At 37.0% G+C, this 266,147-nt stretch overlaps 9 protein-coding genes and 1 pseudogene across 11 annotated transcripts; all 10 read left to right on the top strand.

The window, feature by feature from the left end:
* Positions 1–19,091: 19,091 nt before the first annotated feature.
* Positions 19,092–20,009, top strand: LOC311599640 (vomeronasal type-1 receptor 90-like; the record flags this gene model as incomplete). Its single annotated transcript, XM_084785664.1, has 1 exon — positions 19,092–20,009. One exon carries the CDS (start codon positions 19,092–19,094, stop codon positions 20,007–20,009), a length of 918 nt encoding a protein of 305 aa, XP_084641790.1.
* Positions 20,010–29,240: 9,231 nt separating this feature from the next.
* On the top strand, positions 29,241–30,255 carry LOC311599639 (putative vomeronasal receptor-like protein 4; annotated as a pseudogene). The gene has a single exon. The product of its transcript is annotated as a putative vomeronasal receptor-like protein 4 (transcript).
* Positions 30,256–45,416: 15,161 nt separating this feature from the next.
* LOC311599638 (vomeronasal type-1 receptor 48-like) lies at positions 45,417–46,334 on the top strand (the record flags this gene model as incomplete). The annotated part of the gene is made up of 1 exon (XM_084785663.1): positions 45,417–46,334. One exon carries the CDS (start codon positions 45,417–45,419, stop codon positions 46,332–46,334), a length of 918 nt encoding a protein of 305 aa, XP_084641789.1.
* A 20,875-nt stretch (positions 46,335–67,209) lies between these two features.
* On the top strand, positions 67,210–68,148 carry LOC311599637 (putative vomeronasal receptor-like protein 4; the record flags this gene model as incomplete). Its single annotated transcript, XM_084785662.1, has 1 exon — positions 67,210–68,148. One exon carries the CDS (start codon positions 67,210–67,212, stop codon positions 68,146–68,148), a length of 939 nt encoding a protein of 312 aa, XP_084641788.1.
* A 46,723-nt stretch (positions 68,149–114,871) lies between these two features.
* Positions 114,872–115,771, top strand: LOC311599636 (vomeronasal type-1 receptor 90-like; the record flags this gene model as incomplete). The annotated part of the gene is made up of 1 exon (XM_084785661.1): positions 114,872–115,771. One exon carries the CDS (start codon positions 114,872–114,874, stop codon positions 115,769–115,771), a length of 900 nt encoding a protein of 299 aa, XP_084641787.1.
* A 19,839-nt stretch (positions 115,772–135,610) lies between these two features.
* On the top strand, positions 135,611–256,535 carry LOC311600536 (vomeronasal type-1 receptor 48-like; the record flags this gene model as incomplete). 2 transcript variants are annotated; one of them, XM_084787318.1, is made up of 2 exons in its annotated part: positions 135,611–135,799; positions 255,825–256,535. In XM_084787318.1, the coding sequence occupies 2 exons, from the start codon at positions 135,611–135,613 to the stop codon at positions 256,533–256,535; spliced, it is 900 nt and encodes a 299-aa protein (XP_084643444.1). The 2 variants fall into 2 exon arrangements, with proteins under 2 accessions (XP_084643444.1, XP_084643443.1); XM_084787317.1 differs by lacking the exon at positions 135,611–135,799 and having other exon boundaries at positions 255,636–256,535.
* On the top strand, positions 153,974–178,197 carry LOC311599040 (uncharacterized protein; the record flags this gene model as incomplete). Its single annotated transcript, XM_084784723.1, has 3 exons — positions 153,974–154,877; positions 160,030–160,164; positions 177,284–178,197. 3 exons carry the CDS (start codon positions 153,974–153,976, stop codon positions 178,195–178,197), a joined length of 1,953 nt encoding a protein of 650 aa, XP_084640849.1.
* On the top strand, positions 197,966–198,859 carry LOC311599039 (vomeronasal type-1 receptor 100-like; the record flags this gene model as incomplete). The annotated part of the gene is made up of 1 exon (XM_084784722.1): positions 197,966–198,859. One exon carries the CDS (start codon positions 197,966–197,968, stop codon positions 198,857–198,859), a length of 894 nt encoding a protein of 297 aa, XP_084640848.1.
* LOC311600537 (vomeronasal type-1 receptor 100-like) lies at positions 218,790–219,689 on the top strand (the record flags this gene model as incomplete). Its single annotated transcript, XM_084787319.1, has 1 exon — positions 218,790–219,689. The coding sequence occupies one exon, from the start codon at positions 218,790–218,792 to the stop codon at positions 219,687–219,689; it is 900 nt and encodes a 299-aa protein (XP_084643445.1).
* LOC311600540 (putative vomeronasal receptor-like protein 4) lies at positions 235,911–236,795 on the top strand (the record flags this gene model as incomplete). The annotated part of the gene is made up of 1 exon (XM_084787322.1): positions 235,911–236,795. One exon carries the CDS (start codon positions 235,911–235,913, stop codon positions 236,793–236,795), a length of 885 nt encoding a protein of 294 aa, XP_084643448.1.
* Positions 256,536–266,147: the final 9,612 nt, after the last annotated feature.

Raw genomic sequence — 266,147 nt, 5'->3', positions numbered from 1 at the left:
ATGAAGAATGTGTGTTTGTGTACATGTGGAGGCCAAGAGAAAACCTAGGCTGTTCTTCAGAAGCCATTCACTTTGTGCTTTGAAGGAGTGTCTGTCACTGTACATGAGGCTTGCCAAGTATGCCAAGATGGTTGCCACAGAGATTCTCCAATCTCTACCTCTCCAGCTCTGGGATTACAAGTGCTCACCAGCATACCCCACCATTTAAAAATTGTTTTTTGTTGACAAAATATTTTTTTCATACAGTATATTCTGAGTAGTGTTTCCCCTTTCTCTAGTCCTCCCAGCTCATCCTCAACTCCTCTCCCATTCAGAGCCACACCCTTTCTGTCTCTCCTTAGGAAACAAATAGCCCTGTAAGCGATAATAAAGTAAACCACAATAAGACAAAACAAAATAAGCAAAACAGAATAAGATAAAAACAAATAGAAGAAAAAGAGTGTGAGAAAAGCACAATTAGCACCCAAGTTCAACACAGGTATCCCATAAAATGACAAAGCAGTCATAATATAGATGCGAAAGACATGTAAGGACTGCATTGAGTTCATTTTTTGTTGGACATCTTCTGCAAGGCATGAGCCCTACCAGTAAGAGAAATATACTTCCCCAAATGATATTCTCTTAGAGAAAACTAATGCTTAATTTGAAGTGGCTATCAAATGGAGTTGCTTTCTAGGTTAAGGATGGGGCGTGTATCTAATTTTTCTGCTGTAGGACTCCATCTGGTGCGGACCTGTGCAGGTTTTGTGCATATTGCACAACCCAGTCTCTGAGTTTACATGTGTGTCTGTTTTGCTGTGTTTAGAAGGCTTTGTTTCCGTGGTGTCTTCTATACACCCTGGCCCTTTAGTCTTTCTTCTACCTCCTCCACAGAATTTCCTGGAGCCTGGAGGATGAATTTGATGGAGACATCCCAAGTAGGGATAAATGTTTCAAGGTCTCTTAATTTCTTCATATTTTCTATCTGTGAGTCTCTGTGTCTGATCTGATGATGCCCGAACAAGACTCAGATTTGTGAGTGTAGCGGCATGTCATTAGGAGTCATTTTATTACTACATTCATTTAGCAGATCTTTAGAATTTGGTTTTCTCTTTGATCTCTTGCCTATCTAGTCTCAGGTCCTTGATCACCAGTGAAGCGCTAGGTGTGGCTTCCATCTCACAGAGTACATGCTTTAAATCAAATCAGTTATTTGTTGGTTACTCCCAGTAGCTTTGTGCCAGTATAGCACAAGCAAATCTTGGAAGCAATTCACCATTATAGACTAAAGTGTTTTTTTTAGCTGGATGGGTGTTTAAGTGTTCTCTTAGGTAGTGTGCCTGGTACCTTCCAGTACCAGGAATATTTTAGGGATATGTATATTTAATATATTATATATGTTAATATATTAATATACATTTTAGGAAGCTTTATTGTATTACATTTCCATTTGATCCCTTAAATGTTCCGTAGTTTTATCTGTCCCTTTCTGCATTTACTTTCTTTACCCCCTTCCAATTTACTCCTATTTTAGCCCCCCTCAGTGACCCATAACTATCTATTTTATTATCTCTTCTAGGGACATCATCCTCCCCCTCCTTCAGTTACTCAATACTTAAACTCTGTGGTGATATGGATTATGGATTGTTTATCCATGTCTTAATAGGTGAAATCCACATATAAGCAATCAGATACCACTTATGTCTTTCTGGTTTTGTGGTACATCACCAAGAATGATGTTTTTTGGTTTACCTTTTTATCTGCAAATTTTAATACTTTAATGGCTGAGTATTGTTCTATTTTGTAAGTTTCCCATATTTTCTTTACTCAGTAATCTGCTTATGGACATGTATGTTGTTTCCAATTTTTGGATATTATGAATAAACAGTGTCTCATTAGTAGGATGAAATGTCCACTGGGTATATGTCCAATAGTGGTATAACTGCATCTTGAAATAGATCTCCTTCTGTCTAACACCAAAGTTCATCTTGTATTATCCATAAAGTCACTGGAGCATGGTCGAATTGCCATTGGCTAGCCTCCTAAGGAGATCTGAGTTAGAAGCCAAGAATTGTTTAGATCTATATTTCAGTGTTTGAATAAAAAATTTTTAAGAATTCTCTTTGGTGGCTTTCCTTTTAGGATATTACTTTAGCAGAGATGTTGGGGTGGAAGTAGGGATTTTCACAGTAATCTTGAATGTTCCTCTTTCTCAACTCTACATCTGAATTCATCAGTCCCTGTGCAAGAGTAGCTTTCTTGCCCTTCACAGTTAGCAGAAGTACAGTCCTGAGCATCTACATGGCTTCCGGCAACAGCAAGGACCATGAACGTCCACATGGTCTCCAGTATCAGCCAATGCTGAGGACCTCTGCTTGGTCTCTGGTGGCAGTATGGCCAGGTAGCATCAACACTCCCCTCTGCTGTAGTCCAGGCCATAGACCTTTATGGCCTCCAGGAGAAGTATAGACTCTGAAGGTCTTTTGTGGAGGTCAAATCCAGTAAATGGACCACTCCTCATCAACATTCTGATGCTGTTCAGAGATGGGGTGATTGTTCAGCTGGATATCTTGTTCAGAGATTAAAACAATGCAAGCTCCAGGGTGTTGCCTACCATAATGAGTTACCTATTGGTTAGTGACTTATTCCTCTATTGACTACAATTTTCTCTCACACATAACAATGCTGTTAAGTGTCCACTTCTCCCATTCTCCCTCTCACTGGCTCTTTCACCGAGTTGTCTCAGTGAGTCTTCTGGAAGAATTGGGAAAATGATATAGGGACACAAAGGGGACAAGAACTCAACAAGAAGAACCACAGAGTCAACTATCTTAGTACCATGGTGACTCACAGAGACCAAATCACCAATCAAAGAACATGCGTTGACTGGACTCAAATGTCCTACACACATATAACATACTAGCTGGGCTGACTTTTTGGACCTCAGTGGAATAGGATGCTCTTAGTTCTGATACAACTTGGTATACTGGGATTGGTTGGTTTTAAGGAGAAGGGGAGGGCCAAAGGTGGAAGAGGTTGGGAGTGTGGGGCAGGGAAGAGAGGAGTAGGGGATTACAACAGGGATGTAAAGTGAGTAAGAAAAATAAAATAAGAGGAAATGACTACTTTTACCCACATAACACTCAGCTTTTATATCTCTTTATCTAATGGTTTGTCAATCTTGCTGATTTTCACAAAGAACCAACTCTTTGTCTCATTGATTCTTTGTACTTTTTTCTTTTTTTGTTTTTTTTGAGACAGGATTTTACTATGCTATCTTGGCTGTCCTGGACTTGCTTTACGGACCAGGCTGGCCTCAAACTCACAATGATCTGCCTGCCTTCGCATCCAGAGTGCTGGGATTCAAGGCATACCACACCATGTCCAGCACTTTTTTCTATATTATTAATTTTAAATCAGGAGTTGATTGTTTATTGCCATCTACTTTTTTGTGTGATTTCATATCTTTGTTCTAGAGATTCCAGGTATGTTGCTAAGTTACTAAAATGAGATTTCTCCAATATTATTTGTAAGAATTGGTGCTATGTATTTGCCTGTTAGAATCATTTTCACTGTGTCTCCTTGGTTTGTGTATGTTGCGTTTTCACTTTCATTCAATTCTAGAAAGTCTCTAATATCTTTTTTCATATTGTACTTTGTTATTCTTTTACATATACATTAATATTATTATACATATATACAATAAACTACCTACAGCAAGAAGAACCATGAAACAATCAGGAATTATATAAATGTTACATTCATAATGTTTTGGCTTTCTGTATTTGGCAGCCTTGGAGAAAACATCTTTCCTATCGTGGTGAGTCTAAAATTGTGAATGTAAATCAATACCTATCATATCTCATTATTATCAACTTAAAACATCTACCTAGACTTAAAAATATCTTAACTTGTATCCTACCAAGCTTAATTGTAAAACTAGACAATGTGAACTTCAACCCCATCAGAGACTTGAGAAGGAATAAAATTTAGCACCTGAGTATACAGGGAGTGCAGATTAGCAACTTCTCTAATGAAAAGATGACAGAGATGGGTTGCTGCCTGAATAGCCACCCCAAACTCTCTATTAAGTTGAAACATCATCTTCAGCTTTCTGGCCCAATATATCATTTCTAAGACTGCCCCCAAGCTCATAGTAAGAGCTACTCCATTCTGGTTATAAATTATCTTTTCCACTAAGACTACTGGTAAGATCAGATAAAGGCCAGCTCCTCATGAGGCCAGCCTGTTCTGGAAACAGCAGCTCTGAGAGCTGTTTGCTTGACTGACCAGACCTTTTACAACTTCTCTCTTTCTGGAACTTTTCCCCCTTCTGTGGTTAGAGCAGCTGTAAGAGTAGATAACTGGTGGAGCATTTTACAGGTAGGTATCCATAGCACCCTTGCTTATGCAAATACCCTTGTCCCAGTAATATGTGAGGGTTTTTAATAAATGAGCCTTGATCAGAATCTTGTCTTGCCTCCATATTTCACGCTCCTCCTTGTCCCCCTTCCCCTCTGTTTCTAGGGACTCCCATTGACTCTCCCGCAAGTCAGGACAATTTTGCTGGATGTAGTATGGATGGTATCAGTGTCTCTTAGTATGCAAGATATGTGCCCAGGCTCTTCTGGCTTTTAAAGTCTTTGTTGAGAAGTTCTGTGTAATTCTAATAGGTCTGCCTTTATCTGATATTTGGCACTATCCCTTGTAGCTTTTAATATTCTTCCTTTGTTTTTAAAATTTAGTTTTTAAATTATTATGTTGCAGGAGGATTGTCCTTTTTGGTTCAGTCTATTTTGTGTTCTGTAGTCTTCTTATACATTTATAGTTATCTCTTCCTTTAGGGTAGGGACATTTTCTTCTATGAATTTGTTCAATCTATACTCTGGGCCATTGAGCTGTAAATCTTCTTCTTTTATTCCTGTTAGTCTTAGGTTTTGTCTTTTCATGGAGTCCTGAATTTCCTATATTTTCTGTTAGAAACTTTATATTTAGCATTTTACTTGACAGATGTATAGATTTCTTCTCATGTATCTTCTATGCCTGAGATTCTCTTTTTCATCTCTTGTAGTCTGTTGGTGATGCTTGAGTGTGTAGTTCCTGGACACTCTCTAAGGTTTCTATCACCAGGATTGCCTTGGTTTTTAAAAATAAAATTGCTTCTATTTATCTTTTCATGTCTTGAAGTATTTTATTCATTACCCTTTCCCGTTTGCTTGTATTTTCTTGTAGTTTTTAAAGAAATTTATTCACTTCCTTCATCTGTTTGATTGTACACACACACACACACACACACACACACACACACACACACACACACTGCATACATACATACCCATACTCATTTTCCTGTGCTCCAGGTGTATTAGGATATCCAGGGCTTGTTGAAGTAGGAGAGATGGGTTCTGATATTGCCATATTGTTCTGTGTTTTGATGAGTGTGTTCTTCTGTTAAGCTTTAGTCATCTTGTTGTCCCTGGTGTTGGCAAACTTGGAGGTCCCTGGTAGTCATTGATGGCTGTCATCTCTGTTAGTCACTGGTGCTTGTTGTCTCTGGGTTTGTGGACAGAGCTGGGACCCAGGAACTGGTACAAAGAAGTCATGGGGCAGACCTTGTTGCTGGTAGTGACCAATGACTGCTTTACAGATTGATCTTATGGAGACATTTTCTTTTCTTTTCTTTTTTTCAAATTTACCAAAATTTATTCCACATTGACTAACACACATTCCAGTACTGATCATTACTATAAAATTATAATAGTAACATGAATTAATTTTCTCTGCTTCAATAGTAATTATAACAGCATGGTACTGGCACAGCAATAGGCTAGTGGATCAATGGAATCAAATGAAGACCCAGAGATGAATCCACACGCATTTGGTCACTTGATTTTTGACAAAGCCAAATCCATTCAATGGAAAAATGACAGCATCTTCAACAAATGGTGCTGGTCTAACTGGATGTCTACATGTAGAAAAATGCAATTAGACCCCTATTTGTCACCATGCACAAAACTCAAGTCCAAGTGGATTAAAGACCTCAACCTAAAACCAGAGACATTAACCCAGTTAGAGGAAAAAGTGGGGATGAGTCTGGAACACATAGGCACGGGAGACAACTTCCTGAACAGAACACCAACAGCCCAGGCCTTAAAGTCAACAATTAATAAATGGGACCTCATGAGGCTGAGAAGCTTCTATAAGGCAGGTGACACTGTCAAGAGAACAAAGCGACAGCCTACAGACTGGGAAAAGATCTTCACCAACCCTTCATCTGACAAAGGTCTAATATCCAAAATATATAAAGAACTCAAGAAATTAAACACCACCAAACTAAATAACCCAATTGAGAAATGGGGATCAGAACTAAATAGAGAATTCTCAACAGAGGAATATCAAATGGCTGAGAAACACTTAAAGAAATGCTCGATCTCCTTAGTCATCAGAGAAATGCAAATCAAAATGACACTGGGATTCCATCTTACACCCATCAGAATGGCTAAGATCAATAACTCAACTGACATCACATGCTGGTGAGGATGTGGAGAGAGAGGAACACTCCTTCATTGCTGGTGGGAATGCAAACTAGTACAACCACTTTGGAAATCTATCTGGTGCTTTCTCAGAAAAATGGGAATAGGGCTTCCTCAAGACCTAGCTATTCCACTCCTTGGAATATACCCAGAAGATGCACTACCACACAACAGGGACATATGCTTAACCATGTTCATAGCTGCATTATTCATAATAGTCAGAACATGGAAACAGCCTACGTGTCCTTCAGTAGAAGAATGGATAAAGAAACTGTGGTACATTTACACTATGGAATACTACTCAGCTATTAAAAACAAGGAATTTCCAAAATTTGTGGACAAATGGATTGAACTAGAAATTATCATAAGGAATTAGTTCACCCAGAAGTAAAAAGAGTCAAATGGTATATACTCACTTATATCAAGACACTAGTCCAAGGGGTATGTCCCCATGAAAAACTTTACCTACCAGGAAAGTGGGTAGAAGGGGAGGACATCCTATTGAGACTTTAGGTGTGAGAAGCCTGGGAGAATGAGGAAATAGAAGGATCCAGAGGGTCCTGGAAAACTACAGGTGGGTCTGGGCCCTAGGGTCCTCCTCAAACTATGGCACCAGCCAAGGAAAATATAGACAGTAAACTTCGAACCCCTACCCAGTCTAGCCGATGGACAGGACATTCTCCACCATTAAGTGGAGAAGGAGATCTGACTTTCACACAAACTCTGGTGCCCCATATTGGACCATGTCCCTTGGATGGGGATGCCTGGTGGCACACAAAGGAAGGATAATAGGTCACCAAGAAGAGACTTGATACCCTATGAGCATATACAGGGGGAGGAGGTCCCCCTCAGTCACAGACATAGGGGAAGGGAGTACGGAGGGAGTACGGAGGGAAGTGGGAAGGAGGGAAGAATGGGAGGATACAAGGGATGGGCTAACAACTGAGATGTAATATGAATAAATTAATAAAAATTAAAAAAAGAAAAAATACACATTCGAAATAAACATGTGAACCATAAATTTTTTTCTCTGCTTCTATCATGGGTGAAAACATGTAATATGAAGAAGCCAGTTTATAGATATTTTATATCTTTGGATCTATTTTTCCCTTTCTTTTTAAATTTATTTATTCATTTCACATTTTTTCTTAATTATTTTTGACATATACATTTACATTACCACACATGAATAAAATAAGCTACACACAACTGGAAGATATATGAGACAATTAGGTGTTATATAAATTTTGCATCCATAGTGATGTTTTCTACAATGCTGCCCTGGATGCTGTCCAATTACAGTGCATGACAGCAACTGAGGATCTTGGGGCTGGAACCTGGAGTATGTAGGATGTCACCAGGCAGCATGCTGAGAGGAATGAATCCAGTCAGGTTTGATCCAGCATCAGTGTCTGGTTCTTTTGTTCTGAAAACATAATTTATCACATGCTTTATACAGTTCTAACATTATAATTGTATGAGGTGTGCAGGATGTACAAAGCAATTAAGGCTGGTTCTCTGCTCACTGTATGAGCAGAAGTAAGACATCTGTAAATCTCCCTTCATGCCATACTAAGATTGGCCTCTAATGATGTCATAGAGAATCTGTGACCAACATGAGGCCTTGTCTATGCATAGGCATTCATATCTCAGCCAGTGTCAGAGCTATTCCCATGTAGTGGGATTAGCAATATAAGTTACCTACTTGTCCTGTACTTTGAATTCTTTACATCCTGATTGCAGCTCCCTCCTTCATCACCTTCCAATCCTATTCCTTCCCTTATCACCTTTCCCTCCCTTTCCTAGTCCCCTAACATGTGACCAAAGCTTATCCAGTGTCTTCTGTACTAGATTTAACCTCTTCCTATGTGGACTGGCAAGTCTACCCTACGACTCTCTGCACTCTGCACAGTGTCTAGGTCTGAGTCTTGGTAACTATTCCTATATCCCAATGGGTGGAGTTTCTTGGAGGACATGTATGTTGTGCTAAAATCCACTTATAGGTGTGTATATACCATGAATATCTTTTCGGGCCTGGGCTATCTAACATAGGATGGTTATTTCTAGTTTCATCCATTTGCCTGAAAATTTCAAGAATTTTTTGTTTTTAATAGCTGAGTAATTTTCCATTGTGTAGATGTACTGCAATTTCTTTATCCATTCCTTGGTTGAGGGACATTTAGGTTGTTTCCAGATTCTGCCTATTATGAATAAAATGCACATAGTTGCATCTGTGAATAATAAGACTTTAACTTCTTCCTTTCCTATTTGTATCCCCTTGATCTCTTTGAGCTTGCTTACTGCTCTAGCTAGAACTTCAAGTACTATATTGAAGAGAAATGGAGAGAGTGGACTGCCTTGTTGTGTCATTGATTTCAGTGTAATGGATTTAAGTTTCTCTCTATTTTGTTTGATGTTGGCTATAGGCTTGTTATATATTGCCTTTACTATGTTTAGGCATGTGCCTTGTAATTATTATAGGAATGTGAATCCATAGTATTTGGGGCATAGATATTCGGGATAGTGATGTTCTCTTGGTGAATTTTTTTTCCTTTGGTGGGAATGAAATGTCCTTCTCTATCTTTCTTGATCAATTTTAATTGAAAGTCTACTTTATCAGATATTAGAATGGCTACTCCTGCTTGCTTCTTGGGTCTATTTGCTTGGAAATTCTTTTTTGAGCTCTTTACTCTCAAGTAATGTTTATCTTTGTTGCTGAGATGTGTTTCTTGAATGCAGCAGAATGATGCATCTTGTTTTTGCATCCATTTTGTTAGCCTGTGTCTTTTTACTGTGGAGTTGAAGCCACTGACGTTGAGAGATATTAGTGGCCAATGTTTATTGGATCTTTTTATTGTGAAGTAGCTGGTGATTGTGTGCGACAGTGTCTGTTTTGGTTTTGATGTTATGTGTTTAACCAGGCATGGTGATAGATTTGGGTCTATATGCCCTTTTCTACATGTAGCTCTCCAGTTAGACCAGCACCATTTGTTGAAGATTCTATATTGTTTTCCATTTTATGGGTGTGGCTTCTTTGTAAAAAATCAAATTCGTATAGGTGCGTGGATTATTTTCAGGTCTTCTATTCCATTCCACTGAGCAACCAACCTATTTCCATGTCAGTACAATGCTGTTTTTATCACTGTTGCTCTATAGTACTGCTCCAGATCCAGGATGGAGATTCCTCCAGAAGATCTTTTATTGTACAGGACTGTTTTTGCTATTCTGTATTTTTTCTATATGAGGTTGAGAATTGATCTTTCAAGGTCTGTAAATAATTATCGTGGAAGTTTGATGTGAATTGCATGGAATATATAAATTGTCTTTGATAAGATGCCCATTTTTACTATGTTGAATTGTCTGATCCATGACCATGGGAGATCTTTTCATCTTTTGATATCTTCTTCAATTTTTTTTCTTTAGAGACTTGAAGTCTTTTTCATATAAGTCTTTCAGTTCCTTGGTTAAAGTTACACCAAGATACTTACATTATTTGTAGTTATTGTGAAGGGTGCAGTTTCATAACTTCCTTTTCAGCCTGTTTATCATTTGTACACAGGAGGGCTCATGATACTTTTGAGTTGAATTTTTTTATGAAGCCACTTTGCTGAAAGTATTTATCAGGTGCAGGAGTCCCTTGGTAGAATTTTTTGGGCTACTTATATATAACTATCATGTCATCTGTGAACAGTGATTGTTTGACTTCTTCCTTTCCTATTGTATCCCCTTGATCTCCTTTAGTTGTCTTATTGTTCTAGCTAGGACTTCAAGTACTCTATTGAAGATAAACAGAGAAGTGGACAGCCTTGTGTTGTCCCTGATTTCAGTAGAATTGATTTAAGTTTCTCTCCATTTAGTTTGATGTTGGCTATATGCTTTCTGTATATTGCTTTTATTATGTTGAGGTATGTGCCTTTTATCCTTTCTGTCTTCAAGACTTTTAACATGAGTAAGTGTGGGATTTTGTCATATAATTTTTTAACTCCTAAGGAGATAATCTTGTGTTTTTTCCTTTCAGTTTGCTTATATGATGAATTACATGAATGTATTTCTGTATATTGAACCACACCTGCATACCTGGATGGAAGCTTACTTTGTCACGATAAATGATATTTTTGATATATTCTTTTTGTGAGTATTTTTCTCCTTTATTAATTTATTCTTGTTACATCTCAATGGTTATCCCATCCCTTGTATCCTCCCATTCTTCCCTCCCTCCCATTTTCCCCTTATTCCCCTCCCCTATGACTGTTCCTGAGGGGGATTACCTCCCCCTGTATATGTTCATAGGGTATCAAGTCTCTTCTTGGTAACCTGCTGTCCTTCCTCTGAGTGCCACCAGGTCTCCCCCTCCAGGAGACATGGTCAAAGGTGAGGCACCAGAGTATGTGAGAAAGTAATATCCCACTCTCCACTCTACTGTGGAGAGTGTTCTGTCCATTGTCTAGATCTGGGTAGGGGTTTAAAGTTTACCACCTGTATTGTCCTTGGCTGGTGCCTTAGTTTGAGCGGGACCCCTGTGCCCAAATCTGCCTATTGAGTATTTTTTGCATCAATTTCATAAATAAGTTGGTCTAAAATTCTCTTCCTTTGTAGAGACTTTCTGTGTTTACGTATCAAGGTGACTATGCCCTCAGAGAATGAGTTTAGTGTGTACTTCTGTTTCTGTTTTTGTTGTTTGTAACTGCAAATCCTCTCCCCTTCTCTAGGGTTTCCATTTCCAGGATTATCTCAGATTGTGAAGTGTAGAAAAAGCAAAGACCAGTGAACCATTACTAAGGGAAGTGTTGCAAAATTGCTGTGTCATTTTCTGTGAAGTTCTGTTTGGTACTTTACAGCTGACAAAACTCATGCCCATTGAACATGACAGCTTCCAGAAAAATATCACAGTGCCTTTTCATGTGTCTGTTTTTAGCTGTGGAAAAAGACTCTCACATCTGATACTTTGTATCAAGATAAAACACATCAGCGTGATACAACTGAGTCTTCAAGGAAACCAGAAACAACTTACACACACACACACACACACACACACACACACACACACACACACACACACGAGACAGACAGAGAGAGAGAGAGAGAGAGAGAGAGAGAGAGAGAGAGAGAGAGAGGGAGAGATATGGACAGAGCCTTGTAGGCCATTCCATGTACTCAGGATTAAGGAGAAGGACAACTATCCTAATTCTCCCATTCTCACAGATGTTTATGGGTATAGGGCATACCTCTTACTGGATACTGATATCACTTACTGTTAATGGTTTGATGTTAATCTGTGTCTCTTTATCTAGTTGTAAAATTTCTTTTTACAAGAAACTGGGTGTCTCTAGTTTGTTACATATTTGCTTAGGGTAGTTATGCCCTTTTGGTCATTGCTCCTTGATTAGAATGAAGTGTACCACTTTATTGCTCCTCACTAGACTTACTTCAAAGTCTCTTTTGTCAGATGTTAGGATATTGACACTGTTTTTTTTTTTTTTTTGTATTTGATTGGGATTGGTTCTATTTGGCGGTAACTGGTTGTATTTGATTGTTTATCTTTGAACTCCAAGGTGGTTTCTATGTTTAAAAGTATGGTCTATCTTTTGGAGGTACAAAAGAAATGGAATTTCTATCTTGATCCATTCAGTTAGTCTGTGACATTTGGGCATTTATGTTTAAATCCTGATTAAAAGGTGTGTTTTAGTTCTGTCCATCATGTTGTTGATTTTTGTTGTTCTTATGGGTACTTTAATATTTTAATTATTATCATCTCATATTTTCCTACAGTCTTTTTTCTGTGTTCATTCCTCACTTATCCTGCATATACAATACTTTTTAAGCATGCACTTTACCAACTATGTTGCATTCCCTGACCCCACAGCCTGATTTCCACTGATAATAGAGTTATATTACCTCACTTCTGTGTGGTAAACACACAAATGTGTTTGAAGGTTGTAATGCTGTCTTAATTTTAGGCAAATAGCTGTTAGTTTCTATCCAAGTCCCTAAAGACACTGTCAAGTATGTGTGGAAGCCACCACAAATGTTTTAGAAGCAGAAAGTGTAACTTTGGGAATGTGAAATGTTTTTATACTACTTTTAAATGAATATTATTATTCTTACTTTTGTTTTGTTCACAATACTAGAATCAGTTAATCATCACAGGCAGGTATGCTTGGGAAAAATAACTCACACATGGGAAACCCAGAGCTCAGCTGTTTCTACTCCACACTTCTCCTGGAATTCAGGAAGTTAACTTTTCCATTTGATGGTACCACTTTGTAACAACCTGCATGTCAGAATTGACTTCTCCAGATGACATGATCATTATGGATCTAGAGGGAGATGAGCTAATAATATAACTACTTTTTAGGGCCTCATTCTAAATGCATATTTGTGAAAGACCCAGCCAGGTAAGCATCTCCTTTACTCTTCATTAATAATGAGAGCTGTAAGTAGGTGATAGAATAAAGCAGAGTTTTCTGTAATAAATGATTAGGGAATTCTTTGCTTTGAATATTATTTTTGAGTCATACAGTATAATGATCACAAAACAGATGCTTATAGACATAAAAGTATCAGTGTAAGGATCTATTAAAGAACATAGATTTCAATTAATGTGATTTCTCATTATAATATATATTACAGTAGAAGGGTGGCTATTGCAAAGAGGACAGGGCCCAGCAGAAGGCTGGGTAGAGAACAAGAGGACGGGCTAACAGAATGAAGATCATCAATGAGTATTATATATTGAATGAAATATAATGAAACCATCATTTTTTACACTGATATATATGTAAAAAGTTGCCGTAGATGGAATATTTAAACCAGCATACCTGAGTATGTATTTTTTTTGTGTACTCTAGTAATTCTAAGACTATGGATCCATGTATGTATTGCCAACTGTGTTAGTCTTCTATCCCTGTAACAAAATACATGAAATACATTAGAGGGGTAAAAAAAGAAAAAGAAGAAATACCAGACATTTATTGGCTTACAGTAGTCCACTTATAAATTAAGATATATATGAATTGTTTTTAATGTTCATGTTTTACTAATTTTCTTTAGTTAACTTGTTGTATGCATTTCATTAAGTGAAACAAGATAGGAACCTACAACAAATATTAAGTAATTTAGTGTTTATCAGTTATTTTCAATTCTTGTAAGTCTATATATACTTAGGAATTCTTAGAGAAGTTTCCACGCATGGCCTAGTAAAACATGAGACATTTTTTACATTGTACAATGAGTTTTTGTAAAAATTTAGATGGATTTGCTTATTGTATTGCAATGATTTCTAACTAAGTAGATCGTTTCTGGATATTTCAAAGGTGTCTGGAAATGTCACCTCACTTCCTTATTAAATTCATGTTAAATTTTCTTACAAAAATGTAAACTGTTATTTTTCAGTAGGTATTTGGATGTTTAAAATAAAACAAACCCAGCTTAACATTTTAAGTTTTCTAAATTGAACCTGTATCATTGTTACCGATACAATATTGAGTAACCATTTTGTTTGCAGAGAGAAAAATATTTTCAATTCTCAAATAGTATACAATTATTTAAAGTAAAATATTCAACATGTTCTATAATAGTTACAAACACATTTGTTCGTTAAAATATGCTCTTTCCTACTTTTTCTTTTAACTGATTTAGAATCTCTGGTTTTATGTTGATGTCTTTAATCCATTTGGAGTTGAATTTTGTACATGGTGACAAATGTGGGTCTAATTGCATTTTTCTACATGGAGACATCCAGTTAGACCAGCACCATTTGTTGAATGCTATTCTTTTTCCATTGAATAGATTTGGCTTCTTTGTCAAAAACCAAGTGACCATATGTGGGTGGATTCATTTCTGGGTCTTTGATTTGAATCCTTTGGTCAACCAGCTATTGCTGTGCCAGTACCATGCTGTTTCATTACTGTTGCTCTATAGTACAGCTTGAGATCAGATATGGAGATTCCTCTGGAGGATCTTTTATTGTACAGGATTGTTTTAGCTATTCTGGTTTTTTCCATATGAAGTTGAGAATTGATCTTTCAGTGTCTTTAAAATATTTTGTGGGTATTTTGAAAGGAATTGCATTGAATCTGTGAATTGCTTTTGGTAAGATGGCCATTTTTACTACTCTAATTCTTCTGATTCACGAACAAGGGAGATCTATCCATCTTCTGATGTCATCCTCAATCTCTCTCTTCAGATATTTAAAGTTTTTTTCAAACAAGTCCTTCACTTGCTTGGGTAGAGTTACTCCTAGATATTATATATTGCTTGTGGCTATTGTGAAGGGTGTAGTTTTCCTAATTTCTTCCTCTGCATGTTTGTCATTTGTATATAGGAAGGCTACTTACTTTTTTGAGTTAATTTTGTATCCAGCCAATTTGCTGAAGGAGTTTATCAGCTGTAGGAGTTCTCAGGTGGAATTTTGGGGGTCACTTATGCACACTATCATACCATCTGCAACTAGGGATACTTTGACTTCCTCCTTCCCCATTTGGGTTCCCTTGATCTCCTTTTGTTGTCTTATTGCTCTGGCTAGAATTTGAAGAAATATATTTAAGAGATATGGAGATATTGGGCAGCCTTGTCTGGTCCCCGATTTTAGAGTACTTTCCTTGAGTCTCTCTCCATTTAAATTGATGTTGGCTATTGACTTGCTGTGTATAGCCTTTATTATGTTTAAGTACACGTCTTGTATTTGCGATCTCCCAAAACTTTAAACATGAATGGGTTTTGGATTTTTATCAAATGTTTTCAGCATCTAAAGAAATGATCATGTGGTTTTTCCTTTCAGTTTGTTTATATGGTGGATTGCATTGATGCATCCATAAATTAAACCATCCCTGCATGCTTGGAATGGAGCCTACTTAGTCATGGTGAATAAGTTCTTTGATATGTTTTTGTATTCGTTTTGTGAGTATTTTTGCATCAATGTTCATAAGAGAAATTGGTCTAAAATTCTCTTTTTTTGTTGGGTCTTACATATCAATGTGAATGTGGCCTCATAGAATGAATTTGGTAATGTTCCATCCATTTCTATCTTTTGGAGTAGCTTGAAGAGTATCAGTGTTAGCTGTTCTTTGACGGTCTGGTAGAATTCTGTGCTGAAACCATCTGGCCCTCTCCTTTTAAAGGTTGGGAGACTATCAATGACTGCTTCTATTTCTACAGGAGAAATAGGACTATTTAGTTTGTTTATGTGATCTTTATTCACTCTTGGCAAGTGGAATTGATCAAGAAAATGTTCCATTTCTCTTAGATTTTAAAATTTTGTGGCATATATTCCTTTAAAGTACAGTCTTATGATTCTTTGTATTTGTTCAGTGTTTGTTGTTATGTCTCCCTTTTCATTTCTGATTTGGCTGATTTGGATGGTTTCTCTCCGTCTTTTAGTTAGTTTGGCTAAGTGTTCATCTGTTTTGTTGATTTTCTTAAAGAACCAGTCCTCATTTTGTTGAATCTTTGTTTTGTTCAATTTGTTTCTAATTTATTGATTTCAGTCCTGAGTTTGATTATTTCCAGACTTCTACTCCTCTTGAATGTTTCTGCTTCTTTTTTACCTAGGGATTCCAGATGTGTCATTAAATTCCTTATGTGAGATGTTTCCAATTTCTTTTAAAGCACTTTGTGGTATGAATTTTCCTTTTAGCATCGCTTTCAATGTGTCCCACAAATTTAGGTATGTTGTTCCTTCATTTTCACTGAATTTCAGGAAGTCCTTTTATTGCTTCTTGATTTCTTCCCTAACCCAGGTGTCATTAAGTAGAGAACTGTTTGGTTTTCATGTGTCTGTAGGCTTTTTGTTATTTCTATTGTTGTTGAAATGCCACCTTCCACCATGGTGATCTGATTGGATACAGAATATTATTTCAATCTTCTTGTATCTGTTGAGGCTGCTTTGTGACCTATGTGACCAGTTTTGGAGAAGGCTCCATGGCATGATAAGAAGAAATTATAATCCTTTGTGTTTGGGTGAAAAGTTCTATAAATATCTGTTAGATCCATTTGATTCATGACTTTGGTTAATGATGTTATTTCTCAGCTTAGTTTCTGTTTCGATGACCTACCCTTCAGTGAAAGTGGGATGTTGAAGTCTCTCATTATTAATGTGTGAGGAATTGATGTGTGGTTTAAGCTTTGTTAATAGTTCTTGTACAAATGTGGGTGCCCTTGTATTTGGAGCATAGCTGTTCAGAACTGTGATGTCAACTTGGCTGATTTTACCTTTATTTCCCTTTTTTTAAATTAATTTATTCTTGTTACATCTCAATGGTTATCCCATCCCTTGTATCTTCCCATTCTTCCCTCCCTCCCATTTTTCCCTTATCCCCCTCCCCTATGACTGTTCCTGAGGGGGATTACCTCCCCCTGTATATGCTCATAGGGTATCAAGTCTCTTCCTGGTAACCTGCTGTCCTTCCTCTGAGTGCCACCAGGTCTCTTTGATCAGTACGAAGTGTCCTTCCTCATTCCTTTTGATTAATTTTGGTTGAAAGTCTATTTTATTAGATATTAAAGTGGTTAACCAGCTTGCTTCTTGAGACTGTTTGCTTGGACTATTTTTTCCAGGCTTTTAGCCTGAGGTAATGTCTGCCCTTGTGGATGAAATGTGTTTCTTGAATGCAGAAGAACATTGAATCTAGTTTATGCATTCATTCAGTTAGTCTATTTCTTTTCATTGGAGAATTGAGCCAATTGATGTTGAGATATATTAATGACAGGTGACTGCTAAGTCCTTTAATTTTTGATGTTGGTTACATTAGAGAGTTTGTGTGGTTGTGGTTTTGTGATGGTGTAGTTATCTATTTCCTGTGTAGTTTTGGTTGTGACTTGTCTTATTGGAGTGGAGTTTTCCTTCTACTAACTTCTGAAAAGTGGTTTTATGAAAAGAAACTGTTTGAATTTGTTTTTGTCATAGTGTATTTTGTTTTCTCCCGCAATGGTTATTGATAGTTTCACTGGATATAGTAGTCTGGTGTGTCATCTGTGGTCTCTTAGGGTTTGCATGACCTCTGTTCAGGCCCTTGTGGTTTTTATGGTCTCTGCTAAGAAGTCGGGTGTAATTCTGATAGGTTTGCCATTGCATGTTACTCAGCCTTTTACTCTTGCCACGTTAAAAATTTTTCTTTGTTCTGTATATTTTGTGTTATTATTATTATGTGGTGGGAAGATTTTCTTTTCTGGTTTATTCTATTTGGGGTTTTGTAGGGCACTTGTATGTTTCTATGCATCTCCTTCTTTAAATTTGGGGAATTTTCCTCTATGATTTTATTGAAGGTATTTTCTAGGCCTTGGAGTTGGGTGTCTTGTTTTTCCTAAATGCCTATTATTCTCAGGTTTCATCTTTTCATGTTGTCCTTGATTTCTTGGATGTTTTGAGTCAGGAATTTTTCAGATTTAGCATTTTCTTTGATGGTTGCTTGATCAGATAGGGAAAATGGAAAATGTGTGGGTTCTTAGGTAAGTGTGAGGAACGTAAATACAGAAAAAGGAGGAAGTTAGGTAAAATAACAATATGGATGGCTAAAAAAGATGTAAGGAATAATACTGTTAATGATTTCCTTTCCTCATGCACAAAAAGGAAAAAACAGTGTATGTCTTGATAGCTAGGAGTTAGTTTTAGTTTTTAATCTTAAATTAGAGTTCATAGTGAGTTTACATGGGATATGAACAGGAACTGAATGTGGATCCATCTAGGTCCATTTATAACCATAATGGTTATAACCTTTTAATAGGTTGTGGAAAGAAAAGTAATGGTCACCAATTGTTTCTATATCTTCCATTCTAGATTCCGAGGATGTCAGATTTCATGGAAAAAGAAATATAAACAGATGAATAAAGTATTGAGATTGTAATCAACTATCACTGTGATTGCATTAAAATTATGAGTTGAAATCATAGATAGTTGCAATACAGAGCATAGTAAACAGTAGTATATGAGACTGACCCACCTGATGTTTTTGTATTTCTTTCGTGTGATTTCCTCTACAAGACTTACATAGTTTGTTCAGTTGTATAAATGTTATTAACATTCTGTGCTCATCACTACTGTCTTAGGTGTTAAGTATACAATGAGACAATCTAAATAAAAAGGGTTGGATTTCTAAGACATGAGACTCAGGTGCAATATAGGGAAACAAAGTGTGAAAGGTGTATAGATTTGACTTTGAATGCATTTATTATCTACAATATGCTATATGCACAGGAGATACATGGAGTATTTATGGAAATGTAGTGAATGACATACAGTCTGGAACATCAAAAGTTCCAGATAGGTTAATCAAGAATTAATGGGGATTGGCTGAAGTGATGGCTCAGTGTTTAAGAGCATTGTTTACTCTTTCAGAGGACCAGGTTTAGATTCCCAGCACCCACATAGCAGCTCACAAATGTCTGTTACTCCAGTTTCATCAGATTTAATATCGTTATACCAATGCACAAAATAAAATTAATTATTAAAAAAGAATTAGTAGGAAAAAATAGAATAGTGATATACACATACTATCCAGTTAATTGCATATTTGATGTATAATATATTTTTTTAGACATAAGAAATATTCCTATACTATGATCTGAAGAGGAAGCCACTCAGTAATGTCCTCATTAGAGAACATCCTTTATTTCCAAAGTGGGTTTGGAGTCTTAGCCAATATATTTCTTATTATTTTCTATATCTGCATAATCTTAGACCACAGATATAAGCCCATGGACCTTATCTCCTGTCAACTGACCTTTATTCACATAATGATGTTCCTCACTGCAGGGGAAATTTGGCTTGCCGACATATTTGAGTCACTGAATGTTAAGAATGACTTCAAATGTAAGGCAACTTTTTACATACACAGGGTGATGAGAGGCCTCTCTATCTGCATCACCTGCCTCCTGAGTGTGTTCCAGGCTGTCACTATCAGTCCCAGTACTGCTTTGTTAGCAAAATATAAACATAAACTGAAAAAACACATTATTAATGCTTCCTTATATATTTGGTCTTTCAATTTGTCCTTCAGCAGTAGATGGATCTTCTATGTTGGTGGTTTTACTAATGTGAGTGAGACCAATCAGATGAAAGTCTTTAAATCCTGCTCCCTCTTCCCCATGAACTACATCATCAGAGGATTTCTTTTAACAGTGGCAACATCCAGAGATGTGTTTCTTGTAGGAGTCATGCTGACCACAAGCACATACATGATGATTCTCTTGTTCAGACATCAGAGGCAATGCAAGCATCTTCATAGCATCAGCCACCTGAGAGCATCCCCTGAGAAAAGGGCCACCCAGACCATCTTGCTGCTGGTGGTTTTCTTTGTGGCTATTTACTGGGTGGACTTCATCATCTCATGCACCTCAGTCCTCTTATGGATGTATGACCCAGTCATCCTGTCTGTTCAGAAGTTTGTGATGAATATTTATCCCACAATTACTCCTTTGGTACAAATCAGTTCTGATAACAGAATAATCAATGTACTGAAAAATCTGTGGTCAAAGAGGAACCAGATTTTTAAAAAAAGGTGATTTTTTTGTCTTCTTTTAAAAAACAATTCTTTTAATTTTATTTATATGTACAAGTGTTGTGCTAGCATGTAGCCATGTGTGCATTCCTGGTCCTTGAATGTTTTCATGTGTGCATTCCTGGTTCCTCATATAGGTCTGAAGAGGTCCTGGAACCCCCTGAAACTGGAGTATCAGATGGGTTTCAGTGACAGGCTGGTGTAGCCACAGTTATTGTTTGTTTTTCTAAATTACAGCTTCTTCCTGAATTTCAATTGTTCAAATAGCAAAGCAAATTCTTCGTATTATTTAACTAAAATTTGAGGCAATGAATATATCCATTCCATTTTGCTGCCAAGTACTATAAAGTTCTTATTCATTATACATTGTATGTTGCTTTTTCCACATTAAATTTTCTACTCTCTATAGTTTACTTAATACAATAAAAATGTTCTTGATGCTAAGATGAATTAAAAGATGCCCCCTGCTAATATTGACATTGTAAGCCTTCTTTTGAAAACATTTTAATCTACTCTTGGTCATAAAAAGTGGTGTAAATTGTATCTTTAGTTCTGTTTATTAATTAAAGTTTCTCTGGATCATAAACACAATGTGAATGTAAACTTTTTACACTGACCCAAATCATATATAAAATTTTCATATGCCTGTTTCTTGCATTTCATCTACATTTAGTGAACTGTTATTGGTAAATAAAAATTGTTTGTATACACATACATGATGTACAATGTGTTTTATATGAATATGTGTTTTGTATGCTTGTGTGTTTGTGTTAAGTGTTCCCCTCCATATCCCACCATTTAAAAATTATGTTTTTATTGACAAAATTTTTTATAGAATTATTTTGATTAGGGATTTCCCTACCCCTAGTCATCTCCTCTCCCAACCAGATCCACACCTTTTCTGTCTCTCCTTAGGAAACAAACAGGCCTCTAAGTAATAATAAAATAAACCACAATAAGATAAAACAAAATAAGCAAAACCAGAATAGGATAAAACAAATAGAACAAATAGAGTCAGAGAAAAAGCACAGTTAACTCCCAAGTTGAACACAGGTATCCATAAAGACACAAATCAATTGTAATAGATACAAAAATCCTATAAGGATTGCATTGAGCTCCTTTCTGTTGTTGTTGTTGGGCATCTTCTGGAGGGCATGAGGCCTACCCTTAAGAGTAATATATTTACCCAAATGAGATTCCCTAGGAGAAAATGAATTTTTAATTTCCAACTGGATATCAAATGGAGTTGGCTTCTAATTAGGGATGGGGGCATGCATCCACTATTTCTGCTGCTGCCTCCCATCTGGTGCAGACCTGTGTGGCCCTGTGCATTGTATCACAGCCTCCGATCTTATATGTGTATCTGTTTTGCTGTTTTTAGAAGGCCTTGTTTCCTTCATGGCCTATATCCAGTCTGGCTCTTGTAGTCTTTCTAAAATCTTCTGAAAAGAATTCTCTCTGGGGCCCAGAGGATGAATTTGTTGGAGACATCCCATTTAGGGATAAAGGTTGCAAGGTTTTTTATTTTCTTCATGTTTTCTAGCTGTGGATCTCTGTATCTGTCCCCTTCTGCTGCTTGGCAAAGCTTCTCTGATAATGTCTGAGCCAGACTTCTCTCTGTGAGTCCATCAGAATGTCAAGAGGAGTCACTTTATTGCTACATTCTTTTAGCAAAATTTCAGAATTTTGTTTTCTTCTTAATCCCTGGCCCATCTAGTCTCAGGTTCTTGATCACCAGAGACGTGTTGGGTAGGTTTTCCATCTCATAAAGTATTTGCCTTAAATCAAATCAGTTATTAGTTGGTTACTCCCAGTAGCTATGTGCCAGTATTGCACCAGTAAATCTTGCAAGCAGGTCACCATTTTAGACCAAAGTGTTTTTTAGCTGGGTTGGTGTTTAATGTTTTTCTTATGTAGTGTGCCTTGTACTGTCCAATACCAGGAACTCTGATCCATAGTGATGAAGGCTCTAGATAGTGTCCATCTGAAATTCTTCATGTCCAATGAATTATTTAACTGTTATCTTTGGGAATAGTGTCTTACAGCAGTTTGTGGAGAGCAGAAAAAATGGTGACAATACCCTTGGTAGTTTGGATGTTCCATGGAAATTTTTTTTGGCCAACAACTCAATTAGATTTAACAGATTCTTGGTACTGGAAGCTTCATTTAGTGAATAGAGATTTCATTTGGGGTTCTGCCTCTCATGTTATTTGGTGACTTCATTTAGATGGCCTCTGTGTATGTATATATTTTAGGAAGCTCTATTGTATTACGTTTCCATATGATCCCTTAGTTGTTCCCTTTATTTTGGCTGTTCCTCCCTGCATTCACTTTCTTTACATTCTTCCCTCTTCCCATTTGAAACTCCATTTTATTCCATTTATTCTATTTTCTCTTTTAGGGACATCATTTTTCTCTTCTTTCCATTGCTCAATACCTAATCTCTGTAGTGATATGGATTATAGCTTGCTTATCCATGTCTTAATAGCAAAATTCATAATTAAGCAATCAGATACCACTATGTCTTTCTGGGTCTGTGGTACATCAATCAGAATGATGTTTTTTATGTTTACCTTTTTATATGCAAATTTTATTACTTTTTTGTCTAGATATTTTTCCATTATGTAAGTTTATCATATTTTCCTTACTCATTCATATTCCGATTGACATCTATGTTGTTTTCAATTATTGGATATTATGAATATGCAGTGCATCTATAGTAGGATGAAGTGTCCACTGGATATATGTCCAATAGTGGTATAATTTCATCTTGAAATAGACCTCTTCCCATCTAAAAACAAAGTTCATTTTGTATTGTCCATATACACACTGGAGCATGGTCACATACCCATTGGCTAGCCTCCTAAGAAGATATGGCTTCTTCTCCACCTGAAACCCTGTGAGAATCCAACAATTGTTTAGAGATACATTTCAGTGTTTCTATAAAGATTTTAGAATTCTCTGTGATGGCTGTCTTTTTATGATATTACTTTAGGAGGGATGTCGGGGTAGAGGTAGAGGTTTTCACATAAGCCTTGAATGTTTCTCTTTCTCAATTGTTCTCCTGCATTTATCAATACCTATGAAAGAATGGGTTCCTTTCCCTTCAGAGTAGATTCTTATAGATATAAAAGTATAAAAGTGTAAGTGTAAGGATTTACTAAAGAACATAGATTTTATGTAATATGACTTCTTATTATAATATAAATTATAGTAGAAGGGTGGCTATTGCAAAAAGGACAGGGCCTAGCAGAAGACTGCCTAGAGAGTGCAAGGGGACAGGCTAACCTGGTGAATATCATCAATGGGTACTATATATTGAATGAAGATATATTGAAACTGTCAATTTGACACTGATATATGTATGAAAACTAGTTGTAGATGGAATAGTTAAACCTGCATACCTGAGTATGTATTCTTTTCTGTACTGTAATTATTCTAGTATTATAATTCCACCTAGGTGTTACTAACTGTGTTAGTCTTCCACCCCTGTAACAAAGTACCTTAAATACCATAGAATGGGAAAAAGAAAGAAAACCAGACATTTCTTTGTTTGCCGTAGACCACTTACAAATTAAGGTCTATTTGAAATTTTTTATTTTCATGTTTTACTAATTTTCTTAAGTTAATTGTCTGTATGCATTTTATTAAATGAAACAAGATCAGAGCATACAACAAAATTTAACTTATTGATTGTTTATCAGTTATTTTCAATTCTGGTAACTCTATATACACTTAGGAATTCTAGAGAAGTTTCTACTCATGGCCTAGTAAAACATAAAGCATTATTTTACGTTGTATAACGAGTTTTTGTAAAAATTTAGGTAGATTTGTTTATTCTATTGCAATGATTTCTAACTAAGTAGATCTTTTCTTGGCATTTCAAAAGTATGTGTAAATGTCACCTCATTTCTTTATTAAATCCATGTTAAATTTTCTTTCTTTTTTCTTTTTTTCTTTTGAGTTTTTGAGACAGGGTTTCTCTTTGTGGCCTTGGCTGTCCTGGACTCACTTTATAGACCAGGCTGGCCTCGAATTCACAGCGATCTCCCTGACTCTGCCTCCTGAGTGCTGAGATTAAAGGTGTGCACCACCACCGCCTGGCTCTAAATTTTCTTACCAAAATATAAACTGGATAATTTTTAGTAGGTATTTGTATGTTTAAATTAAAATAACTAGTTTTTAACATTTGAAGCTTTCTAAATTGAACCTTGTAACCTTGTTACAGATATAATATTGAGCAACCATTTTATTTGTTAAGAGAAAAATATTATTCACTGCCAATGAACATTTTCATGGAACTTGTGACCAAATCCTGGGTGTGATTTTTTCCCCACAGTCTCACTATGACACTTCTGCTGCTGCTTCATCTCAGGGGAGCTGGTTAGTAAGTGTAAGATTGTAATATTCTAGTCAGTGTCTGTGGGCTTTTAGTTACACCCTCTCTAACCTCAGTTTCCACAGAACAATCAATGCATTTAAATTACTTAAGAGTATAGCAAATAGTTATGAATTAATACCTTATCAGTAAGTGATCAATATTTATTCTGGCAGCCATCATCTCCTTTATAAAGGGATCCAGACAACTAGCTTGGGTGGCTAAGGTCTTCACCTCCTGAGTTCCTGAAGACTTACTCTTGTTGCTCTCTGTGGATAGCAGAGCAAGCAACACAATACTCATTTACGTTCTCTGAGTGGTCATACAGCTTTCAGGTAATGACTCACTAATGGTAAATCTTAAAATGAATATGATACTTTTTATGTAGCATATTTGCATGTCTTTAGATTACTTAATCTCCACAAAGAGGAAGGCAAACATGTCCAAAGTTCATAAAACAAGACTGTTCTAGAATCCAAACTGTGATAATAAAGGGGTAAAATGATTTTTCTTGGGAGAACATAGAGCTATGCACAAAGCAGCTCTTGGTCTCTTGTGTTGCAGGTCTCTTCAGATAGCTGACTGCACACTGCTTAGACTTTATCTGGGCTAATTTAATAGTGATGGCTTCTCCACTATTATGAATGTTTGTGGATACACTTTAGGTTTTAGTACTTATAACTAAAATTACAATATAAACTAATGTGAAAGTCATCAGCACTAAAAGTAAAAAACCAAACAAATGGCTTTTCTCAGTGCACACATATGTTAACAACTCTGTAGCCTTTGTAGGTAGTACCTTTTCCCATCCAGTCTCAGCTTCCCTGAGCCCCAGAAGATGATGCAACTTAATGAATTGCAAGCTATGTCAGTTTTTGTATGTGATGAACATTTACAGAGCAATGGACTCAAAGTAGAAACTTTGAAGAACTTACCTTTGGGGAAATATATATATATATATATATATATATATATATATATATATATATATGTGTGTGTGTGTGTGTGTGTGTGTGTGTGTGTGTGTGTGTGTGTTACTCTTTTTTGCCTTATGCTACCATCTTTTTATATTAATAATATTACATGTGTTATATTAATAAATTATAGATGTATAGTTAAGGAAAATCATCACAGAGATATGGTGTGCATCTGCAACTTTAAAATTGGATAAAGCTACTATTCTTTGAAGTTGGAGACAAGGCTTGTATTAAGGATTATCAAGAAGACTTTATTTACTTAGAGTTATTTACTTTTACTTTACATATATGAGTGTTTTACTTGCATGCATTTCTGTGTAAAACCAGCATGCTATGTCAGAGAGGGCAATGGGTCACTCAGAACTAGGGTTACAGTTTGTTACAAGCCATCATGCCTTTGCTGGGAATATAACCTAGGTCCTTCACAGGAGTTAAAAGTGCTCTTAACCACTGGTCCATTTTTCCAGCCCATATCCTCTACTAGATTAAGCTCTTTAGGTGCAAAAAAAGGTAAATATATAATATGTCATTTATCATGTCACATTCATGGCAATGTTATAGGATGGTCGATTCCACTAACTTGTTCATTAATTTTTATACATACATGCATGTATACATCTATATTTATGGAAATACTCAAGTGAACAATTTTTCTCACAAAAATCTGAGTCAGTATAGTCATATTCTATGTCTCTATCACAAAGCTGATTTTAAATTACTCAATTAAATTAATTCAATTATAAATTGTTCCTGTCCCCATAGTTGACCGCATCCCCTGGATGGGGACACCTGGTGGCACTCAGAGGAAGAATAGCAGGCTACCAAGAAGAGACTTGATACCCTATGAGCATATACAGGGGGAGGAATTCGCCCTAGCCACAGTCATAGGAGAGGGGAGTAAGGGGAAAATGTGAGGGAGGGAGGAATGGGAGGATACAAGGGATGGGATAACCATTGAGATGTAATATGAATAAATCAATAAAATTAAAAAAATTGATCCTGTATTATTGGGCAAAATAACCTACATAAGGACCAAAGGTAAGACTGTTGAGTGAAACTGTAAAAGTGTTTGGTGCTGGTGATATATGATAACCCTGGAGACCTTGTTTTCCACTGCATGGGACAGAATCTCTTTTTATTATTAATTATTTTTACTTTTATTTAATTTTTGAATTATTTTTCTCTTTAAAATATACATTTATATTATTACACATTATTAAAATATACCATATCCATGAGGAAGAACAAAGAGACATTCAGGAATTATATAAACATTATATTCATAGTGAGTTGGCTATTTGTATTTGGCAAACTTGAAGTAAACATCTTTCCTATGTCATCGGGTCTAAGTTTCAGAATGGAGATTAATATCTATCATATCTCATATCTACTAACTTAAAATATCTATCTTGATCTAAAATCATCTTAATCCTTAACCTACTAAGATTAACCGAAAGAATAAACTATGTGATCTTCAAACCCATCAGAGACTTGAGAAGATATAAAACTGAAATACTTGAGTGAACCCAAAGTGCAGTTTAGCAGCTTCCAAAATGAAAAAAATGACAGAGACAGTTTACAGCCTGAATAGTCACTTAACACTCTCTATAATGTTGAAGCATCATCTTTAGCATTCTGGCCCAATATATCTGACAAACATAGTTGCAAGGCAGGAACTATTGTGGACTTGTTTACCGTCTTGGCAGTGTTTGGCTGTTGACGTTGCCTGCATCTAAACTTGCCCCTTTTAGGCAGAATTCTGTCTGTGGCAGAAACAAGACATTTTCCCCAGTGGTAGGTTTGCCACATTTGAAGCCAACTCCATAAGGAGGTTCTTTGATGCTCGTCTTATTCTTTTTTTATCAGCAATTTAAAAATTTTGTTATTAATGTATTCTTGTTACATCTCAATGGTTATCTTATCCCTTGTATCCTCCCATTCTTCCCTCCCTCCCATTTTCCCCTTATTCCCCTCCCCTATGACTGTTTCTGAGGGGGATTTCCTCCACTGTATATGCTCATAAGGTATCAAGTCTCTTTTTGGTAACTTGCTATCCTTCCTCTGAGTGCCACCAGGTCTCCCCCTCCAGGGGATGTGGTCAAACATGTACTCTGGTGCTCATCTTATTCTTTGAGGTAGGCTGGGTGTTGTAGTTGTTAACTTGTCTTCTGGTCAAAGAATCTTTAGAATCATAAAAACATCTTTAAATTCCATATTCTGTAGATCTCTGAGATTTTTGAAGACCTCATTTAACTATTTTACCTCATATATCTATTGCTGTTACCATCGAAAAAGGACAGCTTTAAGGACGGTGTTATAGAGAACTTCTGATACCAATTGGTCCAGAAGCTCAGACTGTCCCACACAGGAATTCTATTAAGCCTGGAATTTCATAACTTTAAAAACATAGACAGAAAATGTTATCTCTTGCTTACTTAACCATTTTCCCCATTTTTTTTGACAGAATCTCTTTTAAATGGAAAATTACAAAGAGCATCTCTATGTTCTATGAAGGTACTCTTCAGCGAGTTCATGTTCTTCATAATGTGTAGAAAATAGTACTTGTCTTATTGTCACGTGTTCTCTCTTGTTGGAGGCTGTCATTTCCAGATCCTTCAGATAGGATCATGTAGCCTGTAGTAACTACAGGAACCAAGAAAGCAAAACAGGACCATTGCCAGGATAGCAGATATAGTGGGAACAATAGAGAGCAGAACAGCTGTGTATAAGTATGTGATCAGGGAAATGGGAACACAGGGCTCCTTAGGCATGGAGGAGGGAGGGAAATACAGAAGAAGGAGGTTGTTAGTTAAAATAACAATATTGATGGCTAAAAAAGACATCAGGAATAATACTGTTGATGATTTACTTCCCTCCCTCAGAAAAGGAAAAAAATAGTATTTGTGTTGATAGAGAGGAGTTAGTTCTTTCATCCTAAATTAGAGTTTACAGAAGGTTTAAATGAGATAGAAACAGGAACTGAATGGTAATCCATCTAGGACCATTTATAACCAAATTGGTTATACAATTAATAGAGTGTGGAATGTAAAGTAATGGTCTCCAACTGTATCTACATCTCCAATTCTAGATTCTGAAGATGTCAGATTTCATGGAAAAAATGACATAAAAAGATTATTAAAACAGTGAGATTAAAATTATGAGTTGAATTCCTGCATAGTTGCCATATACAGCATTGTAAAATAGCATAGTAAAATAGTAGAATATGAGACTGACTCATCTGGCTTTATCGTATTTCTTCTCTGATTCCCCCCCCCCCAAGACTTACATAGCTTTGTTCAGTTGTGTAAATGTTATTAGCATTGTGTGCTCTTCACTTCTGTGTTAGGTGTTAAGTATAAAATGAGACAATGTAAATCAATAGTTAGGATTTCTAAGACATGACTCAGGTGCAATATAGGCAAACGTAGTGTGAACTGTGTATATATTTGACTGTGAATTCATTTATTATCTATAATATGCTATATATACAGGAGACATGTGGAATATATATATAAATATAGGCTGTGATGTAAAGTCTGGAACATCAAACATTCAAGAGACAGGTTAATCAAGTATTAGTAGGGATGAGCTGGAGTGATGGTTCAGTGGTTAAGAGAATTGTCTGCTCTTCCAAAGCACCAGGAGTAGATTCCTAGCACCTACATGGCAGCTCACAACTGCCTCCAATTCCAGTTCCAACAGGTTGCTATCCTTATACCAGTGAACAAAACAAAATTAAATAAATTATTAAGAAAGAATTAGTAGGAAAAATAGAATGGTTATATATTGTTCAGTTAATTGAAAATTTGATGTATAATCTATTTTTTCAGATATTAGATATATTCCTACACTATGGTCTGAAGATGAAGCCACCTCTATAATGTCCTCATTAGACAATATCCTTTATTTCCAAGCAGGGCTTGGAGTCTTAGCCAATATGTTTCTTCTTTATCTATACCTGCATAATTGTAGATCACAGATCACAGATATAAGCCCATGGACCTGATCTCCTGTCAACTGTCCTTCATTCACATAATGATGTTCTTCACTGGAGGAGACTTTTGTCTTACAGACATATTTGAGTCACTGGATATTAAGAATGACTTCAAATGTAAGGCAATTTTTTACATACACAGGGTGATGAAAGGCCTCTCCATGTGCATCATCTGCCTTCTGAGTGTGTCCCAGGCTGTCACTATCAGTCCCAGTACTTATCTGTTAACAAAATTTAAACATAAACATAAACTAAAAAAATACATGATTATTTCTTCCTTATATAGTTGGTCTTTCAATTGTCCCTCAGTAGTAGAATGTTCTTCAATGTTGGTGGTGTTACCAATGTGAGTGCGACCAGTCAGATGAAGGTCACTAAATTCTGCTCCATCTTCCCTATGAACTATATCAGCAGGGGACTGATTTTAGCAGTGACATCTTCCAGAGGTGTGTTTCTTGTAAGAGTCATGCTGACCACAAGCACATACATGGTGATTATCTTGTTCAGACATCAGAGGCAATGCAAGCATCTTCATAGCATCAGCCGCCTGAGACATTCCCCTGAGAAAAGAGCCACGCATACCATCTTGCTGCTGGTAGTTTTCTTTGTGGCCATTTACAGGGTGGACTTCACCATCTCATCTACCTCAGTCCTGTTATGGATATATGAACCAGTCTTCCTGATTGTTCAGAAGTTTGTGATAAATGTTTATCCCACAATTACTCCTTTGGTACAAATCAGTTCTGATAATAGAACAATCAGTGTGCTGAAAATCCTGTGGTCAAAGCAGAACCCTATTTTTTTAAAGATGATTTTTCTTCTTTTTAAAAAAATTCTTCTTTTATATGTCCAAATGTTGTGCCACCACGTGTGCATGTGTGCATTCCTGTTTCTCACATAGGTCTGAAGAGGTCAGGGAATGCCCTGAAACTGGAGTATCAGATGGGTGTCAGTGACAGGCTGGTGTATCTCCAGTTATTGTTTGATTTTTCTGAATTACAGGTTCTTTTAAACTACAATTGTTCAAATAGAAAAGCAGATTTTTCATATGATTTAACTATAATTTGTTGCAATAAATATATCCATTTTTTTTGCTGCCAAGTACTGTAAAGTCCTTATTCATTGATCATCGTAAGTTGCTATTTCCACATTAATTCTTTTCTTCCTTATTTTTTTACTTAATATGATAAAAGTTTTCTTGATGCTAAGGTGAATCAAAGGAAGCTCCCTGGTGATAGTGACTTTCTAAGCCTTTCTTTTGAAAGCTTTTTAATCTACCCTTAGTCATCAAAATCCATTTAAATGGTATCTCTAAGCTGGGCTGTGGTGGCACATGCCTTTAATTCCAGCACTCAGGAGACAGAGGCAGGAGGAGCACTGTGAGTCTGAGGCCATCCTGGTCTATAAAGTGGGTCCAGGACAGCTAAGGCTACATAGAGAAATCCTGTCTCGAAACACCAAAAAAAAAAAAAAATGTATCTTTAGCTTGTTTACTAAGTAAAGTTTCTCTGATTCATAAACATAATGTGAATTTAATTTTTTCATTTTTTGCATTTACTCAAGTCATATATAAAAACTTTATATGCCTGTGTATTTTCACTTCATTTCATCTACCTTTAATGAAATGTCAGTTGCAATTAAAATTGTTTACATACATACTTGATGTGCAATGTGTTTTTTATGAATGTGTGTATGATTATATGTATATGCACACACGAAGAGTGTGTGATCATGTAGATTTGGAGGCCAGGAGAGAACCTTGGCTGTTATTCTTCAGAAGCCATTCACCTCGTGCTTTGACAGAGTGTCTCTCACTGTACCGGAGGCATGCCAAGTATGCCAAGGTGGTTGCCTCAGAGATCCTCCAATCTCTGCCTCTCCAACTTTGGGATTACAAGTGTTCACCACTATACCCCACCATTTAAAAATTATGTTTTTTATTGACAAAATATGTTTTCATACAATAAATTCTGATTAGAGTTTTCCCTTCCCCTTGTCCTCCCAGTTCATCCTCATCTCCTATCCCATCCAGATCCATCCTCTTTCTGTATCTCTTTAGGGAACAAATAGGCCTCTAGGCAATAATAAGTTAAACCATAATATGATAAAACAAAATAAGCAAATCAGAATAGGACAAAACAAATAGACATTACCTCAGGGTTAAAGGCTAGAAAAAGGTATTCCATGCAAATGGACACAGGGAGCAAGCTAGTGTAGCCATTTTAATATTGTATAAAATAGACTTCCAAATAAAATTAATCAAAACAGATGAATATGGTCAGTTTATACTCATCAAAGATAAACTCAACCAAGAGGACATCACAATTCTAAATATCTATGCTCCCAATACAGGGCACCCACATTTGTAAAAGAACTATTAACAAAGCTTAAACCACACATCGATTCCCACACATCAATAGTGGTAGATTCAACATCCCACTTTCACCAAAGGATAGATTAGCAAAACAGAAACTGAACCGAAAACTAACCAACATCATGAATCAAATGGATCCAAGAGATATCTACAGAACTTTTCACCAAAACACAAAGGATTATACCTTCTTCTCAGGAACTCATGGACCCTCCTCCAAAATTGATCATATAGTCAGTGATCTGATAGGGTACAATGTATCATTTCAGTCTTCTTGTTTCTGTTGAGGCTTGTTTTGTGACCTACTATATGGTGAATTTTGGAGAAGGTTCTATGAGGTGCCCTAGAGTGTGGGAACCCCTCCTAGCTTGTGGGGGTTAGCTAAGATTCTGCCTGTTCCACCCAGGTTGTGAGGCCTAGGTTCTTTGTAAAAATTCAAGTGTTTGCAAGCATATGAGTTTAGTTCTGGGTCTTTCATGTGATTTCATTGATCAACATGTCTGTGTTAATGCCAAAACCATATGGGTTTCATTATTATTGCTTTGTAGTACAGCTTAAAATCAGGTATTGTGATACTTCCAAAAGTTCTTTTATTGTACAGGAATGATTTTGCTAGTCTTTTTTTTTCATATGACATTGAAAAGTGCTCTTTCATAGTCTACAAAGAATTATGTTGGAATTTTGATGGGAATAACACTGAATCTGTAGATTGCTTTTGGTAAGATGGCCATTTTTATTATTTTAATTCTACCATTCCATGAGTGTGGGAGATCTTTCTGACATCTTCTTCAATTTCTCACTTCACATGCTTAAATTTCTTGCCATACAGTTCTTTCATTTGCTTTATCAGAGTTTTTATATTATTTAAGACATTATGTTATTTGTGGCTATAGTGAAGGGTGCTATTTCCCTAATTTCTTTTTCAGCTTAGTTATCATTTGTATAAAGGATGGCTACTCAGTTGTTTGAGTTAATTTGCTGACGGTGTTTTTTAGTTGTAGAAGTTTTGGAATCACTTATGTATCCTATCCCATTATCTGTGAATTACAATACTTTGACATATTCCTTTCCAATTGGTTTCATTATGATATCCTATAGTTGTCTTATTGTAGTAGCTATGACTTCTAGTACCCTTTTGAAAAGAGGAGGTGTTGGATTTTTGTCAAATGTTTTCTTCAGCATCTAAAGAGATGGTCATGTGTGCTTTTATTTCATTTTGTTTATATGGTGGGTTACATTGATGGATTTCCATATGTTCAACTATCCCTGCATGGCTGGGATGAAGCTTCTTTGATCATGGTGGATAGTGCTTTTGATGTGTTCTTAGATTCCATTTGTGAATAGTTTATTGAGTAGTTTTACATCAATGTTCATGAGGGATATTGGTCTGAAATTTTCTTTCCTGTTGAATCTTTTTGTGCTTTAGGTATCAAGGTGACTATAACTTCATGGATTGAGTTTGGCAATATTCCTTCTGTGTCTATTTTGTAAAATATTTTGAGGAATATTGGTATCAGCTCTTTGAAAGTTTGTTAGAATTCTGCACAGAAACCTTCTGACCCTGAGATTTTTTTGTTGGGAGACTTTTAATGAGTGCTTCTATTTCCTTAGGTATTATAGTACTATTTAACTCATTAAGCTGATCATGATTCAACTTTGGCATTGCGATCTATCAGGAAAATTGTCTGTTTCATTTAGATATTTTCCATTTTTGTGGAGTATAGGCATTGGAAATACGACATAATAATTTCTTGGATTTCCTTAGTGTCTGTCATAATATCCCCCTGGTATTTCTGATTTTCTTAATTTGGGTATTGTCTCTCTGATTTTTAGTTGGTTTCATTAAGGGTTTGACTAGCTTGTTGATTTTCTCAAAGAGCCAGCTTTTCGTTTCATTAATTCTCTGTATGATTCTCTTTGTTTCTGATTTCAAACCTGAGCTTGATCATTTCCTGCCATCTACTTCTTTTTGGTGTATTCGCTTCTTTTCATTTGTGATCTTTCAAGTGTGCTGTTAAGTGGTAGTATGTGATCTCTCCAATTTCTCTACAAAGACACTTAGTGCTGTGCTATGAACTTTCCTCTTAGCACTGCTTTTATTGTATGCCAGACCTTCATTTTCATTGAATTCTATAAAGTCTTTAATTTCTTTATTTCTTTCCTGACCCAGTGGTCACTGAGTAGAGAGTTGTTCAGTTGCCATGAGTTTATAGGCTCTCTGTCATGTCTGTTGTTGTTGAGTCCCAAGCTTTAATCCATGGTGGTCTGATATGGTACAAGTTGTTATTTCAATCATATATCTGTTGAGCCTTGTTTTGTGACTGAGTATATGGTCAGTTTTGAGAAGAAAGTGTATTCTTTTGTGTTTGGGTGAAATATTCAGTAGATACATGTTAGGTTTATTTGATTCATAATGCATGTTAATTTCATTATTTCTCTGTTTAGTTCCTGTCTTGTTTACCTCCCCATAGAATGAGTGTGGTGTTGAAGTCTCCAATTATTAATTTGTCAGACTCAATTAGTGATTTAATCTTTAATAATGTTTCTTTCATGACTGTGAGTGTCTTTGAATTAGGGATATAAATGTTCAGAATTTAAACTTCACCTTGGTTGATTTTTCTATTGATGAAATATCCTTTCTTATCTCCTTTGGCTACTTTTGCTTGAAATTTTTTTGTTAGATATGAGAGTAGATACTCCTGCTGTTTTGTTTTGTTTTTCTTTTACTGTTTTGGTCATTTGCTTGGAAAATCTTTTTCTAGCCTTTTACTCTGAAATAATGTGTATCTTTGTTTCTCAGATGTGTTTCTTGAATGCAGAAGAATGATGGATCCTGTTTTTGCATCCATTCTGTTAGCCTGTGTCTTTTATTGGGGAATAAAAGCCATTGATGTTATGAGGTATTAATGAACAATGATTGCTAATTCATGGTGGTCGTGTGTGTATGTGTGCCTTCCTTCTTTTGTTTTTGCTGGTGTGAAATTATTTAATCACTGTGTTTTCTTGGGTCTAGTTACTCATGTTGTATTAGAATTTTCCTTCTGGTATGCTTTGTAGGACTGGGTTAGTGGAGAGATATTGTTTAAAGTTGGTTTTGCTGTGGATCATCTTGTTTTCTCCATCTATGGTTTTCAATAAATTTGCTGTCTATAGTATCAGTGGTATCTTAGTGTGTAAGATATCTAAATTTCTGAATGAAAATGAGTATCTGTCATATCTCACCTCTATTAACTTAAAACATGTTTCTTGATCTAAAAACATCTTAACCCCTATTCAACTACGCTTAATTATAAGACTAAACTATCTGGTCTTCAAACCCATCAGAGAGTTGAGAAGAGATAAAACTTAAGTGCCTCAGTGAAATGGAAGTGCAAGTTAGCCACTTCCAAAATGAAAAAATAATTGAGATCATTTACTGCCTGAACAGTCCCCCAACACTCTCCAAAACATTGGAGCATCATCTTTGGGCTTCTACCACAGTATCTCTGACAGACATATTTGTAAGGCAGAAACTACTGGGGACTTGCTTACCTTGTTTTGGCAGAGTTTGGCCGATGACTTGCCCTGCATCTAAGCTTGCCTATTTTTAGGCAGAATTCTGTTTATGGCAGAAATGAGGACATTTTCTCCTCAGTGGCTTATTTGTCACATGTGAAGCCAACTCTACATGGAGGTTCTTTGATGTTGATCATCTTCTTTCAGGTACGGTGCATGTTGCCAGAAGTTAAGTTGTCTCACTGTCAAACAATCTTTAGGATAATAAAGACATTTTAAATACAATATTCTCTAGGTCTCTGAGGCTTTTAAAGACATTATTTAACTATTTTACCTTATGTATCAATAAAATCATATTTATCTGTTAGACGTAGGTTATAAATTCTTGTGCTAAAATTAGACTAGTTTTGATGTGAGCATGATTTTCATCAATATACAAAATTCTATACCAAGGAATTAAAAATAACCTTAGTTGTGAGTAATAATTAAGGCCTTGAGTTGAGGAGTAGATTCAATAATCTACATTTTGTTCTATTCTCCCTCATTATTTCTATGTCCTCCTTTCTTTCTCTTCAGCTTCTATCTCCTTAGTTTTGAAAGAAAGATAAAGGAAAAGAGAGATGTCTCTGAGTCCAACCTAGATTTCTTTCTAAGACCAATAATAACTTAAAACCACGTCCAGAAGAAAATAAGGGTCTGTAGCCTACACAACCCCCCTTAGATGAGCTGGGATGTCATTCTCTAAAGGGTTCTTTAGGCTGATTTAGGGAGAATAATACCTTTGAATACCCCCCAATAAAAATTGGGGAAAATTGTTAAGTAAGCCAGCAATGGTATTTGTGGTCCAGTTTCTAAATGTTGAGAAATTCCAGGCTTAATAGAAGTCCTGTGTGGGATATTCTGAAATGCTGAACTAACTGGGAAGAGATGCTTTCTAAAATGCTGTTCTGGATGCTGTCCAGTTCTGATGTGTGACAGTAACTGAGGGGCCTGGGGATGGAACGGAGGATGCAGGATGTCACTGTCATGCATGCTGATAGGAGTGAATCCTATCAGGTCTGATGCAGCATCAGTGTCTGGTTCTTTTGTTGTGAAAACATAATTTCTCACAAGCATTATTCAGTGCTAACATTATAATTGTGTGAAGTGTGTGGGATGAACAGATCAATTAAGGCTGGTTTTCTACTCACTGTAAGAGCAGAAGTAAGACATCTGTAAATCTCCCTTCATGCCATACTAAGAATGGCCTCTAATGATGTCATAGAGAATCTGTGACCAACATGAAGCCTTGTCTATGCGTAGGCATTCATATCCCTGCCAGCCTCAGAGCTATTCCCATGTAGTGGGATTAGCAATGTAATTACATACTTGTTTTGTAGATTGAAGTCTTTACATCTTCTAACAGGTTTAGAGTGTTCAGTTTTAAGTTGATGTCTTTAAACCACTTGGGCATTAGTGTTGTGCATGGCAGTAAATTTAGGTCTGTTTACCTTTTTCTACATTAGCTATCCAGTTAGACCAGCATCATTTGTTGAAGATGCTACTTTTTTTCCCTTTCTATGAGTTTGCCTTCTTTGTCAAATATCAAATTCCCATAGATGTGTGGGTCTTCCATTCCAGTCCATTGATCAACCAGCCTATTTCTATGACAGTCCTATGCTGTTTTTATTACTGTTATTCTATAGTATTGCTCCAAGTCCCAGATGGAGATTCCTCCAGAAGATCTTTTATTGTACAGGATTGCTTTTGCTATTCTGGGTTTTTTTCTGTATGAAGTTGAGAATTGGTATTTCCAGGTCTGTAAAGAATTTCCTTGGAATTTTGATGGGAATTACATGGAATCTATAAATTGCTTTTGGTAAGATGGCCATTTTTACTATGTTGATTCTGTCATCCATGAACATGAGAGATCTTTCCATCTTTTGATATCTTCTTCAATTTCTTTCTTTACAGAGTTGACGTTTGTATAGACTTGCTTGGTTAGAGTTACACCAAGATACTTGCATTTTTGTGGTTGTAGTGAAGGCTGTAGTTTCTCTAATTTCTTTCTCAGCCCATTTGTCATTTGTACACAGGAGGGCTCATGATTCTTTGAGTTGAATTTTTATGCAGCCACTTTTTTGAAGGTATTTATCAGCTACAGGAGTCCCTTGGTAGAGTTTTTAGGGTTACTTAAGTATAACTATCATGTCATCTGTGAACAGTGATTGTTTGATTTCTTCTTTTCCTATTTTTATTCCCTTGATCTCCTTTAGTTGTCTTATTGCTCTAGGTGGGACTTCAAGTATTCTATTGAAGATATAAGGAGAAGAGGACAGCCTTGTCTTGTATGTGATTTCAGTAGAATTGATTTAAGTTTCTCTCCATTGAGTTTGATGTTGGCTCTATGCTTGATATATATTGCTTCTATTATGTTAAGGTATGTGCCTTTTATGCCTGCTCTCTCCAAGTCTTTTAACATGAGTGAGTGTGGGATTTTGTCATATAGTTTTTCAACATCTAAGCAAATGATCATGTCTTCTTTTTCCTTTCAGTTTGCCTATATGATGGATTAAATTAGTGGATTTCTGTATATTGAACCTCCCCTGCATACTTGGATGGAAGCCCACGTGATCATGGTAAATAATATTTTTGACGTGTTCTTAATTCAGCTTGTGATTATTTTATTGAGTATTTTTGCATCAATTTCATATATAAATTGGTCTAAAATTCTTTCTTTATAGAGACTTTCTGTGGTTTAGGTATCAAAGTGACTATGGCCTCATAGAATGAGTTTAGTGTGTACTTCTGTTCCTACTTTTGTGGCTTGTGACTATAGATCCTGTCCTATTCTCTACAGTTTCTGTTTCCAGGATTATCTCAGATTGTGACGTATAGAAAAACAAAGATCAATGAAATATTGCAAAGAGAAATGATCCACAATTGTTGTTTCATTGTCTGTGACCTTCTGTTTGGTACTTTTCAGTTGGCACAATACATGCCCATTGAAAATGACAGCTTCCAGAAAAAAAAATCTGTTTAAATATAGAAAAAGAATCCCACATTGATACTTTGGACCAAAACAAACAAAAAAAAAACAACATTAACATGACACAACTGAGTCCTCAAGGAAACCAGGAACAACTTACACCCTCCCCCCACACCCAGCCACATACACACCCAGCCACACACACACACCCAGCCAGACACACACACGAGAGAGAGAGAGAGAGAGAGAGAGAGAGAGAGAGAGAGAGAGAGAGAGAGAGAGAGAGAGAGAGAGACAGACAGACAGACAGACAGACAGACAGACAGACAGACAGACAGAGACAGAGGCACAGACACAGAGAAGACAGAGACGAGACAGAGACAGAGAGGGAGAAAGAGAGCGCCTTCTAAGCCTTTCCAGGGGCTCAAGATTAAGGAGAAGGACAACTACCCTAATTCTCACATCCTCACAGAAGTTTACAGATATAGGACAAACCTCTTACAGAGCATTGATATCACTTATTCTTAATGGTTTGATGTTAATCTGTGTCTCTTTATCTAGTTGTAAAATCTCTTTTACAAGAAACTGGGTTTCTCTATTTTGTTACATAACTGCTAAGGGTATTGATGCCTTTTTGGTCATTGCTCCCTTGATTAGAATGAAGTATGCCGCTTTATCACTCCTGACTACCCTTACTCCAAAGTCTCTTTTGTTAGATGTTAGCATAGTGACACTGGCTTTCTTTTTGTTCTATTTGATTGGAATTGGTTCTATTTGATTGTTTATCCTTGAACTCCAAGGTGGTGCCTATGTTTAAAAGTATGATCTATCTTCTGTAGGTAGAAAACAAATGGAACTTCTATCTTGATCCATCAGTCTGTGATATTTGAGTAGAGAGTTAAGGTCATTTATGTTTAAATTATTATTAAAAGGCGTATTTTAGTACTGTACATCATGTTGTTGATTTTAGTTGTTCTTATGAAGACTTTTCATTTTAATTATTATCACTTCATTATTTCTACACTATCTTGTCTGTGTTCATTCCTCACTCAGCCCAAATAATGCTTCTTGTATAAAGCAGGTTTAGATTGTGTAATTTCTTAGGTTGTCTATGATGTGAAATAATGTTCCTTTTTCTTTGATCATAGTATTAATTTTGCTATGTACATTTATTACCTTGGTAAACATTTTGGACTTGGGATGTATTGCTGTTGGCTCTTCTGGCTTTGAGAGTTTACCTTCTGAAATCAGCTGTTCTTAGTGCACTGTTTTTCTGGAATTAGTGAAGTTCATTCTTCCTGTTGATGGGGTTTTCTTTGTAACAAGCAATTTTTTTCTTAGTGCTTTCAATCCATTTTTTGTTCTGTGTCATAGTGTTTTAACTATAAGAAGCATGGAAAATGTTGTTTCTGCTTGTGTCATTTTTTTGTGTACTGTGTATTTCTAGTACTTGTATGGTTATGGCTTTCCTCAGTTTGGGGAAGTTTTCTTCTCTGATCTTATTGAAAGTGCTGTCTTTTCTACTGACTGGGAATGTTTTTTCCTCACCTGTGCCTATAATTTGAAAGTTTGACTTCTTTCATGGTGTCCTTCATAAACAGTACTTTCTAGGCATGCACGTTACCAACTATGTTGCATTCCCTGACCCCACAGCCTGATTTCCACTGATAATAGAGTTAAATTACCTCACTTCTGTGTGGTAAACACACAAGTGTGTTTGGAGGTTGTAATGTTGTCATTATTTTAGCCAACTAACAGATGTTAGTTTCTATCCAAGTCCTTAAAGATACTGTCAAGTATGTGTGGAAGCCACCACAAATATTTTAGAAGCAGAAAGGGTAACTTTGGGAATGTGAAATGTTTTTATATCACTTTTAAATGAATATTATTATTCTTACTTTTGTTTTGTTTACAATACTAGGATCAGTTAATCATCACAGGCAGGTATGCTTGGGAAAAATAACTCACACATGGGAAACCCAGAGCTCAGCTGTTCCTACTTCACTGTTCTCCTGGAAGTTGGGAGGTTAACTTTTCCATTTGATGGTACCACTTTGTAACAACCTCCATGTCAGAATTGACTTCTCCAGATGACATGATCATTATGGGTCTAGAGGGAGATGAGCTGATAATATAACTACTTTTTAGGGCCTCACTCTAAATGGATATTTGTTGAAGACCCAACCTGGTGAGCATTTCTTTTACTATTCATTAATAATGAGAGCTGTTAGTAGGTGATAGAATAAAGCACGGTTTTCTGTAGAAAATGATTAGAGAATTTAGTGCTTTGGATATTATTTTTTTTAGCCATACAGTATAATGATGACACAATGGATGCATATATACATAAAAGTATCAGTGTAAGGATTTATTAAAGAACACTGATTTCACTTAGTGTGATTTCTCATTATAATATATATTACAGTAGAAGGGTGGCTATTGCAAAGAGGACAGGGCCTAGCAGAAGCTTGGGTAGAGAGCAAGAGGACAGGCTAACATGAATGAAGATCATCAATGTGTATTATATATTCAATGAAAATATAAGGAAACCATCATTTTATGCTGATATATATGTATGTATGTATATATGTAAAAAGTTGCTATAGATGGAATATTTCAACCAGCATATCTGAGTATGTATTCTTCTATGTACTATAGTAATTCTAAGACTATGGATCCATGTAGGTATTGCCAGCTGTGTTAATCTTCTATCCCTGTAACAAAATACCTGAAATACATTAGAGGAGTAAAAAAAGAAAAAAATGCCAGATATTTATTGGTTTGCAGTAGTCCACTTATAAATTAAGATATATATGAATTGTTTAATGTTCATATTCTACTAATTTTCTTTGGTTAACTTGTTGTATGCATTTAATTAAGTGAAACAAGATAGGAACATACAACAAATATTAACTAATTCAGTGTTTATCAGTTATTTTCAATTCTGGTAAGATTGTATATACTTAGGAATTCTTACAGAAGTTTCTACTCATGGTCTAGTAAAGCATGACACTTTTTTCACATTGTACAATGAGTTTTTGTAAAAATTTAGACAGATTTGTTTATTCTACTGCAATGATTTCTAACTTAGTAGATCTTTTCTTGGTATTCCAAAAGTATCTGGAAATGTTACCTCACTTTATTAAGCCCATGTTAAATTTTCTTACAAAAATGTAAATTGGACAATTTTAAGTATGTATTTGGATGTTTAAATGAAAATAAATCCAGCTTTAATATTTCAAATTTTCTAAATTGAAGCTTGTGTCATTGTTACTGATACAATATTGAGTAACCATTTTATTTGCAGAGAGAAAAATATTTTCAATTCTCAAATAGTATGCAATTACTTAATGTCAAAATGCCCTATGTCTTCCATCATAGTTACAAAACACATTTTTAGTTAAAATATGCATTCACAAAGAAATAGACAATAAATAGACAACCATTTTGGGTGGTTGATATCACAAATCCAAGAGAGAGAGAGAGAGAGAGAGAGAGAGAGAGAGAGAGAGAGAGAGACAGACAGACAGACAGACAGACAGAGACAGAGACAGAGAGAGATGCCAGACACAAATATAATAAAATTAAACTGGAAAACAGATATTGCAAAATTTATAAAATTGTTGTTTTAAAAAGACAAAATGATGCCAGTTAAAGCCATTAAGTTTCTTGCCACAGAGTATAAATACCATAACAACCAAATCATAGAAGTTTATTCTTGTAAGCATTATAGAAAGTTTAGTTTGTTTTTGTAATTTACATTAAATATCTACACTGAAACACTATGCAGGGACCATGGATCTCATCTCATCAACTGCAAAACAGAGGACACATTTTCTACTTTCTGTATAGTTCATTTTATGTCACAAATGTATTTAATGTAATTCCTAGTTTTTCATTTAAATGATATACAGGTACTCTTGTTAGCACATCTGGCATATACTATGCTACTGCTATTACTCTCTTCTTAGTCTCAGTGGTTCAATAATCTCTCTCTCCTGTTCTCTCTCTGTCTCTGTCTCTCTGTCTCTGCGCGCGCACACACACACACACACACACACACACACACACACACACAGACTGCCAATGAACATTTTCATGGAACTTGTGACCAAATTCTGGGTGTGATTTCTTCCCCACAGTCTCACTGTGACACTTCTGCTGCTGCTTCATCTCAGAGGAGCTGGTTAGTAAGTGTGAGATTGTAATATTCTAGTTAGTGTCTGTGTGCTCCTTGTTATACCCTCAGTAACATCAATTTACACAGAACTATCAATGCATTTAAACCACTTAAGTGTATAGAAAATAGCTGTGAATTAATTCCTTATCAATAAGTGATCAATATTTATTCCGGCTGTCATCATCTCTTTCATAAAGGGATCCAGACAACTAGCTTGGGAGGCTAAGGTCTTCACCACCTGAGTTCCTGAAGCTTTCTTCTTGTTGCTCTTTGTGGATAGTACTTGAGGCCACACCATACTGATTTATGTTCTCTGAGCAGTCATACAGCTTTCAGATAATTACTCACTAAATATGGTAAATCTTAAAATGAAAATGATACTTTTCATCTAGTATTTTGTATGTTTCGTAGATTACTAAATCCCCACAAAGCAGAAGGCAAAGATGTCCATAAGTTTATAAAACAAGACTGTTCTAGAATCCAAACTGTGACAATGAAGGGGTAAAATGATTTTTCTTGGGAGAACATAGAGCTATGTACAAAGCAGTTCTTTGTCTCTTGTGTTGCAGGTCTCTTCAGACAGCTGACTGCACACTGCTTAGACTTTGCTCTGGGACAATTTAATAGTAATGGCTTCTCTAGTGTTCTGAATGTTTATGGATACACTTTGGGTTTAGTACTTACAGATAAAATTATAATTTATTGTAATGTGAATGTCCTCAGCACTAAAAAATAAAAAAGGCTTCTCTCAATGCATGCATATGTTAACAACTCTGAAGCCTTTGTAGCTATGACCTTTTTACATGCAGTCTCAGTTTCAGTGAGATCAAGAGCATGATGCCACTTCCTGAATCACAAGGTATGTCAGTTTTTGTATGTGATAAACATTTACAGAGCAATGGACATGAGGTAGAAAGTTTGAAGAACTTACTTTTGGGGGAAATTTTTTGTTACAATCTTTTTACCTTATGCTATCATGTTTGTATATTAATAATATTATGTGTCCTATATTAATAAGTTGTAGATGTATAATTAATGAAAAATTTAATACATATATGATGTGTGCATTTAATCTACTAATCTTTTATTCAGGGAGCTTTTATTTCTTTATTTAATATTTATTTATTTTTACACTGCATATATGATAAACTGTATGATTTATCGTGTCATATTCATGGGGATGTTATAGGATAATCTCTTCCACTAACTTCTTCACTATTTATACATGAATGTGTGCATCTATATTTGTGAAATAAAAAAGGAAACTTGAAAGTACAATCAAACCCTCTTTTTCTCACAAGAATCTGTGTCAGTTTAGCCATTTCCTATTTCTTTATCATAAAGCTGATTTTAAAGTACTGAATTAAGTAAATTTAATAATAAAATGATCCTGGTACCTGTGCAAGATAATCTACATAAGCACCAAAGTAAGACTACTGAATGAAACTGTAAAAATATCTGGGGGCTGATGATATATGATAACACTGGGACTTTGTTTTCCAATGCATGGGAATGAATCTCTTTTAAAAAGAAATTCTAAAAAAGCATCAGTATATCTTCATCTTCAGCAAGTTCATGTATTTCAAAATGTGTGGAAAATAGTACTTGTCTTAAGGTCACATGTCCTCTCTTGTTGGAGGCTCTGAGATCGCTATTTTCAGATGTGGTTATGTAGCCTGTAATGACTACAGAAACCAAGAAAGCAAAAATGGGACCATTGCCAGGACAGGGGAGGTGGTGGGAACAATAGGGAGCAGAATGGCAGCGTGTAAGTATCTGATCAGGGAAGTGGGGACGACAGGCTCCTTAGGTGGGGAGGAGGGAGGAAAATACAGAAGATAGCGTGTGGAAGTGAGAGGTGAATAGTGGGATACAATTGATCAGATAGGGAAATGGAAAATGTGTGGGTTCTTAGGTAAGTGTGAGGAAGGGAAATACAGAAGTAGGAGGAAGTGAGGTAAAATAACCATATGGATGGCCAAAACAGATGTAAGGAATAATACTGTTAATGATTTACTTTCCTTATCCACATAAAGGAAAAAAAATAGTGTTTGTCTTGAAGCTAGGAGCTTGTTTTAGTTCTTTAATCTTAAATTAGAGTTCACAGTAGGTTTACATGATATATGAACAGGAACTGAGTGGGCATTCATCTAGGACCATTTATAACCATAATGGTTATAACTTATTAATAGGTTGTGGAAAAAAAAGTAATGGTCACCATTTGTTTCTATGTCTTCCATTCTAGATTCTGAGGATGTCAGATTTCATGGAAAAAGAAACATAAACAGATGAATAAAGTAGTGTGATTATAATTAATTATAACAGTGATTGCATTAAAACTAAGAGTTGAAATCATGGATAGTTGCAATATAGAGCATGGTAAACAGTAGAATATGAGACTGACCCACCTGATGTTTTTGAATTTCTTTCATGATTTCTTCTACAAGACTTACATAGTTTGTTCAGTTGTATAAATGTTATTAACATTCTGTGCTCATCACTACTGTTTTAGGTGTTAAGTATACAATGAGACAATCTAAATAAAAAGGGTTGGATTTCTAAGACATGAGACTCAGGTGCAATATAGGGAAACAAAGTGTGAATTGTGTATAGATTTGACTGTGAATGCATATATTATCTACAATATGCTGTATGCACAGGAGATACATGGAGTGCATATGGAAATGTAGTCTGTGATGTACAGCCTGGAACACCAAAAGTTCCAGACAGGTTAATCAAGAATTAGTGGGGATGGGCTGAAGTGATGGCTCAGTGGTTAAGAGTATTGTTTGCTCTTCCAAACAACCAGGCTTAGATCCCCAGCACTCACATAACAGCTCACAACTGTCTGTTACTCCAGTCCCATCAGATTTGATATCATTATACTAATGCACAAAATAAAAATAAATAAATTATTAAAAAAATTAGGAAAAATAGAATAGTGATATATACATACTGTCCAGTGAATTGCAAATATGATGTATATTTTATTTTTTCAGATATAAGAAATATTCCTATGCTATTATCTGAAGAGGAAGCCACTCAGTTATGTCCTCATTACAGAAAATCCTTTATTTCCAAGGTGGGCTTGGAGTCTTAGCCAATATGTTTCTTATTATTTTCTATATCTGCATAATCTTAGACCACAGATATAAGCCCATGGACATGATCTTCTGTCAACTGACCTTTATTCACATAATGATGTTCCTCACTGCAGGGGAAATTTGGCTTGCCGACATATTTGAGTCACTGAATGTTAAGAATGACTTCAAATGTAAGGCAACTTTTTACGTATACAGGGTAATGAGAGGCCTCTCCATCTGCATCACCTGCCTCCTGAGTGTGTTCCAGGCTGTCACCATCAGTCCCAGTACTGCTTTGTTAGCAAAATATAAACATAAACTGAAAAAACACATTATTAATGCTTCCTTATATATTTGGTCTTTTAATTTGTCCTTCAGTAGTAACCTGATCTTCTATGTTGGTGGTTTTACTAATGTGAGTGAGACCAACCAGATGAAAGTCTTTAAATCCTGCTCCCTCTTCCCCATGAACTACATCATCAGGGGATTTCTTTTAACAGTGACAACCTCCAGAGATGTGTTTCTTGTAGGAGTCATGCTGACAACAAGCACATACATGGTGATTCTCTTATTCAGACATCAGAGGCAATGCAAGCATCTTCATAGCATCAGCCACCTGAGAGCATCCCCTGAGAAAAGGGCCACCCAGACCATCTTGCTGCTGGTGGTTTTCTTTGTGGCTATTTACTGGGTGGACTTCATCATCTCATGCACCTCAGTCCTCTTATGGATGTATGACCCAGTCATCCTGTCTATTCAGAAGTTTGTGATGAATATTTATCCCACAATTACTCCTTTGGTACAAATCAGTTCTGATAACAGAATAATCAATGTGCTGAAAATCCTATGGTCAAAGAGGCACCAGAATTTTTCAAAAAGATGATTTTTTGTCTTCTTTTAAAAAACAATACTTTTAATTTTATGTATATGTACAAGTGTTGTGCTAGCATGTATCCATGTGTGCATTCCTGGTTCTTGAATGTTTTCATGTGTGCAAAGCTGGTTCTCACATAGGTCTGAAGAGGTCCTGGAACACCCTGAAACTGGAGTATCAGATGGGTTTCAGTGACAGGCTGGTGTAGCCACAGTTATTATTTGATTTTTCTAAGTTACAGCTTCTTCCTGAATTTCAATTGTTCAAATAGCAAAGCAAATTCTTCATATGATTTAACTAAAATTTGGGGCAATAAATATATCCATTCCATTTTGCTGCCAAGTACTATAAAGTTCTTATTAATTGTACATTGTAAGTTGCTATTTCCACTTTAATTTTTCTACTTTCTGTATTTTACTTAATATGACGAAAGTGTTTTTGATTCTAAGATGATTCAAAATACACTCCCTGCTAATAGTGACTTTTAAAGCCTTTCTTTTGAAAACATTTTAATCTACTCTTAGTCATCAAAAGTGGTGTAAATTGTATCTTTAGTTCTGTTTATTAATTAAAGTTTCTCTGGATCATATACTCAATGTGAACTTAAAATTTTCATTTTTTACACTGACTCAAGTCATATATGAAAATTTCATATGCCTGTCTATTGCATTTAATCTACATTTAGGGAAATATTATTGATAAACAGAAATTGTTTGTATATACATACATGATGTACAATGTGTTTTATATGAATGTGTTTTTGTATGGTTGTGTGTTTGTGTCAAGTATTCCCCATGATACCCCACCATTTAAAAATTATGTTTTTTATTGACAAAATAGTTTTCATATAATATATTCTGAATAGAGTTTTCCCTTCTCTTAGTCCTCCCAGTGCATGCTCTTCTCCTCTCCCAACATGACCCACACCTTTTCTGTCTCTACTTAGGAAACAAACAGACGACTAAATAATAGTAAATTAAGCCACAATAAGATAAAACAAAACAAGCAAATCAGAATAGGACAAAGCAAATAGAAGTAAAAGAGTGAGGAAAAAGCACAATTAACACCCAAGTTCAACACAGGCATCCCAAAGAATGACAAATCAGTCATAATATAGATGCCAAAGACCTGTGAGCCTTGCATTGAGTTCATTTTTGGTTGGGCATCTTCTGGGCATGACATCTACCAGTAAGAGTAATATACTTCCAAAAACGAATTTCTTTGGAGAAAACTAATGTTTGAATTGCAACTGGACATCAAATGGAGTGGCTTCTAAGTCATGGGCATGTGTCCACTTTTTATTGTGTAGAACTCCAACAGGTGCAGACCTGTGCAGGCCCTGTGCATAGTTTCCCAGTGTCTGAGTTCAGACGTGTGTCTGTTCTGCTATGTTTAGAAGGCCTTGTTTCCTTGTTGGACTCTGTACACTCTGGATCTAAGAGTCTTCCTACCACCTCCTCCACCGAATTCCCTAGGGACCAGAGGATGAATTTGGTGGAGACATCCCATGTAGGGATAAGTTTTTCAAGATTTCTTAACTTGTTCATATTTTCTATCTGTGAGTCTCTGTGTCTGTTCCCATATACTGCTGAGGGAAGCTTCTCTGATGATGACTGGGCAAGACTCATATCTGTGAGTCCAGTAGAATGTCATTTGGAGCTATTTTATTGCTACATTACTTTAGCAGATCTTCAGAACTTGTTTTCCCCTTGATTCCTGGCCTATCTAGTCTCAGGTTCTTGACCACTGGAGAAGTGTTGGGTATGTTTACCATCTCATGGAGTATATGAGTCAAATCATATCAGTTATTATTTTGTTATTTCCTGTAGCTTTGTCCCAGTATTGCACAAACAAACTTTCTAGCAGTTCACCATTATAAACCAAAGTATTTCTAGTTGGCTTGGTGTTTAATTTTTCACTTATGTATTATGCCTGGTACCTTCAAGTACGAGGAATCATTTAGGAATATATAGATTTAATATATTACCTATTTTAATACATTAATATATAGTTAAGTAGTTCTATTATATTTTTTCCATTTGATCCCTTAAATGCTTCTTATTTTTAGCTGTCCCTCTCTGCATTCACTTTCTTTATATCCTTTCCCCTTCCAATTTATTCCAATTTTAGCCCCCTTATTTATCCATAACTATCTATTCTATTTTCTCTTCTAGGGACATCATCCTTCCACACCTTCCTTTACTCAATACCTAATCTCTGTGGTTATATAGATTAAACATCATGGTACTGTGGAAATAACTACAGCTTGAATTTTGGGCCAAACTGTGAGTGAGATCTTATTCACAATTCTGTCAATAACCTGACATCAATTAGACCTTGCTTTAACTGAAATGCCATGATACCTTTGTGGTCTCCCAGAATCATTGTCAATTCATAACCAGTATGAACCAGGCCAGGAAAATCATAGTCATTCTAGAAAAACCTGGGTGTTCTTTTTGAATAATGGGAAAAGGGTTATCAGCACAACTCTTGCTTCAAACTGCCCAATGTCTGTCCTAGCAACTCCACTTGGGTCCTTTGCCAGAGAGCAAGGGCTTTTAACAACTGAGCCATTTCTCTAGCACTAGGAAAGTTGGATTTTAACAGAGAATCCACTAAAATATTCTGATTACCTTAAGCCTTAAAAGCCTTTAATCAACACTAAACAAAGGAATTTCAGGTATCTCAATCTCCTCAGTAGGCTACCATTTGCCAAATACTTCAGCAAACTCCTGGTGCTACTTTGATTTCGTTAGGGTTACTATTCTTACGAACATCAAGGCTAAAAGAAAATTGGGGAGGAAAGGATTTATTTGGCTCACACATCCACACTGTGGTTCATCTTTGGAAGAGGTCAAGACAGAAACTCAAGCAGTGCTGGAACCTGGAGGCAGGCACTAATGCAGAGGCCATGGAAGGGTCATGTTACTATGTGTGCTCAATGTGGCATTCTCAGGCTGCTTTGTTTTAGAATTCCAGACCTCCAGGCCAGGGATGGCACTATGCAGAATGAGTTGGACACTGCCTCATCAGTAACTAATGAGAAAATGCCTTGCAGGCTTTCCTACAGACAACCAGATGTTTTGTTTTGTGTTTGTCTTTGTTCTTTTTGGGTTTAAGGTTTTTATTTTAATGAAAATGAAGATAATTTTTGTATTATCTTATGATAAATCTTTAGAAGTTAAATATATATAAACTTTTATGGATTCATATATCATATTTCTTACTTTTTTCTTTTTCTATTTACCTCAGTAATTTATTCATATTATTTCTTGTCATCCCCTCAATTGTATCTTCCCATTCCTTCTCCCACTTTCTTTCATTTTATTCCCCTCCCCTAGGTCTGTGACAGAAGGGGACCTTGTACCCTACTATAAGATCACAGCCTGTCAAGTCTCTTCCTTGTAGCCTGCTTACTCTTTCTCTGAGTGTCACCAACTCTCCACACCAAGGGAAAGTGGTCTAATAGGGGGCACCAAAGTTCATGTCCAAGTCAGTCCTTGCTCTCCACACAATTGTGGAGAATATGCTTTCCATTGGCCAGATCTGGATAGGGGTTCCAAGCTTACTGTGTGTATTGTGTTTTGTTGGTACAGTAGTTTGAGGTGACCTGTTGGGTCCAGATCTGCCAGCCTAAATGGTCTTCTTGTAGATTTCTAGGACCCTCTGGATCCTTCTTTTCCCCCACTCTTCCTTAGCTCTCTCATCTAGAGTCTTAATAGAAATTCCCAGTATCCATCCCAATCTCTGTCAAAGTGAAGTCTTTCATGGGACATCTCTGTTGGTGTAGTGTATAATTCTAAGTGAATATAGGGAGACAGTTTTCCAAGATGGCAGCACCTATCACACACTGTACTGATCTATAGCATGGAGACCAGGGATGAGATCGGAGCCACAGACTGCAAAAACTGGAGAACACTATGTGAGCTGTGTCTCACAATGCAGAACACCACCTGGTCTGGCCTGGGGTCAACCAACAGCCCACTCAAGACCAGAACCTACTTCCCAGATTCTGTAGCCGGCCTCTATAGCCTGAACTTAGTGTGTGGGACAATGGAACACTGCTTCTCATGACCTGTGGAAGTATCAGGGAAACAACTAATCTGTCCTCAGATCCAACCCCTGCCCTCTTTCCCCATGCCAGTCTTGAGGGCCCTGGGGACCAAGGGGAAGCACAGGCATCTGTGAACACCTTGCCTAGTCACAATGTGTGTGCTGAATGGGATCAGACAGGAACCAGGCTTCTGCCCACAGAGGACAGAGCCTGCCAAAATGGGCAGGTAGAATCCAGCCTGTCCAGTCCTCACATCCAGGCAGGTAGTCCCATGTTCTTAGGAGATGCTGGACAGCACTGAGTTGTCTGGACAGGGGTGTGAACAGCTGCCTCAAGTCACTGGGAATGGACTGCTACAGTTCTGCTGTCTGAACTGGTCCATGTGGGAACCTATCTATCTGCCAAAGTGATCCAGGCCTGCACAACTGGGCAGATAAAACCCAGACTGTCCATTCTCCACAGCCTGGCAGGATCTCTCATGCTCTTGGGCAAGGCCAGAAAGCCCTGAGGGAGCAGGGCAGAAGTCTGAACAGCAGCCACAACTCAGAGGGACTGAACTCCCAAAGGTGCGCTATCTAGACTTGTCCAGGTAGGAATCTGATGGCAGGCTACAGCAGTCTGGGCCTGCACAATTGGGCAGATAAAGCCAGGCCTGGCCAATTTACATGGCCTGGAAGTGTTTTCCATGCATCTGGGTGAGGCTGGACTTCCCTGAGGGGTTAGGACAGAAAATTAAACAGTGGCCCCAGCACAGCTGGTCTGAATTGCCTCAGTAGCCTGAATAGGATCAGTTAGAAGTCTACCTCTGCTGATGCAGTAGGGAGCATGAGGTGTACAGAAAATCTCCTGGAGTGGAAACCAGGTCACTTGCCTGATCCAGGGAAGAACTCCCTGATTCCCACTGGCAAGGACACATGACCTATACTCACCCACAAACTATCCACTCTCAATCATCAGTGAAGGACACGAGAAGTTACCTCCCAACATCAGAAAGAGCAAGATGACTAGAGGACAGCATAAGAATGCAAACACCAAAACCCAAAACTATTCGGCATCTCTAGATCCCACCTATCCTAAACAAAGCAACCCCGAGAACTGAAACACAATGGAAATACAAGAAACAGGCCTCAAATCCTTATTAATGAAGATTATAATAGAAGAAATGAATAAAATCTATGAACAACAAAAACAACAACAACAAACAACAACAAAAAAGGAAGATGCAACCAAACAGTTTGAAGACATAAAAAAGGCATAAAAAGAGGCACTGGAAGAAATTCAGGAAAATACAAATAAACAGATGAAGAAAATCAATAAAACATTTCAAGATCTGAGATTAAAATGGAAACAATGATAAAAGCACAGAGAGAAGAAATTTGGGAATGAGGGGACTTAGCAAAGAAAAGAAGCTACACGGAGGTGAGCTTCTTTATCAGAATCCACGAAATGGAGGAACAAATCTCAGGACTAGCTGTTACAATTGTAGAACTCAAAGCAACCATCAAAAGAAAATAATAAATCTGAAAAATGCCTGACACAAAACATCCAAGAAATCAAGGACACCATGAATAGGCAAAACCTGAGGATAATAAGCATTGAGGAAAGAGAAGATGCCTGACTCCAAGGCCCAGAAAATATTTTCAACAAAATCATAGAAGAAAAATTCCGCAATTTAAAGAAGGAGATGCATAAAAACATACAAGAGGCCTACTGAACACCAAATAGAATAGACCAGAAAAGAAAATCTTCCCATCACTTAATAATAAAACACAAAATATACAGAAGAAAGCAAAAAATATTAAAAGTGGCTAGAGAAAAAGAGCAAGCAACATACAATGGCAAACTTATCAGAATTACACCTGACTTCTCAGCAGAGACCATAAAAGCCAAAAGGGCCTGGACAGAGGTCCTGAAAACCCTAAGAGACCACAGATGCCATGCAAGACTACTCTACCCAGCTAAACTATCAATAACCATTGACGGAGAAAACAAGATATTCTATGATAAAAACAATTTCAAACAGTACCTATCCATAAATCTGGCCTTCCAGAAGTTGCTAGAAGGAACCCTCCAAACTAAAGTGACAATCTACAGCCAAAATGTCATGAGAAATAGATAACTACACTGTCATAAAAACATAATGACACACTCTACTGCAACCAACATAAAAAACAAGGGACTTAATAGTAAGTCGTCTTTAATATCCCTCAACATCAGTGGTCTCAATTCTCCAATAAAAAGGCAGAATAACTGAATGAATGCTCAAACAAGACCCAACATTCTTCTGCATCCAAGAAACCCATCTCAGCCACAAAGATAGACATTGCCTCAAGGTAAAAGTCTGGAAAAAGGTATTCCATGCAAACGGACACAAGGAGCAAGCTAGTGCAGCCATTTTAATATCGTATAAAATAGACTTCCAAATAAAATTAATCACTTTATACTCATCAAAGATAAAGTCAACCAAGAGGACATCACAATTCTAAACATCTATGCTCCCAATACAAGGGCACCCACATTTGTAAAAGAACTATTAACAAAGCTTAAACCACACATCGATTCCCACACATTAACAGTGGTAGATTCAACACCCCACTTTCACCAAAGAACAGATCAACGAAACAGAAACTGAACCGAGAACTAACCAACGTCATGAATCAAATGGATGTAACAGATATCCACAGAACTTTTCACCAAAACACAAAGGATTATACCTTTTTCTCAGCAACTCATGGAACCTCCTCCAAAATTGATCATAGAGTAGGTCACAAAGCAAGCCACAGCAGATTCAAAGAGATGGAAATAATCCTTTGTACCATATAAGATCACCATGGTCTAAAGCTGGACTTTAACAACAATAGAAATATAAAAAAAGCCTATACACACTTGGAAACTTAAGAACTCTCTACTTAATGACACCTGGGTCAGGGGAGAAATAAAGAAAGAAATTAAGGACTACCTGAAATTCAATGAAAATGAAAGATCAACATATCCAAATCTGTGGGACACATTGAAAGTGATGGTAAGAGGAAAATTTATAGCACTAAGTGCTTTCGTAAAGAAACTGGAAATATCTAATATCAGCAACTTTATGACATTTCTGGAAGGCCTAAAAAAAAAAGAAGCAGAAACACCCAGGAGTTATAGATGTCTGAAAATAACCAAACTTAAGGCTGAAATCAACAAATTAGAAACAAAGAGAACAATTCAAAGACTGAATTAACCCAGGAACTGATTTTTTGAGCAAGTTAACAAGATAGATTAATCCATTAGCAACCTAACTAAAAGGCAGAAAGACACTATCCAAATGAGCAAAATCAGAAATGAAAAGGGAGACATAACAACAGACACTGAAGAAATACAAAGAATCATAAGATCGTCTTCAAAAGCGTGTCTACCACCAAATTTGAAAATATAAGGGAAATGTACAATTTTCTTGATCTTTTCCACTTGACAAAGTTGAATTGAAACCAAAAGCAAGTCAAATAGTCCTATTTCTCCTACAGAAAAGAAGCTGGGGGCTCCAAGATGGTGACGACTAGTATGCACCATATCTGATCTACTGTGTGGAGACCAGGGACTTGAATGGAGCCAGAGACTGCTGGAACTTGAGAACTGTAGGTGAGTGGGGTCCCAAACTCTGCAGACCACTGATGGCCTGGCTGCAGGACAAGCAACAGTCTGGAGGTCCTGAACCCACTCCCCAGATGCTCGATTGGAACCCACATGTGGGCCACAGCCAGCCTATAAAGCACAAACTTGCTGTGTGGGGAGGTGGCACTCTGGATCTCCTGGCCTGAGGAGTCTCAGTGAATAGGGTGAAACTGCCTTGGATCCCTCAAGCCATGCCACGCCAAACTGTGGAGGTCCCTCAGGCCAAGTGGAAACACAGGCAGTAGGGCCCACCAAAAACAGCTAGAGCCCAAAAGATTAGAAATGGATTGAACATTACCAAATTCATTCTATAAGGCCACAGTCATGTTGATGCCTATACTCACAGACATCTATTCCTCTTCAGTATTTCTGCTTCTTTTTTTCTAGGGCTTCCAGATGTGTCACTAAATTGCTTATATTAGATATTTCCAGTTTTTTTATGAAGCCACTTAGTGCTATGAATTTTCCTCTTAGCACCACTTTCAATGTGTCCCATAAATTTGTGTATGTTGTTCTTTCATTTTCATTGAATTTCAGGAAGTCCTTAATTTCTTACTTTATTTAGTTTGTTTAGTTTCCAAGTGTGTGTAGGCTTTCTGATATTTCTATTGTTGTTAAAGTCTAGCATTAGACCATGGTGATCTTTTGGGTACAATGTATTTCAATCTCTTTGAATCTGTTTAGGCTTGCTTTGTGACTGACTATACGATCAATTTTGGAGGAGATTCCATGAGTTGATGAGAAGAAGGTATAATTCTTTGTGTTTTGAGTGAAAAGTTCTGTACATCTGTTAGATCCATTTGATTCATGACATTGGTTAATGTCATCATTTCTTGATTTAGTCTGTTTCATTGACCTATCCTCTGGTGAAATTGGGGTTGTGAAGTCTCCCACTATCAATGTCTGGGGGTCAATGTGTGATGTAAGCTTTGTTAATATTTCTTTTACAAATGTGGGTGACCTTGTAATGAGAGTGTAGATGTTCAGAGTTGTGATGTCATCTTGGTTGACTTTACCTATGATGTGAAGTGTCTTTCCTCATCTCTTTTGATTAATTTTGGTTGGAAGTATCTTTTATTAGATATTAAAATGGCTACACCAGCTTGCTTCCTGTGTCTGTTTGCTTTGAATACATTTTCCAGCTTTTTACCATGAGATAATATCTAATCTTATGGCTGAGATATGTTTCTTGAAAGCAGAAGAATTTTGGGTCTTGTTTATGCATCTATTCAGTTAGTCTGTGTTTTTTTTATTAGAGAATTGAGACCAGTGATATTGAGAGATATTAATGACCAGTGACTATTAAGTCCCTTGATTTTGATGTTTGAATTAGAGTGCTTGTGTGGTTATATTTTTGTGACAGTGTAGTTATCTATTTCTCATCTAATTTTGGTTGTATTTTCTCACTTTGGGTTGGAGTTTTCCTTTTAGTAAATTCTGTAAGGCTGTATTTGAGGTTAGGTATAGGTACTGTTTTAATTTGTTTTTATCATGGAATATCTTGTTTTCTCCATCAATGGTTATTGAAAGTTTCATTGGATATAGTAGTCTTGCCTGGCATCTGTGGTCACTTAGGGTTTGTAGGACCTCTGTCTGTGTCCTTCTGGATTTGATGGTATCTGCTGAGAAATCAGGTGTAATTTTGATAGGTTTGTTATTATATGTTATTTGGCCTTTTTCCCTTGCTGCTTGTATTATTTTTTCTTCATTCTGTTTATTTTGTAATTTGATTATTATGTGTTGGGAACATTTTCTTTTCTGGTCTATTCTATTTGGTGTTCTGTAGGCCTCTTGTATGTTTATATGCATCTCCTTCCTTAAATTAGGGAAATGTTCTTCTATGATTTTGTTGAAAATATTTTATGGGCCTTTGATCTGGGTGTCTTCTCTTTCCTCAATTCCTATTATCCTCAGATTTCATCTTTTTATGATGTCCTTGATTTCTTGGATGCTTTGTGTCAGGAATTTTCCAAATTTAGCATTTTCTTTGATGGTTGTTTCAAGTTCAACCATAGTATCATCTACTCCTGAAATTCTTTCCTCCATCTTTTGAATTCTGTTAGAGAAGCTTAGGCCTGCATTAATTGATTATTTCTCTATGTTCTCTTGTTCCTCACTTTCTTCTGTCTTTTTTATCATTCATTCCACTTTCATCTTCAGATATTGAACTATTTTACTGATTTTTTTTTCATCTGGTCATTTCAATTGTCCTGAATATCTTCCAGTGTCTTTCTATGGCCCTTCAGATATTTAACTGTTTTATTGATTTCCATCATCTGATTGTCTTTCCTGAATTTCTTCCAATGCCTCTCTATAGGCCTTTTTAATGTTTTCAATCTGTTTGGCTGCATATTCCTGCGTTTCTTTATGGGTTTTATTTGTTTCCTCCATTATTGTCCTTATTACTATGACTTTAAGGTAGTTTTCTTGTTTCAAGTGTGTTTGAGTTCTCAGTGTTCATTTCTTTGGGATAGTTGGGATCTGGAGATGCTGAATTATTTTGGTTTGTGATGTTTATGTTTTTACACTGACTTCTAGTCATCTTGATGTCTCTGACATTAAGAAGTAGTTTCTGGTGTCCTTCCCTGGATCAGGAAGGTGAATTGGTTCCAGCTCCTGGGGACTTCACTCACACCACTGGGTCAGCAGAGGCTGGTGCTGATGTCTGTAGCCAAAGAATCAGTTTGAGGTAGTGTAGATTAATCTTGTTATTCTGCCTGTGGCTGGGTTTGAAAATCTTGCTGCAGGGCCCTAGGCTCTCTGGTGTCCTAGACTCAGTCAGCTCTAGAGTGCTGGAACTCCTGGTAGCTTGTGGGGATTGGCTAGGATTCTGCCTGTTCTGTCCAGGCTTTGGGGCCTGGGTTCCTTGTAAAAATTCAAGTGTTTGCAGGCATATGAATTTATCTGTGGGTCTTTCATGTGATTTCATTGATCAACATGTCTGTGTTAATGCAGAGACCATTTATTATTTTGCTTTGTAGTGTAAATTAAAGTAAGTTATTGTGATACTTCCAAAAGTTATTTTATTGTACAGGAATAATTTTGCTAGTCTTTTTTTCTTATATGACATTGAAAGTGCTCTTTCATGGTCTACAAAGAATTATGTTGGAATTTTGATGGGAATAACACTGAATCTGTAGATTGCTTTTGGTAAGATGGCCATTTTTATTATTTTAATTCTACCATTCCATGAGTGTGGGAGATCTTTTTATTTTTTGATATCTTCTTCAATTTCTCACTTCACATGCTTGAATTTCTTGTCATACAGGTCTTTCACTTGCTTGATCAGAGTTTTTGTATTATTTAAGATATTTATATTATTTGTGGCTATAGTGAAGGGTGTTATGCCCCTAATTTCTCAGCTTATTTATCATTTGTATAAAGGAGGGATGCTCGGTTTTTTAGTTAATTTGCTGAAGGTGTTTTTCAGTTGTAGAAGTTCTCTGGTAGAAATTCTGGAATCACTTATGTATCCTAACATATCATCTGTGAATTACAATACTTTGACATATTCCTTGCCAATTGGTATCATTATGATATCCTTTAGTTGTCTTATTGCACTACCTAGGACTTCCAGTACTATGTTGAAAAGAGGAGGTGTTAGATTTTGTATCTTAGTGTGTAAGATATCTGCCCAGGCTCTTCTGACTTTTAAGTCTTTGTTGAGATGTTCTGTGCTATTCTAGTAGGTCTGCCTTCAAATGATATTTGGCCCAATCCCATGCAGCTTTTAATATTCTTCCTTTGTTTTGTTAATATAGTGTTTTAGTTTTTATGTGGTGTTCTGTAGACTTCTTTTACATTTATAGGCATCGCTTTCTTTAAGTTAGAGAAATTTTCTTCCATGATTTTGTTCAATAAATTTTCTGGGCCGTTCAGCTGGGAATCTTCTTCTTTTATTACTTTTAGTCTTAGGTTTTGTCTTTTCATGGTGTTCTGAATTTCCTGTGTTTTCTGTTAGAAACTTGAGAGTTAGCATTTTATTTGACAGACATATAGATTTCTTCTATTGCATCTTCTGGGCATGAGATTCACTCTTCCATCTCTTGTAGACTGTTGGTAATGCTTGAGGGTATAGATCGTGGACACTTTCTGAGGTTTTTTTTTATCTCTAGGATTGTCTTGGTTTTAAAAAATTGCTTCTATATATCTTTTCATGTTTTGAAGAATTTTATTCATTATTCTTCCCTGTTTGCTTGTATTTTCTTGTATTTTTAAAAAAGGGATTTACTCATTTTCTTTATCTGTTTGATTTTTTCCCTGTATTTCTCTGAGTAGTTTATTCATTTTCTGTTTAAATGCCCACATTATACTCATAAGGTTATCTTTAGCTATTGGGCATAGTGACACACGCCTGTAATTCCAGCACTCAGAGAAGCAGAGACAGGCAGATGTCTATGAAGTTGTGGCCATTCTGGTTTACATAGTGAGCCCAGGACACCTAAGGCAGGCACACACACACACACACACACACACACACACACACACACAAATTTCATGTGCCTTTGGTGTATTAGGATATCCAGAGTTTGTTGTAGTAGGATAGCTGGTTTATGATGGTGCAATATTGTTCTGGGCTTTCGGTTTTGATGAGTTTGTTCTTATACTGAGCTTTAGCCATCTTGTTGTCCCTGGGGATGGAAAATTTTGAGGTCATTAGTAGTCACTGATGGCTGTAACCTCTGTTAGTCACCAATGCTTGTGGTCTCTGGGGTTACAGAGCTGGAACCCAGGAATTGATGCACAGAGGTCATGGGACAGTCCTTGTTGCTGCTGGTAGTTTCCAATGGCTGCTCTACAGATAGATCTTATGGAGACATTTTCTTTTCTTTTCTTCAAATATTATCAAAATTTATTCAACATTCACTAACGCACAGTCCACTAATGGTCCTTTCTGTGCTTCTATCATGGGTGAAAACATGTAACATGAAGAAGTCAGTTTATAGATATTTTTTATCTTTGGATCTATTTTTTCTCTTTCTTTTTAAATTTATTTCAATTGATTTCTTCTTTTTACATTTCTTTTTAAATTAAATTTAACACATACATTTAAATTATTACACATGAATAAAATAAGCTACATACAGCAGGAAGAAACATGAGAAAATCATGTGTTAAATAAATGTTACATTCATAGTGATTTGGCTATTTGTAGTTGTCAAACTTGAAGAAAGCCTCTTTCCTATCTTGTCAGGTCTAAATTTCTGAATGAAAATCTGTATCTGCCATATCTCATCTCTATTAACTTAAAACATGTCTCTTGATCTAAAAACATATTAACCCCTAATCAACTAAACTTAATTATAAGATTAAACTATCTGGTCTTCAAACCCATCAGATAGTTGATAAGGGATAAAACTTGAGTACCTGAGTGAAATGTAAGTACAGGTTAGCTGCTTCCAAAATGAAAAAAATGACTGAGATCATTTACTGCCTGAACAGTCCCCCAACACTCTCCAAAACATTGGAGCATCATCTTTGGGCTTCTACCACAGTATCTCTGACAGACATATTTGTAAGACAGGAACTACTGGGGACTTGCTTAACCTGTTTATGCAGAGAGTTCAGCCGATGACTTGTCCTCCATCTAAGCTTGCCCATTTTTAGGCAGAATTCTGTCTATGGCAGAAATGAGGACATTTTCTCCAGTGGCTTGTTTGTCACATTTGAAGTCAACCTCATTAGTGCGTTTTTTGATGTTGATCATCTTCTTTCAGGTACACTGCGTGTTGCCAGAAGTTAAGTTGTCGCATTGTCAAACAATCTTTAGGATAATAAAACATCTTTAAATGCAATATACTCTAGGTCTCTGAGGCTTTTGAAGACCTTATTTAACTATGTTATCTTATGTATCTATAGAATCATATTTATCTGTTAGACCTAGAATATAAATTCTTGTGCTAAAATTAGACTAGATTTGACATGAGCATGATTTTCATCAACATACAAAATTCTATACCAAGGAATTAAAAATAACCTCAGTTGTGAGTAACAATTAAGGCCTTGAACTGAGGAGTAGATTCAATAATCTCCATTTTGTTCTATCCTCCCTCAATATTTCTAACTCCCCCTTTCTTTCTCTTCAGCTTCTATCTCCTAAGCTTTGAAAGAAAGATAAAGAAAAAGAGAGGTGTCTCTGAGTCCAACCTAGGTTTCTTTCTGTCTAAGACCAATATTAACTTATAACTACCTCCCGATGAATATATGGGTCTGTAGCCTACCCAATCCCCCTTAGACAAACTGGGATGTCATTCTCTAAAGGTTTCTTCAGGCTGATTAGGGAGAATAATACCTTTGAATACCCTCCAATAAAAATTAGGGAAAATGGTTAAGTAAGCCAGCAATAGTATTTGTGGTCCAGTTTCTAAATGTTGAGAAATTCCAGGCTTATATAGGAGTCCTGTGTGGGACATTCTGTAATGCTGACCCAACTGGGATCAGAAGCTTTCTACAATGCTGTTCTGGATGCTGTCCAATTCTGATGTGTGACAGTAACTGAGGGGCCTGGGGATGGGACCTGGAGGATGCAGGATGTCACTGTCATGCATGCTGATAAGAATGAATCCTATCAGGTCTGATGCAGCATCAGTATCTGGTTCTTTCGCTGTAAAAACATAATTTGTCATAAGCATTATTCAGTTCTAACATTATAATTGTATGAAGTGTGTGGGGTGAACAGATCAGTTAAGGATGGTTCTCTACTCATTGTATGAGCAGAAGTAAGACATCTGTAAATCTCCCTTCATGCCATACTAAGAATGGCCTCTCATGATGTCATAGAGAATCTGTGACCAACATGAAGCCTTGTCTATGCGTAGGCATTCATATCCCTGCCAGCCTCAGAGCTATTCCCATGTAGTGGGATTAGCAATATAAGGTGCCTACTTGTTCTGTAGCTTGAGGTTCTTACATCTTGATTGCAGGCCCCTAGTTCATCACCTTCCAATCCTATCCCTTCCTTATCCCCTTTCCCTCCCTTTCCTAGTCCTAAAAAAAATTGAGCCCTCCTCACTTAATGTCCTTTGTACTATATACATCCTTTTCCTCTGTGGCCTGGCAAGGCCACCCTACAAATCTCAGCACTCTGTACAGTGTCCCGGTTTGAATCTCTATTCTATTGACGCATGAATGTCTTTCCTCAACTGTGCCTATAATTTGAAAGTTTGACTTCTTTCATGCTGTCCTGCATACAAAATACTTTCTAAGCATGCAGTTTACCATCTGTGCAGCATTTCCTGACCCACAGCCTGATTTCCACTGATAACAGAGTTACATTACTTCACTTGTGTGTGGTAAACACACAAGTGTGTTTGGAAGTTGTAACATTGCCTTAATTTTATCCAAACAGCTGTTAGTTTCTATCCAAGTCCCTGAAGAAAATGTCAAGTATGTATGGACCCATCTCAAATGTTTTAGAAGCAGAAATGTAACTTTGGTAATGTGAAATGTTTTTTTTCTCCTTTATTAATTTATTCTTGTTACATCTCAATGGTTATCCCATCCCTTGTATCCTCCCATTCCTCCCTCCCTCCCATTTTCCCCCTATTCCCCTCCCCTATGACTGTTCCTGTGAAATGTTTTTATACTACTTTTAAATGAATGTTATTATTCTTACTTCTGTTTTGTTCACAATATTAGGATCATTTAATCATCACAGGCAGGTATGCTTGGGGAAAATAACTCACACATGGGAAACCCAGAGCTCAGCTGATCCTACTCCACTGTTCTCCTGGAATTCAGGAAGTTAACTTTTCCATTTGATGGTACCACTTTGTAACAACCTCCATGACGGAATTGACTTCTCCAGATGACATGATCATTATGAGTCTAGAGGGAGATGAACTGATAATATAACTACTTTTTAGGGCCTCATTCTAAATGGATATTTGTGAAAGACCCAGCCTGCTGCGCATTTCTTTTACTCTTCATTAACAATGAGAGCTGTAAGTAGGTGATTGAATAAAGCAGGGTTTTCTGTAATAAATGACTAAAGAATTCTGTGCTTTGAATATTATTTTTGAGTCATACAGTATAATGATCACACAACAGATGCTTATAGACATAAACTTATGAGCATAAGGATTTATTGAAGGATATTGATTTCAATTAATGTGATTTCTCATTATAATATATATTACAGTAGAAGGTTGGCTATTACAAAGAGGACAGGGCCTAGCTGAAGCCTGGGTAGAGAACAAGAGGACAGGCTACCAGGAGGAAGATTATCAATGGGTATTACATATTAAATGAAAATATAATGAAATCATTATTTTATACTGATATATATGTAAAAATTTGCTGTAGATGGAATATTCCAACCAACATACCTGAGTATGTATTCTTCTGTGTATTCTAGTAATTCTAAGATTATGGTTGCACGTAGGTATTGCCAACTGTGTTAGTCTTCTATCCCTGTAACCAAATACCTGAAATACATTAGAGGGGTAAAAAGAGCAAAAAAATTCCAGACATTTATTGGTTTGCAGTAGTCCACTTATAAATTAAGATATATATGAATTGTTTTTTAATGTTCATATTTTACTAATTTTTCTTCAGTTAACTGGTTGCATTTCATTCAGTGAAACATGATATGAACATACAACAAATGTTAACTAATTTAGTATTTATCAGTTATTTTCAATTCTGGCAAGTCTGTATATACTTAGCAATTCTTAGAGAAGCTTCTTCTCATGGCCTCGTAAAACATGACACATTCTTGTACATTGTATAATGAGTCTTTGGAAAAATTTAGACAGATTTGCTTATTCTATTACAATGATTTCTAACTTAGATCTTTCTGGATATTTCAAAATTATCTGGAAATTTTACCTCACTTCTTTATTAAATCCATGTTAAATTTTCTTGGAAAAATGTAAACTGGATAATTTTCAGTAGGTATTTGTATATTTAAATTAAAATAAACCCAGTTTAATATTCAAGTTTTCTTAATTGAACCTTGTATCATTGTTACTGATACAATATTGAGTAACCATTTTATTTGCAGAGAGAAAAATATTTTCAATTCTTAAATAGTATACAATTAAAATATGCATTCACAAAGAAATGGAAAATAAATTTAGGGTTAGGTAGCTAATATCACAAGTCCAAGAGGAAGAGAGAGAGAGAGAGAGAGAGAGAGAGAGAGAGAGAGAGAGAGAGAGAGAGAGAGATGCCAGACACAAATATAATAACAGTAAACTGGAAAACAGATAATGTAAAATTTATAAAATTGTTGTTTTAAAAAGACACAATGATGTCAGTTAAAGCCATTAAGTTCCTTGCCACAGATTATAAATACCATAACAACCAAATCATAGAAGTTTATTCTTGTAAGCAGTATTGAGAGTTTAGTTTGGTTTTGTAATTTATATTAAATATCTGCCTTGATACACTATGAAGGGCCCATGGATCTTATCTAGTCAACTGCAAAACAGAGGACACATTTTCTACCTTCCGTATAATTCATTTTATTTCACAAATGTATTTAATATAATTCCTAGTTTTTCATTCAAATGATATAACATATTATTGTTAGCATCCCTGTCAGACATTATGCTACTGCTATTACTCTTCTTAGTCTCAGTAATTTGATAATCTGTCTCTGTCTCTGTCTCTCTCTGTCTCTCTCTTTCTCTCTCTTACACACACACACACACACACACACACACACACACACATACACACACACACACACATGAACATTTTCATGGAACTTGTGACCAAATTCTGGGTGTGATTTCTTCCCCACAGTCTCACTGTGACACTTCTGCTGCTGCTTCATCTCAGGGGAGCTGGTTAGCAAGTGTGAGATTGTAATATTCTCGTCAGTGTTTCTGTGCTTCTATTTACGCCCTCACTAACTTCAATTTCCACAGAACAGTCAATGCATTTAAATTACTTAAGTGTATAGAAAATAGCTGTGAATTAATTCCTAATCAATAAGTGATCAATATTTATTCCGGCTGTCATCATCTCTGTCATAAATGGATACAGACAACTAACTAGCTTGGGTGGCTAAGGTCTTCACCACCTGAGTTCCTGAAGACTTACTCTTGTTGCTCTTTGTGGATAGTAGTTGAGGCAAATCCATACTCTCTTATGTTCTCTGAGTGGTCATACAGTTTTCAGGTAATTAGACACTAATTATGGTAAATCTTAAAATGAATATGATACTCTTCATCAAGTGTATTTGTATGTTCTTAGGTTACTACATCTCCACAAAGCAGAAGGCAAAGATGACCATAAGTTCATAAAACAAGACTGTTCTAAAATCCAAACTGTGATGATGAAGGGGTAAAATGATTTTTCTTGGGAGAACATAGAGCTATGCACAAAGCAGCTCTTGGTCTTTTGTGTTGCAGGTCTCTTCTGACATCTGCCTGTACATTGCTTAGTATTCGGTCTGGGCCAATTTAATAGTGATGGCTTCTCCACTATCATGAATGTTTATGGATATACTTTAGGTTTTAGTACTTACAACTAAAATTACAATGTAATGTAATGTGAAAATCCTCAGCACTAAAATGAAAAAAAAAATGACTTCTCTCAATGCATACATATGTTAACAACTCTGAAGCTTTTGTAACCTTTTTTGGTTACAAAATTACAATTTAATGTAATGTGAAAATCCTCAGCACTAAAATGAAAAAAAAAAATGACTTCTCTCAATGCATACATATGTTAACAACTCTGAAGCTTTTGTAACCTTTTTTGGTTCAGTCTCATCTTCAGTGAACATGAGAGGATGATGCCACTTGCTGAAATCACAAGGTATGTCAGTTTTTGTATATGATAAACATTTACAGAGCAATGGACATGAGGTAGAAAATTTGATGAACTCACCTTTAAAGGAAAATTTTCATATTACAATCTTTTTACCTTACGCTATCATATTTTTATATTAATAATAATACATGTGCTATATTAATAAATTATAGATGTATAAATAATGAAAATTATTATACACAATTCATATGTGCATTTGCAATTTTAAAATTGAATAAAGCTGCTAGTCTTTTAATTTTGAGACTCTGGCTTAAGTTAAATATTATCAGGGAGCTTTTATTTCTTTATTTAATATTTCTTTATTTTTATTTTACATATATGAGGTTTTTTTAATGCATGTATGTATGTATATCACCGGCATTCCATGTCAAGAAGGCAATGAGTCACTCAGAACTAGAGTTACACGCTATTGATGGGAATGTAATCAAGGTCCTTCACTAGAGTTAAACGTGCTCTTAAGCATTGTCCATCTTTCTAGCACATATCCTCCACTAGATTAAGCTCTTTAGGTAAAAAAACCTGTGTGATTCATTAGTCACATTCATGGGGATGTTAAATGATGGTCTCTTCCACTAACTTCTTCACTAATCACACATGCACGTGTGCATCTATATTTGTGGAATATACACGTGAACTTGAAAATAGAATTGACCCTCTTTTTCACACAAGAATTTGAGTCAGTATTGTAATTTTCTACTTCTCTATCACAAAGCTGATTTTAAATTACTTAATTAAATAAATTCAATAATAAAATGATAGTGGTTCCTGTACAAAATAACCTTTTTGTAAGCACCAAAGGTAAGACTACTGAGTGGAACTGTAAAAATGTCTGGGGACCTTGTCTTCCAATGCATGGGAAGGAATCTCTTTTAAAAAGAAATTCCAAAAGAGCCTCACTATATCTTCATCTTCAGCAAGTTCATGTATTTCATAATGTATGGAAAATAGTACTCGTCTTAATGTCACATGTCCTCTCTTGTTGGAGGCTCTGAGATCCTTATCTTCAGATGTGGTTATGTAGCCTGTAGTAACTACAGAAACCAAGAAAGCAAAAATGGGACCATTGCCAGGATAGGGGAGGTGGTGGGAACAATAGGGAGCAGAATGGCAGCGTGTAAGTATCTGATCAGGGAAGTGGGGACGACAGGCTCCTTAGGTGGGGAGGAGGGAGGAAAATACAGAAGATAGCGTGTGGAAGTGAGAGGTGAACAGTGGGATACAATTGATCAGATAGGGAAAATGGAAAATGGGTGGGTTCTTAGGTAACTATGAGGAAGGGAAATACAGAAGAAGGAGGAAGTGAGGTAAAATGACCATATGGATGGCCAAAACAGATGTAAGGAATAATACTGTTAATGATTTCCTTCCCTTATCCACAAAAAGGAAAAATTAGTGTTTTTCTTGACAGCTAGGAGTTAGTTCTGTAATCTTAAATTAGAGTTCACAGTGGGTTTACATGATATATGAACAGGAACTGAATGTGAATCCATCTAGGAACGTTGATAACAATAATGGTTATACAATTAATAGGTTGTGGAAAGAAAAGTAATGGTCACCAATTGTTTCTGTGTCTTCCCTTCTAGAGTCTGAGGATGTCAGATTTCACGGAAAAAGAAACATAAACAGATGAATAAAGTAGTGACATTATAATTAATTATAACAGTGATTGCATTAAAATTATGTATTGAAATCATGGATAGTTGCAATATAGAGCATGGTAAACAGTAGAATATGAGACTGACCCACCTGATGTTTTTGTATTTTTTTTTGTGATTTCTTCTACAAGACTTACATAGTTTGCTCAGTTGTATAAATGTTATTAACATTCTGTGCTCATCACTACTGTTTTAGGTGTTAAGTATACAATGAGACAATCTAAATAAAAAAGGTTGAATTTCTAAGACATGAGACTCAGGTGCAATATAGGGAAACAAAGTGTGAATTGTGTATAGCTTTGACTGTGAATGCATATATTATCTACAATATGCTGTATGCACAGGAGATACATGGAGTGTTTATGGAAATGTAGTCTGTGATGTACAGCCTGGAACACCAAAAGTTCCAGACAGGTTAATCAAGAATTAGTGGGGATGGGCTGAAGTGATGGCTCAGTGGTTAAGAGCATTGTCTGCTCTTCCAAACAACCAGGGTTAGATTTCCAAAAGCCACATGGCAGCTCACAACTGTCTGTTACTCCAGTCCCATCAGATTTGATATGGTTATACTAATGCACAAAATAAAATTAAATAAATTATTAAAAAAGAATTTGTAGGAAAATAGAATGGTGATATATACATACTGTCCAGTGAACTGCAAATTTGATGTTTAATATATTTTTTGAGACATAAGAAATATTCCTATACTATGATCTGAAAAGGAAGCCACTCAGTTATGTCCTCATTAGAGAACATCCTTTATTTCCAAAGTGGGCTTGGAGTCTTAGCCAATATGTTTCTTATTATTTTCTATACCTGTATAATCCTAGATCACAGGTGTAAGCCCATGGACCTGATCTCCTGTCAACTGACCTTTATTCACATAATGATGCTCCTCACTGGGGGGGAAATTTGGCTTAAAGACATATTTGAGTTACTGAATATTAAGAATGACTTCAAATGTAAGGCAACTTTTTACATACACAGAGTGATGAGAGGCCTCTCTATCTGCATCACCTGCCTTCTGAGTGTGTCCCAGGCTGTCTCTATCAGTTCCAGTACCTCTGTGCTGGCAAAATATAAACATAAACTAAAAAAGCACATTATTAATGCTTCCTTATGTATTTGGTCTTTCAATTCGTTCTTCAGCAGTAGGTGGATCTTCTATGTTGGTGGTTTTATCAATGTGAGTGAGACCAACCAGATGAAAGTCTCTAAATTCTGCTCACTCTTCTCCATGAACTACATCATCAGGGGATTTCTTCTAACAGTGACAACTGCCAGAGATGTGTTTATTGTAGGAGTCATGCTGACCACAAGCACATACATGGTAATTCTCTTGCTCAGACATCAGAGGCAATGTAAGCATCTTCATAGCATCAGCCACCTGAGAGCATCCCCTGAGAAAAGGGCCACCCAGACCATCTTGCTGTTGGTGGTTTTCTTTGTGGCCGTTTACTGGGTAGACTTCATCATTTCATGCATCCCATTCCTCTTATGGACGTACAACCCAGTCATCCTGTCTGTTCAGAAGTTTGTGATGAATATTTATCCCACAATTACTCCTTTGGTACAAATCAGTTCTGATAACAGAATAATCAATGTGCTGAAAATACTGTGGTCAAAGAGGCACCAGATTTTTTTAAAAAAGACGAATTTCTCTCTTCTTTCATAAAACAATTCTTTTAATTTTATTTATATGTACAAGTGTTGTGCTAGCATGTAGCCATGTGTGCATTCCTGGTTCTTGCATGTATCCTTGTGTGCTTTCCTGGTTCTTGAATGTATTCATGTGTGCATTCCTGCTTCTTACAGACTTCTGAAGAGGTCGTGGAACCTCCTGAAACTGGAGTTTCCAATGGGCATCAGTGGCATGATTGTATAGCCCCAGTTATTGTTTGATTTTCTAAATTACAGATTGCCTTAAATTACTATCATTCAAATTGCAAAGCAAAATTTCATATGACTTAACTAAAATTTGTGGCAATAAATATATCCATTCTCTTTTACTGCCAAGTGCTGTAGAGTTCTTATCATTGTATGTTGTAAGTTGCTATTTCCACATTAATTTTTCCACTCTCTATATTTTACTTAATAAATAAAAGTGTTTTTGATTCTAAGATGAATCAAAAGACACTCCCTGCTAACAGTGACTTTTAAAGCCTTTCTTTTGAAAACATTTTAATCTACTCTTAGTCATCAAAAGTAGTGTGTAAACTGTATCTTTAGTTCTGTTATTATTTAAAGTTTTTCTGGATCATATACGTGATGTGAATTTAAATTTTTCATTTTTTTTACACTGACTCAAGTCGTATATAAAAAGTTCATATGCCTGTTTATTGCATTTCACCTACATTTAGTGAACTATTATTGGTAAATAAAAATTGTTTATATACACATACATGTACAATGTGTTTTATATGAATGTGTGTTTTGTACACTTTTGTGTTTGTGCAAGTGTTCCTCACCATACTCCACCACTTAAAAATTATGTTTGTTATTGACAAAATAATTTTCATACACTATACTCTGATTAGGGTTTTCCCTTCCCCTAGTTCTCCAAGTGCATCCTCATCTCTTTTCCCATCCAGATCCACACCCTTTCTGTCTCTCCTTAGGAAACAAACAGTCCTCTAACTAATAATAAAATAAACCACAATAAGATAAAATAGAATAAAATAAGCAAAACCAGAATAGGATAAAACAAATAGAACAAATAGAGTCAGAGAAAAAGCACAGTTAGCACCCAAGTTCAACACAGGTATCCATAAAGACACAAATCAATTGTAATAGATGCAAAAGTCCTATAAGGATTGCATTGAGTTCTTTTTTTTTGTTCTTGTGCATCTTCTGGAGGGCACGAGGCCTACCCTTAAGAGTAATATATTTACCCAATGAGATTCCTTTGGAGAAAACTAATGCTTAACTTCCAGCTGGATATCAAATGGAGTTGGCTTCTAATTAGGGATGGGGGCATGCATCTACTATTTCTGCTGTAGGACCCCATGTGGTGCAGATCTGTGTGGTCCCCGTGCATATTGTCCCAGTCTCTGAGTTTATATGAGTGTCTGTTTTGCTGTGTTTAGAAGGCCTTGTTTCTTTTGTGGCCTCTATCCATTCTGGCTCTTGTAGTCTTTCTAAAATCTTCTCAAAAGAATTCCCTCTGGGGCTCAGAGGATGACTTTGTAGGAGACATCCCATTTAGGGATAAGTGTTTCAAGGTCTCTTATTTTCTTCATATTTTCTAGCCGAGGGTCTCTGTATCTGTTCCCTTCTGCTGCTTGGCAAAGCTTCTCTGATAATGCCTGAGCAAGACTCCTATCTGTGAGTCCATCAGAATGTCACAAGAAATCACTTTATTACTACATTCTTTTAGCAAAACTTGAGAATTTTTTTTTCTCCTTAATCCCTGGTCCATCTAGTCTCAGGTTCTTGATCACCAGAGAAGTGTTGGGTATGTTTTGCATCTCATGGAGTATTTCCTTTAAATCAAATCAGTTATTAGTTGGTTACTCCCAGTAGCTTTGTGCCAGTATTGCACCAGTAAATCTTGCAAGCAGGTCACCATTATTTAGCAAAGTGTTTTTTAGCTGGGTTGGTGGTTAATGTTTTTCTTATGTAGTGTGCCTGGTACCGTCTAATACCAGGAACTCTAATCCATAGCGATGAAGGCTCTAGATAGTGTCCATCTGAAATTCTTCATGTCCAATGAATTATGTAACTTATCTTCAGGAATAGTGTCTTACCATCAGTTTGTGGAGAGCAGAAAAAAAAAAACCTTGCCTTAACAATACCCTTGGTAGTTTGGATGTTCCATGGAAATTTTTTTTGGCCAACAACTCGATTAGATTTAACAGATTCTTGGTACTGGAAGCTTCCTTTAGTGAATAGAGATTTCATTTGGGCTCTGCCTCCCCTATTATTTGGTGACTTCATTAGATTGTCCTTGTATATGCATATTTTAGGAAGCTCCATTGTACTATATTTCCATATGATCCCTTAAATGTTCCTTTTATTTTGGCTGTCTCTCTCTGCATTCACCTTCTTTACCCTCTTCGCTCTTCCAATTTGAAACTCCATCTTAGGCCCCCTTATTTATCCATAACTATCTATTCCATTTTCTCTTTTAATTTTTTGATGGGCCAACAATTTATGTTTTATTCTTTGATAATTACTATTTAAAACAATGCAGATAATAGAAAAAAAAGTTTCTCCAAAGAGTAATACATAAGGATCACTATTTGTCTGCCCTCAAGATAGGAGCATTATTCTTTTTTTATTCTTTTTTTTTAAATTTTAATTTTATTACACATGTATACGACAAACTACATACAGCAGGGAGAACCATGTGGCAATCATGAGAATAATGAGTTTTATACATGTTACATTCATAGTAACTTGGCCATCTGCATTTGTCTCATTTAAAGGAAGTGTTTTTCCTGTCTTGTTGGGTCTAGATTTCTGAATGAGATTCAATATTTATCCTATCTCAGCTCTAATAGCTTAAATTCTTTATCTTGATCTAAAATGATCTTGTTCCCTAACCAACTAAGCTTGGCTGTAAAACTATACTATCTTGTCTTCAATGCCCCTCAGAGACTTGAGAAGGAATAAAACTTAAATTAGTGAGTGAACCAGCAGTGTGGGTTAGCTGCTTTCAAAATGTATAAACTGACTTAAGATAGTTTACTGCCTGACCAGTCACCCAAAACACTTTATAGCATTGGAGCCTCATCTTCAGCTTTCTGGCCCAATATCTCTGCCAGACTTGTTCGCAGGGCAGGAACTATTAAGGACTTGCTTACCCTGACTTGGCAGAATGTGGCCTTCGGCTCTGCCTGCACCTAAGTAGCTCATTTTTAGGCAGATTCTGTTTGTGGCAGGAATGAGGATATTTTGCCCAGTGGCTATTTTGCCACATTTGAAGCCATGTCCATAAGGAGGCTCTTTGATGTCATCATCTTCTTTGAGGTCAACTGGGTGTTGTCAGGAGCTAACTTGTCTTGTTGTCGAAGAAATTTAGGATTGTAAGAACAGCTTTAAATGTCATATTCTGTGTGTCTCTGAGGTGTTTGAAGACCTTATTGAACTATTTTACCTCATGTATTGATAGAGTCATATCTATCTGTTAGACTTAGGTTATATATTCTTGTGTTAAAATCTGCCAAGTATTTGACATGCCTATGATTTGTATCAATATACTAAATTCTATAGCCGTGACTTAGACATAACCTTCATTATAAGTAACAATTAAAGCCTTGAGTTAAGGAGTAGGTTCAATCATTTAGCTTTTGTTCTACCCTCCCTCTGTGTTCCTAAATCTCCATTTCTTTGTTTTCAGCTCCCATCTCCTTGCCTACATATGTAAGATAAAGGCAGAGAGAGACATTCCTGCATTTCCCCTAATTTTTTCTTTGGATAAGACCAATAATGACTTATGACCACCTCCCGATGAGAATAAGCATTTGTAGATCAAGTGAGTTAACAGCAACCTATACAACCCCTCTTTGAGGGAATAGAGCATCGTTCTCTTAAGGTTTCTTCAGGTTCAATTGGAGCACATAATACCTTGGAGTGGGCTCCCAAAAATTGGAGGGAATGGTTAAGCCCTCTAGTGATTGCATTTGTGGTTCGGTTTCTAAATGTTGAGAGATTCCAGGCTTAGTAGGAGATTGAAATGGTGGTCCAAATTGGATCAGAAATTTTCTACAATGTTGTCCAGGAAGCTATCCAACTCTGATGAGTAAAAGCAACAGAGTCATCCGGGGCTGGAACTAGGGGGATGCAGGATGTCAGAGTCCATCATGCTGGGAGCAATGATTCCTGTTAGGTCTGATCCAGCTGGCCAATTTGTTCTGAAAACATAATTTCTCACTAGTATTATACAGTTCTAACGATAATTGTATGAGGTATGTGGGATGCACGGTTTTCTGGTCATTGTATGGGCCGACATAAGGCATTTGCCAAATCTTCCTCCTTGCCTTACTAGTAGTGGCCTCGAATAGTAAGTCACAGAGAATCTGTGGGTCCACATGAGGCCTCTCTAAGCTTTTACATTCATATCTCTGCCAGTCTCAGAACTATTCACATGTAGTGGGATTAGGAATATAAATTACCTGCTTGTTCTGTAGTTTGAGTTCTTTATATCCCAATTGTGGCCCCTTCTCATCCCCTCCTGATCCCATCCCTCCCTCTTCTACTCCCAATCCGATATCTCATTTCCTTTCCCTCCTTCCCCTAGTCCTTAGATAGGGGAGCTCTCCTTCCCTACCATCTGATCTTAGTTTATCTACTATCCCCTATACTACATACCTCTTCCTTTGTGGCCTGGTTGGGCCACCCTACACACTCGGGACTCTGTCCAGTGTCCAGCTTTAAGTCTCTGTAATTGTCCCTGTAGTCTGCTGGGAGGAGTCTCTCCTAGGCTGTCTATGTTGGTTTAAAATCCACATATGAGTGAGTATATACCATGCATGTCTTCTTGGGTCTGGGTTATCTCACTTAGGATGATCATTTCTAATTCCATCCATTAGCCAGGAAAACTCAAGATTTCCTTGTTCTTAATACCTTAATAGTATTCCATTGTGTAAGTGTACCACAGTTTTTAAATTCATTCTTCAATTGAGGGACATCTTAGTTGTTTCCAGGTTCTGGCTATTATGAATAAGGCTGCTGTGAACATAGTTGCACAGATGTCTTTGTTTCATGATGGGGCATCTTTCAGGTAGATGCTCAGGAGTGGTATAGCTGGGTCTTGGGGTGGAGCTATCCCCAACTTTCTGAGAAAGCACCATATTCCTTTCCAGACTGGTTGAACAAGTATGCACTCCCACCAGAAGTGGAGAAGTGCTCCCCTTTCCCCACCTCCTCTCCAGCATGTGTTGTCATTTGAGTTATTGATCTTTGCTAATCAGATAAGTGTAAGGTGGAATCTCAGGGTCATTTTGATTTGCATTTCATTTCCCTGATAAGTAGGAATGTTGAGCATTTCTTTAAGTGTTTCTCAGCCATTCTACATTCCTCTTTTGAGAATTCTCTGTTTAGTTCTGTAGCCCATTTTTTAATTGGGTTGTTTGGTTTGGTAGTGTTTAATTTCTTGAGTTCTTTATATACTTTAGATATCAGCCCTTTGTCAGATGTAGGGTTGGTAAAGAATTTTTCCCAATCTGTGGGCTGTTGCTTTGTTCTGCTGACAGTGTCTTCTGCCTTGCAGAAGCTTCTCAGCCTCATAAGGTCCCATTTATTAATTGTTTATCTTAGAGCCTGAGCTGTTGGTGTTCTGTTTAGGAATTTGTCTCCTGTGCCAATGAGTTTAGGGTCTTACCCACTTTTTCTTCTAACAGATTTGGTGTGTTTGGTTTTATGTTGAGGTCTTTAATCCACTTGGACTTTAGTTTCATGCAGGGTGATAAATATGGATCTATTTGCATTGTTTTACATATAGACATCCAGTTGGACCAACACCATTTGTTGAAGATGTTTTCTTTTTTCCATTGTATCATTTTGGCTTCTTCATCAAAAATCAAATGGCCATAGGTATGTGGATATATATCTGGGTCCTCAGTTCGATTCCATTCGTCAGCTGGCCTATTTCTATACCAGTACCATGCTGTTTTTTATTACTGTTGCTCTGTAGTACAGCTTGAGATCAGGGATGGAGATTCCTCTGGTAGATCTTCTATTGTATAGTATTGATTTAGCTATCCTGTTTTTTTTGTTTTTCCATATGAAGTTGAGGATTGATCTTTCCAGTTCTGTAAAATACTGTATGGGTATTTTGATAGGGATTGCATTAAATCTGTAGATTGCGGTTGGTAGGATGGCCATTTTTACTATGTTGATTCTCCCAATCCATGAGCATGGGAGATCTTTTCATTTTCTGATTTCCTCTTCAATTTCTTTCTGTAGATACTTGAAGTTTTTTTCACAAAGATCTTTCACTTGCTTGGTTAGATTTACACCCAGATATTTTATGTTGTTTGAGGCTATTGTGAAGGGAGTGGTTTTCCTAATTTCTTTCTCTGCCTTTTTGTCATTTGTATACAGGAGGGCTACTGACTTTTTCGTGTTAATTTTATATCCTGCCACTCTGCTGAAAATGTTTATCAGCTGTAGGAGTTCTTTGGTTGACTTTAGAGGATCACTGATGTATATTATCATCTGCAAATAGTGAAACTTTAACTTCTTCCTTTTCTGTATGTATCCCCTTGATCGCCTTTAGCTGTCTTATTGTTCTAGCTAAGACTTCTAGTATTATATTGAAGAGCAATGGAGAGAGTGGTCAGCCTTGTCATGTCCCTGATTTCAGTGTGATTGACTTAAGTTTCTCACCATCTGTGGTCTCTGAGAGTCTGCATAATCTCAGTCCAGGCTCTTTTGGCTTTCATAGTTTCTGTTGAAAAGTCAGGTGTAATTCTGATGGGTCTACCATTATGTTTATTTTGCCTTTCTCTCTTGCAGCCTTTAGTATCTTTTCTTTATTCTGCAAGTTTAGTGTTTTGATTATTATGTGCCGGGATGAATTTCTTTTCTGGTCTAGTGCATTTGGTGTTCTGTAGGCTTCTTGTATGTTCAAGGGTATCTCTTTCTGTAGATTGGGGAAGTTTTCTTGTATTATTTTCTTGAAGACATTCCCTAGTCCTTGGGACTTTGCATCTTCCTTTTCATCAACTCCTATAATCCTGAGGTTATGCCTTCTCATGGTGTCCTTGATTTCTTGGATGCTTTGTGTCTCTAATTTTTCTGTTTTAAGATTCTCTTTGAGAGATGTATCAATTTCTTCTATTGTATCTTCAGCACCTGAGGTTCTCTCTTCCATGTGTTGTATTCTGTTAGTTATATTTGTCTGTTGGATTCCTGCTTCCTTTTTTAATTGTTCCATTTCACCTTTTTTCTTGATTTGTGATTTTTAAATATTGTCTAGTTCTGTTTTCATGTCTTGAATTGTTTTATTTAATTCCGTTACCTGTTTGCTTGTGGTTTCTTGTTTCTCCTGGATGGCTTCTATTCATTTGTTCGTGCTATCCTGGAATTCCTGGAAGGATCTATTCATTTCCTCTTTATAGTTCTCCAATAGCTGTATAAGCATGGTTTTGAGGTCATCTTCCTGTGACACTGCCATAGTAAGTTATCTGTTGGTTGCTGGGCTTTATCATGGAGCCATAATGTCTTGATTTTTGTTATTAGACCTCTTATTCATTCCTTTAGGCATCTGCTTACAAGACTCGGGCTTTCTGAGCTTGTGTTCTCTGGGGTGAGTACCTTTGATAGGGTACTGTTTTCTATACTGAGTTCTCAGACTCTGCCTTCCTGTATCTATATTTGTTTGAGCTCTGCTACCTGAATTCTGTGGTTTTATAGGGCTCCTCTGGCTGCTTGTCTCCTCTGAGAGATCACCACACAATGAACTTGTGTTTTGGATGTCAGATGCTATGTGATTTCTGTTTTGTTAATCTTTTGCTCTGTAGACAGACCCCTCTGTTTTGTTGTATTCATCCGTCCAGCAGTCTAACCTTCTCTTTCTCCCTGCTGGTTGTAGGCCTCTACTGAAACAAGGCGGTAGCCCACTGTCACCCACTGCTGCTGCTCACAGTCCCTTGCATCCCTTGTTGCTTGCCACGTCCCGCTGCTGATCTCGGTAATGGTAATCCCTCTCACAAATCCCCACTATGGGTGTTTCCTCTCTCTCTCCCCCCCCCTCCCCACTTCCCGCGGCCTACCTCAGCAAGCTCAGCTGATGTTGCTGGCACCACAGTAGACACTGATGTCGCTGTCGCTGCCCCTGCTGCGGATAATCTGCTCCCAGAGTGTCCGTGCTTTCTCTCCGTGTTTGAGGGTGCACAAGTTTGTCCCTATTTTGTTCCTGGCACACTATGGTTTCTTCCGCTGTAGTGACGTGGGGAGCTTGGTGTTCCTGCTTAAGAAATAAGTCCAATTTTCTGCCTTGATTTCTCTGGCATCTAAACAAGGTCCACACCGCTCGCCGACATCTTGGAATCTCTCGTTAGGTACAGTCTTAATGGAAAGACATATAAACATTTATCCTGTTTATATTCTTTAACCTCTTGGACCCAGTAAATCTTAACATTTCTCAAATTATGTCATGAAAAATTGTTGTTTTTAATTTACAATGAACTTGTGGAATGAAGACATAGATAAGAAATGTTTAGTAGGTATGAGTTTTAATGGAAAACATGCATTCTATTATCTTGCTGTAATGTTTATTTCATCTATTTTTGTGCATAATTGCTTTGATGGCTATGAGGTAATCTTTCTTCTTACATAGAAAGTGAAAGCATTTTCTGAGAAAATATATAAACCCAAGTACAAAATTCAGTAAAGCCTCTTTACTTCATCCATTCTATGTATGTATGTATGCATGTGTGTTTGCATGTGTTTTTTTCTTTCTTTCTTACCAGCTCACAAAAAGTTAACAAGCTCATAGCCCTAAGCTAGCCGGCAGCCCCATGATGCTGCTTTATGACTTAAAAATCAGCTGGCTCCAGGTAATTAAGTTTTGCACCCTGCAGAGAAATGTCTGCAGAGTAATTAATACAGCAAACTCTGTTCACACCTTTTCAGTTTCTCTCCTGGCATGTCAAAGCGGGACTTTTGCATTATGGCTTGGCATACACTCATAAATATAAGATCTAAGAGTCTTTAATTTAGGAGCTAGAGTAGAGAAGGAAACACACATGATCGTAGCCATGGAAGGGTGCTGCTTACTGTCTTGTTCACCCTGCTTACTTTTAAAATTCAGGACCACCAGACCAGGGGTGGCACCACCTACAATGAATTGGGCTCTTCCTCATCAATCTCTAATAAAAGAATACCCTACAGATGTTCTGATAGTTAGGTCTTTTGTTTTTGTTGTTTGTTTTGTTTTGTTTTTCTTTTTTTTTGTGAATATTTATTTATTTATTTTGTATCTTTTTTTATTATTAATTTATTCATATTACATCTTGATTGTTAGCCCTTCCCCTGTTTCCTCCCATTCCTCCCTCCCTCCCACTTCCCCCCTTCTCCCCTCCCCTATGTCTGTGATTGAGGGAGACTTCTTCCCCTTATGTATGCTCTAAGATTATCGAGTCTCTTCTTGGTAACTTGCTATCCTTCTTCTGAGTGCCACCAGGCCTCCCCATCCAGGGGAGATGGTCAGAAAAGGGGCACCAGAGTTCACGTGAGAATCAGATCTCACTCTTCACTCAACAGTGGAGAATATCGTGTTCGTCGGCTAGGTCTTGGTAGGGGTTCGAAGTTTACTGCCTATTTCTCCTTGGCTGGTGCCTTAGTTTGAGGAAGACCCCAGGACCCAGATCTGCCTGTCATAAAGTTTTTCTTGTAGGTTTCCAGGACCCTGTGGGTCCTATTATTTCCCCATTCTTCCATGCTACTCTCGCCTAAAGTCTCAATAGGATGTCCTATCCTCTGACCCACTTTCTAGGTAAGTAAGGTTTTTCATGGGACGTATCCCTTGGACTAGTGTTTTGATATGAGTGAGTATATACCGTTTGTCTCTTTTTGCTTCTGGGTGAACTCACTCATTATGATAATTTCTAGGTCAATCCATTTGTCCACAAATTTCGGGAATTCCTCGTTTTTAATAGCTGAGTAATACTCCATAGTGTAAAAGACATCATCCACCATGACCAGGTAGGATTCATTCCAGGCATGCAGGGATGGTTTAACATATGGAAATCCATCAATGTAATCCATCATATAAACAAACTGAAAGAGAAAAACCACATGATCATCTCTCTTGATGCAGAAAAAGCATTTGACAAAATCCAACACCCATTTATGTTTAAAGTTCTGGAGAGATCGGGAATACAAGGCACTTATCTAAACATAATAAAGGCTTGTTTTGTTTTTCAAAACAGGACTGTCCTAGACTTGCTTTGTAGACCAGGCTGACCTCGAACTCACAGTAACCTGCTTGCCTCTGCCTCCCGAGTGCTGGCATTAAAGGTGTGCACCACCACGCTCAGCTGATAGCTACATCTTGTGGAGATAGTTTCTTAATTGATGCTCCTTCCTCTCAGATGGCTTTAGCTTGTTTCAAGTTGGCATAAAACCAGCACAGGCATCCAGTTTCATTGTTTGAGTAGATTCCATGTTAATTTTTGGGGTACGTGTAATTGAGACATGCCTACCTGTAACTTTCTCTTTCCCATGTTTACCAAAAAGGAAACGGGAAGTCTCTTACTGAGAGCCTGCCTATGACTCTGTAACTCCTTAACATGCTCTCCAGTTATCTAGGCTCCAGAAAGTCTTAGGGCCAAGAGCAGATGCTGTTCTTTCATACCCATCAATAGCCCTCTTTATTTCCATTTTTATAGTTGATTGTGGCATCATTGCTGCAAACGCAAAAGGAAAGAGAGAGACAGCAAAAGAGAAAAAAGAGAGAGGAAGGAAAGGAGAAAGAGAGAGAGAGAGAGAGAGAGAGAGAGAGAGAGAGAGAGAGAGAGAGGGAGAGAGAGAGAGAGAAAGACAAGGGCACTTCCTCCCAGAAGTTTACAGGCCTAGGGCATACCTCCTATTTGAGTACTGAAATCACTTACTATTAAAGGTTTGATGTTAAACTGTATCATTTAATACAGTAGTAAAATTTATTTTATATGAAGCTGGGTGTCCCTGAGTTTGGTACATAGTTGTTTAAGGTGTTAATGTCTTCTTGGTCAACGGTTCCCTTGATCAGAATGAAGTTCCCCTCTTTATCTCTTCTGACTAGTTTTAGTTCAAAATCTATTTTGTCAGATGTTAGGACAGTGATTGGAGTACTTTTTTATATCCTTGTACTCTAAGGTGGTCCCTATTTTAAAAACTAAGATATGTCTTTTGGAAGCAGTAGAAGAATTGAATTTGTTTTTCAGTCAATGCAGTCAGTCCATGCCATTTGTTGTAGAATTAAGGACAGTCTTGCTTAAATTATTATTGAAATGTGTGCTTAAGTTCTGTCCATCATGTTATTGATTTCTGGGGATGTGTTCTTGATGAACTTTGTGTTTTTAATAATCATGACTTCATATTTTTTCACAGTCTCTCTGCTGTGCTCATTTCTCTTCATCCCCAAGTCATGTTTCTTATATTGCCTTAGGTTTGATTTGTTAAATATAAAAAATTTAAGGTTGTTTATGATATAGGAAATTGTTCCTCCTTCAATCACATCAGCAGTTTTACATTAACTTTACATTCTGGTGGTAGCCACATCCCTCCTTTCTTCCCAAGTCTCACCCTCCCTCCCTCTCCTCCATGTCCCCTCCCCTCTTCCCCAGAAAAGCAGTTTTGCTGAGTAAATTATTTTAGACATTGCTGTGGGCTTTTCTGATTTGAAAGTTGGCCTTGAGAAATCATCTGTTCTTAATCTACTATTTTCTTGGAATTAGGAGAGTTCTCTATTCCACTTCATGGGGTTTCCTTTGTGACTTGCAGTTTTTCTTTTATAGATTTCAATCCAATTTTTGTTCTAAGTACTTAGTGTTTTCTCTATAAGATGCATGGAAATTTTTATTTCTCTCTCTCTCTCTCTCTCTCTCTCTCTCTCTCTCTCTCTCTCTGTGTGTGTGTGTGTGTGAGACATTTTTGTTCTCTGGTCTTATTGAAAGTGTTGTGTTTGCCATTGACTTTGGATTATTTTTTTCTCACCCATGCCTATAATTTGAAAGTTTGATTTTTTTCATGGTGTCCCACATACACAATACTTTCTAGGCATGCACCTTATCAACTGAGCTACATCCCCAGCCCCACAGTATGATTTCTGCTAATAATACAATTACATCACATCACCTTTGTGTGCTCTGTAAAACAGATTACTTCTCCCAAGAGTGTTTGGAGGAGGTTGACAAGTTCTTAATTTTAGCAAAAGAGCTACTAATTGCTATAGGAGATCCAGAAGCCACTTTTAAATAAGTATGGAGGCCATAAAAAATGTTTTGAAAGCAGGAAGGATACCTCAGGGGATCTGACATAATTTCTAATTATTTAAATGAGAAATTATTATTGTTACTTTTGTTTTGTTCACAACGACTGGGGTAAGTTAATTCACACAGACAGATATGGTCCAGAGAGATTAGCACACACAGGAAAGCCAGAGCTCAGCTGTTCCTACTCCACTGTTTTCCTGGAATTAGGGAAGTTCACTTTTTCATTTGATGGTACTACTTTCTAATAACTTCAAGCTTCTTCATATTATATATTTATGTGTCTAGAGGGAGATGAGATGATGACAATTCTTCCTTATCACTAATTTTTAGAGCCTCATTCCCCATGGATATTTGTCAAAGGCCGAGCCCAATGAGAGTTTCATTTTCTTTTCATTTACTCGTGAGAGAAGTAGGTAGATGGTAACACAAAGCATTATATTTTTTTTGTAGCAAGTGATTAGAGAATTCTCTGCTTAGAATATTATTTTTGAGCTGTACTGTATCATATGTAAACAAAACAGATTCTTCTAGTCATAAATATATCAGTGTAATGATTTATAAAAGAGCATAAGTTTCACGTACTGTAATCTCTGATTATAATATATGTTATAGTAGAAGGGGATTATTAGAAAGAGGGTGGGCATCATATATTGAATAAAATATTATGAAACCATCATTTTTGCAAAGAATTACACTGATATATGTATGTATGTATATATATATATATATGTAAAAAAGTAGCTCCAGACAGAATATTTGAAGCAGTATACCTGAGTATTGGTTCTCCTGAGTTTATACTAAGAATATGGTTCCTCCTAGGTAATGCCAACTGCTTTAGTTTTCCAATTCCTGTAGCATAACACCTGTAATAACTTAAAGGATAAAAAACCAAGAACAGACATCTATTGGCTTACAGGAGTACATTTATAACAGTAATATACATTTAAATTTCATTTTATATTTTCTCATTTTACTACTCTTCTTAAGATAACCGGCTGTATAAATTTAATTATACGAAAGTTAAGCTAGGAATATGCAACAAATATTAAGTAATTTAGTGTTTATCAGTAATTTTATATTATGTTAACTTTGCATATACCTAGGAAATCTTATGAACGTTTTAACTCATGGCCTAGTAAAGCATAAGACATAGAAATGTCTTTAAAAATCTTTCACATAGATTTAGTTATTCTTTTGGAATGATTTCTAACAAAGTAGGTTTTTGGAGGATGTATAAATGTTTTAGAAATCCCACAAAATATGCTAAATACTTTTAAGGTTATGTTTACAAAAATGTAAAATGGTTGATTTTTAGTATGTATTTGATTGTTTCAAGTAAAATAAATTCAGTTTTAATATTTTAGCTTTTGTAATTATAGTTATCTATAAGTATCTTATAGAAATATATAAATATAATTAAAATTTTCAGTTTTAATATTAAAGTTTCTAAATTGAACCTTGTAATATTGATATTGATGTAATATTGGGTAAGGTTTTCTTTAGCAGGGAGAAAAATATTTTCAATTTTCAAATGGTATAAACTTATTTAAAATCAAAATCCTGAAGGTTTTCTCTCATAGTTACAAAATACAATTGCTCATTAAACTATGCATTCACAAAGAAATGCCAAGTAAATTTCAATTTAGGTAATGACCATCAGAAATATAGTTTTCTTTTGCTGGACTATCATTTACTAATGTATAGAAGAGTAAAATGGAGGCAGAGCCGGGCAGATCCCTGTGAGTTCTAGGTCAGTCTGTTTTACAAAGCAAGTCCAGGGCAGCCAAGACTACAATCAAATGGAAAAATAAAAGGAGGTATGGTGGCACACTCCTATGATCTGCCCAATTTCAAAGCTAAGGCAGGAGCATCCTGAGTTTGTTTGAAGTCGGTCTGAACTACAAGTGGAGTTGGGGTGGGAGTTTACCCACCCCAAATATAGCAAAATTAAAAGTGGAAAATATATAACGTAGACTTAGGAAATATTTGTTACAAAAATGGAACAAAATAGTGCAAGTTATAATCAGTAAGTCACTGTTCACAGAATGTCAACAGCACAAAAACCAACCTATAGAGTTTATGTTTGCAATCATTACAGAATTTTCAGTTTGTGTGTGTTTGTAATTCACAGTAATGTCTGCACTGGTCCACCAGGCAGAGGCCATGGATCTGATTAAGTCAACTGTAAAACTGAAGATACAGTCTACATTTTCCTCAATGTTCATTTTAGTACATGAAAATATTTAATATAATTCTTAATTTTTCACACAAGTGGTGTACAGATATTCATGATAGCAGCTCTGGCACACAGTATGATATTAATTTATTCTTTGGCCCAGTAGTCCAATAATTTCATACACACATACACACATACACACACTCATGCACATGCACGTGCACACACACACACACACACACACACACACACACACACACACACACAGTTTTCCAGAGAACATTTTTATATGTTTCCCAATTCATATAATTTGTGATGAAGCTCTGGGTATGACTGATTCCCCACAGTCTCACAGTGGCATTCCTGCTGCTGCCTCCTCATCTCAGGTGAACTGGCTGGTAAGTGTGAGATTGCAATAGTCAGCATCCGTGTGCTGTCAGTTACACCTGTGCTAAACTTAATTTCCAAAGAACAAGTCATGAATTTAGGTTATTTAAGAGTATTAGGTAACAGCTATGAACTAATGCCTTATTAATAGTGATCAGTATTTAGTCCTGTTGTCATTATCTATTTCATAAAGATTCCATGGATCTTCACCTCCTGGGACTCCTGAAGATTTCTTAATGTTGCTGACAGTGGACAGTACATCAGGTAGCACCATGTGTCTTGTCACATAGTCACTTTATGTTGGCTCTGAGCAGTCATACTGCCCATAGGTCATTACTCAACAAATATGGTAAAACTTAAAATGCAAATGATACCTGTTCTCTATTTGTATGTTCCTTAGATTAATAAGCCTCCACAAAGCAGAGGGTAAAGATCATTATAAATTCACAAAGCAAGACTGTTCTAAAATCAAATACTGTGGGTAAAGTGATTTGTTTTTTTTTTTTTTTAATTTATTTATTTATTTATTTATTTATTTATTTATTTATTTTTTAATTTATTCTTGTTACATCTCAATGGTTATCCCTTCCCTTGTATCCTCCCGTTCTTCCCTCCCTCCCATTTTCCCCTTACTCCCCACCCCTATGACTGTTCCTGAGGGGGATTACCGGTGATTTGTTTTTAAATGGAAGAATGTAGAGCTATGCACAAAGCAGCTCTTGGTCTCTTTTCTTGCAGGTCTCTTCAGACAGATGCCAGCACAATGCTTAGACTTTTGGTCTGAGTCAATTTAATTATGATGGCCTCTTCTCTATTATTAATGTTTATGAGTATACTTTGGGTTTTAATATTTAAAACTGCATATTACAACTTAAGCTAATATGAAAGCTCCGAGCACTATAATTTTCTATTAAATAAAGCAAATGACTTCTCAGTGTATGAAATGTTAACCCCTCACTTTGTAGCTATGGCGCTATGGTCTTTTCTGGCCCAGCATCCGCGTCAATGAACCTCAAAGAAAGATGCCACTAAAAAAGTCATGTAACCAACAAGATTTATTGACTATGCAAAGACATTCATGTCTCACCCAGTCTCAGAGCTGTTTCCATGTAGATGGACCAGTGCATACTTTACCTGTCTTGTTTGCCTGTCTGTAGCCAAGATCTTCAGAGGATCTCCCTCAGTTAAATCTGATTTCTGACAATTTCGATGTAAAAATGTAAAGTCTGCAAAGCACAATTTAGTATATCCTCCCTGGGAAATTCCTTATTCCCCTTCCATTTTATGAGCATTTTCTTTAAAGTTCTAATATGTTTGCCTATAATTGTTTGTCCTGTATAGTTATCAGATATATCTGTAACATTTTTGTGTCATTTTGTCTAAAATATTGTTGTGTTCTAGTGGACACATGTCTTGAAGCATCATCAGCTTTTATATGTAAAGGCATTTCCAACAAATGTACACTCTCAGGTCGTCTTCTCAGAACTCAAGGCAAAAGCCCATTGGAATTTGGAATATGAATCAGACGACATGTCATTTTCTGTATATGATAAACATTTATGAAACAATGAATATGAACTTAAGAGGTTGAAGTGCCTACCTTTGGGAAAGGAAAAAAAGATCATTATCCTTTACCTTATTATCATTTTTATATTATTTATGTTACATGTGCAATATTAATAAGTTGTACATGCATAATTAATAAAATTATTACACATGTATAGTCAGCACATTTGAAAATTTAAAATTGATGATTAAGGAGGTTGAGCATTTCTTTAAGTGTTTCTCAGCCATTTGATATTCCTCTGTTGAGAATTCTCTGTTTAGTTCCAAGCCCCATTTCTCAATTGGGTTATTTGGTTTGGTGGTGTTTAATTTCTTGAGTTCTTTATATATTTTGGATATTAGACCTTTGTCAGATGTAGGGTTGGTGAAGATCTTTTCCCAGTCTGTAGGCTGTCACTTTGTTCTCTTGATAGTGTCTCCTGCCTTACAGAAGCTTCTCAGCCTCATGAGGTCCTATTTATTAATTGTTGACATTAATGCCTGGGCTATTGGTGTTCTGTTCAGGAAGTTGTCTCCTATGCCAATATGTTCCAGGCTCTTCCCCACTTTTTCTTCTAAGTGACTTAGTGTCTCTGGTTTTATGTTGAGGTCTTTAATCCACTTGGATTTGAGTTTTGTACAAGGTGACAAATATGGGTCCAGTTGCATTTTTTTACACATAGACATCCAGTTAGACCAGCACCATTTGTTGAAGATGCTATCTTTTCTGAGATTCCATCTTACACCCATCAGAATGGCTAAGATCAAAAATTAAAGCGACACCACATGCTGGAGAGGATGTGGGGAGAGAGGAACACTCCTTCATTGCTGGTGGGAATGCAAACTAGTACAGCCACTTTGGAATTCTATCTGGTGCTATCTCAGAAAAATGGGAATAGGGCTTCCTCAAGACCCAGGTATTCCACTCCTTGGAATATACCCAGAAGATGCTCCAGCACACAACAAGAAAATTTGCTCAACCATGTTCATAGCAGCCTTATTCATAATAGCCAGAACATGGAAACAGCCTAAGTGTCCATCAGTAGAAGAATGGATAAAGAAACTGTGGTACATATACACTATAGAATACTACTCAGCTATAAAAAACAAGGAATTCCCGAAATTTGTGGATAAATGGATTGAGCTAGAAATGATCATAATGAGTGAGTTAACCCAGAAGCAGAGAAACTCAAATAGTATATACTCACTTATATCTGCACATTAGCCCAAGGGGCATGTCCCATGAAAGCCTTCACTTACCAGGAAACTGAGACAGAGGGGAGGACATTCTAGTGGGACTCTAGATGAGAGAAGCATGGGAGAATGGCAAAGTAGAAGGATCCAGAGGGTCCTAGAAACCTACAAGTAGAACATTATGATAGGCAGATTTGGGCTCAGGGGTCCCGCTCAAACTAAGGCACCAGCCAAGGACAATACAGGCGGTAAACCTTAAACCCCTACCCAGATCTAGCCAATGGACAGAACATTCTCCACAGTAGAGTGGAGAGTGGGATATTACTTTCTCACATACTCTGATGCCTCACATTTGACCATGTCCCCTGGAGGGGGAGACCTGGTGGCACTCAGAGGAAGGACAGCAGGTTACCAAGAAGAGACTTGATACCCTGTGAGCATATACAGCGGGAGGTAATCTCCCTCAGGAACAGTCACAGGGGAGAGGAATAAGGGGAAAATGGGAGGGAGGGAAGAATGGGAGGAGACAAGGGATGGGATAACCATTGAGATGTAACAAGAATATATTAATAAAGGAAAAAAAAGAAAATTTAAAATTTGAATAAAGCTACCATTCTTTCAGTTTAGAGACCAAGGCTTGAATTACGTATTGTTCTGGAGCCTTATGTTTGGGTGATCTTTTTGTGTACTGAGTAGCAATTGTTTTCATATTATTCAAATTCTGATTTTTTGTACCAGCAGAGATCTGATTACAGGCTTAACTTTGGTAATGTTTGGCCGCATCATATGTTGTATACACTCCCGATGCACCTTCTGATTGATTTATTAAGGAGCAGAATGGCCAATAGCTGAGGCAGGAGAGTGAGACAGGAGCACTTCCAGGCAGAGATAGGAACTATGGGAAAGAATCAGGCATGATGTCACCAACCAGATGCTGAGGAAGGAACAGGTGCCAATATTGAGGAAAGGTAATGAATCATGTGGCAGAATATAGATTTACATAAACAGAATAATTTAAGTTAAGAGCCAATTAGGGAACAAACTTAATTTATGGCCAAGCATTTATAACTAACAAAGTTTTTCGTGTCATCACTTGGGAGCTGGCAGACCCAAGAAATTCCTGTTATAATTGGAGCCCACCGTTTGGTGACCATACAGAACAGATATTAGATCAGGGAGTGAGGAGTGAGAAATAAAAGAATAGAAAGAAGAAACTGAGGCAAGAAAATAGTCAGAAACAAAGGATAGGCTCAAGAAGGCTTGCAGTCAATATCTCAATACCCTTGACTTTATTCACCAGTTCAGTTTATATAGGTCTCAGGCATGGGAAAACAAAGCAGAAGGTCACTCACATGAGGTAATGCTGACACTCTCGCGGGAAAACCGGTGTTATCTCAGTCAACTCTGAGCCTAGAGGTCACAGCGAACTTTTTCTGAAAGTCTGAAGACTTTGAGTGTATGCTTGGCAGAACATCTTGTTTAATCACTGTCTCAGCAATTCATGAGATTCTTATATTGGAGCAGAGAGCACAAGAGCAACTACAGTTAGCCTTTACAAAGGGCTCCTGACAGTGGGGCAAGTACGTCCCAGCTTAAAGCCCGAGAGAAAAGTCCCAGCCTGAGAAAACATTTCCCTAGCAACTGCATGCTTCCCTGGAGCTGAGAGACTGCCTATGGTACTTGGTGGGATACTAGGCAGAAAAGCTAGCTGCAGCTCAGGCTCACCAACTTGCCAGAGATGGGGCGAGTAAGTGCAGCATCTGCTGGTGCGCATGAATGTGAGGCTCAGGTCTCAAGGGAGGGCAAACAGTGGCTCAGCCTTGGGTGGCGCATGAACTCAGAACAGGTGTCTGAATACACGATAGCCTGGGGATAGGTCCCAAAGCACAGAAGCAGCAACTTCTGTGGTCAGATGCTGTGGGTACCTAGCAGTGGAACCATCTCTTGCCATGTGTAAGGAGCTAGTGGATTGGCTGAGGTCAGCTTAGGCCCAGCTGACTGCATGAGCCAGTAGTGACTGCAGTTGAACAGAGCCTGTGGGAATGGATCCTCACATGCACTACCCAGAGGTACGGGAACAACCTGAGGGCCCTGGGGCTAAAATCCAGTGCCATGTCCTAAGCTGAGCTGCAGAAGAAATAAAAATTCAGACTGAAAAGCTAAAGATCTGAGAACAAGTGGACCTTTGATTGGATAAGAATGCTTGAAACTGCTTAGGTGCTAAATAAATAAAGAAAAGAAACAGTGTACGTACAGACATGAAATATAGTTTGAAAATAATAAAGTCCTTAAAGAAAGAGTTAGATAATATAAAAGAATAATCCACATAAAGATGGGACAGACTTTAGAGAAAAACAGACGCAGTAAAGATACTGTTAGGAAGTGGTAAATGAGAAATAAGTAAATGCACATATAAAGTGACATTCCTGATGAAAAGAAAGAAAAATAGATAGAAAATGTTTTGCAAGATGCATAGATGCTAAAGAAAGTTAAGGAGCCGAGTATAGACAGTTATGGAAAGAAATAATTAAGTAAAGTATTTGAAGGAAGAATAGAGAACTAGAACTAGAAATAGAAGTAAAGTCTCCAAAGGAGGGAGAGAAAAATAAACAACTAAAGATTTGTAAATGTGCATTAAAGGTAAAGTATCTAAAGGATTGAGTGAATTGGATTTAAAAGGAAGCCATTTTCTGTGTTAAAAAAAAATGGAGAGCACAAGGCAAGAGGGCACATGGACCCTGTAGATTTTGTTTTGATTATTTGCATTCAAATAATTATACTTTATGTAATGATAGCAATTTTATGTGCCATTCTTTTTTTAAAAAACCAGAATAAAGCAGACGTAGAGAAGGAAAAGACTGAAAAATTAAATGATTTAGTGGAGTCAATAAAAAAGAGTTTGGAAAATTCTTTGCTTCAGAACGAGGGATCTTCAGAAGAATACAGTCTGGAACTTACAGTAACAACAAAAGACCATTCCAGATGAGAGAAATCCATAAAGGCTTAATGAAACTGCAGAAGGTCAGCCCTAGGGATACTAGATTAAAAAAAACCTTTGGCTATGAACCAACACAAGCAGATTATATATTATATTGACAAGGATTAGTTGATAAATGAAAATATAATGAAATAAGAATAAATATTCTTTTTAATGATGCCACCTTAGAGTGATATAATACAATAGCATCCATGCCTCATTTTATAGAGTCTGGAAAAGTAAAATATGTGCACCAGACCAGAGATACATATTTAGAATTCCAGTGGGCTTTTGCTTAGAATTCTGAAAAATGATGATTCTGAGTTTGCACATTTATTAGAGATGACGGCTGTCTTAGAAATGCCTTTAACGGTTGACACTGATGATACTCCAGCATATGTATCCATTATAATACAACAATATTTTCGACATTGTGGCATGAAGTATACTACAGATATATGTTACAATCTTACAGGACAAATAATTGTGGAGATGTATGACATGCCTTTAAAGGCAATGCTCATAGAACAGAAGGGGATGTGGGTTTCCCTTAAGTAGATCAAATAATGCTTTAATGACCTTAAAAATTTTAAAATGCCAATGAGATAAGTAGTGCGGCTGCTGGAAAAAACACAGGATTCCAGCAAGGCCTGCTGAATGAAATCAGTCTATATAGGTGTTAACTTCAGAATGGAAAACATTGGGAAATTTTGCATCGGGAGAGAAGTTTTAATTTATTTCCACAAGAGAAGGAAAGCTATGAATGCCCTCAAAATTAATAAAGATTATATTTGACTGTGGGAGACCTCCCGAAAATCTTGGCTGCAGATGTGAAGGAAGAAACCAAGACCAACAAAAGAGGTGACGTATATTCTGATCCTTCTACTTGGCAATAGCTCAGAGACTGGTTGAGGCATGAAAACGTCTTCTTCACATCGTCAAATCTTGTTGGCTACAGAGTCCTCATGACTTACTATAATATGCCATCCTTTCTATGACATCGATGGAGATTTATACAGTTTAAACGGAGTTATAAATTTTGATGCCTTTTACCAGCTCAAACAAATAGTAGAGAATCGTTGCTCACTGATTTGTGTACACAACACATTCTATACATGTATTAATACAAATGTTATGTTTCTTTTGATAGTTTATATGTTTACACAGCAAAAGGAACAGACACAAAAGAAAACAAGTATCCCAGGTGATTCAGCCTCACAGAATGCCTTAAAAGCTGTTTCTTCAAAAATTTTTTATCAAGAATAACTTTAAAATTCACTAGCTAAGATGGCCCAGCCTCAGACTGTTCCAGCCAAGACTTCAGTTAAGCCCTGTACTTTCCTATCACTCAGAGACTGGACAACTAATGCTACAGCTAGGACTTGAGTAATATGCCAGTTTTCTTAGGGACACCAAAAGACAACATCTCTCCCAACAGCAGAAAGCAATTTTGAAAGAATGATACCCCATTCCTAAGAGTTGGCATGGGTGGCTTTTGATCATTCCATGGGTGACAGAGATTTGCTCTCATTTAATGGGGGATTGATCGCAAGTTGTTAATGTTCTTGGTCAGGGATGAAACAACATAAAATAGGTTAGATATAGGGATTTATTTCTCTTTTTATTTTTCTTTTTTCTATTCTTCCTTCTCTCCTATCTAGTGTTAGGGAAAAAGAGCAGAGAGAGGATGAAAAGAAAAAGAGGAGAGGATATAAAAATAATAGGATAAAAGGGTAGATTATTGATTTTACTTTTAGACTACAAAACTATTACAAGTCTCAAATATTTTACATTGGGAAGGATTTTTTTATATTGATATAAATTTAAGGTTATATTTTGTTGCAACATTATATATATATATATATATATATACATATACATATACATACATACATATACACATAAATATAAACTCTTGTTTAAGGTGATGTACCTTTGCAACTCATGTCAAAATATAATGGGAAGTTCTAACACCTATGAAAGCTACTATTACAAATTGTTTAGGATAATTAAGAAATACAAGTTAGTCATCAGTCAATCACACTTGTGGTCATGTTAGGTATTAGTTTAGTTAATTACAGAAATAAGCTTCATTTAGCCTCCTGTCGATGTTTTAAAAGTTAAAGAGTTAATAAATAGCTGGAAACAAGCAATGTTTGCCTATTTAAAAACACTGTATATATATTTATGGCCTTCAAACACTTCAGAGATCTACAGAATATGGCATGTAAAGATCTTTTTCTATAATAAAAGTTTTTTTTGACAGTGAGACATGTCTTCTCCTGGCAGCACCTTGACACTACTTAAAAGAAGATAATGGGCATCGGAAAACCTTATATGAAGTTTGCTTCAAGTGTTGCAATGACAGCCACCAGGCAAAAACTGTCCTTGCCTCAAGTGCTGGCAGTCGTTGTCTACAGTATGGACAAACAGGACACAGAGGGAGTCAACTGTTGAACTTTGCCAAGACAAGGTAGACCAATACTTTATAACTCCTGCTTGACAGAAAAGCTTGTCAGATATTCTGGACCCATAGGCCAAAAACTGGATTCCCCAATGATACAGAGAAATATTGCTTGACTGTTCAGGTATCCAGGCGTCTCTGTCATTTCTATAGTTTTGGAAGCTACTTGCTTTGCCCTTCATGTTTATTCAGGTAATATTCTTTTCAGGTTTCTCATGGTGTTGAAGACTATATAGTTATAGTTTTACAGTTTTTCTTGCTATCAAATTCAGAAAAGAAACTCACAAAAGATATATAAAGTTTATAAGGTTGAGAGATGAAAGGTTTAGGCTGAAAGAAAATATTATAAGGTCTAAAAAGATGTATTTAGGTTGATAAATGCAAATTTTGATAGAAAGTGATTTAGATACAGACCTTTGTACTCATCAAGATAGCATAAACAGTGGAGTATTTTCTCCAAGGTTGGCAGATACAAATAGACTGGACATTGAGCATGTAACTCTTACATGAGAGCTTTCATTGTATATAGTTTATCCGTGTTAGAGGAAGAACCTTTTAATGAACTAAAAGAGGGATAAACTGGGATAACTTTGTTCACTGTGCAAAGATTGCTTTTGTATTATTTAAATTCTTATTTCTATATTAGAGGAGATCTGACTACAGACTGGACTTTGGTATTGCTATTCAAACATGGGTGAGATCAGCCAGATGAAGGTCACTAAATCATCTTGTCCCCTCTTCCCCATGAACTACATCATCAGAGGGTAGTGACAACCTTTAACGGTGACAACCTTCACAGATGTGTTTCTTGTAGGAGTCATGCTGACCACAAGTGCGTGCACATGATGATTGTCTTGTTCCAATATCAGAGGCAATGCAAGTATCTTCATAGAGCCAGCCACCTGAGAGTGTCCTCTGAGAAAAAGACCACCAATACCATCTTGTCGCTAGTGTTGTTTGTTTTTGGTCACGTACTGGGCAGGTTTCATCATCTCATCCACCTCAGCCCTGTTATGGATGTATGACCCAGTTATCCCATCTGTTCAGAAGTTTGTGAAGAATGCCTAGCTCATAATTATTCCTTGGGTACACGTCGATTCTGATAGCCGAATAGTCATTATGACGAAAATCATGTAGTCAAAGTGCCACGTGATTTTCTAAAAAGATGTTTTTTTCCCTCTTATTTAAAAACGATTAATTTATTTTTATTTATGTGTATGGGCATTGTGCTAGCATACATGTACGTGTGCATTGCTGGTGTACACAGAGGTGTAAAGAGATCATGGGATGCCCTAGAACTGTAGGTAGACGTGGTTGGAAAACTCCATGCCGATACAGCCCCAACATTTTTTTTCTAAAATTCTTCGTAAACTTCAGTTTACAAGTAGTAAAGAAAGACTCTTCATATGATTTAAATAAAATTTGTGGTATTGAACATATACAATTTTGACATTTCTGCGGCCAAGAAATAATAGAGTACTTTACGCTCATTGTACATATTTTTTATTTTTTATTTTTAAAAAATTTTTTTATTATTAATTTATTCTTGTTACATCTCAATGGTTATCCCATCCCTTGTATCCTCCCATTCTTCCCTCCCTCCCATTTTCCCCTTATTCCCCTCCCCTATGACTGTGCCTGAGGGGGACTTCCTCCCCCTTTATATGCTCATAGGGTATCAAGTCTCTTCTTGGTAGCCTGCTATCTTTCCTCTGGGTGCCACCAGGTCTCCCCCTCCAGGGGACATGGTCAAGTATGAGGCACAAGAGTTCGTGTGAAAGTCTTACCCCACTCTCCACTCAACTGTGGAGAATGTTCTGTCCATTAGATAGATCTGGGTTGGGATTTGAAGTTTACGGCCTGTATTGTCCTTGACTGGTGCCATAGTCTGAGCGGGACCCCTGGGCCCAAATCTGCCTATTATAATGTTCTACTTGTAAGTTTCTAGGACCTTCTGGATCCTTCTACTTTGCTATTCTCCCATGCTTCTCTCATCTAGAGTCCCAATAGGATGTCCTCACCTCTGTCCCAGTTTCTTGGTAAGTGAAGACTTTCATGGGACATGCCCCTTGGGCTAATATGCAGATATAAGTGAGTATATACCATTTGAGTCTTTCTGCTTCTGGCTTAATTCACTCATTATGATCATTTCTAGCTCAATCCATTTATCCACAAATTTCGGGAATTCCTTGTTTTTTATAGCTGAATAGTATTCCATAGTGTATATGTACCACAGTTTCTTTATCCATTCTTCTACTGATGGACACTTAGGCTGTTTCCATGTTCTGGCTATTATGAATAAGGCTGCTATGAACATGGTTGAGCAAAGTTTCCTGCACAGGAATTCTTTTAATCTCTCTTTTTTACTTTATATCATGAAAGCTCCCTTGATGCTGAGGTTACTCAAATGAAGATACATGCTGATAATAGGTTTTAATATTTTTTTTTAAAAAATATTTTATTGTAAATCATCAGGAATAGTTTAAATATCCCATTGTAGCTTTAATTCTGATCCCCAATTATTATTATTTAATTTCTCATACATTACTCTTGACTACAGTTTTCCCTACATGCATTCCTCCAAATCCCTTGACACCAATTCCTCTGTCCCCCAATTCTACCCTTCTTCTCTTTCCCTTATAAGAAAGGAGCATGCCTTCCAGGAATATCAAATGAATGTGGCATAACAAGTTACAATGAGACCAGGCCCAAACCCTCCTATTAAGACTAAATGAGACAACACAGTATAAAGAAAAGTGCCCCAAGCACAGTCAAAAGAGTCAGAGACCGCACCACTCCCACTGCTAGGAATCCCACAAGAACATCAAGTAGCACAAGTATAATGTACATGCAGAAGACCTAAGTTAGACCAGCACAGGGTCTATGTTTGTTGCTTTAGTTTCTGTGAGACCCTGTGATCGGTGCTTAGTTGAATCTGAGGGCTTGGTTCACCTAGTGTCCTGACCCCTCTTGTTCCTACAATTCTTCAATCTATCTTCTGCGTGTTCCTCATGTTCCACCTAGTCTTAGGCTGTGGATCACTGCACCTGCTCCCATCAGTAGTTAGATGAGGCCTTTCTGATGACAAGGTGGGAAGGCACCAACCTATGTGTATAGCAAAATATCATTAGAGGTAATTTCATTGCTTTTCTTCCTTTCGTGTTTGGCCTTATCCTGGGTCTGTGTGCTATCCTGCTCTGCTTCTGGGACATTCAAGAAGTTCAGGTTTGGATTCTCTATTGGCTTGTGTCCAAGGTTGGGCCAGAAATTGGTTGGCCACTGCCACAAATTCCTGTCACCATAACTCCAGCATGTCTTGCAGGTAGGGCAGATTATAGGCCAAAGGTTTTGTGCTTGGCTTGATGTGCCAGTCCCATCGATGGGTACCTTGCCTGGTTACAGAAGATGGACAGTTTAAGCTCCATAATTCCCATCCATAAGAGATGTCTCTGTTCTGTCTGCATCCTTCTGTCCTTGGTAAAAGTCTTCCACAGATATCACAGTGTTCCTCCAATGTTTGCATCAGCATCTGTTTTCATTTGCCTGTGGGTGGAGCCTCTCAGAGGACAGTAATGTTAGGCTCCTATCTGCAAGCATAGAAGAGTATCATCAGGCACAGCAACAGGCTGGTTGATCAGTGGAATCGAATTGAAGACCCAGATATGAGCCCACACACATATGGTCACTTGATTTTTGACAAAGAAGCCAAATCCATTCAATGGAAAAAGGATAGCATCTTCAACAAATGGTGCTGGTCTAACTGGATGTCTATGTGTAAAAAAATGCAACTGGACCCATATTTGTCACCTTGTACAAAACTCAAATCCAAGTGGATTAAAGACCTCAATATAAAACCAGAGACACTAAGTCACTTAGAAGAAAAAGTGGGGAAGAGCCTGGAACATATTGGCACAGGAGACAACTTCCTGAACAGAACACCAACAGCCCAGGCCTTAATGTCAACAATTAATAAATGGGACCTCATGAGGCTGAGAAGCTTCTGTAAGGCAGGAGACACTGTCAAGAGAACAAAGCGACAGCCTACAGACTGGGAAAAGATCTTCACCAACCCTACATCTGACAAAGGTCAAATATCCAAAATATATAAAGAACTCAAGAAATTAAACACCAACAAACCAAATAACCCAATTGAGAAATGGGTCTTGGAACTAAACAGAGAATTCTCAACAGAGGAATATCAAATGGCTGAGAAACACTTAAAGAAATGCTCAACCTCCTTAGTCATCAGGGAAATGCAAATCAAAACAACTCTGAGATTCCATCTTACACCCATCAGAATGGCTAAAATCAAAATTCAGGTGACACCACATGCTGGCCAGGATGTGGGGATAGAGGAACACTTCTCATTGCTGGTGAGAATGCAAACTAGTACAGCCACTTTGGAATTCTATCTGGTGCTATCTCAGAAAAATGGGAATAGGGCTTCCTCAAGACCCAGCTATTCTACTCCTTGGAATATACCCAGAAGATGCTCCAGCACACAACAAGAAAATTTGCTCAACCATGTTCATAGCAGCCTTATTCATAATAGCCAGAACATGGAAACAGCCTAAGTGTCCATCAGTAGAAGAATGGATAAAGAAACTGTGGTACATATACACTATGGAAAACTACTCAGCTATTAAAAACAAGGAATTCCTGAAATTTGTGGACAAATGGATTGAGCTAGAAATGATCATAATGAGTGAGTTAACCCAGAAGCAGAAAGACTCAAATGGTATATACTCACTTATATCTGCATACTAGCCCAAGGGGCATGTCCCATGAAAGCCTTCACTTACCAGGAAATTGGGACAGAGGGGAAGACATCCTATTGAGACTCTGGATGAGAGAAGCATGGGAGAATAGCAAAGTAGAAGGATGCAGAGGTTCCTAGAAGCCTACAAGTAGAACATTATGATAGGCAGATTTGGGCCCAGGGGTCCCGCTCAAACTAAGGCACCATCCAAGGATAATACAGGCGGTAAACTTTAAACCCCTACCCAGATCTATCCAATGGACAGAACAGTCTCCACACTTGAGTGGAGAGTGGGATATGACTTTCTCACGTACTCTGGTGCCTCACCTTTGACCATGTCCCCTGGAGGGGGAGACCTGGTGGCACTCAGAGGAAGGACAGCAGGTTACTGAGAAGAGACTTGATACCCTATGAGCATATACAAGGGGAAGTAATGCCCCTCAGGAACAGTCATAGCGGAGGGGAATAGGGCAAAATGGGAGGGAGGGAAGAATGGGAGGATACAAGGGATGGGATAACCATTAAGATGTAACAAGAATAAATTAATAAAATAAAATAATAAAATAAAATATTAAAAAAAGAAGAGTATCTTCAATAGTGTCAAGGGTTGCCTCTTTCCCTGAGTCTCGGGTTGAGCCAGGCATTGGTTGGACATTCCCTCAGTCTCTGCCCTATTTTTAGTCCTTGAATATTTTGTAATCCTGTGCGTGTTGGGTGGACATTTTTTGTGGGTGGGTTGACATTCCTCCCCCTCCACTATGAGTTTTGACTAGTAGAGGGTGGACTCTTTAATCTCCTTGAACCCTGCTGCTAAGATTCTCACCTAGATTCTCCCCATATCCTACCAAGAGCCTACCAGGTCTCCAGCTTGTCACAGAGATGCCCTTGCCCACCCTTTGTCTTCTCTATGGAAACCCTTTTCCTTCCCAGTCCTGCTCTGGGAAGGTCTCTGATCTTCACCATCATTTATCTTTACAATCAATGTCTTACCCTGTTCCCTCACTTCAACTGCTTCTTTTGTTTACCACTTTCCTCCTATTCAGAGTGATATTTAAGCATCCTCCTTTGGGTTCGCCTTATAATTCAAAATAACAAATGGCCCAGTAGAGGCCTTAAACTTCTCTCTGAAACTTCACAAGCCAGGCCGCCACTGTCTGTACTGGTCTCAACATTCTTAGCTTCCAAGCTCCAACAGAACAACTCATTTGGCATTCTTTAATAAAAACATAAATATTATATATAGCATGTTTTTCTTTTAACCCCTGCTGTGGGGTTATGGTGGTGTTTCAGATTGTCCACAGCAGATGACGGTGATTTGCCTCCTGATCTAGCAGGGATATAATTTTGCTAGCTACAGACAGGTTTTGTGAGTGTGTGACTTTGGAATTTGGGGAAATTTTCAGAGGATGTCAAAATACTAGAGCCACAACAGAGGTGGCTGTTTAGCCTATTGTTGGTTGCATGCTGTGGGTTCCAGGTTGTCAGGTAATTGTGTGCAAAGATAAGCAAAAAAGAAATTATATATCCTGATGGTGAAGATAAAACTTGTCCCAAGAAGCTTGATACCCCTAATTGGTAGGAAGAACTCCAATGATGTTATCAGCCCCTTTTCCGTCTATCCTTTTTTTTTCTTTCCTGGTGTTAGGGAGCTTAAAGGGTAAAAGATGAGAGGTGGAGAAGGGTGAAAGGAAAAAAAAGAACCCCAAAAGTAGCCAAAGGTCCAGTTATACACCACTCAGTGGCTTTTTAATCCAAAGGTCCAAAGGGCTTCCTCAATCTTCCTCAAAGCACAAAACACGTGTCTCCCAAAGGAATATTCCACTATCCTTGTACCAACTTTACTTACTTAGGGCTACTATCACTGTGATGAACACTATGAGCAAAGCAAGTTGGGGAGGAAAGGATTTACTTGGTTTAACAAGCCCACAATTTAGTCCACCTTTGGAAGAGGTCAGGACAGAAACTCAAGCAAGGTAGGAACTGGAAGGCAGGAGCTAATGCAGAGGTCATAGAAGGGTGCTGCTGACCTGAACCATGTGGTTTGCTCAGCCTACCTTCTTTTAGAACCAAGTACAACCAGCCCAGGGATGGAACCAGCCATAGGGAGTTGGACACTCCCCCATCAATCAGTAATAAGAAAACACTTCACAGGCTTCCCTTCAGCTAGATCTTATGGAGACAATTAATGTACATCCACTCCAAGAACCCCCACCTTCTCCCCACAGTCCTATGTAACCTTTGCTCACCCTGAATAAAGTTGAGCTACTTCCAGAAGTGGTTCCCAGTGATCATTCTGTTGTATTCCTGGGCCATCTGAACCCCTGTGCATTGCATTTGCTCCATTTGTCCTTGGAGACTGATCATGATCCCTGAGGGACAGAGAGAGCTACATCTTCCCTGCTATTTGGTGATTTCATTTGGATCACCATCATTATATATATTATATACATAATATATATAATAAATACACACACATATATAAACATACATACATGTACACATACACGTGTGTGTGTGTGTGTGTGTGTGTGTGTGTGTGTGTGTGTTAGGAAGCTTCTAATATATCATGTTTCTATACCACCTTAATTTTCTTATGTTTTCTTTAGTTTTAGCTGTTCTTATCACATTTGCCTTCTTGATAATCTTCTCTCTGTATGTTTTATACTCCTATATCCACCTTCCTCGTTTATCCATAACTATCTTTTTTATTTTCCCTATTTAGGGTGATCCATCCTTTTCCTTCATCCCTTATTCTATACCTGTGGTGATATGGATTATGGGTTACTTATAATTGTCTTAATAACTAAAATCCACATATCAGCAATCATATACAATATTGTTTTTCTGGGTCTGTGGTACATCATTCAGACTGACTTTTTTAGTTTTACCTTTTTATCTTGAAATTCTATTAATTTGATAATTATTCTATTATGTAATTTTATTATGTATTCTATTCTATTATGTAAATTTACCACATCTTCTTTATTCATTTATCTGTTGATGAGCATCTAGATTGTTTTTCCAATTTCTGGATATTATGAATAAGCAGTGTCTCCAAAGTAAGATGATGTGTCCTCTGAGTATATGTCCAATCATGGTATAGCTGAATCTTGAAGCAGATCTAGTCCCAACTTCCTGAGGAACCATCACATTGAGTTGCATAGTAGATGTACAAGTTTGTCCTCCCCAAAGTAATGGATGAGTATTCTTATTTCACACTGTTGTCAGCATGAGGTGTCATTTGTTTTATTCATCTTGGCCATTCTGACTGGTACAAGGTGAAATCTCAATTAGCTTTAATTTGCATTACACTGATGACTAAGGATGTTGATCAGTTCTTTAAATGTTTCTTAGCCACTTGAGTTTCCCCTTTTGAAAATTCTTTATTGAGATATTTTTAAAAATTTTTTTATTAATTTATTCTTGTTACATCTCAATGGTTATCCCATCCCTTGTATCCTCCCCTTCTTCCCTCCCTCCCATTTTCCCCTTATTCCCCTCTCCTATGACTGTGTCTGAGGGGGACTTCCTCCCCCTGTATATGCTCATAGGGTATCAAGTCTCTTCTTAGTAGCCTGCTATCCTTCCTCTGAGTGCCACCAGGTCTCCCCCTCCAGGGGACATGGTCAAATATGAGGCACCAGAGTTCGTGTGAAAGTCATATCCCACTCTCCACTCAACTGTGGAGAATGTTCTGTCCATTGGCTAGATCTGGGTATGGGTTTAAAGTTTACTGCCTGTATTGTCCTTGGATGGTGCCTTAGTTTAAGTGGGACCCCTGGGCCCAAATCTGCCTTTCATAATATTCTACTTGTATGTTTCTAGGACACTCTGGATCGGTCTACTTTGCTATTCTCCCATGATTCTCTCATCTAGAGTCCCAATAAGATGTCTTCCCCTCTGTCTCAGTTTCCTGGTAAGTGAAGGCTTTCGTGGGACATGCCCCTTGGGCTAATATGCAGATATAAGTGAGTATATACCATTTGAGTCTTTCTACTTCTGGGTTAACTCCCTCACTATGATCACACCCCCCTTTAAATTGTTTTTTTTCTTGATGTAATGTTTTTTCACTTATTTATATATTTTGGATATTATCCTCATACTGGCTGGTTTTCTGTCAACTTGACACAAGCTAGCGTCATCATAGAGGGAGAAGGTTCAGTTAAAGAATTGCCCTTATGATCCATCAGAAAAGTGTTTTCTTAATTAGTGATCAATGGGAGAGGGTCCACCCAATTGTTGCTGGTGCTATCTCTGGGTCTGTGGTCCTGGGTTCTATAAGAGAGCAGGATGAGCAAGCCAGGGAAAGCAAACCTGTAAGCAGCACCCCTCCAGGGCTTGTACACCAGCCTTGTGCCTACAGGATTCTGTACAGTTTTAAATTCTGTCCTGACTTCTTTGTTGATGAACAGCAACGTGAAAATGTAGGCTGAATACCCTTACACTCAACTTGCGTTTTGATCATTGTGTTTTGCTTCCCCTACAGACACCCTAATTAACACAAGCCCACTACTGGATGTGTAGTTGGTAAACATCTTTTCCCATTTATTGCTGCTTAGTTTGTCTGAGTGATTACGTCTTTTGCCTCACAGAATACTTTTTAGTTCATGAGGTGCCATTTAATAATTGTTGTTAGTGCTTGAGCAATCAGTGCTCAGTTCAGAAAGGTTTTTCCTATAACAAGACTATACTCTACTTTCTCTTCTGTCAGATTCATTGTATCTGGACTGATGTTGCGGTCTTGACCTATTTGGTGTTGAGTTTTGTGCAGTGTGAAAGTATGGATTTATTTTGCATTCTTTTACATGTAGACATTAGATTTGACTAGTATCATTTATTGTGTTCCTGTTTTCATTTCTAATTTTTAAAATTTTGATCTTCTCTCTCCCTCTTTTAGAGAATTTGGTTAAGAGTTTGTTAATTGTATTGATTTCTTAAAGAACCACTTTTTCTCTCATCTAGAGTCCCAATAGGATGTCCTCCCCTCTGTCCCAGGTTCCTGGTAAGTGAAGACTTTCATGGGACATGCCCCTTGGGCTAGTATGCAGATATAAGTGAGTATATACCATTTGAGTCTTTCTGCTTCTGGGTTAATTCACTCATTATGATCATTTCTAGCTCAATCCATTTGTCCACAAATTTCAGGAATTTCTTGTTTTTAATAGCTGAGTAGTATTCCATAGTGTATATGTACCAGGGGTCCTGCTCAAACTATGGCACCAGCCAAGGACAATACAGGCGATAAACTTCAAACCCCTACCCAGATCTAGCCAATGGACAGGACATTCTCCACAGTTGAGTGGAGAGTGGTGTATGACTTTCACACGTACTCTGGTGCCTCATATTTGACCATGTCTCCTGGAGGGGGAGACCTGGTGGCACTCAGAGGAAGGATAGCAGGCTACCAAGAAGAGACTTGATACTCTATGAGTATATACAGGGGAGGAAGTCCCCCTCAGGCACAGTCATAGGAGAGGGGAGTAAGGAGAAAATGGGAGGGAGGGAAGAATAGGAGGATACAAGGGAGGGGATAACCATTGAGATGTAACAAGAATAAATTGAAAATAAAGAACCACGTTTTGTTTTATTGCTTGTGTGTGTGTGTTTAAAGTTTTCATGGTAGAGATCATTTACTTTTTTGTTTAGGTTTATTTCTGCATATTTTCTTTACTATGAATTTATTTTGAGTGAGAGTATGTCCATAGTCTCCTTTGTATATTTTATTGTTCCTATGCAGAAAAGAAGACATTGATTGTGCAAGTTGATCCTGCTGTAACACTGCTGACTTGAAGCTCGTTTATGTGGTTTATTACATTTACTGACTTGTGTATGTTGAACCATCTCTACATTTTGGAGATAAAGGCAAATTGTTCATAGGCTAGATAGTTTTTGATGCATGCTGTTATTTGGTTTTTAAATTATTTTCTTATTTTTTATTATTTTTTGAGTCTATTCTCATCAGGGATATTGGTCTATACTTTTCCTTTTCTTTATTGAGTCATTACTTGGTTTTGGTATTGCTGTGATACTGTCTTTGTAGAAGTAGTTCAGATGCGTTCTTTTCTTTTCTTTCCTTTTTAAAACAGTGTGAGAAGGACTGGCTCTAGACTTTCTCTATTGATTTGTTCTTTGACCCCATCATTATTCTGTAATGAGTTGTTTAATCTACATGAGTTTTTGTATTTAGTAGTGATTTATTTGTTATCAATTTTAGGTTTATTGCACTGTGGTCAAATTGGATACAAGGATTGACTTCAATCTTTTTGGTTTGTAGTGATTTGTTTTGCACTTCAGAATATGGTCTGTTTTGGAAAACTTTCTGCATGCTGCAAAGTAAAATGTGTTTTCTTTTGTGTTGGTTTAGAATATTCTGTAGGTATCTGCTTAATCCATTTGATGTATAATATCATTGATTTTTTTGGCTTGAAAGTTTACCTTGAGAAATCAGCTGTTCATATTTGACTGTTTCTTGGAGTTGAAGAAGTTCATTTTTCCATTTGATGGGTTTTTAAAATTTGTGACTTGCAGTTTTTCTTTTACAGCTTTTAATCCACTTTTGTGTTGTTATTGTTTTGTGTACATAGTGTTTTAACTATAAGATATATGGAGATTTTGGTTCTGCGCTTGTATATTTGTGTTCTATGTGATTCTTGTATTATATGGGTGTGTCTTTACTTGTTCAACCAGTTTTTTTTCTCTCATCTTATTGAAAGTATTTCATTTGCCATTTACTTGGGGTCATTTTTCCTTATGTGTGCCTTTAATGTGAAGGTTTGATTTTTTTTATGGAGTCTCCCACATACATTACTTTCTAGGCCTGGACTTTATTAACTGATCTACATCCCCAACCCCATAGGCTGATTTCTACTGATAATGCAGTTACATTATCTCACTTCCTTGTGCTCTGTAAGGAAGATTATTTTTGCTGAGTGTATTTGGAGGAGGTGACATTTTCTTAATTTTAGCAAAATAACTGTTAAATTCTAGGTGAGATGCTAAAGCCACTGTCAAATAAGTATGGAGACCAACAGGAAAGTTTTGGAAGCAGAAATGATATCCTAGGAAATCAGAATGCTTTCTACTTGTTTAAAAATGTAATATCATTATTGTTAGTTTTGTTTTATTCACAAGATAGGGAGCAGTTAATCCACACAGACAAGTATGGCCTGGAGAGAATAGCTCACACATGGGAAACTCAGAGCTCAGCTGTTCCTGTTCCGCTGTTCTCCTGGAATTAGGAACCTCACTTTTCCATTTGATGGTACCACTTTCTAACAAGCTCAAGTTCATAACTGCTTCCAAAGATGACATGATCGTTATGGTCTAGAGGGAGATGAACTGCTGATGTTTCTTCCTTATAACTACATCTTAGGGCCTCATTCTACATGGATGTTTGTCAAAGGCCCAGTATGGTGAGTGTTTCTTTTTCTCTTCATTAATAGTGAAAGCTGTAAGCAGGTGGTAGAATGGAGCAAGGTTTCCTGAAATAAATGATTAGAGAATTCTATGTTTAGAATATTACTTTTTAGCTGTACTGCTTACTAAGCATACAATAGACTATGGATCCTCCTCCTGAGTGTGTTCTCCAGTAATTCTAAGAATATGATTCCACCTACATACAGCCAACTGTGTTAGTTTTCCATCCCTGCAACTGTACATGTGAAATATCTCAGCTGCTGAAGAACAAGGAACAAGCATTTGTTGCTTTGCACGATTCAATTTATAAATTAAGGTACATTTAAATTGGTTTTTATATTTTCTCATTTTTACTACTTTCTTAAGTTAACTGGCTGTATGCTTTCAAATTACATGAAACTTAAGCTAGGAATATACAAGAAATATTAACTTATTTAGTGTTTACCAGTAATTTTCTAATATGTTAAGTCTGTACATACTTAGGAATTCTTACGAAAGTTTCAACTCATGGTCTAGTAAAATGTAAGACATGGTTAACATTATATATGAGTTTTAAAAAATATATGGATTTATTTATTCTATTGCAAAGATTTCTAACAAAATTGATCTTTTCAGGGTATTTCAAAGGTATCTCATAATATCACGCCATTTATTTATTAAATCCATGTAAGGTTATCCTTACAAAAATATAAACTGTATAATTTTCAGTAGGTATCCCAATGTTTCAATTAAAGTGAATCCAGTTTTATTATTTCAAATTTTCTGACTTAAATTTGTAACATAGCTAGTGCTATAATATTGAGTAATATTTTCATTGGCAGAGAGAATATATTTTTAATTCTTTAATAGTATACAATTATTTAAAGTCAAAATCCTCAAAGTTTTCTCCAATAGTCACAAAATAAAATTATTCATTAAAATATGCACTGACAAATGCCAAGTAAGTTTATGCCTAGGTGATGAATATCACAAGTCTATTTTTTATCTTGTTGCAACATCATTTACCAATGTATACAGGATTAGAATGGACAATAAAGGCAGGTGTAGTGTCACAGCACTTTTAATATTTAGACAGAAGTTAGATTGTGTTTAATGGATGTCAGCCTGAACTGCAGGTAGACAATCCCATCCATCTTTCTCTTAAACACACACACACACACACACACACACACACACAGACACACAAACACACACACAAACACACACACACACAACAGATAGTATAGAATTATGGAGTTGTTGTTTTTGTAAATAAAGGACAAAATGATGGAGTTAAAGTAATTAGGTTACTGGATCAGAGTATTTGTACCACAAAAATGAACGATAGAAATCTGAATTTTTGCTTACAAGCATTATAGAATTTTCAGCTTTTTGTGTGTAATTCACATTAAATATCTGTACTGATATACTAGGTAAGGAACCACGGACCTGATCTAGTCAGCTGGAAAACAGAGGACACATCCTCTGCTTTTCTTAAGGCTAATTAATTGTATTTCACAATCACTATATATAATTCATAGTTTTTCACTCAAGTGATGTACAAGTATTCATATTAGTAGTCCTGGCGCACACTATGCTATTGCTCTATGCTTAGTCCGAGTAGTCCAATAATATTTTACACACACACACACACACACACACACACACACACACACACACACACACACACTTTTCCAGTGAACACTTTTATATCTTTACCTAACTCATGCCATGCAACTTGTGATCAAGCTTTGTGGGTATGGTCACTTTGCTACAGTCTCACAGTGATACTGCTGCTGTTGCTGTTTCATCTCAGGGCAGCTGGCTCTTTAGTATGAGATTGGAATATTCTAGTCAGCGTCTGTGTGCTTTCAGTTACACCTGTGCTAAGCTTAATTTCCAAAGAACAATTCATGCATTTAAGTTATGTAATAGTATCAGGTAATAGCTACAAATTAGTACCTTATTAGTAAGTGATGAGTATTCAGTCCTGTTGTCATTATCTGTGCCATAAAATTTCCATGGAGCTGACTTGGGTGGCTGAGGTCTTCATCCCCTTAGATTCCTGAAGACTCATTAATGTTGCTGACAGTCGATAACATATCAGACAATACCATGTATCTTGTCACCTGAAAGCCACATACTCACTTTAATGTTCTCTGAGTAGCCATGCTACTTTTAGTTCATTAGTAAATATGGGAAAACTTGAAAGTGATATTTTTGATCTAGTATATTCCTATGTCCACTAAGCAGAAGACAAAGATTACCACAAATGCATAAAACAAAACTTTATGAAATTCAAATACTGAGATGATAAAGGGGTAAAATGAGATTTTGAGGGGAAGACTGTAGGTCCGTGCACAAAGCAGCTCTTGGTTTCTTTTCTTGCAGGTCTCTTCAGACAGCTGTCTGCACACTGCTTAGTCTGTTGGTCTGGGTCAATATAATGGTTATGGCCTCTCCACTATTAGGAACGTTTCTAGATACGCTTTGGGTTTTAGTACTTACAAGTAAAATCACAATTTAAACTAATGTGAAGTGCCCAGCATTGTAGTTTTCTATTATATAAAACAAATAGCTTTTCTCAATGCATGCAAAGTTGAGAATTCTATAGCCATGGTAGCTACTGTATTTTCTGTTTAAGGTTTTGATTCTGTGAATCCCAGAGAAAAAAATGTCAACTGATCAAATTAGAAGATGTATCATTTTCTATATGTGATGGACATTTACAAAGCAATGGATATGAAGCAGAGAGGTTGAGTAACATACCTTTGGGAAAAGAGAAAAGTATTTTAGATTACTATATTTTACCTCATACTATCATCTTTTTATATTAATAATATTGCATGCGCTATATTAATAAATAATACATATATGACTAATAAAATTATTATATAAATGGGTGTACATTTGTAATTTTAAAATTGGAATAAGATTACTGTTCATTTAGTTCTTTGACCAAGGCTTTAATTGTGTTTTAGTGGGGATCTTTTATTTATTTAATTAATATTAATTTATTCATTTTTGCTGATAATAAATAATAGAGAATTATATTAAAAAATTCTTGTTGTACTTACAATTTAACTCTGTTTTGATCACTTTACAGCCTGATCCTAGTTCCCTCCCTCTCCTCTCCAGATCTACCCTCATGCCCTCCTTCTCCCAATCTCACCTTTCCTTCTCAGATTGTGGGAAGCACCCAAGGGATATCAACTTACACTGGCACCTCAATTTCCAGGAGAACTAAGTGCATCCTCTCTCGCTGGGGCCTGACAAGACAGGCCAGTTAGGAGTCCAGTGGAAGCAACAGAGTTGGTCCTTTGTTAGGGGACCCACATGTTGATCATTCTGCACTATCTGCTACATATGTGTAGGAGGTCTAGGACCAGTCCATACTGGTCCTTTGGTTTGTGCTTCAGCCTCTGTGAGACTCCATGGGCCCTGAAGGTTAGTTGACTCTGAAGGTACTCTTGTAGTACCCTTGACCCTTCTAGCTCCCTCAATCCTTTCTCCTACTCTTCTACAGACCCCCAAACTTGGTCTATTCTTTGTTTGTGGTTCTCTGCATCACTTTTCATCAGCTGAAGTTCTGGTCCTCCAGGTCTCTCACTTGCGAGGGTAGAGCTACACCAAGATATTTTACATCATTTGTGGCTATAATGAAGGGCGTTGGTTCCATAATTTCTCTCTCGCCTCATTTATTGTTTGTATAAAGGAAGGATACTGATATTTTTTTAGTTAATTTGTTATGCAGCCACTTTGTTGAAAGCCGTTATTGGATGAACAAGTTCACAGTAGAATTTTGGGGGTCAGTTATGTGTACTATGATATCATCTGTGAATAGCAATACTTTGAATTCTTCCTTTCCATTTTGTGTTGCCTTGATCTCCTTTAGTTGTCTTACTGCTTCAGCTAGAACCTCAAGTACTATGTTAAATAGATATAGAGAGAGTGGGCAGCATTGTCTTGTTGTTGATTTTGGTGAGATTGCTTTAAGTTTCTCCCCATTTAATTTGATGTTAGCTATAGGCTTGCAGTATATTGCCTTTATTTTATTTAAATGTGCACCATATAGCCTAGATTTCCCCAATACTTTTAGCATGAAGGGGTGTTGGATACTGTCAAAGGCTTTTTCAGCATCCAATAAGATTATTATGTGTTTTTTCTCACTTTGTTTATATTGTGGATTAAATTGATGAATTTTTCATATATTAAACCATTGCTGCATCTTTGGAATGAACCCAACTTGATAATGGTGGATGATAGCTTTGAGTGCCCTTGGATTCAATTGTCACACATGCTATTGAGTATTTCTACATTAATGTTCATATGTGAAATTGGTCTGAATTCTATTTCTTTCTTGAGTCTTTGTATGGTTTGGGTATCAAGGTGACTGTGGCCTCATAGAATGAGTTTGGTAATGCCATTTCTGTTTCTATTTTGTGGAATAGTTTAAAGTGTGTTGGTGTTTGTTCTTTTTTGAAATTCTGGTAGAAATCTTTCCTAAAACCATATGGCTCTGGGCCTGGTAGGGACAGGTTAAATGACTATATCAATTTTCTTAGGCATTATAGGACTATTTGAACAATTTACCTGATTTTGACTTTACTTTGTTAAGTAGTATCTATCTAGAAATTTGTCCATTTTGTTTAGATTTTTCAATTTTGTGGAGTACAGATTTTAAAAATAATGATTCTTTGGATTTTCCCAGTGTCTATGGTTATATCCTCTTTTTGATTTCTATTCCTGTTAATTTGGGTATTGTCTCTCTGCCTTTAAGTTAGTTTGGCATAATGTGTGTCTACCTAGTTGATTTTCTCAAAGAATCTGCTCTTGATTTTTTTATTCTTTGTATTGTTCCCTTTTTTCTATTTTATTGATTTCAGTCCTGAGTTTGATTATTTCCTGCCATGTACTCCTCATGGGTGTGTTTGTTTTTTATTTAGAGTTTTCAGGTGTGTTCTTAAGTCATTAGTGTAAGATATTTTTTATGAAGGCATTTAGTGATATGAAGTTTCTTCTTAGAACTGCTTTCATTGTGTCCCATAAGTTTATGTATGACATGTGCTCATTTCCTTTGAACTCTTGAAAGTTTTAAATTTCTTTACTTATTTCATGACTCAGTGATCATTGAGCATATAGTTGTCATTCAGTGTGAATGAGTGTGTTGGCTTTCTATTATTTCAGCTGCTGTAATCCATGGTGGTCTGTTAAGATACAAAGATTTATTTATTTATTTATTTACTTATTTATTTATAATCTGTACAATCTTGCTTTGTGGCCAGCTATATGGTCCGTTTTGGAGAAGGTTCCAGCAAGTACTAAGAAGTAGATATATTCTTTTGTGTTCAGAAGAAATGTTCTGTAGATATCTGTTAGGTACATGTTATTTATAGCATAGGTTAGTTTCATTATTTCTGTGTTTAGGTTTTGTATCAATTACATGTTCAGCGGTGAAAGTGGGATGTTGTAGACTCCCACTATTAATGTGTGGGGTTCAAATGAGACTTAAGCTTTAATAATGATTCTACTATGAATGCGGTTGCCATTGTCTTTTGGGGAATAGACATTCAGAATTGAGATGTCATCTTGGACTTTTCCTTTGATGAGTATGAAGTGTCCTTCCCTAACTCTTTTGATTCATTTTGGTTGAAAGTATATTTTATTAATGTTAGAATGGCTATTCCAGCTGGCTGCTTGTGCCTGTATTCTTGGAAAACCTTTTATTAGTTCTTTACTCTCAGGTAATGTCTATCTTTGTAGCTGAGGTTTGCTTCTCGGTAAGCAGCAGAATGATGGGTCCTGTTTTGTCACCCATTCTGTCAGCCTGTGTCTTTTCACTGGGCAACTGATTCCACTGATGTTGAGAGATAGTCATGATCACTAACTGTTAATTCCTGTTAACTTGATGTCAGTGCTGTTAGTGTGTGTTTTTCTTCTTTCATTTTTGCTGGTGCAGAATACCTTATTTCGTGTTTTCTTAGGTGTAGTCAACCTTCTTGGTTTGGATGTTTTACCTTCTCATATTTTCCGTAGGGCTGGCTTTATGGTTGGATATTGTTTATATTTTGTTTTCTCCATCTATAGCAATTTTGAGAGCTTTGCTTTGTATAGCAGTCTATGTTGGCATTCGTGCTCTCTTAGGGTTTTTCAACACATCTGTACAGGCCCTTTTAGCTTCTGGTGTCTCAGTGTAGAAGTTCTGTGTAATTCTAATAGGTCTGATTTTGTATGTTGCTTGCCCTTTTTCACTTGCAGCTTTTAATATTCTTTCTTTGTTCTGTATATTTAGTGTCTTGATTATTATGTGGTGGAAAGTTTTCTTTTCTGCTGCAGTCTGATTGGTGTTCTCTAAATTTCTTGTATCTTTGTAGACATTTTTTCTTTAGGTTTAGGAACTTTACTTCTATTATTTTATTGAAAATAGTTTCTGTTCTAGGAGCTGGGACTCTTCATCTTTTTTTGTTCCTATTATTCTTAGGTTAGGTCTTTCCATATTATCCAAGATTTCCTGCATGTTTTGTTTCAGGAATTTAGCATTTTTAAATATTTTGCCTTTAGCATTTTAGGTTTAGCATATTCTTTGATTGATCTATAAATTTCTTCTATCATATCTTCTTTGCCTGAGATTTTGTCTTTCATCTATTGTAATCTGTTGTTGATGCTTTTGTCTGTTGTTCTTGTTCTTTTCCTTACATTTTTCATGTCCAGGATTTTCTCAGTTTTTTTCTTTATTGCTTCTACTTCCATTTTCAGGTCTTGGGCAGTTTTGTTTTGTTTTTTTCCAGACAGGTTTTCTCTGTGCAGCTCTGACTATCTTGGACTTGCTTTGTAGACCAGGCTGGCCTTGAACTCACAGTGAATTGTCTGCCTTTGCCTCCCAAGTGCTGGATTAAAGGTTTGCACCACCATCACCTGGCCAGGTCCTGGACAGTTTTGTTCATTTCCTTCACATCTTTTATTTCTATATTTCTTTAAGGCATTTATTAATTTCCCCTTAAAAGATCTATATCTGTTTGATCGTATTTTTCTGTATTTCTTCAAGGGATTTATTTATTTATTTTTCTTTAAAGGCCTCTATATTCTGTATAAGATTCTATGTAAGTTTATTTTCTTGTGCTTCTGTTGTATTATGATATCCAGGCCTTGATGTAGTAGGTAGCTATGCTCTATAGTGTCATATTGCCTTGGCTCATATTCGTTGTTATTTTTTTTTAAATTATTTTACATATACACTTATATTATTACAGATATGTAAAATAAATACATAGTTCTTATGATGTCCTTTGTCCATCTGGTTTTCCCTGGATATTCCTGATGGAACATACTGGGAAGGTGGATGTAACCTAGATTTTCCTGGAGTCACAGGCATCCACTGAGCATCCTTGTGCTGGTTGTTCCTGGTGCAGCAGGTGTCAAAATTCCTGGATGTTTCTGGATGTTCCTGAAGGTCATGCTTGGTGATTGTGGGCATATCAGTAGCCCAACAATGGAGGTCTGGATATTCATGGATGTTCCTGGAGTACAGGATGAATGTGGGTAGAGAAGTGGTCAGACAATGGAGACTGGGGAACAGCAAGAAGCTCAGAAGAACTTCCTGTTGACCCAGGAGATACAACATGGCCAGGGGCTTTGGGGGCCAAGGGTCTAACCTTGGTGTTCCTAGAGTATCAGTCTTAGTTGACATCTGTGGAGATTTGATCTAATAATGGAGGTCAAGGGAGAACACGTAGATCAGGGCAGCTTTATGTGTCCCAAGGTACCTTTTTATTTATTTTATTTTATTTTACATACATGAGTGTTTTGCTTGCATATATGTCTATGTGTCACCAGTGTGCCCTGTCAGAGAGGGCAATAGATACCCCAGAACTAGAGTAATATATGGTAATGAGACACCATGTCATCGCTAGAAATCTAAGTGAGGTCCTTTGGAAGAGTTAAAAGTGCTTTAAAGCACTGATTCATTTCTCCAGGCCACATCCTGGAGCTTTAAAAAAAATCATAACATAACTATTCAGCTACCTAAGTGTAAGCTTGTGAGAGAATCAGTTTTTTTTTCTGGTGATTGGGATGAATCCATTCCTGTACTAGGTTATGCTCCTTAGGTGCAATAGGCATGTAAATACACACACACACACACACACACACACACACACACACACACACACACACAGTGGTTTAGTATGCAGTCTTCATGGGGACGTAATAGAGCAGTCTCTTCCACTAACTTCTGCTTCATTTGCATACATACATGAATGCATGTATTTATATATGGGTAATATACAAGTGAACTTATATAATTTGACACTTTTTCTCACAAAGATCTGAGTCAGTCTAGTCATTTTCTGTTTTTTGTTTTACCACAAAGCTGATTTTTAAAGTATTTAATTATCATGTACTAATACAGCTGGAGACCTAAGTCAGAACAGTCCTCTGGGAGAATATGTAGGGAACTGTAGCTTAGACTCCTAGTATCAGGAGCCATGAAGATTGAAGAGGACACCCTCTAATTAGGCAAGAATCCTAGGGAGGAGGGAGAATACCAACCCACCCACACTTTGATCCAAAACATGCCCTGCCTATAAGATGTGTAGGGATAAAGATAGAACAGATTGAGCAGAGTGAGGGAATGTCCAGCCAATGCCTGGCCCAACTCAAGATTCACCCAAGGGAAGAGAGCCTACCACTGTCACTACTAACAATACTCTGCTATGCTTGCAGTTGGAAGTCTAGTAGCGTTGTTCTCTGAAAGGTTCGACCCAGCAGTGATTAAAAACATGCTGAGACTCTCAGCCAAATATTCGGTGAAGCATATATAGTATAATGGAAAGATGTGTGTGTGTGTGTGTGTGTGTGTGTGTGTGTGTATGTGTGTGTATAAGGACATAGAGGTGACAAGAGCTCTACAAGAAGAGCAACAGTGTCAACTAACAAGGGCCCATGGAGCCTGTGGAGTGAAGCACTAACCAAAGATGACGTATGGACAGGGTCTAGGTCCCTTTCATAGATACAGCTGGTGAGCAGCTCAGGATTCATGTGGCTTCACTAGTAAGAGTAGTGGGGTCTCTCTCTGATGTGGACTATGTTGCCTGCTTATTGTTCACTTTCCCAGGCTGGGACTGCCTTGAGGGGCCACAAGGGAATAGGGTGAACTCAGTCCTGATCTGGTGTGGGTGGGGGAAGTGCTCTCCTTTTGTGAATAATTGGAAAGGGAGGTATGGGAAGGAGGGTGGGACTGGGAAGGGAGGAGGAAGCGTGCTACAACCAGGATGTAAAGTGAATAAATAAAGAAATTATATGAAGGTACTGAATTAAGTTAATTCAATAATAAATTGATCCAGGTAACGAGGCTAAATAACTTAGATAAGAACCAAAGGTAAGACTATTGAGTGAAACTGTAAAAAATTTCTGGGTGCTGGTGATGAATGTTAACACTGTGGAAACTTATTTTTAACTGTATGAGAACAAATTGTTTTTATAAAGAAATTCCCAAGCTGCACGAGAATGTGGTCATCTTCAGCAAGTTCATTTTGTCATAATGTGAGGAAAAGAGTACTTGTCTTAATGTGGCATGTTTTCCCTTGTTGGAGGATCCTAGTTCTACAACTTCAGATATAACTAGGCAGCCTGTAGTACATATGAAAAACAGGAAAGCAAAAAGGGACCATCACCAGGATAGGGAGCAAAAGAGAGCAGAATAGAAGGATATTCATATCTGGTTAGGTAAATGGGAAAGCCAGGGCTCCTTAGCAGGGGAGGAGGGAGGTAAATGCAGAAGAAGGTAGAAGGAAGGTAAAGGTAGCAGGATACAACTGAGGGCAATGGGTGGGTTCTTAGGGAAGTCTGAGAGAGATAAAGACAGAGAAAGAAGGTAGTTAGGTAAACCAAAAACATAAGGAATGATATTGCTAATGATTTCCTTTCCTTCCTTTATCTCAAAAAATTAAAATGAAAATAATGTTTGTCTTAACTAGGATTTAGTTATTTAATACCAAATTGGAATTCACAAAGTATTTTTTTTTAATTTTTTTTCGTTTTTTTTAAACTTTATTAATTTATTCTTGTTACATCTCAATGGTTATCCCATCCCTTGTATCCTCCCATTCTTCCCTCCCTCCCATTTCCCCCTTATTTCCCTCCCCTATGACTGTTCCTGAGGGGGATTACCTCCCCTGTATATGCTCATAGGGTATCAAGTCTCTTCTTGGTAACCTGCTGTCCTTCCTCTGAGTGCCACCAGGTCTCCCCCTCCAGGGGACATGGTCAAAGGTGAGGCACCAGAGTATGTGAGAAAGTAATATCCCACTCTCCACTCTACTGTGGAGAGTGTTCTGTCCATTGGCTAGATCTGGGTAGGGGTTTAAGGTTTACCGCCTGTATTGTCCTTGGCTGGTGCCTTAGTTTGAGAGGGACCCCTGGGCCCAAATCTGCCTATCATAATGTTCTACTTGTAGGCTTCTAGGACCCTCTGGAATGGATAAAGAAACTGTGGTACATATACACTATGGAATACTACTCAGCTATTAAAAACAAGGAATTCTCGAAATTTGTGGACAAATGGATTGAGCTAGAAATGATCATAATGAGTGAGTTAAGCCAGAAGCAGAAAGACTCAAATGGTATATACTCACTTATATCTGCATATTAGCCCAAGGGGCATGTCCCACGAAAGCCTTCACTTACCAGGAAACTGAGACAGAGGGGAGGACATTCTAGTGGGACTCTAGATGAGAGAAGCATGGGAGAGTCACAAAGTATTTAAATGGGAAAGGAACAGAACTGGAAGCCATCTAGGTCAACTTATAACCATAGTACATTTATGGTCTCCAACTCTATGTTTTAAACTCTCGATTCTGAGGATGTAAGATGTTATAGAAAAAGGAACATACAAACAGATGAAATAAGATTGACATTTTACTGAATAAAATAATGAGATTATCATGCATTATCATTGTGAAAATAATTAGAATTATGAGTAGAAATATGGACAGTTGCAAAACAGAACACAATAAATTATAGTATATGAAGCTGAGTCACCTGGGTTTTTAAAAAATTTCTTTAGGGATCTTTTTTCCAAGACTAACATAGTTTTGCTCAGTTGCACCTATGCGATTAACGATCTTGCTCATCACCACTGTTGTAGGTGTTTAGTCTAAAATAAGGCAATATAAATCAATAAGATAGGATTTCTTGGTCACAAGACTCAGGTGAAATATAGGCAAACAAAGTGTGACTTTGTATAGATATGAATTTGAATGCATTTATTATCTATACTATGCAATACGTGTGTGTGTGTGTGTGTGTGTGTGTGTGAGAGAGAGAGAGAGAGAGAGAGAGAGAGAGAGAGAGAGAGAGAGAGAGAGAGAGAGAGAGAGAGGGAGAGGGTATATAGAAATGTAGGCTATAATGTACACTCTGGAACATCACAAGTTAAAGACATGTTATTCAAGAGCTTTTAAGAAAAATGGAATGACAATACAGACACACTGTCCAGTGAATGACAAATTTGATGTATACTCTATTTTTTCAGATACAAGGAATATGCTTCCACTATGCTCTTAAGATGAAGACACTTCTTTATGTCCTCACTAGAGAATATCCTTTATTTTCAAGCTGGTCTTGGAGTCCTAGCCAATATCGTTCTCCTTTTATTCTACACTTTCATAATCCTAGGTCATAGACCTAAGCTCACTGACCTGATCTCCTGTCAACTCACCTTCATTCACATAATGATGGTCCTCACTGGAGGGGATATTTGGCTTACAGATGTGTTTGAGTCACTGAACATTGGGAATGACTTCAAATGTAAGGCAACGTTTTATATACACAGGGTGATGAGAGGCCTCTCCATCTGCATCACCTGCCTCCTGAGTGTGTTCCAGGCTGTCACTATCAGTCCCAGTACCTCTGTGTTGGCAAAATTTAAACATAAACTTAAAAAATACACGATCAACTCCTTCTTTTGTATTTGGTCTTTCAATTTGTCTTTCAGTAGCAGCTTGTTGTTCAGTATTGGTGCATTTACCAATGTGAGTGAAAACAACCAGATGAAGGTCACTAAATCCTGCATAATCTTACCCATGAACTACATCATCAGGGCATTGATTTTTACAGTGATAGCCTTTAGAGATGTGTTTCTTGTAGGAATCATGCTGACCACAAGCACATACATGGTGATTATCTTGTTCAGACATCAGAGGCAATGCAAGCATCTTCATAGTGTCAGGTACCTGAGAACATCACCCGAGAAAAGGGCCACCCAGACAATCTTGGCGCTGGTGGTTTTCTATGTGGTCTTGTACTGGATGGACTTCATCATCTCATATACCTCGGTCCTAGTATGGATGTATGACCCAGTCTTCCTGACTGTTCAGAAGTTTGTGTTGAATGTTTATCCTACAATTGCTCCTTTGATACAAATCTGTTCTGATAAGAGACTAACCAGTGTGTTTAAATTCATGCAGTTAAAGCATCAGTAAATTTTTATAAAACATGTTTTTCTTTTCTTTTAAAACTGACTCATTTATTTTTATTTTCTATAAAATTGTTGTGCTAGCATGTGTACATATGTGCATTCCTGATACTCACATAGGTGTACAGAGGTCATGGCATCCCCTGGAACTGGAGTTTCAGGTGGATGCAGGTGCCTTCATGGTGTAGCAACAGTAATTGCTCTTTTTCTAAGTTATGGATTATTCTCATATTAAAAATTTTCAAATAGCAAAGTGAGATTCTTCATGTAATTTTTAAAACTTTTGTAGTACACATATATATTCTTTTTACGTTTCTGCTGTAAAGAACTATAAAGTTCTTCAGGTCTTTGTACATCAGAAGTTGATATTCTCACGTGAATTCCCTTTCTCTTTTTTATTTTACAACATAAATCTGTCCTTGATGCTGAAGTCAATGTAAAGAAGCATCTTGCAGATAGTAACTCTTTAAGCCCTCCTGTTTAAAACACTTTAATCTACTCTTAGTTTAAACTGTAGGTTTTATTTTGTTTAATAAATAAAATTTATATGGATCATAAAGATATTGTAAATTTAAACTTTCCATTTTTACTACAGTTACTCAATGATTCTTTGAGTAACTAAAAATGAACATTTTATATTCTGTTTTTTTTTTGCATTTTGTTTCCTCTACATTTAGTAAAATAATATTGGTAAATAAAATTCTGTATATACACATATATGATGTATGGTTTTTTTAAAGTATGTATGTGCACATATGTACCTGTTCAAGCACATGTGGAGGCCAGGAGACAGCCTTCACTGTTGCTCTTCAGAAGCCATTCACCTCATTCCTTGATAGATTGTCTCTCACTGTACCTGGAGCTTGCCAAGTAACACAAAATGGTTGCCTCATGGATTCTCTTTTCTCTGCCTCTCCTACTCTGGGATTATAAGTGTTCACCAACATATCCCTACATTTAAAAATTATGTTGGCAAGTATGTGGAGAAAGGGGAACATTCCTCCATTTCTGGTGGGAGTGCAAACTTGTACAATCTCTTTGGAAATCAATATGGTGGTTTCTCAGAAAATTGAAAATAGTTCAGGACCCAGCTATACCTCTCTTGGGCATCTACCCCAAAGATGCTCTACCATACAAGAAGGACATTTGTTCTGTTATATCCATAGTAGCTTTAATCATAATAGTTAGAATCTTGAAACATACTATATGTCCCTCAACCAAAGAATGGATAAAGACACAGTGGTACATTTACACAATGAAATACTACTCAGCTACCAAAACACGGAAATCTTGAAATTTGCAAGCAAATGGATGTAAAACTAGAAACAACCATCCTGAGTGAGGTAACCCAAACCTAGAAAGGTACCCATAGTATATACTCACTTATCATTGGAAATTAGCTCAACATACATGTCCTCTGAGAGACTCTACCCAATGGGGGATTGGGACAGATACTGGGACTTTCAACAGAATCTGGGCAAGGAACTGTGTGTTATATGGAATAATTCTGGGATGGAAGGATGGGCTCAGCAGTTGTTAGGTGCTAAACATGGAAACTATTGAGGCTGAGGTATCTGGACCGAGCACGGCCTGCACAGACTGATGCACCACCCAAGAATAGTGCAAGCAGACAACCTGGACCACCTCCTTGGTTGTAGCCAATGGACAGCTCATTCTCCACATGTGAAAGAGGGGGGCAGAAATGACTGCCTCTGACAAGGTCTCTGATGCCAGGAATTTCATCACTGCCCCTTGGTAGAGAGTACTCGTGAAACCACAGAGGAGAGGAATACAGACTGTACAGATGAGACCTGATAGGCTGTAGTCAGATGGTGGGGGAGGCAGAACCTACCTGTCAGATGTCTAAGGGAAGGGAACAGATCAGAGAGTATGGAGGGTGGGAACAGCAAGGTAAGAGTGAGGATATTACAATCCCAATGTGATGTGAATAAATTATAATACAAAAGAAACCATTCTTTTTTCATAGAATATATTCTGATTAGAGTTTCCTTTCCTCTAGTCCTCCCAGTTCATCCTTATCTCTACTGCCATCCAGATCCACACTCTTTTGTTCTCCCCTTAGGAAACAAGGCAGCCTCTAGGTAATAATAATAAAATAAACAACAATAAAATTCAACAAATCAGAATAGGAGAAAAGAGTCAAAGAAAAAAACACAATAAATACTACAGACATAGAAACACATAATTTCAACACAAAAACACAAAACCAGAAGTCATTATACAAATATATATATTTGTATATATATCATTGAGTTCATTTGGGGGGCAGCTTCTGCAAGGCATGGGACCTACCCTCAAGTGTGATGTACTTCCCCAAATGAGACTCCCTTGGAGAAAACTAATGTTTAATTTGCAAGTATCTATTAAACAGAGATAGCTTCTTGTTAGGGATGGGGCATGTATCCACTTCTGCTGCTCTAAGGCAAAGATCTGTGCAGGCACTTTGCATGCAGCTGCAGTCTCTGAGTTTTTATGTTAATCCATTTATGCATTTATTTATTCTGCTGTGTTTAGAAGGCCTTGTTTCTTTGGTGTCCTCCATCTACCCTGGCTTTTCTATTCTTTCTACGACATTTTCTACAGACTTCCCTGGACCCCTCTGAAAGAATTTGGTGGAGATACACCATATATGGCTGAGTGTTTCAAGGTCTCTTAATCACTGCATATTTTCTAGCTGTGAGTCTTTGTATCTGTTCCCATCTGCTGATGGAGGAATGTGGGACTTTTCTGGGCAGAAATCTGAGTCATCTCCTCTCTGAAGAAGCCAGTTTATCTGTGTGCAGATAAGAGGAATCACTTCCTCCTATCTCCAGAAAGTAACCATAAAATCCACTTGGCAAAATGGTGTGACTAACAAGGTTCTGTTCAGTAAGACACTGCAAAGCAGTCTCTGAATTAACAAGAGGCCCTGGAGACAGGTGTCTAGGATATATCCTGGGTATGCCTCTTGCATTTTATAACTCAGGGCTTTAAAAACCCAAGTCCCTGAGTTAGGAGAGCCTTTTGTCCCTTATCAATATCATCTCAGCCCCAAGCCTTTTGTCCTCTTCTCTGTTCTCACAAGCTTAAAAAAAACTTTCCTTTTGTCAGCATAGCTCACACTCTCACCTCTAGACTGAATGTATGAGACTTAGTATGTGAATTAAAACCTAGCTCTTGCTGGGGGAGATCCAAGATGGTGGCTCCTAACACAAAGCTCATTTGATCAGCAGGACAGCAGTGACTATTTAGTAACCTAAGGACTGGCCTGAGAATCACAAAACACCAGTACTTGTGACCCACAGGTGAGAGGAGTCCAAATTATGTGGAGCACAGTTGGGTGTGGCTTCTGGCCACTGGGCAAAACAACAAAGTTAGGGTCCCCAAAGAAAGAGCTACATAGCCTCCAAAGTCTAGTGCCACACACCTGGCTGGTAGGCAGCTTTTGATGTCCCAGGAAACAAGATGAGCTTTGTCTTGCAAAACACCAGCATCTTTGGAATCTAGCACTGAGCCAGCACTACAGTCTGGAACACTAGTGGATCTGACCTCAGGTCAACCAGAAAACCCACAGAAAATTCCAGGGTCCAAGCTGTCAGTAGGCACATGCTCCAACCAGAGATATCATAATGGGAAGAAGTCATTGTAAGAACACAAGCAACAATCCCAGGACCATTTGTTACCAACAGAAACCAGCAGTCCCACCACCATCATATGCCCTGGAGATACTATCACATTTGTTGCACACACACACACACACACACACACACACACACACACACACACACGCACACACACAAACATTCAAAACCAGAGATTATGAAAATGATAAAGGCCATAAAAAGAAAAATAAATACCTCAAACTAGAACAGGAATGAATAAAGAAAGAGATGAATGAATTAAATCACTTAAAGAAACTGTGATCAAGCAAGAGAAGGAAATGAATAAAAGGTTTCAAGACCTAAAAATGGAGATAGAAGTTATGAAGAAAACACAATCTGAGATAATCCTGGAAATGGACACCATACAGACCAGGACAGTATCTACAGATCCAAGCCTCAGCAACAGACTTTAAGAGATGTAAGAAAGAATATAAGGCATAGAAAATATGACTGAAGAAATAGATACAACAACCAAAGAAATTGTTAAATCTAATAGCTCTTGATGAAGAATATCCAAAAATCTGGGACACTATAAAAAGACCAAACCAAAGAATCACAAGGATAGAGGAAAAATAAGACTCCCAACTGCAAGGCCCAGAAAATATTTTCAACAAGTAATGGAAGAAAACTTACCTAACCTAAAGAAAGAAATGTCCATAAATAGACAAGAAGCCTACAGAATGCCAAATAGATTGGACCAGAAAAGAAAATCCTTCTGCCACATAATAAAACACTAAACATACAGAACAGAGAAAGAATACTAAAAGAGAAAATGGCCAAGTCACTTATAAAGGAAAACCAATCAGAATTATACCTGACATTGAAATGGAGACTATGAAAGCCAGAAGGGCCTGGATGGATGTCATGTTGCCACTAAGAGACCACAGATGCCATCCCAGACTGCTACAACAAGCAAAATCTTCAATCACTATTGATGGAGAAAACAAGATACTTCATCACAAAACCAAGTTCAAACACTGCTTAACCACAAATCCAGATCTACAATAAATAGTAGAAGGAAAATTCCAACCCAAGGTGGGTAACTTTACACAGGAAAACAAAGGCAATAAATAACCTCACATCCACAAAAACAAAGAAAGGAAGCTCACATACATTCTCTCTCTCTCTCTCTCTCTCTCTCTCTCTCTCTCTCTCTCTCTCTCTCTCTCTCTCTCTCACACACACACACACATACACACACTACCACAACCAACATCAAAATAATAGGAACCAATAACCAGTGGTCATCAATATCTCTCAACCTCAATAGCCTCAACTCCCCCGCCCCCAATGAAGTGACACAGGCTAAGAGAATGGATGTGAAAACAGGATCCATCAACCTGCAGCATGCAAGAAACACACCTCAGCAATAAAGGTAAACATTTCCTTATAGCACTGGGCTGGAAAAAGTATGCCAAGCAAATTGACCCAAGAAACAAGCTAGAGTAGCCATTCTAGTGTCTAACAAAATAGACTTTCAACCAAAACTAATCAAAAGAGATGGGGCAGGACATTTCATAATCATCAAATGAAAAATACACCAAGATGGTGTCTCAATTCTGAACATGTATGCCCCAAATACAGGAGCACCTACATTAATAAAAGAAACATTATTAAAGCTTAAATCACATATCAAACACACACTTTAGTAGTGGCAGACTTCAACACCCCACTCTCACCAGTAGATAGATAATCATGGTGGAAACTAAATGAAGCAACAACAAAACAAATAGACATCATGAATCAAGTGGACCTAACTGATATATACAGAACTTTTTACCAAACACAAAAGAATCCACTCAGTACCTCATGGAACCTTCTCCAAAATATACCATATATTTGTCACAAAGCAATCTTCAACAGATACACGAAAATTGAAATACTCCCTTGCATCTTATCAGACCACCATAGATTAAAGCTGGAACTCAAAACAACAGAAACAACAGAAAGCCTACAAGCTCATGGAAACTGAACAACTTCCTACTCGGGGCTGAAACCAATAAATTAGAAACAAAGAGAATAATTCAAAGAGTCAAGAAAACCAAGAGCTGGTTCTCTGAGAAAATCAGTAAGATAGACAAACCCTTAGCCAAATTAACCAAAAGGCAAATGGAGAGTAACCAAATCAAGAAAATCAGAAATGATTAGGGAGACATAATAATAGTCATTGAGGAAATCAAAGAATCACCCGGTCTTACTTCAAAGCCTATACGGCACAAAAACTGAAAACCTAATGAAATGGACAATTGTTTTGATAGCTATCAACTACCAAAATTGAATCAAGATCAGGTAAACAAATTAAATAGTCCTATTTCTCCTAAGGAAATTGACATCGTCATCAAGTCTCCTGAGAATCGCAAAACAGTACTTGTGACCCACAGGTGAGAGGGGTCCAAATTATGTGGTGTCTCACATACACAATCCTTTCTAGGCATACACTTTACCAACTCATCTACATCCCCGTCCCTACATCCTGATTTCTACTCATGGTAAAATTATATCACCTCACTTTGTTGTGCTCTGTAAGAAAGAGTACTTTTACTATGTATTTTCGGAGGATGTGACATTTTCTTAATTTTAGCAAAAGAGCTGTTAATTTCTAGGTAGACATCCTTAACACACTGTATTTATGTAAGTATGGAGGCCACCATAAATGTTTTTGGTGCAGGAATAGTATCCTAGGAAGTGTGAAATGCTTTCTACTTGTTTAAGAATGTAATATAATTATTGTTAGTTTTGTTTTATTCACAAGATTCGGATCAGTTAATCTACACAGACAAGTATGGCTTGGAGAGAGTAGCGCACACATGGGAAACCCAGAGCTCAGCTGTTCTTAGTTCACTGCTCTCCTGGAATTAGGGAAGTTAACTTTTACATTTCATGCTACCACTTTCTAACAACCTCAAGTACAGAACGCTTCTAAAGATAACATGATAATTATGGTTCCAGAGGGAGATAAGCTGATGACATTTCTTCTTTATAACTACTTTTTAGGGCCTCATTCTACATAGATGTTTGTGAAAGGTCCAGTCTGGTGAGTGTTTCTTTTTCTCTTCATTAATAATGAGAGCTGTAAGCAGGTGGTAGAATGTAGATTAGAGAATTATATTCTTAGAATATTACTTTTGAGCTGTACTGCTTACTAAGCATACAGCCGATTATAGATTCTCCTCAGTGGCTACTCTCGTAAATCTAAGAAGATTCTACCTAGGTATTGCTAATTGTGTTAGTTTTCCATTCCTGCAACAGTATATGTGAAAAACCTTAGAGGATGAAAAACAAAGGACAAATATTTATTGCTTTGCAAGAGTTGATTTATAAGGTAAAGTCTATTTAATTAAAATTTTTTTCTCATTTTGCTGCTTTTTCAAGTTAAGTGGCTGTACATATTTAATTACATGAAACCTAAGGTAGGAATATGTAGCAAATATTAACTAATTTAGTGTTTATCAGTAGTTTTCTAATCTGTTCGTCTATATATACTTAGGAATTCTTAGGAAAGTTTCAACTCATGGGATAATAAAAGCTAAGGCATTCTTAACATTATATAATGAGCTTTTAAAAAAATTATATTTAAAAAATTCTATTGCAGTGATTTCTTTAAAAATATATCTTTTGAGGGTATTTCAAAAGTATCTGGAAATCCTAATTCACTTATTTATTAAATCCATGTAAAGTTATCCTTAAAATGTAAACTGGGTAATTTTTGTAGGTAATTCGATGTTCCAATTAAAAGAAATACAGTTCTCTTGTTTCAAGTTTTTTACACTGAACTTTATTACATTCCTATTGCTATAATATTGTGTAATCTTTTCATTGGCAGCGAGAAAAATATTTTTAATTCTCAAATAGTATGCAAATAGTTGAAGTCAAGATCCAGTTTCCTCCAATAGTTATAACATAAATTATTCACTAAAATATGTGTTGACAGAGAAATTCCAAGTAAATTTATGATTATATGATGAATATCACAAGTCCATTTTTATTTTATTGGGGTATCATTTACTAATGTATACAAGATTAAAATGGACAATGAAGACAGGTGTGGTGGCACATTTTTATGTTCCCAACAGTTTCGATGCTTAGACAGGAGTTTGATTGTGTTTGAGTAAAGTCAGTCTGAAGTAAACATTGAGAGTCTCATCTTGCTTTCTCTTACACACACACACACACACACACATACACACACACGAAAACAAATAGTGTAGAATTATGAAGTTGTTGTTTTTGTAAAAAAGGATGAAATGATGCTGTTAATGTCATTAGCTTACTGGCACCAGAGTATTTATACCATAAAAACCAAATGATAGAAACCTGAGATTTTGCTTACAAGCATTACAGAATTTTCAGCTTTTTGTGTGCAATTCACATTAAATATTTGTACTGGTACACTAGACAGGGATCATGTATCTGATCTAGTCAAACAGAGTACACATCCTCTGCTTTCCTTAAAGTTAATTAGCTAATTTTATTTCACAAATATTTTCTGAAATTATTAGTTTTTCAGTCAAGTGATATAGAAGTATTCATATTAGTAGATTAGTAGTCCTGGCACACAGTATGCTATTGCTCTATTCTTAGTCTGAGTAGTCCAATAATATCTTACAACACACACACACACACACACACACACACACACACACACACACACACACACACACTTTTCCAGAAACAGTTTCATACCTTTACCTACCTCATGCCATGCAACTTGTGGCAAAGCTCTGGGTATGCTTACTTCCATATAGTCTCATAGAGACAGTCCTGTTTCATGTCAGGGGAGCTGGCTGTTGAATGTGAAATTGAAATATTATAGTCAGTGTCTGTGTATTTCCAGTTACACCTGTGCTAAACTTAATTTCCAAAGAACAATTCATGCATTTCAGGTAATAGCCATGAATTAATACTTTATTAATAAATGATAAGAATTTAGTCCTGCTGTCATTATCTGTCATAACAGTTCCATAGAGCTGACTTAGGTGGCTGAGGTCTTCATCCCCTTAGATCCCTGAAGATTTATTATCGTTTCTGACAGTGGATAGCACATGAGACAATACCATGCATCTTGTCACTTGAAAGTCACATATTCACTTTATATTCCCTGAGCAGTCATACTACTTTATGTCATTAATCACTAAATATTGTAAAAGTTAAGCTGAAAAGTATACTTTTGATATAGTATATTTGTATGTTCCTTAGATCCCCACAAAGCAGTGGGTCAAAGATTACCACAAATTCACAAAATGAGACTTTATCATGCCAAATACTGTGATGGTAAAGGTGTAGAGTGACTTTTTTGGAAACGTAGAGCTGTGCACAAGGCAGCTCTTGGTCTCTTTTGTCACAGGGCTCTTCAGACAGCTGCCTGCACACTGCTTAGTCCATTGGTCTGGGTCAGTTTAACGGTGATGAACTCTCCACTATTATGAATGTTTCTAGATACACTAGGTTTTAGTACTTACAAATCAAATTACAATTTAAACTTCCGTAGAATCCCCCAGTACTGCAATTTTCTATCAAATAAAACAAATGATTTTTTACATATACATTTATATTATTACACATAAATAAAATAAACTACATACAGCAAGAAGAACCATGAAACATTCAGGAGTTATATAAATGTTACATTCATAGTATTTTGGCTATTTGTAATTGGTAACCTTGAAGAAAACATCTTTCCTATCTTGGTGAGTCTAAAACTCTGAACGAGAATCAATATCTATCATATCTCATCTTTATCCACTTAAAACATCTATCTAGACCTAAAAACATATTAACCCCTAAACACCTAACCTTAATTGTAAAATGAAACTATCTGGTCTTCAACCTCAGACTTGAGACTTGAGAAGGAGTATAATGAATTACCTGAATATACAGGAAGTGCAAGCAGCTTCTCAAATGAGAAGATGACAGAGACATTTTGCTGCCTGAACAGTCATCCAAAACTCTTTATAACAGTTTTTGTATATATGTGTAATAATATGTAAACGTAAATGTACAAAATAAAAATATTTAATAATAAAAATAAAAATTAAACAAAAAGAAGGAAAGAAAACCAAAGTATTATGAGCAGTACATGATTAAGCAGTTTCTAATCTTATTAAAGCTAATTGTCTTCCTTTGCTTCTAAAAGAACAGCCATAAATATGTGTTTTGATTATGTTTATAGCTATTAAGTGTTTAATATGCAAGGTACATGTTTTCTATGATTAAAATCCATTCCTTGGATTTTCCTTAAAATATGATAAGGTGTTTTATTCTGTAAACGAATAAAAAATGAAAATAGAAAATAAAATAGAACAAGTGACTTTTCTCATTGCATGCAGTGTTATGAACTCTGTAGCCAGGCTAGACACTGATTTTTATGGTCCAGAATAAGATTCAGTGAACCACAGAGAAAAATGACACTTGATCAAATTAGAAGATTATCACTTTATGTAGGAGATAAACATTGAAAAGCAATGAATATGAATTAGAGAGTTTGAAGAACATACCTTTGGGAAAAGAAAAAAAGCACTTTAGATTACTGTAGTTTACCTCAAACTGCCATATTTTGTAGTAATAATATTACACATACTATATTAATAAATTCTATATGCATCAATAATAAAATTATAATATATATAGTTGTGAATTTGTAATTTTAAAATTGGAATAGGATTACTGGTTTTTTAATTTGGTGACCAAGGATTTAATTGAATGTTAGCAGGGAGCTTTTAGTTATTTAATTAATAATTTACCCATTTTATTTTAACACAATTCTTGATGCACTTAGAATTTTACTCTTTTTTTTGCTGACTTTACAGCCAGATCCTAGCTTCCTCTTTCCTCTCCTCCCTGTCCCAACCTTGCTCCCTTGTCTCCCATTCTCACCTTTCCCTGTCAGATAAGGAGAGGCATCCACACACCCTGGCAGTTCAAGTTGCAGCAGAATGAAGTGCATCCTCTCCCATGGGGGCCTGACAACGCAGCCTAGATACGGGAAAGGGATCCAGTGGAAGGCAACAGAGTCGGAGTCAGGCCTTATTCCCATTGTTAGGGGACCCACATTTCGACCATGCTGCACATATGCTACATATGTATAGGAGGTCTAGGCCCAGTCCATATATGCTCTTTGGTTGGTGGTTCAGTCTCTGTGAGCCCCCATCAGCCCAGGTTAGTTGACTCTGTAGGTCTTCTTGTGGTGCCCTTGACCCCTTCAGCTCCCTCGGTTTCTCCTCGCACTGTTAAGGGAACTTCTTCAGCTTGGCCTGTTCTTTGGCTGGCTGTGTGTCTCTGCATCTCTTTCCATCAGCTGATGTTCTGGTCTCTCACTTCCTTGGCTAGAGTTACACCAAGATATTTTACATTATTTGTGGCTCTTATCAAGGGTGTTGTTTCCTTAGTTTTCTCAGCCCACTTATTGTTTTTATAAAGGATGGATACTGATTTTTTTTTTGAGTGAATTTTGTACCCAGTCACTTTGTTGAAGGCGTTTGTTAGTTGTAGGAGTTCATGGGTAGAATTTTGGGGGGCCATTTATGTATACTAATTATATCATCTGTGAAGAGCAATACTTTGACTCTTCCTTTCCATCTTGTATTGCCTTGATCTCCTTTAGTTGTCTTAATGCTTTAGCTAGAACTCCAAGAACTGTGTTGAACAGATATGGAGAGAATGGGAAGGCTTGTCTTCTTCCTGATTTTGGTGCGATTACTTTAAGTTTCTCTCCGTTTAATTTGATGTTGCCTATAGGCTTACTGTATATTGCCTTTACGTTGTTTAGGCTTTTAGCATGAAGGGGTGTTGGGTTTTTGTCAAAGACTTTTTGAGCATTTAACGAGATGATCCTGTGTTTTCTTTTTCAGGTTGTTCACATGATGAATTAAATCGATGGATTTTCATATTAAACCATCCTTGCATCCTTGGAATGAACCAAACTTGATAATGGTAGTTGATAGCTTTGATGAATCCTAGGATTCAATTGTTAAGTATGTTGTTGAGTGTTTTTGCATCAATGTTCACAAGTGAAATTGGTCTGAAATTCTATTTCTTTCTTGAGTCTTTATATGGTTTGGATATCAGGGTGACTGTGACCTCATAGAATGAGTTTGGTAATGTTCCTTTACTTTCTATTTTGTGAAATAGTTTAAAGTGTCATGGTGTTAGCTATTTCTTGAAATTTATACTACATTTACACTACAATCATCTGGCCCTGGGCTTTATTTGGTTGGGAGCCTTTTAATGGCTCTTTGTATTCCCTTAGGCATTATAGGGCTATTTAAACAATTTACCTGGTTTTTATTAAACTTCATTAAGTGGTATCTATCTAGGAACACATCCATTTTGGGTAGGTTTTCCAATTTTGTGGAGTACAGGTTTTTTGAAATAAGGCCTAATGATTCTTTGGATTTTCCCAGTGTCTGTTGTTATATTGCCATTTTTCATTTCTCACTCTGTTACTTTGGATACTGTTTCTCTGACTTTAAGTTAGTTTAGCTAAGTGTATGCCTACCTTGTTGATTTTCTCAAAAAGCCTGTTCGTGATTTGTTCAGTCTTTATGGTTCTATTTTTTTCTATTTTATTACTTTCAGCCCTGAGTTTGATTATTTCATGCCATGTACTCTTCTTGGGTGTATTTGTTTTTGATCTAGCACTTTCAGGTGTGTAATTATGTCACTAGTCTCTGTAATTTTTTAATGAAGCATTTAGTGCTTTGAACATTCTTCTTAGCACTGCTTTCATTGTGTCTCATAAGTTTGAGTATGATGTGTCCTCATTTTCATTGAATTCTAGAACATCTTTAATTTTTTTTTCTTTATTTCTTCCCTGACCCAGTGATCATTTAGCAGAGAGTTGCTCGGCATGCATGAGTGTTTTGGCTTTTTGCTATTTCAGCTTTTGTTGAAGTCAAGCTTCAATCCATGTGGGTCTGATAAGATGTAAGGAGTTATTTCAATATTTTTTTTTGTATATGTAGAGGCTTGATTTGTGGCTAACAATATGGTCCATTTTGGAGACAGTCCCATGAAGTGCTAAGAAGAAGGTACGTTCTTTTGTGTTCCAGTGGAATGTTCTGTAGATTTCTAATAGATACATTTGATTCAGAGTATAAGTCAGTTTCAAAACTTCTCTTTTTGTTTTCTGTTTCAATGATCTGTTCACTGGTGAGAGTGGAGTATTGTAGTCTTCGTACTATTAACGTGTGGAGTTCAAATGAGATTTAAACTTTAGTACTTATTCTATTACACATGTAGTTGCCCTTTTGTTTGGGGAACAGATAGTCAGAATTCAGGCATCACCTTGGTGGACTTTTTTCTTGATGAGTATGAAGTGTCCTTCCCTACCTCTTTTCATTCACTTTGGTTGAAAGTATATTTTATTAATAATAGAATGGCTACTCCAGCTTGCTTCTTGTGTGTATTTTTAGAAAACTTTTTAACCAGCTCTTTAAGGGTAATATCTATCATTGTTGCTGAGTTTTGTTTCTTTTAAGCAGCAGAATGACGGATCCTGTTTTGTCAACCATTCTTTGAGCCTGTGTCATCTTATTGGGGAAATGACTCAATTGATGTTGACCGACATTCATGATAACTATTAATTCCTGTTAATTTGATGTTTGTGGTGTTAATGTGTGTGCTTGTGTATGATTTTCTTTCTTTTTTTTTTTTTTGCTGGTACAGAATTATTTATTTCTTATGCATTCTTAGGTGTAATCAACCTTCTTAGGTTGAATTTTTCCTTCTTGTATTTTCTGTAGGGCTGGCTTTATGGATAGATATTGTTTAAATTTTGTTTTCTCTTGGAGTATTTTCCACATCTATAGTGATTGAGAGCTTTGCTGAGTATAGCAGTCTAGGTTGGCATTTTGGACTCTTGAGGTTTTCAAGACATAAGTCCAATCTCTTCTAGCTTTTAGAGTCTCAGTGTAGAAATTGTGTGTAATTCTGATAGGTTTGCTATTATATGTTACTTGGCCTTTTTCACTTGCAGCTTTTAATATTTTTTCTTTGTTCTGTATATTTAGTGTTTTGATTATTATGTGTGGTAAGAATTTCTGCTCCAATCTAATTGGTATTCTGTATTCTTTTTATATGTTCACAGGTACTTTTTTATGGTTGGGGAAATTTTCTTCTATGATTTTGCTGAAAATACTTTCTGTTCTTTGGAGCTGGTACTCAGCACCTTCTTCTATTTCTATTATTTTTCAGTTATACTTTTTCATAGTATCCAAGATTTCCTGGATGTTTTGTGTCAGGAATTTAGCATTTTTAGATTTTGCATTTATCATCTTAGATTTCACATATTCTTTGACTGATATATCAATGTCTTCTATCATATTTTCTATGCCAGAGATTTTCTCTTCCATCTCCTGTAATCCTCTTGATACTTCTGTCTGTTGTTCCTACTGTTTTCCCTACTTTTTCCATCTTCAGGATTCTCTCAGTCTGTGTTTTCTTTGTTGCTTCTACTTCCATTTTCAGGTCCTGGACAGTTTTATTCATGTCCTTTACCTGTTTTTTCCGCACACCTCTTTAAGGGATTCATTAGTTTCTGCTCTAAAGATCTCTATATGTTTGGTCTTATTTTTCTGTATTTCTTTCAGGCATTTATTTATTTTCTCTTTAAACTCCTCTATCATCAGTGTAAGATTGGATTTAAGTTTCTTTTCTTATGCTTCTGTTTTGTTAGGACATCCAGGACTTGATTTAGTAGGGTAGCTGTGTTTTAAAGTGCCATATTGCCTTGGCTCTTGTTGGTTGTGTTGTTATGGTGTACTTTATCCATCTGGTTTCCCATGGATATTCCTCCTGGAAGAGGCTAATGGTAAGATAGGGGTAACCTGGATTTTCTTGATTTAGCAGGTATCTAATAGACACCCTTATACTGGATGTTCCTGGTACAGCAGGCTTCAACTTCCCTGGATGTTTCTAAAGTATAAGCCTTGATGAATATAGGCCGACCCATGGTCCAACAATGGAGTTCTGCATATTCAAGGATGTTCCTGGGATAAAAGGTGAATGCAGGCAGAGAAGTGGTCAGAAGATGGAGTTTGTGTGACAGCAAAAGGCTCAGGAAAGCTGCCTGCTGTCCCAGGGGATTTAGAAGGGCAGGGATTTGAGGAGGAAGGGTCTAACCTGGGTGCTCTTTGAGTATCAGGCTTAGTGAACATGGAAGAACATTTGGTCCAACAATGGAGGTCAAGGGACAGCAAGAAGATCAGTGTAGCTTTATGTTTCCCAAGGAACCCCTTTTATTAATTTTATTTTATATACACGAGTGTTTTTCTTGCATGTATGTCTACATACAACTAGTGTGCCATGTCAGTGGGCAATGGATATCCCAGAACTAGATTAACAAATGGTAATGAGACACCATGTCATTGTTAGGAATCTAAGCCAGGTCTTTTGCAAGAGTTGAAAGTTTTCTTAAGCACTGATCCATCTCTCCAGGACACATCTTGGAGCTTTTAAATATCATAATATAACTATTATTCATCTACCTCAGTGTATGCTTGTGATAAAATTAGATTTTTTTTCTGGTGATTGGGTGAATCCATTCCTCTACTAGATTATGTTCTTTAAGTGCATATATATATATATATATATATATAAAATTTGAATGTATACACACAATGATTTATGGTGTAGTGTTTACAGGGATGCTATACAACAGTCTCTTCCACTACCTCTGCATTATTTCTATACATGCATGCATGTATGCATCTATATATGTGAATATACAAGTGAACTTGAAAACATAATTGGGCACTCTCTTTTTCACAAGAAACAGAGTCAGGATAGTTGTTTTCTATTTATTTATCACAAAGTTGATTGTAAAGTGTTTAACAATCATGTACTAATAGAGCTTGAGATTTAAGTCAGAATAGTCCTCTGGGAGGATATGAGGGGGGCTATAGTTGGGACTCCAAGTATCAGCAGACATAGAGACTGAATGGGACATGTTAACTAGACAAGACTCCTAGATGGGAGGCAGGAGAACACCAACCAATCCACAAACACTTTGATCCAAAACTTACCCTGCCTATAAGATGTGTAAAGGATAAAGATAGAACAGATGGTCAGAGATTGAGGGAATGTCCAGCCAATGCATGGCCCAACACAAGATTCACCCCATGGAAGAGAGTCAACCTCTGACTCTATTAATGATACTCTGCTATGCTTTCAGACAGGAGCATAGAAAGAGTTGTATTCTGAGGGATTACACCCAACAGTTATTAAAAACAGTTGCTGAGACTAATAGTCAAATACTGGGTGAAGCATACAGAGTGTAGTGGAAAAGTTGCAGGGGAGGATAAAAGGACCTTGAGGTAGCAAGAGCTCTACAAGAAGAGAAACAAAGCCAACTAACCAGGGCCTGGGGGCGGTCCTGTGGAGTGAAACACTAAACAGGGATGATTCATGGACTGTATCTAGGACCTTTAGAAAGATATAGCTGGTGGGCAACTCAGGATTCATGTGGGTCCCCTAGTAAGGGTAGTGGGATCTGTGACACAGACTCTGTTGCCTGATTTTTGGTCACTTTCCCATGACGGGACTGCCTTGCAAGGCCACTGGGCCTGAGGATGAACTCAGTCCTGATGGGACTTGATGAGCTAGTGTGGTTGGGTAGTGGGGCTCCCCTTTTCCAATGAATAGGAAAGGGGGATATGGAAAGGAGGGTGGGACTTGGAGTAGAGAAGGAAGGATGCTACAATCAGGATGTAAAGTGAAAAATAAAGGCATCATTTAAAAGGTCCTGAATTAAGTTAATTCAATAATAAATTGACCCAGGTAACCAGAACAAATAACTTACATAAAAGCCAAAGGTAAGACTACTTCGTAAAACTGTAAAAAAAGTCTGATGGAAAAGGGATAGCATCTTCAACAAATGGTGCTGGTCTAACTGGATGTCTATGTGTAAAAAAATGCAACTGGACCCATATTTGTCACCTTGTACAAAACTCAAATCCAAGTGGATTAAAGACCTCAACATAAAACCAGAGACACTAAGTCACTTAGAAGAAAAAGTGGGGAAGAGCCTGGAACATATTGGCACAGGAGACAACTTCCTGAACAGAACACCAACAGCCCAGGCATTAATGTCAACAATTAATAAATGGGACCTCATGAGGCTGAGAAGCTTCTGTAAGGCAGGTGACACGGTAAAGAGAACAAAGCGACAGTCTACAGACTGGGAAAAGATCTTCACCAACCCCACATCTGACAAAGGTCTAATATCCAAAATATATAAAGAACTCAAGAAATTAAATATCACCAAACCAAATAACCCAATCGAGAAATGGGGCATGGAACTATACAGAGAATTCTCAACAGAGGAATACCAAATGGCTGAGAAACACTTAAAGAAATGCTCAACCTCCTTAATCATCAGGGAAATGCAAATCAAAACAATGCTGAGATTCCATCTTACACCCATCAGGATGGCTAAGATCAAAAATTCAAGCAACACCACATGCTGGCGAGGATGTGGGGAGAGAGGAACACTCCTTCATTGCTGGTGGGAATGCAAACTAGTACAACCACTTTGGAAATCTATCTGGTGCTATCTCAGAAAAATGGGAATAGGGCTTCCTCAAGACCCAGCTATTCCACTCCTTGGAATATACCCAGAAGATGCTCCAGCACACAGCAAGAAAATTTGCTCAACCATGTTCATAGCAGCCTTATTCATAATAGCCAGAACATGGAAACAGCCTAAGTGTCCCTCAATAGAAGAATGGATAAAGAAACTGTGGTACATATACACTATGGAATACTACTCAGCTATTTAAAAAAAGGAATTCCCGAAATTTGTGGACAAATGGATTGAGCTAGAAATGATCCTAATGAGTGAGTTAACCCAGAAGCAGAAAGACTCAAATGGTATATACTCACTTATATCTGCATATTAGCCCAACGGGCGTGTTTCACGATAGCCTTCACTTACCTGGAAACTGCGACAGAGGAGAGGACATTCTAGTGGGACTCTAGATGAGAGAATCATGGGAGAAAGGCAAAGTAGCAGGACCCAGAGGGTCCTAGAAGCCTACCAGTAGAACATTATGATAGGCAGATTTGGGCACAGGGGTCCCGCTCAAACTAAGGCACCAGCCAAGGACAATACAGGCGGTAAACCTTAAGCCCCTACCCAGATCTATCCAATGGACAGAACACTCTCCACAGTTGAGTGGAGAGTGGGATATTACTTTCTCACATACTCTGGTGCCTCACCTTTGACCATGTCCTCTGGACGGGGAGAACTAGTGGCAATCAGAGGAAGGACAGCAGGTTACCAAGAAGAGACTTGATACCCTATGATCATATAGAGGGGGAGGTAATCCCCCTCAGGACCAGTCATAGGGGAGGGGAATAAGGGGAAATTGGGAGGGAGGGAAGAATGGGAGGATACAAGGGATGGGATAACCATTGAGATGTAACAAGAATAAATTAATAAAAGAGGAAAAAAAAAGAAAAAAAAAACGTCTGGGCGCTGGTGATGTATAACAATGTGAACATTGTTTTTTATAACATGAGAAGAAATTCCATTCCTTTTAAACAGACTGTGTCAGTACATAGTCATCTTCAGCAAGTCCATGTTTGTCACAATGTGATGAAAATACTACTTGTCTTAATGTTGCATGTTCTCCCTTGTTGGAAGTACCTAGCTCTACATCTTCAGATATTATTATGTACCCTGTAGTAAATATGAAAAACAGAAAAGCAAAAAGGGACCATTACCAGGATAGGGAGCAATAGAGAGCAGAATAGCAGGATATTTATATCTGGTTAGGTAAATGAGAAAGACAGGGCTCCTTAGGAGGGGAGGATGGAGGTAAATACAGAAGAAGGTAGAAGGAAGGTAAAGGTGAGTAGCAGGATGTAATTGATCATAGGGGAAAATGGGTGGGTTCTTACATACGGTGGAGAGAGATAAGTACAGAGGCAGGAGGTAGTTAAGTAAAATAATAATATAGATGTCTTAAAAAGTCATAGGGAATCATACTCATAATGATTTTTCCTTCCTTTATGTCAAAAAGTTAAAAAAGTATTTGTCTCTGGTGCCTCATATTTGACCATTTTCCCTGGAGGGGGAGACCTGGTGGCACTCAGAGGAAGGACAGCAGGTTACCAAGAAGAGACTTGATACCCTATGAGCATATACAGGGAGAGGAAATCCCCCTCAGGAACTGTCATAGGGGAGGGGAATAAGGGGAAAATGGGAGGGAGGGAAGAATGGGAGGAGACAAGGGATGGGATAACCATTGAGTTGTAACAAGAACAAATTAATAAAATAAGATATATCTTGGAAAAAATTATTAATTAGTCATTTAATATTGAATTGGAATTCACAAAGGGTTTAAAAGAAATAGGAACTGAATTGGAAGCTTTCTAGGTCAGTTTATAACCATAGCAGTTATACAATTTATAAGATGTGGAAAGTACACTTATGGTCTCCAACTCTATTTTCAACTCTAGATTCTGAGGATGTAAGATTTCATGGAAAAAGAAAGGTAAAAACAGATGAATTGAGATAGACATTTTGCTGATTAAAATAGTGAGGTTATCATAAATTATCATTGTGATTTCATTAGAACTATGAGTCAAAACATTGATAGTTGCAAATTAGAACACAGTAAGTTATAGAATATGAAGCTGACTCACCTGAGTTTTTTCTATTTCTTTTGTGATCTTTTTCGAAGACTGACATAGTTTTGTTCAGTTGCACAAAGTGGTTAATATTCTTTGCTCATCATCACTGTTTTAGGTTTGAGATATAAAATAAGGCAATTTAAATAAATAGCATAGGATTTCTAGGTCATGAGACTAGATGCAATACAGGCAAACACAGTTCTATTTTGCATAGATATAAATGTTAATACATTTATTCTACAGTATGCTAAATACATGATATCTATCTATCTATCTATCTATCTATCTATCTATCTATCTATCTATCATCTACCTGTGTGTGTGTGTGTGTGTGTGTGTGTGTGTGTGTGTGTGTGTGTGTTGTGTGTGTGTGTGTTATACTCTAGAACATTGCAAGTTAAAGACACATGTTTTTCAAGAGTTTTTAAGGAAAATAGAATGATGATACAGACACACTGTCCAGCAAAAGACAAACTTGATGTATATTCTATTTTTTCAGATACAAGGAATATGCTTCCACTATGCTCTTAAGATGAAGACACTTCTTACTTATGTCCTCACTAGAGAATATTCTTTATTTCCAAGCTGGTCTTGGAGCCTTAGCCAATATGGTTCTCCTTTTATTCTACACTTTCATAATCCTAGGTCATAGACCTAAGCCTACAGACCTGATCTCCTGTCAACTTGCCTTCAGTCACATAATGATGATCCTCACTGGAGGGGATATTTGGCTTACAGATGTGTTTGAGTCACTGAACATTGGGAATGACTTCAAATGTAAGGCAACTTTTTATATACACAGGGTGATGAGAGGCCTCTCTATGTGCATCACCTGCCTCCTGAGTGTGTTCCAGGCTGTCACTATCAGTCCCAGTAACTCTGTGTTGGCAAAATATAAACAAAAACTAAAAAAACACATAATCAGTGCTTCCTTCTTTATTTGGTCTTTCAATTTGTCCTTCAGTAGTAGTTTGCTTTTCAATACTGGTAGTTTTAATAATGTCAGTGAAACCAACCAGATGAAGGTCAATAAATCCTGCATAATCTTACCCATGGACTACATCATCACGGGATTGCTATTAACAGTGACAACCTCCAGAGATGTGTTTCTTGTAGGAGTCATGCTGACCACAAGCACATACATGGTGATTATCTTGTTCAGACATCAGAGGCAATGCAAGCATCTTCATAGCATCAGCCAACTGAGAGCATCCCCTGAGAAAAGGGCCACCCAGACCATCTTGGTGCTGGTGGTTTCCTTTGTGGTCATGTACTGGGTGGACTTCATCATCTCATATACCTCAGTCCTCTTATGGATGTACGACCCAGTCCTCCTGACTGTTCAGAAGTTTGTGTTGAATGCCTATCCTACAATTACTCCTTTGGTACAAATCTGTTCTGATAAGAGACTAATCAGTGTGCTGAAAAACATGCAGTCAAAGCACCATTAGAATTTTTAAAAATACGTTTCCTTTCTTTAAAATGGACTCATTTATTTTTATTTTCATAGAAATTTATTGTGCCAGTATGTATGCTTATATGTATTTCTGGTACTTACAGAGGTCGGAAGAGGTCATGGCATCCCCTGGAACTGTAGTTTTTAGTGGGAGTAGGTGTCATGGTGCTGTGGCAACAGTATTTTTTTCCTCAATTACAGATTTTTCTTAAAAATTTTCAAATAGCAAAATGAAATTCTTTATGTTATTTAAAAATTTTTGTAATATCATATATATACACATTCTTTTGACTTTTTGACTGCAAAGTGCTATAAAGTTTTTAAGTTCATTGTACAGCATAAGATAATATTTACATATGAATTCTTTCTCCTTTTTACTTCAGAACATAAAAGGGTCCTTGATACTGAGGTTAACCAAAAGAATCTTCTCGTTGATAATAACTTTTAAGCCTTTCTGTTTAAAAATTCTAGTCTACTCTCAGTTCAAGTTGTAGTTTTAATTTTGTTTGTTTAATAATTAAAATTTATCTGGTTCATAAAAATTTTATAAATTTAAATTTTTCACTTTGCTACAGTTACTCAATGAGTCTTTGAGTAACTGAAAATGAAATTTTCATATGTGTATTTATTTGCACTTCATTTCCTAGACATTTTGTAAGGCATTTTAATAAAATTGTTTATATATACTTTCATGATTTGAAGTTTGTTTTATGTGAATGTTTGTATGCTTGAATGTATGTATATTCACACATGAAATATGTGTGTTCGTGTACACATGGAGGCCAGGAGACAATCTTTGTTGTTGGTCTGCAGAAGCCATTCACCTTGGGCTTTGATAGAGTTTCTCTCACTGTACCTGGGGCTTGCCAAGTAGGTCAAGACAGTTGCCTCATGGATTCTCTTGTCTCTGCCTCTCCAGCTCTGGGATTATAAGTGTTCATCACCATACCCCTCCTTTTAAAATTTATATTGTTCTTATATTGAAAAACATTTTTCATCAAATATATTCTGATTAGGGTCGTCCTTCCTTTAGTTCATCCTTATCTCCTCTTCCATCCAGATCCACAGTATTTCTTTCTCCCGTTAGGAAACAAAGAGGCTTCTAAGTAATAATAATAATAATAATAATAATAATAATAATAATAATAATAATAATAATAATAATAATAATAAAATAAACAACAATAATATTAAACAAATCAGAACAGGAAAAAAACAAGAGTCAAAGGAAAAGCTCAATATATACAGAAATAGAAACAAACTCAAAACATGGGTCTCACAAAAACACAAAACTATAAGTCATAATGTATACAAAAGGATCTGTAAATTGAAAGGCATAATTTGTAAAGACGGCATTGAATTCATTTTTCTTGTTGGGCATTTTCTGCAGGCACGGTGGCCATATCTAAGTGTAATATATTTTCCCAAATGAGACTTCCTTGGAGAAAACTAATGTTTGAAAGTACTATCACATGGAGATAGCGTCTGGGTTAGGGATGGGGCATGTATCCACTTCTGCTCTAGGATCTCATTGGGTTCAGACTGTGAAGGCTCTTTGCATGCTGCTGTAGTCTCTGAGTTTATATGCTCATTCATTTATGTGTCTATTTGTTGTGCTGTGTTTAGAAGGCCTTGCTTCCTTGGTGTCCTCCATCTACTCTGGCTCTTCTATTCTTTCTACAGCCTTTTCTACAGACTTCCCTGGTCCCCTCTGGATGAGTTTGATGGAGATATACCATATAGGACTAACTTTTTCAAGGACTCTCAATCTCTGTATATTTTCTCATTGTGGTTTTTTGTATTTGTTCCCTTCTGCTGCTGGAGGATGATTTTTGGATGCTGGCTGAGCAATTTTCAGATCTCTGAATGCAGCAGAATGTCATTAGGAGCAAATTTATTGCCATATTGTTGTATCAGAACAGTAGCATTTGACTTTCTCCTTGGTTCCTGGCCTGTCTAGTCTCAGGTTCTTGACCACCCAAGCAGGGCGGGAATTGGGCTCCATCTCATGGACTGCATGCTTTAAATCAAATTAGCTATTGGTTAGTTGCTCCCACAAGCTTTGTGCCACTATTACACATGCACATCTTGCAGGCAGGTGATCATTATAGAGTGTAGCATTTTTACCTGGGTTCATGTTTATCTTTCTCCATTGGTAGTGTGCATGGTAAGTTCTAGCACCATGGTCTCTGATACATAGACATGAAGGCTCTAGATAGTCTACAGCTTGAATTCTCCATATTTCAGAGCTGTGTTAAGTGTTGTCTTCAGGAACAGTGTCTTACTTAATTAGTGGTAATTGATGCATGGTACTAGAAGCTTCATTTAGTAATGAGAGATTTGAATTGGGGCTCTGCATTCCTTGTTATTTGGTGATATTATTTAGATTGTCTTTATATATGTATATATTTAGGAAACCCCTACTATATTAAATTTCCATATGACCTCTTATATGTTTCTTATTTTTAACTGTCCTTAACTGCATTCACTTTCTTGGTCCCTTTCCCACTCCTAATTTGATATTACTGTTTCAGCCCCCTCATTAATCCACAACTGTCTATTCTAATTTCCTTTCTTAGAAATATCTATCTTTCTATCCCCTTCATTTACTCTATACCTAAACTTTGTTGTGATGTGGGTTAGAGCTTGCTTATAAATGTCTTAACAACTAAAATCCACATATAAGCAACCATATACCATGAGTATTTTCATGGTTCTGTAGTATATCATTCAGACTGACTTTTTTAGTTTTACCCTTTTATCTGGAAATTTCATCAATTTAATAATAGAGTAATGTTTTATTATGCAAATGTACTACATTTTCTTTATTCATTCATCTATTGATTGACATCTAGGCTGTTTCCAATTTCTGAATATTATGAATAAGCAGTGTCTCTGTAGTAAAATGAAGTGTCCTTTGGGTACATATCCAATAGTGGTATAGCTGCATCTTGAAATAGGTCTATTCTCAACTTCCTGAAGAACTACCACATTGAGTTCCATAGTGGATATACAAATTTGTTCCTCCAGAAGCAATCGATGAGTGTCCTCTTTATTCCACACCCTTGCTAGCATAAGTGTTTGTTTATTCATCCTGGCCATTTTGACTGGGAAAAGGTGAATCTCAAAGGAGCTTTAATTTGCATTACATTGATGACTAAGGATGTTGACCAGTTCTGTAAAAGTTTCTTTTGGGAATTCTTTATTTAGCTATTTACCCCATGCTAAATTGGGTTGTGTGTTTTCTTGGTGTTAAGGTTTTTCACTCATTTATATATCTTGGATATTATCCTCATACTGGCTGGTTTTCTGTCAACTTGACATAATCTAGAGTCATCATAGAGGGAGGAAGCTAAGTTTATGAAGTGCTTCTATAAGATCCATTCTAACGAGTAAGGCATTTTTCCAATTAGTGAGCAATGGGGGAGGGTCCATTCCATTGTGGATGGTACCATCCTTGCCTGATGATCCTGGGACAAGAGGAATGATGACTTGGCCTGGTGTTTTCTCCTTGCAGTTAGTGTTGATGGAAGAAGAACAGACAGGGTTTCTTGGCTTGTACAGGCAAAGCAGTAGTATCCTGACTCCTTTTGGTATAGGTTCTTCTGCTTATATCTGGCTCTCTACTACTAGTGGAATGACATGTGGAGGGGGAGTTGGGATTCAATGGGAGGTATGGGTGCAGGAGCATTTAGTTAATTGCAATCCTGAAAATTTTCTAAATCTATTCCTGGAGGAAGAGGTGAAGGCATGAGGCTAGAAAAAAAATAGACAAGTGAGTACAATTATTTCCATAATAGGGATAATCCAGCAACAGGAGTACTGCCATATGAGTAAGGGAGAGAAGTGGGTTGTTTGCGCAGTCTGAGGTCATCCCCCACTTTCTGGAATGGCTCATTCCAGATCTCCATCATGTCAGACTCATTGATAGTCACAATCTGCAGGTCCATATGGGTCTAGCCACTTTGAATCTGTCTTGGATGCAGAGTTTTGAGGGAACACCTGGAGTTGGCAGCACATTGCAACAAATATATATATATATATATATATATATATATATATATATATATATATATATATATATTAGAGGTAGGAGATAAAGTTAAATAGCTAGGTAGAAAACAGTCCCTTTAGAGAAAATGTTGAATTACAGCTGGGAATAAGCCGTTTAAAGGACTTTTCAAGATAATACCAAAACTGTGCCATGGAGACCACACCCCCCCCCCCAGATTGTTGAATTAAGCATTGGGAAAAACGTGACTTGTGTGTCACCCCAGGACCAAGGCATGTGGGAAAATCTCTTGGACACACCCCACGTGGAGGGAGAAGACACACTTCTGTTTGACAAAGACCAAGAGTTTACTGACTGCTGAGAAAATCTTTGGTAGGACTTGAAGCAGCCTTCAGAGACAACTGCATCACTATGGATAGAGCTTCATGCACAGCATGGACAGTGTCTCCAGCCAGGTGGTTGCGAGCTGCTCTCTGAGGCAGAGGCTCCATGACATTATGGGTTTGTGTTTCCTCGTGAGAACTTACAGCAAGCAGTCAAATTCTTAAAAAAATAAAAGCAAAGTATATCTTTCTGCATTAATGCTGAAAAATGCTCTTTTTCTGATGGCTTAGATATAGCAACAAAGTGGCATTTTATTAAACAGCATATTTCATCTCTAATTCTCTATTTATTCTTTTTTATACACTTGCTCCATTACCAGTGTCTACAGAAGATAAAGTTAAGTATTTTAGGGAAATCTTTTTCTTAGGTGTACATTTGAAACTTTTAGGCCCATGGTCTTGGTAGTTTGAGGAGAAGAGTACCAAAACCAGGGAAAGAAGGGATCCAAATAGGTCAAAAACCTTAGGCAGTTGATTGACAGGATCAGTTATCTAGAGTCCATTTGACCAATGAGTGATGGATTTAGGTCAATTTTCTGAAGATTTTATTAATTTTTTAAAGTTTACAAAAGATACATGTTTTAGACCTGTTAGTCTCACCATTGTTTGTAATCTGTCCTTATTTTTATTTTCACTGACCTCACAAATGAAAAGCAGATTGGATGTTCCTGGGCTTGGAAGCACATTTAGTTTGGACACCTCCATGAATATGAGTCATAGCCCAATAGCAGTTCCAGAGAGTGAGCACCCCAAAATTAAGCTTTTTTTCAATGTCATTGTCATTTACTCTTTTGCTGCCAGGCCTCTTCCTATACCTAAATTGTCACCTGAGGGGCAAGGGGGAAGTCAGGATGATTTCACTGAGAGTTCTCTTAGGATTTTGTTTAGATTTTACACAATGAGAAGCATTTGTAAGTCTATACTTAAAAGACAACCAAAAGAAACTTAAAATATTGATCCTGTAACTATGGTAATAGTGTATCAGATAGTGGACGGCTTTACCAGAGTTAGACTAATAACTGATCAGAACCCTATTAATTAATGTTAAAGCTCTGAACTTTGAAGTATTAGTACAACAGTAGTATAGTGAGGGGAAGAAATCTGAAACATTTTTTTCCAAATTACTTTTATATACCTTAAATCACTTTCTTATCACCATTTATGCTTTCACGTCTTCCAATGTCTATGATTTGCATTTACCATCCTTAAAACACCTTCTTAGACTCCAAAATGCTTTCTTATTCCTCAAAACTTTACATTAAAATAATTGCTTTTTAAAAATCTAATTATTTATTGTGAGACAGAGATGATTGATTACTGACAGCAGACATTGGTAGTGTTAAATAAAGGAACAGTAAAAAGGCACACTGAAATTTGCTTTCTGAGCCTGGTCATAAGGTAAATTGTGAGTAGACTTACTGGTAGAAGGTCTAGGAAACTGAGGCTTGGGGTCTGGTTTTTACATATGAAGATAACTGAGACGGCATCTGATACCTCCATTCTGCTGTTAAACTGATAAATCTTTTATTAATCTAGTCTTCAAATCCATCAGAAACCTGATATGGATAAATTTCATCTGAGTAAGTAGGAAGTGCATCCTAAGCAGCTTCTGAGGCTACTAAAATGTCAGAGGCTTACTATCTACCTGGATAGTCAGTCAGTTACCCAAGTTCCACTATGGTTGGTAGGGCAGCCATCCACAGGCGCAGCAGATTTGACAGACTCTCCTATGAAGCAGGAATATGGAGGGAATGGCATACCTTTGTCTAGGTAGAGCAAATCTGTCAACTTCTGTTGCAGGGTATCTGATCTCAGTGTGATCCCTGAGATTGCGAACTGTAAAAACCTGTCTTTTCTTTGATGTGGTTGAACCCTAACACACATCTTTAATCCAAAGGAATTCAATAAATCCAGGATTTAATAAAGATAACCCTAGGTCAAGAGGCAGAACAAGAAGCCAGCTGGCGTCAATTAGCATAGGAGGGACTTTGAGTTGAGGAGTATTTAAGACAGCATGTAGAAATAGAAGAGTACTCTATCTAGTTTATGAGTTCATGGGATTTTAGCTTTAGCTTTAGTTCTCTGGCTTTTAGCTCCTTGGATCTTAGCTCTCTAGCTCCTTGACATTTGTGACAGGAAGCATATAGCATTGGGTTTTTGGGCCTTCTCTTCTTGGGCAGTCAGCTGAGATAGTGAACCTTTTGGAACTTTCCATCAAGACCTGATCTGAGTAGGAAGATCAGCTGGGTGCTTTCCTTGCCTCTCTGAGCTGGCAAAATTTTCACCACAACATCTGGTTCTTTGACTCTCATCTAGAGTCCCACTAGAATGTTCTCTCCTCTGTCTCAGTTTCCTGGTAAGTGAAGGCTTTCGTGGGACATGCCCCTTGGGCTAATATGCAGATATAAGTGAGTATATACCATTTGAGTCTTTCTGCTTATGATCATTTCTAGCTCAATCCATTTATCCCCAAATTTCGGGAATTCCTTGTTTTTAATAGCTGAGTAGTATTCCATAGTGTATATGTACCACAGTTTCTTTATCCATTTTTCTACTAAGGGACACTTAGGCTGTTTCCATGTTCTGGCTATTATGAATAAGGCTGCTATGAATATGGTTGAGCAAATTTTCTTGTTGTGTGCTGGAGCATCTTCTGGGTATATTCCAAGGAGTGGAATAGCTGGGTCTTGAGGAAGCCCTATTCCCATTTTTTGGAGATACACCAGATAGATTTCCAAAGTGGTTGTACTAGTTTGCATTCCCACCAGCAATGAAGGAGTGTTCCTCTCTCCCCACATCCTTGCTAGCATGTGGTGTCGCTTGAATTTTTGATCTTAGCCATCCTGATGGGTGTAAGATGAAATCTCAGAGTTGTTTTGATTTGCATTTCCCTGATGACTAAGGAGGTTGAGCATTTCTTTAAGTGTTTCTCAGCCATTTGATATTCCTCTGTTGAGAATTCTCTGTTTAGTTCCAAGCCCCATTTCTCAATTGGGTTATTTGGTTTGGTGGTGTTTAATTTCTTGAGTTCTTTATATATTTAGGATATTAGACCTTTGTCAGATATAGGGTTGGTGAAGATCTTTTCCCAGTCTGTAGGCTGTCGCTTTGTTCTCTTGACAGTGTCTCCTGCCTTACAGAAGCTTCTCAGCCTCATGAGGTCCCATTTATTAATTGTTGACATTAAGGCCTGGGCCGTTGGTGTTCTGTCCAGGAAGTTGTCTCCTGTGCCAATATGTTCCAGGCTCTTCCCCACTTTTTCTTCTAAGTGACTTAGTGTCTCTGGTTTTATGTTGAGGTCTTTAATCCACTTGGATTTGAGTTTTGTACAAGGTGACAAATATGGGTCCAGTTGCATTTTTTTACACATAGATATCCAGTTAGACCAGCACCATTTGTACTCATGTTAAAGTCTTTGATTTTGTTCTATTGGTCTACATGTCTTATGTGCCAATACTATATTGTTTTTATTTTTGTGGCTTTGTAATGTATAATGAACTTGAATTGTGATTGCTCAAGCACTATATTGTTTTTGCTCAGTATTGATCATTTCTAGGTCTTTTCTGGTTCCATACAAAGTTCAGGATAGGAGTTTTAAAATTTTTTATTTCTGTAAATAATGAGATAAGTAATAATGAGATTTTGATTTGGTTGCATTGAATTCATAAATAGATTTTAGCAGAATCATGATTTTCAGGATGTTGACTCTACTAATCCACGAGGATGGTATATCATTGCATTTTCTAGTGTCTTTATCTCTTTTTTTCAGAGGCTTAAAGTTTTCATTATAGGGACCACTTGCTTCCTTGGTTAAGTGTATTCCTAGATGTTTTCTTTTCTTTGAAGCTATTGTGAATGGGAGTGTGTCTATATAATCTTCCCTTTATGTTTTCTTGTTGCTATATAGAAAAACTATTGACATGTGTGAGGCGACTGTTTGCTGCCACACTGCTGAGTTTGGTTATGCTTTCTGGAAATGTTCTGATAATTTGGGGGTTTCTTTAATATATAGTCTCTGTCACCAGCAAATAGTGATAGTTTTATTTCCCCTTTCCATGCATGTATCTCTTTAATTTCCTTCTTTTGACTTATTGTTCCAGCTAGTCCTTTGAGCACCATGGTGAAAAGGAGTGGAGGTAGTGCACACCCCTGCCCCATTCCTGACTTCAGGACAACCATTTCACCTTTTTCTGTGTTTGGGATAATGTTGGCTGTGGGTTTCTCACAAATGGCTTTTTATTATGCTGAAGCATGTTCCCTCTAGCCCTACATTTTCTAACACTTTTATCATGAAAGAATTTTGAGTCCTTTTCAAGTTTTTTCTGCATTTATTGAGATGATCATGTTATTTTTGTCTCCAAGTCCATTTATGTGCTTAATTACATTTATTGATTAGAATATGTGTTGAACCATGCAGACAGAAAGATAAAATTTCCATGATGTATACTCTTTTTTATGTGTGTGTGTATTCTATTTGCAAGTATTTTATTAAGTATATTTTTAATCTGTTCTCATCTGGGATACTGGCCTATAATTTTCTTTTTTCTGTTGTTTAAGTTCTAGATATGGGTAGTAGAGTAACACTGGAAATGTAGCAGTAGTTTGGGAGCACTCCTTATGTTTCTTTTCTTTAAAACTATCAGTGTGAGAAGGACTGGTTTTAAACTTTCTTTGAATGTAGAGCAGAATTCTGTGAAACCATTGGGTCCTGTAGTTTTATTAGCTGGAAGGTTGCTCCCTTCTTTCTTTCTTTCGTTCTTTCTGTCTTTCTTTCTTTCTTTCTTTCCTTCTTTCTTTCTTTTTTGTCTCCTCATTTATTATGGGTCTGTTTAATTTGTTGATTCTTGGTTTAATTTTGTGATTTGGCAGAATCTAAAAAAGCATTCATGTTTTTTATGTTTCCTGCTTAATGCAGTATATGTTTTGAAGAATATCCTCTTATAATACTCAGAGTTTCTATGGTATCTCTTATAATACTCCCTTTTTGTTTTCTGATTATGTCAATTTGGGTTCTGAATTTCTTGAGTTTACTTGGGATAATGTTCTGTCAATTATGTTTGTTGATTCTTTGTATTGTTTGCTTTGTTTCTGTTTTGTGGATTTCTGCTTTTATACTTATTGTTGCTTGTCTTTTGTTAATTTCTTTTTATTTTTATTATGTTTCTTTTTTAACATATACAATTATATTATTACAATGAATAAAATAAACTACATACAGCAGGAAGAACCATGAGACAATCAGGAAGTATATAAATGTTACATTCATACATTCATATTTGTATTTATATTTTGCAAACTTGAAGTAAACATCTTTCCTATCTTACTGGGTCTAAATTTCTGAATGAAGATCAGTATCTATCATATCTCATTTATATTAACGTAAAACATCTATCTTGATCTAAAAACATCTTAACACCTAACCTACTACACTTAATTGAAAGACTAAATTATCTTGTCTTCAACCCCATCAGAGATTTGAGAAGGAATAAAACTTAAATATTTGAGTGAACCAGAAGTGCAGGTGAGCAGCTTCCAAAATGAAAAAATGATTGAGACAGTTTACTGCCTAAACAGTCACCCAACACACTCTATAACATTGAAGCATCATCTTAAGCCTTCTGGACCAATATAGCTGACAGACATATTTGCAAGGACTTGCTTACCTTGTGTTGGCAGAATTTGGCCCTCAACTCTGCCTGCATCTAAACTTGCCTATTTTTAGGCAGACTTCTGACTGTGGCAGAAATGGGGACTTTTTGCCCAGTGGCTTGTTTATCAACTGGGTGTATTTATTTTGTTCTATCTCTTTAAGTTGTGTCACTATGCCATTATTTATTTGTGCTGTTCATTTAGATTTTTTAATTTGTGCACCTTGACCTATAAATTTCCCATGTAGGATTCTTCATAATATATCCCAAAGGGTTCATTGTGTTGTTTCTATTTTTATTTAGCTAGAGGGAGCTTTATTTCTTTCTTGATCTTCTTTAATCCAGTTATCATTCTGTAACATGTTGTTTAATATCCATTAGTTTATGTATTTACCAGAATTTGTTTATTGTAAATTGTATGTTTTATTGCAGTGTGGTCTTAACAGGATACAGCGAGTGTTATCAATCTTTCTAATTTGCAATGCTTTGTTTCGCATTTCAGGCTATGTTCTATGCAGCATGTATGTGCTGCATAACAAAATGTATATTCTCTAGTATTAGGGTAGATTATATTGTATGTATTAATTATATCCATTTGAAGTATAATGCTAATTAACTCTGCTGTTTCTCTGTTTATATTTTGTCCAGCTGACCTATCTATTGGAGAATGTACTACTATTAATGAGTTGATGCTAATCTGTGTCTTTTAATTCAGTAGTACATGTTTTGTAATGGAAGTGAGCAGCACTGAGTTGGTTGCTTATACGTTTAGGTTAGGAATATCTCCTTGGTTAACTGTCCCCTTGTTTAGAATGAAGCATCCATCTTTATCTTATCTAATTAATTTTAGTCTAAGTCTGTTTTGTCAGATGTTAGGATAGCAACTCCTGCTCTCTTTCTGGTTCCAATTGGTTGGAGTAATTTTGTCTATCCTTTAATTCTAAGGTAGTGCCTAACCCTAAGACCAAGAGCTGTTTCTTGTAGACCACAGATAAATAGATTTTTGTGTCTTGGTCCATTCAGTCACTGTGTGTCCTTTGAGTGAATCGTGTATTCATGTATAAATTATTATTGAAATGTGTGTTTTAGCTTTTGTCGTCATGTTTATTTTTGCTATTCTCAGTGGTACTTTGTATTTTAATAATAATGATTCATATTTCTTTCCACAAGCTCTCTGCTTTGCTTATTCCTTTCTTCATTTCACAATCATGCTTTCCTGTGTTACCTTAGGTTTGGTTTGTTGGATATAAATTTTTTTAGTTTGTCTATGACATGGAAAACTTTTTCATTCTTCTTCAATCATGGCAGTAGTTTTGCCAGTTATATTATTTTAGAATGGCTATCATTTAAGACTTTGGTTGTATAGTTCCAGCCTTTTCTGGTTTTGAATGTTTCCCTTGAGAAACCAGCTGTCTTTTTAATGCATTTTCTTTAATTGTTATTTGCAGTTTTTCTCTTGCATATTTCAATACATTTTCTTGCTTTGTATTCTTAGTGTTTTACATGTGAGAGGCCTTGGGAAATTTCTTTTTATGATATTACCTTTTGTGTATTTGGTGTGCTTCTTGTATTACTATTGGCATGGTTTTTTGCTTGTTTGTTTGCTTGTTTATTTTTTGTTTTGTATTGGGAAATTATCTTCTCTAATCTTATCATATTTGCCTTTGTTTCAGGAGTCTTCTTCCTCACCAGTGCCTATAATTTGAAAGTTTGAACTTTTCATGGTTTCCATAATACATAATACTTTCTAGCCATGCATCTACCAAGTGAACTACATCATCAGCCCCACAGCCCTATTTCTGCTGATAACACAGTTACAGTACCTGATTTCTGTGTGCTCTGTAAGAAAGATTACTTTCCCTTAATGTGTTTGCAGGAGGTGACATTTTATTAATTTTAGCAAAAGTGCTGTTAATTTCTAAGTGGGACCCTGAAGCCACTGTCAAGTAAGTATGGAGGCAAACGTGTTTTTTGCAAGCAGGGAGGATACCTTGGGAAATCTAAAATGTTTCTCTACCTTTTAGGAATTGGATATTATTATTGTTACTTTTGTTTTGTTCACAAGAACTGAGATAAATTAATCCACACAGACATGTATGATCTTGGGACAATAGCTCACACATGGGAAACCTAGAGCTCAGCGGCTCCTGCTCTACTGTTCTCTTTGAATCTGGGAAGTTAACTTTTCAACATGATGGTACCACTTTGTAATAACCTCAAGGGCAGAACAGCTTCTCCATATGACATGATAAGTGTAGGTCTAGAGGGAGATGAGATGATGACATTTTTTCTTTATAAGTATTTCTTGGGGCCTCATTTTTCATGGATGTTTATGGGAGGCCCAGCTGGCTGAGTGTTTCTTTTTTCTCTTCATTAATAGCGAGAGCTGTAAGTATTTGGTAGAATGAAGCAGGATATTCTGTCAAAAATGATTAGAGAATTCTATGCTTAAAGTTTTACTTGGGAGCCATACTTTCTCATAAGCAAACACAACAGGTGCTTGCAGACAAAAAGATATTAGTGTAATAATAATGAAAGGAATTGTAGATTTCACTTAATGCGATCCTTGATTATAATATATGTGACAGTAAAAAAGGGACTATTGGAAATATTGCAGGGGCCAAACAGAAGGGTAAATTGAGAGACATGAAAGGCTAGTAGGGTCAAGATGATCAATGGGCATTATACGTTGAATGAAGATATCAGGGAACTCATCACTTTTTACAATGAATGTACATACATTGGTACACATAGCTCCAGATGCAAGATTTTAAAGATCATATCTGAAATAGGATTCTTCTGAGTATGTACTCTAATAATTATAAGAACATTGTTCTACCTAGACTTTGCCAGCACGGCTAGTTTCCTATCCATGTCGGAAAACACCTGAAGTAACTTAGGGAGTGAAAGACAAAGAACAGGCTCATATTGATGTGGAGGAGTACATTTATAACATCAATGCCTTTGAATTGTATTTCTATATTCTCACTTTACTATGGTTCTCAAGTTGACTGTATACATTTACTTATATAAAACGTAATCAAGGAATATACAAATAATATTAACTAACTTAGTGTTAATCAGTAATTTTCTGTTTTGTTAAGTTTGCATATACTTAGGAATCCTTAGGAAAGTTTCAACTCATGGCCTAGTAAAACATACAACATTCTTAATATCATTTAAGTTTTAAACTTTTAACATAGATTTGTTTAAACTATTGCAATGATTCCCAATAAAGTATATTTTAATGGGTACAGTAAAACATTTGGAAATCTCACCTTGCTTACTAAATCATTGTAAAGTTATCTTTACAAAAATGTAAACTATACCATTTCAGTGAGAGGTTTATTGTTTATGAAATAAACAATGAATTACATTTTTTCTTATTGCAAGTTTTCGAAATTAAACCTTGTAACACTGATATTGATATAGTATTGAGTACCCATTTCATTAGCAGTGAGAAAAAAAACTAAATTCTTGAATAGTATAAATTTATTTAAAGTTCATTTGGACTTTACTTTTGTGCATGGTAGTAAGTATTGTCTATTTGCATTTTTCTACATGTAGCCATCCAGTTAGACCAGCACCATTTGTTGAAGATGCTATCTTTTCTCCATTGTATGGGTTTAACTCCATTGCCAAAAATCAAATGCCCATAGAAGTGTGGTTTTATTTCTGAGTCTTCCATTCCACTGGTCAATCTGCTTATTTCCATGCCAGTACCATGCGATTTTTTTTATTACTCTTGCTCTATAGTACATTTTGAGATCTGGGATGGAGATTCCTCCATAACATTTTTCCTTGTACAAGATTTTTCCTGATTGTCTTGTGGTTCTTCCTGCTATATGTAGTTTATTTTACTCATGTGTAATAATATAAATGTTTATGTTAGCCGGGCGTGGCGCCACACGCCTTTAATCCCAGCACTCGGGAGGCAGAGGCAGGTGGATCGCTGTGAGTTCGAGGCCAGCCTGGTCTACAAAGTGAGTCCAGGATGGCCAAGGCTACACAGAGAAACCCTGTCTCGAACCCCCCCAAAAAAGTTTATGTTAAAAAAGAAACATATAAAATATGGAGTGCTTTACAAATTTGTGTATCATCTTTTCACAGAGGCCTTATCAATCTTCTTTGAATTGTTCCAATTTTAGTATATTCCCTGCCAAAACAAGCACAGCTACTGTGTTTATAATATTTATGCTTAACCATGCTACTAACTATAAATATAATTTGTACATATTAACTGATATTACATTTCCATAATTATGGAAAAAATTATTTAAAGTAAAAAATCCCCAGGTTTTTCTCTAATAGAAACAAAATACATTTGCTTGCTAAAGTACACTTTCACAAAAAATGACAATTTAACTTTAGGTAATAAATATCATAAGTCCAGTTTTATTTTGCTGGCGTATCAGTTGCTAATGCATATAGGGGATTAAAATGGACAAAGAAGGCCAGTAAGGAAGCACACACCTATAATTCTAGCACTTTCAAGGCTAATACAGGAGCACTGAGTTTGATTGAAGTCAATCTGACCTACAGGTAGAGATGGCATCTCTCTCTCTCTCTATTCTCACATTATTCCATACCGTTCAAAGTGCTCCACCAAGAGTCCAGCATTGGGACCTAGTGTCTGTCCTAATCCCCTGCTTGGTGGAGTCTCTCAGAGGACATCTATGTTGGGCTAATATCCACTTATCCATGAGTATACACCATGTGTGACTTTCTGGATCTGAGTTACCTCACTCAGGATGATCTTTACCAGTTCTATCCATTTTCCTGCAAATTTCAAGATTTCCTTGTTTTTAATAGTTGAGTAGTATGTGTGGTTTAGGTTTTATTAATGTATCTTTTACAACTATGGGTGCCCTTATATTTGGAGCATAGATGCTGAGAATTTGGGTGTCATCTTGGTTGAGTTTTCCTTTGATGAATACAAAGGGTTCTTTCTCATACCTTTTGAATAATTCTGGTTGAAAGTCTATTTTTATTAGATATTAGAGTGGCTACTCTAGCTTGCTTGTGTCTGTTTGCTTGGAAAACCTTCTTCTTGCCATTTACTCTCTGGTGATGTCTGTCTTTATGGCTAAGGTATGTTTTTTTGTATGCAGCAGAATGTTGAGTCCTGTTTACACATCCATTCTGTTAGTCTATGTCTCTTTATTGCAGAGTTCAGACCACAGATGTTGAGAGAGATTAATGACCAATACCTATGATGTCCTTTTATTTTTATGTTGGTTGTGGTAGTGTGTTTGTTTTGCTAAAGTTATTTATTTCCTGTGTTTTCCTGGATGTAGTTAGCCTCATGGGATTGGAGTTTTCCTTCTAGTTTCTTCTGTAGGGCTGGATTTGTGTATAGGTACTGTTGAAATTTGTTTTGTCATGGAATATCTTGTTTTCTTCTTCTGTAATTATTGAAAGTTTTCTGGGTAAAGTAACCTAGACTGACATCTAAGGTCTCTCAGGATTTGCAAGACACCTGTCAGGCCCTTCTGACTTTTATTATCTCTGCTGAAAAGTTGGGTGTGATTCTGATAAGTTTGACATTGTATGTTACTTGGCCTTTTTCCCTTGCCATTTTTAATATTTTTTCTTTGTTTATTAATTTAGTGTTGTGATTATTACCTAGTGAGAGGATTTTCTTTTCTGGTCTTAACTATTTGGTATTCTGTAGGCCTCTTGTATGTTTATAGGCATCACTTTTTTAAACTGGGGAATTTTTCTTCTATAATTTTGTTGAAAATATTTTCTTGCTTTGGAGCCAGGTATAGTCTCTTCCTTCAATTCCTAGTATCCTTGTTTCATCTTTTCATGGTGTCCTTGAATTCTTGGATGTTTTGTGTCAACAGTTTTTTAGATTAACATCTTCTTTTGTGGTTTCTTCAAATTCTTCCATTGTATCTTCTATACCTGAGATTCTTTCCTCCATATCTTGTATTCTTTTGGTAATTCTTACCTCTCAAACTCCTGTTTTCTTCTCTAAGTCCTCCCCCCTCTCTCTCCAGTCTTTCCTCAGTTTGTATTTTTATTATTGTTTTTATTTTCGTCTTTAAATCTTGAACAATTTTATTGATTTCATTCACCTGATTGTTTGCATTTTCCTGAATTTCTTCTAGCAATATCTTAATTTCCTCTCTATAGGCCTCTGTCATGGACTCTCTGAGCATCTCAGTCTTTTTGGCTGTATCTTCCTGTATTTGTTTATGGACTTTATTAGTTTATTCAATTATCATCTTCATTATGAATAATCTGAGGTCATTTTCTTGTGTTTTAGATGTGTTAGAGTTCACAGGGCTGATTGTTTTAGGATAACTGGGTTCTGGAGATGCTATATCATTTGGCTTTCATTATTTGTGTTTTTACACTGGCCTTAAGCGATTTGCTGTCTTTTGCATTGGGTAGTAATTTCTGATATCCTTCACTGGCCATTGAGAACAGCTTGTATAAATAGGTTGAGACTCCTCACCAAGGAAATCAGGGAATGCTTAAGGTAGATTAGGCGGGTGACCTGAGGGCAGACCTCAGAACTTCTTTTGAACGAGCTGGGTGACCTGAGATCAGATTTACCTATGTTCCACACCATGGTTTCTCCTCTCAGCAGGGAGATTCAGACACTCATGTTTTGTAGCCCACAGTTCATTCTGATACACAGAGTACAGATGCTGTACTCCCTATCAGGCATGTGGTTAGACCTTGGATCCCTATGCCTGTGTCTGTGTGAACCCAAGAACCTTGTTATGTAACTTTCCTTGGCTTGGCCAGGTGACCTGAGGTCAGGTGCACTTGTGTTCTAGACTGTGGGGTCTCTTGTAGGCTATAAGTCCTAGACACTGGTGTTTTTTTAAGCTTATAGTTCAGTTTAAGACAAAGAGCTCAGACGCTGTGAGCCCTGCCAGGCATTAGGCTAGTCCTTAGAGGCTGTTCCAGGCTGGGTAGACCTGGGAACTTTCTGTGGATTGGTCAGGTGCCTTGAGGTCAGATCCACTTGTGTTCCAGACCGTGGGGTGCTCTCTGGGCTAGAAAACATAGACACTGAGAAACCCTGTCTTGAAAAACCAAAAACCAACCAAACAAACAAAAATACAAAAAAAAAAAAAAAAAGAAGTCTCAGGTCCAATACAGGCAAACAGTGTGCTTTCTGTATATATGCAACTGTGAATGCCTGTATTTATCCAGGTAGCCACATAGAAGGTATATAGAAATATAGCCTATGAAGTACAGTATGGAACAACAAGAGATAGACAGATTAATCAAGAATAAATAGATAAATGTTATATATATATATATATATATATATATATATATATATATATATATATTGATCAGTGAATCATAACTTTGATGTGCACTCTATTATTTTTTTCAGATATATGAAATATGCTTCTCAGCTCTTAAAATGAATTCATTTTCTTCTTATGTCCTCATTACAAAATATCATTTACTTCCAAACTGGGCTTGGAATGGTAGCCAATATAGTTCTCTTTTTTTTCTATAGTTTCATAACTGTTTGTCAGAAACCTAAGCCCACAGACCTCATTTCCTGGCAACTGACCTTCATTCACATAATGATGATCCTTGCTGGAGGGGACATTTGGCTTGTAGACATATTTGAGTCACTGAACATTGAGAATGACTTAAAGTGTAAGGCAACTTTTTATACAAGCAGGGTGATGAGAGGCCTCTCTATCTGCACCACTTGCCTCCTGAGTGTGTTCCAGGCTGTCACCATCAGTCCCAGTACCTCTTTGTTGGCAAAATTTAAACATAAACTTAAAAAACACATGATTTATGTTTTCTTATGTATTTGGTCTTTCAATTTGTCATTCACTAGTAACCGGATCTTCTATGTTGGTGCATATACCAACATGAGTGAGACCAGCCAGATGAAGGTCACTAAATACTGTGCACTTTTCCCCATGAACTACATCACTGAGGGACTGATTTTAACAGTGACAACCTCCAGGGATGTATTTCTTGTAGGAATCATGCTGATCACAAGCACATACATGGTGATTATCTTGTTCAGACATCAGAGGCGGTGCAAGCATCTTCATAACATCAGCCACCTGAGAGCATCCCCTGAGAAAAGGGCCACCCAGACCATCTTGGTGCTGGTGGTTTCCTTTGTGGTCATGTACTGGGTGGATTTCATCATCTCATCCACCTCAGTCCTGTTATGGATGTATGACACAGTCACCCTGACTGTTCAGAAGTTTGTGATGAATGTTTATCCCACAATAACTCCTTTGGTACAAATCAGTTCTGATAGCAGAATAATCAATGTGCTGAAAAATATACAGTCAAAGCACTACCAGATTTTTTAAAAGATATATTTATGTTCTTTAAAATACATTGATTTTTAAATTTATATATGTGAGTTTATATATGCATCTGAGCATTCCTGGTGTCCACAGAGCTCAGAAGGGGTCCTGGGATACCCTGGAACTCAACTGACATTTGGTTATAAGGAGTCATTCTGGTGTAATGTCAATTAATTTTTTCTAAAATGTGGATTTTTATTAAACTTTAATAGTTCAAGTAGCAAATTAATATTTTCATACAATTTAAATAAAACTGTGGTAGTACACATGTACAGTCATTTGACATTTCTGATGCCTAGTGCTATAAGTTCTTAAGTTCATTGTCCACAAGTTGTGATTGTGTTTACATGTTGATACAAAATAAGTTTAATATCAATTCCTTGGTTTAGAATTCAAATTTAAGATTGTTCTTCACTCACATTATATATATATAGTGAGGTATTGTACCCATACCACTGAAGTAGAATACACCTCCAATACTTTGAAAATGATACTACAGGCTGTTTAGGATAAGTAAGTTAGACAAGTTAATTGTCAATTGATCAAATCATGGTCATTTCAATTACTATTTATACCACAGGAATATACATTCTAGATATATCAGATAGATATGATTCTATGGATGGATGAGGTAAAATAGTTAGTTAAAGTCTTCAAAGACCTCAGAGATCTAGAGAATATGGCATTTAAAGATGTTTACATTGTTTTAATGATTCTTTGACAACAAGACAGGCTAACTCCTGGCAACACCCAGCCTACCTGAAAGAAGATGATGAGCATCAAAGAACCTCCTTATGGAGAGTGATTCAAATGTTGCAAACAAGTCACTGGGCAAAATGTTCTCATTTCTACCACAGACAGAATGCTGCCTAAAAAAGGCAGCTTGGATGAAGACAGTGTCAAGGGTCAAGCTCTGCTAAGACAGGGTAAGCAAGTCCTGAATGGTTTCTGTCTCACAAATATATCTGTCAGATATACTGGACCAGAAGGCTGATGATGATGCTCCAACGTTTTAGAGAGCTATGGGTGACTATTCAGTAAGCAAACTGTCTTGGTCATTTTTATATTATTATTAAATTAGGAAGCTGCTAACTTGCACTTCCTGTTTTCTCAGGTAATTAATTTTACTCCTTCTCAAGTCTCTGATGGGGTTGAAGGCCTAATAGTTGAGTCATACAATTGAGCCTAATTGTTTTGGGATTGAGATGTCTTTAGGTCTGGATAGATGTTTTAAGTTGATAGAGATGAGATGTGATAGATATTAGTTTCATTCAGAATTTTAGACTCACCAAGATAGGAATATGTTTTCTTCAAGGTTGTCAAATATAAACAGCCAAAACACTATGAATGTAATATAAATGTAATTCCTGAATGTTCTCTGGTTCTTTTGCTGTATATAGTTTGTTTTATGTAAGTGAAATAATATAGATGTATACATAAAACTTAATAATAAAAATGAATTCTTTTTCTTTATTGTACTTTGTGTCATAAAGGTTTCCTTCATGCTAAGGTTATTCGACAGGACTCCTTGTTGATAGTGACTTTTTATGCCTTTCTTTTGAAAAGACATTCATCTTCTAGAAGTCCTTTTAAAATATATTTTATTAATTTATTCACATTACATCTCAATTCTTATCCCATGCCTTGTATCCTCCCATTCCTCCCTTTCTCCTATTTTCCCCTTACTCCTGTTCCCTATGACTGTGACGAGGGGGACTTCTTCCCCCTATATATGCTCATAGGGTATCAAGTCTCTTCTTGGTAGCCTGCTATCCTTGTTCTGAGTGCTACCAAGCCTCCCCCTCCAGGGGATGTGGTCTAATATGGGCAACCAGAGTTCGTGTGAAAGTCATATCCCACTCTCCACTCAACAATGAAGAATGCCCTATCCATTGGGTAGATCTGGTTAGGGGTTCGAAGTTAACTCCATGTATGCCTTAGTTTGAGCAGGACTCCTGGGCCCAGATCTGCTCATCATAATGTTTTTCTTGTAGGTTTCTAGGACCCTCTGGATCCTTCTATTTCCCCATTCTCCCATGCTTCTCTCACCTAGAGTCCCAATAGGATGTCCTCCCCTCTGTCCCACTTTCCTGATAAGTGAAGACATTCAATGGACATGCCCCTTGGGCTAGTGTCCAGATATAAGTGAGTATAAACCATTTGAGTCTTTCTGCTTCTGGCTTAACTCACTCATTATGATCATTTCTAGCTCGATTCATTTGTCCACAAATTTTGGGAATTCCTTGTTTTTAATAGCTGAGTAGTATTCCATAGTGTAAATGTACCACAGTTTCTTTATACATTCTACTACTGAGGGACACTTAGGTTGTTTCCTGGTTCTGGCTAATATGAATCAAGCTGCTATGAACATCGATTAGCAAATGTTCTTGTTGTGTGCTGGAGCATCTTCTGGGTATATTTCAAGGAGTGGAATAGCTGGGTCTTGAAGAAGCCCTATTCCCATTTTTCTGAGATAGCTCCAGATAGATTTCCAAAGTGACTGTACTAGTTTGCATTCCCACCAGCAATGAGGGAGTGTTTCTCTCTCTCCACATCCTCACCAGGATGTGGTGTCACTTGAGTTTTTGATCTTTGCCATTCTGATGAGTGTAGGATGGAATCTCAGGGTTGTTTTGATTTGCATTTCCCTGATGACTAAGGAGGTTGAGCATTTCTTTAAGTGTTTCTCAGCCATTTGATATTCCTCTGTTGAGTATTCTCTGTTTAGTTCCAAGCCCCATTTCTCAATTGGATTACATGTTTTGGTGGTGTTTAATTTCTTGATATATATATATATATATATATATATATATATATATATATGTTCTGTATGCCTCTTGTATGTTTATAGGCATCTCTTTCTTCAGATTGAGGAAGTTTTCTTCTATGATTTTGTTGAGAATATTTTCTGGGCCTTGGAGTCTAGCATCTTCTCTTCTCTCAATGCTTATTATTCTCAGATTTCTTCTTTTCATGTTATCCTTAATTTCTTGGATGTTTTGTTTCAGGAATTTTCCAGATTTAACATTTTCTTTAATGGTTGCTTCAAGATCTACATTTGTATCTTCTAGACTTGAGATTCGTTCCTCCATCTCTTGGATTCTTTTAGAAAGACTCACCTTTGTGTTGCTTGCCTTCCTCTCTGAGCTCTCATGTTCCCCTTTTTTCTATCTGTGTGTTTATAATTGAATCAATTTTCATCTTCAGATCTTCAACTGTTTTACTGATTTCTTTCATCTGAATGTTTGTGTATTCCTGAGTTTCTTCCATTGACTTTTTATAGGCCAGCAGAGATTGAAGTGTTTTATTGATTTCCTTCATCTGGTTGTTTGTAATTTCCTGAATTTTTCCCAGTGCCTCTCTACAGGCCTCTTTCATGTCTTCCACCTGTTTGGCTGCATCTTCCTGCATTTGATTAATAATTTCATTTGTTTCCTCCATTGTCATTCTCATTACTAAGGAGTTGAGGTCATATTCTTGTCTTTCCATTGTGTGAGTTCTCTGGGTTGTTTTCTTTGGGATCGCTGCTGTTGTTTAGGCATCTTGTCATCTCTGTTTTTGGCAGATAGCTTCTCGAGTTGGGTGGAAGGAGCTTGGAGATAGTTCACCTGTTTTCTCATGATTTCCCTAGGCTAGAAGCTCTGATGCTTCACTGGTCTGGATGGCAGGAGTCTAACCCTGTAGTTTGGGTCTCTCACAGTCAGTGATCCCCAGCTTCCCTGTACTGTGGGTTCTGTAATTGTCCTGGGTCTCTGAATGTGCGTTGGGTGAGGCCAAAGTGTCCACAGCCTTTTGGGTCCCCTTGTAACACTGGAGCTATCCAGGGACTGAAGCAGGTCAGGCGGAGGGGTTCTACTGGCCACTCTACTCCCTGTCTCCCCAAGATTTCCTTAGTCGTGGAACTTTAATGCTCCACTGGTTTGTTGTTCCTGGTATTGTTTCGGGACCCAGACCACTCGCAGAGTCTAGGTTAGTGTCACAGGGCCTAAACCTCACACACTTAGTCCAGTTTGCGTCTCTGGACCCAAATGGGTCTCTGGACCCAAACAGGCCTCTGGGCATTATTCATGCACTTAGTCCAGTTAGCGCTGAGTCCAACCAGGGTCTCAGGCCCAAACTGCACACTTAGCTTGCCAAGTTCAGCTAGAGTCTTGGGGCCCAGACCGCATGCCAAACTAAGCTAGAGTCTCTGGGACCAAACTGCCCACCAAGCTCAGCTAGGGTCTCTGGACCCAACCGCACACCGAGCTCAGCCAGAGTCTCAGAGCCTGCACCATCTGCCAAGTTCAGCCAGGGACTCTGGGCCCAAACTGAGCGCTGAGCTCAGCTAGAATCTCTGGGCCCAAACCACCCACCAAATTCAGCAGTCTCAGGATTGGGACTCTGCACTGAACTCAGCCAGGGACTCTGAACCCAAACAGCACGACAAATTCAGCCAGATACTCTGGTCCCAATCTGCACACTGAGTCCAGCCAAAGTTTCAAGACTGGGACCATGCTCCAAGCCCAGCTAGAGTCTCTGCGTGCAAACTGCCTGCTAAGTCCAGCTAGGTTCTGTGGGCCCAAACTGCCTGCTGAGTTCAGCTAGGGACTCTGGGCCCAAATTGCACCCCTCCATTCAGCCAAGGCCTCTGGGCCTAAACCACACCCCGAACTCAGCTAGAGTCTCAGGGGCTGAACTGTGTGCCAAGCTCACCTAGAGACTCTGGGCCTAAACCGTGTGACGAATTCAGCCAGGGACTCTGGGCCCTGGTCTGTGCACTGAGTCCAGCCGAAGTCTCATAGCCGGGACTGCACACCAAGCTCAGCTAGAGTCTCTGGACCCAAAGTGTGCACCCAGTCTAGCTAGGTTCTCTGGGCCCACACCACGAACTGAGCTCAGCCAGGGACTTTGGACCCAAACTGCATGTCGAGCTCAGCTAGAGTCTCAGGGACAGAACTCCTCGCCAAGCTCAGCTAGGAACTCTGTGCCCAAACTGCATGCTGAGCTCTGTTTGGGTCTCAGTAGCTAAACCACACTCAGAGTCCAGTTTGGGTCTCTGGGCATGAGCGGTGTGCCAAGTTGAGCTTAGGTCACGGGGCCCAAACCACGTGCCAAGTTCAGCTAGGGTTGCGGGGCCCAAATCTTGCACTGAGTTCCCTCTCCTGAAGCAATTCCCAACAGTTACCATGTCAATCACTTGTGCTGGAGGGTTCCCATCTGCAAACCTCTGCCACCACTGCCCCCTCCTCCTCCGCCGCCGCCGCTCTGGTCCAAGAGACTCCACACTCTTCCTGTGTGCAGGGGTATGCAGGTTTTCTGTATTTTGGTTCTTTCAAACTGTGGAGTACTCCTGCTGTAGTGGAGTGGGGACCTTGTTGTTCCTGGTTCAGAATTCTGTGTAATTTCCTGAATTGCTTATTGGAGCTTCCAAACACGGTCCACACTGCTCACTGCCATCTTGGATCCTCCCTCAAGGCTTCTTTTCCCATCATCATATTAATAAGGAAAATATGGTATATTTTCACAATGGGATATTACTCACCTATCAAAAGTATTGAAATCACGAGATTCACAGAAAAATTGGATGAAACCAGAGTAAAAATCTGGAGTGAGGTAAGTCAGAACAGAAAGAAAAACATAATATTGATTCACTTATATGTGGTTTCCAGTGGTTAAGTCATTTATGTGAAAATCACACTTGATATAACCACAAAGTTATGTAATGTGTAAGGGCCTAGGTGGTAGGGATGAATCTCCTTACAAAGAAGTAATAAAATAGATAGTTATGGAAAGACTGGGAGTTGGTTGGCATAGGTAATTTAAACAATGCAAGGGAAGGAAGAGGGGCAAGAAAGTGAATGGAAGAGGAGACAGTTAAAACTAATGAATAATTCAGAAGGAGTATGGAAACAATATTGTAGAAGCTTTCTAAATATTTCATATATATGTAAATATATTGCATATAAATACATATAATATATCATATAATATATATTCATATAAATATGTATGACACATAATATTATATATATTGAAATTGCCAATGACAGAGTCCCAACTGAGCATCACTTAACATCAAATGAACCTTCGAGAACTGAGAATGGATTACATCATTGAGTAATTGGATGAAAAAACACCATGAAAACCATGAAACCACCCTGGGCAATCCCAAGGCTATTTTTTGCTCTCCATCAAATGACAGTAAGACCCTAATGCTGAGGCAACACCTACACATCACATTTAACTCAAAGAATAAGTATCTGTTCCCATTGAACATTTATGGTTCAATAAAATACTGACTAGTTTTCATAGTACTTTACACACTACCAAAGGATAAAGGAAAACACCAACCTAGAAACTTTTCCATGTATAAGGGCAACCTGCCTGCAAGATATGCTGGTGCAATAGTGCCACAAATATTTTGGGAATAACAAATCAATATCTTATTTGATTTAAGGGCCACTCCATGAGATGGAACTCAGAAATGGTGCTGCTTAGGTGGCCAAGAACCTGAGATGAGATAGGCCAGGGAACTATGGGAAAATAAAATACTTGTGTTCTGCTAAAGGAAAATAGCTATAAAAGGTCTCCTGATAACATTCTGTTATTCTCATAAATCTGTCCTTGCTCAGCCATATATAGAGAAGCTTCCTCCAGCAGCAAGTGGGAGTAAATACAGAGACCCACCAAAAACAGTATGCAGAGTGAGAGACCTTGAAACATTCAGCTGTAAATGGAATGCCTCCATCAAATCCCTTCATTCAGGGCTCATGAAACTCTGTGAAAGAGGAGGGGAAAGAATGTAAAACCCAGAGGGGATGGAGGATACCAAGGAAACAAGGCCTAATACACACCACTGACACACATGTAATTGGAGAGGCTAAGGCAGCACACATAAGGCATAAACCTGTACCAGACAGGATCCCTGAGCTGAAAAGAGAAGTGGACACAAGGACCCATCCCTAACCCAGAAGCTTTCTCAAACTGATAGCCACTTGCAAGTAAAAAATTAGTTTTTTCCAAGGAAGTCTCACTGAGTAAACAAAACAATCCTAAGGATAGGCCCTGTGCACTTCCTAGCACAATCCAAACTCAATTGAATCTTTGAAGGTTCTTTGAGAACATTGAATCAGGACATTCTGCTTTGCTTTTTTGTTTTGTTTTGTTTTTATCTTACAATCTTATATTTGCAAATATATTTGGCTTCTCCTTTTATGTTTCTGTTGTATTTCTTTGTATGAGAACTTGCATCTTACTACACAAAAAAACCATACTGTACATCATGAATGTGTATGTAAACAAAAGAAAGAGAAGGAACATTGCCAGGTTCATTCTATGAGACCACACACACCCTGACACATAAACCACAAAAGAATAATAAAAAATACTGAATTTCAGACCAGTCTACTTCATGAACATTGATGCAAAAATACTCATTTACATACTCACAAACTGAACCAAAAAATACATCTAAAACTTCATCTGCCATGGTCAATTAGGCTTCATCTCAAGGATGTAGGCACGGTTCAACAAATGAAAACGCATCAATGTAACCCACCATATAAACAAACTGAAAGAAAAAAAAAGCACATGATCATTTTATTAGATGCTGAAAAGACTTTGACAAAATCCAACAATCCTTCATGATAAAAGTTGGAGAGATCAGGGATACAAAGTACATACCTAAACATAATAAAACCAATATACAGCAAGCCAATAGTCACCATCAAATTAAAAGGAGAGAAACTTAAACAATTTCACTAAAATAGGGAATAAGACAAAGTTGTCTACTCTCTCCATATATCTTCAATATAGTACTCTAAGTTCTAGCTAGAGCAATAAGACAACTAACGGAGATTAATGGGATACACATTGGAAAGGAAGTAGTTAAAGTATTACTATTCAGAGATGATATAATTGTATACATAAGTAACCCCCAAAATTTTACCAGAGACCTCCTACAGCTGATAAATACCTTCAGCAAAGTAGCTAGACACAAAATTAACTAAAAGAATATCAATTGCCCTTCTTTATAAGAGTGATAAACAGGCTTAGAAACATGCTATGTAAACAACACCTTCACAATATGCACAAATAATAGAAAACACCTAGTATAACTCTAAGGAAAGGAACACTTTCATGACAAGAAGTTCAAGTTTTTGAAGAAAGATAGTAGAAGATTGAGAGGTTGCCCATACTCATAGATGCATAGCATTAACGCATAAAAATGGCCATCTTACAAAAAGCAATGTACAGATTCAATTCAATTCAATTCCCATTGAAATTATAACACAATTATTTACAGACCTTGATATTTCATTTTTAAAATCTATGCTCCAAATGCAAGGGCTCTGATGTTTGTAAAGGAAACACTACAAAAGCTTAAATCACACATTGATGCTCGCACTTTTATACTGGGAATACTTCAATAACTAACTCTTACCAATGTATAGGTAATAAAAAAACGCTAAACAGAGAAATATATAGAGCTAACAGAAGTTATGAACCAAATGGTCCTAACAGGTATTTAGAAAACATTTCACCCAAAAACCAAAAGAATATACATTCTTCTCAGCACCCAAGGAACTTTCTCCACAACTGACCACATACTCAGTCACAAAGCAAGTCTCAATAGTTACCAAAAAAGAAGGAAAGAAATAAAAAAGAAAAGACCCCCTGCATTCTCTCAGACCACATGGATTAAAGCTGGATATCAATAATATCAGCAACAACAAAAAGTCTACAAACTCATGGAGACCAAACAACTCCCTACTGAATGGCTACTGGGTCATGACAGAAGTTATAAAAAAAGGAAATTAATGGCTTCCTTTAAATTATTCAGTGAAAATGAATATATAACATAAAACACACACGGACAACACACACACACACACACACACACACACACACACACACCAAAACCCCCCAAAATCAAACCAAAACCAAAAGAAAACAAAAACAATATCTATACTCATGAAACAAAATGGAAGCAGTGCTAAGAGGAAAGATCAAGGCATTAAAGGCCTGATAAAAATTGAAGGTTTCATACTAGAAACTTAAGAGCACATGAAACCTCTTAAATAAAAAGAAGCAACACACCCAAGAGGAATAGACATCAGGAAAAAAATCAAACTGAGATCTGAGATAAAATTTTAAAAAGAGAGAACAATAGAAAGAAAGAATGAAACAAAAGGTTGGTTCTTTGAGAAAATCAACAAGATAGATAAATCCTTATTCAAACTTACTAAAAATAACCAGAGAATATCATAATTAAGAAAATCAGAAATGAAAAGGTGAGCATTAGAACAAACATTGAGGAAATTCAAAGAATCATCAGGTTTACAATTATCCCATGCCAACGTATTACACTACTGGAGTAGAAAGTGGAAACAACCTACACGTCCCTCAAACAAAGAATGGTTAAAACAGAAAGTGGTACATTTACAAAATGGAATACTACTCAGCTATTAAAAACAAATGTATCACACAATTTGTAGGTACATGGATGGAATTAGAAAATAACATCCAGAGTGAGGTAACCCAGACCCAGAAAGACAGACGTTGTATGTATTTAATTATTAGTGGATATTATCCATAAATTACAAGAAAACCACAATTTACAGACATAAAGATACCAAGTAACAAAGAATCCCCAAGGGAGGATGCTAGAATCTCACTCAGAAGGGAGAATAAACTAGACATCTGAAATAGATGGAAGGAGTGACCTAGGTGGGACAGAGGGTGGGGAAGAGAGCAGGTGGGGTCCACTTGTGGGAAAGGGGAGAGTCTAGGAAAGAAAATAGAAATTGGTGAGGGGAGGTTTCTGGGACATGTGAAGCTCCCAGGAGTCTATGGGAGGATCACCCAAGCTGAGACTCCTAGCAACTGGGAATATGAAGCCTGAACTTGCCAGCTCTTATAGCCAGGTGGCACATCCAGCGGGAAGGAGGAGGCACCAAACCACCCATGAAACCTTTGGCCCCAAATTTGTCCTGCCTACAGGATGTGTAGGGATAAAGATGGAACACAGATTAAGGGAATGGTCAACCTGTGACTGACCCACCTTGAGACCAACACCATGGGAGAGAGAGCCAACCTCTAATCCTATTAATGATACTCTGATATGATTGCAGATAGAGCTTAGCTTAACTGTCTTTTGAAAAGCTTCATCAAGCAACTGATGGAAACAGTTGAAGAGACCCACGGACAAACAATGGTCTGAGATTGGGGAATCTTGTGGAAGAGTGGGAAGGAGAATAGAAGGAACTGGAGGGGTCAAGGACATTGCAATAAAATCAACAGAGTAAATTAACCAGAGCCCATGGCATCTCACAGAGACTTACTCCACAGTAAAAAAAAAATGGATGGGCTGACTTAAGCCCCCTACACATATGTAGCAGATGTGCCGCTTGGTTTACCCTAGCAATTGGAGGAGGGGCTATCTTTTCTCTGATGCCTGCATTTGGATCCCTTTTCCCTAGCTTTGCCCCTTTTCTTGGCAAAGATGTGTTTAGTCTTGTGTCAACTTGAAGTGCCAGGGTGGGTTGCTACTCATGAAAGACCTCTTTTTTCTCTGAGGAGAAGGATATGAGGAAGTGGGAGATGAGTGTGAAGGTGGGACTTGAAGGAGATGAGGTAGAGACTTCAGTCTGCTTGCAAAGTGATTAAATAAATAAATTAATGAAAATCCAACAAGTCATATATTAAAAACATGTAGTCTAAAAAATTAGAAAATGTAAAGGACATTCACAATATTTTCAATAGATGCCACTTAAAAAAGTTAAATCAAGATAACATAAATAATTTAAATAGACATATAACCCTAGGAAATAGAAGCAGCCATTAAAAAACAAGATCAGGGCCAGAGGGTTTTTAGTGCAGAATTCTACCAGACATTTTTTTTTTAAACGGATGTGACACAATTTATTAAAGCATTTTTCTCCATGTGGATTTTAGGTTATCTTTCCAAGCCACCATATCCAATTTTATATATTGGCTTTATGTAAGAAGTTATTTTCAAAATTTTATGCCCCACTGATCTGAGGCACTGAAACAGTGAGAAGTCCTTATAACAGCATGTTTGTTATTCATGCTTCAGGATCTGTCTCATGTATTCAGCTAACAAACACCAGATGTAATGCTACTCTTGTTGACATATTCCATACTTCATGTAGAACCAACAAAGTTCACAGAGACATAGATAGGATAGGCCCCAGCCACCAGGAACACTAAGAACTTAAGAAATAAAATACAGCCCTCTGCTTTAAATACACCGTCACTATACTGTCACTCTGAAACTAGCCTGCATTAATTGCTCACAGTCTAGAAGAATCAAAACAGATGCTGTACCCACTTAATTTTTTACCTCTTCCCTGGAATCAGTATTATGAATCTCATTTAGAGCGTAAAGATGTTTTTTTATGTGGAACTTGATAGCACACTGTACTAAGAAGCAATTGTACTAAGATTTCAAGTGTTCAACAAATTCCAAAATAAATAATCCTAAAGAATGGTAACTCTATTTAATCTACACATTTATTTTACTGTTTGGAATATCTCTTTGTGATTATCTGTGAATATTCTTTTTCTTAAACAGGTACAAGCATCTTGCTCTTACAAAGAATATTTTACATAAGTCCAGTTAAAGGGCATGCATTCAAATAACAGTGATACTTGTGCTACAAAAATGCAGACTATGAAAGGAGAGTTAACACTAATACTCCATAAATCATGCCACAAAATAAAAAACAGAAGAAGTGGCCAAATTCATTTTATTAGGCTGAAGTCACCCTGATACACAAACCACACAAAGACTCAACAAAGTAATTGAATTGCAGACTAATTTCCTTTATGACCACATAGGCAATGTCAATCAACAAAATAGTCAGAAACCGAATCCAAGAACATATCAAAAAGATCATCCACCATGATCAAATAGGCTTCATCCCAGAGATGCAGGGATGGTTCAACATACAAAAATCAGTAAATATTATTCACCATATAAACAAACTGAATGAAAAAGCCCATGATCATCTCATTAATTTCAGGAAAAGCCTTCAACAATATCTAACACCCTTTCATGATAAAAGTCTTGGAGGGATTATGAAAAAAAGAACATACCTAAACTCAATAAAGGCAATTTACAATGAGTCTGTAGCCAAAATAAACTTAAATAGTGAAAAATTTAAAGCAATTACAGTAAAAAAAGAGTAAGACAAGGTTGTCTATTCTCTTCAGATTTATTTAAGATAGTAGTACTTGATGTTCTAGCTACAGCAAAAGAAAAATGACTGGAAAAGAAAAAGACAAAGTGTCTGTATTTGTAGATGATATAATATACATAATTGACCCCCAAAACTCTACCAGGAATCTTCTACAACTGATAACCAACTTCCGTGAAGTGGTTGGACACAAGAATAATACAAAAAGGCTTCCTTAATCAGCTGATGGAGACGGATGCAGAGACAATCAGCCAAACAGCAGGCCAAGATTGTAGAAAAGTGGGAGGGAGAATAGATGGAGCCAGAGGTGTCAAGGACACCACAAGACCTACAGAGTAAACTAAGCTGGGCTCACAGGGGCTCACAGAGACTGAACCACACACAACCCAAAGATCTTACATGATCTGGACCTAGGTCTCCTTCACATATGTAGCAGATGTGAAGTGAATTATAAAAAGGTTTTTAAAATGAAAAGGAGAGGAAAAATGATTGAAACAAACAAAAACGGTGTGATATCTTTGACTCTAGACTTTCTTTGAAGTCTGGAAGAACTCTGCTGTGAGCCCTTCAGGGTCTGCACTTTTCTTAGCTGAAAGGCTTTTTATTATTATTTCAGTCTCCTCATTTGTTATTGGTCTGCTTAGGTTGTTGACTTCTTGGTTTAATTTTGTGATTTGGCAGAATCTAGAGAAACACAAAGGCTTTTTAGGTTTTCCTACTTAATGGACTACATGTTTTAAAAATATTCTCTTATAATATTCTGACTTTATTCAGTGTCTTTTGGAATGTTTCATTGTTCATTTCTGATTCTGTTAATATGGGTTCTCTCTTCATTTCTCTCTGTTCATTGTGCCAAGCATTTCTCAGTAACATTTGCTGATTCTTTATATTGTCTTATTTGTTGCTGCTTTGTTGGCTTCTGCTTTTACTATTATTTCTTTCTGTCAACTGGGGTACATATGGTTTGCTTCAATTGTATTGTATTTTTGAATTGTATAATTATGACATTTATTTGTTTTGTTTTTTTTCTGATATTTAACATAGGTAGTTGGAGCTATAAATTTCCCTCATAGGATTGCTTTCAATGTATCCCAAAGATTTCTTATTCTTTTCTTTTCTTTCTTTCTTTTTTTTTTAGTACTTGTGCACTTTAATAGTTTGAGATGATCTTTCATTTAGGCTCTTAACAACAAGTATTTTTTTTTCTATAAGAGGCCTAGATAGTTGCTATAACTTTAGAAAATTTGATTTTTTAAAAAGAGATTTACACATTTATGCATATTTATATATAATTATTTCTCCTGCATGTGTGTAAGTGAACCACCTGTGTGTAATGTCCACAGAGGTCAGAAGAGGGCATTGGATGCCCTAGAACTGTAGGTACAGATGGTTGTGAATGGGCTCTGGGGACAAAACCCAGGGCTTCTATGAAAGTAGCAAGAGTTCTTAACCACTAAGCCTCCTAAATGACTCACTTTAAAAAAAAACTAATTGACATTATCCTGAGAACTCTAGAAAGCAATAGCCATTAAATAGCTTCTTGTCCTACCAGCATCTCATGTAGAGACATGTCTTCTGCAGGATGAGAATTGTTGGGAGTTAGGTTGACTTCTTGTTTGTTTTGCTTCTGGTTATTTTGATACAAGGTCTCACTATGTAGCCCTGGCTGGCTTTAGATTTGTTACCTAGACCAGAGTGGCAGAGGTCCTCCTGCTCCCCTTCCCCAGTGCTAGGATTAAAGGTGTGCACCACCACACCCAGCTAAGGTTGACTCCTAATGAAGCATTTTTGTGAATGCTTGAAGCTAAACTAGTTTGCCATTTCATGATGCTGTAGTCAGACTGACAGCTTAAATTGTTTTCTTTTTTAACCATTTTTTATTAATTTGTGCATATTACATCTTGATTGTTACCCTTCCCCTTGTCTTATTATTTTCAATTTCAAATAGTTCCAGGACATTTTTGTTTCTCCATTGGTTTCTTCTTTGACCCTCTCTTCATTCTATAACTCGATGCTTACTCTCCATGAGTTTCTGTATTTACTAGAGATTTGTTTGTTATTAATTTTAGTTTTATTGAGTGTGGTCAAACTGGATACAAGGAGTGATTTGAAACTTTGTGACTTGTGATGATTTGATTTGCATTTCAGGATATGGTCAGTTTTAGAAAAGTTTCTATGTGCTGCAGAGTAAAATATATATTCTTTGGTGTTTGGTGAGGCTATTCTGCAGATATCTGTTAAGTCCATTTGGTGTATCATGTTATCTATTTATCTGATGTTTTGTTTATTTTTATCCAGATAACCTGTCTATTGGAGAATGTTGGGTAATGAAATCACCTACTAATTATGGATTGATGTTAATCTGTGTCTTTTAATCCAGGAGTAAAAAATTTTTAAAAAAATGAAATTGGTGTTCTAGAGCTTGGTGAATAGATATTTAAAGAAGTAATGTCTTCTTCGTTCACTGTTCTGTGATTACAATTAAGTGCTCCTCTTTATCTCATCTAATGTGTTTTATTTAAGTCTATTTTGTCACGTGTTAGGGTAGTGACTCCTGCTTTCTTCCTCCTTCTATTTGATTGGATCACTTTTGTCCATCCTTTTACTCTAAGGTAGTGACTATTGTTGGTGTCGTGATCTCAATGGTATTTTCTGTCTTAATATAGGGATTTATATGGCACCATATTTTCCACAATCTCTCCGCAATGCTTATTCCTATCTTCAGCACAAAATAATGCTTCCTGTGTTGCCTTAGGTTTGGCTTGTTTAACGTAAACACTGTTAGGCTGTCTATGTTCTGGAAAATTGTTCTTCCTTTAACCACAGCACTGGTGTTGCTTGGTTTATTATTTTAGAGTGGCCGTCATTTAGGACTTGAGATGTATTGCTTTAGGCTCTTCTATCTTTAAAAGTTTATCTTGAGAAATCTGCTGTTCCTACTCCACTGTTTCCTTGGAATTAGGGAAACTCACTTTTCCATGTAATTGTTTTGTTTTGTTGTGGATTGTTTTTCTCTTAGAGCTTTTAGTCCACTTTTTTTTTGTCATTATGTATCCTTAGTGTCTTAACTGTGAGAAGCATGTAAAGTTTGTTTCTGCTCTCGTATTTGCTGTGTTCTGTGTGCTTCTTGTATTTTGCATGAGTAAGTCTTTATTTAGTTTGGGGAATTTTTCTGCTCTAATCTTATTGAAAGTGTTGAATTTCTCATTGGCTTGGGATTATTTGCTCTCACCTGTACCTATAATTTGAAAGTTTGATTTATTCTCCCCATGGTGTCCCACATACACAATACGTTCTAGGCATGCACTCTATCAACTGAGCTACAACCTCATCCCCACGGCCTGATTTCTGTTGATAATACAGTTACACTACCTCACTTCTGTAAGAAAGATTACTTTCCTCAAGTGTGTTTGGAGCAGGTGACACTTTCTTTTAGCCAAAGAACGAGACACTGAAGGACTGTCAAGTAAGCGTGGAGGCTACCACAAATACTGTGGAAGCAGGATGGATCCTTTTGGGAATCTAAAACTTTTTCTACTTCTTTGAAATGGTATATCATTATTGTTATTTTGTAAGGAGGGCAAGGAAGAGTTAGGACACACACAAAAAGATATGGCCTAGGGAGAATAACTCATGGGTAATGCAGATCTCAGCTGTTCCTACACCACTGTTATGGCATTTGGGAAGTACACTTTACCATTTGATGGTACCAGTTTGTAACAACCACAAAGTCAGAACTGCGTTCTCCAGATGACATGATAATTATAGGTCTACAGGGAGATAAGTTGATGGCACATCTTCCTTATACCTTATATTTTAGAGCCTCATTCTACATGAATGATTTCAAAGGACCAGCCAGGTGAGTGTTTCTTTTTATTAACAGTGAGAGCTGTAAGCAGGTAGCAGAATGTAGCTAGATATTCTGTAACAAAGGATTAGAGAATTATATGTGTGGTATATGACTTTCAAGCTATACTGTATACTAAGCATACAACAGATGCTTGTAGACATAAAGATAGCAGTGTAACAATTGATAAAAGAACATATATTTCACTTAATATTATCTCTGATTATATATGTTACACTAGGAGGGGGTTTATTGGAAAGAGAGGCCTAACAGAGTGGTTGATATAGAGACAGGACAGGCCAATAGGATGAAGATGATCAATGGTGTTATCTATTGAATGAAAATTAATGAAACCATCATCTTTTACAATGAATGCACATTCATATGTATGTAAAGAGTATCTCTAGATGCAATATTTTTTTCATTTTTATTACGTTTCTTTTTTTACCATATACATTTATATTATTGCACATAAATAAAATAAACTACAAACAGCAGGAAGAACCATGAAACAATCAGGAATTATATAAATGCTACATTAATAGTGATTTGGTTACTAGTATTTGGCAAACTTGAAGTAAACATCTTTCCTATCTTGTTGAGTCTAAAATTCTGAATGAAAATCAGTGTCTATCATATCTCATCTCTATTAACTTAAAACATGTATCTAGATTGAAAAACATCTTAACCCCTAACCAACTAAGCTTATTTGTAAGACTAAACTATCTGGTCTTTAACCTCATCATAGACTTGAGAAGGAATAAAAATTAATTACTTGAGTGAACCAGAAGTGCAGGTTAACAGCTTCCAAAATGAAAAAAGGACAGAGACAGTTTACTGGCTGAACATTCACCCAAAACTCTCTATAACATTGGAACATAATCTTCAGTCTTCTGGCCCAATATAGCTGACAGGCATACCTGTGGGACTGGAACTACTGAGTACTTGCTTACCCTGTCTTGGCAGAGTTTGGCCATAGACTCTTCCTGGACCAAGGCTTGCCCATTTTTTAGGCAAAATTCTGTCTGTAGCACAAATGAGGACATTTTCCCCAGTGGCTTGTTTGCTACATTTGAAGCCATCTCCATAAGGAGTCTCTTTGATGCTCATCGTCTGCTTTGATGTAGCCTGCGTGTTGCCAGGAGTTAACTTGTCTTTTTGTCAGAATAATTTAAAAAAAGCTTTAAATGCCATATTCTGTAGGTCTCTGAGGCTTTTGAAGACCTTTTAAAACTATTTTACCTTATATATTTATAAAATCATATCTATCTGTTAGACCTAGGATATATATCCTTGTGATAAAATTAGACTAGTATTTGACATGACCATGATTTGTTAAACTAACAATTAGCTTGTGTTACTTAATTATCCTAAATAGCCTACAGTACCACTTTCAAGGTATTAGAAATAAGCCTTGTATTATAACAGAGTTGGATGAGTATAACACCTCATATTAGAATATATATATTCTATATACATAGATAATGTGTGTGAAAAATAATCTTAGGTTTTAATTATATACCAATGTATTAAAATTACACTTATTTTGCATCAATATACAAAATTCTATGCCAATGAGTTAAAAAAACCTTATTTGTGAGTAACAATTAAGGCCTTGAGTGGAGGAGTAGATTCAATAATCTACTTTTTTTCTATCATTCCTCTATTTTTCTATATCTCTCTTTCTTTCTTTTCAGTGCCTATCTCCTTATCTATGAAAGAAAGAGAAAGAAAAGAGAGACATTCCTGAGTCCAACCTAGTTTTCTCTCTGTATAAGACCAATAATAACTTATAAATAACTCCCAATGAAAATAAGCATCTGTAGCCCAAGACAACTAGTATTAAATAATTTATAGTGTATCATTAACTTTCTATTTTGTTTATTTTGCATATACATAGCAATTCTTAAGCTTTTAACTCACGGCCCAGTAAAAGATATTGTTAACATTTTCTAATTAGTTTTTAATGAAATTTTAGATAGAATTACTTATTCTATTGCAACAATTTCTAATAAAGTATATTTCTGTAGGGATTCCAAAATCATTTGGAAGTCTTCATTATTTATTAAATCTATTAAAAGATTATCCTTATAAAATGTAAACTGTATAATTTTCAGGTACTTGAGTTTTTTCATTAAAATAAATTCAGTTTCAATATTTCATGTTTTCTAAATTTAGCCTTGTACCAATATAATATTGAATAAGCTTTTCATTAGCTATGAGGAAAATATTTTCATTTCTCAAATAGTATAAAATTATTTAAAGCCAATATCCTGAATGTTTCCTACAACAGTTAGAAAATACAATTGGTCATTAAAATATGCCTTCACAAAGAAATTCCAAGTAATTTAAATTTAAGTAATGAATATTTTAATTTTAATTTTGCTCAGATATTATTTACTAATGTATTTAAGATTAAAATGGAAGAATAAAGGCAGGTGTGGTGGCACACACCTGTGATCCCAGCACTTTCAAGACTAAGGCATGAGCATCCTGAGTTTGATTGAAGTCAGTCTTAATTAAATGTTGAACTCCCCATGTCTCTTACTCTTACACACACACACACACACACACACACACACACACACACACACCAAAAAAATTTCAACTGGGAAAAACATAATGTAGAATTATGAAATTGTCTTTAAACAAATAGAACAGTATGACACCAGTTAATGTCATTAAGTTAATAGCCCCATGAAATCAACAATACAAAAACCAAATGATAGAAACATGAATTTATGCTTTCAAGCATTACAGAATTTCAGTTTATTTTGAGTAACTTGCATTAAACCTGCACTTGTGCAGTAGGCTGGACCTACAGATCTAATCATGTCAGTTGGAAAATAGAGGACACATTCCGCATTTTCCTTAAAGTTCATTTTATCACATAAAACATTTTATATAACTCTTAGTTTTTCACTCAAATGATGTAGAGGTATTCATGTTAGTAGCCCTAGCAAACACTGCACACAAACACACACACACACACACACACACACACACACACACACACACACACACACACACCAGTTTTTCAGTAAACATCTTCGTACTTCCCAAACTCACACCATGCAACTTGTGACAAAGCTCAGGGTATGGTTGCTTCCCCACAGTCTCACAGTGACACTCCTGCTGCTGCTGCTGCTGCTCTATCTCAGGGGGGCTGGCTCCTAAGTGTGAGATTTGGATATTCTAGTCAGCACCTGTGTGCCTCCAGTTACAGCTGCATTAAATCTATTTCTGAAGAACAATTCATACATTTAAGTTACTTAAGAGTATCAGGTAATAGCTATGAATTAATACCTTGTTAATAGTCATCAGTATTTAGTCCTGCTGTCATTGTCTATTTAATAAAGGTTTCTTGGAACTTGCTTGGGTGGTTAAGGTCTTCATTACCTGAGATCCCTGAAGACGTATTAATGTTGCTGACGGTGGACAACACATCCGAAAGCACCATGCATCTTGTCTCCTGAAAGTCACACACTCACTTTATGTTCTCTGAGCAGTTGTACTGCTTTTAGGTTATTATTCACTAAATATGGTAAAACATAAAATGAAAATGATACTTTTCATCTAGTACACTTGTATGCTTCTTAGATTACTAAATCTCCACAAAGCCGAAGGCAAAGATGACCATAAGCTCATAAAACAAAACACTTCTAAAATTAAATACTATGATAATGATGGGGTAACATGATTTTTATCAGGAGAACATAGAGCTATGCACAAAGCAGCTCTTGGTCTCTAGTGTTGCAGGTCTCTTCAGACAGCGGACTGCACACAGCTTAGTCTTTATTCTGAGTCAATTTAATAGTGATGGCTTCTCAACTACTGTGCATGTTCCTGAAATCACTTTGGGTTTCAGTACTTACAGTTAAAATTACAATTTAAATGAATGTGAAAGCTCACAGCACTGAAGTTTTTTAAATAAAGCAACTGGTCTTTCTCAGTGCATTCAATGTTAACTTTGCCATGGTAGCTATGGTTTTTTTCTGGTCCAGTCTCAGCTTCAGTGAACCTCAGAGACATTTGATTAATTAGAAGATGTATCGTTTTCTGTATGGCAAAGCAATGGATATGAAGTAGAGAGATTGAAGAATATACTCGTGAAAAAAGAAAAAACCCATTTCAGATTACTATCTTTTATCTTGTTATTATCGCTTTATATTAAAAATATTACATATGCCATATTAATAAATTGTAGATGTATAATTCATAAGAATAATTATAAAGGTATGGTTTGTGCATTTCAGTTTGGAGACTGAGGCTTGAATTGCGGATTATTACAGAGCTTTTATTCATTTGTTTAAGACCTATTTATTTTATTTCATATATATGAGTGTTTTGCTTGCATGTATGTCTGTGCCACTGCTGTGCCATGTCAGAAATGGCAATAGATCCCCCAGCATCAGACACAGATGATTATGAGCTACCATGACATTGGTGGAAATCTAATCCAGGACATTTGCAAGAGTTAAAAGTGTTTTCTTTCTGGACAGATGAATCTGGATAGGGGAAGACACCAATCCACCACCCCGGCCCACATGTTGGAGGCTTTAAAAGACGGAACACCACCGTGCAGTTACCTAAATGTTTGTTAGTGAGAGATCCAGATGTTCAGCCCTGAAAAATGGGGTGAATCCATTCCTTTACTAGATTAAGATTTTTAGGAGCATAAACCATGTAAACATAAAATGTGGGATTTTTCATGTTACATATTCATGCAGATTTTATAGGCTGGTCTCTACCACTGCTTCATTATTTTTATACATACATGCATATGTGCATCCATATTTGTGGAATATACATGTGAACTTGAAAATAAAATTGGGCCCTCTTTTTCTCACACAATATGAGTCAATATATTAATTTTCTATTTTTTTTATCACAAAGCTGATTTAAAGTACTGAATTAAGTTAATTCAAAAGTAAATTGATCCTGGTAACTGGGCCCAATGACTTACGTAAACAGCAAAGCTAAGACTGTTGAGTGAAACTGTAAAAATGTCTGGTGCTGGTGATATATTAAAACATTGGGGACCCTGTTTTCTACTGCATGGGAACGAATCCTTTTTTAAACAGAAATTTCCAAAAGGCGTCACTATATGGTCATCTTCAGCAAGTTCATGTTTGTCATAATGTGTGGAAAATAGTACTTGTCTTAATGTCACATGTTCTCTCTTCACATCTTCAGATGTGACTATGTAGCTTGTAGTAACTATAGAAGCCAGGGAAGGAAAAAAAAAGGACAATGGCTAGGCTAATAATTGTGGTGGGAGCAATAGAGAAGGGAATAGCAGGGTACAAGTATCTGATCAGAGAAAAGGGAATGACTGGGATCCTTGGTACGGGAGAAGGGAGCTAAATACAGAAGAAGGCGGGGAAAAGTCAGTAGCAGGATACAATTAGCCAGATAGGGAAAATGAGTAGGTTCTTAGGTAAGGTTGCAGGACATAAACACAGAGGAAGGATGCAGCTAAGTAAAATTAAAATATGGGTGCCTGAAAAAGATCCATGAGGAATCATACTGTTAATGACTTACTTTCTGTCATTTATCTCAAAAGAGTAAAGAAAAATAGTTTGTCTTTATAGCTGGAAATTAGCTCATTAATCCTGAACTGGAGATCACAAAGTTGTTTAAAGACAATACAAACTGACCTGGAAACCATCTAGATCCATTTAAAATTAATGGGCATAAAATTAATAGGTTTGGAAAGTACACTAATGGTCTCCAACAGTATCTATTTCCTTAGGTCCAGATTCTGAGCATGTAAAATTTCATAGATTAAAAACATTAAGTAATGAACTGAAGTAGACATTTTCTCATTAAAATAGTGAGATTACCATAAATTATCACTGTGATTCCACTAGAAACATGAGACAAAACATGGATAATTGCAAAATAGATATAGTATATTCTAGAGCATGATATTGACTCCCCTCATTTTTTGATTATTTTCCTGATTTCTCCTCCACCTCAGACTAATGTAGTTTTGTTCAGTTGCACAAATGTGATTAATATTTTGTGGACATCTCTAACATTTTAGGTGTTAGCTATAAAATGAGAGAATTTAAATCAATAGGCAGGAGACTCAGGTGAAATACAGGCACACAAGGTCTGCATTGTGTGTGTGTGTGCATGTGTGTGTGTGTATGTTGTGATGACCAGTTTGGAACATCAAAAGTTTTTTTTTGAACATCAAAAGTTAAAGAGACAGATTAATAAATAATTATTAAGAAATTAAGAAAATAATAGGATGATATAGATATACTCTCCAGTGAATTAAAGTTTGACATATACTCTGTTTTTGCAGACATAAAAAATATTCTTGCATTATGCTCTTAAGATGAATATACTTCACACCTATGACTTCATTCAAGATTGTCCTTTATTCCCAAGCTGGGCTTGGAGTCATCGCCAATATGTCTCTCTTTTTACTCTATAATTTTGTTATCCTAGGTCATAGACCTAAGCCTGTGGACCTGATGTTATGTCAACTTACTTTAATTCATGTAATGATGGTTCTCACTGGAGGGGATATTTGGCTTAAAGACATATTTGAGACACTGAAGGCTGAGAATGACTTCAAATGTAAAATAACTTTCTACATACACAGGGTGATGAGAGGCCTCTCTATCTGCTTCACCTGCCTCCTGAGTGTGTTCCAGGCTGTCACTATCAGCCCTAGCACCTCCTTGTTGGCAAAATTTAAACAAAAACTAAAACTATACACGATCCATGCTTTCTTCTATATTTGGTTTTTTAATTTATCTTTCAGTAGTAACCTGATATTCTATATTGGTGCTTATACCAATATGAGTGGGAACAACCAGATGAAGGTCACTAAATCCTGCTCACTCCTCCCCATGAACTACATCATCAGAGGATTTCTTTTAACAGTGACAACCTCCAGAGATGTGTTTCTTGTAGGAGTCATGCTGACCACAAGCACATACATGGTGATTATCTTGTTCAGACATCAGAGGCAATGCAAGCATCTTCATAGCATCAGCCACCTTAGAGCATCCCCTGAGAAAAAGGCCACCCAGACCATCTTGCTGCTGGTGGTTTTATTTGTGGTCCTGTACTGGGTGGACTTCATCATTTCATCTACCTCATTCCTGTTATGGATGTACGACCCAGTCATCCAGACTGTTCAGAAATTTGTGATGAATGTTTATCCCACAATTACTCCTTTGGTCCAAATCAGTTCTGATAAGAGACTAATCAATGTGCTGAAAAGCTTGCAATCAAAATGCCACTAGATTGTTTTAAAAGATTTTTTAAAAAGTTATTTATTTATTTTTATTTATATGTAGAAGTGTTGTGCCATCATGTATGCATTCCTGTGGCCCATGGAGGTCAGAAACGGTCATGGGATCACCTGGAACTGCAGTTTCAGATGGGTATAGGTGCCATGCTGGTGTAGCCCAGTTATTGTTTTTTTCCTAAATTACAGAGTATTCTTAAACTTCAATTATTCAAGTAGCAAATTCAGATTCTTTATATGATTTTTAAAATTTTTGTGGTATGACATTTATACATTATTTCTACATTTCTTCTGCCAAACACTATAGAACTCTTAAATCCATTGTACGGAAAAAAGTTGATGTTTCCACATGAGTTGTGTTTCTCCTTTTTACTTCATATCCTAAGGGTGTCCTTGATGCTGAGGTAACTAAGAAGAAGCTCCTTTCTGATGGTGGCTTTTTAAGCCTCTCCGTTGAAAATATTTTCATCTACTCTTATTATCTAAAGTAACTTAAATTGCAGTTTTAATTCTGTTTACTAATAAAATTTTCTCTGAATGATAAAAATGTGAATTTTAACCTTCCATTTTTTTTTACCATGGTTACTAAATGAGACTTGTATGAAAATTGCATATGCCTTTTTATCTACACTTTCTTTTATCTACATTTAATGAAATATTGGTAAATAAATTTGTATATACACACATGCATGACCCACAATGTGTTTTTGTGAATGTGTGTCTGTCTGTATTTATGTGAACACATAGAGGATGTGTGTTCGTGCACACGTAGAGACCAGGAGACAACCTTGTCTATTGTTCTTCAGAGCCATTCACATCATGCTTTGATAGAGTGTCTCTCACTGTTCCTGGGAATTGACAAGTGGGTGAAGATGGTCGCCTCATGGATTCTCTTGTCTCTGTGTCTCCATCTCTGGGATTACAGTGTTTGCCAACACACCCTACCATTTACAAATTGTTTTTATTTTATTGAGAAAAATTTTTTTCGTACAATAAATTTTTGTTAGGGTTTCCCCTTTCCCTAGTCCACCCAGTTCATCCTCCTCTCCTTTCCCATCCAGATCCATACCCTTTCTGTCTCTCTGTAAGGAATACGCAGTCCTCTAAGCAATATTAAATAAACAACTATAAGATTAAAGCAAAAACAAGCAAATCAGAATAAGACAAAACAAACAAAAAAGTCTAAGAAAAGGCAATAAACACATGCATAGATAGAAACACATAAATTCAATACAGGGATCTCAGGCAAATGCAAAATCAGAAGTCACAATATATGGGCAAAGGACCTCTAAAGGTTATATTAAGTTCTTTTTGTGTGGGACTCTTTTGCCCTGCCTGTGGCTACCTTAAGAGTGAGCACCCAAAGGTGTTGGGTATGGCTTCCATTTCATAGAATTCATGTTGTAAATCAAACAATATATTGGTTGGTTACTTATGCATGCTTTGTGCCACTATTGCTGCAGCACATTTTGCAATCTGGTTATTATTAAGACGGAAGGGGTTTTACTAGGTTGGTGTGTAACTTTCTTTTTAGATAGTGTGCATGGTACCTTCCAGTACCATTAACTCTGATCCATAGAGATGAAGGCTCTAAATAGTCAGTTGCTTCTATTCTCTGCGTTCAGTGTGTTTTGAAATGTTTTATTCAGAAACAGAGTCTTATAATCAGTTTGTGGAGAGCAAACAAAATCCCTGAAAATATCTTTGTTTGGAGCTTCCTATAGACTACCTTTGGCCAACAACTCAATCAGATGTAGTAAATATGGTGATTAGAAATTAAATTAGGGGTTATCCTTGTTATTTGGAAATTTCATTGTTTTGCATTTATATGTATATATATTTAGGACTCTCTTATGGAATTAAGTTTCCATATGACCACCTAAAAATTCCTTATTTTTTAATTGTCCCTACCTCACTTTCTTGACCCCCTTCTTCCTCTCTTTCAGCCCCCTTCATCCATCCATAACTAATCTATTTTACTTCCTAGGGAAATCCATCTTTTCCCTACTCCATACCTAACCTCTCTGGTTATATAGATTATGGGATGCTTATTAATGACTTGATACCTAAAATTAACATATAAGAAATCAAAAATCATGTATTTCTCTCGTGGTTTGTTTTACCTAACTTAGAAGGACTTTTTCCTCATTTTATCATTTTTCAGCAAATTTCACTGCTTTTAATAGCTGAATAATGTTCTATTAGGTAAATGTAGCACATCTTCTTTACCCATCTGTTGATGGATATCTAGGTTGTTTACAATTTCTGGATACTATGAATAAGCAGTGTCTCTATAGTAGCTTGAAGTGTCCTCTGGGTATATGTTGAATAGTGGTATAGTTGCATCTTGAAGTAGATTTATTCCCAACAGGCTGAGGAACCACCATACTGATTTCCACAGTGGATGTACCAGTTTGTGCTCTCAAAAGCTATGCATGATCTTTGTACTTTTCATCCTTTCCAACATGTAGGATAATTTGTATTATTATCATTTGTATTATTTATCTTGGTTATTCTATCTGGTATAAGGTTAAATTTCAAAGTACCTTTAATTTGTGTTACACTGATGACTAGCGATGTTGCCCAGTTCTTTAAATATTTCTCAGTCATTTGATTTTCCTCTTTAGAGACCTCTCTGTTTAGGTTTGCCCCACAGTTTTAAATTGTTTTGTTTTTTTGATGTAAAGTCTTTTGAATTCTTTATATATGTATGATATTAGATCTGTACTGGTTGGTTTTCTGTCAAGATGACACAAGCTAGAGTCATCACAGAAGAAGGAGGCCCAGTAGAGGAATTGCCTCTATAAAATCTATCAGCTATTAAAAACAAGGAATTCCCAAAATTTGTGGATAAATGGATTGAGCTAGAAATGATCATAATGACTGAGTTAACCCAGAAGCAGAAAGACTCAAATGGTATATACTCACTTATATCTGCATATTAGCCCAAGGGGCATGTCCCACGAAAGCCTTCACTTACCAGGAAACTGAGACAGAGGGGAGGACATTCTAGTGGGACTCTAGATGAGAGAAGCATGGGAGAATGGCAAAGTAGAAGGATACAGAGGGTCCTAGAAGCCTACAAGTAGAACATTATGATAGGCAGATTTGGGCATGTGGTCCCGCTCAAACTAAGGCACCAGCCAAGGACAATACAGGCGGTTAACCTTAAACCCCTACCCAGATCTAGACAATGGACAGAACACTCTCCACAGTAGAGTGGAGAGTGGGATATTACTTTCTCACATACTCTGGTGCCTCACCTTTGACCATGTCCCCTGGAGGGGGAGACCTGGTGGCACTCAGAGGAAGGACAGCAGGTTACCAAGAAGAGACTTGATACCCTATGATCATATAGAGGGGGAGGTAATCCCCCTCAGGAACAGTCATAGGGTATGGGAATAAGGGGAAAATGGGAGGGAGGGAAGAATGGGAGGATACAAGGGATGGGATAACCATTGAGATGTAACAAGAATAAATTAATAAAGTTAAAAAAAAGATCTATCACAGTGTGTAAGGCATTTTCTCAATTAGTGATCAATGAGGGAGGGTACAGCCTATTATGGGTGGCACCATTCCTGGTTGGTGGTCCTGGGTTCTATATGAAAGCAGGATTTACAAGCCAGGGGAATCAAACCAGAAAGTATTACCTCTCCATGTCCTCTGTGACAGCTCCTGTCTCCAGGATCCTGCCCCATTTGTGTTCCTGTCCTGACTTCTTTGGTGATGAACAGCAATGTGGAAGTGTAAGCTGAATAAACTCTTTCTACTAGCATCTTTCTCTACTGTGGTGATGCAGATATAGGCCAGGTCATACCATATACAAAATAGATAAAGGCAGTTTATTAGGAGGCAGCTATAGGGTGTTTAGCAATCTCAAAGGTGGAGGTCATTGAAGTCACACACCCAGGCTAAAGCAAGTGGGTTTTATAGAGCTTATGAGAGGAGTGATGATGTGTCAAGTAGGAGCTGGGATTGTACCCACAGATGGTTAAAACTCAGCCTCTAGGCAGGCAAGTTTGGGTAGGTTGCCAGAAATGTATAAAAAAGGAATGATGACATGTTATCTGGGAGTTTTCTCCCTGAGGGTGAAGTGACAGAAAAATAGCAGATAGGGTTTCTTGATGTACAGGGCAAGCAGGAGTTCTAGCTGAATATTCTGAATTTCAGAAAAAATAGATCTTTCTGAAATACAAAAGTGTATTTACTTAAATAGCATACTACTCTGTGAGCCCATATTTAACATTGTATGGATACATTTGCTCCATCACTCATGTCTACAGAAGATAAAGTTTAGTAGGTTAGGTAGAAATTTTTTTCTTAGGTGTACATGTGAAAGTTTTAGGCCTTTGGTCTTTGAGGTTGGGGGAAAGAGAAAGGGAGGAAAGCAACCATCTGAAATAGACAATCAGTGGGGAAACTTAGGCAGTAGATTGACAGGGGCAATTACCTGGAGTCCATTTTGTCCCATGAGAAAAATTTGGTAGAACTCAAAGTAGACTTCACAGGCAAGAGCAGTGCTATGGAATCAGCTTCCTGCACGACTTAGACAGCGTTTCCAGCTGGGTGGTCAGGAGCTGCTCTCTGAGGCATAGGCTCCATGATATTGTTTGTTTGTGTTTCCACATGAGTTTCAGGAAGCAGCCAAAGCCACCTTTTTAAATAAAAAATTAGGATTCAGGTTGAGTTTCTGAAGCTTGCGGGGCTTTTCTCTTTTAAGTTTATAACAAGATATAGGTTTTAGACATGTTAGCATTACCATTGCTTGTAATGTGTACTGATTTTTATTTTCATTGACCTCCCAAATGGAAAGCAGAGTACATATTCCTAGGCAAGAAAGCACATGTAGTCTGAATACTTCCATGAATATGAGTAGTATCCCGAAAGCACTTTCAGGGAGTGAGCATCCAGAAATCGAGTCTCTTTTATCTGCCACTGTCATTTACTCTCTTGCTGTCAGGCCTCTTCCTATTGCCACTTGGGGAGCAAAGGGAAAGTGAAGAAGGCACAGGGTATATGACTCTCACATCTAAACCTGTAGGGTTTAAGAAGCAAGATCTCAACTACCTTTAGAAGCAACCCAGAATTTATAAGTACATGACCATGACCATCACATTGACAGCTGTACATATGAAGCAATGTATATCTGATGCAGACATGAAGATAAGTCATAAGGCTTTTCTTGACAAAGTTCCAGAGACCTCTGACTGTCCAGCATGATCTCTAGATATCTAGAAGATCTGTTCAGGCTTTGATTGACAAATTTCCAAAGATCTCTGTCTGATCACCACTGCCCTTAAATATGGTCCATGTGTAATTTGTTGAAAAATCTGCCTTTTTTCCCAAAGCTTTTTCCTCTTTATTTCTCAGCCCTAAGAAATACATGGAAAACCTTTTCCCCACAGACAATGTTGAAAGAGGGCATCTGGCCCAAAACTTGAGAAAATGATAGAGTTTTTTGCTCTGACTGTGAGCAGCCAAGCAGAAACTACATGAAAGAAAGTTAAGACCTTAATATAACAGTATCTAGCCAGATACTGTTACCTGTAGAAAAGTTTCTTTAGAATATGCTTTGAGAGTAATAGAAGGTGGGTTTGGAACATCGTGTGTCACAGATATTTTATAATAAAGGCTTCCTTGGTAGTTAGCCTAGGCTTGGATAAGACATCTGTTGGTTTGGGACAGGGAGTAAGTCAAGTTTTTTTCTTTATTAGAGAAAATTTAGCTGAAGCTGTGTCCCTATGACAATCTTGTAAATATAGTGGCTTTAGCCCAGGGAAATTTATGATTAACCTTTCCAGAGTATTGTTTAAGAAATAATAATCAGGTTCTGCTGGCCATTGCTTAGAAATTGATTGATTTTTTGCTGTGTGATTTATTGTAGGTTATACAGAACTTTAACTTTTGCATTTCCTTGTTAGACTGCTCTCTTACTTTGTTGGTTTTTGAGTTCCCCATTGATTGTAAAAGATGAGAAAATGATGATGTAATCTGTAATGAAAAAACTGAACTTCACTTTAAACAAAGGATTGGGGTTGTCCCAAAGAGAAGAGTAAGAAGTCAGACAGACGGCAAACAAGACAGAGACAGAGACCGATAGACAAAAAGAAAATAAAGTTCTCCTGGGGTTTCAAACCTTCAGCTTGTACCGAATTTGCCTGTATCTCCAAGCATTTCTTTTTCCTCTGTACCTCAACCTGTCCTCAACAGCTAGTTACTATAACTAGTTGTTCCCCAGTGGTTGGTTTCCCCAAATTAGCTGTTCACTGCATGCTCTTTTCTCCCTACAGTGGATCCAGCTCTCTCCTCTCCTCTTCACTATTCCTGGAGCTGGTGTGCAGGAACAGCATATAACATTTAGTTCCAAACTGTATTTGTATAGAAACCACCATTGAAAAGGGAATCTGGTTCTATCCCATACCAGTACTGGCCATGAGTAATCAGAAAACCCAGAATAGCTAAAACAATCTTGTACAATAAAAGGTGCTCTGGAAGAGTCTCCATACCTGATCTCAAACTGTACTATAAAGCAATAGTAATTAAAACAGCATGGTACTGGCACAGCAACAGGCCTGTTGATCAGTGGAATTGAATCGAAGACCCAGATATGAATCCACACACATATGGGCATTTGATTTTTGACAAAGAAGCCAAATCCATTCGATGGAAAAGAGATAGCATCTTCAACAAATGGTGCTGGTCTAACTGGATGTCTATGTGTAAAAAAATGCAACTGGACCCATATTTGTCACCTAGTACAAAACTCAAATCCAAGTGGATTAAAGACCTCAACATAAAACCAGAGACACTAAATCACTTAGAAGAAAAAGTGGGGAAGAGCCTGGAACATATTGGCACAGGAGACAACTTCCTGAACAGAACACCAACAGCCCAGGCATTAATGTCAACAATTAATAAATGGGACCTCATGAGGCTGAGAAGCTTCTGTAAGGCAGGTGACACGGTAAAGAGAACAAAGCGACAGCCTACAGACTGGGAAAAGATCTTCACCAACCCCACATCTGACAAAGGTCTAATATCCAAAATATATAAAGAACTCAAGAAATTAAATACCACCAAACCAAATAACCCAATCGAGAAATGGGGCATGGAACTAAACAGAGAATTCTCAACAGAGGAATATCAAATGGCGGAGAAACACTTAAAGAAATGCTCAACCTCCTTAATCATCAGGGAAATGCAAATCAAAACAACACTGAGATTCCATCTTACACCCATCAGGATGGCTAAGATCAAAAATTCAAGCGACACCACATGCTAGCGAGGATGTGGGGAGAGAGGAACACTCCTTCATTGCTGGTGGGAATGCAAACTAGTACAACCACTTTGGAAATCTATCTGGTGCTATCTCAGAAAAATGGGACTAGGGCTTCCTCAAGACCCAGCTATTCCACTCCTTGGAATATACCCAGAAGATGCTCCAGCACACAGCAAGAAAATTTGCTCAACCATGTTCATAGCAGCCTTATTCATAATAGCCAGAACATGGAAACAGCCTAAGTGTCCCTCAATAGAAGAATGGATAAAGAAACTGTGGTACATATACACTATGGAATACTATTCAGCTATTAAAAACAAGGAATTCCCGAAATTTGTGGATAAATGGATTGAGCTAGAAATGATCATAATGACTGAGTTAACCCAGAAGCAGAAAGACTCAAATGGTATATACTCACTTATATCTGCATATTAGCCCAAGGGGCATGTCCCATGAAAGCCTTCACTTACCAGGAAACTGAGACAGAGGGGCGGACATTCTAGTGGGACTCTAGATGAGAGAATCATGGGAGAAAGGCAAAGTAGAAGGACCCAGAGGGTCCTAGAAACCTATAAGTAGAACATTATGATAGGCAGATTTGGGCCCAGGGGTCCCGCTCAAACTAAGGCACCAGCCAAGGACAATACAGGTGGTAAACCTTAAGCCCCTACCCAGATCTATCCAATGGACAGAACACTCCCCACAGTAGAGTGGAGAGTGGGATATGACTTTCTCAAATACTCTGGTGCCTCACCTTTGACCATGTCCCCTGGAAGGGGAGACCTGGTGGCACTCAGAGGAAGGACAGCAAGTTACCAAGAAGAGACTTGATACCCTATGATCATATAGAGGGGGAGGTAATCCCCCTCAGGAACAGTCATAGGGGAGGGGAATAAGGGGAAATTGGGAGGGAGAGAAGAATGGGAGGATACAAGGGAGGGGATAACCATTGAGATGTAACAAGAATAAATTAATAAAGGAGGAAAAAAAATAATGTACCATAAAATGAGTAGCCATACTAGAAGTCAAAAAAAAAAAAAAAAAAAGAAACTTAGGTAGTAATTTGTCTCTTATCCAGAGAGCCGCTTTTGACTTAGAATTTCAGGCTGTTGGGTGAGACAACTCTCTCTGTAACTATCTCCAGCTAACATTAGGATATTAGGATGTTAGTCTGACATTTTCTTTCTTTTTTGAGGGGTCTTTGAGTGGTTTATGTATCAAGGTGACTGTGGCCTTATAGAATGAGTTTGGTAATGTTCTCCCATTTCTATTTCATGAAATAGTTTGGAGATAATTGGTATTAGCTCTACATTGAAGGTTTGGTATAATTCTGTGCTGAAACTATCTGTCCCTGGGCTTTTTTGTGGGAGGGTTGTGAAAAATCTAATGACTGCTTCTATTTTTGCAGGGGATATAGGACTATTCCATTTATTTACCTGGTCTTGACTCAACTATGGGAAATAGAATCTATCAAGAAAATTGTTCATTTCACTTAGATTTTCATATTTTATGGAACATAGACTTTTGAAGAAAGACAATGACTCTCTAGAGTTTCTTGGTGTCTATTGTTAAGTCTCCCATTTCATTTCTGATTTTGTTGATTTGGATAACATCTCTTTGTCTTTTAGGTAGTTTGGCTAAGGGTTTTTCTATCTTGTGGGTTTTCTCAAAGAACCAGCTCATGGTTTTGTTGATTCTTTGAATTGTTCTCTTTGTTTTCTAATTTACTAATTCCAGACATCTACTCCTCTTTGGTATGTCTGCTTCTCCAACCTCCACCCTAGGGCTTCCAGATGTGCAGTTAAGTTACTTGTATGAGTTGTTACCAATCTCTTTATGAAGGTGCTTAATGCTATGAACTTTCCTCTTAGCACTGCTTTCTTTGTCTCATAAATTTGGATATGTTGTATCTTCATTTTCATTAAATTTCTTTCTTTATTTCTTCTTTGACTCAGTTATCATTGAGTAGGGATTTGTTCAGTTTCCAAATGTGTGTATGGATTTTGTTATTTCTGTTGTTTTTGAGGTCCAGCTTTAGTCTACAGTGGTTTGATACAATACAAGGTCAATTTTCTTGTTTCTTTTGAGGTGTCTTTTGTGACAGAGAATATGATCAATTTGGAAATGGTTCTGTGTGGTGCTGAGTAGAGGGTATAATCTTTTGTGTTTGGGTGAAAGATTCTGCAGATTAGCTCCTTTTGATTCATGACATGGGTTAGTGTCATTATTTCTTAGTTTAGCTTCTATTTCATTGACCTATCCTTTGGTGAGAGGAGGTGTTGAAATATCCCACTATGACTGTGTGGGGATCTATGTGTGGTTTAGATTTTATTGATGTTTTTTAAAAAAAATGTGGGTGCCCTTGTATTTGGGGCATATATTCAGAATTGTGACGCTATCTTGCTTGAGTTTTCCTTATATGAGTATGAAGTGTCATTCCTAATCTCTTTTATTTAATTCTGGTTGACATTCTATTTTCATTAGATATTAGAATGGCTACTCCAGCTTGCTTCTTGTAGCAGGGGCAAGACTTAGTAGAAACAGCAAGACTCTGACAAGTCATCATGAGTCAGAAGAAGAAGCAAAACCAGTGAACAGGAGCAGCAAGACTCAACTCAACTGTGCCATGAGAATATTTCTCTGCACAAATTGAAATGTAGAGAAGTGAAGCCAAGTGAAATGATGTGACCCCTTGCAAAGTGCCATGATGCAAAAGCCTTGTCTCACAGTCTGTTGGCTTCTATTTATCCCTTTTCAGAGTCCACACAAGGAGTTTTTGAGCTGACAAACACAGGCCCCTCAAATAGGGCAGCTTCTCACAAAACATCATGAGCCCTTTCACCAAAGTATTTTCAGTGGTTGAAAAACATTCTCACATGCCACACTTGGGATCAAAGGAAAATATATATTCACATGACAGAACTAATTTTTTTAAAGAAACAAGAAACTTCCACTTCAAAAACCTGCACAGATTTTAGTATAAAAACAAAGAAATAGATCAATAGAATCAAACTGAATAAATAGAAATAAACCCACACCCCTACAAGCACTTGAATTTTGAAAAAGAAGCCAAAACCACACAATGGAAAAGAAGAAGAATCTTCAACAAATGGCGCTGATCTCAATGGATATCAGCATGTAAAAGAATGAAAATAGATCCATGTTTATCACCTTGCACATAAATCCAAGTGAATCAAAGATCTCAGCATAAAATTAGATGCACTAAGTTTAATAGAACAGAAAGTGGCGAATAGCCTTGAACTCATTGGTACCAGAGATAACTTCCTGAATAGAACACCAACAGCTCAGGCACTAAGATCAACAGTTAATAGATGGGACTTCCTGAAACTGAAAATCTCTAGTAAGGCAAAGAACACTGTCAATAAGACAAGACAGCAGCCTAAAGGATGGAAAAATATCCTTATCAACCATATCTTTGATAGAGAGCTAATATCCAAAATATATAAAGAACTCAAGACAATAAACATCAACAAACAAAATAATCCAATTAAAAATGGCCTGGTGGCACTCAGAGGAAGGATAGCAGATCACCAAGAAGAGACTTGATACCCTATAAGCATACATAGGAGGAGGAGGTCCCCCTCAGTCACAGACATAGGGGAGGGGAGTAGGGGGAAAATGAGAGGGAGGGAGGAATGGGAGGATACAAGGGATGGGATAACCATTGAGATGTAATATGAATAAATTAATAAACTATTAAAAAATGGTGTATAAAGCTAAACAAAATTCTCAACAAAGGAATTTCTAATGGCCACGAAGCAGTTAAAGAAATGTTCAATGTCCTTAGTCATCAGGGAAATGCAAATCAAAACAACTCTGAGATTACATCTTATATCCATAAACATGATTAAGATTAAAAAACCCTCGAAAAATAGCATGTGCTGGAGGAGATTTGGAGCAATATAACACTCCTCCATTGCTGGTGGGAGTGAAAACTTGTATAACCACTATGGACATCAGCCTTAAGGTTTCTCAAAAACACTGGGAATAGTTCTACCTTAAAACCCAGCTATAAGACTCTTGGACATATACCCCAAAGACACTCCAAAATACTGCAAGGACACATACTCATAGTATTTTTTTAAAAGAAGATACATGTAAGGGACATCCCTAAACTATTTATACACAGCCAGCATAACCATAACACCCAAACCAAGTAATGAATAACAGAAAATGGGAAAATTACACTCATAGCTCAGGCACTAAGATCAACAGTTAATAGATACCTGAGGAAAATTGCTCAAAAATAAAATACCAGAAACTGAATATAGGTATACATCATTTAAAAAAAGCCTACTTCATGTACAGGTTGGCATCATCCCCAAAAAGAAATGGATTAACATATACAAGTCTATAAATATAATAAACTACATAAATAGACTTAAAGGAAAAAATGACACAATAATCATAAAAGTGCAAAAAAGTATTTGGAAAATATAATTTGCATTCCTGGTAAAAGTCCTAGAAAATATAGGATTAGAGAGAACACCCCACCATAATAAAAGGTATATATGGAAGAAACTCACAGGAAACAATATCCTAAATGCAGTCCCGAATGAGACAGGGATGCCCCCTATACCCAATCCTTTTCAACATGATGCTCAAAGGACTAGCTCTAACAATAACACAAGAGTAGAAAGTTAAAGAATCCAAGCAGGAAAATAATTCTAAATATCCTTATTTACAAATGATACAGACTATACATTAAAGGCTCTAAAATCCTTAAAACATTTCTAGAAATGATAGCCAAATTCAGCAGTGTGGCAACATAAAGAACCAACTTGTATAAATTAATAGCACTTCTATATAGCAACAATAAAATATAGAGAGGGGATCATGGAAACATTCACAATATCTTCATAGAAAAGAAAATATCTAGGAATAAACCTAACCCAGACACAAATGCAGACACATTTGGACATCTTATTTTTGGTAAAGAAGCCATAAATACACACTAGAAAAAATGCATTATCTTCAACAAATGCTGGTCAAACTGGGTGGCCGCATGCAGAGGACTGCAAGTAGATCCATACTTATCACACTGTACAAAACTCAATCCAATGGATCAAAGATTTCAGCATAAGGCTAGATACCAAGATATAAGAGATAGTGGGTGAATAGCCTTGAATTCATTGGTACAAGAAAAGACGTTCTGAACAGAACACTTGTAACACAGTCACTAAGCACAACAATTAATAAATAGAACCTTATGAAACTGAACATCTTCTGTACAACAAGAGACGCCATCATTCAAACAAAGCAGAAGGCCATAAAATGGGAATATAATTTTTTCCAACTACATATCTGATTTAGGGCTAATATTCAAAACATATAAAGAAGTCAAAATCTGGACATTAAGGAAAGCACTGAACTAGAAGACTGGATACAGATATAAACAGTAAATTCTCAAAAGTGGAACATCAAACGGGAGAGAATAAATCAAAGAACTGTTCATCATCTTTATTCATCAGGGAAATGCACATTAAAGATTTTTAGAGATCTCATCTTATACCAGTCAGAATGGCCAAGATGAATGAAACAAATGATAGCTCATCCTGGTGATGATGTGGAGTAAGGGGAACACTCATGCATTGCTAGTGGGAGTGCAAACCTCTACATCCATTATTAAAATCAGTGTACAAGTTTCCTCAGGAAGCTGGGAAACTATCTACTTCAAGATCCATCTTTACCATTCTTGGACATATACTCAGAAGATGCTTCATTATACTAGAGAAGTACTTGCTCAACCGTGTTCATTGCTGCACTATTCAAAATTGGCAGAAATTGGTAACGAAGCAGATGTCCAGCAGCATATGAATAAATAAAGAAAATATGGTACATTTTCACAATGAAATATTACTCAGCCCTTGAAAATAATTAGTTCATAAAATTCACAAAAATTGAATGAAACTAGAATAAAAATCTGGAGTGAGGTAATTCAGGCCAGATAGAAAAACATGGTACTGATTTACTTATATGTGTTTTTCAGTGGTTAAGTCATTGATGTAAAAATAATACAATCCATATAACCACAAAGTTAGATAATCAGTGGGGCCAGGTGGTAGGTATAAATCTCCTTACAAAAATAATAGAACATATAGCTATGGACAAAGTGTGGATGGGCTGGAAAGGGTGGATTGAAAAAGGAGAGGAGTGAAGAGGGTGCAAGAAAGTGAATGGCGAGAAGGATAGCTAGGTAAAACTAGTGAACAACTGAAGTGTTGTATGGAAACTTAGTACAGTAGCAGCTTCCTAAACATTTTGTATATATTCATCTACAGCACACACACACACACACACACACACATACATGTATATGTATATGTATATGTAATGTGTGTGTTTGCGTGTGATGAAATTGTAAATGACAGAGCCCAAACTGACATGACTTATCATCAAGTGAAACTTCCAGAACTGAGACTCGGTTACGTCATTGAGTTGTTGGATGAAAGGATACCATGGGAACCATTATACAACTCAGGATATTGCCAATGCTACTGCTTGCTCTCTATCAACTGATGATAAGCCCCTTGTAGCTAAAGACAACAGCTACACGTATCATTTAACTCAGAGAATTTAAGTTTGTGCTTATTTTGAAACTTTAGGAATGAAAGGGTCTATAACTATGACCAGTGTTCATAGTACTAGAAGGTGCTTGTCACACTACCAAAGGTGAAAGGTCAACACCAAGCTAGACACAAACCATTTAATCTACAATAGTAACCTACCTACAAGATATGCTGGTGCAATAATGGAACAAATCTGGTGAGAGTAACCAACCAATACCTGATTTGATATAAGGGCCACTCAATGAGATGGAGCTCATAAACAATGCGGCTTAGGTGGCCAAGAACCTGAGATGAGATAGGCCAGAGAACTGTGGGAAAATCAAAATGCTTATGTTCTCCTAAAGGAACACAGCAACAAAATGAACAAAGTGACTCCTGATGACGTTCTCATAAATCTGTCCTTCAGGAGCCATATTTAGAGAACCTTCCTCCAGCAACAAATGGAAGTAAACCCAGAGACCCACCAGCAAACAATGTGCAGAGTGAGAGACCTTGGAATGCTCAGCCCAATGTGGAATGTCTCCATCAAATCCCTTCATTTAGGGCTCACAAAACTGCGAAATTAGAGGGACAGTTTGGAAAACCCAGAGGTATGGCGGATACCAAGGAAACAAGGCCTGCTTAACACATCACTACTGATACACATGTAAATGCAGAGATTGAGGCAGCACGCATATGACCTAAACAGGTCTGTACCAGGGAGAGTCCTCTAACTGGAAGGAGAAGTACACACAAGGATCCATCCTTTACCCAGAATCTTTCTCAATCTGATAGCCATTTCCAAGTGAAAGATTAGTTTTTTCCCCAAGGGAGTCTCAGTGGTAAAACACATCACTACTTAGGGCAGGCCATATACACTGGAGTAGATGGCCAACACAATAGCACCTCAATTGAATCTTTTAAGATTCTTTGACTGGAAAGGTTGAGTTGGGCATTCTGTTTTTCTTTATTTTGGGTTGTTTTTATCTTATAGGTTTTTTTGCACATATATTTTGGCATCCACTTTTGTGTTTTTTGTGATATTCTTTTGTGTGTGACTTGTATGTCTCTACGTAAACAAAAATATTATACATCATGAGTGTGTATGTAAACATAGAAACAAAAGTACTATTAGCAAACTCATTCTATGATGCCACACTAACCATAATACAGAAACCACACAAATAATCAGCAAAGAAAGGTAATTTCAAACCAATTTCTCTCGTGAACATTGATGCAAACATACTCAATAAAATACTTGTAGTGTACATAAGTAACCTCTCAAATTCTATCAAACTCCTACAACTGACAAATACCTTCAGCAAAGTAGCTGGATACAAAATTAACTAAAAAGTAAATCAACAGGCTTATAAACAGGTGATAAACAGGCTTATAAACAAATTATGTAAGTAGCACCCTCACAATAGCCATATATAATATAAAAATATCTTGGTGTAACTCTAACTAAGCAAGTAAAGCCTTGTATGACAAGAATTTCAAGTATTTGAGGGAAGATATTAGGAGACTGAAAGGTCTCCCATGCTCATGGATGGGTAGGAATAACATATTAAAATGACCACCTTACCAAAAACAATCCATAGATCCAGTGCAATTCCCATAAAAATTACAACACAATTCTTTACATACCTTGATCTTTCAGTTTCTAATATCTATACTCCAAATGCAAGGGCTCCAGGAATAGATTCTTCTTATCAAATTCGGTGTCGTAGAGCTTGGTGAATACACATTTATGAAATTAATGTCTTCTTGGTTAACTATTCCATTGATTACAGTGAAATACTCCTATTTATCTCATATAATTGGTTTTAGCTAAGAGTTTATTCTGTCATATGTTTGTCAAGTGGTTCCTGCTTTTTTCTGCTTCCTTTTGATTAAAATACATTTGCCCATCCTTTTGCTCTAAGGTAGTGACTATCTTTAAAATTAAGATATGTTTCTTGTAGGCAGCAGACAGATGGGTTTTGTTCTTTGATCCATTCATCTGTTCTCTGTCATTTGAGTGCACAATTGAGGCAATTAATGTTTAAGTTATTATTGAAATGTGTATTTTAGTTCAAGACATCACATTGGTACTGTGTTCTCAGTGGTACTTATATGGTTTCAATTTTTTCTCAGTCTCTCTGCTATGCTCATTCCTAGCTTCAGCACAAAATAATGCTTGCTGCATTGCCTTAGGTTTGGTTTGCTGAATAAACATTTTTTAAGGATGTCTATGTTCTGGAAAATTGTTCTTCCTTTAATCATGGAAGTGGTATTGCTGGATTTATTATTTCAGAATCGCTGTCATTTAAGATTTGGGGTGTATTGCTTCAGGCTCTTCTAGTTTTGAAAGTTTACCTTGAGAAATCAGCTGTTCCTACATTACTGTTTTCCTGGATTTAGAGAAGTTCACTTTTCTATATAATTGATTTTCTTTATTTGTGACATGCAGTTTTTCTTTTAGAGCTTTTGGTCCACTTTTGTTGCTGTTGTTGTTCTGTATACTTAGTGTTTTAACTATAAGATACAAGGGACTTTTATATTTTATGAGCTTTTAATATTTGTATGGGTGTGCCTTTTATAATTTGAGGCATTTCTCTTCTCCAATCTTATTGAAAGTGTTGTATTTGCCATTGACTTGGGATTATTCACTCTCACCTGTGCCTATAATTTGAAAGTTTGATTTTTTTCCCATGGTATCTGAAATGTCCAATACTTTCAAGGCTTGCACTCAAATGAACTACATTCCCAGCATCACATCCTGATTTCTATTGATAATACAGTTGCATCACCTTACTTCTGTGTGTTCTGTAAAATAGATTATTTTCTCCAAATGTGTTTGGAGGAGGTGACATTTTCTTAATTTTAACCAAAGAGCTGTTAAGTTTTAGATAAGAAGGTGAGTGACTCAAGTACGCGTGGAAGCCACCTCAGATATTTTGAGGGCAGGAAGGATACCTTGGGGAATTAAAAATGGCTTTTTTTTTGCTTCTCTTAAATGGGATATTATTATTGTTGTTACTTTGGTTATGTTTACAAGACTAGCAATCAGTTAGTCCACATGAATAGTTATGGCCTGGGGGGAATAACTCATGGGCAATGCAGAGCTCAGCTGTTATTATATTACTGTTCTGGAATTCAGGAAGTTAACTTTACCATTTGATGGTAATTTGATGGTAACAGGTTTGTAACAAGCACAAGTCAGAACTGCCTTCTCCCGATGACATGATAATTATAAATCTAAAGGGAGATAAGCTGATGACATATCTTCCTTATAACTACATTTTAGGGCCTAATTCTACATAGATGATTTTCAAAGGAGCTGCCAGGTGAGTGTTTCTTTTCATTAATAGGGAGAGCTCTAAGCAGGTGGTAGAATGAAGCAAGATTTTGTGTAATAAATGATTAGAGAATTCTACACCTAAAATATTACTTTTGAGATGTACTGTGTACCAAGCATACAACAAATGCTTGTAGACATAAAGATATCAGTGTAATGATTACTAAAAGAACATAGATTTCACTTAATATGATCTATTTTATATCTTACACTAGAAGGGGCCTTATTGGAAAGAGAGGCCTAGCAGAAGTGTGGATAGAGAAACAGCACAGGTTAATAGTGTGGAGATGATCAGTGGGTGCTATCTCTTGAATGATAATTCATGAAACCCTCAACTTTTACAATTAATGTGTATTCATATGTATGTAAAGAGTAGCTCTAGATGCAATATTTTACAAAGCATATCTGAAACAAGGTTCTTCTGAATGTGTACTCTAATAATTGCATGAACATGATTCCATCTAGGTATTGCCAACTCTCTTAGTTTTATATCCCTGTAGCAAAACACCTGGATTAACTTAGAGAGTGAAAAACAAAGAACAGATATTTATTGGTTTGTAGGAGTGCATTTATAACATTAAGACACTTTTAAGTTGTATTTTGCATTCAATCATTTTACTCCATTTCTCAAGTTAACTGGCTGTATGCCTTTAAATATATGAAACTAAAGCTAAGAATATACAAGTGTTAAATAATTTATACCTTATGGGTAGTTTTCTATTTTGTTAACTTTGCATACATTAGTAAATCTTTGCAAATTTTAACACATGACTTAGTTAAACAGAGGACATTCTTAACATTATATAACAAGTTTTGAAAATCTTTTAGATTTGATAATTCTATTGCAATAATTTCTAATAAAGTATATTTTTGAAGGAATTTCAAATGCATTTGGAAATCCTTATTATTTATTATTTATTAAATTCTTTAAAAATTATCCTTACAAAATAAAACTATATAACTTTCAGTATGTATGTGACTGTTACTGCTAAAATGAAATCAGATTCAATATTTCTATTTTTTAAAATTGAACCATGCAACATTGCTACAATATAATATTGAGTAAACTTTTCATTAACTATGATAAACATACTTTCAATTCTTGAGTAGTATAATGCTAATTGAGGTCAAATTCCTTAAAGTTTCCTCTAATAGTTACAAAATACAATTGCTTATTAAAATATGCATTCACAATGAAATGCAAAGTAAATTTAAATTTAGGTGATGAATAACCCTGGTTCATTTTTCTTTTGCTCAAATATCAATTACTAATGTATATAAGGATAAAATGGAAAGTGAAGGCAGGTATTGTAGCACACACTATTATCCCAGTACTTTCAAGGCTAAAGCAGGAGCATGCTGAATTGATTGAAGTCAGTCTTAATTTCAGGTTGAGCTACCTATTTCTCTTTGTCTTACACACACACACACACACACACACACACACACACACACACACACACATACAAACATATACACACATACACACACATGTACAAACACACATAGGCATGCACACATGCACATGCAAACACACATAAAATATAACAAAATTTAACTGGAAAATGTAATGTAGAATTGTGAAATTATTGTCTTTTAACAAATAGTACAACATAACACCAGTTAATATCATTAGTTATGGGCAGCACAGCCTTAGCATCATAGAAACCAAATGATAGAAACATGAGCTTATGATTGCAAACATTACAGATTTTTCAGTTTATTTTGAGTAATTAACATTAAATATCTGCACTAGTATACTATGCAGGAACTACATATCTGATCATGGTAACTGGGTAACAGAAGTCACTTCTGGATTTTCCTTAAAGTTCATTTTATTAAATAATAACATTTTATATAACTCTTAGTTTTTCACCCAATGATGTAAAGACATAAGTATAAGGAGCAGAATACCAGGGTACAAATATCTGATCAGGGAATTGGAAATGACAGGACTCCTCAGGCAGGGAGAGGAGAGGAAAATACAGGATTTGAGAGGACGGTAAAGGTGAGTATCAGGATACAATTCATCAGATAGGGAAAATGAGTAGGTTCTTAGGTAAGGTTGGGCGGGGGGGAATAAATACAGAGGAAGGATGAAGTTAAGTAAAATTAAAACATGGATGGCTGAAACAGCCATAAGGAATCATACTGTTAATGATTTACACTCCATTATATATCCCAAAAAAGTAAAAAAAAATAAATAGAGAGTTCGTCTTTATACTTAGGAGTTCATTAATTTTGAGTTGGGGTTCACAAAGAGTTTAAATATTATAGGAACAGACTGGAAACAGTATAGGTCCATTTATAACCATAATTAATGGACATGTGTGTGTGTGTGTGTGTGTGTGTGTGTGTGTGTGTGTGTGTGTGTTTGTGTGTTTGTGTGTGTAGGGTGTGATGTCTAGTCTGGAACACTAAGGGTTAAAGAGACAGATTAATCAAAATTTAGTTAGAAAAATAAAAGTGATTTAGATATACTCTCTATTGAATTACAACTTTCATGTATACTCTATTTTTCAGATATAAAAAATATTCTTCCACTATGCCCTTAATATGAATAAATTTCTCACCTATGACTTCATTCAGGAATGTCTTTTATTTTCAAGCTGGACTTGGAATCATAGCCAATATGTTTCTCTTTTTATTCTATACTCTCATAATTCTAGGTCAGAGACCTAAACCTACAGAATTGATCTCTTGTCAACTGACTTTCATTCACATGATGCTGGTTCTCACTGGAGGGGATATTTGGCTTAGAGACATATTTGAGTCACTGAATATGGAGAATGACTTCAAATGTAAAATAACTTTCTACATACACAGAGTGATGAGAGGCCTCTCTATCTGCTTCACCTGCCTCCTGAGTGTGTCCCAGGCTGTCACTATCAGCCCTAGCACCTCCTTGTTGGCAAAATTTAAACAGAAACTAAAGAAATACATGATCAATGCTTTCTTCTATGTTTGGCTTTTCAATTTGTCATTCAGTAGTAGCCTGATCGTCTATGTTGGTGGATATACGAACATGAATGCTACCAACCAGATGAAGGTCACTAAATCCTGTGCATACTTCCCCATGAACTACATCATCAGGGGACTGATTTTAACAGTGGCAACCTCCAGAGATGTGTTCCTTGTAGGAGTCATGCTGACCACCAGCACATACATGGTGATTGTCTTGTTCAGACATCAGAGGCAATGCAAGCATCTTCATAGCATCAGCCACCTTAGAGCATCCCCTGAGAAAAGGGCCACCCAGACCATCTTGCTGTTGGTGGTTTTCTTTGTGGCCATGTACTGGGTGGACTTCACCATCTCATCCACCTCATTCCTACTATGGATGTATGACCCAGTCCTCCTGACTGTTCAGAAGTTTCTGATGAATGTTTATCCTACAATCACTCCTTTGCTACAAATCTGTTCTGATAAGAGGATAATCAATGTGCTGAAAATCTTGCAGCCGAAGTGACACTAGATTGTTTTAAAGGATGTTTTTCTCCTTAAAAAATGATTTATTTATTTTTATATATTCAAGTGTTGTGCCACCATGAATGCATGGGTGTATATGCTATGTTGGGGTAGCCCTACTAATTGTTTGTTCATTTGTTTTTCTAAATTACAGATTCTTCTTAAATTTCAATTGTTCAAATAGCAAAGTGAGTTTCTTTATATTATTTTTCAAATGTGCTATTACATATATACATTCTTTTGGCATTTCTGCCACCAAGTACTATACAATTCTTAAATCCATTGTAAACCATAAGTTGCTATTTCCACACGAGTTCTGTTTCTCCTTTTTACTTTATATCATAAATGTATCCTTGATGCTGAGGTTACTCAAAAGAAGTGCCTTGCGAATAATCACTTTTTAAGTCTTTCTATCAAAAACAATTTAGTCTACTCTTAGTCATCAAAAGTAGTTTGAATTATAGTTTTAATTCTGCTTACTATTAAAATTTCTCTCAATCTTAAAAATATTGTGAATTTATTTTATTTTTATTAAATATTTTTTCACTTTTTACATATACATTTATATTACACACATATACATAAACTACCTACAGCAAGAAGAACCATGACATAGTCAGGAATTATATAAATGTTACATTCTTGGTGTTTTGGCTATTTTTATTTGGCAGCCTTGAAAAAAACATCTTTCCTATCTTGGTGTGTCTAAAATTCTGAATGTAAGTCAATATCTATCTTATCTTATCATTATAAACTTAAAGTTTGCATGACTGCTGTCCAGGCCCTTCTATCTTTCATAGTCTCTGTTGAGAAGTCAGGTGTAATTCTGTTGGTTTTGCATTCATATGTGACTTGCCTTTTTCTCTTGCAACTTTTACTATTCTTTCTTTGTTCTGTACATTTAATGTTTTGATTGTTATGTTGCAGGAAGATTTTCTTTTCAGGACCACTCCATTTGGAAGTCCATAGGCCTCTTATATGTTTATGAGAATTTCTTTCTTCAGGTTGTGGAAGTTTTCTTCTATGAATTTGTTGAAAATATTTTCTGGGCCTTGGAGTTTGGAGTCTTCTTCTTCAATTCCCATTATTCTTAGATTTGGTCTTTTTATAGTGTCCCAGATTTCTTGGGTGTTTTGTGTCAGGACTTTTTCATTTTAACATTTTCTTTGATTGATGTATCGATAACTATGATTGTATCTTCCACACTTGAGATTCTCTCTTTCATCTTATATGTGGTTGCCATCGCTTGTATCTGTTATTCCTCTTCACTTCCCTATGTTTTCCAACTCTAAGATTACCTCAGATTGCATATTCTTTTCTGCTTCTAATTCCCTCTTTAAGTCTTGAATAGTCTCATTCATTTCTTCCTCCTGTTTGATTGAAATTTCCTATAATTCTTTATAGGATTTATTCAACTCCTTCATCAGTTTTGATATATTTTCCTGTAATTTTTATAGCTTTTATTCAATTCCTTTATCTTTTTTGGATATATTTTCCTGTAATTCTTTTTTATTTTACTTTTATTGAATGTCTATGATTTACACACCATGCACCAAAATCCCTCTCCTCCCACAGTAAAACAAAAGAAACAGACTAACAAAAATGTTGTCACAGAAGCTGTAGTGTATCTTGCAGTATAGCCGTTTGTCCACATAAATTTACTTTTAAATGTTCATTGTTACGAGTCATGGGTCTGGTTGGAGGCCTACACAATTGTTACCAGATCCTCACTGGGAGTGCTGTAGGATATCCTGTTGTTGCTGTGTTTCAAGGACGTTCTTAATCTTTGAATATATAGGTCCTGCCTCTTCATGTGTTCCAACAGGTCATACATGAGTTAGATGTTGGGGTGAGGTCAACTTAGAGCCTTGGATAAGAGCCTGCTCCATTCTCCTCAGGGCAGGGCCCGTTCTGGCTCCTGTGTCATAGTGGTATGGCTAGCTCTCCTGCTTCCCTGCTCCCATGTCATCAGGGCATGGCCGGTTCACCCACTCCCTTGTACTCAGGGTTGGGCCCACTCTCCAACTCCTGTGTCATCATAGCAGGGCCAGCTCTCCTGTTCCTGTGTCCTCAGAGCAGAGCCCATTCTCCTACTCCCTGTAATCAGCATCAGGGCAGAGTCAGCTCACCCATTCCTGTGTCCTCAGGGCAGGACCCACTCTCCCACTCTTGTGTCATCATGGCACAGCCTACTCACCCACTCCCATGTCATCAGGGCGGGGCTGGCTCACCTGCTCCCATGTCCCCAGGGCAGGGCCAACTCTCCTGTTTCCTTGTCATCATGGCAGGGCAGACTTACTTGCTCCCGTGTCCCCAGGACAGGGTGCCTGCTCTCCTGTTCCCCTGTCATCAGGGCAGGGCCAGTTCACCTGCTTCCATGCCATCAGGGCAAGGCTGGCTTACCCACTCCCATGTCCTCAGGGCAGGCTGGCTCACCTTCTCCCATGTCATCAGGTCAAGGCCTGCTCTCCTGCTCCCTTATCATCATGATGGGGCCAGGTCATGCACTCCCATGTCATCAGAGCAGGCCCAGCTCACCTACTCCTGTGCCCCCAGGGCAGGGCCCACTGTCCTACTCCCTCATCATCATGGCAGGGCAGGCTTACCTGATCCTGTGTCCCCAGGGCAGGGTGCCCACTCTTCTGTTCCTCTGTTATCAGGGGAGGACTACCTCAATAGATCTTGTGTCCTCAAGGCAGGGCTGGATCATCCCCTCCCATGTCCTCAGGGCAGGGCTGGCTCACCCATTCCCATATCATCAGGCCAGGGCCCACTCACCTACTCCCATGTCCTCATGGCAGGGCCCACTCTCCCACTCCCTTTTCATCATGGCAAGGCTGGATCACCTGCTCCTATGTCCTCAGGGCAGAGCCTTCTCTCCTGCTCCAATGCCATCAGGGCAAGGCTGGCTCACCCACTCCCATGTCCTCAAAGCAGGGCCCACTCTCCTGCTCTGCTCCCTTGTCATCAGGGCAGGGTCAGCTCACCTGCTCCCATGTCCTCAGAGCAGGGCCAGCTCTCTAGCTCCTGTGTCCTCAAGGCAGGGCCAGATCTAAGGATCCCATGTCCTCAGGGCTGGCTCACCTGCTCCTGCGTCCTAAGGGCCAGCTCTCCTGTTCTTGTGTCCTCAGGGCCAGCTCTCCTGCTTCCATGTCCTCAGGGCCAGCTCTCCTGCTCCCATTCAATTCTCTAGATTGTTGCTGGCCATCAAGACCTGTATGGTCTCCTACTCCTGTGGGTACTGGATCTTGTGGGGCATCAAGCAGGTAGCAAGTGGAGCCTCCTCAGTCTTTTTTGAGTAGCTTGCAGAAACCATTGATGCTGTCCCAGCTCAGCTTCCTGTCCCAGGGAACTTGTAGCTCTGTTGATTTGTGCCTCACCAATGAGTCTCTGGTTCCATCCTGTGCTCCATCCACCATGGGCCCTGCCTCTGTGCTGGCCCCAGTATCCACCTCTGCACAGTCAAGCTCTTGGCACTGAGCATGGCCCCAAGGCCTGTGAGAGGAGGTCCATGAGGTCTGTGGTATGGGCAGTGCAGTCCTCGCTCAGGCTGGACTCCAATAGCACTAATTCCTCAAATGCCATCTCATACTGCACTGGGCCCCAATCTAAAAAGCAGTGGCAGTGGCAGCGGTGGCTGCCTGGGGTCCCTGGGAGATCACCAAAGTGTGGTTCCATGGTCTGAGGTGGGAGGGCATGGACAATCCATTTGACAGGATTTCCTTCTTTCTGGGAAACACCAACACTGTGGTTTGGATCTCTCAATATGGTGCTTTGGTGGCTGTGCAGTCATTGCTGTTCTGTGGATCTGACACAGTGTACAATTGATGCCACTTGGATGATCTCAACTTATGTATTTCTAATACATTGTACTAAGTGTTTTCTCCCAATCAGGCCACTCTCAGGGGTGAACATTTCTGTGTAGCTCTGGAACACAATCATCCCCCTCAGAATGTATGAGGACCTCATCTTTTGAACTCTGTGGACCCTGCACCCACCACATGGACCTGCACCCACCACTCTCCTATAGTTCTTTATAGGATTTATTCAATTCCTTTGTCTCTTTAGATGTATTTTCCTGTAATTCTTTTAGTGATTTATTTTCTTCTTTATAGGCTTCTATCATTTTCATTAGCTCAGATTTAAAATCTTCTCTTTGTGTTTCATGGGTGTTCAGATCTACAGGGCTTGCTGCGGTAAGATCACTGGTTTCTAGTGGTGTTATATGGTTCTGAGATTTGTTTCTAGCCTTCTTGCACTATCTCTATGCATCTAGTTGTCTCTGGTCTTAGCAGGCTTAGAGGTTTCTACACTGAGGTTTCTGTCCATGTTCCACATGGGCCAGGCAGGTTGGGAACAAGTAAAGAGAGCTCTATGCCAAAGGTTGTTTGCTAGGTCTCCAGAGAGACCTCCTCAGGATGTGTAAGAGTGGGTATTAGAGCCGCAACCAGCTCTGCTCAGCTGGGTTCCTTGTGTGTATCCCACTTGTACCATGGAGGAGAGAAGTGGGCTGATGGTTTTCCAAGCCCAAAGCTGCTCAGGTACCCTATAGTCCTTTTCAAGATGGCCAGATTCTGCCAGTCTGTGTTGTGTTCCAGATGGGCTAAGCCTGTAAGCAGCTTGTGGGCTATGAGACATTCATACTTAAAGTTGCTCAGGTACACTGCAGACTTTTTTTTTTTGAGATGACAGCAAGTGCCGGTCTTGGTCTGTGCCAGACTCAACTCTGTCTACCTGCTCTGCATCCCAGATGGGCCAGAATCATAAGTAGCTGGGGGGCTGAGGGGGACAAGAACCCAAAGCTACTGTGGTGTTCCACAGGCCTTCTAGAGATGACAGTGCTCTGCTTATCTGATCTGTGCCCCATTTGTGCTAGGCTGGTAAGCTGCTGGTCAGGTCTGCTCTGCATGGATCAGGCCAATAAGCTGCAGGTGGATGGCATTAGATCAGAGCCAGGAGCAGATAACAGGATGGCATCTAATGCAGATTGCAGCCTGAGGAGTTCTCTGCTTAGCCTTTCTGATTTGTGTCATAGCTGTGTCAGAGCAGTGTGCTTCAGATGGGCAGGCAGAGACACACCCAGGCCAGAAGTTGCTCACAGAATGGCAGCCAATGCAGATTGTGGCTAGCACCTGGATTCAGCTCTGCTTATATGCTCTGTGTCACCGATGGGCCCAGCTGGTAAGTGGCTGGGGCACTGAGCGAGACTGCAACTCAAAGCTTCTTGAATGCTCTACAGACCCTCTTGAGATGGCAAGGCTCTGCTTATCTGCTCTGTGACCCTGCTGGGCTAGGCAGACAAGCAACTGTTGTATGGAGAGCAATCATAGCCCAAAGGTGATTGGGTGCCCTGCACCTTTTCTTGGGAGGCAGCTAATGTGGATTGTGTCTGGTGCTGGGACTCAGCTCTGCCTGTCTGTTCCCTGTCCTGGATCTGGCAAGCAGTAGATGGGTGGCAAGAGCCCAAAGCTGCACGTATATCCCATAGTCCTTCTCAAGGTGATGGCTAATGTGTGCTGTCCCCCAGGATTTTTATGTGGGTTAGCTGGGTGACCATGGGCCAGACCCACCCATGTTCCCCACAATGTCGATCCCTCACCTGGGAATCAGCAGCCTTGGCATTTTACAGATCTCAGTTTGATCTTTAGGTCACTGTGCAGTCCTGATTTTCCTGCTAATCAGAGGCAGTTGTTGGTCAGCTTTGTCACCTTCTATCTCTTTCAATGTTGTGAATTTAAATTTTCCATTTTATCACAATGACTCAATGAATTTTATCTAGAAATTTCATGTACATCTTTATTTTCACTTTATTTCACCTACATTTAATGAAATATTATTGATAAAAATGCTTATATACACATACAATGTGTTTTATGTGAATGTGTGTATGCATGTGTATATGTGTACACATCAAGCATGTATGTTCATGTAAACATGGCCAGGAGATAAACTTTGCTGTCATTTGTGCTTTGACAGAGTGTTCCTCACCGTACCTGGGGCTTGCCAAGTAAGCCAAGATCATTTCCCTAGAGATACTTCTCTCTCTGCCTCTGCAGATCTGGAATTACGAGTGTTCACCATCATACCCCACCATTTAAAAATTGTTTTTCTTTTATTGAGAAAATATTTTTTCTTACAATCTATTTTGGTTAGGGTTTCCCCTTTCTTTAGTCTGTATAGTTCATCCTCATATACTCTCACATCCAGATCCACAGCCTGTATATTTGTCTATAGGGAAAAAACAGGCATCTAACTAATAATAAGAATAAACAATAGACAGATAAAACAAAAATAAGCAAATAAAAATAGGACAAAACAGAATGAAAATCAAAGAAAATCCACATTAAACATACAAATATAGAAACTCAAAAGTTTGACACACGCATCTTATTCAAATGAAAAATCAGAAGTCATAATATATGCAAAGGACATGTAATCTTTTTCATTGAATTTTAAGAAGTCCCGAACTTCTTTCTTTATTTCTTCTCTGACCCAGTTACCATGAGTAGAGAGATGTTGAAAAGCCTTTGTTAAAGCCTTGGAGAGATTAGGGATACAAGGTACATATCTAAACACAATCAAGTCAATATACAGCAAGCCAATAGTCACTATAAAATTAAAAGGAGAGAAACTTAAACCGATTCCACTAAACTCAGGGCCAAGTCAAGTTTTCACACTCTGTCTGCATCTCTTCAATTTGGTACTTGAAGTTCTACCAATAGCAATAAGACAACTGAAGGAGATCAAGGGGATACACATTGGAAAGGAAGCAGTTGAAGTATTGCTATTAAGAAATGATATGGTAGTATAAATAAGAGACCTCCCCCAAAAAATTCTACCAGAGAACTCCTACAGCTCATAAATACCTTCAGCAAAGTAGCTGGATACAAAATTAAGTGAAGAAAAATCAATAGCCCTTCTTTATACAAGCAATAAATAGGCTTAGAAACAAATTATGGTCTGATATGTATGCCATGTGCCCCCAAAATGTTAAGAAATGAGGCTTTAGAAGGTATAGTTGCTACTGTTTTTATGATGAACTAGATAGCAAAGGTGGTTTAAGGAAGCATTTGTTTTGGCTCCAGTTCCAGCATCCTGGAAATAATTCCTAGCACCAGGAGAGTGAGGCCATTAGTTTCTTTTTTTTTACTTTATTAATTTATTCTTGTTACATCTCAATGGTTATCCCATCCCTTGTATCCTCCCATTCTTCCCTCCCTCCCATTTCCCCCTTATTCCCCTCCCCTATGACTGTTCCTGAGGGGGATTACCTCCCTGTGTATATGTTCATAGGGCATCAAGTCTCTTCTTGGTAACCTGCTGTCCTTCCTCTGAGTGCCACCAGGTCTCCCCCTCCAGGGGACATGATCAAAGGTGAGGCACCAGAATATGTGAGAAAGTAATATCCCACTCTCCACTCTACTGTGGAGAGTGTTCTGTCCATTGTCTAGATCTGGGTAGGGGTTTAAGGTTTACTGCCTGTATTGTCCTTGGCTGGTGCCTTAGTTTGAGAGGGACCCCTGGGCCCAAATCTGCCTATCATAATGTTCTACTTGTAGGTTTCTAGGACCCTCTGGATCCTTCTACTTTGCTATTCTCCCATGCTTCTCTCATCTAGAGTCCCAGTAGGATGTCCTCCCTCTGTCCCAGTTTCCTGGTAAGTGAAGGCTTTCGTGGGACATGCCCCTTGGGCTAATGTGCAGATATAAGTGAGTATATACCATTTGAGTCTTTCTGCTTCTGGCTTAACTTACACATTATGATCATTTCTAGCTCAATCCATTTGTCCACAAATTTCGGGAATTCCTTGTTTTTAATAGCTGAGTAGTATTCCATAGTGTATATGTACCACAGTTTCTTTATCCATTCTTCTACTGATGGACACTTAGGCTGTTTCATGTTCTGGCTATTATGAATAAGGCTGCTATGAACATGGTTGAGCAAATTTTCTTGTTGTGTGCTGGAGCATCTTCTGGGTATATTCCAAGGAGTGGAATAGCTGGGTCTTGAGGAAGCCCTATTCCCATTTTTCTGAGATAGCACCAGATAGATTTCCAAAGTGGTTGTACTAGTTTGCATTCCCACCAGCAATGAAGGAGTGTTCCTCTCTCCTCACATCCTCGCTAGCATGTGGTGTCGCTTGAATTTTTGATCTTAAAATACTTAGGAGTTACTCTAACTAAGAAAGTGAAGGACTTGTTTGAAAAAAATTTCAAAACTCTAAAGAAAGAGATTGAAGATGACATGAGAAGATGGAATGATCTTCCTTGCTCATGGATCGGGAGAATTAACATAATAAAAATGGCCATCCTACCAAAAGCAATCTACAGATTCAATGCGATCCCTATCAAAATACCTACACAATTTTTTAAAGACATTGAAAGTTCAATTCTGAACTTCATATGGAAAAACAAAAAACCCAGAATAGCTAAAACAATCTTGTACAATAAAAGGTGCCCCGGAGGAGTCTCTATACCTGATCTCAAACTGTACTATAAAGCAATAGTAATTAAAACAGCATGGTACTGGCACAGCAACAGGCTGGTTGATTAGTGGAATCGAATCAAAGACCCAGATATGAATCCACACACATATGGTCATTTGATTTTTGACAAAGAAGCCAAATCCATTCGATGGAAAAGGGATAGCATCTTCAACAAATGGTGCTGGTCTAACTGGATGTCTATGTGTAAAAAAATGCAACTGGATCCATATTTGTCACCTTGTACAAAACTCAAATCCAAGTGGATTAAAGACCTCAACATAAAACCAGAGACACTAAGTCACTTAGAAGAAAAAGTAGGGAAGAGCCTGGAACATATTGGCACAGGAGACAACTTCCTGAACAGAACACCAACAGCCCAGACATTTATGTCAACAATTAATAAATGGGACCTCATGAGGCTGAGAAGCTTCTGTAAGGCAGAAGACACTGTCAAGAGAACAAAACGACAGTCTACAAACTGGGAAAAGATCTTCACCAACCCTACATCTGACAAAGGTCTAATATCCAAAATATATAAAGAGCTCAAGAAATTAAACACCACCAAACCAAATAACCCAATTGAGGAATGGGGCTTGGAACTAAACAGAGAATTTTCAACAGAGGAATATCAAATGGCTGAGAAACACTTAAAGAAATGCTCAACCTCCTTAATCATCAGGGAAACGCAAATCAAAACAACTCTGAGATTCCATCTTACACCCATCAGAATGGAGGCCATTAGTTTCATCATCCACAGTCAAGAAGAAGAAGAAGAAGAAGGATTTTTTGTTATCATTTCAGTTTCCTCATTTGTTATTGGTCTGTTTAGGTTGTTGACTTCTTGGTTCAATTTTGTGATATGGAAGATTCTAGCAAAGCATACAGGTCTCTTAGATTTTCCTACATAAGGAAGTACATTTTTTCTTTTTTCTCCTTTATTAATTTATTCTTGTTACATCTCAATGGTTTTCCCATCCCTGTATCCTCCCATTCTTCCCTCCCTCCCATTTTCCCCTTATTCCCCTCCCCTATGACTGTTCCTGAGGACAGGTTACCAAGAGGAAGTACATTTTTAAAAAATATCCTCTTATAATATTCTGAATTTATTTGGTGTGTCTTGGAATGTTTAGCTGTTCATTTCTGATTCTTTTCATTTGGATTCTCTTGTCATTTCTTTCTGTTCCTTGGGACAAGTGCTTGTCAATTACATTTGCTGATTCTTTATATTGTTGTCTTTGTTTATGTTTTACTTGTTTCTGCTTTTATTATTATTTCTGTCAACTGGGTTGTATCTGGTTTGTTACAACCTTTTGAACTGTAGAATTATGACATTATTTGTACTGTTTGTTTCTTATATTTAATGTAGGTGCTTAGAGCTACAAATTTCACTCATAGGATTGCTTTCAATGTATCCCAGAAGATTTGTCTTATTATTTTCATTTTCTTATAATTTCAGGAAGTTTTTCTTTTCCTCTTGGTATCTCCTTTGACACCCTCAACATTATGTAATGTGTTGTTTAATCTGTATGAGTTTTTGTATTTATTAGTGATTTGTTTGTTATTAATTTTAGCTTTCATTGCAGTGTGTTCAAACTGGATACAAGAAATGATTTTATACTATTTGATTTGTAATGATTCATTTTGCATTTTAAGTAATAGTCTGTTTTAGAGAAGTTTCTGTGTGTTGCATTTTGGTGTTTGTTGAGAATATTCTGTAGGTATCTCTTAATTGCATTTAGTGTATTATGTTTCTGTTTATTTTTGTCCAGATGACCTATCTATTGGAGAATGTGAGGTATTGAAATAACTTATTGATTATGGATTGATATTAATCTGTACCTTTTCATCCGAGAGTAGCTTTTTCTTATGAAATTATGTGTCTCAATCACAGATGGTGGCACCAATACACAAGATGTCTGAGCAGCCAGGAGGAGCCAAGGGACTGGGCTGGGAGCTACAGACCACAAGACCTGGAGAGCCTTAATTGAGAGGGGTCCACAAGATGTAGAGCAGAGATGGGTCTTGTCTCATGCCATTCAACTGGTCTACAGAGGACAGGAGCACAGTTTCCAGAGACTGGCTTCATACATGCCTGCGAGCTGCAGCTGTGCCCTATATCTCAGACTCTTTATCAGGGACTGAATTGTGGGTGGTGAAGTGCCAGCATCTAGATCTGCTGATGCAGAGAAGAACCCAGGAGAACTGGTGTCACAGAACAGTGAAAAATATTAAAATCAGCAAGGGAAAAAAGCTGCATAACATATAATAGCAAACCTATCAGAATTACATCTGACTTCTCAGTAGAGACCGTAAAAGCCAGAAGGGCCAGGGCAGATGTCCTGCAAACTCTAAGAATAGATGCCAGTCCAGACTGCTATACCCAGTGAAACTATCATTAACCACTGATGGAGAAAACAAGATATTCCCTGACAAAAACAAATTCAAACAGTACTTATCCATAAATCCATCCCTACAGAAGTAACTAGTAGAAAAACTCCAACCCAAACTGACAAACTACACCAAGATAACACAGGAAATAGATAACTTTACTGTATCAAAGCATAAACAGACAAACACTCTGTTGCAACCAACATCAAAATCAAGTGACCTAACAGTCATTGGTCATTAATATCTCTTGATATCAATGGCCTCAAGTCTCTAATAAAAAAAACACAGACTAATAGAATGGATGCATAAACAAGACTCAACATTCTTCTCCATTCAATAAACATATCTCAGCAACAATGGTAGACATTAACTCAGGGTAAAATACTGGAAAAAAGTATTCCTAGTAAATGGACACAGCTGGTGTATTCATTCTAACATATAATAAAATGGACTTTCAAACAAAGTTAATTAAAAGAGATGAGGAAGGACACTTCATACTCATTGAAGGAAAATTCAAACAAGATCACATCATGTTTCTGAATATCTACACCCCTAATACAAGGGTATCCACATTTGTAAAAGAAATATTAATAAAGCTTAAACCACACATCAACACCCACACATTAATAGTGAGAGACTTCAACATTCCACTTTCACCAAAGTATAGGTCAATGAAACAGAAGCTAAACTGGGAAATAATGACACTAACTGATGTCATGAATCAAAAGGATATAATGGATATCCACAGAACTTTTCACCCAAACACCAAAGATTATAACTTCTTCTCAGCACCTCATGGAACCTTCTCCAATATTGACCATTTAAAGGTCACAAAGCAAGCCTTAACAGATACAAGAAGATTGATATATTATCTTGTATCCTATCAGACCATCATGGATTAAAGGTAGACTTAAGCAAAATAGAAATAACAAAAAGCCTACACACACATGGAAACTGAACAACTCTCTACTCAGTTACAACTGAGTCAGGGAAGAAATAAAGAAATTAAGGACTTCCTAAAATTCAGTGAAAATGAAGTTACAACATACCCAAACTTATGGAACACACTGATCAGTGCTAAGAGGAAAGTTCATAGCACTAAGTGCCTCAATAAAGAGACTGGAAACCTATCATATAGGCAACTTAATGACACATGTGGAAACCATAGAAAAAAAAAGAATCAGAAATACCCAAGAGGAGTAGACATCTGGAAATAATCAAACTCAGGACTGAAATCAATAAATTATAAACAAAGGTAACAATTCACAGAATCAACAACACAAGGAGCTGGTTCTTTGAGAAAATGAACAAGATAGACAAACCATTAGCCAAAATAACTAAAAGGCAAAGAGTCAACAAAATCAGAAATGAAAAGGGAGACAACAGACACCGAAGAAATACAAAGAATCGTAAGGTCCTACTTCAAAGGTTTATATGCCACAAAATTTGAAAATCTAAGGGAAATGGACAATTTTCTTGATTGTTTCCACTTGATAAAGTTGAATCAAGATCAAATAAAGAAATTAAATAGTCATTAAGAAGTCATTGGATCCAAGAAGTGTGAAGAAGTGGGGTGTGTCAGAGCAGTCAAAAACATGAAAGTCTCTGCAAGGCTCTGCTGTGTGGAAGAAGGATTGGTTTTTGGAATCTCTTACTCAGACTTGTTTCAGCACAAGGGTCAGATTATTAAGGTGCCAGTTGGTCAACTTTGGGATACATGATAACCTGGCCAGGAGGAATGGCTGGAGCTTATGTGTTATAGACAGAGAACCAAATGGAGCAATGAAAGTAAGAGGAATAAATAATAACTGAAGAGAAGTCAGATACATCTACTGCAAATGATCAAGCTCCTTGCAAAATTTTCATCTCATGCATTTTTAATTTTGATCAAAATAATTTTATTTGTAACAATTGCAATGTTATTTTTCTCATAAAATTTGTTTAAAAACCCAAGTGAGGGGACAACAATTGAGATGTAATCTGAATAAATTATTTAATAAAAATTAATCAAACAAAAAAGAAGAAATTTGGTGTCCTAGAGTTTGGTGAATACATACTTATTGAAGTAATGTCTTCTTGGTTAACTGTTCCGTTGATTGGAATGAAGTGCTCCTTTTTATCTCATCTATTTGGTTTTAGTTTATAGTCTATTTTGTCAGATGTTTGACTAGTGAACCCTTCTTTCTTACTGCTTCCGTTTTATTGGAATACCTTTGTGGATCCTTTTACTCGAAGGTAGTGACTATCTTTAAAACTACAATATATTTTTTTGTAGGCAGCAGACTGATGGGTTTTGGACCTTGATCCATTAATCTGCTCTCTGTCTTTTGAGTGGACAATTGAGGCCATTCATGTTTAAATTATTATTGAAATGTGTATGTTAGTTCAGGCCATCATGTTGTTGGTTTTTTGTTATTGTGTTCTCAGTGGTACTTTTTGTTTAAATTTTATGGCTTCAAATTTTTTCCCACAGTCTCTCTGCTATGATCTTTCCAGCACAAAATAATGCTTCCTGTTTTGCCTTAAGTTTGTTTGCTGAATGTAAACATTTTAGAGGATATCTATGTTCTGGAAAATTGTTCCTTCTTTAATCACGGAAGTAGTATTGCTCGGTTTATTATTTTAGAATGACTGTCATTTAGGATTTGGGCTGTATTGCTTCAGGCCCTTCTAGCTTTGAAAGTTTACCTTGAGAAATCAGCTGTTCCCACTCTACTATTTTCCTGAAATTAGAGAAGTTCAATTTTCCATGTAATTGGTTTTCTTTTTGTGTGTTACTTGTAGTTTTTTTCCTTAGAGTTTTCTGTCAAATTTTTGTTGTTGATGTTCTGTATACTTAGTGGTTTTCCTATAATATGCATGGAAATTTTTCTTTCTACTCTTGTATTTTTGTGTTTAATGAACTTTTTATATTTACATGGGTATGTCTTTCTTTAATTTTGGACATTTTTCTTTTCTGATCTTATTGAAAGTGTTGTATTTGCAATTGACTTTGGATTCTTCTCTCTCATACGTGCCTATAATTTGAAAGTTTGGTTTTTTTCATGGTGTCCCACATACACAATACATTTTAGGCATGCATTCAACTAAACTACATCCCTAGCCTCATGGCTGATTTCTACTGATAAGACAGTCACATTATTTCACTTGTATCTGCTCTGTAAGAAAGAACATTTTCCCCCAGTGTGTTTGGAGAAGGTGACATTTTTCTTCCTTTTAGGCAAAGAGCTGTTAATTTCTTAGAAAGACCTTGAACAACTGTCAAGTAAGCATGGTGGCCATTACAAATATATTGGAAGTGGGAAGGATACCTTGGGGTATCCAAAATGTTTTTCTACTTCTTTTAAATGGGATGCTATTATTGTTACTTTTTTATAATGACTGGGAGCAGTTAGTCTACACACGCAGATATGGCCTGGGGAGAATAACTCATGGGAAATGCAGAGCTCAGCTGTTCCTACATCATTGTTCCGGAATTCGGAAAAGTCACTTTTCCATTTGATAGTACCACTTTATAACAACCTCAAAGTCAGAAGTGCCTGCTCCAGATTACATGATAACTATGGGTCTAGAGGGAGATGAGCTGATGATTTTTGTTCCTTATAACTACTTTTTAGGGTCTCTTTCTACATGACTGATTTTCAAAGGCCAAGCCTGGTGAGTGTTTCTTTTTGTCTTCATTAATAGTGAGAGTTTTAAGGAGTTGGTATAATGAAGGAAAATTTTGTATAATAAATGATTAGAGAGTTCTATGCTTAGAATATTACTTTGGAGCTGTAGTGTATACTAAGTATACAACAGTTTTTGTAGCCATAAATATTCAGTGCAACAATTAACAAAAGAATATAGATTTCACTTAATATGATCTATGATTATTTACGTTCCATTAGAAAGGGCCTTATTGGAAAGAGGAGTGTAGCAGAAGTGTGGATAGAGAGACAGGACAGGTTAATAATGTGAAGATGATAAATGGGTGCTGTCTGTTGAATGATAAGTCATGAAGCCCTCACCTTTTACAATGAATGTACATTCATATATATGTGCAAAGAGTAGCTCTAGATGCAATATTTTAAAGAGCACATCTGAAATAGAATTCTCCTGTGAGTATACTCTAATAATGCTAAGAATATGATTCCACCTAGGTATTGCCAACTGTGTTAGTTTTATATCCCTGTAACAAGACACTTAAGTGGCTTAGAGAGTGAAAAACAAAGAAAATATATTTATTGCTTTGTAGGAGTACATCTATAATATTAAGGCACTTTTGAATTGTATTTTGCACTTGATCATTTTATGACTTTTCTCAAGTTAACTGGCTGTATGCATTTAGTTATATGAAACTTAAGCTAGGAATATACAAGTATTAAATAATTTAGAGTTTATCACTAATTTTCTTTTTTGTTAACTTTGTATATACTTATCAAGTCTTAGGAAAGACTTAACTCATGATCTACTGTAACATAAGACATTCTGAACATTATATAATAAGTTTTTTAAAACTTTTAGATTTGATAATTCTATGGCAATAATATCTAATAAAGTAGATTTTTGGATGGACTTAAAAATCACTTGGAAATTCTTATTTTTTATTAAATCCTTTAAAAACTTCAAAACATAAACTAAAAAGTACAAAAAATCCTTACAAAATATAAACTGTATAACTCCCAGTAGGTACTTGAATGTTTCTACTAAACTAAATCCAGTGCCAATGTTTCAAGTTTTATTAATTGAACCTTATAATATTGCTATAATACACTATCGAGTAAGCTTTTCATTAGCTATGAGAAAAATATTTTCAATTCCTGAATAGTGTGAAAGTATTTGAAGCCCAAATCATGAAGGTTTCCTCCTATAGTTAGAAAATAAAATTGCTTATTAAAATATGGATTTGCAAAGAAATGCCAGGTAAATTTAAATCATAAAAAACACAAGTGAATTTTTATTTTTCTCAAATATCATTTACTAATGTATATAAGGTTAAAGTATAAGATGAAGGCAGGTATGGTGGCACACACCTGTGATTCCAGTGCTTTCAAGGCGAAGGCATGAACATCTTTAATTTGATTAAAGTCAGTCTTAATTACAGTGTGAGCTCCCCATCTGTCTTTATCTTATACACACACACACACACACACACACACACACACACACACACACACACATATATACATATATGTATATACATATATGTATATATATATATAGATAACAAAATTTAACTGGAAAAATAATGTAGAGTTAATAAATTGTTATTTTTAAACAAATAAACAATATGACACCAGTTAATGTCATTAAGTTTCTGGCCAAACAACATCAGCACGTCACAAAACAAATGATAGAAACATGAGTGTATGCTTGCAAGCATTATAGAATTTTCAATTTATTTTCAATAATTAACATTAAATATCTACACTGGTAAACTAGGCCAGACCTACAGATATGAACAGGCTGACTGGAAAATAGAAGCCATAGTCCATATTTTTCTTAAAGTTCATTTTATTACATAAAAACATTTTATATAACTCTTAGTTGTTCACTCAAGTGATGTAAAAGTATTACTGTTAGTAGCCTTGACATACACTAAAACTATACTATGGCTCTATTCTTAGTGTCGGTAGTCTAATAATGTTACACACACACACACACACACACACACACACACACACACACACACACACACACTTCCAGTGAACATTTTCATATCTTTCCCAAACTCATGCCATGTAACTTGTGACAAACCCTGGATATGGTCACTTCCACACAGTCTCACAGTGACATTCCTTCTGCTGCTGCTTCCTCTCAGGGGAACTGGCTCCTAAGTGTGATATTGGGATAGTCTAATCAGCATATGTGTGATTCCAGTTACACGTGAGCTAAACCAAAGAACAATCCATACACTGAAGTTATTTAAGAGTATCAGGCAATAGCTATGAATTAATACCTTATTGATAGTGATCAGTATTTATTCTTACTGTCATTATATATTTCATAAGGGTGCCATGGATCTGTTTTGAGTGGCTAAAGTCGTCATCTTCTGAGGTTCCTGAAGACTTATTAATGTTGCTGACAGTGGACAGCACATCAGTCGACACCATGTGTCTTGTCATCTCAAAGTGACATACTTACTTTGTGGTCTCTCTGAGCAGTCATACTGCTTTTAGGTCATCACTCACTAATTATGGCAAATCTTAAAATGAGAGTGATGCTTTTCATCTAGTTGTACACTCCCTAGATTACTAAATCTGTATAAAGCAGAAGGCAGTGAATAACATAAACAAACAAAGCAAGACTCTTTTAAAATCAAATACAGTGATAATGAAGGAATGAAGTGATTTTTCTTGGAAGAATATAGAGCTATGGACAAAGCAGCTCATTGGTCTCTTTTGTTTCAAGTCTCTTCAGACAGCTGCCTGCACACTGCTTAGACTTTGTTCTGGGTCAATTCAATAGTGATGGCTTCTCAACTATTTTGAAGGTTTATAGACACACTGTGGGTTTTAGTACTTACAATTAAATTAAAATAAAACCCACCAGCAATGTAAATTTTTTCAAATAAAACTAGTGGCTTTTCTCAGTTTATGAATATGTTAACAGCTTTGCCACAGAGCTCTGGTGTTTTCTTGTCCAATCTCAGATTTGGTGATCCACAGAGACAGATAAGAGTTTGATTAACTAAAAGATGTATCATTTTCTGTATATAGTCAACATTAACAAAAAATGGATATGAAGTACAAAGAATAAAGTTTATATCTTTGGGAAAAGATAAAAACATTTTAGATTACTATCATTTTTACCTTATGTTATTATCTCTTTATATTAATAATATAACATGTGACATATTAATAAATTATAGGTGTATAATTCATAAAATAATTATAAATATATAGTTTGTGCATTTCCAATTTTAAAATTAGTATAAGGATACAGTTTTTTCAGTTTGGAGACTAGCACATGAATTGAATATCATTAGAGAGCTTTTATTTATTTATTTAAGACTTATTTATTTTATTTCACATATATGAGTGTTGCTTGCATGTATATCTGTGCCAATAGTATGCCATGTCAGAAAGAGCAACAGATCCCCCAGCATTAGACTTATAGATGGTTAGGACTTACTGTATTGTTGGTGGGAATCTAATCAATGTCCTCTGTAAGAGATGAAAATGTTCTGTTTAGGGACAGATGTATCTGGGAGGGAAAGACACCAACCCATCACTCCAGCTCACATATTGGATGTCTTAAAAGACAGAACACCACTGTGTAGTTGGTGTAAGAGCTACATGTTTGTCTCTGGCAATTGGGATGATCCACTCTTTTCCTAGATTAAGATTTGTAGGCGTGCACATCATTAAAACATAAAATTTGTGATTTATCATGTCATATTGATGCAGGTTTTAATGGATGGTCCCTTCTACTAATTTCTACACTATTTCTATACCAACATTCAATTATGCATTGATGTATAGTGGAATATTCATGTGAACTTGAAAATATGATTGGGTACTCTTTTCTCACAAGAATCTGATTCAGTATAGTCAATATAATTTTTTCAATCACAAAACTGATTTTAAAGTACTGAATTAAATTAATTCAATAATAAATTGATCATAGTAAGTGGGACAAATAACTTGCACAAGCACAAAAGGTAATACTGTTGATTGAAATTGTAACATAATCTGGGTGCTGGTAATGTATGACAACACTGGGTGGGACAGAATCTTTTTTCAGCAGAAATTACCAAACAGCAGCACTATATTGTCATCTTCAGCAAGGTTATCTGTGTCATAATGAGTGGAAAATGGTATGTGTCTTAATGTCACATGTTCTCCTTTGTTGGAGGCTCCTAGCTCCCCATCTTCAGATATGATTATGTAGCCTGTACTAAGTGTGGAAACCAGGAAAGCAAAATGTTTCCATTGTGAGGAAAGGGGTGAGTCTGTGATACAAGGTACAAGTATGTGATTAGGGAAATGTGAATGACAGGGCTCCTCAGCTGGGGAGAGGGATGGTAAATACAGAAGAAGCTGAGAGGAAGGTAAAGGTGAGTAGCAGGATATAATTGACCAGAGAGGGAAAATGGATGGGTTTGGAGGTAATGTTGTGGGAGATAAATACAGATGAAGGATGTAGTAAAGTAAAATTAAAATATGGATGGCTGAAAATCCATAAAGAATCATACAGTTAATGTTTACTTTCCCCGTTTATCAAAAAAGAAAAAATCCTATTTGTCTAAATAGCTAGACTTAGTTCATTAATTCTGAATTGGAGTTCACAAAGCCTTTACAGATGATACCAACTGAACTGGAAACCATCTGGTTCCACTTATAGCCATAATTAATGGGCATAAAATTAATAGGTTTGAAAAGTACATTAATTGTCTCCAACTGTGTCTATATCTTTAATGCCAGTTTCTGAGCATGTAAGATTTCCTAGAGAAAGAAACCTTTAAAAAAAAAAGATGACCTGAGATAAACCCTTTGCTGATTGAAATAAGGAGATTATCATGGATTATCACTGTGATTCAGTTAGAATTATGAGTAAAACATGGATAACTACAAAATAGTGAAGAGTATGTTATAGAACATTAGACAGACTCACTTAATATTGGGGATCCCTTAGTGATGTTCCCTCAGACTTACATAGTTTTGTTCAGTTGGCCAAATGTGATTAATAGTCTGGGATCATTTGTAATATTTTAGTGTTAGCTATAAAATGAGGCAACTTAAATCAATAGGATTGAATTTCTAAGGCATGAGACTTAGGTGCAATATAGGCACACAAAGTGTGCATTGTGCATTTATTGTGAATGTATTTATTATATATATAATATCCTATATATACAGGAAATAGAGGGAGGAAATATTAGAATATAGGCTGTAATGTCCAGACTGGAACACGAAAATTTAAAGAGATAGGTTAATAAAAAATTAATAGAAAAATAAAAAAGTAATATAGACATACTGTCTACTGAATCACAAGTTTGATGTATACTCTATTTTTTTTCAGATATAAGAAACGCACTTCCACTATGCCCTTAAGATGAATACATTTCTCACCTATGACTTCATTCAGGAATGTGCTTTATTTCCAAACTGGACTTGGAGTCCTAGCCAATATGTTTCTCTTTTTATTCTATACTTTCATAATTCTAGGTCAAAGACCTAAGACTAAGGACTTTATGTTTTATCAACTGACCTTCATTCATATAATGTTGCTTCTCACTGGAGGGGATATTTGGCTCAGAGACATATTTGACTCACTAAATGTTGAGAATGCCTTCAAATGTAAGACAACGTTCTACATACACAGGGTGATGAGAGGCCTCTCCATCTGCACCACCTGCCTCCTGAGTGTGTTCCAGGCTGTCAGCATCAGTCCCAGTACCTCTTTGTTGGCAAAATTTAAAGATAAACTTAAAAAATATATGATCAATGCTTCTTTCTTTATTTGGTTTTTCAATTTGTCTTTCAGTAGTAACCTGATATTCTATATTGGTGCTCATAACAACATGAGTGAGACCAACCAGATGAAGGTCACTAAATCCTGCATAATCTTCCCCATGAACTATATCATCAGGGGATTGAGTATTACAGTGACAACCTCCAGAGATTTGTTCCTTGTAGGAGTCATGCTGACCACAAGCACATACATGGTGATTATCTTGTTCAGACATCAGAAACAATGCAAGCATCTTCATAGCATCATCCACCTGACAGCATCTCCTGAGAAAAGGGCCATTCAGACCATCTTGCTGATGGTGGTTTTCTTTGTGGTCATGTACTGGGTGGATGTCTTCATCTCATGTACCTCTTTCCTACTATGGATGTACGACCCAGTCATCCTGACTGTTCAGAGGTTTGTGATGAATATTTATCCCACAATAACTCCTTTGGTACAAATCAGTTCTGAAAAGAGACTGATTAATATGATGAAAATGTTGCAGTTAAAGTGCCACTAGATTTTTTAAATGTGGTTTTTTTTTCTTTAAAAATGATTCTTGTACATGAATGCATGGACATGTAGCTTTAATAACTCATTAATCAAGAATAGTCTCAAACCCTGTTATAAATAAGAAAAACAGGCACTGAAATTATGTCTGGTCAAAGAGATATTATTCAAAATTATGTAAAATCAAATCTTACTTTGAAAGTATATTTGGAGACCTGTTTTTCTAGTTGGCTTCTGCCATTTGTTGTTGCTCAGAATGTCTCTAACTCTAAGTTATGAGTTTTTCAGGTTAATTTCTTTGTTACAGCTGTTACAGATTTTTAACCATATATAAGCCAATAATCCATAACTAAGATACCCATATCATAGCAAATTTATACATTTAAAACTTATAAGACTTTCCTTAATTTTTCCAGCTATAATTTCAAGGGAGGAGCATCTTTCTACCTGTTGAGCCCAATTCTCATGGGCACAGAGGTTTTGTAGCAGAACTAGCCATCAGATTTCTTACTAGAGATGCTTAGAAGCTGTTGGTGCACCCTTTAAGAGCAACTTGTACAGATCAAGCAGCTCCAGGCTTGCTGACAGATTGATCCAGGCATATGTAGACAGAAGGCAGGGGTTCTCCAGCATTGCTAGATGTCTAGCTGCAGTTGCAGTGCATGAAATGAATTAAAACTAAGTCAATGGGTAAATGCCCAGAGAATGAAGTTTGGCCTTTCTCCCAGAATATGAAAACCATAACAACAATCACACAATTAAATGAAACTACAAACATAAACTGACACCAAGAAAACTGAGTTTCAAAGACATTCAGAACACTGTCTTTTGGTGTTGGGTTCAGGAAGTTGTCTCCTGTGCCAATGAGCACAAGGATCTTTCCCATTCTTCTTCTAACAGATGTATCGTGTCTGGTTTTATGATGAGGTCTTGAATACATTTGGACTTTAGTTTTGTTCAGGGTGGTAAATATAAATCTATTTTCATTTTTCTTCTTGTAGCCATCCAATTAGGCCAGCATCATTTGTTGAAGATGCTATCTTTTTTTCATTGCATGGATTTGGCTTCTTTGTCAAAAATAAATGTCTTTAGGTGTCTGGGTTTATGTCTGGGTCTCTGATTCAGTTCCGTTGACCACCCAGCCTATTTCTATGCCAATAACATGCTGTTTTTATTACTTTTGCTCTATAGTCCAGCTTCAGATCTGGGATGGAGATTTGTCCAGAAGATTTTTTTTTTATTATACAGGATTGTTTTAGCTATTCTTGGTTTTCTGTTTTTCTAGATGAAGTTGAGAATTGATCTTTCAAGGTCTATAAATAATTGTCTTAGAATTTTTATAGGAATTGCATTGAATCTGTAGATTGCTTTTGGTAAGATGGCCATTTGTGATACGTTGATTCTCCCAATCCACAAGTATGGGAGTTCTTTTCATCTTTTGAATTCTTCAATTTCTTTCTTAAGAGATTTGGAGTTTTTTTCATACAAGTCTATTACTATCTTGGTTAGAGTTACACCAAGATAGTTTATATTATTTATCAGTATTTTGAAGGGTGTAGTTTCCATAATTTCCCTCTTTGATTTCCAGCTGTATACTCCTTTTGGATGTCTCATTTTCTTTTTATTCCTGAGCCTTCAGGAGTGCAGTTAAGTTGCTAGTATTGGATCCCTCCAGTTCTTTTATTTTTTTATTTTTTATTTTTTGAACTGAATGAACCATATTTTATGCCACCATCTAACATTTAACATCATTAGACATTTGTATTACATATGATTTTTCTGTTAAATCACATTGTTATGGTTAACTTCATGAAGGAACCAATGTGTAATTATATGACATTCAGAATCAGTCCCTCAGCTCTAAAGTTCACCGAAAAAGAATGTTATATTTATAAAGAGTGTTGATAAATACTGCCAGATTGTCACTCACAAAAACCTTACCCACTTACTTTAATGTGCCCTCCAGTTCTTTTATAAAGGAACTTAGTGCTACGAACTTGCTTCTTACTATGGCTTTCATTGTGTCCCATAAGTGTGAGTATGCTGTGCCTTCAGTTTCATTGAATTCTAGGAAGTTTTTAGTGTCTATTTTTTATTTCTTCTTTTATCCAGAGGTCATTGAGTAGGGAGTTGTTCAGTTTCCATCAGTTTTTAATGCTTTCTGTTGTTCTGTTGTTTTTGAGTTCCAGCTTTAACCCATGGTGGTCTGTTAAGATGCAAGGGATTCTTTCTTTCTTTTTTTTAAAAATTTTTCTCCTTTATTAATTTATTCTTGTTACATCTCAATGGTTATCCCATCCCTTGTATCCTCCCATTCTTCCCTCCCTCATTTTCCCCTTATTCCCCTCCCCTATGACTGTTCCTGAGGGGGATTACCTCCCCCTGTATATGTTCATAGAGTATCAAGTCTCTTCTTGGTAACCTGCTGTCTCACATACTCTGGTGCCTCACCTTTCACCATGTCCCCTGGAGGGGGAGACCTGGTGGCACTCAGAGGAAGGACAGCAGGTTAGCAAGGGATTATTTAAACTTTCTTGTGTCTGTTGAGGTTTGCACTGTGAATAAGTATATGGTCAATTTTGGAGAAAGTTCCATGAGGTGCTGAGAAAAAGGTATATTCTTTTGTGTTTGGGTGAAATGTTCTGTAGATATCAGTTAGGACCACTAGCTTCATGAAGTCTACTAGTTTCGTTGTTTCTCCATTTAGTTTCTTCCTTGAAGAGTTTTCTATTGGGGAAAGTAGGGTGTTGAAGTATCCCACTATTAATGTCTGGGGTTTTACTAAGTATAGTAGTCTGGGTTGCATCTGTGGTCTCTTAATGTTTGCATGACTGCTGTCCAGGCCCTTCTATCTTCCATAGTCTCTATTGAGAAGTCAGGTGTAATTCTGATGTGTTTGCTTCTATATGTGACTTGACCTTTTTTTCTTGCAGCTTTAATATTCTCTCTTTGCTCTGTACATTTAATGTTTTGATTATGTGGCAGGAAGATATTCTTTTCTGGTCCCCTCTATTTGGAGTTCTGTAGGTTTCTTGTATGTTTATGAGCATTTCTTTCTTTAGGTTGAGGAAATTTTCTTCTATGATTTTGTTGAAAATGTTTTCTGGGCCTAGGAACTTGGAGTCTTCTTCTTCTTCTATTCCTATTATTCTTTGATTTGATCTTTTTATAGTGTTCCAGATTTCTTGGATGTTATGTGTCAGGAACTTTTTAGTTTTAACATTTTCTTTGATCGATGTATTGATAACTATGATTGTAACTTCCACACTTGAGATTCTCTCTTCCCACTCTTGTGTTCAACTGGCATTGCTTGTGTCTGCGGTTCCTGTTCGCTTTCTTAGGTTTTCCAACTCTAACATTGCCTCAGATTGCATTTTCTTTGTTGTTTCTAATTCCCTCGTTAGGTCTTCAGTAATTTTACTAATTTATTTCACTTCTTTCTCCTGTTTAATTGAATTTTCCTATAATTCTTTATAGGATTTATTCAACTCCTCCATCTGTTTGAATATATACCTCTATATTTCTTTGAGTGATTTATTTTCCTCTTTCAAGGCCTCTATCATTTTCATCACCTAAGGTTTAAAGTAGTCTTCTTGTCCTTTGTGGGTGTTCATACCTCCAGAGCTTGCTGTGGTAGGATCTCTAGTTTCCTTTGGTATTATATGGCTCTGAGTTTTGTTGTTTGTCTTCTTATGCTAACCTATAGACATATGGTTATCTCTGGTCTTAACAGGCCTAGAAGTTCCTCCAGTTGGTTCATGATCTGCATCCCACGTGGGCCAGGTAGATTGGGAGCAAACAACGATAGCTCCAAGCTGAAGGTCATTTGCTAGGACTCACAAGAGGCCTCCTCAGGATGGCGGGCAGTGGTTGTTGGGGGTGGCAACAAGCTCAGCTCTGCTGGGTTTCCTGTCTATATCCCCATTGAGTCAGGCAAGAGAGGTGCAGGGTGAGAAAGTTCCAAGCCCAAAGCTTCTCAGGTGCCCTCTGGTCTTTTTTGAGAAGACAGGGCTCTGCCTATCTGCTCTGTTCCAGATGCCCTGAACTAGTAAGCAGCTGGGGGGATGTGAGAGATCCAAGTTCAAAGCTGCTCGAGTGCCCCACAGACCTTGTCAAGATGGCAGCAAATGTGGATTGTGGCCCTCATAAGATTCAGCTCTTCCTGTCCGCTCTGTGTTGTAGATGGACAAGGCTGGTAAGCAGCTGTGGAGGCAGGAAGGGGGCTGAGAGTAATTGGAACCCAGCACTGCTCTGGGGATGGCAGCTAATGTGGATTGTGGCTGCCACCTAGACTCAGCTCTGCCCATTTGCTTTGTGTCCCAGATGGGCCAGACTAGTTAGAAGCTGGTGGGCTGAGGGGGATCAGTGCCCAAGGCTGCTAGGGTGCTCCACAAGCCTTCTAGAGATGCCAGGGATCTGCCTGTCTGTTCTGCGACCCAGATGGCCTAGGCTGGTAAGCACCTGGTGGGCAGAGAGAGATCTAAGCCCAAAGCTGCTTGCGTGCCCCACAGTTGTTCTCAGGATGGCAGCTAACGTGGGTGGTGCCTGGTGCCAGGACTCAACTCTGCCTGTCTGCTCTGTGTCCCAGACCCAGTAAGCAGCTGGCGGGTGGGGGATGAGAAAAATCAGAGCCTAAAGCTGCTCAGGTGCTCTACAGGCCTTCTCAAGATGGCAGGGCTCTGCCTCACTGCTCTGTGACCCAGATAGGCTACACTGATAAGCAGCCAGTGGGCAAAGAAAGACCCAAGCCCAATGCTGCACAGGTGTCTCACAGTCCTCCTCGAGATGGAAGCTAATGTGAGGTGTCCCAGGAACTTTTCTGTGGGTTAGCTGTGTTGCAAGGGATCAGACCTACCTATTATCTACACAGTGTGCACTGCTCTCACATGCGAATTGGCAGCGCTGGTGTTTTGTAGTTCTGAGTTTGGTGTTTAGGTTGCGGTGCTGTCCTGGCTGACCTGCTGATCAGATGCTCTGTGTGATCCATGCAGTCATCTAAGATTGCTCCTCCATGTTTTTATTGTACAACCCAATTCTTTACATACCTTGGTCTTTCAGTTTTTAATCCCTGTGTTCCAAATGCAATGTTTGTCATGGAAACACTACAAAAGCATAAAACACATATTGACCCTCACACATTGATACAAGGAATATACCACTCTCATTGATACACAGGTCATCAAAACAAAACAATACACTGAATAGAGAAATAGAGAGAACTAATAAATGTTATGAACCAAATTTTCCTAGTAGATATTTACCGAATAATTCACCTCCAAACAAAAGAATATAGCTTCTTCTTAGCACCTCAAGGAAGTCTGGGCAAAACTGACCACATACTCAGTCACAAAGTATGCCTCAACAGATACAAAAAATAAATGAATAAGCCCCTGCATCCTATTAGACCACCTTGGATTAAATTTGGAGAGCAACAACACCAGCAATAACAGAAAGCCTACAAACTCCAGAAGATTGAACAACTCTCAACTGAACGAGTACTGGGTCAAGACAGAAATAGATGAAAGGAAAGTAATGGCTTCATAGAAAGAATTCAATGAAAATGAATGTATAACATATCCAAACTCATGGGACACAATGAAAGCAATGATAGGAAAGTTCATAGCACTAAGTGCCTACATAAAAAAATGGAGAGATTTCATCCCAGCAAAATTAACAGCACACATGAAAGCTCTAAAACAAAAAGAAGCAATGCACTCAAGAGGAGTAGACAACAGGAAATAGTCAAACTGGTGTCTAAAATCAATAAAATAAAAACAAAGTGAACAATAAGATAGATAGAGCCTTATTGAAACTAACTAATAATACAGAGAATATCCAAATTAACAAATTTAGAAAGGGAAAAGGAGACATAACAACAGACATTGAGGAAATTCAAAGAATCATCAGGTTTATAAGTAGCCCATACTAACAGGATACTCCACTGAAGCAAAAGCAAAAATCAACATAGATATCCCTTAAACCAATAATGGATTAAAAATCTATTTTACACAATGGAATACTACTCATCTATTAAAACCAAAGATATCATGCAACTTTTAGGTACATAAATGGAACTAGAAAAACGAAGTGTGGTAACACAGACCTAGAAAGACAGGCATGACATGTATTCACTTATAAGTGGATATTAGCCATAAAGTACAGAAGAACCACATTTCACAGACCACAGGATGCCAAGTAAAAAGGAAGGTCCAAGGGAGGATGCTTGTATCTTTCTCAGAAGGGCAAATAAAATAGACATATGAGGTGGACTGAAGGAAGGAACTAGGTGGGACTCGGGGTGGGGAGGAGAGCAGATAGGGACAAGGTGTGGGGAAGAGGAAGGTTGATGAAAGAGAATAGAAATTGGTGTGTGTGGATTTCTGGGACAGGTGAAGCTCTCAGGACTCTATGGAGATCACCCTAGCTGAGACTCCTAGCAGGTGGGAATACAGAGCCTGAATTTGCCACCACTTACAGCCAGATGGAACATCCAGTGGAAGAAGAGAGCACCAACCCACTCACAAAACCATGGGCCCAAAATTTGTCCTGCCTACAGGATGTGTAGAGATAAAGGTGAAACACAGATTGAAGGAATGGCCAACTAATCACTCACTCACTTTGAGGCCAACCCCATGGTGGAAACCTAACCCTCGACACTGTTAATAATACTTTGATATGATTTCAGATAGGAACCTAGCATATCTGCCTTCTGAAAAGCTACGTCCTGAAACTGGTGGAAACAGATGAAGAGACCCAAAGCCAAACGATAGGCTGAGATTGGGGAATCTTGTGGAAGAGTGGGAGGAAGGATAGAAGGAGCTGGAAGGGTCAAGGACAATACAAGAAAATGTACAGAATAAATTAACCTGGGCTCATGGAATCTCACAGAGACTGAGCCACCAAAGAGAATAAATGTAGCATATGTGCACCTTGGTCTTCTTTTGGGTCCTAAGAATTGGAATAGGGGCTGTTTTTTATTCTCATGCCTGCATTTGAGATTCACATGCCTTTTCCCTAGCTTGGCTCCTTACCTGGTCTCAGTGGGCAACCATACATTTAGTCCTGCTAGGACTAGAAGTGCCAATGTGGGTTGGTACTCAAGGGGGGACTCTTCTTTTCTGAAGAGAAGGGGGTAAAGTAATTGGGGAGGGGAGTGAGAGTTAATGGAGAGGAGGAAGAGACTGTGATCAGGCTACAAAGTGATTAGACAAATAAAATAATGGAAAATGTACAAGACATACTGTAAAAATATGTAGTCCACAAAATTGGAAAATCTAAAAGAAATGGACAATTTTCTCAATAGATACCACTTACCAAAATGAAATCAAGATACACAATGCATATAGACCTAAAACTCTAGAAAATAGAAGCACTCATTAAACTTCCCCTCAAAAAAATCAGGGCCAGATACTTTTACTGTATAATTCTACCAGACTTTGAAAGGAGAATTCATACCAACACTCTAGAAATAATTCTAAAAATCTCATTAGTTTCAAAAAACAAGGGACATACCAAAACACTATAAAGGCAATTTACAGTGAATCTGTAGCCAAGACCAAATTAAATGGAGAGAAATTCAAAGCATTTCCACTAAAAAAGAACAAGACAAAGTTGTCTATTTCTTCATATTTATTCAGTATAATACTTGACATTTTAGTTACAGCAAAGAAAAATGAAGAAGATCAAGGGGATACCAATTGAAAAAGAAAGTCAAAGTTTCTGTATTTGTTATATATATATAATTGACCCCAAAATTCTACCCAGAAACTCCTACAACTGATAAACACCTTCCATGAAGTGGCTGGACACAAGATTAACTCACAAAAAGTCTTCATTAAACAGCTTATGGAAACAGATGTAGAGACCCACAGCCAAACTTGGGGATTCTTGTGGAAACATGGGAGGTGGATAGAGAAAGCCAGGGGGATCAAGGACACCACAGAAAAAGATCTACACTGTAAACAAACCTGGGCCCATGAGGGCTCACAGACGTTGGTCCACCAAGCAAGGTTATGCATGATCTGAACTTTAGGTCTCCTTCATATATGAGGCAGATGTGAAGCTTGTTCTTCATGTGGGTGCCCTAACAATTACAGAGGGGGGTTGCAAGGAGAGGAGGTAGGGAGCTACAATTAGGCTGTTAAGTGAATTGTGAAAAATTTTAAAAATAGGAAAAAAATTGAAAAGACTGAAACACACAGTGTGACAAGGATTGACTCTAGAATTTCTCTGAAAGTCTGGTAGAATTCTGCTGTGAATCATTAGTAGGTCCTAGATTTTTCTAGTTTAAAAGGCTTTTTTTTTTTTAATTTCAGTCGCCTTATTTGTTACTGGTCTCTTTATATTGTTGACTTCTTGGGTTAATTTTGTGATTTGGCAGATTCCAGAAAAGCATACAGGTCTTTAGATTTTCCTAGTTAATGGAGTACATGTATTTTTTAAATAACCTCTTCTAATATTCTGAATTTATTTGGTGTCTCTTGAAATATATCTCCGTTTATTTCCAACTCTATTAATTTCTGTTCTCTCATCATTCCTTTTTGTTCTTTGGGCCATGTGCTTGTCAATTATATTTGCTAATTCTTTATAGTTTTGTCTTTTTGGTATTTTGTTGGTTTCTGATTTTACTATCATTTCTGTCAACTGGGTTGTATCTGGTTTGTTCCAACCTTTTGAACTGTATAATTATGACATTTATTTGTGGTTTGTTCCTCATATTTTATGTAGGTGCTTAAAGCTATAAATTTCCCTTGTAGGATTGCTTTCAAAATATCCCCAGAGGATTTCTTTTATTATTTTCATTTTCAAATAATTCCAGGAAGTTTTTATATCTTTATCGGAATCTTTTTTGACCCCTCTCATCGTTCTGTAATGGTTTTTTTTTTTATCTCGATGAGTTTTTGTATTTACTAGAGATTTGTTTGTTATTAATATCAGGTTATATTGCAGTGTGTTCAAATTGTACACAAGGAGTGATTTTGAACTTTTTGATTTGTAATGATTTGTTTTTGCATTTCAGGATATGCTCTATTTTAGAAAAATTTTGTGTTGTGCAGTGTAAAACGTATATATTTTGGTGTTTGGTTTGAATATTCTGTAGCTACCTGTTAAGTCCGTACATTTTATATATGATATTTCTGTTTATCTGAGGTTTGATATTTCTGTTTATCTGAGGTCTCCACTCATTTTCGTCCAGATTACTTGTCTATTGGAGAATGTTGAGTATTGAAATAACCTACCAATTATAGATTGATGTTAATATGTACCTTTTTTAAATCAAGGAGTAGATGTTTTTATGAAATTGGGATCCCAGAATTTGTTGACTACATATTTAGGAAAGTAATGTTTTCTCGGTTATGTGTTTCCTTTATAACAATGATGTGTCCCTCTTCATCTTATATATATAGTTCAAAGTATATTTTGTCAGATGTTTGACTAATGACTCCTGCTTTCTTCTTGCTTCCATTTGACTGAAATATTTTTTGCCCATCATTTTACTCTAAGGTACAGACTATCTTTAAAACTACAATATGTTCCTTGTAGGCAACAGACAGATGGGTTTTATTTCTTGATCCATTCACCTATTCTCTATTTTGAGTGAAGAATTAGAGCCATTCATGTTTAAATTATTATTGAAATATATGCTTTAGTTCAGGCCATCATGTTACTGATGTTTGGTGCTGTGTTCGCAGTGATATTTTCTGTCTTAATAAGATGGCTTCATATTTTTTCCACAGTCTCACTGCTATGCTCATCCCTCTCTTCGACATAAAGTTATCTTCCTGTATTGCCTTAGGTTCAGTTTGTTGAATACATACATTTTTTTAGGCTGTCTATGTTCTGGAAAATTATTCTTTCTTTAATCATTGCAGTAATGTTACTGGGTAAATTATTTTAGAATAATGTCATTTAGATTTGTCATGTATTGCTTCGGGCTATTCTGGCTTTGAAAGTTGACCATGAGAATTCAGCTTTTTATACTCTACTGTTTACCTGGAATCAGGGAAGTTCACTTTTCCATATAATTGCTGCTATTTATTTATGATTTGTTTTTTCTCTTAGAGCATTCCATTGATATTTTCTTGTTGCTCTGTATACTTAGTGTTTGAACTATAAGATGCATGGAAAAATCATTTCTTCTCTTTTATTTTTGTATTTATGAGATTTTTGTATTTGAATGGGTATGCCTTTCTTTAGTATGGGGCATTTTTCTTTTCTGATCTTCTTGAAAGTGATGTACTTGCAATTGACTTGTGATTCTTCTCTCTCACACAAGCCTATAATTTGACATTTTGAATTTTTTTCTTGGTGTCCCCATACACAATACTTTCTAGGCATGCACTCAAGTGAACTACAATCCCAGCATCACAGCCTGATTTCTACTGCCAATAAAGTTACCTTACCTCACTCCTGTGTGCTCTGTAAGACAGATTACTTTCCTCAGGTATGCTTGGAGGAGGTGACATTTTCTTAATTTTAGCCAAAGAGTGGTTAATTTATACAAAAGTCTCTGAACGACTATCAAGTAAGCATGGAGACCATTACAAGTATTTTGGAAGCAGGGAGGATACCTTTGGGTATCTAAAATATTTCTCTACTTCTTTTAAATGGGATAATATTATTGTTACTTTTGTTTTGTTCACAAGGCTAGGGATCAGTTAGCCCACATGAACAGGTGTGGCCTGGGGAGAATAACTCATGGGAAATGAAGAGCTCAGATGTCCCTACTCCACTGTTCTCCTGGAATTTGTGAAGTTCTCTTTTTCAGTTGATGTTTTCACCTTTTAACAACCTCACAGTCAGAACTGCCTTATCCAGATGATAGGAAAATTATAGGTCTGGAGGGAGATAAGTTGATGATATTTCTTCCTTATAACTGCTTTTTAGGCCCTCATTCTACATGGATGTTTGTGAAAGGCCCAGCACGGTGAGTGTTTCTTTTTCTCTTCATTAACAGTGAGAGCTGTAAGCAGGTCATAGAATGAACAGATTTTCTGTAATAAATGATTAGAGAATTGTATTCTTAGAATATTACTTTTGAGCTGTACTGTATACTAAGCATACAAGAGATGCATGTAGACATAAGTATTTCAATTTATCAATTACTAAAAAAATATAAATTTCACTTAATATGATCTCTGATTATATATGTGACACTAGAAGGGGCCTTATTGGAAAGAGGAGCCTAGCAGAAGTATGGACAGAGAGAAAGGACGGGCTCATAGGATGAAGATGATCAGTGGGTGCTATCTATTGAATGAAAATTGATGAAACCATCACCTTTTACAATGAATGTACATTCATATATATGTGAAGAGTAGCTCTAGATGCAATATTTTAAAGAGAGTATCTGAAACAGGATTCTCCTGTATGTGTACTCTAATAATTCTAAGAACATGATTCCATCTAGGTATTTGCAACTCTCTTAGTTTTATATACCTGTAGCAAAACACCTGAAATAACTTAGAGAGTGAAAAACAAAGAATAGATATTTATTGGTTTGTAGGAGTGCATTTATAACATTAAGGCACTTTTAAATTGTATTCAATCATATTCAATTTGTGTTCAATCATTTTACTCTATTTCTCAAGTTAACTGGCTCTATGCCTTTAACTATATGAAATTTAAGCTCAGAATATACAAGTATTAAATAATTTATACTTTCTCAGTAATTTTCTATTTTGTTAACTTTGCATATATTACCAAATCTTAGGAAAATGTAACTCATGGCTTAGTAAAACATAAGACATCCTTAACATTATATAATAAGTTTTGAAAACCTTTTAGATTTGCTAATTCTATTGCAATAATTTATAACAAAGTAGATTTTTGGAGGAATTTCAAAAGCATTTGGAAATCCTTATTATTGGTTAAATACTTTCAAAAATATCCTTACAAAATATAACCTATATATCTTTCAGTGGGTACTTGAGTGTTTCCACTAAAATAAAATCAGTTTCAATATTTCAAATTTTATTAATCAAACCTTATAACATTTCTACAATATAATATTGAGTAAGCATTTCATTAGCTATGAGAAAAATATCTTCAGTTTTTGAATAGTAGATATTATTTGAGGTAAAAATCCTGACGATTTCCTCCAATAGTTACAAAATACAATTGCTTATTAAAATATGCATTTATAAATAAATGCCAAGTAAATTTGAACTGAGGTGATGAATATCACAAGTCCTTTTTTATTTTTCTCAAATATCATTTATTAAAGTGTATAATGTTAAAATGTAAAATGAAGACAGGTGTGGTGGCACACACCTGTGATCCCAGCACTTTCAAAGCTAAGACGTGAGCATCTTGAACTCGATTGATGTCAGTCTCTCTTTCTCTTACACACACACACACACACACACACACACACACACACACACACGTATACATGCACAAAACACACACGCATGCATACACACATATACAAATATAATAAAATTAAACTAAAAAACATAATGTAGAGTTATATATTTGTGGTTTTTAAACAAATAGAACAATTTGATGCCGGTATTGTTATTAAGTTACTAGCTACACAGCATCAGCACCACAGAAAACAAATGGTAGAAATATGATTCATGCTTGCAAGCATTACAGAACTTTCAGTTTATTTTGAGTAAATAACATTAAAAATCTGCTCTGGTACATACATATCTGATCAGGTTAACAGAACACATGTTCTGCATTTTCCTTAAGGTTCATTTTATTAAATAATAACATTTTATGTAACTCGTAGTTGTTAACTCAAATGATGTAAAGGTATTAATATTAATAGCTCTGGCACACTATGCTAATGCTCTATTCTTCGTCTTAGTAGTCCAATAATGTCACACACACCACACACACACACACACACACACACACACACACACACACACCAGCTTTTCAGGGAACATTTTCATATCTCCTGAAAATTCACACCAAGCAACCTGTGACAAACTCTGGATATGGTAACTTCCACACAGTCTCACAGTGACATTCCTCCTGCTGCTGCTTCCTCTCAGGGGAACTGGCTCCTAAGTGTGAGATTGGGATAGTCTAGTCAGTGTCTGTGTGCTTCTGGTTACACCTGAGCTAAGCCAAAGAACAATTCATACATTTAAGTTATTTAAGAGTATCAGGTAATAGCTATGAATTAATACCTTATTAATAGTGATCAGTATTTAGGCCTGTTGTCATTATGTATTTCATAAAGGTGTCATGGATCTGTCTGGAGTGGCTAATGTATTCATCTTCAGAGATTCCTGAAGACTTATTAATGTTGCCGACAGTGGACAGCACATCAGGCAACACCATGTGTCTTGTCACCTGAAAGTCACATACTCACTTTATGGTCTCTCTGAGCAGTCATACTGCTTTTAGGTCATCACTCACTCTCACTTATTATGGTAAATATTAAAATTAAAATTATACTTTTCAGATCTAAATATCTGCAAACCAGAAGGCAAAGAATAACAAAAACTCAAAAAAAGGACTGTTTTAAAATCAAATACAGTAATAATGAAGGAGTAAAGTGATTTTTCTTGGAATAATGTATAGCAGCTCTTGGTCTCTTGTGTTGCAGGTCTCTTCAGACAGCTGCCTGCACTCTTCTTAGTCTTTGTTCTGGGTCAATTTAATAGTGATGACGTCTCCACTATTATGAAGTTAATGGCTGCACTTTGGGTTTTAATAATTACAATTAAAATTACAATTTTAATTAATGTGAAAGCCTCCAGCACTTATTTTTTCAAATAAAATAAATAGCTTTTCTCAGTGAATGCATATGTTAACAACTTTGCCATGGTTACTATGGTCTTTTCTGGTCTAGTCTCTCTTCAGTGAACCCCAGAGAGAGATGCCATTTGACTAATTAGAAGATGTGTAATTTCCTATATGTGGTAAACATTTGTGAAGCAACAGATACGGAGTAATGAAAATAAAGGATATACCTTTGGGAAGAGGAATAAAACATTTTAGAGTACTTTTACCTTATGGTGTCATCTCTTTACATTAATAATATTTCATGTGCCATATTAATAAATTGTAGATGTACAATTCATAAAATAACTATAAACATATAGTTTGTACATTTTCAATTTTAAAAGTAGAATAAGGTTGCTGTTCTTTCAGTTTAGAGACTAAGACTTGAATTGACTATTATTACAGAGCTTTTACTTATTTATTTAAGGCTTATTTATTTTATTTTACATATTTGAGTGTTTTGTTTGCATGTACATCTGTTTCACTAGTGTGCCATGTCAGAAAGAGCGATAGATCCTCCAGAATTAGGCTTACAGATGGTTAGGAGCTACCATATTTTTGGTGGGACTCTAACCCAGGTCTTTTGCAGGATTTAAAAGTGTTCTCTTTTGGGGCAGATGAATCCAGATAAGAAAAGACACCAATCCATCTCTCCAGACCACATGTTGGAGGTTTTAAAAAGACAGAGCATCACTGTGAAGCTATGTAAATATTTTTTTTGTGTAAGAAACAGATGTTTATCTCTGGCAATTGGGATGAATCCATTATTTCACTAGGATAAGATTTTTAGGAGCACAAATCATATAAGCATGATATATGTAACTTATCATGTCATACTCATAGTAATGTTGTAGGATGGTCTCTTCCGCTAATTTCTACATTATTTCTGTACATACATTCACGTGGAATATGCATGTGAATTTGAGAATATAATTGGGCACTCTTTTCTCACAAGAGTCTGACTCAGTACAGTCTTTTTTATATTTTTTTTTATCACAAAACTGATTTTAGGGTACTCAATTGAGTTAACTCAATAATAAATTGAACCTGGTTACTGGGCCAAATAATGTACACAAGCACAAAAGGTTGAGTGAAACTGTAACAATATCCGGGTAATGGTGATGTATGATAATATTGGGGACAGAATCTCTTTTAAACAGCAATTTACAAACAGCAGCACTATGTGGTCATCTTCAGCAAGTTTGTTTGTCATAATGTTTGGAAAACAGTACATGTCTTAACGTCACATGTTCCACGTTGTTGGAGGCTCCTAGCTCCACATCTTCAGATACGATTATGTAGCCGTAGTAACTATGGAAACAAGGAAATCTAAAAGGGACCGTTTTGAGGATGGCGGGGGGCGGGGGTGATGGGTGCAATAAGGAGCAGAGTACCAGGGTACAAATATGTGATCAGGGAAATGGGAATGACAGGGCTGCTCAGGTGAGGAGAAGGAAGGTAAATACAGAAAAAAGTTGATGGGAAAGTAAAGGTGAGTAGCAGGATACAATTGATCAGATATGGAAAATGGGTGAGTTCTTACGTAAGATTGCATGAGATAAATACAGATAACATATGGATAGCTGAAAAAGTCATAAGGAATCATATTGTTAATGATTTATTTTCCATCATTATTCTCAAAAAAGACTAAAGAAAAATAGTGTTTGTCTTTATAACTAGGGCCTAGTTCATTATTTCTGACTTGGAGTTCACAAAAAGTTTAAAGATGATAGGAACTGAACTAGAAACCATCTAGGTCCTATTATAATCATAATTAATGAATATGCAATTAATAGGTTTGGAATATACATTAATGGTCTCCAACTGTATCTATGTCTTTAATTCTGATCATGTGAGATTTCCTAGAAAAAGAAACATAAATAGATGACCTGAGATAGACACTTTGCTGATTGAAATAAGGAGGTTATCATGAATTACCACTGTGGTATCATTAGAATTATGAGTTAAAACATAGATAATTGCAAAATAGAACATAGTAAATTAGACTGGCTCACATCATTTTTTGGATTACTTTAGTGATTTCTCCCCATACTGGTGTAGTTTTGTTCAGTTGTACAAATATGATTAATATTCTGGGCTCATCTCTAATGTCATAGGTGTTAGATATAGAATGAGGCAACTTAAATCGGTGGGATTGGAATGCTAAGGCAGAAGACAGGTGCAATACAGGCACACAAAGTCACAAAGTGTGCATTTTATATAGATGTGGCTGTGAATTTATGTATTATCTATAAAATGTTATATATACAGGAGATACATGGAGTGTATATAGAAATGTAAGCTGTGATGTCCAGTCCAGAATATCAAAAGGTAAAGAGACAGATTAATCAAAATTTAGTTGGAAAAATAAAATAGTGATATAGACGTACTGTCTAGTCAATTACTAGTTTGATGTATATTCTATTTTTTCAGATATAAGAAATATTCTTCCACCATACTCTTAAGATGAATATATTCCACACTTATGACTTCATTCAGGAATGTCATTTATTTCCAAGCTGGGATTGGAGTCCTAGCCAATATGTTTCTCTTTTTATTCTATACTTCCATTTTCCTAGATCACAGACTTAAGCCTATAGACCTGATGTCTTGTCAACTGACTTTAATTCACATGATGCTGGTTCTCACTGGAGGGGATATTTGGTTTAGAGACATATTTGAGTCACTGAACATTGGGAATGACTTCAAATGTAAAATAACTTTCTACATACACAGAGTGATGAGAGGCCTCTCCATCTGCTTCACCTGCCTCCTGAGTGTGTCCCAGGCTGTCACTATCAGTCCCAGTACCTCCTTGTTGGCAAAATTTAAACATAAACTAAAAAATTACATGATCAAAGCTTCCTTCTTTATTTGGTCTTTCAATTTGTCCTTCAGTAGTAGCCTGATCTTCTATGTTGGTGCTTATACCAACATGAGTGAAACCAGCCAGATGAAGGTCACTACATTCTGCTCAGTCTTCCACATGAACTACATCAGCAGGGGATTGAGTTTAACAGTGACAGCCTCCAGAGATGTCTTTCTTGTAGGAGTCATGCTGACCACAAGCACATACATGGTGATCATCTTGTTCAGACATCAGAGGCAATGCAAGCATCTTCATAGCATCCGCCACCTGAGAACATCCCCTGAGAAAAGGGCCACCCAGACCATCTTGCTGCTGGTGGTTTTCTTTGTGTTCCTGTACTGGGTGGACTTCATCATTACAACGACCTCATTCTTATTATGGATGTATGACCCAGTCAACCTGACTATTCAGAAGTTTGTGAGGAATGTTTATCCCACAATTACTCCTTTTGTACAAATAAGTTCTGATAAGAGACTAATCAATGTGCTGAAAACCTTGTAGCCATAGCGTCATTAGATTGTTTTGAAAGATTTTTTTTTATTTTTACCTGTACAAATGTTGTGCCGGGATGTATACATGTGTGCATTCCTGGTGATCACGGAAGTCTGAAGAAGTCATGACATGCCCTGGAACTGCAGTTTCTGGTGAGTGTAGGTACCATGCTGCTATACCTCCAGCAATCATTTGTTTGTTCGTTTTTCCAAATTACAGTTTCTTCCTAAACTTCAATTGTTCAAGTAGCAAAGAAAGATTCTTTTAAATGTGGCATTCCATATATACATTCTTTTGACATTTCTGCTGCCAAGTACTATACATTTATTAAACCCATTGCACATCATAAACTGATGTTTTCATATGAGTTCTCTTTCCCCATTTTTACTTTATAGCATAAAAGTTTAATTGAAGCTGTGGTTACTCAAAAAGAGGTTCTTACTGGCTTTGTCAGCCTTTCTTTTGAAAACATTTTAATCTAATCTCAGTCATCATAGTTTAAAAAGCTGCTTTATAGGGTGAAAGCAGGAGGAACAATGACAATGGAATGGGAGGATACAAGTGATAGGATAACAATTGAGTTGTAATCTGAATAAACTAATGAAAATAAATCAGTAAATAAAAAATCACTCGATGGGAAAAATAGTTGCTTTAATTAGTTTACTAATTTAAACTTCTCTAGGTCATAAAAATAATGTGTATTTACATTTTCCATTTTTACCACAATTACTCAATGAGCATTACATAAAAATTTCAGACACCTGTTTATTTTTACTTCATTCCATCTATATTTATTGAAAAATTATTGGTGAATAAAAATTATTTGTATATACATACATACATGTTGTACAATATGTTTTGTGTGAATGTGTGCATGCATATATGTATGTGCACACATGAAGCATGTGTGTTCATGTACAGGTGAGACCAGAAGACAACCTTAGCTGTTGTTCTTCAGAAGCCATTCACCTCGTGCTTTGACAGTGTGTCGCTCACTGTACCTGGAGCTTGACAAGCAGGCCAAAACGTTCGCCCCAGTGATTCTCCTATCCATGTCTCTTGAGCTCTGGAATTACAGTGGTTAACACTGTACCCCACCCCACCATTTAAAGTTGTTTTTTCTTTTATTGAGAAAACATTTTTCTTTTCTTTTTTCTTTTTGTTTTTCAAGACAAGGTTTCTCTGTTAGCCTTGACTGTCCTGGACTAGTTTTGTAGACCAGGCTGGCCTTGAACTCACAGAGATCCAACTGCTTCTGTCTTCTGAGTGCTGGGATTAAAAGCGTGCACTACCACCCCCCAGCAAGAAAATATTTTTCATACAATATATTTTGATTAGGATTTCTCTTTCATTTGGTCCACCCAATTCATCATCATCTTCTTCCTCATCCAGATCCACACCCTTTCTGTCTCTATATAGGAAACAAACAGGCCTCTAAACAACAATATAAAAAACAACAATAAGATAAAACAAAAATAAACAAATCAAAATAGAACAAAGCAGAAGAAAGATCAAAGAAAAAGCACATTAAACACACAGATATAGAAACATACAAGTTCAACAAAGACATCTCATACAAGTGCAAAATCAGAAGTCATAATATATTCAAAGAACATATTGCATTAATTTCCATTTTTTGGGACCCTTCTGCAGGACATAGGACCTACACTTAAGATAGAACACTGGAGAAGTGTTAGGTATGGCTTCCATTTCATAGAAGGGGTGTTTTAAATTAAACCAAATATTGGTTGGTTACTTTCACACATTTTGTGCCAATATTGCACCAGCACATTTTGCAGGCTGGTTACCATTTTAAACTGATGGGGTTTTAGCTGGGTTTGTGTTTACCTTTCTTCTTAGGTAGTGTACAGTGTACTTTCCAGTAGTCACCTGCTTCTAATCACTATGTTCAGTGAGTATTCTAAATGTTTTCTTCAGGAATAGAACCTTACCATCAGTTTGTGGAGAGCAAACAATACCTTTTGTTCTTTGGAGGTTTCCATGGGGTCCTTTTAGCCAATAACTCAGTCAGATGTAGTAGATTCCCTAGTATTGGAAGCTTCATTGGGTGAAGCTTTGATACTCCCCTTTCAGCACCCCTCATCCATCCAAAACTAATCTATTTTTCCTTCCTATGGTGGTGCATCCTTCTCCTCCTTTCCTTACTCTATATCTAGCCTCCATGGTTATATGGCTTATGGTGTATTAATATGCTTATTAATGGCTTAATACCAAAAACTCCCCATATAACAGTCATAAACCATGCATTTCTCTATGGGTTTGTTTTACCGCATTCAGAATGACTTTTTCTCATATTACATTTTTTCTTCAAAATTCATTTCTTTTAATAACTGAGTAATGTCTTATTATGTAAATATACCACATTCTTTACTCATTCATCTGTTGATGGCTATCTAAGTTGTTTCCAATTTCTGGATATTACCCATAAACAGTGTCTTGATAATAGAATAAAATGTCATATGATGATATGTCAAAGAGTTGTATACCTGCATCTTGAATTAGATCTATTCCCAACTCGCTGAGGCACCAATAAACTGATTTCCTTAGTGGATATATGAGTTTGTGCTCCCAAGAGCAAAGCATAGACTTCTTACTTCACATCCTTGCCATCAGATAGTGTCATTTGTATTATTTATCTTTGCCATTCTGTCTTGTATAAAGTTAAATCTCAAAGTAACTTTAATTTGCATTCCACTGATGATTAGTGATGTTGACCAGTTCTTTAATTGTTTCTCGGTCATTTGATTTTCCTCTTTAGCAACTACTCTGTTTAGGTTTGTAACTCACTTTTAAATTCGGTTATTGTTTTCTTGATGTTAGTGTTTTGAATTCTTTCTATATTTATTATATTTGACTGGTACTGGCTGGATTTGTGTCAACTTGACACAAGCTAGAGTCATCACAAAATAAAAGAGTTTCAGTTGAGGAACTAACTCTATGAGTCCCATCAATTTGAGTAAGGCATTTTCTCGATTAGTGATCATCGGTATATGAACTTATGTTTGGGCCTTCAATTCATTTCCACTAGTCCATATGTCTGTTTTTGTGCTCTTGCTCTATAGTACTGTTTGTGATTCTGGCTGGTGATACTGAAGAACCAGTCTGCATTTACCATAGGCTTAAAAGCCAATTTACAGTGAAGACAAATTAGTTCCATTCCTGTACATGATTAAACATCTGTTTCTCAAGGATTGGCCTATGCACCGCTTGTAACCTTAACTACACATTGTTTTATAGTTCCTCTTTCAGGAATGGTAATCATGTGTTTTTTAAAAAAGTTGTTTATAAACATCTTGCAATCCTACCTTTGTTTCAAAGGGTTATATGACGACCTTTGACTCCCTTGTTATGCCAACTTTACAACCAGGCCTCTGTTTCGGGAGTGCTGAGCTTGCTACAGTTAAGTTCTTGTCCTTTAGCTATGCCTATTTTGCCCATCAAACTTTCCACTTGGAAACCCCCTACCTGTGAACTATAACAATCTTGGGCTTTTCACATCCATGTTGACCTTATAAGCACAAATTACGGAGAGGCAGCCAGTTTACACGAATAAAAAAAAAAAGCTTGCTTTAAGTTGTTTGACCATGATGATTTGGGTCACTGGTCTTTTCCCTTCCTTCTTTGGGATTAACAATACCTTCTTTTATTATTCAGGGGTGTTTTAGGTATCTAACTTGACTTATTTGTCTTTGGATTTTTTTATATTTCCATATGAAGCTGAGAGTTATCCTTTCAAACTTCTTGATGATTGTGATGCAGTTTTGATGGAGATTGCATTGAATCTGTAGATTGCTTTTGGTAAGATGACCATTTTTTACTGTATTAATCCTGATTCAGGAGCATGGGAGATCTTTCCATCCTTTGAAATCTTCTTCCCTTTCTTTCTTCAATATCTTACAGCCTATGACCCAAGGAAAGTTACAGGCAATAGAACAACTAATACAAGAATCGTTGGAGGCTCAACAAATAGAAGATTCTACCAGCCCTTGGAATTCTCCTGTGTTTGTCCTTGGAAAGAAATGTGGCAAATGGAAGATGTCCACAGATAAGACAGCAATTAGTGAATCATTCAGTCAATGGGCTCTTTATACCTGGAATTCCATTGCCTTCCTTGTTACCTAAGCATTGCCCTACTCTAGCGATTGACCTAAAAGACTGCTTTTTCACAATACATTTACATGAACATGATAAGAAAAGGTTTGCTTTCTCAGAACCTACTTTTAGTAGAAGCTACCCAATAAAGAAGGACTACTGCAAAGTCTTGCCACAAAGAAAATTTAATGGTGCTACTTTATGCCAATATTTTGTACAACAGCCGTTAGAAATAATTTGTATGCAGTGTCCTCAGTCCATAACTTATCATTATTATATGGATGATATGTTGCTGGCTGATTCAAATAGAGGAAATGTTTGATGAAAGAAAGAGAACATTGCCTTGTTCTCTTGTGCAAATTGCTCCTGAGAAAATAGAAAGAGCAGATTCTATCAGTTATATAAAATATAAGATAGTTCTACAAAAGATTTGCTCCTCACCAAAAAAAAAATCAGGAGAGGCCAATTAAGGACTTTTAATGATTTTCAAAAATTGCTGGAAGATATTAACTGGCATGGCCTACAATTAATGTTCAAGAGCTAAATAACCAATTTCAAACTTTACAAAGCAAGAAAGACTTGAATAGCCTAAGAAAGTTATCAGCTGAGGCTGAAAAGGAAGAATAGGCTCTCCTAGAAAAGAAAATGTGAGATGCAGATATAGATCATCTGGATTCAAAAATGGCCCATATTTTAGTTATGTTGCCTTATAATTAGTTTCCCACAGTAATTCTTATGCAGAGGAAAGCTTACATCTTAGATGTAGATGTTAGAATGGATAATTTCAGCATACAAACATAGTATAAAATAAAAATATACAGAGGAAAGGATTTTTAATTGATTCTGAAAGAAAACTGGGATTGCCAATTAGCAGGAATAGATCAATAGATCTGTGAAAGATTGTGTTACCTCTTACTAATGCTAAGATTGTCTCATCATGGGCAGAAAATGAATATTAGCAAAGATCGTGCAGTAACTTTATAGGAGAAATTAACAACAAGTATTCAAAAAGCAGTTCAGTTCATTATTCTTCCTTAGATACTAAAGGGAACTCTAATTTCTGGATCCTCAGTATTTTGTACTAATACAGATAAGTGATGAAAGACAGGGTATTACTCAGAAAAAAATAAGGTAGTTGAGAATCCTTATGATTTAGTTTTAAAAAATCAAAGTTATATTCAATTCTTATAGTGTTATTAGATTTTCCAGACTCTCTTAATATAGTAAATGACCCTCAATATGCATAAAGAGTTCTTTTGCATATACAAACTGCTGAAATTATTCAGTATGATTCTGAATTACCTTACTATTTATTCAACTACAGCAAGTAACCAGATATTTTAAAAATCTATTGTATATAACATATATCAGATCATATATGGGTCTATCAGGCCCTCTAGCATAAGGTAATGATGAAATTGGTCAGATAGTAGGTAGAAATGTGTTAGAAACTTCAGAATTTCATTAAAACACCATGTTAACAGCAAGGTTTCAAAAAATACTTTTTTTATTACTTGCCAACAAGCCAAGAAAAGTTTAAGGAAATGTCCCTACTTGTTCTTTATATAACCAAATTTTCAGGAAGTAACCTTAAAGGTACCCCAAGAAATGAAATTAGGTAAATGGATGTGTTCTGTTTTGCACAGTTTTGTAAATTAATATATGTGTACCATACTTTAGACATATATTCAGGATTTCAATGGGTAACTGTTTTAAGTTCTGAAAAGGGTAATTCTGTAATTACACATTTATTAGAGGTTATGCCAATTATGGGTATACCAGCACAAATTAAGATTGACAATGCTCCTGCATATGTCACTAGTAAAATGAAATATTTTTACGTATTATAATATAAAGCATCCTATATGTATGTATATAATCCTACAAGACAATTCCACTTTGAAAATGATGCTTAACAAACAGAAAGTGATAACAAAGGCCCCCAGAGATATGTTATGTAGTGTTTTACTGAGTTTAAATTTTTAAATGCCAATGAACAAAAATAATAGTACCTGAGAGACATTAGATTATGGGAAAATCTTCTCAATTAGAACACTTTATTTTATGGATGACCTAACTTCAGAATAGAAGGCAGAAAATGTGTTATGCTGGGGAAGGAGTCTTCTATTCATCAGGAGAAGAAAACTGTGAATTCCATGCAAATTGATAAAAATCAGATGTTATGTATTAACTCTTTCTGAGGTGTTACACCTAGGTGAATATTAAGGATTCAATGTTAATTTCTAGTCATTTAAAAAATTACTCTTACACACTCTTTTTTTTCTCCTTTATTAATTTATTCTTGTTACATCTCAATGGTTATCCCATCCCTTGTATCCTCCCATTCTTCCCTCCCTCCCAATTTCCCCTTATTCCCCTCCCCTATGACTGTTCCTGAGGGGGATTACCTCCCCCTCTATATGATCATAGGGTATCAAGTCTCTTCTTGGTAACTTGCTGTCCTTCCTCTGATTGCCACCAGGTCTCCCCGTCCAGGGGACATGGTCAAAGGTGAGGCACCAGAGTATGTGAGAAAGTCATATCCCACTCTCCACTCTACTGTGGAGAGTGTTCTGTGTGAGGATGTGGGGAGAGAGGAACACTCCTTCATTGCTGGTGGGAATGCAAACTAGTACAACCACTTTGGAAATCTATCTGGTGCTATCTCAGAAAAATGGGAATAGGGCTTCCTCAAGACCCAGCTATTCCACTCCTTGGAATATACCCAGAAGATGCTCCAGCACACAGCAAGAAAATTTGCTCAACCATATTCATAGCAGCCTTATTCATAATAGCCAGAACATGGAAACAGCCTAAGTGTCCCTCAATAGAAGAATGGATAAAGAAACTGTGGTACATATACACTATGGAATACTATTCAGCTATTAAAAACAAGGAATTCCCGAAATTTGTGGATAAATGGATTGAGCTAGAAATGATCATAATGAGTGAGTTAACCCAGAAGCAGAAAGACTCAAATGGTATATACTCACTTATATCTGCATATTAGCCCAAGGGGCATGTCCCACGAAAGCCTTCACTTACCAGGAAACTGAGACAGAGGAGAGGACATTCTAGTGGGACTCTAGATGAGAGAATCATGGGAGAAAGGCAAAGTAGAAGGACCCAGAGGGTCCTAGAAGCCTACAAGTAGAACATTATGATAGGCAGATTTGGGCCCAGGGGTCCCGCTCAAACTAAGGCACCAGCCAAGGACAATACAGGCGGTAAACCTTAAGCCCCTACCCAGATCTAGACAAACTCTTTAGAATAATTAGAAATTGCAAACTAATGTTAGTCACCCAGCCTAGTTAGAAATATGCATATAGAAATATGCTTCCTTGGTGGAACAGATAGTAAGAAGCTAGAAACAACAATATTTGCCTATTCAAATATACTTTAAATAGTCTTCAAGAAACCTCATAAGATAGGTGACCTGTTCTTGGTAAAAAAAAATTATTGTTAACCTCTGACATAGAAAATGGCTTGTGGAATGACAGAAATATTACTTTGAATTCATTATTAACTTGTGGAGCCAACAAATAGTGAGAGTATGTTTGTTCAGGCAGTCTTAAAGACATATAAATAATTATCATGTCGTAACCCTTTGGACCCTGTTAACTTTAAGCCTTGCCAACCTATGTCATGAAAACTTATTGTTATGAACTTACAATGAATGTGTGGAATGAAGATATGGTTAAGAAATAATTAGGTTTAATAAGCTTTAATGGAAAAATATGTAATCTATTATACTGCTATAATTTTTATTTCATCTATTTTTGTGATTAATTCCTTTGATGGCTATGAGGTAGTCTTTCTTCTTACATTTGCTGAGCATGTATATAAACCCTAGTTCAAAAGTAAAAGTCATTTAAGCTCCTTTACTTCATCCACTGTATGTATGTATGTGTGTACATGGCTTTAAAAGCCTTTCATAAAAACTAAACAAAAGACCTTAGGAATCCACATATCTTTCTCTCTAGGCCATCTTTTGACAAATACATGAAAAACATTTGGTGAAATGCTGTTACTTTATGTGACATATTGAATGTGAGATATATATATATATATATATATATATATATATATATATATATGTGTGTGTGTGTGTGTGTGTGTGTGTGTGTGTGTGTGTGTGTGTGTGTGTATCCTGTAGCCTCCCTGTAGCCTCTCCCTCCTCTGCCAAGACCACCGTTTACTTATGTACCCTGTCACTTACCTCTTCATCTTCAGACCACTTTTTCCTGGCCCTAGGGAGCATGTAGCCCTCAGTTTATCAATCTGAGTGTGCTCAAAAAGCAGTGCCAAACTCAGCTGCTCTCCATGACTCATTCGTGCCTTCTAAAATAGCACCACCTAGAGGAGTTTCACACTCTTTAGTTTAGCTGTCAGGCCAAGGCATAACCTCAGCTGTGTCTAGCACAAAGCTTCTGTGTACTGACTCTCAGAAAACACCTTTGAGAAGACTTCTCTGCAATGATGCTGTTCTCACACTAATCATGACTGATTTCCTAGTTCCCATAGACCAGAATCCAGTATTGCAGCAAAGCAAAGGTTTCACTTTAGTAGTTCTGGTCTGTTGACAATTTCAGCCAATTCTTCAGTGTCACCTAACCAGAACCACCGAATCTTAATTCAATAACATGTAGCCCCTGAGAGAGTCTTTAAACTTCACTCTGAAACTTTGCTAACCAGCATGTATCATCTGCACTGGGCTCAGCATTTTTAGCTTCCAAGCTCCTACAAAAGAGCCCATTGAGATCTCAACATTGTAGATAGAATTTGTGTTTCTTTAAACACATACACACACACACCACACAAAACACACACACACACACAGAAGGGGGGAGAGAGAGAGAGAGAGAGAGAGATATGATAAGAATCTGTTTTTGTTTTAATCACAGGTGTGGGGATGTGGGATTGCTTCAGATTGTCTGCAGCAGCTGACTGATATGCCTTGTGCTCTAGCAGGGATGTGATTTTACCAGCTGCAAATAGTTTTTGTGAGTGTATGACATTTGGAATTTGGGCAACTTTTCAGAGGATATGCATATATGCTAGAGCCCCAATAGGGTTGACTGGTTGGCCAGTTAGTGGTTGGATGCTGTCGGTTGTGCTTTGTCAAGTAGCCATGTGTGAAAAGACAAAAAGAAGTAATTAGATATCCTGAGAGTGAAGATTAAACTTGTCGCAAAGAACTCTATGCCTCTAATCAGCAGGGATTTGTTTAGCAATATTGTTGCCCCCTCTCCCCTATATCATTTTTTTTTCTCTCCTACCTATTTTTAGGAAGCTGTGAGGGTGAAAGAAGAAGAGTGGAGAAGAGTGAAAGAAAGAAGCACCAACAAAGTGGGCACTCAGTGGCTTCTCAAATCAAAAAGTCTAAAGTGCTTGCATAAGTTCCCCATAGCACATGGTCAGGTCTCTCAAAGGAACACCCCATTATCCTGGTACCACCTTAACTTAGTTAACGTTATTATTTCTCGGATTAACACTGTGACCAAAAGCAAGTTGGGAGGAAAGAAAATATTTGGCTTATACTCCACATTTTAGTCCATCTTTGGAAGAGTTCAGGACAAAAACTCAAGCAGGGCAGGAATTTGGAAGCAGGAGTAAATGCAGAGGCCATGGAAGGGTGCTGCTTAATTGCTTGCTTCATGTTGCTTGCTCAGCCTGCTTTCTTTTATAACCCAGGATGACTAGCCCAGTGATGGCACCATGCACAAAGAATGGATATTCTCCCATCAAGCACTAATAAGACAATACTTTAGAGGCTTCCCTACAGCTAGATCATATGGAGACATTTACTTAATTGATGTTTTCTCCTGTCAGATGACTTTAGCTTTTGTCAAGCTGACAAAACTATCCGGACATAGATCTAGTTTCATTCTCTAAGTAGATATCCAGTAATTCATTGTTAATTCAGCTTTCTCTTTTTCATGTTTACTGTAAAAGAAATTGGAAGTCCCCGCTTGAGAACTTGTCTATGGATCTTTAACTTTCTAACATTCTCTCCAGTTATACAGATTCCAAAAAGAAAATGTTAGATCAAAGAACAGATGGTGCCCATTTCACACTCATTTATAGCCCTCTCTATTTCCACTATTAGAGCTGATTATGAGATCACTGTTGCAAACAAAGAGAGAGTGAAAGAAAAAAGAGAGTGGTGGGAAGAAGGGATGGAGAAAAGGAGTGAAGGGAGAGAGAGAGAGAGAGAGATCCAAAGACTTTCAAAAAGTTCATCATTCAGGATAAAATCTAGTATCCCAATTCTCACTTCCAGAAGTTACAGACCTAGGACATACGCTCTGTTGAGTATTGAATTCACCAACTGTTAATGGATCGATGTTAATCTGTGTCTTCTAATACAGTCATAAAATTTTAATATTTTATTAACTTATTCATATTACATCTCAATTGTTGTCGCATCCGTTGTATCCTCCCATTCCTCCCTCCCTCCCATTTTCCCCTTACACCCCTCCCCTATGACTGTGACTGAGGGGGACTTCCTCCCCTGTATATGCTCATAGTGTATCAAGTCTCTTCTTGGTAGCCTGCTCTCCTTCCTCTGAGTGCCACCAGGTCTCCCCATCCAAAGACAATCCGTGCAGTAAACTTTGAACTCCTACCCAGATCTAGCCAATGGATAGGACATTCTCCACAGTTGAGTGGAGAGTGGGGTCTGACTTTCACACGAACTCTGGTGACCCATATTTGACCACATCCCCTGGACAGTCATATATTTTTAATATGAAATTTAGTGTCATTTAGTTTGGTACATAATTGTTTATGGTGGTATTATCTTTTTAGTCTATGGTTCCCTTGATTAGAATGAAGTATTACTTGTTATCTCTTCTGATTAGTTTTAGTTCCAGGTATCTTTGGCAGATGTAAGGATGGTGGCACATCCTTTCTTCCTGGTTCCATTGAAGTACTTTTGCTTGTCCTTTTACTCTAAGGTAGTCCCAGTTGAAGCCCACCAACATTGAAGCATGTCCAGACATGCTCAGGCCTTACTGCCTAGCATAACACATAATAGCCATTTTGTTTCAGTCTCGATTTTGATCATAAGATGAAATTAAGTTCAAGTTCTCAGGCTCTGCCTACCTGACATAAGAATAGCCTTTTGCTTACAATCAATACTTGCTAAATGTTCTGCTTGAATTAATGATGTATGTTCTATTTAAACAAAACCACAATACTCTGGTATCTTCCTTTCTCCTGGAAGTATAGGGACGTAAGAAGTCCCCAAGGACCTAACCAATCAGCTTAAAATGCTTTGTCCAGCTACCTAGGCAAAATGCGCCTGGAGTAGAATTGATTCTTCCTGCTTGGTTATGGCCTTTTTCCTTTAAAATATCACTTTGAGAATGGCTTAGCATCACATTCTTGGTTCCCAAGTCCAGACCATATCCATGTCTGGTCAGTCTTTGTTCAGCATTCAATAAACAGTTTGAGTCTAGTGTTCAAGTGGTCAATGTGAGGCTATTCCTGATTCTCAGCAGTGTCTTTCTTTAATGTTAAGATGTATTTCTTGGATGCAGTTAAACAAAACTTATTTCTTGATCCATTCAGTTAGTCTATGACTTTTGAGTGGAGAATTGAGGCCTTTGATGTATAAATTATTATTGAAATTTATCCTTTAGTTCTGGTCATCATGTTGTTGATTTTTGTTGTTGCATTCTCAGTGTGACTTTATATTTTAGTACTAATGGCTCCATTTTTTCAGCCCAAAGTAATGCTTCCTGTATTACTTTAGGTTCGGTTTGTTGAATATAATTTTTAAGATTGTCTATGATACGGAAAATTGATTCTCTTCCTTCAATCACAGCAGTAGTTTTGCTGTGTACATCATTGTAGATTGGCTGTCAGTTAGGACTTGGGACATACTGCAACCCCTTCTGGCTTTGAAGGTTTACCGTAAGAAATTAGCTGTTTCTATGCCTTTGTTTTCCTGTAATTAGTGAAGCTCAGGTTTGTATTTGATGATTTTTTGTGTGACTTGCAGTTTTTCTCTTAGACCTGTTGACCCACTTTTTTGCTCTGTATACTTGGTAGGATATTTGTTGTTGTTGATGATGATGTTGTTGTTTTTGTTTTGTTTTTGTTGTTGTTTTTGAGACAGGATTTCTCTGTGCAGCCTTTGCTATCCTGGACATGGTTTTGTAGACCAAGATAACCTCAAACTCACGGAGATCTGCCTGCCTCTGCCTCACTGAGTGCTGGGATTACAGGTATACACCACTGTGCCTGGCTTGTAAATTTAGTGTTTTAACTATAAAGTTCATTGAAATTTTTGTTTCTGCTTGTCTTTTCTTGTGTTATGTGTGCTTCTCATAGTTGTATGAGTGTATCTTGGGGAAGTTTTCTTCTATGATCTTATTGAAGGTCTTGTGTTTGCAATTGACTTGGGATTATTATGACCCCTCACCTGTGCTTATCATTTGAAGGTTTGATTTCTTCATGGTTCCCACATATACAATACTTTCTAGGCATACTCTGTACCAACTGAGCTACCTCATCAACTCCACAGCTTGACTTTTGCTGATAATACAGTTATATTATCTCAAATCTGTGTGCTCTATAGCAAAAATTACTTTCCCTAAGTGTTTTTGAAGAAGGTAATATTTTCTTAATTTTAGCATAAAACTTATTAATTTTTAGATGAGACCCTGAAACCACTGTTAAGTAAGTATGGAGGCCAACACAAGAGTTAATGAAGCAGGAAGGATACCTTGATGAATCTAAAATGTTCCTCTACTTATTAAGAGTGGGACATTATCATTGTTACTTTTGTTTTGATCACAAGGACTGGGATCAGTTAATCCACCCAGACAGATATGACCTTGGGAGAGGAGCTCACATATGGGAAACGCAGAGCTCAGCTGTTCCTTTACTACTGCTCTCTTGGAACTAGGGAAGTTCATTTTTCCATTTGATGATAATACTTTCTAACAATTTCAAGGTCAGAACTGCCTTCTACAGATGACATGATAAATACAGGTCTGGAGGGAGATGAGCTGATGGCATATCTTTCTTATAACTACTTTCTTGAGCATCATTTTACATGAATGCTTATTGAAGAGCCAGCTGGGTGTGTGTTTTCTTCTCTTTATATAGTGAGAGCATTAAGTAGGTGGTCAAATGAAGCAGGATTTTCTGTAATAAATGATCAAGGAATTTTCTGCTTTGAATGGTTATTATACAGTAAGTATACTGTATAATAAGCATACAGAACATGCTTGAAGACATAAAGATATCGGTGTAACAATTTATAAAAGAACAAAGATTTCACTTAATGTGATTTCTGATTATCTATGTCACAGTATAATAGGGCTATTGGAAAGAGGATAGGGCCTACCCAAAGGATGGATAGAGAAACAAAAACGGCTAATAAGGTAAAGATCATCGGTGGGTATTATATATTAAATTAAACTCATTATTTTTTACAATTAATTTGCATTCATTTAAATGTAAAAATGTTGTTACAACAGATATCTTAAGAAGCATATCTAAAATAGGATTCTCCTGTATTTGTATGTTAATAATTCTAAGAATATGACTCAACCTACATATTGTCAACTGTGTTAGTTTTCTATCCCTGTAAAAACAACAACAAAAACATAACTGAAATAGCTTAACAGGTGAAAAAACAGACATGTGCTGGTTTGCAAGAGTACATATATTAAGGTACATTTAATTTTTACTTTGTATTTTCATATTTTACTGCCTTTCTCAGGTTAACTTGTATGAATTTAATTATATGAAACTTAAGCTTGGAATATACAAAAATATTAACTAATTTAGTGTTTATCAGTAATTTTCTATTCTGTTAAGTCTGTATATAGTTAGAAATTAGGAAATTTCTAGGAAAGTTTCAACGCATGGTCTAGTAAAACGTAAGAAATTGTTAGCATTATATAATAAGTTTAAATTTTTTGAATAGATTTATTTATGACTTCTAGCAAAGTAGATCTATTCTGAGTATTTCCAAAATATTTGAAAAATCTCACTTCACTTATTTATTAAGTCCATGAAAAATTATTCTTACAAAAATGTAAACTGCATAATTTTTAGTAGGTATTTGAGCATTTCAATTATAATAATCTGTTTTAATATTTCAAGTTTTCTAAACTAAACCTTGTAACATTACTACCAAGATAACATTGAGCAAGCTTCTCATTAGCAGTGAGAAAAAAATGTTCAATACTCATATACTATAAAACCATTTAAAGTCAGCATCCCCAAGGTTTCCTTCAAGAGTTATAAAGTACAATTTCTCATTAAAATATGCATTCACAAAGAAATGCCAAAATAAATTTAAGTTTAGATGATAAATATCACAGTTCATTTTTTTCAGGAATATTATTCCTTAATGTATAGAAGATTAAAATGGAAAATGATGGCAGGTGTGGCAGCACACACCTATGATCCCAGCACTTTCAAGGCTAAGGCAGGAGCATTGTGGGTTTGATTGAAGTAAGACTGAACTATAGGTATATTTTCTTCTCTATCTTACACACACACACACACACACACACACACACACACACACACACACATACACACACACACACGAATTAAAGAATTAAACTGGAAAACATAATATGGAATTATGAAATCATTGTTTAAAAGAATACAACAAAATGATGGCAGTTAATGTCATTAAGTTACTGGCCACAGACTATCAACACCACAAAAAACAAATGGTAGAAGCTTGAATTTATGTTACAGAATTTTCTGTTTATTTTTTAGTAATTCATGTTAAATGTTTGCACTAGTATAGTATAGTAGGAAAGGTCCATGGATCTGATTAAGTCAACAGAAAAACAGAGGACATGTTTTTCCATTTTCCTTAAAGTTTATTTTTCTCCCAGCATATTGGATATAACCCTCAGTTTTTCATTCAAGTGATGTACAGGTGTTCATGTTACCAGCCCTGGAACATAGTATGCTATTGCTTTAATCTCAGGTTCAGTAGTTCATCTATCTATCTATCTATCTATCTATCTATCTATCTATCTATCTATCTATCTATCTATCTATCTCTGGTTTGGGCACTCCACCACAGTCTCGCTGTGACACTCCTGCTGCTGCTGCTGCTTCATCTCAGCTCATAAGTGTCAGATCTGAGTATTCTAGTCAGCGCCTGCATGCTTTCAGTTATGCTTCTGCTAAATCAATCTCCAAAGAACAGTTCATGCATTTAAGTTATTTAAAGTGTCACATGATAGCTATAAGTTAATACCTTATTAGTAGTGATCAGTATTTAGTCCTGCCCGTCATTATCTATTTCATAAAGGTTCCATGGAACTGGCTGATGTGGCTAACATCTTCATCTACATAAGATTTCTGAAGATTTACTCTTGTTCTTGACAGTGGACAGTATATCAGGCAACACTGTATATCTTGTCACCTGTAAGTCACATACTCACCTTCTCTGAGCAATCATACTGCTTTTAGATCACTACTCACTAAATATTGTAAAACTTAAAATCAAAATGATACTTTTGATCTAGTATGTTTGTATATTATTTAGATTACTAAATTCCCACAAACGCAAAACCCGAAAAGCAGCAATAGAAAACAATGCCTCATAAAACAAGTCTGTTCTAATATCAAATAGCGTGACAATGAAGGGGAAAAATGATTTTTCTTGGAGGAATGTAGACCTACACAAGCAACTCTTGGTCCCTTTTGTTGTAGGTCTCTTCAGATAGATGCCTGCACAGTGCTTAGTCTTTTGGTCTGGGTCAACTTAATAGTGATAGTCTCTCCACTGTTATTAATGTTTATTGATTTACTTTGGATTTCAGTACTTATAAGTAAAACTACATCTTAAAATAGTGTGAAAGCCTGTCCATTGCCTAGATCTGAGTAGAGGTTTGAAGCTTACTGCACATATTGTCCCCTGGATGGGGAGGCCTGGTGGCACTCAGAGGAAGGATAGCAGGCTACCAAGAAGAGACTTGATACCCTATAAGCATTTTCAGGAGGAGGAAGTCCATCTCAGTCACAGTCATATAAAAGGGGAATAAAGGGAAAATGGGAGGGAGAGAAGAATGGGAGGACACAAGGGATGGGATAACAATGGAAATGTAATATGAATAAATTAATAAAATATATATTTAAAAAATAGTGTGAAAGCTCCCAGCATTGCATTTTTTCAAATAAAACAGTACATTCATATTCTCAGTGAATGCAATGTTAATAACTCTGTAGCCGTGTTAGCTATGGTCCAGTCTCAGCTTCAGTGAACCCCAGAGAGAGATATCACTTGATCCATTTGATTCCGTGTCATATTCTGTATGAGATAAACATTTACAAAGCAATGGATATGAATTAGAGAGATTGAAGAGCATATCATTTGGGGGAAAACATTTTACATTACTATCTTTTAACTTATATTATCTTTTTATATTACTTATATTAGATTGCTATATTAATAACTTGTAGAGGTATAATTAATAACAATTGTTATACATATTTGCAATTGTAAAATTGAAATAAAGCTACTGTTCTTCTACTTTGGAGACCAAGGATTGAATTAAGTATTATTGAGAAGCTTTTATTTAAGATTTATTTATTTTATTTTACATATATAACTTTTTTGCTTCCACCTATGTCTCTGTACAACTAGTGTGACATGTCAGAGAGGACAGTGGATCCTCGAGATTTAGATTTACAGATGGTTATGAGCCCCCCATATCATTGCTGGGAATCTAAACACAATCCTTTGATAAAGTAAAAACTGCTCTTTTTTAGAACAGATGAATCAGGATTGGGAAAAAAACACCAATTCATTTCACCAGCCCATATCCTGAAACTTTAAAAAAAATCCAGAACATTTCTTTGCAGCTATGTAAATATATCTTGATGAGAGAATCAAATGTTTGCCTTTGCAAATTGGAATGAATCCATTCCTCGCCCAGGTTAAGTTCTTTAGGCACAAAATGGTATAGATATAAAATGTAAATTTATTGTCACATATTCACAGGGATGTTATAGGATGGTCTTTTTCACTAGCTTCTGCACTATTTCTATGCATACATGCATGTGTGTATCTATATATGTGGATTATACAAGTGAACTTCAAAATACATTTGGGCACTTTTTTTCCCCAAAGACTCTGAAACAGTATAGCGATTTTCTACTTTTCTATCACAAGCTGATTTTAAAGTACTGAAATAAAGTAATTGATAACAAATTTAGCTTGGTAACTGGGCCAAAAAGCTGAGATATGCACCAACGTTAATTCTTTTGAATAAAACTTAAGAAAATGTTTGGTGCTGGTGATATATGAAAAGACCTGAGAACTTGTTTTTAAATGCCTGGGAAGAAATCTCTTTTAAACAGAAGTTCTCAAACAGCGTCACTATGTGATCATCTTCAGCAAGTTCATGTTTATCATAATGTGTGGAAAATAGTATTTGTCTTAATGTCACATGTTATCTCTTGTCAGAGGCTCCTAACTCCAAATTGTCAGGTGTGATTATGCAGCCTGTAGAAACTACAGAAACCAGGAGAGCAAAATATGTCCATTGCCTGGGTAGGGGTGGTAGTGGGAGCAATAGTGGGTAAAATAGCAGCATACACATATCTTATCTGAGAAATAAGAAAGACAGGGCTCCATAGGAGAGGAAAAGGAAGGAGGAAAAAAAGAAGAAGAAGAAGGGTAAAGGGTGATTAGCAAGATATCATTAATAAGATAGAAAAAATGGGGAAATGGGTAGGTTCTTAGGTAAGGGTAAGGAAGATAAATACAGAAGTAGGAGGAAATTAGGTAAAATAACAATATGGATGTCTAAAAAAAACCATAAGGAACCACGCTGTTAATTATTTACTTTCCTTCACCACCAAAAAGTAAAAAAAAAAAAAAATAGTGTTTTTCTTGATAGCTAGGAGTTAGTTCTTTAACCCTGAACTGGAGTTCAAAAGGGTTTACAGAGGATAGGAACTGAACTGGAAACCATCTAGGAGCACTTATAACCATAATGATTATATAATTTATAGTATGTGGAAAGTACACTAATGGTCCCCAATTGAATCTGTGTTTTCAATGCTAGATTCTGAAGATGTCAGATTTCATGGAAAAAGGAACATAAAAAGGATGAATTGAGATAGACCTTTTTGATGATTAAAATATATTATCATGAACTATCACTGTGATTCTATTAGAATCATGAGTCAAAACGTGGATAATTAAAAAGCAGAGCATAATAAAATTATAGAATATGAGACTGACTCACCTGAATTTTGGGTTTCTTTTCTGATTTTTCCCAGACTGGAAGTCTAGTCAGTTGTACAAATGCGTTTAATATTATGATTCCCTACTACTGTCTTAGGTGTTAACTATAAAATGAGGCAATCTAAATAAATAGAATTTGATTTGTAAGAAATGAAACTCAGGTGAAATACAGGCAAACTAAGTGATTATATATATATATATATATATATATATACATATATATATATACATACACTGTGAATTCATTAATTATGTATAATAGTCTATATATACAAGAGATGCAAGGAGAGTATACAGAAATGTAGGGTAAGACCTACAATATGGAACATCAAAAGTTGTAAAGACAGGTTAAACAAGAATTAGTAGAAAATCAAATGATGATACTTACTGATATGAATTAACAGCTTTGATGTATACTCTATTTTTTTATTTTTTCAGATATGAAAAATGTTCTTCCACAATGCTCTTAAGAGGAATGCTTCTCACTTATGTCTTCATTAGAGAATGTTCTTTATTTCCAAGCTGGACTTGGAGTCTTAGCCAACATGTTTCTCCTTTTTTTCTATACAGTCATAATCGTAGGTCACAGAGCTAAGACCATGGACCTGATCTCCTGTCAATTGAACTTCATTCACATAGTGTTGATCCTCACTGGAGGAGACAGTTGGCTTACAGGCCTATTTGGATCACTGAACATTGAGAATGACTTAAAATGTAAGGCAACTTTTTATGTAAGCAGGGTGATGAGAGGCCTCTCCATCTGTACCACCTGCCTCCTAAGTGTGTTCCAGGCTGTCACTATCAGTCCCAGTACTTATCTGTTGGCAAAATTTAAACATAAACTAAAAAAATACATGATCAATGCTTTCTTCTATATTTGGTCTTTCAATTTGTCCTTCAGTAGTAACCTGATCTTCTATGTTGGTGGTTTTACCAATGTGAGTGAGACTAACCAGATAAAGGTCACTAAATCCTGCTCCCTCTTCCCCATGAACTACATCATCAGAGGATTGACTTTAACAGTGACAATCTCTAGAGATGTGTTTCTTGTAGGTGTCATGCTGACCACAAGCACATACATGGTGATTCTCTTGTTCAGACATCAGAGACAATGCAAGCATCTTCATAGCATCAGCCACCTGAGAGCATCCCCTGAGAAAAGGGCCACCCAGACCATCTTGCTGCTGGTGGTTTTCTTTGTGGCCATGTACTGGGTGGACTTCATCATCTCATGCACCTCATTCCTCTTATGGATGTATGACCCAGTCATCGTGACTGTTCAGAAATTTGTAATGAATGTTTATCCAACAATTACTCCTTTGGTACAAATCAGTTCTGATAAGAGAATAATCAGTGTGCTGAAAATCTTCCAGTCAAAGTTCCACTAGTTTTTTTTGAAAGGTGATTTTTCTCTTTTCTTAAAAAATAATTCATTTATTTTATTTATAATTATAAATGTTGTGCCACATGTTTGCATGTGTGCACATCTTTTGCTCACAGAGGTCAGAAGAGGTCATGGAATCCCATGGAAATGAAGTTTCATGGGTGTAAGTGCCATGCTGGTGTAGCTCCAGTCACTGTTTTTTTTTTCTCTCTAAATTACAGATTCTCTTAAAAATTTCAATGGTTCTAGTATAAAGCAAGATTTTCATATGAATTTTTAAAATTATGGCATTGTATTTATACATTCTTTTGACATTTCTGATACCATGTACTATACAGTTCTTAAGATCATTGTACACTATAAGCTGTTATTTCTGCATGAATTAGCTTCCTCCTTTTTTCTCTATATCATAAAAGTGTTCTTTATGTTAATGTTACTCAAAAGAAGCTCCTTTCTAATAGTGACTTTTCAAGCTTTTATTTGACAATATTTTAATGTAGTGTCTGTTGTTAAATTGTAGCTATAATTCTGTTTATTAATTAAAATCTGCTGGATCATAAAAATAATGTGAATTTAAATTTTCTATTTTTATCATAATTACTCAATGAGTTTTATATGAAAATTTCATATATCTATATTTTCACTTTAGGTCATCTATACTTATTGGATTAATATTGGAAAATATGAATCATTTACAAACACATAGTTGATGTGCATTGTGCTTTATGTGAATGTGTGTATGCATGTATGTGTGTGCTCCCAAAAAGAATGTGTGTTCAAGCACCCATGGACGCCAGGAGACAAGCTTGTCTGTTGTTCTTCAGAACCCATTCATCTTGGATTTAATAGAGTATCTCTTACTGAACCTTGGACTTATCAAGTGGGCCAACACAATCGACCCTTGGATTCTCTTATCTCTGCTTCTCTAGGTTTGGGATTACAGTGTTCATCACCATACCCCACCATTAAAAATTTGGTTTGTTTTTATTGAAAAAATGCTTTTCATACAGTATATTTTGATTTAGGTTTTCCCTTCCTCTAGTCTTCCCAGCTCATCCTTATCTCCTCTCCCATTCAGATCCACACCTTTTGAGTCTCTCTGTCAGAAACCAACAAGCTTCTAAGCAATAATAATAATAACATAAACAACAATAGGTATAAATAAAAATAAATAAATTAGAATAGGACAAAACAAAAAAAAAGAGTTAAAGAAAAGCACAATAAACATATACAGACATAGAAACACACAAGTTCAACACAGGGATCTCATAGAAACACAAAACCAGAAGTTGTAATATATATGCAAATGATCTGCAAATATTGCATCGAGCTCCTTTTGTGTTGGCCTATTCTCTAGAGCATGGGGCCTACACTTAAGAGTGATGTTGTTGCAGGATATTTGATCCCAGTATGATATCTGAGATTGTGAACTATAAAACCCTGTCTTTGATTCCATTTTTTCTTTGAGATTCTGAACTGTAAAAACTTGTCTTTTGTTTGGTTGAGCCCTAACACACACCTTTAATCCAAGAGCTATCCATTCATAAATTTATCCCTAGGTCAAGATGTGGAGCAAGAAACCAGCTGACAGGGATTGAATAGTCAGAGGGACTTTGAGTTGAGGGGTATTTTACACAGCATGTAGAGGAAGGAGGGCTTTTTAGCTCTGTAGCTCTCCTTAGCTGTTTGGCTCTTTAGCTCTGTTTAACTATTTAGCTTTTAGCTCTTCAGCTCTTAGCTCTCTAGCTCCTGAACTCCTTAGCTCCTTGCCATTTGGCTTCTTAGGATTTGAATTAGGAAGCTTTGGCCTTGGGTATTTTGGCATTTTATTCCTGGGAAGTCAGCTGAGCTAGTGAGCCCTTTGGGTCTTTTCCATCAGGACATAAGTAGGAAGGTCAGCTGGGTGCTTTCTCTGTAGATTTTTCACCCTCAGCATCGGGCTCCTGGGTATTTATTGGTAAAATAGAATGATCTGAGATATTCTATTAAAACTAGCTGGTGTTTTTCCCCAATGAGTCTCCCTCGGAGAAAATTAATTTTTTATTTGCAAGTGGCTATCAAATGAAGACAGCTTCTGGTTTAGGGATGGGGCATGTATCCACTTCTGCTCTAGGACTCCATCTGGTGCAGAGCTGTGCAGGCCTGTGCCTGCTGCCCCAGTCTCTGAGTTTATATGAGTGTCCACTGTGCTGTATTTAGAAGGCCTTATTTCCCTGCTGTCATTAATCCACTCTGGCTCTTCTGATCTTCCTACCACTTCTTCCACAGAATTCCCTGAATCCTGAAGGGAAGAGTTTGATGAAGACTTCCCATATATGTCTGAGTGTTTCAAGGTCTCTCATGTTCTGCATATTTTCTAGCTGTGCATCTCTGTATCTGTTCTGTCTGCTGCTGCAGGAAGCTTCTCTGATGCAGACTGAGCAAGACTTAGATCTATAAGTCCATCATAATGTTATTAGGAGATATTTGACTGCTATATTCTTTTTAGCAGAACACTAGTATTTGGTTGCCCCTGGGGTCCCTAGCCTATCTAATCTCTGGTTCTTGAACAATCAAGAGGTGCTGAGTATGGCTTGCATCACAAAAGTGAATGCTTTAAAGCATATGAGATATTGGTTGGTTACTCCCAGAAGCTTTGTGCCACTATTGCATGAACACATCTTGTAGATGATCACAATTATAGACTGAAGGGCTTTTATCTGTGTTGGTGTTTAGCTTTCTGCTTAGGTACTGTGTATGGTACCACCCAATACCATAAAGTCTGATCTATAGGAGTGAATGAAGTTTGTGAACAATAAACAATAGCCTTGACAATACCTTGGGATGTTTAGAGTTTCCTACAGAGACTCTTTGGCCAACAATTTAATTGGTTGTAACCAATTCCTGGTACTGGAAGCTTTATTTGGTGATGAAATGTCTGCCTCCCCTGTTATTTGGTGTTTTAATTTAGATTGCCTATATATGTAGATATTTAGGAAAGTCCTCCTGTATTGTTTCTGCATAATCCCTTAAATGCTCTTTATTTTTAGCTGTCCTTCACAGCAATCACTTTCTTGACCCCATTCTTCCTTCATATTTGATACTCCCCTTTTGGCCTCACTCATCCATCTAAAGCTATCTATTCTAATTTCCCTTCCTAAGGACATCCATTCTTCCCCCTTCTTCCCTTACTCCATACCTAACCTCTACGGTTACTTGCATTATGGGATGCTTATCAATGACTTACTACATAAAGTCCACACATAATGAGTTGTATACCATGCATGTCTTCTTGGATTTATGTTACCTCACTCAGAATGACTTTTTCTAGTTTGACCCTTTTGTGTGCTGATTTCATTGTTTTAATACCGAGTAATGTTCTATTGTGTAAAGGTACCACATTTTGTCCACTCATTCATCTGTTGATGGATATCTAGCCTGTTTCCAATTTCTAGATATTAAGAATAAGCAGTGTCTCCATAGTAGGATGAATTATCCTCTGGATATTGGTCCAATAATGGTATAGCTGCATCTTGAAATAAATCTATTCTTAACATCCTGAGAAACCACCACACTGATTTCCATAGTGGATACACGTTTGTGCTCCTATCTGCAATGCATGCCTCTTCTTATTCCACATCCTTGCCATCATGAAGTTTCATTTGCATTACTCATCTTAGCCATTCGGTTTGGTATAAAGTTAAATCTCAAAGAAGCTATAATTTACATTGCACTGATGATCAGTGATGTTAAACAGTTCTTTAAATATTTCTCATCCATTTGAGTTTGCTTTTTTGATAATTCCTTTTATTAGATCTAACCTTCTTTTTTTAATTGATTTATTAGTTTGGTGATGTAAAAGTTCTTGAGTTCCTTATATATTTTGTATGTCAACATGCTACAAGCTGGAGTTGTCATAGTGGAAAAGTCTCAGTTGAGGAACTGCCTCTGTGAGGTCCGTCATACTGAGTAAGTTGTTTTTTCAATTAGTTATCAGTCGGGGAGAGGCCAGCTCACTGCAGATAGTGCCATCCCTGGCTGCTGGTGCTGGTTTCTATAAGAAAGCAGGATTAACAAGTCAGAAGAAGCTAGCATGTTGCAGGATATTTTATCCCATTGTGAACCCTGAGACTGTGAACTGTAAAGACCTGCTTCCTGTTGTTGTGGTTCAGCCCTAACACAAAACTTTAAGATAGGAACTTCTGTGTATTTTAAACACATAACTCTTATATGGCTCAGCCCTAGCACAAACCTTTAATCCAAGTGCTTTCTGTACACAGGATTTGATAAAGTTACCACGAGGTCAGGATCCAGAGCAAGAAACCAGCTGACAAGGGCTAAGTAGAAAGGAAGAACTTTGAGAGAAGGTTATTTAAGATATCGTGGAGAAGAAGCAGGGGCTTTCAGCTCTCCCACCCACCCACATGCACAGGCTTTTGGGTGAGCTAGCAGACCTTTTCCTTCCAGGCTGTCACCTCAGCTAGGAAGCTATTGGTTTTTATTATTTGGCCTTTGGCTTTTTCCTCTGGGATGTGAGCTGAGTAAGAAGGGCCTTTTCCTTCTGGGATGTCTGTAGGTCAAGAAGGTCACCTGGGTGCTTTCTCTGCCTCTCTGAGCTAGCAGATTTTCACTTGCAGCATCTGGCTCCTGAGTCTTCATTGGTAAAATTGAACAAATTGGGAATTTCCTTCTTTATAACAACACGAGCCAGTATGTAGCCACTCTCCATGGCCTCTGCATCATCTTCTGCCTCCAGGATCCTGCCCTGTTTTAGTTCCTGTCCTGACTTCTTTGCTAATGAATAGCAATATGGCAGTGTAAACTGAGTAAACCTTTCTAATATGCTTTTTCTCTCCCTTGGTCACACAGATATAGGCCAGATTAAACACTAAATAAAGCAGCTTTATTAGGAGGCAGCTCTCAGGAAGGTTTGCTGATCTCACAGGTGAAGATCAGTGAAGTCTTATACCTGGCGTATAGGAAAAGGGTTTTATAGAGCTTAGGTAAGGAATGATGACATGTGAACCAGGAACTGGGATGGTGACCATATACGGTTAAAACCTCAATCCCTAGGCAGGTATTCTTTGGTGGGTTGTGAGAAACACAGAGATGAGGTGTGATGGCATGTTAGCGCAGAGTTTTCTCCATGTGGGCGAGGTTGAAGGAAGAAGAGCAGACAGGGTTTCTGGGCTTGTGCAAGGGCAAGGATGGGTTCTAGCCAAATACATTGTCTTCTTTGGGTGTAGGGGAGCCAGTTCAGATCTGGCTACTCCCTGCTAGCATCTGAGGAGTCAGTGGGCTGCTGCTCAGCAGGAGGTATAGGAGCAGAAGCATTTGGTTAACTCTCACCCTGAAGACTTTGCAAGTCCATTCCTGGAGGACGAGGAGAAAGTAAGGGGCCAGAAGATAAAATAGACAAGTGAAAACAATTTGTCCAATAATAGGGGTGGTCCAGGTAAAGAGAGGATTGCTCTCAGAGTAAGGGAGGGGAAATGGGTTCCTTTTACCATCTGAGGTCCTCCCACCATTTTTGGACTGACTTGATATGGCTCTCCATCAGGCCAGACACATTGATAATCATACTCTGCATGGCCATCGGGGCTTTGGGAAGAGAAGGCAGCAGTTGAAGCAGCCTGTGACACTGGACCATCTGTGGCTAACCACTTTGAAGCTATCCTGAATCTAGATTTTGAGTAAACACCTGGACTTGGCAGGATATTAGAACAAATAAATTTATTAGGGGCAGAAGTCAAATGGACTAGGGAGAAAGCAGCCCCTTAGAAGAAAATGTTGCTTTACAGCTTGGTTCTAAGCCCTTTAAAGATCTTTTCAGGATGAAACCAAGACTGCATTGAGAAGAACAGTGACTTGTGTGTCACCCCAGGAACAAGACTTGTGGAAAGAACCCTTCTATTTTCAACACACCTCATGAGAAGGGAAGAAGAAATATTATTGTTCCACAAAGACCTGAGTCCGTTGGATGCTGAGTAAGTTTGGTAGAACTCTAAGTGGCCTTCAGAGGTGAGAACCGCATTATGGAATCATCTTCCTGCATGGCATGGACAGTGTTTCCAGTTAGGTGGTCAGGAGCTGCTCTCTGAGGCAGAATATTGCAGATTTGTATTTTCCCATGAAAACTTGAAGCAAGCAGTCAAGTTCTTACCCCAACCCTGTTTTTTAATAAAAGAGTAACACATCTCTCTGAATTAATGCTGGAGAGATTCCCCTTTTCTGCTGGCTCAGATTCAGCACAAAGTAGCATTTGCTTAAAGAGTATACCCTCCTGTAAGCCTATAATTAACATTCTTTGATGCATTTGCTCCATCACTGTGTCTACAAAAGATAAAGTATGTTAGTGGGAAAAAACTTTTTTCTTGTTGTACATTTGAAGTGTTCAGGCTCATGTCTTTTAGTTGGGAGAAGGAAGTTCCAAAAACCAGGAAAAAGGAGGATCCCACCCTCTGACATAGGCAATAGGTGGGGAGCCTTAGGCCATTGATTGTCAGAGGCAGTTATCTGGAGTCCATTCAATCGATTTCCTGAAACAAGACTTTTTTTTTTTGAAGTTTACAAATAGATAGGTTTTAGACATGTTATCATCAGCATTGTTTGCAGTTTGATCTTATTTTTCTTTTCATTGATCTCCCGAATGGAAGCCAGATTAGATGATCCTAGGTTTGGAAGCACGTTTAGTCTGGATACGCCCATGAACATGAGTAGCCCAACAGCAGGTCTAATGAATGAGCAACCAAAGGTCAAGGCTTTTAAAGTCTACCATTGGCATTCATCTCTTCCTGTCAGGCCTTGTCCTAAATTGCTAGTTGGGGAACAAGGAGAAAATGAGGTCAGCATGGAGTATATAACTATCACCTCTAGGCTTGTAGGGTTTCAGAAACTGAAACTCAAGCTGCCTTTAGAGACAGCCTAGTGTTTACAAGCAAGTGATTGTGACCAGCAGGTTGAATGCTGTACAACGTGTAACATTTAGTTCCAAGCAGTATTTGTAATGGAAAACACCACCTTTTGGGAAAGAAATCTAGCTACAGCCCACACTAGTATTGACCCTGAGGAATCAGAAAATGAGGACCATACGTATGTTGTACCTTAGCCACCTGTGCCTTGTGCTGTCTGCACTCACCTGCCTGACCTGTCTGATATCTCTGATTTCAGCTCCTCTGTTGGCTGGTTGTCTCTGGATGGTGATCCCATAAACTTCAGTGAAGGTCCCCAAATTCTTGAGTGCAACCCCCACCTTAATGTTTGCCTGAAGAATCAACTCTGAATGGAAACCAAGTAGCTATCAAGAAGGTGGAGGTGCCATAGCTGAATCTGTTGCCATTGTCCCCTCATCAAAGCTCTCAAGTGAGATTGATTGCCTCGTGAATCTGGGATATTCAAACTGGGACATTCAGAAAGCTTTGGTCATCTGCAACCTCATTAAGATGGCCAAAAATATCTTCCAGGAATTTCTATTTCTTCACCTGCTCATGTAGCCATCTAGCACCTCTGTCCCTTCCATTGCTTCAGAGAAGCCATGAGTCAAGCTCTTATTTAAAGAGCATCTAGGAAAACAGTAACTTTTTAGGTTATGTCCCAATGAGGTCTTGCTTTGGGGGGAGGGGTATTGACCCATATAATTTTAAGAGTTCAAAGCAGTGGAATGAAAATAGAACAGCTAGTGTGTTTCATTCTTGTATTGGTCATAAAAGTGTTTTTGTGCTCCTTCAGTATCCATTAGAAGAGAATGGAGTTTTATTAAATGGTAACATACACTGCACAGAGAACAGTCAAAGTGCTGTGTGGTAGTCACAGCTAAGGTTTTAAGCCTTTTCTCTTGAAAGTATGTGTGTCTGTGGGTCCTGTCATTATAAGATTATCCTGTTGTGTGTGAATCTAGTAATGGCAAATGCCAGAGCCATGTGGAGGAAATAGCAGGCTGGAGAATCTGACTCTTGGATACGGAATCAAATTTGCAGACAAATGATGTATTCATACTTCAGGAGGGTTAGATTAGTAGCTTGCTTCAGAGCAGCCATTGCCGCTGGAACAGATGACTGTGTTGCGGTGAAGAAGGGGGTTGGAACAGACTGGGCTCAGTCAAGGGAGGAAGACTCCGTTTGTTGTCCAAGTCCTTGGAGGCAACGGTGTCTGTAAGAGTCACTACCCTTGTTAGTAGGACCTGATCTGTAGAGCGTTGACTACAGAGGGAGGGATGATAGTGGGGTCCCAAAAAAACCTGGAGAGAAGGGAATTCAGACCACTTGACCATACACCAGAAGAATGTTTAAGATCACGGAGGACATTAAAGTTAAGAGAGCCCTCTAGTGGTCATTTAGACTAGTTACTGAACAAAGGCATTTCTGTCTCAAAGTTTGTGGCCGTCCAATTTGTGAGAATTTCGTAACATCCGCTCCAGAGCCACTGAGGATCAAGTTTAGATCCAGTGTTGCCCATTTCCATGTCTGTGCTGGAAACACGAAGACCATGATGCAGCCTTCCTGGCCTCAAATTTTAGAGTGTTTAGTAGCATTGGAGTGAACATCTCGGAACCCCAAGTATCCCTGAAGCAAAGCCTGTATTTGTTAATTAATGGATGGGTTTCCCTGGCCTGGTCTGGCCCGGAACCCAGTGGATCCCGGATCTAGGACAGGCATGAGCTACCTCTTCAGCTGTGGCTGGGAAATGGAGGCGCACCCAAGTTAAAGACAATGGAGTCAGGTGCAGAAAGAAAAGAGGGAGAGACGTTCCCCTGTGACTGGGGTCCTGCCCCACCCAGCTGGGGGGCTCACCTTCCTCCAGGTTTTAGCACCAACATAATAGGCTTTTTCTCTCCCTTGGTGATACAGTTATAGGCCAGATTAAACCAGATTAAATGTAGATAAAGGCAGGCTTATCAGGAGGCAACTCTCCAGTGGATTCACTGATCTTCTCACAAGTCAGTGAAGTTCCACACCAGGGCTAAAGCAAGGGTGCTTTATAAAGCATAGGTGAGGAGTCATGACATGTCAGCTAGGAGCTGGGATACTGCACATATATGGTAAAATACTGTGGCCTTGTGCAGGCACTCTGTGTGGTTTGCTGGTATATTTAGTGTTTTGATTATTATATAGTGGAAGGATTATCTTTTCTGGTCTAATGTATTTGGTCTTCTGTAGGCCTTTTGTATGCTTACAGGCATCTATTTCTTAAGATTGGAAAAAAATTCTTTTATGATTTTGTTGAAAATATTTTGTGGACCTTGAAGCCAGGAGTCTTTTCTGTCTTCAATTCCTGTAATTCTTAGGTTCCATCTTTTCATGGTGTCCTTGATTTCTTGGATGTTTTATGTCAGGAATTTTAACATTTTGACAGATGCAACAATTTCTTCCATCATGTCTTCTATACCTGAGATTATTTCCTTCATCTCTTGTATTTTTTTGTCTATGCTTTCCTGTTTTTATCCCTAAGTTCCCCTCTCCAGGATTTCTTCAGTTTGTCCTTTATTTGTTATTTCAATTTTCATCTTTAGATCTTGAACTAGTCTATTGATTTCCTTCATCTGTTTGTATTTTCCTCTATTTCTTTATATGATTTATTCAATTCCTTCATCTGTCTGTATTTTCCTGTAATTTTATCATTGATTTATTCATTTCCTCTC

The sequence above is a fragment of the Acomys minous genome (assembly GCF_964271855.1).
Source record: "Acomys minous genome assembly, chromosome: 6".
Lineage (NCBI taxonomy): Eukaryota > Metazoa > Chordata > Mammalia > Rodentia > Muridae > Acomys > Acomys minous.
Note: the sequence above shows the minus strand (reverse complement) of the source record. Positions and strands in the feature narration are given on the sequence as shown.